Raw genomic sequence first — 254603 nt, 5'->3', positions numbered from 1 at the left:
CAGACACAAGAAAAGTAAAAAAGCTTTCTTTCTGTCCCAGAATTCAAACAGCCAACTTTTAACTGTATTAAGATATGTATTTGAAAATAATAGTAAAGAGTTATTAAATTATAACTCTAGATAAAATTCTAACCCAGATAAATGCAGTTTCCATTTTTAAGAGTAAATCTCCAATCAAAGCTCATTTCAAATTCTTTATGAAGCCACTTCCACAGAAATTAAAGATGATCTGAATGAAACTACATTAAATGCAGGGAAAAAAGAAGTGCTTGAAAAGTTAAGAAAACCATTCAAATAATTAGCCCCACTTCCCATGCAAATATATATACATATATACATATATGTTCTGCAGTCCAACATATTCAGATAATTAACATTACACCTTGTCTACTGCTTTGATTTAACCTGGATAGCATCTTTAATTCTTCACATAAGCAAATGCGAAATGAAGCTCTGTCAACAATAATCATGCTAGGGTGGCCAGTGTCTAAAAACAAACCAAATCACTCATCTCTAAATATTAACCATAAACAATGAATTACACAGATTGGGAGCCAACACATATCCCATTAACTAGGCAACTCCGGACTGTCATTTTCAATCTGAGCTACAATCAACATCACCCACACCTTCCAGGGCTGACAAAGCACAAATCAAAAGGAAATAAAATCCATTCCCCCACATTTGTTATAACATAAGAAACACTTAAAAAAAATCTGCCCACTTGCAATAAGGAACCTTTTAGAATTACCCGAATAAACTTGTCCGGTCAAATATCATGGCCAGATTTACCATCTTATAATCCTACACTCTTCTAAACTACTACTACATATTTTATTTCTTACATGCTCTACAGCAGTGGTTCTTAACCAAGAACAATTTTGCCCCCGCCTCCCCAGGGGACATATGGCAACATCTGGAAACAGGTCTGATTGTCCCAATTGGGGGATATGCTACTCTTTACAGTCAGAAAGAACAAGAGGACAGTCAAAGAATCACGTCACCTTATTTTTCTCTCCCCATACTCTCCCAAGCCCAGTTCTTCCCTCTTAAAATTTAATTTCCAAACTTAATCTTCCTAGGTACCCTCACTGCTGAGGTCTAATCACATGTGGTCTGGCTTGACTAAAATCTTTTAATTTCTTGTTATCAAAAAATCAGTACTTAAAGGGTTTATTCTCTTCATCTAGCCATATGAGTGACAATTCTATCATTCCCAAATACGGTATAAAACAAAACCATCCCATACTCCCATTTATCATCACCCTCTTAAGGAAGGTATTATATAAAACACATGTCCATAATTTTAAATGTAGTCATTTCCAGTAAATAGTTTCATTTATGGTGACTTGAATAGATATTTTTATCACGTTAAACTCAATGGCATTTTATCCCCCAAGGAATTCTTTCATACACAAATGCTCCATTTCCAATAAATAAAGAAGAAAGAGAAAAATATTTCTGATGTACACTGGCATAGTTTTTCCTTTTACTACTTTATAGTAGGTGTGTGAATCAGATGAAACTCATCTTTTTGGACTGAAATTCCCCTGTCATCACACTCCACAACAGCAGCACAAAAGCTCTTAGGAACTCATTATTATAGTAGACAACGCTATTGTGACAATCAACCTCCTATTTCCCCCTACTCACCCACAAACACACTCCCACACACCCACTTTCCTCTTTTCTCTTTCCCTCCCTTCCTAAAGGAATATATAAGTGCACAGGGCAGGTGAGTTTCCAATTCTTTACTAAGAGTGGACTATTAAAGGCTCTGAGAAGTCCTACAGTAGAGAAATCTGCATTACTATCCTTTTTTTTTTTAATACATTTATTTTATTTTATTTTATTTTTTTTGTACTCGCGCTCAGCCAGTGAGTGCACCGGCCATCCCTATATAGGATCCGAACCTGGGGCGGGAGCGCTACTGCGCTCCCAGTGCCGCACTCTCCTGAGTGCGCCACGGGGTCAGAGCGGCCCCTGCATTACTATCCTTACCTCAGCACTTTCCAATCTTCCTTAGCCACAGAACCCTATTGCCCAGAAAAGCAAAGCCCTCTCTGAGCAACCTCCTGTACTTAGCACCTTGCCAGGGACTTCCTGCACTGAGACTTGGTACTGAGTGGACAGAGGGACTCAAAACTATTCCGTACCGATGATATTCTTTTTGTGTAGAGAAATTCTAATCCCAGAGGCCAATACCAAAAAACCTATTTAAATCTCTAGACAGCTAATGGTTAGAAGGCTGTAAAAGTCTCCTAATGTCTGAAATTAATTCCTGTAGTAAATGTCCCCACCAAAAAAAGACATATCACACCTGTGAGTTACAGAGATATAAATTCATGATTACTTGTGATATACGGTGGAACTGGTGGCTTTTTTGATGAATAACTCTCTGTCTTGATCAAATCCCAAGACCATAAACATGGATTTTAATAACTGTATTTATGACTAGTATTTTAGAGACAAAATCTAAAATCAATTAATATATTTCTAATTATTATATTTCCTGCCCTTTCAATGCATAAATCTATACTATTCTGTAATGAGAGCTCAAAGTCAAATACTCATCTTAACTTGAATTTTAAGCATTCAATAATCCACTGACATGTCTTTGAACACTGAAAATGTACGTTTTTCATGTTTTATGTTACAGGTTTACCTTATTTATTAAAATAACTTAAAACATCTAAATACCAAGCAATTAATGTGAAAGAATATTTTAAATGCTCTTAATATCCTTTAAAATATATTTTGCGAAGGGCAATGCTCAGTTGGAGCTACCTTTAAGAAAATTATTTAAATGATAATCTATGCATTTGGGGGTTGTCTACATGAGGAAAATTAGAAAAAAACTATTTACTACAAGAACATCGTCATGTATTTGATAAAGCCAAAAGGAAATACAGTAAAAGAACAAGGTATAGCTTTCTTACCACTAAAAATTATTTACTAAAAAATAAAATGGTATTTGGCAATTCTCCTACTTCCTAAGTAACAAGTTTTTATAATCAATGGCTGTTTATAACAAACATTTTTAATTAACAAGACAAATATTAATACAATAATGATGTTATATAATATTTGTGATATGAGCATATTTTCCTTTCTATAATGCAGAGATTTGAAATCCCAAATCTACCCCTTTTATATATAGATGGAGATCTAGAAAATGTGGTGATCAATCAGAAATGTTAGACTTACAATCTAAAAGAACACTTAAAAGAAAAAATATCTCCAAAAATAAAGTCTCTTGTCAACAGCATTGACTGAAGAAACTCTTTTGGAATTACTCTGAGATGTAAGAAAGAATCCAGCGTAGGAAAAAGATGATTTAAAAAGGCCAACTTTTTTTTTTTTTTTTTTTTTTGTGACCGGCACTCAGCCAGTGAGTGCACCGGTCAGTCCTATATAGGATCCGAACCCGCGGCGGGAGCGTCGCAGCGCTGCCAGCGCAGCACTCTACCAAGTGCGCCACAGGCTCGGCCCAAAAGGCCAACATTTTAAAGTGCTCCTCACATGACCTTCACTATCAACAAGCTTCTGGATTTGAGCTCCAAATTGTAGGAACAAAGGAAGCTGAAATAACACACATTTGCACACAATTTAAATGGATGAGTCAATACTTTGGTAAGATATTATCATTCCAATTTAAAGGAAAAATATTTCTGGGCCAGTCTGACTCTTTGTAGACTTACAATAGGAATATCAAATATATTAGATCTTAGTATGTTTAACCTACAAAGTCAGTGGCTATCACTGATAATAAAATTTCATTTTCAAAAGAGAAAAGAAGAAAAGAGGCTTTAGCTCCCTGGTGGTAGAGACCATATGAATCCATCTTTATATTCAAACACATACAAAGAGGGCTTGGGACAGAACAAGCACATAACAACCATCTGCTTCACGGAAGGTTAAGGGCAGCACAACACATGTAGACAAATATACACACATTTACACCTCCTTACGATGTAACTTTTGTTTAGTTTTTATACGGAGGTAAGGAATCTATTCTGGGAGGAATCTGTGGCCATTATTACATTTTCATAACTCTCATCAAATATTAAGGTACTGACACTTGACAAAAAGTTGGATCATGATGTCTTGTCAATCACCAGTCACAGCTCTATTTTCCTTTCCACTCCCTTTGTTCAGAGTGATCACTTAAGAAATGGTGTTACTTCCTGCCTAGCCCTTAAGTGACTTGTCAAGGTTTACAACTGGGTCACTAAATTTTCTCCTGGTGCTGCACTGGCTTGGCCAGCTGATTCTTTCAGGTCCTTCCTTCATGGTTAGCAATACTAAGATGGATATTATTCATAATAGCCTCTTAGATCAAATAGTTGATACATGGAGTAGTCACCAGGGACCTCAAAAATAAAACAGCAATAGTAAAAGCAATCTCACCATCTCTTTACTGCAGCGTGGCCATCATTCATCACCTTCACGTGACATAAGAGGTGGGCTTTTCACCACGACCAAAAGTATAATTCATTCCTTTATGATTTCTTGCACAGATTTCCATTATGGTCAACTTGCCAAGCTGTCCATTTCTAGTCTCCAATCTCCAAAGAGGATTGAACACTAAAACACTCACTTGATGCTCTCACACTTTGGCCATCCTGCACAACACAGTGTGATGTGTTTGCACTGCAGAACATTCCATTAAGGATTTGGATCAATAACCAGCTAGAAAGGAGGAATTCTCACAGCATCATGGCAACTGACTATGTAAAAATGGTTAATTCTGATGAGCCTCTAGTACGGGGTTTCACAATATTGGCACTGTTGGCATTTGGGGCCACATAATTCTTTGTTTTAGGGGCTACTCTGTGTATTGCAGGATGCTGAACAGCATCCCAGGCCTCTACCCACTAAATGTCAGTTGTCCACCAACTGCTCCCAATTGTGACAACAGAAGAATGTCTCCAGACCTTGTCAAATGTCCCCTAAGGCGCCAAAACAGTCTCTAGTTCAGAATTAACTTCTCTAGCACAATGGAAAATTTATCCTAAGCAAGAATACTGGGCCAGAAGGTTCTAGAATGAAGCATAACAAAACAGCAGAGTGATTTTAGGTACTTCATTTAATCATTCCATTAATGCTTACCCCACATACCTACAAGGCTCACTCCCTCATTATACTCAAGTCTCTGCTCAAATATCACCTCATCAGAGAGGTCTCTCCAGGCTAAAATAGCAACTCCCTCCCCTTCATCACTGTCTATGGCACTACTTAACCATGAATTTCACAGCACTGTGTGGTGAGATTACATGTTATTTTGTGTATGCTTCATTGTGCATCTCCACCAGGTAGGAATGGAACTTGATCTGTTTTGTTCTCTCTTGCAGTCCTAGTGTTTAGAACTAAGCTTGCCACCTGGCCAGTGCTTGATACTCTTTCAGTGAATGACTCAGTGAATGAAGACTGGCAAGAGGAAGACCCCCACCCAGTACCCTACTCACTGTAAGTCCCTGATTCGTGTAGCTGAAGACACAGAACCTTGGCAAAAACAATGCTCAGGAGCTATAACTTAGCTTAACTGCCCAAGACCCCCAAAGGGAAGGGGGGTCTACATGAAGTCTTCCAGGATTTGAGAAGCTTATATACTTGGGGCATTAAGCAAGCTCTTCAGAAAGATTTAAATCAATACTTGCACCTAATGCTGTCCATTTAGGATAATGTTTGCAAGTATCAGGCTGTCCCACTTCCCAAACTTAGCTTCAATGGCTGGGAGGGAAGAGTGGGCAGACAGGTGTCAATGCTCAAGAGAGGCCTCTAATGTGCTCCCCAGGAAGCCACTTCCCCACAAAAAGTGTTCCCTTTCTGCAAAAAGGGGGATTGGTGTGAAAATCAATTAAGACAGAGGAATTAGCCCAGTACCTGGGACAGAGGCAATACTCAAAAATACGTTACCTGCTGGTTCCTCTATAATGTCTACATCCTCTGAACAGTGCTGTCCAAAAGAACTTTCTGCAAGGATAGGAATGTTCCATATCCGTGTAGTACAAAAGGGTAGTTACTAGCCACCTGTGGCTACTGACAACTTGAAATTTGGCTGGTGTGATAGAGAAATGTAATCATAAATTTTACTTAATTTTAATTAAGTTAAATTTAAATAGCCATATATGACCAGTGGCTACAGAACTGGACAGGGCAGCTCTTGAATACTGTAAAGGACTCCAAATCATGGAATTTTCTTATTTTATATGCAATGATGTCAGGCCTCTGAAATCAATTTTTCAATTTTAAAAGTAAATAATTTTTTTCAAAGATTTCTCTTATTAAGTACCATGGGGTTGCCTAGCCTTTAAGACCTGGAAAAGTTGACAAGGGTAGCATGGTCTATTTATCCAGCACCCATCCCCTCTGCTACTTCTGGAAAATCCTGACTGCTATAAGCCAATCACGCTAATCCCATTCCACGTGCCAGTGAGTGGTTTAAGCATGAGCATGTGAACCAGGTCTGGCCAATGAAATGAGGTGCTTTGAAGAACAATTTACTTGCTCTTAAATAGACACACAAGAAAGACACATTTTCCCTTCCTTCTCTGGACTTTATAATTCAGCATTTAACTTCTGGAACTCCTGAAACCATTCTAAGACCACACTAAAAGTGATTCGAAGGACCAAACCTACTTTCTAAGGACAGCAAAGTATAAACAACATAGTGTATACCTTAAAGATGGCAGAGTACAAAGATACTGTCCAGAGGTGTCCCTACCTCTACACGTGCTAAAAGAATAAACTGTCCTTGCTCTTAAGTCAGGAGAGGAAGGGGTTTTTTCCAGAGGCTAAAACATCCTAACTGATCCAAAAACAAATCTTTATACTCAAACGTGCTCCTGGAAATGACTTCTGTGGGAATTTGGGAGAAAAATTCTGGTAATATTGCTAGCTACAGTGTGCACATACGAAAATAGGAAGCAAATCTTGACTAGTTCTTTCTGGAACATCAGGTAGGCAGCCCAACTGGCATAAACGCTGAAACTCCTTTTCACACCCTAGTGGATGGTAAGAGAAATGATAGCTCATTAGGAAGTGGTGTAAGAATGTAAAAGCCACAGGACCCTCAAGAAGTGTCAAAATCACTCCCTAAGAGGAGTATGGACTATGTACTTAACAACAGTGAGAAGAAAATCCTTCCCATTATCACCCTGAGTCCCAGAAGCAGAAACACACTACAAACGGCTTCACTCATCCTTGCAGATGCTGGTCAAACAGCCTAGTAGAGGTTCATGTTTCATTTTTCTGCTAAATTTTCTCAACAACCAATCAATACCGACTGTACTAATAGCATGCACACCCTGCTAAAAGGAAGAGCATTGTCCTAACACTTGGAACTCAGGGGAAGAGTGGGACAGAGAAAAACAGGTTCCAGGAAGAGAACAGGCCACCAATAATTGGGGCAGAGTTACTAAATGATAACTTCGGGAGCAGCAAAATTTCATGCAGCGTGGAGAAATAGCTTGTTTTCCTCCCAGGGAATGGCCTACAAACTGGGAGAATGTGGATCAACACAAACAGGAAATCTGGATCAAGTAGCTTCCCAAGTCCAGAGAAGATCTCAAGATCCACTCAACTCAAGAAATGGGCTGCAGAGCGTGAACACATACATATGCTAAAACACTGCCAAGTCAGCCTATCACTCTCTGAAATTCCCTCCGCCATGATAAGCAGAGATGATATTTAAAACAGTTAACAAATCAGAGACAATAAGCAATTACAATGGATGGTGGAGCACGGGTGTAGATATCTACTGTAGGATCCTTAGGAGGTCCCAAAATTGGGAAGAAGTTTCCAGGATGGTGACAGAGGGGCTTAGGCCAAGTGTGTATTTTAGGATTTTTAACAATCTACATGGCTATACTAGAAGCAGCAATTATAATGAGCTATCGTTTCTGAATTAGGACACTAAATGCTTTCCTTAATTTTTAAACTAATTCAAGGAAACTCTATACTCTTCGTAATTTTTCACATGACAGATATAGTTTGATTGTGTGCCATATAATAAGAGGCTTTTCAATTCTTCCAAGGTGGTGATATATCTCCCATTTTGCCGTATTAGAATGCCAGGTATACTCCTGCTTAGATATAATTTCTCTTTCAACTGGCCCACTTTATACAAAATCTTAAATATAATTTATTAGGAAATTTACACCAAAATGGAAAACTAGCCTGGCTTGCTAGACATGAAAGATATCAGGAAATAATGAAATCCACAAGATCAAATTCTAAGATACTCTTCCAGCTGAAGACTCTGAGCCCAGTACCACCTCTCTTTATTGAAAAGAGATATTAGCAAGTGATAGAAAGGTGTGTTATAGACCTATTAGTACCAAACTGTGAGTTTCTCCTTGACTGAAAAATAAAAAGAAATGACTTTATCATGTTAACATTAAATCTTTGTATAACAATAGAGTCATTTTTCATATGACATAAAATCATATTCAGTACTAAACTCAGAAAAAAACCACTATTTTATACAATAATTATATAAATAAAAAGTGAGAATTCCTGAAATTACTAGAAAGCAATTCTCAAGAAGGCGAGGTTCTATATCATATACATACCACTGATATATTTTTTAAACTGCACAAGTCTTCATTATATAAAAGAAATGTTTTTTAAAGTAAAAGAAACACAGGACAGGTAAGTTTTAGTAGAAAGAAAGACAACAAAGATAAACTACTGTTAGTGCTGTTGATGTAAAATAGGATCACAGGAGATTACCAGCTGAGAGATAGAGGTGAGGGTCATTTCAGGATCAGCCAACAAACCATTAAAGATTAACATCGCCACTTTACACTCAAAAAACACTTGACCACAACAGCACCACATAAGACATAAGACTTTTGCTCAGGTACAAGATTAGACTTCACCTTGTGAATGAGTTAGTTTCTGCACTTAAATAAACAGAGAAAATCCAGTCTTTAAGCCTATATTAGACAATTATTCCAGCTACATACTGGCAGTACTAAAAGTTCACAATCCAGTGAAACAGCTCTTCTTTACTTTCTTCTTGTTGCTACAAAGACCACCCCACCAAAAGAAGAGGCAGCAAGATAAGAGGTAAGAATTCAAACCAATTTAATAATTTTAACAAGGAAAAGGCTAATACAGTGTTACTCAGCATGACATATACACCAACAATATTTTATTTGTCAGAGAAAATTCTACGTAACGTAGCTTAACAGTATCCAGAGGGAAAGATGGAATGTTCCTGTTTTATATCATCAGAAAGTGGGTCTTATGAACTAAATCACATATAATAAATGAGTACATTTTTAGGTCAGTAAGGAAGATCAGTAGCTTTTAAGTAAATCACCCAGCACATGGAAATCTTTGCTCTCCAGTTATTATGCATGTATTCAGGTAGGTGTATTTTTTCTTTGAACATTTAAATGAATCATGTCCTTCCACCCACACACCCCTCTCCCCAATAAGCTAGTTTCAAAGGAGAGAACATCATCCTTTTAAATTTATGACCAGGAAAAAAGATGTTTGACTTTGATCCATCATAGGTATGAAAAATATATACTTATATATAACTCTCTGTATGCTTTGTGTGGACCCAGTAAATTTATAGATTAATGAATATTAGGATTTATGTTATGTCAAAGTAAATATTGACCTTATCTCTGCCTGGGTCAATATTTACTGCTTTGCTCAATAAATCTTGATGTTCATTTTCAAACTAAGTCAATATCAGTTCATTAATTTCTGCATGGTTCATATCAGCATTTTATAAAATTTGAAATGCCAGTGAAAATGTTTCACCTAAAAAATTTAGATACAGCCAATTAAAGAGACAAAAAGGCTTTATTTTTTTTCTTCTGGCTTCCCTTTAAGGTTTTTTTTTTTTTCTTTCTCTTGTCTCAAAATTGTTACAAAGGAAACTGTCTGAATTTGATACAATTCAGACATTTATTCTAAAATAAAAGAATCATTTTTTTAAATATTATGGATATACTGGTAGAAGAAATTGAAATATTATAGATATAACTCTATAAAATATTATAGAAATATAAATATAAAAGGCAATATCCCTCATTTCTCAATGATAACCATAATTAACTTTTTGTGTAGTCTCCAGATTCCTCAGCTTAATTCATTAATGGGACCATATTATCCATATTATTTTAATATATCTTGTAGTTCAATGTACTTCATTTTGGTGTATGTTTAGGTAAGCATTTCATCCTAAGGATGTATTATACATACCCAAATCCCTACTGATGGTCACTTAGGCTGTTAAACACAGTGCCACTACATGGATGTGCACAACAACTGTTTCTGAAATTTTGACAAATTCCTAGAAGCAGAAGCGCTAGATTAAATACTATCAATATTTAACACTTACAGATATTGCCAAAGAGCCTTCCAAAAAGTCTCCATCAACCCACTATGTTCAGAGTCAATTTAAAACTCAAACACTCAGCTTTCCGTTTACCCATGTTTTAAACGCTCCCTCATAGCAACAACAGAAATTATTATCAATGTGTACCACTTGATACCAACATAGCATCGAACAATATTTCATCTTCCTACTAGGCTTTTCTAAGGGTCACAAGGACTGTAAAAAACGTGCTCATGTCCTCTTATAATATACATTAGCAACTGTTAACTTTACAAACACTTGTGAAACTACCTCCAGAAACAAGATGCTAAGAAACTTTAGAACACAGACAGCAAGTATTAGAATAAAGAGAGGGAAGGAAGGAAACTAGGAAGGAGAGATGGAAGGAGGAAAGAATGAATCTCTAAGTTGAGAGAATAATTTCTTTCAAACAGTGGAGGGGAAAAAAAGCCAAACTCAGCCAAGTACTGAAAAATGTTCAAGGTAGCTTAAGCATATGGCAACACATTTTTCTCTTTATACTTGAAACCCTGATTAGTGTATGACCATATGTGTTGTTTCTCACCCTATCTATCCTCATAACACAGATCATATGAAAGAAAAAGAATACCTGTAGGAAGAAACAGTTTGTTGTATAATTTGTTCACTACCTTGAGGCCCTCCTATCCCAAAACATTTAGGTAGGAACAGGGAAACACAAAGATTAATTACAGACAGAGGTTCTACTCGAAGAATATAAAGTCTAAAGGACATAAGAAACATGGACAAGGCATTAGACTACATCTTAATAGCGTCAAGTCCAAATTCTTTATCATTATAACCAATCCACCACTCTTCTTCTCATTTACTCATTTTAAATTATATGCAGTGTCATCCTTAATCATCCTGGGGATAGTCTTAGACTATTCATTTTGCCTTCTCTTCCATGTACAAATGGTAATGAATTCCCATGGGCTCCCTCCTTTTATCTCTCAAATCCCCAGTGATACAACCTTATCATTTTTTACCCTGCTCTCTTCCTCCCATCAACTGATCTGCACTCTACAATGGTCTTACTCAAACATAAAACCAACTGTCATCCATTTCCACCATTAAACCCTTTAATGACTTCTCATCACCCTCAGAAATAAGTTTTAGGTTACTAATAGAATTCCATAAGCCCCACCACCCCCCAGTCCAACTCCAATGCTCTGTATTATTCCCTTAACTTTCTTACCCCTACCATAGGCTCTAGACCTACTAAGCTGCTTCCAGTTCCCTAGTCACTGCCAGATCATTTCACGCTCAAGGCCTTTGCACGTCCTGGCAAACACCTGCCCAGCTTTAGAGGCTAGCATTTAGCAATAGCAATTCTATGAGGAGCTTCTCTGGTCCCTCCCAGTTTAGCACAACACCTGGCACACAGTAAGCAATTAATAAGTGCAGTGTACAGATAAATAAATAACTTCTACTTTAAAACCATAAACAGATTAATAGGCAGAAGACAGAAATTAATTATAAAGAATAAAGGGGAGACTAAGAATTTCAGGGAGATATGGGTCAAGGCATACGCATTCCTAGAGCTAGGACATGGGGGATAAAGTTCAAGGCTGACTCCTCCCAAAGGTGTGGTTCCATCAGATCAGGTCTCTATCACAAAGAGAACGTCTCTAGGAGAACGAATCCCTTAAGAGACTTCATAGGAGGCTTTAGAAGAGTAGCAAATAATATGACAATATCAGCATTAAAACTTGAGGTTCTACAGAGCCTCCCTTTCTTTTAATGACAAAAGCAGACTCCTGCAGGCATGTACATTTTGCTTTATCCTGTATAGATATTCTTAAAAATAGGCACGGAAATGTAATTTTAGGAATTTAATTATATCTTAAGTTCACCAGGGGAGTTTGTTATTAAAGGGATCCAACAGTGAAACCTTTTGTAAATCACCTGCTAATTTATCTGGATTTCATAGAAGGATCCCCACTTAGTGACTTCCCAAGCACAGACTCCGGCATGCATTCATGTATCTGTCCATCCATTTGTCTGCTTGAAAAATATGCACTGAATATGCACAAAACAAGATGCTCTCGCACACTGCAGGAGAAATAAGGAATTATAAGCTATAATCCTTGCCCTCAAGAATTCGAAATTTAGCTGGGGAAATAAGACATACGCCTACATAGACACATGTGTGTGTTATAAAAAAAAAAAAAAAAAAGATGTTTATATGAACAGAGTAGTGGGGTGGCATATAATTAAGAGCCAAATGGGTTAATGTGTACTTCACTGCAGAGTGTAGGCCAAAAATTACACCAGGTACTTCTAATACCTTACCTCTAATCCTCAAAGCCATCCTGCAAGGTATGTCCCTTTATCTCTATTTTACAGCTGAGCAAGTTATCAAACCTCAAGACAGTTAGAAAGAACTTTGGATGTCCCCTAGCCAAGGTAAGAGTATTCTTTTAGAATAACTGTGCTTGACCTTCACCGAGGCCAATGCTAGACACTTCTGGCAGGGATTTTTGGTAATTCAATTCTGGATTCTTCTAACAATGAGAAATGTCCCTCTTGTATTGATTCTAAGAAGCTCTTTCTACACAGAGTGAACATGAGATAGAGATTGTTAAAATTGCAGAAAGCCAAACAGGGATAAGTAGGGGGGAAAAGAGGGGTGGGGAGGTCAGGGGAGTGTGTAGAAACCTGTTTTTCTCCAAGCCTTTGAGGAGAGAAAACAGCTTCAGAAAAATGCCAAAAATTTCCACTTGAACTTGCTCCTGATTTGTTTCTCATTTCCCTTTCTAGCAATGATGACCTAACTACTATGTGTTACTTTTTGTGTAATAATTACAGAAGTTCTGGGCAAATTCTAAAATTCATGAGCTGTCATCACCTCAAATACAGAAAAAATCTATATCTTAGCTGAGTAAAACGAAAAAAAAAAAGAAATTGTTTTAATATTTCTAATGAGATACTCTTACATCACTGCATTTCTTTTTCAGTGTAATTTTACATGAAATACATAAAGAGGCCATGTCCTTTTCTTTACTATGTTGAACTAAGGAAAAAGAAAACAAAGATACAAAGCAATCTTGAAATTACATTGCTGTTATTAACAGTTAACAATAACACCTTACATTTATGTTCCACTTCATACCGTTTATGGATGATGTTTTCACACTGAACTCAGATATTATGACCCCCTTTTTACAGGAGACTAAATTAAGAACCAGACAGATAAACCATCTTCAGGTGACCACAAGAGGACTAGAACACATACCTCCAGGTTCTCCAATAAACAATCCTCTATGCCAAAGTTGTAGGTGTTCACGAAGGTGCTGTTTGATAACTAGTTTTTTAATGTTTCAAATACAAATAGGGGTTTTGTATTATCCAAGGTAATACAGTGAAATTGAAATAACTTGGCTAATCCTAAATAGAAATATGACAAATCACCCTGATATTAACAAACTACTGTTATGACAATATCCTAAAAACAAGCTATCCATATAGCTCAAAACTGACGCCCTCTCTTTAGTGACCCAGATAGAATGTCATCAGAATAACCAGCTCAGCATCATTCACCAAACCCCAGGAGTAGGAAACAGTAACCCAGAACAGTCAACACCCACTTAGCTCCCTGGATTCATCTCCCGTAGCACGTCCGTCTACACTTGTCTTCCTCCCAATCCCTTCCCAAAGCAGGACCACCAGAAACATTACGAAGGCTAACTAGAAAACTTGCTGAAGATATTCCAGCTCAAGGGAAATGCATGGCAAAAAAAAAAAAAAGATGTCTTCCAAATCTCTGAGACAGTTCTATATATGAGTCAGACTAACATCTGCTCAAAAACTTAGATTACATTAGTGTAAGCAAAAGTTGGCAAACTTTTTCCGTAAGGGCCAGATTGTAATATTCCAGGATTTTTGGTCGAAAGGTCTCTGTCACAACTTCTCAACTCTGTAGTTGAAGCAAGAAAGCACCACAGACAAAATGCAAAATAAAGGGTATGGTCGTGTTCCAATAAAACTTTATTTACAAAAACAGGCTGAGGTTTGTAGTTTGCCAACCTCTGAACTCAAAGATAGTTTGCTTAACCCACATTCCCAAATACCAAATGACCAACTCCTGTGAACTATGGCTAATAGAATGTAACTTGCTTAGCTCTCAGAATCCACTGTCAATCATGACGACCCACTGAACATTCCAATAAAAACAAAATCAACATCAGCAAAAATAATAATAAAGCCAAAAACAGCAAGAAGTAATATTAGGTAATGACGTTATGCCATAGACTATGTTAAATTTTTCACATAAATCACCTCACTTCCTCCACGTAACAACCTTATGAGGGAAATGGTATTAATTGTTCCCATTTCACAGATGGGAAAACCGAGTCTCCAAGCAATTAAACGTCCTTCCAACATCATAAAGATATTGACAAAACTTAGATTTGAACCATGGTCTATATGACCATAAAATTCTCACACTCCACGTCCCCCAAAAATCAATGACATTATCTCAGGGGAACTACGACAAATAAATCAAAGAATTAGAGGCATGAGATTGAAATCCGGACTATTAAGCCAATCTTTTAGAAATGGTCTGCTTTGCCTATACTAAATTTAAAAACATTTCCCCCAGTAAAGAACAAGCCTTTCTTTGTCAGTCCATCTCTTCAAGCAACATTTATACCTAGAGGCATATACCTGTAGCTAACAGTCCTACATCTGGTTTGCTGTGTTTTTAAGGTGCTGGTCTGGAGTGCCACAAGTAACAGGCCCCAACTCTTATTCCTTCCTGCCCTTTCTTTACCTATTGATCAAATGCTGAGGACAGTCTCTGATGGAACCCTTGTCTTCTTGACGTAAGAACCAATAATGCATCACTTCAGCATGAAGCAATCATTGATACAGGGGAATGTTCAGGAAGAACCGTTTCAAGAATAAGGACTATATAACATCAATTGATATCTGTCTCATTCTTTTCTTCTTCTTTTACTCTTATTTTTCTCCCCCACACCTAGCAAGTGACTTCACTGGTTCTTTTAAACCAGTCCATATCCTTCTGAGGGACTCCCATGTGACTGTTCTATCTGAGTTCCAGGAAAAAAATCAACTAGAATAAGAGCTGACTAACTACAGTCTGTAGACCCTATCCAACCAAGTGGCCACCTGTTTTCACATGGCCTATCAAGGAAGAATGATCTTTATATTTTTAAATGGTTGAAAAAATATCAGAAGAAGAGGGCTGGCCAGTTAGCTCAGTTGGTTACAGTGTGGTGCTTATAACACCAGGGTCCAGGGTTCAATCCCTGTACCAGTCAGCCACCATAGATAAATGAACGAACAAATGAATGAATGACAATATTTCCTGACATGTGAAAATTATATAAAATTCAAATTCCAGTGTTCACAAATAAAGTTTTGTCCGAGCACAGCCAGTTTAGCCAGTATTGTCTATGGCGGCTTTTATGCTATAATGGCAGAGTTGAATATTTGCAACAGACAATATGGCGTGAAATGCCTAACTGTTCACTCTCTGGATCTTTTCAAAAACAGTGTGCCAACCCCTGAACTTGAATTATTAGCCTTTCCACTAATAAATCCAGACACAATGCATTCCAAAAAAGCAAAATGGAAACTCCTTAAGTCCCTCAGAGTTAAGGATATCAACAATCGCTCCATCAGAAAGATAGCACTTCTTATGTCTGTTCTTAACTGAGTAATGGAAAAAACTTTAGGCCTTTCATTCCTTCACTGCATTTGCAATTAAAAATGCTGATGGGGTATAACTTCCAATTTCCTGACTAACAGCATTATTATTCTGAATTGATGAACTGTAAATAGCAGGCCACTTTATGCCTCTTCCTGAATGATATTGGAGCCAGAGTACAAAATGATAAATTTTCCTTGGATTTCTTGGCAAGAAGTTATATATCTGTAATTCTGGCCTTCATCTCTCAATTTCCTTCATTTATCAGAAATGGTGACAAAAAGGCTTTAATTAGATAATTCTAATCACAAGGAACTTGGTGTGATGGAAGACTTCAGAATCACTATCTGTTCAGAGCAAAACAAAACAGATAGGCTATTCTCCCTTCAGGGGTAGGAGATTTATCAATAGACAAAAGGATGCAAAAAGCCAATAGATAAAGTGTAATTAAAGATCAGGCCTATAAATTTTACACTGCCATAAATTTAACAGGATTTGCAGGTGGAAATCCAGGATTTAAAACCAGAGCATCACTATGAAAAGGATACCTTTTCAGTTCTGTATGCAACAACATTGCATAATACATACATTTATTATTAAGACTAATAATCCATGCCTCCAAACCCTTTCATACAAGGAATTTGAATTATTCAGTGCCAAAGTAATTTCCAAAGTGGTCTATCTTCCTCAAGCATTCCTCTTTAATTAGCTATAATACATTTTCCACATATTTTTGAGCATCAAAATCTCTTTTAGAAATAACAATCCATCTATCACATTTTTGGTAATTGTGGGAAGAATAATCCAGAAAGGTCTGTACATTGTTGTAAATCTTCATTTTTTTCCTCCTTAAAATGTAAAAAAATTATTTCCAATGTAATATTGAACATAGTTATAACAATGTTCTCTCTCTTCACTGGCTCAAAAGCTAACAGTAAAAATAAAAATGAAAAGCACTACAGAATACCATAGAGTAGAGGGCTAAAATATATTCAACCAACAAGATCTGATTTGAAAATGAGGTTGCATTTCCTGTAGTAGAGCACAATGGAACACTTTGATATCTCTTCCTTTGTAATATCTAGCAGATGTTTAACAGCTCAAGACTTGCCTCATATTTTCTGCTCTCTGAAATCACAGCCACGGAGAAGACAGAAAAGAAAAAGTTGTGCCTTTTGGAACATGACAAGTGTGGCGCAATAACTCATTAACAAGTAAAATTCAAAAATGAATGCAAATTGAGGAGGAAAAACAGGTAAGAAAACAGGTGGGAGAGATGAATTAGGTACCTATAACCCTGAGGAAGAACAGGTTTGAATGTATCTACTTTTAGTGAACTATAAAAGGTTTGAACAAGTAGAACTCAGGCGTGAAAGGGATTAAAAGTGTGCTTTCGAGTGAGCTGAATGGATGTTAACTGGCCTGTGTGATCCCAATCTGAACACTTCAACTTACCTGAGTAGGCCCAGTACGGGTCGCCTGAAGCCTTGCGCCTGCGGATCTGCACTGAGCTGCCGTGTCTGTTCTCATGCAGGGCCCCAACATAGCCTTCTGTCAATGCTGGAAGAGAGAGAGACCCACAATGAGACAAAGTCATCACCCAATTGGACACGGAGGGTGTCAAATGAACACAGCTGAGTGACTTTGTAAAAGCACAGACCTTGCGGATGACTGAATAAAAACTCCTTATTTAAAAAGAAAAACAACTGCAGGAGAATCCAGAGAGATTACCACAATTACTATTAATATTAGTAACAATGTACAATGAGCCTTTACTATGTGTCAAGAAAAGCAGTGCACAAACCACTTTATATACATTATCTGATTTGATCTGCCAAACACCATCAGGCAGTAGATATAATGGCCCCAATAATGGGACCATTTTATAGACAAGCAAACTGAAGCTTCAAGAAGTAACTAACTTGCCCAAGGTCATACAACTGGTAGACCTAAAACCTGCATGTTCAGTTCCAACTACACGTATGAGCTTGTGTCCTAGGTGTAAAGGCTCTCTGGCCTCATTATATCTTCACAGAACTAAGGGTCATTCTATTTCTTTTACAAATGGGGAAATTAAGGCTCAGAGATACTACGTAACTGTTCCCAGGTCACACAGGTAAGCATGCAGCACATCAGAGAACGGAACATAAGCATCTTTGCAACAAAGCCAGGGCCTCTGCCACCCAAACACAGCTCACTCTGAGGCCTGTGAGACATCCAGTGGTGAGTACCAGTCTTCCACGTCTCTTGGACCACAAAGAGTCACCTGTGGTATCTGAGGATATGAAATAAGAAACCCCTCAAGGCTAATGATGCTCAAAAAAGAAACAGTGCTTAATGGTGTATTTTTGAAAACTCAAAATGAATCCAATCCACCAAGCGAAAGCAAAAATATTCTACCCTATTACAGAGAGCTTCCATCTGCCTGCTACAGTGTTCAAAGCCCTCTCCTCCCAGCCACTTCATGGATGCAAATTTCTTTTGTCATAAGCCTATACCTGAATGTACTGACATGTAAGAAGACAAATATCACAGGTGCCTAGAATCCAAAATGAAATGGAATTATACGCAAACAATACAACCCAGCTGACTGTGTTAGTATTTAAAAGCACCCAAACAAAATCAAGTGTTCTTTTAAAAGGAAAGAAAATAGGGAAACTGTGTATTCAATTTAAGATGAAGATAACAGCAGGAAAACACAATACATTTTCTATTCCAAATAAGACAATGGAATAATAATATCATCATGATGGCATTAGCTTTTTTGATAATGTGACAGTCATGAAGTAAAATTAGAAAACATGTAAAGTACTTTATGCTTACACTTCAATTGCGAAGACTATCTTGAAGACAAGTAATGCTCGAACAAAGATAATCCATGGAGATGAGCCCTTTAGAAGGAAGTAGGAATCTTGTAAATTCCAAAACACATTGAAAACGTAAACCTGGTGTCATTTATGTCTGCTCATTGGTCCATAATGACAAAGTCAAAATCTACGATACTACATTTTAAAGTACAATGAAGATTTAGGTCCCTACCATCCGATCTATCCTACAATTGTGAAAATGAGCCATTCAGTGCTCCAGGGGTTGATCATTCTAAGTGTCTAGGGATCAAAATTAAAATTTCCCACCTTCTAGTTTCCTAATCTATACTTTTCCTCCACTAAAGCACACTAAATAGATAACTGTTGGGATTATTTTCTGTGCAGATGGGAAACTTTTTAATATATCTGCTTACTGTGCTTCAGATAATTATTCCCAAATAATCCTTCCTCTTTCCACCAAGACAATGAGTAAAATAGCATCTTGACCATGTGAGTGTAATAAATGCAACTTCTGTTAGGATATATGGTTGAGCCTCAGTTTCCCTGTCTGTGAAATGGCTCTAAAAATACATCTTCCTAGAAGTTTTATGAAGACAACACAAGTTACCATGAGCAGAGCAAGCAGAGAACCTAACTCAGCACTGGGTATACAGTGCTTTTTAAATGCCTGACCACATAGTGGAAATCTGCTGTAGCATCTCCAGTTTTGTAATAATCACACCCCACTCCACCTAGCCATGTGTCATGGATTGGGCAACCACCTCCAGGCACCACCATGGCTGCCAGCTCTAGGGGTTAACCTTGTTTGGCTTAAGTCTGTCAATCACTGTAGACCATCCCCCTGGCCCCCTGATGTGTTCAGGCATGGACACACCAGAAAATCACAGAGATTGTTATTTCTTCCTAAAGGTGTCATGACATGAGCCGGAAACCTCCAGAGTGTAGTTGAGGATCAAGTAGGCAATCGACAGAGTATCTCAAAAATGGAACCAAGCCAGAGAGGGCAAAATCTATAGATCAGTTTTATTGACAAAATTTAAGCCCTACACTAAGGTGATTTGAAGCCAGCTCTATCTGAGGCTCCATAGCCACATGAACTAATTATCTGCTAAAGCACATTTTCCTGTCTCATACACAAAAGATCCCCAAATGACACTGATTGTGTCCTTTAAACATCACTTCAATTATCATCATCAATTTCTTCATCTATAAAAGAACACTGCTGGCCAGCCAGTTAGCTCAGTTGGTTAGAGCATCGTGCTGACACCACCAAGGTCCAGGGTTTAATCTCCATGGCCTGCCACAATTCAAAAAAAAAAAAGCCATTGTTGAGCTAGAGCTCTGACTCTCTCACCCATGGGCTGATTTAAACAAACAAACAAACAAAAACAAAAAAACAGCCTATGCCCTGTACCTCACCCCCTGAGATTCAGATTTAATTGGCCTGTGGTGGAACCCATATATCAACAATTTGTTTACAAAGAGTTTCTCCAGATTATTCTATTCTGAAACCAGAGATAAGAATCAACAAACACCTCTACGGAGCTGGACCTAGGGTCCCATTCAACTCTGACATCCCAATGCTTACCCTCCCAGCTTGTAAACTCAAGAGCCAAAGTCTTAACACCAATAAAGGGCTGGCCCAGAAGAAATGAACAGCGTGCTGCAGAAATGACAACAGTGTCGTGCCAACTTCAGAATTTACACAAACAAATCTGAGATGAGCCACAACAGAGTTCTCACCAGAAAGCTCACAGTCAAACCAGGTAGAAAAGGAAGGAAAGAATGGGGTTTTCTTCAAGGATATAATTTGTATGCTCTTTACAAAAGATAGAATCGTAATCCCTGCTACCAGTCCCCCTTTTGTTCCTGAAAAGAAGGTGCTTTTCATTTCCCAGAATCTTTAAGATCATCAGGGTGGTGCAAGGGGACACAGGCTGCCGGTAACATCCCTTATAGGAGCAGCTCCGGCGCTGGCAGCTGTATCACCCTTCCTGCCGGGAAAGGCAAGCGACAGTCTCCAGAGCTTCCTCAGGTAAGCACGAACATCTCCAAGCACTTAGAGGCCACTGGTTTGGAGACCCACTCCTGCTGGCTCCCCAAGCCCACTAAACTATTACTAAAAAAACAAATCTAGAAAGATGTATCCAATTCCAGCAATAAGAGAGGCAACCATCAGAAGCTTGTCCCCTAACACTGCAAAGCAATGGAATCAATAGCTCAAAGAGCAGGTACCTTCCCGGCCACACACATACATCACACTGTGGAATAAGGGATCTGGGCTGAGGAGCAGAAGTGCCTGTATAAAGGTAGTTCACTTGGGTCAAAAACAGAGGTGTGATATCGCTGCCTGCAGAACAACTGACAAGAGGTAACAGAGGGGACAAGGCCATCCCAAGGAAGGTGAGTTAAATTGGTCTTTCTCACACTCCTCAAACTGTTGGGGTACATTGTGGGTTTTACACAGCAAGGTCAGGATGGACAGGAAAACCTGCTCTGAAGGGCATGGTGTGTGGTCTGGGAAGAGCTCTAAGCTCCCTGGAAATAAGGAGCACATGTATTCCTGGACTCCTGTGAACCCACCACCACAGTGGAGCTGGACGCATGGCATATGTTCATAGTGGTTGAGCGAGTGAATGAAAGAACGAATGACAGAAAGGTTGATGGTACCTCTGATCTGGGGGACAGTGGTGGTAAGACTATGCATATCAATCGGTGTGCAAGTATATGTGGGTGATTACATAAGCCACAGGCAAGAACATCACCTTCTCCCTCACTGACTCTTATTCAGGTTACTGCCCACCTATCAGAAACAGCAAACATTTAAAATATGAAGCAGGGAAGGAATGATCCTGAGTACCTAACAAGCAATTCTTTAGGTAGGCAACTCAGTAATGAACAGGGTAGCAAAATGATTGCTCACCCTGGCACCAGATTATTTTTTAACAAACTACTCGTTAAAAGTAACTACATTTAGTTTTCCCCTTTATTCCATCTAACTCAATAAAGTATGATTTCTCTTCCCCCCCCCCCCAAATAAGAACATAGAACACAATTATGTATTACTGGCACTTGCATAATTTGAAAGAAAACAAAATTTTAAGTACCCTCCTCAAATGCATTTTAACCAATAACAATAGTCTAAACAACTTTTAAAAAACTGTTATTTGAAAACAAGTCAAAAAATATATACAGTATAGTAAGCAGCTTAATATTTTATTGGCAAGGAGTAGAGATTTGCAAATAGAAACAGTCTGTGGTTCCCAAGTAAAGATATAGAGTCAGCACACCAAATTCAATCAATTTTAATACTGTTTGTACTCTTCTAAGCTCAGCCAACCCATGGCCGCATGGCAATGATATGGTATGGCTATGAATCATGCTATTGATTTTCAATATCTTCTGTGCAAAGAAATTAAATTATGCAAATGCATGCCTTTACGGATCCCTACCTTAATGTGAAATTGCATACTTGCTTATGTCAGCAACTTAATTACGCAATTAAAAATGGAACATGCTTATGAAAATATGTAGTTTCATTCTTCAGAATAGACAATAAGTATAAATCTGCCTACAGTTATCATGTGAATAACAAGAGGGAGGAGACAGTGTTATACAAACATACATTCTACCAAGTGCTACAACACCAAGCACGCTATGGTTTATGGAGCTGAAGTCATTTGTCAGCAGAAAGCTTAGGAGGGCTTTTAACTGTGTTATAACACTGCAAGTAATTGGAATAGTCGTTACGTAAGACACAGGGAAGCCCAGAAGTCCATATTGTACATTGCAGTATACTCCTCAAAGAGGTCCTCTCTATCTACTGGCACTGTTACCAACACATACATGCACACTGAGGGGCTGACAAACCTGGGCATGAGGAATATCACACTTAGGCAGACTTCAAGGGTCTGGATAGTCTAATAATAAAATGGGTTTAGAAAGGAAGACTCCAGCTACTCCCATCTTACAGGAGAATTTGAGTCTCTCAATTTTGACAAGATGAAAGTGGAAATTTCAAAGCCAATAGTATTAACTAGCCAATGATGCTTACGTATCACTCAGCAGGAAGAATCTTAAGTTGGTTGCTAGGCAGAGAGCTAAATGATTGACAGGTATTTTCATCAGGGAGTTTTCATAAACTCTGTCTCCTCTCAGAACTTCTACCGAGCCTGCCTCATTTCCAGCCTGAAGCAAAAAAGATAAAATGTTTCCAGACCCAAAGGCCCAATCCTTTCCTATAAAAATATCCTAAGAGTTACCTACCACTGGAGATATCAATGAAACTGTTTCCTATGTGCATGATTTAATTTCCCACAGCCACTGGACATAGTTTATAAGAATACATGTTTTTATTCTGGGAATATAAAAGCAGATGTGTATCCCATCTGCCTTAACTGTATCTTCAGGAGGATTCTGTGTAATCGTTACTCTCAGTGTTTCACAGAAATTTTGACTTCATGGAGAAAAAAGAAGACTTCCAAGCTGTGTTAACTCTTCTGTTAATTTGCAGGCTGAACATTTTTCACACAAAGAGCCCGGCTACTATGAACACCACATTTTGACACAGATGTCATTTCTTAGGTTTTACCATCAGAGAGAAGTAAAGGTTGCTGAGTCTACACAGGACAAGAATAAAATGTTGTTATATATTGATAGAGAATATTTTTCTTCCAAAATTGCAAATGTGTAAATTGAAATTGCACAGTCTAATTAATATCTTGCTTTTTTTCTTGACAAAAGTGGCCTATTTACATATGCATCTGTACATCTGAATGTGAATGGAAATTTGAGGTACCAACCAAGAAAGCAAGACACGTGACCACAATGGATTTCAAAATAACCACTGCGTTCTTCCATAATACTGTTTCATCTTACCATACCGAATCAGTAATGTCTACCTGATCTCTTCTGTCATGATCTCCCATAGGCAATATGGTTATATGGCGAAGGTTATGTAGAGGTAAAACCAGAGTAAATTTATGATGAGAACACCCCAAAGTTCCATCTACAACATGGTCATACATCTTGTACCCAAAGAAAGATAGAGTGTATTTTCACTTAACTGTATGTCCAATTCTAGGTCATTCCAAAGGACTTAGAAGCCAGGGAGAATAAGTCAGCTTCCACCCAAAATTGAAAACATCAGAACAAAGAAATTCTGGTTCCCCAGTGCCAAAATGAAAATTGCTTAGGATGATGGATAAATGGCTCTCATATGAGGAGTCCTAGTTCCTCTGACAGAGTTACTAACAAAAATAAGTCCACTAAAAATACGCAATAGGCATGTTTTCAAATCCAGAATGTGCATTTCTAGAATGGCAGATGAACAGTTAAGCAGGCTGTTTATATCCATTATAACTGCTCATACAACAAACAAATTAAAGATCCCTCAAGGATAGCGAAATCTCCATCAAGTACAATTTTCTCTAAATTTTAAAGACCATTTAAAAACATTAAATCTCACACAATAGTCTAAAATGAATAAATCTTTATCCTTTTTTGTGCCTACAATGGGAAGAAGTATCAAATTATAGTTAAAAGTAATTAAATATTCTGATCAGCCTCTCATTTCCTTTGTGCCTGTATTTCAATTAATTGTAGTAAAATGTACTTGGTGAGTGTCCCCAAAAAGTAGAATCAAGAAGTGTATTCCTTTGTAACTACTCCATTACAAATGGCCCCTCTAGTTGTTTGTGATACTGAGCCAGTCTCCAATACAATAGATTATATTACTGTAGATTACCTATTTTATCATATTCAAATGTACTTATTGTCCCGACTACAAAAAATTTTTTTCATCATCTAAAGTAATAAAAAGACTAATATAGAGCCATGATTTTTTTTTTTTAAAGTAAAATAAATTACTAAAATTCAGAGGAAAGGGGAATCACACCACAGTGTTATATGCTGTGGGGGAAAGGAAGCACAAAATAGCCTTGTAAAAATGAGTTAAATTGTGTGTAGAGGAACAGAATATTGAACTTCTCTTCACTGTTTTACTCTACAATAACACCAATTCCAAAAGGCAGAATCTGGCTTTTTTTTAAATCAGAACTAAAAAAGACAAAAAATTAGAGCCATTCCTCTATTATCTCTGTCATAGTTTTAAAATTTCAGAAATAAAAAATACATACTTTCTAACAGGTCTGGAAAAAAGCACACACAGAAAACTGATTTATAATGGGGCTTGTTATACATTTCTGATGAAAATCTAAAAAGTACCATTGTTCACTCCTTCTTGGAGGCACCCTTCTTAAAAAAAAAAAAAAAAGAAAAGAAAAGAAAAACTGGGCTCCCAGGTTCAAGTATTTTATAATATCAGACAGAAATAAAACCAGCTCTTCAAGTCCGCTTTAATACTGTTTAGTTCTCAAAGAATCAAGTCTCTATTCTATTATATTACCAGGAAAATGAGCATTAGTTATGGACGGTGTTGCAGTAATGTCAAATGCCACACATCTGTACTTCCCTAATTTTACAACTATGACGTCTCTGAATCCTTAATGATCAACAGAACTGGTAAACACAGCCCAGAGATTGCCCACCGGTGCCCACCGTGCCAAATACAACCATCCGTCACTCACTGTGTGTGTAAGCCTGAATGTACAAGTGTTTAATTAGTTGCCAGCATGGGAAAACCCAGGAGAGAACCCAAATATCTGTGTTTTTAATTTTTTAATGGGAGATCTGGACCCTATTGCCAAAATGGCAACAATATGCTATGCGAACAGCAACCAGCTCTTCAGAGAAGAGTCACAAATATCCAGCAGCCTCCACCTCCACCCAGTCCCATTTGATCATATATATTTCTTAAATAGTCCCTGTGGCCATCTGAGTCTGCACTCATGGCCTGTCCCAACCACAGTTATTTAGTAAGTCAATTATTGCCTATGAAGCAGGCACTGTTAAAAGTGCCATCAATGCGCTGGCTCATGTAATTCTTCCAACAATCCTGTAACTTAGGTATAATTACTTAGAAAAGGTATGTTACTTACCCAAGAATACACAGCCCTGAACCAGATATTACTCTCAAACCTATACGACTAAGAGTATACTATAACTATTTTTTACAAAATTGAATTTTAGGCATCATATAATTATCAGTGAGTTAATAGCTACTCCACTTCTCAAAGGTAAATAAACATCAAGTGGAAAACAGTTTCTACATAGGCCTCAGAAAACTAGAAAGCTAACAATTTCTAAAGATAGAAGTTGTTTAGGCTTCTCTTCCTACCACTATTAGCAACTGTCTAAGATAAAATGTTCCCCATTGTACTAACAGAAAAATGTAGTGATTTTTCTAACATGCTATAAAGAATATCCAATTATGGACTACACAAACATTAGTTATTGTCTATAAAAAAGAAAGTCACTTCCATTTCAAGCAGAAATAAAGTTACAATTCAAGTTAAGGAAACAAATAAGAAAGTGATATATTGATTAATAAATTCTCTCTATTCACATTTTCTTTTAAAATGTGTAATCATGACTGCCTAATACATTTTTATCCCTGAGAAATAAAGGATAAACTTCATAGCATGGGCCTTTTATGTAGTCAAGTCATTTATACACAAACATTTCTGCAAAATATTGAATGAAAAACACCGAATGAAATAGGTGTTTTTTTACAGAACAAAAAGAAATGAACAAAGGAACCCTATTTAACTGTGATTGAGTGCCCACTTCAAAACCTCAGCACACCCACCACCTCTAGCAAAATGTGCCAAGGTGATTCACAGATTTCCAGAACTCGTAGATACGTGAGCTTCACAGTGACAAACATAACCACCAAAACAATCCCCAGACGTGATAGACTGAAGACACAACCCTTAGGCCCTGTGTCTGGGGATCAAATTCAGAGGGTACATCACATTAGGGGTAGATTTGATTCCAAAATCTTCCACCTACTAAACCCAGAGACCTGTGGCTTCCAGGGCCAGGTCGAAGATGCCAATTCAATCCTGGTTGGCTGGCCACTCAATGGCCTGTGACTGTCTATTCCCCAGAGCTTTGTGCTTCTGGTCAGCACAGTATCTATTCCACCTCTACCCTTATCATCTGCTTAAGTAGTTCCTAACTCTTTCTGGCCAAAAAGAGAATTTCTAGGAGTTTGGTAAGATTTAGGCAAGCTTTTATGGTCTCCCCATGGGAGGATGCTACCTCACCAAGCCATTCAACAATGTATACACTCCATATCTCTCCTGCCCTCTTGGAGCTAACAGTCCACCAGGGGAGGCAATCATAAACAATAAAGTTGTCTATGTGGTGAAACAGACCTGAAAATGAGATGAAACAAGCATGATATAGCCATAGAGAATACAAGTAGGGAAAAAATGGTGGTACTTAGAGATAGCAGTCAAGGAAGGAGATATCATTTTAGCTGGGGGCATCGACAGGGAGAGAGAACAGAGGTCAATGTAGGGGAGTAGCACACACAAGGATGCGGAGGCAGGAAAAAGTGGGACATAAGGTGGCCAGCCTGGCCAGAGCTCGGTGAGCTTGTGGGGGAGGAGGAGACTGAGGATGAACAAGGACAGGAACATGCAGGACCTTCAAGGAGCCTGGGAATGCAATGAAGGGCTGCAAGGTGGCAGTCGATATGGTCTAGGATATGCTTTCCTTTAAAACAAGCTTTATTGAGATATAATGGTTCTACTTTTAATTACAGGGTTATGCAGCCATTACCATAATCTAATTTTAGTACATGCTTACCAATGTATGCTTTTACAAAATGACTCTGCTCTGCAGGAAATAGATTGGAGGAGGCAGGCAAGAGCAGAAAGCAGTGGCACATCACCCAGGCCCCCAGGGTGAGTCAAGACAAATCAGTCATTAAGCGTGTACTGGCACCCGTGTGCACTGGGTTGGGGAGTGCTCCTGGAGGCAAAATTTTGGAGAACAAACGAATATTAGCCTAATATTTACATTCACCTGGTCAAATGCCTACCCAACTGGTTTTTAGATTTATTTTGCTATTATTTTCTACAAACCTTACCTTTGCCTTTTTATCACCTGAATTAGGATTGATCAAGAACTGAATTGTTTATATGTATCAATAAAAAAAGATACTGTAGGGCCGAGCCCGTGGCACACTCGGGAGAGTGTGGCGCTGGGAGTGCAGCGACGCTCCCACCGCAGGTTCGGATCCTATACAGGAATGGCCGGTGCACTCACTGGCTGAGTACCGGTCACGTAAAAGACAAAAAAAAAAAAAAAAAAAAAGATACTGTAACAGTTAATGAGAGTCCAATCAGATGCAACTATTTACAAAGAAAATGAGGAAAAGAAAGAAGGCAAAAATAGTGATTATCATTACATTTTCTCTTAGAGCTATACAGTGCATGCAATTTTACCCTCCATATCATACAAGAAAAAAAAGTACCTCCCTGTATGAGACTTGCATAAGTACAGAGAACTCTACTATGGATTACAGAGGAACCCTAGGTTGGTTATTGTTTTAAAAGCAATTTTTTCATTGTTTAAACATAGGTGGAAGTGTGGCCTTAACCTAAACTGCCTCCCAAAATGATTCTGCAAAAAACTCTTCCACAAATAGGTGCAAACAAATGGAATAGGAAGTGACCTAAGTGAACGCTAATGCATAAATTAAATCTATAGTAATTCATCTGTGCATGATAATGAAGACTGTCTATAGCAACTGTACTGGATTGTCTATAATAACGAAAATGTATGCAGGGACAAATATGTTTTGTGGTTCGTAGGGAGATAAATTACCAGATACACTCATCTTTCCCTCTCTCCAAGTCTGTAGGACCAAGTCTCTTTCCTCCTGAAATACTGAGAAACTGGCCTTTTCACTGGCTTTGTTTGATTCAGTGTAGACCTATCCCTTGCATTTAAAAGAAAAAAAAAATAACCCAAGGAATTGGGTTAGTATAGCCCAGGCAAATGCTTTAATGTTGCTAGTCAGAGTGTCCCAAGGCTGCAAGTTCATTTTTGTTATCTCCATTTTTATTAGGTGTTACATTTGCTTCCTTTCTAGCAAGTGTGAGGTTGGCTTTGTTCTCTTCAATTACAGAAAGAAATCACCAGAAGAAATATCTTGCATTTTGCTTTGCTTGAAGAGGAGTTATTAAGTTGAAATAACACAATACAAGTCTCAAGGAAAATAATTTAAAAGGGCTATTACAATCTTAAATAAAATGATTTAATAAAAAAAATCCTAACTACATAAAAATTTTCACCAGATCACATCAAGATGGCTAAAGCACTTATCTCCAAGTCTGTTTAAATAGCTCTAGAAGCAATTTCTTAAATTAATTATATGGAAAAAAATTGTTTTCCTTTTTTGGAAAAAGAGCTATTTAACCAGTAGTCCTTTCCTGGTGAAGAAACTGCAGCTACTAAATAAGCAGGGTTTGTTTCCTTTTTCTTTTTTTGGTTGTGCTTTTTCTAAAACCTTCTCTGGCTCTGACCAATTATACTGCAAGACCCATCTGAAGAGTCTGGTGGAAAAGCAGTTTTATGACTTTAGAAAGCTCAAATTCAAAATTGAAAGTTTCAGTTCAATATTCCTTTTTTCCCTTCTCAATATCTATTTGTTATCAAGAAGCTGAGTGAAATCAATTTCAAGGAGACTTTTCAACTCTGAATTTAAATCCTTTTATGACTCTGCAATACAGTCAATCAAACGTGGGGTAGAAGGAGGAAAAAACAGACAGTTTCCTTTACTATTTTTTTTTTATAAATACACTGATGTTGAAAGGAAATTTTGTATCTTTGGGGACTTCCCTATCAGGCAAAATTGAATAAAACAAATTGTTCTTTTGATTTTTAGACAGCAGATGAGAAAGACGTAGCATATGCAGTGAAATATTCTGGAACAAATTGCTATAACACGTGTGCCAAAACTACAAAACTTCAGATTACAGAGATCCTGAGTGAATTTTGAAAATTAAACACTCCTTTAAATGTTACTTGCAAAGGTTTATTAAACAGGTTTGCTCCTAAATATCACCTCTGCATCACCAGTGAGTGAAAAGGTGAGAGAAATGGATGGTAATTAGAAGCCAAGTGAGGTGTTTCTTTTGCATCAGTTCATTCATGTTCTGGTTAATTCATCCTTTGATATTTAACACAATGGAACCAAAAACTGGAGAAAAGAAATTCTGCAGATTTTAGGTGTTTCAGAAATCATATGTGATATCTAAGGTGTATTCAGGAACCAATGTTTCAAAAAAAGCAAGAAAAAGAAAAAGCACTTTGTGAAATGCATTTAGGACATTTCTCGTTATTAGTGATGCTCTCACCAAAGAGTTATAACTAAAATAACTGACCCAAAGTGAAGAGATGTTCAATCCCAGGATAAAACAGTGATGGGGACAGAGACATGGGACTAAAGATACTGTAGCAGAAACAAAGATTTTTAATATATGTTTTGGGAAGAAGTAAGGATTTTTTTTTTTTTAAGTTCCATCTCAATGTCAAAGAAATAAATCTATTCCTAAAATTCCTCCCGTACTGCTTTAGTTTCTAAAATTAACAAAGACAATTAATAAAGATGCTGGTGATTGCTAATATTTCTTTAGCACTTACTATGCATAGGAAGCTTTTGCTGAGCTCTTCAACTGGATGACCTCATCTACTCCTCACTAGAAAAATCAGGCAACCAAAGCAAAGTACCTTGCCAAAGTCACACTACACATGACAGAAAGAAATTCAAACCCAGACACTTTACACAGAACGAGGAAGGGAAATCAAGTCCCACTGAGACTCCTCTATGAAGTCTGAGAAGCTGCCATACAGAAACGATCAGGGTGTATCTAGAAACTAGATAAGGACTTAAACATAAAATACCAACACAGAACATGTTTGGACTGATACAAAGTGACCTTTGAACCAGGAACCTCCTAGACAATTCTAATTTTACACATTGTCTCAAGGACCCCGTTAGGTACTTAGATGCCCAACCCTGTGTCCCAGAAGAAATACAATGTGCTTTTGGTTGTCCTTTTAAGAGATTTCACTCTATAAAAACCCTGTAGTTGCATTACAAATACTATAATAAAAGTGATGATTCCTGAAAATTATTACAAAGCTTGCAAAGAGAATTCTAACACTACAGCCTACACAGGAAGGCATTATGCTAACACCAACTAACTGCTAAGAAAACAATCCACTTTCTCTAAAACAGAAAAAGGAAAGGTTCCACGCAAGCATATGTTCACATTTTAACTGAGAAGTGGGAACTAGAAGACTTTAGAACTGCGCTGTCCAATACAGTAACCTCTGGCCACATGTGATTTAAGTATAGAGTATACACAGGATTTCAAATACTCAGTAAGAAAAAATAAGGTAAAATATCTCACTTACATTTTTTATTTTGATTACATGTCAAAATGATATTTTGGATATACTGGATTACATAAAATAAAACATTAAAGTTAATTTCACCTGTTTCTCTTCACCTTCTTATGCTTGCTACTAGAAAAGTTAAAAGTACCTATGTGGCTTGTGTTATATTTCTATTGGACAGTGGAGCACTAGAGAAAAGGTGGAAAAAGAAGTGGAAGAAAGAAATCTCCTCCACTGAAAATGTCTGAATCATGTTTAAAGCCTTGCACAGCACTCTGAAAGTCAGCTTCTGTGTCCCTTTTGTGGCATACGTCCTACTAATGCTCTTGCCTCCAAGTACAAAACTGTAGTCAAACCCTCCCTTTTCCTTTTCTCTGCCTACCCCATTCCCACAAATCAGGGGAACTCAACTTCTTCTGTTTTCCCTCTTTTTCTATTCAAGAGACTGCTAACTCAATGGGGAGGAAAAGTATTTTTATGAAGCCAAATGGTTCCCAGGTCTATTCATCACTTTAGCAAAGGAAATGTAAGGCTCATAAATCCATCAGGAGGCCTAACACCTTGCCTTGGCAATGAAGAATATGAGAACAATAGCACAGTGTTCAGCAGGTTTTCAGAGGGAACTGAGTTAAGGGGGCATACGGCACATACAGAGCAGAGAACAATTTCATGGCAGACATGACTATTTCTGAAAAGCACAGCCAAAGGAATCCGTATGCTTAACCTGGAAATATAGTTTCCCTTATTGCAATGACCATGAACACTTTCCTGGTAACATGACTTTAGGACCTTTCCCTGAATTTCATACCTATCTTTTCTATTATGTGGTAAATGAACAAAAGCAAACTTTCTAAGACATCTAGGCATTTCTAAGACACCTAGGGGTGCCCAGTTCACCACATGACTACTCGTTTTAGTATCAGCTTTCCAACTTCATGCCTACGTCTCTAAAAGAGAATGTCCCATTGGGCACACAGCACTTAGTGCCCAAACCATCGGTTTAAAATGTTGGTGAGCGAAACCACATTCTGAGCAAGACTAATTTGCTCAAATTGTCAACAATATAAATTCACTGCTAAAGGAAGACAGGGAAAATGAAAATCTTTTACAAAAGAAGTTTAGAAAAATATTTTTAAATAAGCCCTCTAACATGATGTGTTTGCAGAAAGCCTAGAGATAAAGAGTGTGTTTTGTATTTCTTTCTGGTCTGGGTTTTGAAGGTCACAGGACTCACAACAGATGTGGCCTGGTTTGAACCATAAAGGTCTGCATGGCTAATAACAGTTAGTGAAAAAGCACAACAGCTGAAGTGCTGTAGCTCCAACAGTTGGTGGGCTCCAGCCCAGCAGGACAAGACCCTGGCCCTGCCAAAACAGACGGGATCCCTCATGGGCAAGCTGCCCAGGAGCAAGACCAGCAACCTACATGCCCCGTGGTGGTCACAAACCCACTCTGACAAAGAACTCACTGCAGACCTAAGGCAGACCCACCTAAACCTATCTAAGTAACAAAATAAGATGCACCGTTATTTTCCTGAAGCAAATGAAGTAATGAGCCATTGCTTTACTGGCAACAGTCTTGGGGCCGTGAAAACAATCAATAATCATATTATCACACATCTAGGCATTTCCATGATAAATTCTTTTTCTAATAGCATTTATTGCTTTTTCTGATTATAAAAGCAATAAATATTCATTACAGAAGCACATTAGGGAAAGTACATTAATGAGCAGAGTACATTAGATAGAAAAGAGAGTACATAAAAAGCATAAACAAGAAAATAAAAATAACCATAACCACTGTTCAAGTTTTGGAGTATTTCCCTCCTCTGTTCCAATAATCAATAGGCTCATTTTTTAAATGTATGGTGAATCTTTCAAAATTGAGTCTGTTAAACCTTATAACCCCCAAAATAAAAGAATGTGTGAAAGTAAAGCTTATTTCCATAAAAATAAAAAGTGCCACCAACTATCAGGCCATGTGACTTCACCAAAACTTTGCCTTGTCTGTAAAAACAGAAAATTAGGGAAATGATAGCTCTAGTCACTTCAAGGTCTGACATGGTCTAAATTGAACAATTTACCTTTTTTGCTGAATAATCTAAATCGACCCAGAGCAAACAGGGCAAACTGGTGCTCAACTAAATGGAAACCACAAGCAGCATTTTTTAATGTCAATCAGTTATCAACATTTACAAAGGGGAAAGTACACATAACAATCCACACTTTAGTCTTCTCTTTAAGATGTTTTAATATTAAGCCATACTGGACCAAATGGCAACAATCGGCTCAGACCCACAGTCGTGGCCCACCTTCACTTAAGCGTAAATAAATGCTCTTCCCTTGGTAACGGCCCCCACCAATTACTACTCTCTCCCCAGCTTGGATGCCAAACATCAGGTGCCAGTGCTCCCTAATTCTATGCTTAATCCTGTAAGCTTCTTCAGTTATCTATGGTGTGCCCCCCAGTCCTTTTAAGTATATGGATTTGTGAATCTTTTAGAACATCTAGAGTATAAAGTAACATGATACCAAAAAAAGAACAATATGCATCTCTTAGAGATCATTTTAACTGAAAATTTAATTTTCACGTTGATACAGAATTTAACAAGATCACCCAAAAATTATTTAATTAAGAGAATATACCATTGTTTGACTTCCTATTCACTACAATTAAAGGCAAGACATGGCAGTTACACATTAACCTACAGATTTATGTCCAGTTTGAAGAAAGAAAACAGGTTGCAGTTTTATTACCCTGTAGGACATTAACCAGTGTTGGATCTAACCTAGCAATCATATCCTGGCATTCCATGTTTCCTACAAATACCTATTTCCCGAAAATGCCCCTTCAACTTGCTTTACCATATTATTTTTTGCCTTATTAATGATCTGAATTTGACATGTATTCATTTTGTTGTTTATGTAAGGGCCATGTTTTTAACTTTTTGAAAATTATGATTTTACATTGCAATGACTTAAACCACTCTCCCAAACAACCTGAGCTCCAGGCCTATCCCTCTCTTTTCTCCATTACAAACTACTGCATTCAGAAAAATGCAAAAGAAAATCAAAATTAAATCCAATAGCTCAATCTTAATAACTAGGAACAACTTAACATATCACAAACTCAGGAGAACTGTCAATCTAACATAGAAGATTTCTGGAGATGCAAAAATACAATAATAATAATCCTTAACGGTGAAACTTCAGGCATCAAAACAGGCAATTTCAAGGGCAGGCATTAGAGAAAATATAATTCTACCAGCAATGTTTAATGGATTGTGAAATGGGCTTGTGAACATGTTACATGTCCTAGGTAGGAAAGTATCTACTTACAATGATGTTTAGCAATTTTTTGTGTTATCCATTTAATGGCAGTACATTTCTATTATAAAAATTCTCAATACAACTGAGATCTGATATTATATTTCCCCAAAATTATTCACCCGATTTCTCTAGATATACTCTAAACTAAATCCTATATATTCTCAGCCATTCACACATGCACATCTCTGTCCATGGTGAAAAGAATCCCACCAAGTCATAAAACAAGAGATCCCTTCACTTGAAATAGATGGAAAACAAGTACATAGCAGGATAAGCGGAAGCCCAAAAAACAAAGTCCCTCCACATAAACCCCAGTAATGAAACTTGACGGATACTTGAAGAGAAGAACTGCAGTTCTGTGCAGATTTATGTCACAAGGTCATGGAATATGATTCAATGGAAATATTTAAACTAGAGAGGTTAGATTAAATGGTGGGAAGGCTTCTTCTCTACCACCCATCCCAGCCAGGCATAAACTTCTGGCTCTTCTCCAGCTAACACTCAACAGTGTCCTGTTTGAAATCAATAAGGCAGCACTGCTGACACCACGTGCCTACCCTAAACCCAAGGCAGATAGGACTCAAGGACCAAGTCACTCTCCTGCTGAGCCAGCCTTGTCCTCTCTCAGGCTCAAAATCAGATTCCAGAAAAAGAATGCAATAAAATGGATGAGAAGCAGACATTACCAATCGGTTGGAACTGGGCCTTAGGATAAAATGTGTCACATAAAAGTGAGGGGTCTTCAAGGGGCACTGAGGTCATGTGCACTGAACACACAGTCATTCCAAGCCAAAAAATAAGGGGGGGGGATGGAGGGAGGTAAGGAATCAAGTCTTCAAAAGAGAATACCATCAAAAGGGAAAAAGAGAGAGGGTGGAATAACTACCCAATTTAAGACTTGTTATACATCTAAGGTTATCCAGACTATGTGATACTGGCAGAGAGACAAACACAAAGATCAGTGATCAGTGGAACAAAATAAAGAACCCAGAAGGAGACCCACACAGTATGGCCAACTGATTTTTGACAAAGATGCAACAGCAATTCGATGGAGGAAGGATATAGTCTTCTCAACAAGTGGTGCTGCAGCAACTGGATATCCATAGGCAAAAAAAAAAGTATCTCAACCTAAACTTTACAACTTATACAAAAATTAACTCAAAATGGACTGTAGATTTAAATGTAAATATGAAACTTTTAGGGGATAACACAGGAGAAAATCTTCTGGACCAGGGCATGGTGAGGAGGTATCAAATATGACAACAAAAGCATGATCCAGGATAAGAAGTTAATTAACTGGACTTCATCAAAAGTAAGAACTTTTGCTTGTAAAGGGGCCTTGATGAGAGGATGAGAAGACAGGCTCCAGACTGTTTGCAACCAATGTATCTGATGGGAGACTACTAACTAGAGTGTACACAGAACTCTCCAAACTTAACTATAAAACAGCAATCCAATAAGAAAGTGGGCAGGAGACAAAAAGAGAGGATAGAAAATGAGCACATGAATGGATATTCAAGATCATTAGCCATTAGCGAAATGCAGACCGGGACCGCACTGCATACCTACCAGAACAGCTAAAATTAAAAAATAGTGACAACACCAAAAGTTGAGGGGGGAAAGGTAACGCAGAAAAACTGCATTTCTCATGCATTGCTGGTGGGAATGTGGAATGGTAAAAGGACTCTGATAAACAGTTTGGCAGTTTCTTTAAAAAAAAAAAAAAAAAAAAACTAAACATACACTTAACTGTACAACCCAGCAATTATACTCCTAGGCATTTATTCCAGAGAGGTAAAAACTTATGGCCGCCCAAAAGCCATACTCAAGTGTTAGTAATTGACTTTGTTTGTAGCAGACAGAAACCAGAAACAACCAAAATCTCCCTCAAAGGGTGACAGGTCAAACAAAAAGTGGTGCACCCACACCACTGAATGCTTCTCTACACAAGGCTCAGCAGACTGTGAGTGCCCACACTCGGATGGAGATCAGGGGCAGCACGCTGAGTGAGAACAGCCTATCTCAAAAGGTCACGTACTGTATAAGTCTCTGTACAGAACATTCTCAAAATGACAAAATTACAGGGATGTAAAACAGATGCCGGGATTTGGGCATGGTAGGGGGCGAGGGGCTGTGACAGTAAGGGGTAGAATGATGAGAATCTGTGCAGCAATGGAATTGCTCTCTATCGTGACTTCAGTGGTGGTCACACAACACATGAGATAAAATGTCAAAGAACTATACATATGTTGTAATAACGTCCAACTCCTGGTTTTGGTACTGCATCATGACTGTGTAGGACAGAACCACCGGAGGAAACAAGGTAAAGTGTATATGGAGCTTCTATATATATCTTTGCACCATCCTGTGAATCTACAACTATTTCAAAATTAAAAGTTAAATACAGATAGAGAGATAGATAGACAGATACAGATACAAATATATAAATTCTACAGATAGTCTAACAGCCACCATTTTTGTTTTCTATCCAACCCATTTTGATAAATCCACATTAAAACAAGGAAGTGATACCAGGAGAAATGTACTGTTAAAGACAATGAGACTGTAGGGGTTTTCCCCTTTCTTGTTCCACCAAAAATTTACACACATATGTTATTTACAATAGTAATACCAAGGCGGAGGGAGGGAGGAAAATAAGAGTGGATGAAATTTAGCAAATTCTTAGAAAAATATCTCCGCAGATAATCGAATAATAAAAATTAATAATGTGACAGGGGAAAAAAAAGTAGAAATGCCACCATTACTTTAAATCTGTAATTTCCTGTTGATCCATCTGATAAAATACTGGGAAATAAAACAAAAGTGTATTACCACACACTACCAGGTCTTTAAACAATGTACCAATTAAGGGACGTGTTATATAATTTCTACAACAAACACGTTTCCTGAAAAGAAAGGAGAGAGTAAGTATAGTCCTAAATATGTGAACTAGGTTGAACACTGAACAGTATTCAGGAACTATTGAATAGTATTCAGGTTACAAAACCAGCTCCTCTATTTTAATCATCTGCATCTGCCCATTCCCACAAAACAACTCCCCAAATAATCCTTTAAGTTCCATTTCTATCTCTCAAATCATTCAAATTAAAATATTATTATCATGACTCTAAAATATGGGTGGGCACCTTTATACAGTTCTTTAGAACAGAAAATATATTTCCATGATTAAATAACTACACATTAAGCATCTTTGTGCCAGATAATATACTAAGTCTTAAGGAAAATTTAAAAATCAGTTTAAAAATCTAGCCAAAATAAACAGACATGACATAAAATTCATTGTTATTAATTCCCTAACCAAAATAACAATTTCACTTTGAAGTTGTAGTACCGAAATTAAAGGAAAACACAACTAGAAATTTGATATTGACTTTCATATTTCATATAGTTGCTTAGAATATAAAACTTGCAGGAGAGACATGAATACACAGAGCTCCTAAAGCCCAATTCTAATTCTAGCAAGTGGGCTGGATGTCTATCCTGTATCTGTTCCCCACCCCTACCCGACCTGCTTCCTCCTCCACATCAGAATCCACTCAGTCCCCAGATTCCTCCTCCACGACTCAACTGTGAGCTTTGCTATGGTTTTGAATGTGTACCCCAAAGTTCATGTGCTGGAAACTTGATCTCCAATGCAATGGTATTGGGAGGCAGGGTTAATGGGAAATAGTTAGGTCATGGGAAGCCCCCTTTCATTTCTCCCTCTTTGACCTCCCATCTTCTGCCATTGGATGATGCAGCAAGAAGGCCCTCACCAGATGCCAGACCCCCAATCCTGGACTTCCCAGCCTCCAGGACCATGAGCCAATAAATTTCTGTTCATTATAAATTATCCAGTGTCAGGTATTCTGTTATAGCAGCATAAAATGGACTAAGACAAGTTTCAAGGGATGCCGCCTAAATTCACAGCATCCAGGAGGTGGTCCAAATTGGTCTCCCCCCGCCCCCTTTCTGCTGGTCTGAAGGCAACACTTCCTGTTGCTGCATCTTGCCACATCAAGGAGAACTACTGAGGGCAGATCAGATACACAGATGACAGAGCAGAAAGATAGAAACAACCCGAGTTCCCAATGAAGTTAGTTGGCCACTGATTACCTGGAAATATACTACCTCTGGATCTCTATATGTACGCTAAGTTATTTCTTTATTTTCTCATTGTTCTGAGTTGAGTCTTTTCTAACATGCAGCTGAGAACATCCCAAGTGACACATGGGTTTTGTTTACATGGCAGCTGTAGCCAGGGGTGGTCTCTGTGGGTTTTGAGAGTAGAAAGTCCTCCAGGCATTTCTTGACTTACAGAAATAAGCAGGGCATGATGTTAAATAAGAAACATGGGTCAAAAAATTGGTCCTAAAATATAACATTCCTCTTCTTGGTTTTTAATGATTGAGTAATATTCCATCATATAGTCAAGCCCCACAGTCAGCTAATATGGTGACTTTATGTGAGTTAGAAAAGGTAACCCTTCCTCTACACACTTCTCTGACATCTTCCAGTGGGAAGCAGGAGGCGTGAAGAGGCCTTCTGGGGTGCTAGTGAGGTTCTATTTTTTGATCTGGGGGCTGGTTACATGAGTGTGTTCAGATGGTGATCATTCATCAAGGCCCAATAACTTTACTCATCAACTACATAGTGACTCTGTAGGAAATGGCACATCCATGAGTTTGTAGACATCTTTTACAGCTGGAGACAGCTCTGACCCAAACTTCCTGGAAGCCACTGCATCCTTGAACTCATTATCAAATCTCAAACAGTTAGCAACACAACGAAATCTGATGACACTCTATTACTTTAAGCACTAAAACAATTCAGGTTGCAATTGTAATGGAGGCATCCATCTGGAATGGTAACCAAATCTCAAATGGTTCCAGAGAGTGGTCAGTGACCAGGGACAGAAATGTACAATCATTTCTGCTAGGAAAGAATCAAGACCGAAGGGTAAAATTTGGTGTAAATTTATTACGCTTGGTTAAATTTACAATGTAATTGAAAGGCAAGAAGAAGTTAAATAATCCTGTAAGACGATCACCAGAGAGACGTCTGATTAAGTGCCTAGCAAACAGAATAGACAATAAATTAAAATTACAAGCAAGAAGAGTGGGCTTAAAGAGATCACAGGTAAAATACTTAAATAATCAGGGCCAACACAGCAGAAACAAGTGACAAATCTAATTGGCTAAGTTATAATGGCCAGTCTTGCAACTGGATAATACTTCAAAAGGCTCTAACTGCATTTGTCCAGCAACTGGGACTAGTCCATAAATAGAAGTCAGCTTTAGAAATCTAGCTACATCAGCTGCACAGGTTTCTCTCCCAATATTATTTTAATTCACTCAGTCAATGTATACTTTGTACCTATCACGTGCTGCGGATATAGCAGTCAAGGCAACTGATGAAAGTCCTTGCCATGCAAACCTCATCCATGATGCCAGAAGTCAGGATAGGAGGAGCCCTTAGAGTGGGAAGCAGGGGGCGTGAGGAGGCCTACTGGGTGCTAGTGAGGTTGTATTTTTTGATCTGGAGGCTGGTTACATGGGTGTGTTCAGATTGTGATTATTTATCAAGCTGTTCACTATAATGTGTGCATTGTTCCCTCTGCCATCATGGTACTTACATGGGAGATGGGGGAGGGGAGGGACAACAAAAAGGATAAATTAAAGAGCCAAATAGTGCTCGGGAGAAAACAATAAAGCAAGGAGAATTCATGGGACGAGTCAGGAGTAGGCTGACATCGAGACAGAGTAGGCAGAGGTTATGAAAATGTGACATTTAGCAAAGACACGCAGGCGGTCAAGAGCAAGCCATGAGGGTTTCTGGGAAGAAACACTCCAGGCAAAGGGAAAAGCAATTACAAAATGTTGTGGCAGAAGGATACCTGGGAGGTGTGAGGAAGAGCCAGAAGGCCAGGGTGGCTGCAGCAGAATGAGGGGACCGGATGTCCCCAGAGCATGATGCTCCCAAGAAGATCTCTCACTTGAGAAGAATAATTTTGGTCAGGAGAGTGGCAAGATTTGAACTCATCTTTTAACAATACTCTGGTGGCTACTGATTTTAGATATGCAGAAATCCTTGTCTTTAACAATGCAGATCAACTTTCCTATTGATGGTACTGTACACGTGAGAAGGTTTGTGAGAAACACAGAGGCTCCCCATTTAGAATCATTTAATTCAGCCCACTTACTCATCCACTTATTTGACAAATGAGAGTCAGAACACATTGAAACACACGTTGTCTGACTCCAAGTTTCTACTTTTTCCACTGTAATTCCTTTTGTAATTAAGCAAAAGGGCTGGCTTCCCATTTTCCTTGATTTATTCATTCCACAAGTATTGATGGAGGCCCTACTATGTGTCTGGCAGAAGTGAATGAGACACTTCTGTGGGAGGTGTTGGCCCTCAAAGTCAACAAGAAGCCACTGTGATTCAAGGAGTTAAGAGCTATGTTACCAGAGGGCAGGCACATAGGAGGGGCATCTGACTCTGAGCTTGAGACATCAAGGAAGTCTTCCTGGAGGAAACAATGGCCAAGGTGAGGCCCAAAAAACAAACTGCTTCCGGCAGGGAAGACCAGAAAAAGAAAAGCATATGGCTTGGCACAAAATAAGTCATCAACCTAAGTGACCATGGATGCTAGCTGGATCACCCTGTGACTTCAAAACCCCTGCTCTTACTTACCAGCCCATATAATACTGGTGAACTACACTGTGAATTATTCACGTACTTTTCTCTAAATGATGGATAACTGCCATGACGCCCAAGGAATAAAACCTCTGATTCCAATTCCACTAATCTGGAACTTGTGGTCTTTTTGTGCAGCAATTAGATTTGGCCTTGTCCAGAAAGAGAGTTTGCAATACATATTTAAAGGAAATGATTAACTGGTTTAGGAAGCCAGTTTTGAACATTTCACACAGCTAAATTAGCAAACAATGCATGTACTGGGCAAGCCAGACTCCAGTGCTGGCCAGGGAGACGGTTCAGTAGAGCACGGTTTCTCAACCTCAGCTCAACTGACACTTGGGACAGGACAATTCTTTGTTGTAAGGGGCTTGTTCTGTGCTCTGCAGAATGTTCAGCAGCTTTGCTCTCCTCTACCCACTAGATGCCATTAGCAAGCCCCTCCTCCAGAGATGACAACCCAGATGTTTCCAGGCATGGCCAAATGTCCCTTGGGTACCAACACCCTCCCCCCCAGTTGAGGAAGCACTGCAATAGAGAGGAAAGCACAGACCTCTTAGAGTTACTGAAGGAATACTAGCAAGAACAGAAGCAAGAAAGGACAGAACTTGCCACTCCTCCTGACCCATGCACTTCTGTGTCATTCAATAAAAAACCATAGAAGTGACAATCTGAGAAACTCAAGCCAACAGTTAGCCCTACTCTTCCAAACCCTACACACACAAAGGTTTAATTCAGAAACAACACTTTAGATCTGATGAACACATAAATGCTATGAGGGGGAAATGGGATGAGGGCCTGAGAAATGGAAAAAGAGAGGGTAAGGAACCAAAACAGGGAAGGGCAGGTCACCACATGGGTTTATTCTAACATCTCCCTGTTCCCTTTCTCTGTCATTACCACAAAGATCCTCCTGCAGGCTCATCATGGAAGGAGACTGGAGGCACAGAGACTCAGAAGAGCCTCTAGTAACCACAAAGGACAGAGAGGCGGGGGTAGGTCCTCTGAGTGTGCCACTCCCCAGACACCGGTAGGAAAAGGCCTCCACACCACAGCCATTCCCACAACTCCCAGATCCAGACCCAAGGCTGCAGGTACTTGAAAAATACTTGAGAATATTTACAATCTTTTCTTTTAGTTGAAAAAAGTAACCCCAGGGCCTTTCCTCGATTACATCTTCATGTATAACACAAGTCAACACACAAATTCTTTCCTAAAAATTTCTACAATTCCTACGCAGTTGCCATTTTTCTCTCTCCGTGGTAAGATTTTATGGCTCAGTAGCAGGCGACAATGTTTCCTAGATGGAATCCTTGATGTTTTTAAAAGGTTTTGCAAGAATAGAAGTGATTTAATCCTTGCCTAAAATGAGGTTTTGGAATTCCTATGGCTTTTAATAAGCCAGATGATGGCTGTAGCTATACCGTTCATGACAGATCACTGGAGACAATTTATGAAGCCACTAAAGCTATAACAGGCAAGAATTCAATGTTGATTGTTTATTCCTTTCAACTTAAGAACCAAACTCCAGATTCACTGTGTGCATCACAATTCAATGGCTGGTCAAAGTCAATAGCATTGAACTGCATGCTTCTATTACAAATGGGAAAAGACCACAGGAGGGCAGGGCACCAGGCCAAAAAGGCTATCGAAACCTGGCTGCAAAGTTCAATTCTACCCAACAAGTTCATCAACCTGTCCTATGAGTCACGGGGCCACTTCAATGCCTGCTGCTTCCCTAGAGTCCTGGTTTCTAATTGTTCAAGAAAAGCTACTAAGTCACAGTCGCACTGAACTTGGAACACAGGCTACCAATCAAGATACACTGAATTCCTGATTTGTTTCAAAGCAACCGAGATATGGGCAAAAATTCTATTTTCCATATTTCCTGCTCACCCCCAATAACTAATATGAAACTGTCCTAGGTTTCAAAGCTAAAGGACAGTATCAAAATGTCAAACCACTGTCCACCATTTTAACTTGCTGAGACCAAAAATGCATTAAAGTGGATCCATGCCTTCTCCAGCATGCAGTACAAATCAACCTGGCATTTGTCAATTCATTTCTGTGTACCATTTCAGTTGGCTTAAGTGAAACGTAGCTAGGGATATGGAAGGATTTTTTTTTTTAATAAAATAAGTGACGTCACTGATCTAACAAATTCTTCCCTGCAAGTAACAATTCAACAGTAAAAGAATGAAGTTGGAGTTTCTAAATCTGTCATTGTTCTCTGAATCTTACCTTTTACAAAGCTATGTCTGGGTCAAACAGGAGCTTAATGTATTCTAACATGTACAATAAAACACAAATTATTCCTTAAAGTAACATTTACTATTTCTTTTTCAAGTAAGAGAGTGTATATCAATTTATTCATTGTGGGAAAACAGGAGAGTGATTTTGGTTTCAAATAGAGTTACTTTTGAGGCACAGAACTCTCAAATTCCAAGTTTGTTGCCTTTGGCCACGAGAACTTGGGCCTTAGTTTCCTCATCTGTAAAATAAGGATAATAACAGTATATACCTCATAGGGTTACGGTCAGGATTATGCATTGCCTATAGGAATAAATTGAAACCATTACTACTATCACTACTATTCTTTCATTTGGGCATTCAAAGATTAATCATAAAAGGCACAGTAAAATGGCTAGTATGAACTATGACTTAAGGGGCACAAAAACCTTTTATAACATGTGATTCTAAGAAATATTTATATAAAAATTGGACAAGAGCAACAATATATCTTTTGCAATAAGGGCTAGAAGAGCTTAAGACATAAAACAAATCACCAAAATAAATTAATAGAATCAACGACCCTGGGAATTCTTAATTAAAAATTAAGGAAGTATTTTTACAAGTAGGTGGTTTAAGTACAGGTTTGTCTTTTGGCTCTAAAATGCTGTGACTATAGGATACTTCATAATCCAACAACAATAGTAAATAATGAGGACACATATAAGAAGAGTAATAAATACACCATTTTCTTTATGAGAAGGGATCATAATTTGTTTATATACCCATGAGTTCATGGCTTACATAATAATAATCCAAAATTCTTATAAAACAAAGAGTCTTCCCATAGGGTAGAAGATCTTCTGTTTCGCTTTGCTTTTGTAAGAAGAAATCGATTTCTCTCTTCTAGTTGAAATATATTCTTGATAACACCAAAATTCACTTCTTACAAAGATACCAAAACTAAATTATTCATAAAGAAAAACCACAGAATTACCACAAAATAGCACTTCAGAGGCTAAAACATACTTCTGCAGGTTCAAGACGACATTAGAACTTCAGAGTTGAGACACGATCCCCAATTCTGGGAGAAAAGCAAATAAGCCTTTCCCTAAGAGTTATAAAGAAAAGGGTTGTGGCAGGCCGCAGCACACTTAAGAGTTCAGAGCTGTTTCTGCAGCTTCCACGGGATTCCGGATGCCATTACACAAGGCGCACTAGAGCACTCGGGGCACCCTCAGTGCAGGGAGGGCCCTCTCCATCCAGCATGTCAATAAGTCCCTCTTCTATCTAGCACAGCACGCTATACAAAGCAGACAGTCAATAAGTATCTGCTGATCGATGGGTGGACTAATAAAGACAGAGTTAGCATTCACATCTTGATGGAAGAGAATTAAGTTAAAAAAAAAAAAAAAAAAAAGAAGGCTGTTGGTGGCAAACTAGCACGTACTCTACTCCATTTCTGATTTAGAGAGCACAGTGGTGTGATCGTGAGCCGTCATCTTTTCCTTCTTTCCCTTTTTCTCTTTTTTGGTTGCTCAGCACTCATTCATCCTTCATCCCGCCAGCAGCTTCATTTCTTTTCTAGAAAAGTGTGTTTCCTCCACTGCAGGCAGTTAGGTGACTGAGATAGGCAGGCGCCACCTACAGGAGTTGGAGGCCAAGGGACCAGGGCCTTCCTCCACCCAACTCAGTAGTCAGGGTCAAGACACATGATGTAGGCCTTGCCAAGTGGACAATGCCCTCATGACACCACTCCTTAAGGACAAAATGCGAGGCTGGAGATTAGTGTCCCTGTAGCAGGAGCCGTACGTCTGACCAGACCATCCAGCTCGAAGTGTGCTGTCCTCTAGCACTCACTTCTCAGCCTCTGGAATTTGTTGCTGCCCATGATCTACATTAATTCCTCAGTCTGCCTTTCTATTCTGTGAGCTCCGGATAAGCTTCCAAAAAACTTCAGTTGGCTTATGTTACCCAGATTTCATTTCTGTTGTTTGCAAACAAACAAATCCAAAGTGACCCCTTGCAAAGAAAGAGAGTGATATATTTATCAGGATTAGGCCCAGGTACCAGTAACAGAAAATGCCAAAACAAGAGTGGCTAAAACAAGATACTTCTTGTTATTTCTCTCTACTATTAACATAGTTCAGAGGTAGGGAGGGCTGGGATGGTGGGGCATTCCACAGTATCAAGGTTCATATAGCACCTTGGAACAAATTAGAAAAAGGTACCCCTCCAGGTGAAAGGCACCCTGCAGGCAGCTGCTTTAGCAAACACATGATCCTTGTGTGGAAAGTAAAAGGCCCAACCCTTCTCCAGGCTCAACTTGGGAAGCAGAACCTGGACAGAATTTCAGCCCCTCACTCATCCCCTTAGTCAGAAACCTTTCTGCAAGAAATAACCTACACAACAGAATATAAGGGTACTTAAAAGATTTGTGGGAAAATGAAATTAAAAGATAATATAAATTTTTCCATGAACTTTTTGAAGACCTCTTGTATATAGTGCTGCCCAGACTGCTTCCATCTTGTGCCTCTGCCTCCTCCAGCACATAGTCCTAATCTCATGGTCCCAGGTAGCTGCTTAAGATCCACCCATTGTGAGCACATTCCAGCCAGCAGGGAGCAAGAATAGATTATAGACATGCCCTTCTCCCTTCAAGGAAACTTCCTGGAAGCTGCACACCATTTCCACATAAATCCCACCAGCCGGAACTTACATCACCACTTACTACAAGGGAGGCCAAAGGCTGGTCTATTCCATGCTGCTTTGTGCCCACCTAGAAAAGTAAGACTTCTATTATTGAGAAATAAGAGAAGACAATCAGCAACCTCTAGTCCACTATCCAAGGTTCAGTTAATATACTGGTATATGACTAATGGCAGGCTATGGCCTCTCCTTGAAGTTTTCAAAAGTAAGGCACAGCTGACATCTCACAAAATATATTAATAGTCATAGAGCTCGTACTTTAGAAAGGCAGAAAGGACTTACTAGAAAGGATTTCAGAGATCATTCAGTTCAAATCTCTCATTTGGATATTAATGTTTCATAACATATATCATTTTGCACAGATATGTAACACTATATTTTTTAAATACGGCATTATCATTCATTTGTAACCTACCAATCCCTTTGTTAATTATTACAACAAATGCTTTAATGCCTTTTTAACATTTAAATCACCCGTGCAATTAGCACAATGTCTAATAACAAATGGAAATGGGCACATAACTTTTGCAGGCCATTTAATAAGAGTGTGGATGCCTCATTGCCACATAATAGATAAGGTGACCACCTTCTACAAACCAAAAACTGGGACACACTACCTGCCACACATGGGGATGATGTTAACCAATGCTGGGGCCAGCAGGTAAAATCCAGTACTGTATTTAACCACAGGTATTGCTAACTTCTAGAAAAATCATATTATACCAAATTTGGGATGGGAGGGAGGGGATAAAAATTGGAATAACCTGAATATAATCTCTATGGGGAAGGGTTTTTTATTTATCCGTCTCATTCTCTACTGTACCACTCCTTACCAAGGAAAATGCATGGTACATACAGGGGTTTAAAAATATTTGTTGCTTCAAAGAATCTGTCAGACCTCTGATAGGAACTTAAAGCTCCAAACACAAAGACGCGCATTCTAGGAATTTGCGAGACACTGGAAAACCAAACCAAAACAAACAACAACAAAAAACCTAGCTGATAAAAGGGGGAGCGCAGGATGCCAATTCCTGAAGTTGGCATAATGCTATTAATATACTGCCTACAAAACCCCAGGAACACGGAGGGAGCTCATTCTCTAACCTTATTACTTCGCATAGAACACTTACTCAATAAATTGTCAACACACCATTGATTATAATGTCATATGCTGAAGCTGCTACGTAGGATTTTCCATGCGTGTTTTTGTAGTTTAGCTACATAGAGAAAAGTATGCATAAACAAAACAAGATATTACTTTGGGGTAGAAGGAAGAGGCATGGATATCTAGGGACTTAGTAATTCTCTAGTATTTTCTCTTTTTAAAAAAATCTCTTAAGCCACTGTGACAAAATATTAGCATCTGTTAAATGTGAGTGTCTGGTATATTTTCTCTATGTAAAGATTTTACATAAATCAAATATTAAAAAAATAATTGATAACAGTTAAACTAGAAGTAAAAGCTTTTTCTAAGAGTACAGTAACATTAATAATATTGTACCTAATGGGCCATTTTTTCCCAGAGTAAAACTCTTCTAATTTCATAGAGACAGAAAGGATTCACTTAACATAAATTCATGTAGTAACTATGGGGGAAGGTGGGAGTGGGATGTTCAGAGAGTAAAGGGAAAGCTGTATTATAAACAAGGGTCTAAATGATCTGGGGCCACTTACTAGTCAAGAGACTCTGACAGAAGTTCCTTCTTACATCTCTCTAAACTTTAGTTTACTTACTTTTTAAATGGGGGTACTATTATCTAACCTCATAGGATTATTGCAGGCCCTACATGAGATTCAGCATTAAAGAGCTTAGCACAGAACCTGGCACATAGTAAATTACCAATAACTGATACCAGTTATCATCATTCAAATACCGTAGTCCCCCCTTACCTGTTACATTGCTTTCCACAGTTTCAGTTACCCGCAATGAACTGCGTCCAAAAATATTACATGGAAAATTCCAGAAATAAACAATTCATAAGTTTTACATTGCACGTTGTTATGAGTAATATAATGAAATTTCACACTGTCCTGCTCTGTCCAGCCTGGGATTTGAACCACCCCTCTGGTCCAACGTCTCCACCCTGCAGACACGCCCCACCCAAGAGTCACTTAGCAGCCACCTGGGCTATTAGACTCACTCTGACAATGGTTGTCTTCAAATCACCTTCATTTTATTTAATAATGGGCCCAAAGTGCAAGAGTAGTGATGCTGGCATACTGTTATAATTGTTTTATTTTATTATTAGTTATTGTTGTTAATATCTTACTGTGTCTAATTTATAAGTTAAACTTTATTATAGGTATGTATGTATGTATAGGAAAAAACATAGTATATATAGGTACTATCCATGGTTTCAGGCATCCACTGGGGTCTCGGAACATATCCCCCACAGATAAGGGGGTACTACTGTAAGGAAGATGTCTAACTATATATTCAACCACACTGATGATTAAAACATTTAAACAGAAAAACCTGAAGTTCTTACATATTAGCTTTCTCCTTTTTCAGACAGCTGTTGCCATCATATTTTAAATTTCTTAATTGTCAAAACAAGAGCCTCTGTGCTTAATGCATGATTTTGCCATTCTCCAAACCTATGGCTCAAATTTCAAGGGGCTACTACCACCAATAACTGGAGTGAGACCCTCTCGCATTAACTCTTAGTTCATCACCCAGCTCAGTGTTTCTCCTAGTGCAGTCTCAGAAACAGCAGCATCAGCACCACCTGAGAAATTGTTAGAAATGCCGATTCTCAGGCCCCACCCCAGATCACAATGTATGCTGGAAAAAGCCCTCCAGTTGATTCTGACCAACCCATGCTAAAGTTTGAGAACCACTGGCCTAGCTGACTTTCCCATTTGAGCAAAAAGACTTCTTTTCAGTCTTAAGTAGTGGGGAGTAATAGTCAAGAGGGACTGCAGGGCTAGCCCATTAGCTCACTTGGTTAGAGCGTGGTGATGGTAACACCAAGGTCCAGGGTTTGGATCCCCAAAGGGTTTGGTACTGACCAGCTGCCAAAAAAATAAATAAAAGAGGAGGGACTGCAAAATTTTTTCCATAAAGGGTTAGATGGTAAATATCTTCGACTTTGCAGGCCAACATAAAACCAAGGTTATATAGGTATATATGCAACCATTTAAAATGCAACCATTTAAAAATGTAAGAACCATTCATAGCTGATGGGTCACACAAAAGCCAGTGGCAGGCCACATTTGCTGGTCCCTGGTCCAGAGTTTTGGATCAGGCAGACATATCACATGTATTCCCTGTCTTACTCTCCCCTACTAGCTATATCCCCAGTACGCAAACTGGACTTCAGTGGCCTCATCTGCAAACAGATGGAGGCAACAACGGCTCGGACTCAGTGAAGCTATGGGAAGGATTAAAACACTGAGTGGACTTAAGGCACAAATAGCTCGAGGTCTAGACATGCACAGTGCTGAAACAACATACCTGTGGCTGGCTGCATTGTTTTTACCGTGATCTTACTACTAGTGTTTTGCTTCCTTCTGACAGACTTAGAATCCAATCTTGCCAGACCCCATGACTTTTTTTTTTTTAATTATCCTGTTTGTGTTCTTAGAGCAAGTCCCCTCAAAGGCAGTTTGGAAGTAGCCAAATGAAAAATAAGTTTCCAAAACATCTGTCAGACTAGTATGTCTCATTGAGAATTAGGATTTTATATACTACTCAATTTAAGATTTGCAGAGAGCCAGCTCATTAGGAAAGATCTAAGAAGGCAAGGTTTTGGTGAGCTCATCATCTACCTGCTAAGAGTGTGAAAGGGGCTCAGCGTCACTGCCCTAGTGATGACTTTAAACCACGACGCTTCACTAACCCAACGGAAGACTGACAATATTCAGGCTGCCCCATCACAGTGACTCAATATTTTTTAATGGACTTAGATCACCAATTGGCTGGGATGTGCAGAAAGGACAGTTTTTTCATACTTTGTTGGTGGGAGCAGTAGAAAGTGACAGCATTTGGGAGAGGTAAAGTATCCACTAAAAATAAAAATATCCTTTAATACTACGATGGTGAATTTTACGTGCCAACTTGACTGGGACACAGGATCCCCAGATATTTGGTCAAACATCATTCATGGTTTGTCTGTGAGTGTGTTTTTGAATAAGATGAACATTTTTATTTTCTGACAGCTGGCTGGTAAGGGGTTCCAAACCCTTGGATTGGTGTTAACACACCACATTTTAACCAAGTGGGCTAACCGGCCAGCACTGGATGAGATAACATTTAAACTGGTAGAACTGAATAAAGCAGATTGCCCTCCCAAATGTGATTGGGCCTCATCCAATCAGCTGAATGCCTAAATAAAACAAAAAAGGCTGACTTTCCTCCTAAAGAGAGATAATTCCTCTTGCTTGACTGCCTTCATTTTGGAATATTGGTTTTGTTTGTTTGTTTGTTTGTTTGTTTTGTTTTCCCTGCCTTCAGACTAAAATTGAAAAATCAGTTCTTCCTGGGTCTCCAGTCTGCCTTCAACTGGAACTATACCATCAGTTCTCCTGGGTCTTCAGCTTTCCAACTGCAGATCTTGGGACTTGTCAGCCTCCACAATTGCATGAGTCAATTACTTAGAATAAATCTTTCTGAAAATCTCTATATACATCCCACTGGTTCTATTTCTCTGAAGAACAATGACTAGTACAAACACTAACTAAACCTCTGTGTATTTAATCATAGATAAAAATGCACATGTGCATGAAGGTTTTATTTCTTCACTGCAGCATTATTTGTAATAGCATACAACTATAAGTAGCTATGTGCTCTATAAGCTATGCAATACCTATGCTATGAAATACTACGCAGCAGCAGTTGACAACCATGAGAACACTATCTGTGGAATGACCTGTACGGATTTCCAAGAGATATTAAGTAGAAAAAAAGTAGGCTAACTATATGAACATTCCATTTACATAAAACAAAAATTAGGTATTTCCCCATAAATAAATGTACAGTAAATGCACAAAATTCACAAGTTATCTCTAAGTGGGGTCTAGAATTAGTAGGTGCTGGTCAAGTATGTTTTGGTATTTTTAGAATATTCCAAACTACAATATATTCATATATTGCTTTTTAACTTAAAAAAAATTTTTTTTAATATATTGGCACAGTAAAATAAAATCAAAGAAACTGAGTTACTGAAGTGTTTACACTCATCCTCCAAAGCAAGAAATTAGGGTCTCCCTTGTCTGATAGCTTTATAGATACTATGTCACTATACATTTTCCAATTATTACTAAGAGAAATAGGTCAGGGCCTTAACTTAAATTGAAAATGCAGTTCCCCTTGGACACTTACTCAATGGGACACCTACCAACTGCATTCTGTGCATTCTCCCAGGCTTTTTTACAGGTTTCGTTTTGTTTTGTTTTGTTTCCTATATGACAAGTGGTCTCCAATTCTAAAAGCTCTAAGTCTTAGTGCCCAAGGCATTCAAAGTGTCCACAGATTGCAAGCATCTAATCTTGTCTGCATTAACAGGGATCACATTCAGTCAAGTCAACCATCCCTCTTCAGACTTGGGGTGGGGAGGACACTTGGTGGACTAGCTGTTTCACAACATAACTGCCCCTTAGGGTACATACAAACCAAACAATATGAAACAAAAAGCAGATGAGAGATACAACTCCTTGGGAAGTGGGAATATGCCTGTGTACTGCTATAGTCTTGCCAGCTATTCAGGGAAAGGTCAAAAGCAAAGGGTGGAGAGAGGAGAACAGGAGCTGAGTACACTGACAAGGACACCTCAAATATAAGGGGGCACCACCGTCCTCTGTTCAACCATCAGTGCTCACCAAGACTGACAAACGTGCAATAGCGCCATTCACTAATTCAGTCATCCATTCAGCAAGATGCATGAGTCCCTACTATGTGCAGTGACACAAACAGAGCAGCCTACGATGACATCTTCACCTCCCGTGGTGAAACGACAAAAAATGAGGCCCACTGGCAAACTTCCATAACTCCAAATTTATTCAATGTAAATAACTGCTTTACTAGTACCTATGTTTTTGGTGGCAAAACATCCTTTCTTTTCTGCAATGATAGTAACGGTAAGTACTATCTTTTTTTTTTCTTTAAACATCGATATCGGGCAAACTTAAAGGTTAGCTACTTTACAGCAGCTCTCCACTTTTACTTTAAACTGGTCCATGAAATCCAAAGCCTGAAACCACATACAAAATTATATCCTTAAACAATAAAACGGAGAATAAAGAAAGACTTTACCTACCTTCTTTCCCACCCTCCCGCTCCCTCCCCTGAGCAACCAAAACCCATCCAACACTGCTATTTGGCTCCCTTCTTTCCAAGTGCTTTTTCAGCAGTGTTATTTCCACCTGTTCTTCACACTTCTCACAAGCATCTTCACTTAACTTCAAGCCTCGGGTACCCCAAAGCCAGAACTGCCTGGATTTAACATGATTTAACAGGTCTGCTCCAAGTAAGGACCTGTTTGCAGGAAACTGGGGAAGCTGGGCTGCAAATGAGCAGGTACCAGAAACTGTCACATTACAGCAGCCAGGGGCAGAGGTCAGGCAGAAGCTACTGTTCTTCAAGAAGGTGGTGGGCAGTAATCCTACCTGAATGAATGCAGCTCATCTCAGAAAGCATATCAATAATTCAGTAAGCAGGGGCATGGGAACAAACAGACTTTTGTTACCTGGGCTTTGTTAGCTTTTTTTATTTCCATCAGTAGGGCACCAGGTAGGGAATTATGGCTTATTCAGAGGAGCGTTTCTTCAAGACAACAGTCACCAGGAGTTTTTACCATAGCATTTAGAAGACCATTTAACGTAAGACCTGTGGTTCTCAAAGGGGCAGAGGCAGGTGTGATGTTGTCCCCTCCAGGGGACATTTGGCAATGCCTGGAGACATTTTCGGTTGCCACACTGGAGGAATCTAGAGGGTAGAGGCCAAGGATACTGGTAAGCATCCCACAATGCATAGGACAGTCCCCCGCAACATTTATCTGGCCCAAAGTGTCAGACCCATGGCCTAGAAACTCTGCACTGGCTCCTTTAAAGCCCCAACAATTGTAAATGATGGGTACAGTTACTATTCCTTTTTTACAGATGGACAAACTGAGGCAGATAGGATTAAGTAATTGGCCCATGTAGATCTGAGATTCCAACCAGGCCATCTAGCTCCAGAACCTGCACTCTTCACCATTATATCACCCCACCTCCAAGACAACTGATTTTTGCCTGTTCTCTCCATAGCTATTCACCAAATCAGATCCTATCCCACACTGTAAACCCTATGAGGGTAGAGATGGAGTGTGATGTAGTCACTTCTCCACCCCCACTGCACAAGGCTGTCTCAGAGTGGCAGTCCACAAAGGTAAGTCATCTGAAGTGTGACCAACCATACATCCAGCCCCACCTTTGTTACAGGAAGACCATGAAGTATCATTTTCATTCTAGCTATGACAGTACGTATATACTGGTATCCAGAACAATAACCCTGATGCAGTAAGAACACTTCTCCAAAATGCAGAGACGTGAACTTTCATTTAATATTAGAAGCAGAAATACCCTTTATAATCAAGGAATCCTGAGCTAATCTGCATGAACAAGCCCGCACGAAATTTTACACAAATTTGTTATTTGTTTTTCAGAGGACAGGGTCATCCTTCAGATTACCAAGAAAAGGTTAAGAACCCTTGATGCAACCCTATTACTCATCTCCACCTCCATTTTACAAATGAGCAAACTAGGGCAAGACAAGCTAACTGGCTTTCCCAAGGCCACACAACCAATTCACACAAAGGAAATATGGAGAAAGGTGGCATCTACTCTCCCAACCCTGTGGAAAGTCTCAGAAGTGCTGTTTCTGGTTTCTGAATTTGGACCACTCAACCATTAGTCCCAAGACTATTAAATAAAATAAATCCAAAATAGAAAAAGTGTCAGCCTAGTTAAAAACAGCTACTTTCTCCACACCAATCTTGTGGAATTTGACATTATTGTAACTGAAATTTCTTTACAACTTGAAATGTTGTAATGCTGGTAATATGCAATCCTCTAGCGTACTCTTTCTGTTTTACAGAAAGGCATCAGTCTAAAAATGATAGGCAGTTTAATGGTCTGGTACCTGTATAAGTGGGACACATACAGTTGCCAAGAAACACCTCAAAGTGCCAGTCCACTTTCACAAAAAAATCTACAACTTCATCACTTGAGGAGAAATTTTAAAGTACAGGCAGCAGCAAAGGGTAGTGGTGAAGTGCCAAGGCGCTACAGACAGAGAATCAAGTTTAAGTGCAAGTTCTGTACCCACCTGATAGTACGCACCCAAGGGAATTGCATACAAAAGTGCACCAACAGCAACCTACAAGAATGCTTTGTAATTACAGCTTTGCTCCTACAAGCATAAAACTAGAAAGAACCCAAACGTCTAACAGTAGGAAAATAGATAGACTACTGTATATTTATATAATCAATAAAAACTAAAGGACAACCTCACACAACACCATGAGTGAATTTCACAGACATTATGTTGAGCAAAAGAAGATAGACACAAAAGAGTACACACCATATTGCTCCATTTATCTGAAGTTCTATGGGCAAAACTATGGTGAGTGAAATCACAGTAGCGGCTACCTGGTGGGGGGTGGGGAAAAATGACTGATGTGGCTGAGATGCTGGAAATGTTCTATGTCTTGACTGGGAAGGTGGTCACTCAGGTGAAAGCAATAACACACCTGTATAAATGTATTGAGCCACACATTTAAGATGTGTGCACTTTACTATATGCATATATATGTTTTAACTCAGTTACAAAAAATTTAATTGTTTTCAAAAAAAGAACAAGAAAAAAGTGCAACTCTGCTGACTTATTAGTTGAGGGACTTATGGCCAGATATTTTACTTCTTGGGCCTGGAATTCCTATTCTCCAAAATGAAGATAATAATTCTGCTATTACTTCTATCATCATCATTATGATGATAACAATCCTCAGAGATATTTCTGCACATACTTCTTTTCATTAATATACTATAGAGGTAAGAATTACACGCTGGTGGGCTTTGGTCTCCCCCCACCTTTTGGCCAAAAAAAAAAAAAAAAAAAAGAAATTTTAATAAATACTGTTATAATAACATGAAACTAGAGATGCAACATAAATAAGAAAATGTGACCTGGGCCTCCTCAAACTCAGACCTACCAGCGATCTGAAAATTAAACAGCGCTCGCCCAGTGGCGTCCCTGTGTCTTGCATTGAACACGATATTGAGGAGTTGTCAGATACCTTGCTAGCAGTGGGTGCAAACGTGAGAAGTATCACACTGCTATTCTGCATGTTCTGACAAGACCATGAGGAAACACAGTCCCCAAAGAATCAGAGAGCCCAGCATGCAACCTGATTAATCACCAGAGGAAAAAGCCCATATGGTGTGAGGGTAGAGTGCTCCGTGAACACACAGGAAGAAATATGTACCGAGCAGTAAACAGAACAAAGGGGCAAGCGAGGGGGAGGGGGTGGCGACTACTAATTCTCCCACTGCATATGTTTCCAGAAAACCAGGAACCTTTCCCTCCTAGACAGTTTTCACTTCCTTGCTAATTGCTAGGATTCCTCTTCGGTGAGGGCCTTCTGACCTGGATGCAGGCAAAGCTTACAGCTGCAGCTTTAATGACAGGAATGCACATTTGTTTCTATCAGAGCAGTCAGGATATTTTACATGTATTTCCTGTAAAGTATAAAAGGAACAGATGTACTAAATGGGAAGGGGTGTACACACCATAAAAATGACACAGTGGAACACGAGGATGTAAAGACGAAGATATTTCTCCTGCATTCACAAGACAAAACCCAAAATGTGAGCACTCTGGAATGGGGTAGGATTGTTTCAATGCCAGGTGTTTTCCTGAGAAGCTCTAGAGTTCAACCTCCAAAGACAAGTCAAGTTCACTTCACCCTCCTCCAAATACATACTCGTATCCTCACTGAAGTATCACGGCTATAAGAGGTAAATTAAACAGAAATATGTTATAATGGGTAATAAAAGTAGGCAACCGGGGAATTCATTGAGCCCAATTTAGTTATAAATTTCCTTTAAAGTTAAGCTAAATATAAAGAAAAGGCAATTAGGTACAAGCTTTTAGCACTATGCTGAATTACTTTAATAATCATTTCTATCTAGTCGGGGCTATGAGAAATCTTTCTGTTGAACATTCTCAGCTCATTTGCGGCTTTATCCCTCGATCTATTTACTCTCAGGTATCTAAGAGGAAAACAGATGTGGATAAAATAATTTTGCCATTCATTCGTTATGAGAAAAATCTCACATATATAGGTTTATATTAGGATTTCACAGCGTCGTTCTAGCAATACATGAGTCTTTCTTGGTTGAAAAGCCGAGTTTTATCAGCATGTGGAAATCCTTGAGGGGTAGAGAGAAGACTATGAAGACGCCGGGTATGAAAACTCCCAGGGTTTTCAGAGCCACCTGTTCACTAAATAATGATCAATTCCGAGACCCGCAGGTTAGCTCAGTTGGTTAGGGACACATGCACGCACGCACACACACCCCAAAACAAAATAAGGATCAATTCCAATAGGACCAGAGACACATACTCCCCAACAAGGAACCCAGAGTTCCAGGCATCTTTACCCTAGAGATCAAGGGCCCTCAAAACCAAAGTATGAAACACTTGTTCTTGAAAATCCTGAAAAGTTATTCCAAAAGCAGCCACTCTAAGGTTGAGTCTCCTTTTGTATTTAACCTTATTTTCTTGGAGCTTTTCAAGTGTTTCGGCTTTATGCAAATCATTCTTTTAGGCTTCTTTGTCATCACAGGCATTTTCCTGCTCTTTTGTTCCCTTTTACTCCAATGAATTCAGACTATCTCCTGGCTTTTGTTTCTCCACAGTAGTAAAACTCTATTGTGATGCAGCGGCAGACAATTGAAGTTAAGGTGACAATCATTTCAGAAAATAAAGCAAACCCGCTTTCACAAACTCCTACCACATGACTGAATATGCCTTCTGCAGCAGGCAGAAGGGAAAGACACTGCAAAGTTCACTTTTAGCTCAGAAAAAGATGACAAAGAAACTCTGAAATGGCAGGTAAAAGCATCTGGCATTTACAAGGTAGTATCTAACTTAATTTCCCTTAATATCTATGGAACAACGATTCACAAAGTGTGGTCCAAATACCCCTGGGGCTCCCCAAGATATTTTCAGGAGGTATAGGGAAGTTTTCCAGAAACTACACGACTTGTAATATCACAACAGATTGCATGCAAAAGCAGGTATGAAGATCCAGCTGTCTTCTGATGAGCCAGACGTTAAAGAGATTTGCAAAACGTAAAGCAATGCCACTAATCTCACTAAAATTTCTTGTTTTACAAAATAATTTCTTTTCATAAAAATGTGTTATTTAACATGCTATGGTTTTATTATTGTTATTTTAAATAAGTTAATAGTCTTCAAATTTTTCAGTTTCAGTTTTTAAAATGGTACATACATATCAATAGATATAAACCACATACATAAGCAAGAGCTCCTGGGGGACCTCCTCAATAATTTTTAGTAGTGTAAAGGAGAGAGATCTGAGATTAAAAGGTTGAGAAGCACTACTATGTAGGAATCGGCAGACTATGTCCCATGGGCCAAATTTAACCTGCCTGGTTTTATAAGTAAGATGGTATTGTCACACAGTACATTTGTCACATACTGTCTATTGGCCAAATCCAGCCTGCCTGTTGATGTAAATAAAGTTTTATTGGAACACAGCCACCCACACCCATTCATTTGCTTATTGTCTATGTCTGCTTTCCTGCTGCAAAGGCAGAAATGAGTACTTGTGGACAGAGAAGGTATGACCCACAAAGCCTAAAATATTTACCATCTGGCCCTTTACAGAAAAAGATGATAATGATGAAGATGATGATGATGAGGAGGAGGAGGAGGAGGAGGAGGATGAGCAATCTTAACTGACCATCTCCCATGAGCGAGACACTGTGCCATGGGCACTTAACATGGATCAAATGGTAGAGGAAAAGAAAAATCTTTCCTTTGCTCATGGTTGAGGCCCCTATAACAAAAGACAAGAGAATAGCGTGCAAATTGATTTAATATAAATTTTACAAGACAGGGGAACCTTCATAAGGAAATGCAGACCCTAAGAAACAAGTAAACGTGTATTTTTATGGGTTAGGTTTGATGAAGAGGGGACAGTCATTGAGAACTATGATTGGAGGACAAAAGGATACAATCTAATGGTAATAAACTGAGGGGAACGTAGGCAAGACCTGTTTGTTCAGATTCTCCTTGTACCCTCAAAGTATCCGTTCAAACAACCTGTAGCTACTCAAATATTCTAACTGCCTCCACCCCATACTGACTATGCCATAGAATGTTCTCCAAACGTTTCCTTAAATCCCTGTCTCACTCCATCCCCCTTGGCAACACACACACTCATTCACTCCTCCTCTCTAACATTTTTAAACTAGGGATGTATGTATTAAAATTAATGTATATTTTATATAAGCATTTTTTTTAATCTCAAACTGACTGACTCTGTACATCATATAAACAATAGCATCTGTGATTACAATTATTGTTTACTTGAGAAAAACAGTAAAATAAAACAGAAACAGAAAAGTACCTTTTCAGCTACACCACTGCAATGTGGGACAAGTCATACTGGCTGGAGAGCTCATCATATCTTCAGTGGAAATGTTTGACTTAAGAAAAATCTCTTGAATAGTCAAAAATAAAAAAATTTTTTTAAAAATCAAACCAAATCACAAAATCTCAAATTAATGCCTAAAATGGAGAGGGGCATCAAGTGGGATCCTGAAAGGTACTAGATTTCAGAAGTGGCAAAGGAATAGAGTTCCTTTAGTCAAAAGAACTTGCTCTCAAATGAAGAAAATTGAGAACTAGAAACCATCAAAAATTAAGTAGTAGAAACTATCATGATAACATGGACCACCCATTTCAATGCTGTTAAGACATCAGGGAGCCTCATGCAAATGCAGAAATTTTTATTCTTAAGTTTTGAAAAAATGGTGGGCTCTGTAATAACAATCCAAACAGTTCAAAAGGATATGAAGTGAAAAACAGATCCCCTCCCCAGAAACTATCTTTGGTAATAGTTCTCCCATATCCTTCAAAAGACAATTTGTGTGTGTGTGTACACGTGTGTGTACGTGTGTGTGTGTCTGTGTGTGTGTGTGTGTGTGTTTACGTGTGTGTGTATGAGAGAGACAGAGAACAAGTATGTTATTCTCTCCCACAAACTTAAATAGAATACCATACGATTCCGCATGTGACCTTTATTGACTCAATATGTAGATCAGAAATCATTCTAAATCTATGCCCAGTCACCTCTTTTCTTATAAATGGCTACATAGTGCCCCATTACACAAATATATCACAATTTAAGGTTTCCCTAATTACGGATATTTAGGGTATTTCAGGTTTTGTGTTATTCCAACAGTTGATGCAATGACTTGGTACAGATATCCAAGTTTTCCCACAGGATAAATGCCCAGAAGTGGGACAGCTGAGTCAAAAGGTATGCATATTTTTACTTTTTTATGGAAATTGACAGATTGCCTCCCAAAGATTTCTGAAACCAAATATATATTCCCACTGACATGGTTATTGGCTAATAGTAGGTCAGTAAAAGAGGACTTTTATCCATACTCTTACCAATTTGGTGTTTTATCACACATGTTGATCTTTGCAAGTCAATATAAAATAATGTTTACCTTACTGTGGTTTTAATATGTAAGGGATTTTATAAATTTATCACTATAATGACCAGCTACAGTCTGAATGTCTTTCAAAGACTCACAAGGCCCTTCATGAACTTGCCTCTTGCCTATTGTGATGATTAATTTTAGGTGTCAGCTTGACTAGATTAAGGAGAATACCTAGAAACCTGGTAAAGCAATATTTTGGGGTGTGTCTATGAGGGTGTTTCCAGAAGAGATTAGCATGTAAGGCTGAGTGGACTACGTGAGAAAGACCCACCCCCAATATGGGCGGGCGCCATACAATCCGCTGGGGGCCCAGAGAGAACAAAAACGGAGGAAAAGGTGACTCTCTCTCCTTCACTCTCTGTTAGAACTGGGATGCATGCCTCTCTCCTGTCCGTGGACATCTTCAGCCTTTGGGTTCCAGGACTTAAGCAGCAGCACCTCCAGCGCTCTGGTCTTTGGCCTCAGACTAAGAATTACACCATCACTTTCCCTGGTTCTGAGGTTTCTAGACTTGAACTGAGAAACACTGCCTGCATCCAGTTTGCAGAAAGCATATTGTGGCACTTCTCAGCCTTCATACTCATGTGAGCCAATTCCCCTAATAAATCCCCTCTCATATGTTTATATACAGATCCTGTTGGTTCTGTCTTTCTGAAAAACCCTGACTAATACACCTACCTTATCCCAGTTTCATCTCTGTTACAGCCTCAGCCATTCCCTAAAGAATTAATTGGCATTTCTATGCCCACACATCTTAGCATGTGCTCTTCCCTCTACCTAAAATGCTATTCCCTCTGTCTGAAATGGCATGGGTGATCCTCAACCCAGCTCGGTCGTCCCTTACTCAACCCAAACATCACTTACTTTCCAAAGTCTTGCCTCTCTGAATGCCTCTCCACATCACAAGTCCAGAGTCAGCTTTCCTTGTCTTCCCCTTTTCCCTCCCAACCCCAAACATGCACATCTTTTAATAGCCTTGCTCTGTAGCAGATTACAGCTTTGTCTCTCCTCCTGGAGTGAACCTTCTTTGGACACTCATTCGCACTAAGTCCAGCCACCTAATGGGCAGAAAATGTCTGCTGAATCTACTGGAAACTGACTGACAGACACTACTGATACTAACAAATATTCAATCATAACACATTACCTACACATTGAACCATAAGAATTTAGAATATATTAGAAAAAAGGAATACAGTGCCAAGTTTACAGACACCTTGTGGGTAATAAGTAGAAACACTTGAATTTTCTCTTACATAAAATATATTATTTCCCATCACAAAACCTAATGGAAACATAAAAATCACTTATTCTAACAAGTTTTAGATGGGTTTTAAATTCACAATCTCTCATATATTAATCTTTCATACATCTTGCTAAATAGTTGGACCTTAATATGATGCCCACCTCTCCATAAAACTGAAACACCTGATGTAATGAACGGGCAAATTGGACTTTTAATGTTCTTCCACTGTTAATCTTTTCTTCATTTTTATTCCAAGGAATAGCAACCAATCAATAAGAATTCTTAGTCTCTCATCATATGCAACTGCTATTAAAACAACTGCTACTAAAAGGACAGGGAAGATACTGAAGAAGAAAATGTAAACACACAAAAAAGTTTAACATCATGCTTGCACACAAGTAGCTAACTTTTGCTAAATTTTTCAATTTCATTCATTTCCACAGTATACCATGTAGTAACAGCAGCTAATATCTATCAAACAACATTGCCACAAACTGTACTTATGTCATTTCTGTACACTATTTCATTTAATACATCAACTATATAGAGTTAAGTAATTCTGTTATTCACATTTTATAGCTGAAAAACCCAAGCTGAAAGCTTAAATATAAGGAGGATGTATTGCTAGTTAGTTGTTCAATGGAGACTTGAACACTGGTTCATCCAGTTCTATGGGGCATGCAAATAAAAAGAATGGTATTTGCAACTTAGGTGCAACATAAAACTCTGCATCAAACCATTAACTGGCACCACACCTCCTGAAGAGCAGCAGAATCCTTGAGGAGACACTGCATGGTAGCAGAAGAAAAGTTGTTATTTATCATACATTATTCACTGTTTAGCATTGGAATGTACTCAAAAAGTAATACAAGTGAACATAGCATGGAATACTCATTCTTCATTCTACTTACCTTATGTGCTCTCCACAACCTAAAATGCATTTGTCTTCACCCTGCGTATGATATGAAAATCTCCTTCCTGTCCTCCCATCGAAAATAAGTTATGAATCTGGGATTCAAACATAAGTCCTCTTTACTTAACATGATCCTACTGTACCTACCAGACCTTAGGAAAGAAAGCTCCATGTGCTTTTCGCAGCATTCAATTTTTACTGAAATACTTGATGAGAATCAAAATGGTAAAGTATCAGGTAAAGTATCATCTGCACAACTAACCTTGTTGGGATATTGTACAGAAACTGTATATCTACATTGCATAAATATATTCTCATTGCATGAGGTTAAGAAAACATATGGGTTTAAACAAAACAAAAAGTCACCCCTTGTCCCCTTCCACCCAATGCTGCCCCATACCCCTGAGGGAACACAGTTTGGTTCAAATCTTTTTAGTCATTTTTCTAAGAAATTACACGTACATACACAGAAATACACATACATATTTAGGCTAGTCCTGACATTTATAAAGCACGAATAGGATCAAACTCCATTCTGCGTATTTTTCTGCAACTTGCTTTCATCCCCCAACATCACATTAACCACTTTCCCATGTCAGCGTACATTGACCTGTAACATCCGAGCAAGCCTAATATTCCACATTCCTGGTGGGCCATATTTTAACCATTCCTCTACTGACAGAGTACATGGTTTTATTTTGTCTACGTAAACACATGGCAATTCTTTCCAAAATCCATCATTCTCTGAGCAGTTTCATCTAAGAGATGTAAAGAAACAATAATGTGCCTTTTGAGGAAGACAGCTCTCAGATCTAAAACTGTCTGGCGTTGAGGGTATCACCTATTAATTTCCTTGAAAAAAATCACTCTCTAGCAAAAGCCTGACACAAGCTCAAAAGCCAACAGAGGGTTGCTGTTATTCAAAGAGCTTTATTTCTGGACAAATACTTCGAAGGGCATTTCAAAGAGAACAGGAGTCAACTACCAGAAATTACTTGAGTGAACAGTTTTCTCTTAAGATACAAAATCTATAAATGGCACAATGCTGACCTTTACACCTGATGATGGGGAGGGAGGAGGAATCTATCCCTTCATGGATCTTCAGGGCAAAAAACACCTAGTGTGTTAGGGACCCAGGCTTTACCTGTTTTCATGCATGTTTGTTCAACCTGTCTTCCACTCTTTCCCACATTTTCTCTACTTTGCATGTATCGGATGTCCAGGAGATGGAAAACAAGGCAGACAGGGTCCTGAAACAGCTGGTCTATGTATCACATGTCCCCATCAAGCACAGGGACAATTAAGCATTTGCCTTTTGTCCTGAAGAGAAGCAGCAAATGAGCCACCTTGCAATAAACACTCAGAAAGGAATCTGACGCTGCCCCTTAGTGGGTTCTCTGCCATCCCACACTCTCTCCCTTCTTGGGTTTTATGGCCTTGAAAAACCAGGAGGCCCCTACACTTCCAAGAAGCAATAGCCCGAACTGCGCTGAGAATCTCTGGATTTGCATTCCGAGCCATCTGCTAACTAGAATGAGAACTGGTAATGATGAGTCTACTGCCTGGTCAGGGCTACTGCTAGAATAAAGTCTGGCAAAGCTCTCCCACATCACCTAACCCAGGGGAGAGCCTGGACAGTGCCCAGAGGAAGAAAAAAAAAAAAAAATGCAAGCAGAACAATAGTATGGGAAGAACAATGAGAAATGCTAGAAGGTATGTCCCTTGCCTGATGGTCCTTCCAACTGAGTACTTTTACTCCAAAGCACTTGCAAGGAACACTACTTCAAACCCCGCTGAAGATCGCTAGCTAGAGAATTTTCAGAACACAAACTGAGATTGCAAAAATACTTCTAGTATAAAATAAATGGAGTGTGGTTAAAACCTCACAACAGGTCACAACAGACATGTTAGGATATTTTCTCTGGTGCGCTGAGAAGAGAGACGGGACAGTCCATGAACATGGCAAGTAAGTCAAGGTCAAGCCACTCTATCAAAGAGTCTGCTACTGACAAGGCTCATACAAGATAACAGAGAAAAAGAAAGCTGGGATATGGCAATGTTTACCATTTACTAGGCAATGACCCAGAAACAGGGAAAGGACACAGAATTTAAAGTAGCAGCTGACAAGGACAATAAAAATTGAATTTTGCAAACCTAAGTGTTAAGTCTTTGGTATGGAAAACAAAAGGGTGGCAGGGATATTGGCTCCTTTCTGGAGTAAAAGAAAGGAGTTGCCTGCATCTCACTCAGTGTGGAGCCAGATTAGAAGGCTCCAATCCACCAAAGAGCTCCGGAACAAAGAAATGCCACAAGCCTTCCCCCATGTGAGGCTAATCACCAACAAAGCCTGATACCCGCTGCCACAGCTGGTGGTTTCTGAGTCTCTGGAAAGATAGAGGCAACCAAGAAAAGAGGGCCTCTGATGAGCTCCTGCTTTATCTAGCTCTCATTCCTCAGAAATCCAGCTGGGATGACAAATGTCTAGATAGAGTCTAGCCTGCCACTTGGGAACCTGGTTCCTTGGTGGGTCAGCAAGCAGGCTTTTTTGGTGTGAGGTCCAAAAACCATTTTCCAGGGCAACATCTGCCTAAATCCTGGTCCCTGCCTAACCCCCTATAAATAATACAAGTCTGGCTGGAAACACGAATTGCCCCAGGGAAATCTCTCTCTCTCTCTCTCTCTCTCTCTCTCTCTCTCTCTCTCTCTCTCTGGAGACAACATCCTACCTGGTAACACACCTTCCCTGACAACCACCTCAACAGACCCAAGGTCAATAAAGTGCTATCAGCCACAGCTCAGGAAGAACAGACACCCTTCGAAGAAGGAGCTGGTGGGCATTTCTCCAAACCACATAATCATTGATTTCTGCTAAGAAGCAGCTTGCAAAAAGCTGGGTACCCAATTCCACTTCTGGAAGCACGTCTGAGCTTCCCACACCCCTATCAACATAATGGCATATGATCAAACTGTCTTATTCTGTTAACCCTTTAGCAGACATAGAAACAAAAAAAATCATAATCCTACCATAAAGCTGTCATATTCTGAGGCTATTTAACAAATTGATTTCCCAAAAAGGAGCAGGGATTGCTGCAACACCACCCCCACAAAAGTTTCTCTAAGTAGATGCAAAATTGGCCTCTAAAGAATTTGTCTAATGTGTTAATAAAACTCCATGACCAATGAAGTTACAAAATTGTACTTAAAAAAGAATTCATGCTTTCCTAACATCTTATTCTTTTTCACACTTTTGTATAAATATAAAAGTTAACAGTTTTGTTTTCTTTTCACTGCAATCACTTGCTTTGGAAAGAGAAAAGAATATCAACGAGTAACCTCCAAGAGGCCTCAGCCAGGTCAGGCTAGGCCAGGTGCCACAATGTCCAGCCCCAGCATCCAATTACAGCCTTGACAAATACATCTGAAAGGTGGACTCCCAGCACTGCCCAGAAGAATCTTAATCAGTGTTACATGAATAAATGTTGGCTGTTACCCTGAACAGGTCTAAGAGAGTGCACGTGCCCACCACTGCAAATGTGGGTGTGTGGGTACTCTGGCAAATGGTTGAGGATCAATTTCAAGTGCCAGTAAGGGCCACCCAAAGCAAATTCCAAATAAGCCAAATAGTTACACCTTCCAGTCAAACCATTCATTCTCAGCATTTCCTCCAAATTTGGTGAAAATTTCCTACGTGTTTTTCTCACAACTGAAACAAACAAATATGGAGGTATTGTCTAACTAGTGAGATTTACATGATCTCTTCTTCCTGGACCCGATGGCCAATGTTTAATTCATTTTTGTTTAGTTGGTTTTGGGGGTTTCTTTACTGAATTTAATTTTTTGAATTGATAATGCATGCATATATTATAAAAATCAAAGTCCAAGGTACAGAGAAGCCCCAGGGGTCCTGAGGCAGGGGTGGGCTGTGGGCCTCGGCCCTGCCCACTGCCAATCATGCAACCCAGCCAGTGACCGAGCCACCTGTGCAGCCCTGTTCCCCACTCCGCCCCCAACAACATCTTATAATGTACTTATTATTTTAAAAAATAAATAATAATAATAATAAGTCAAAGGTACAAGGTGGGACAGTAAAAACTAAATCTTCTTCCTTCATCTCTCTCATACCTCTTCAGGCAACTCCTATGACTATGATACTGGTGATACTCCTGTATGTGTCCCATAAAAAATGTGGCCTAATCTAGATACTATTGTACACCTTGCTTTTCCCCAATTAACAAGATATCCAGGGAAATATAGATACAGATATACACAGATAAACATATGTACCTGTACATAAGGAGATGCTTCACTGATTGCAACAGCTGCACATATGCCATTCTTTAGCATAGCATAATTTATTAACACAGCCCCTATTAATGGGCTGTCAGGTTATTTCCAAACCTTTCCAAACTCAAAACAAAACACTTCTGCAATGAATAACCTTGATATAAGTCATTGTGCACTTGTGGACAGGGTAAGCACCTGGGGGCAGAGCTGCCACATGGAAGGTATATGCATGTATAATTGTGCTGGACATCGCCTAGTCATAAGGTTACTCGTCTCCCCACAGCCTCACTAACTATTCATGGCACAGGCCCATTCTTTTTTTTTTTTTTTTTTTTTGTCTTTTTCGTGACCGGCACTCAGCCAGTGAGTGCACCGGCCATTCCTATATAGGATCCGAACCCGCGGCGGGAGCGTCGCTGTGCTGCCAGCGCAGCACGCTACCGAGTGCGCCACGGGCTCGGCCCGGCACAGGCCCATTCTAAAAGGCCATTAACGCAGGCCCAGAGAACAATAAGAAGCATCAGAGGGCTGGTGTGGGCCAGATTCTCCTTCCGCTCATCCTCTAACTCCCAGCTCCATCTGCCACGTGATAGTAAAGCAAAGAAAGTGACAGATTTGGTGGGTGGAAAGACCTGAGGTCCCATCTGTGCCACTCCTTCACATCTAAGTTCTCTAAAGCTCAGTTTCCTCTTCCATCAGGTGCACATGCATGCATCCTTCTACTAGACAGTTATAAGCTCGTCCCTCCCCACACCAGACCACAGGGATGAGATACCTGCACCAATGCTCACCACAATGCATGGCCCTGGTGAACACTTAGCAAACGTCCACAAAGACTGCATGGCCACTCACAACCCTTCCAAGCCCAAATGAGAGATCGTGGCGATAAGAGACCTGACACAGCTATATGCCCATCAATTAGACTGACAATGGCCACACTCTGGGGGCAGAGATTAACTGCACACTTAGTTTATTACATCTGATGATAAAATGCTGTGAAGGAAACAAACAAGATTATGTGATAGAAATAAGATAGGATAGGGTCCCCAACTTAGACAGTAGAACAGACCTGGAAGGGCACCACTTGGAGCTCCCTTTAATAAACTACTTGCTGCTCAGCTGCAAAGAGTCGTCAGGATCCAAGCAGTTTTTGGGTCAAAGTGAAGCTCTTCCCAGCCAAGTGCTGCACAGAGTCGGGGGTACTGGGGCCTGCCTGTTTCTGCCCAACACGGGAGTAATCTATAACCTTTGCTCTGGAGCTTGCCACTGAGTAGCTGACTGTGTCAGATTTGCAGCATGTTCTGAGGTGCTCCCTGCCCAGTCCTGCCTGCTTCATCCACCTTTTTCTGCCACAGGAATTAACCCCCAATAAACCCCTTGTACTACTAACTTGGTGTCTATATCCCTGAATTGACACAAATAAAGTCATCAGATCCCTGTTGGGACCATCAAGGACTCTCCTCACTTTAACCAAAGCCTCTTCACCTCCCTAGTCAGACCTTCCTTTCTAACCAAGCCAATCTGCCCTCCACAACAGGGCACTTGGTGTGATCCTTCTCCATCAGTTTGCCTGTTTGCTCGTGCCAGCTTCCCTGTCCTGCACACCTCCCATCCCCACTGGTATTTCCAAATTCTTAATTTAGTATGTGCGGGCACTTTGCCCAATTCTTCACATGCACTATCTCATTTAGTTCTCAGAACCTACTGATGAGGCAGGTAGGTGCTCTTGTACCTAAGAAAGAAGAAGAATGAGAGAGGGAGGGATGGGGGGAGGGAGAGAAGATCCATCTACAGGAGACTAGACTTGGGTTAAATCACTTGTCCCAAGGTCAGTCAACGTCAGAGAAGGGACTCACACCCAGGTGCATCTGGTGACAAAGATCATGGGCATCTTTACCACCGTATACTGGTTCTTTTAAACCCTGGTTTCCAAATTCAACTACTCCGGGAAGCCTTTCACAGTAAACTGTAAAACTCAGATCCCCAAGTCCCTTGGAATCTTAAAAGCAAGTTTCAATCTGTACTAATCCACATTTGCTGATTCTTAGTTTCGAAATTGTTCTAAGCTGTTTCACATGGTCCAGTTTTGGCTCCCAAACTAACCTGTAAATGCCCCAAGATCAGAGTCCACTGTTTTTACAACATTTGTGTTTCCCACAGCACTGGGTAAGGAACTTCCAACAGTAACAACCACACCAGGTTTGGGAGCTCCTGTCACATGCTGAGGCAGAGCCCCTGTGGACTTGGATGGGTTCTCTTTGTTTCTCCCGATATCACTGGAGTGTGGCAAATACTGGCTCTGAGAAAACCCATGCCAAAATGACTGCATTGTTGAAAAGGGCCATAAATGCTCCAAACAGGATACTAAAAGGAAAAATCTACACACACACTCACATTGGAAAAATAGCCAACCACCCCCTAAAGGGACACACACAGGCACATACAGGCATCCAGAAAACACATCCTCGAGAAGAGCTGGTGGCAGTGTACTAATATGAAAACAGAGCAGAAAATGCCCCCCCACACACCACCACCACACACACACCACCACGTGAAATAGGACAGGCTGTGACTACCTAACAACTCAGAGGCTGAGTTACTCTTAAAAACGCAAGAAACATCTCTGATCACTTCAGGAAACCAAGGAGAAAACAGTGGCAAATAGAGGTATGACTTTCTCATAGCTGTTTTGTCTCCAAGAACTTTAAACTAGCATGCAAACTGCAAGACCATGTTTATGTCACGCTTGCTGGTACCACCAAGCTGAACTGTGGATGAAGTTACACATTTCTAAACGTTACCAAGACAGCAACGCATTCTAATCACAGCCCTAAGATAATAATCACATAATTTCTACTTTGTGCATAAAGGCTATTATTATGCCTAGACTCAAATGGGAAGTCTTCTTTATAACTAAATTTACCATGGTTTTTAAATGTGGGTTTATTTGCTTTACCGCTAATGCCAAACTATAGCCTCAAGTCTCCCACCGATGTTTTTCAAGAAGGCTTCCAATATTCAAGTGAGGACTAAGTCCTAAGTTGAGAGGTACCTCAAGCTGCAAGAGAACTAAATATAACAAATGAAAGAAAAGAACACTATGTCCTACGAAAAGGAAAACTGAAAGGGATTACCAGTTTAGTATGGCTACTAAAACCATGGTTTTAGAAAAGGCCACAAACTCCAAAGTGTTCCTGAGACAGCCAAATAACCCGAAGGATAAAGGAGCTGTTAAGTGTCATTTGCAGAGGAGAATTTGAATGCTTGGTTAACCAAATAGTATGGAAACCACATATTTCCCAAAAGGGAAAAAAATACATCCTTGACTTGGAATTGAAAATTACAGTTCCACGGAGAATTGACTACTATTTCTAGGCCAATCCATAGCAACAACTGTTAGCACTACTGCATTACATGTAGCCCATTCACAAAACTGTCCTGAGTGACTGATACCACTGGGTCTGTTGGCCTTCCCAGGGTTCCAGGTTGGGACTGCTGTCAATTACTAGCCCAGCTGTTTTCAGCCATCACGCTGATCTTTATAGCCTGACTTTTGCCAGCAACCAACTTTATGGAAAATAAAAAACACCTCAATGGCTCCATAATGACCCACTTTTCAGCCCAGGTGTGACATCCCTGTAATTAGTCAGCAAGACACCTTCAGCTTTGTTAGATCTAAAAACAAATCCATTTATCTACCATAGAGGAGCTATTCATGCCATGTGGAAAATTAAGGGAGAGAGAGAGAAAAAGAAAAAGCTTTCCACTTAAAGACAATTTGACTAATAGATCACATATGTTCAGCTTTGTCTTCCTCTGCCTTTTTCTGGTTTTCAATTTTATTACCCTAGGGCATTTGTACCAAACAGAATCTTCTTCGTTGCTTAGGAATTAATCTGCCCCTGCTGTTTATTCCTCATTTGAGTCATAATCCTCCGTTTGTGACATCACAATTAGCCACTTGTGGTGATGATTATAATGTCATGGACAAAGGATTATGACCGGGAGTTGGAAACAAAACAGCAAGGGCACTAACTGCTAGGCAAGGAAGTTCCACTTTTCAAATAACCATCCCCAGGAATCAAGACTTGGAGGGTGGGAAAAAGCAGGCTGGGGAAACTAACTGGAAGAAATCCACCTTTTGAGGAAAAGCTCTATGAGATCAGCACTAGCAGTTCTGCCCGGTGAATAAATATGAAACACAGGTACACTTTCCCCCACTAGCCCACCTGACTGAAACCTTGTTTTCTGTTGACTACTACAATGAACTCCTATATACCCTTCACCTATGCCCATTACTGTCAACATTTAGCAGCATCTGCTTTATAATCCTCTATGTGCATATTTTTTCCTCAACCAACTGAGAGTATGTTGCAGATACCATGTCTCTTCGACCCCAAATACTTGAATGTGGGCTGGCCAGTTAGTTCAGGCAGTTAGAGTTCAGCATTATAACACCAAGGTCAAGGGTTTGGATCCCCAGCTAGCTGCCAGACAAGCAAACAAATACTTGAGTGAATTCTTAAGACAAGAACATTCTCTTACATAACCATAGTACAATTATCAAATTCAGGGAATTTAACATTGATAGAATATGATCTAACTTAAAGTCCATAATTGCATTTCACCAAGTATCCCCTAAAATTTCTTTTTATGCTATTTGTTTATTACTAGCTCATTTTTCAATAACCCAGAAAATGAAGCCAACATCAACTTTCCTCCATGGTCAACAACATTACTCCAAAATTCAGGATATTAAAAGATTTAAATCTAGAGCATGAAAAATCATAATGCCTACCATTTACTTGGTATTCACTATATGCCTATATCAAGCACTTCATATGAATTATCTTATCTAAACTACGTAAAAACTCCATGGGGCATGAGTCCTTATAATCCACATTTTCTAGGGAAGAGGGAAGAAAAACCATACCCAAAGAATGAAGCATATATTGGAAAATATATCAAAGCGAAACAAATAGCTTAGTCTTCTCCCTATGATAACACTTCCTCTAAAGCGTTGAATTCAAGCTGGTCCTAGCAGGCAGTCTGACATGAATAGATTACCCAGATCCAGTCAACCTTCAGGACAAATTCAAAGCAGATCAATATCCCACTGTAAACGAAGACTGCAATTAAGAACGCAGATTGCAGGGTCATAGCTGATTGTAATGTTTCAGCATGATCATTACAGAATATTCCAAAACACATCTTGTCCTCCGAGCAAGTTTTATGGTTGAGTGTGCAGTGGGCAGCTTCTACGGCATTATTAACTGCCTATTTAACAGATCCAGGAATGCCATTTATTCTAAACACAGAGTGAAGATTTTAAAAGCAAGAAAAGAAGCTTTTCACAAGCTAAAAGCTTTTAGGACAGGATGGACCTTAAATCGCCTATTTCACAGAGACAGAAATGGCTCCAGGGAAGCTTGGACATTATTACTTTTTTTTTAGGAGAACATAAAGATATGAGAGTAACTCAACCTGACTCGAAACCAAAGCTGTTCATCTAAACTGGTTGCGGAAAGGAACAACAATTCACAACCTAAAAGCCATGACCACATTTGAAAATAATGATTTCTATTCCCATCTTGTTTCCCACATATTAAACACATCCCACAGTGCACATGCCATGTACCACATACAGATTTCCATCACCCAGCAAGTTACACTGTAGACACCAAACACCAACCGGGTGCCAGTACTTATTCTACTGCATGCTGGGCCCTCATCATTATACAGTTGTAGTACAGGGTACGGAAGCCCCTTCTTCTGCACCCTGTACTACAACTGTATAATCAGAAACAGCAACAGAAGTATGCTCACCCATATATCCCCATAGCCCATACCAGGGGCTGGTATCTCCATGCCCTCCTTCTGACCCCTTTCGTCTCCTGCGTTTGAAGGAAAGAATGAAGGACTTCATCTCTCTGGTGACCAAAGGATCACCCACACAATCTGCCAGCCCCCATAGTGTTTTTTATAGAGCTAAATATTGCCAACATGCTAAAATCAGGGCATTCACCTAAAAATCCAGATTTCTGCCTTCTCTTGAAACTTGACTGGGACAACAGTGGGGCACTACTGGTGGGGCAGAGCGCCAGAGCCCGCTGAGACAAGGGCATCCCCCCGATCACCACATCGCCACCCACCCTACTTCACTCACCGCCACTCATTCCTACAGTGACATCATAATTAACTGTCTAAACCAGGACACTTTTGAGAATGAAAGGGGGCACTGTCAATAATTACACTAGGACAAGCTGGTGTTACCAGGACATGTGGCCACCCTCCTTGGGTTCCCCATATGGGCTCCAGCTTCAATTCTCTGAGTCAGGTATGGCTTTGTTCTTTGCTAGCCCAAATACTCTAGTTTGCTGTGCTCATCAGTTGTGCTTTGGGACTGAGAGAATAGGAAGTTTTAATGTCTAATTAGTGAAATGGCTTAAGGGGACAATCAAAATCAAGAAAGAGAAAATGTTCCAGTAGTGGGGCAGTTGAAGAAAAGTGGGATAAGTTGAAGGGGGCAGCATGTCACGGGTTTTACTTCTCCTGGGGAACAACCTTTACTTCCCATCAAATTCCATTAAACCTCATGACCTTCTAATCGGCTGAGGTTTTATTAGCTGGAATCTAATGAGGAGACCTTAAGACCATACTGTTAATGTTCTGCATGTACTTACCAAGGTTATTCCGTTACTAAAAGGCCTGGCTCACGGTGGGGATGCTAACTTTCCGGTACTTTTTAAGGAAAAACAATACTAAATCCTCTGAAACTGAGCAACTACTCATAAACCTAGCAGGCATTCTTTCCTCCTGATGTGCTGTCAAGATCTCCTTTTATAATGAACCCAACACGCAGTTGGGCTCCTTGCCAAGAGTGGCGGCCCTTAGTTTGAAAACAGTTTGAAATGCTCAAGCTTTGGAGTCATATAATCAAAATCAATTAATGTACCATCTGAGAGTCTGTATGTACATCCATCCCCAAGGCAGCAAGCTTTCCAAACTATCAATTTGACCATGGCACAATCTTTCAGTGTTTCTATCAGTCTCTCCAATCCCATCAGACTGGAGAAAATATTCTCTCCCTCTCAATTTAGAGATTATTGTCTTCGCTTAAGAAAAAATCCATTATTACAGAAAAGCTTTTGAGGAAGGAAAAAACTGTACCTAAACCAAAGATCCTTAAATGAGGGCTGGGCATTCAGAGGCATTCCAAAATTTAGGGGTGGAGTATGCAATCTGAAAGAGCATACTGGGTATTAAAATGGGCGTTTACTTTTAGAGAATAATAAAAAAGGTTTTAGACAAATAACCAAAAGAAGGTGGATGAGTTTTGGATTACTTTTAATAATTACCAAAATGAGACATGGTTATAACAGGATTACAAAGTAGCTTGGGTAATCTTTTTCTACACATGTGGGATGCTAAGCTGAGAAACCTGGAAGCTAGGATGGGAAATTCACTTTGGGCTCTTGGAGAGGTGGCCACCTTGTCTGGTGATGCTCCGAGCTGAAGAGAACAAAACTGCAAAGACAGAAGGGAAAGCTACAATGAACTGCACTTCCTTCTAAATAAGAAGGGCACAAGGAGAAACGCCACCAGGTTGTACCTGCCACTTCCAATCCCATCTGACTCTTCCTGGTTCTTGACTCCCTCACTATGCATTTAAATTCATCTACTTGTAAAGATGAGACCTCCAAGCAGACATTTTATTTTTTTTTATTTTTATTTTTTTTGTCTTTTTCGTGACCGGCACTCAGCTGGTGAGTGCACCGGCCATTCCTATATAGGATCCGAACCCACGGCGGGAGCGCTACTGCGCTCCCAGTGCCGCACTCTCCCGGGTGCGCCACGGGCTCGGCCCAAAGCAGACATTTTAAAATACATGTTGACTATTTCTTCCCTGGACCAATCATGAGTATCTATCCCTTCCTTCATTTTTTTAAAACCCATCAGGCTCTCTCTCAGGTATCCAGAAAAGTTTTCTCAGCAGCTGGTTCGTTTTCAAGTGTCTTCTAAAATGACAACCATTTTATGTTTATCCTCTATCCACCTTTAGCTGGCGGATCCTCTGGCTTGCTCATACGACTGCAACTGGAAGCTGCTGGGTTCAGCCTGCTCACCCCAGCCACAGCCCCTTACTTACCAGTTGGCCTGCGCTGTTTGTCTAATGATGATAAAGCATCCTAAACTACCAACACCAATACTTCTGCTCCAGCTCCACACATAGCATGTTGTGTCTCCAATTGTGCTGTCTGTACCTCTGGGTATTGAATTTCCCAAACAGCTTTCATAAACTTTAATTCATGAGGAAGGGCTATATACAAGCTACCCTTTGAAACTTCCCTTCCCCTCCCGTCCCACGCCCCAGCACTCATAAGGACTCTTTATAACTGACTTATAGTCTAGGTGTTCCACGTCAAAAGGGGCTGCCAATTGCTAACTTAAATATATCAAATCAGTAAGCCACTCTACCATCCTGGGACCCTGTGCATTCGAAATTCAGTTTGTTCCAAATCAAATTAAGGAGAACAGACAATGGAAAGTTGACAAACTTTACGTACTGAGGCATGGATAGGAAAGAAACTTTAAGACACATAGCCATGGGCAGATTTTAATCACCAGCCTCTATGTAGAGCTTTCATTTGCATACACTATAATTAAAAAGTAAATGTGCATCTACCAAAAATTCATCACTAATTCACTGGGATTTTGATCCAAGTCACTAAATGAGTTGACTACAGGGTCGTAAAATCTACATCTAGCTGTGTGACCTTAGCTGAAGAAGTTATTTATCTCTCTTGGCCTCACTTTCTCATGTGTAAAAAGAGGAGAATAACAGACTGTCTCTGAAGACTGCGGTAAAGATTCAATTGGATAAGGTAGGTGCCAGGTGTAACACAGCACAGCACCTGTCCCATCCTAAGCACACGTTAAGAGGTAGTGATTACTAATGTATTATTTTTACCCAAACTAACTTGAGGCTCGCAAAACAGATAATACTCCTCATTTAGGATTCGCAATCTAACTAACTATGAAAAGAGATAGATAAGAAAGAAATCACTCGTTCACATGCGGGCAGTTACCCAACCTCTATTCTATAATCTACCTACTGCCCCCTGACCAGGGGAAGGCCTAGAATAGCCCCCAGCTGAGAAATGGGAATTAGTAGCCTGTGGTAAAACAACAACACAAAGATGACAGACCACGTGTGAACTACTCAATCTTCACTTCCCGATAGATGTCTCCAGGAGTCCAGTGCAACTGCCTCACATGTTAAAATATACTGAGGCACCAAGACATCAGGCAATAAAAATTATCTGATGGACTAAATCGTGTGCATGCATGCATGTGCGTGTGTGTGTGCATGTGTGTGTGTGTGTGCATGCTTGTGTGCAAAATTACAAGATTGATTTGAATTACACCAAAGTACTCTGAATACTTACAGATTTTACAGACTTTAATAACTTTTCTGAATAAAGATCTCCAGTATGGTTTAGTTAACTAGGCAAAACACAAGCCAATCTCTTCAGTTATCCTCATGCAAGATTCCTCGTTGGATAATGAAGAAAATAAAAATTTAACCTACAAATTCTTCTTAAGAAAACAACTGAACAAATTTCTATCCATTTGCAAGAATGGTCTAAAAAACTGAGAACAGAGGTATCTATCACAGGGTATTGATAAAATTATGGTCTGTGCTACAATGGAATGATACATGGCTCCAAGAATGAGGACATCAGTGTCAGTGTATAGGCCTGGGAAGATATTTATGACAAATGGAAACAGTGAAAAAATTTTTTAAGGAAAATTCAAAATGTATATAAAAGCAACAGAGCATAGTGAACCCACATGTACCTATTATCCAGCTGCAAAAATTATCCTAAACTTAAGGCTAACGTTGGCTTAGCTGAACCACTAGCCATACCCTTGCCCCTCCCCCCATTATTTGGAAGCCAGTACACAATGCCATATCAATCACAACATTCTATTAAATGGGAAAAAGACGTAAGATTGCCTATAAAGCATAACCCTGTTTTTAAAAAAAAAAAAATTGCCAAAAGTTTGTACATACTAGGAAAAAATCTTTACATACATATGCTATCAGTGACACCTGTGGGTGATAAGAATACAGGGCTCAGTTTCTAGCTGACATGTTTTTAATCAGCTTTTTCTACAACAACTGCCATTATAAGAATAAACTCAAATCCACCCTGTCATTAAGAATGGTTTAGTACTAAAAATGAAACAATCTCAATAGTCACTTCCACTAATGATACCCAAATTTACTAGTAAATCTTATTTTTCTATATTTTCCTAAACTTTACCATTCTAGCCTAAACCTCCCCCCAACCTGCCAAAAAAGTTATCCGAGCCAGCAACATAAAGGTCTCATGGGGGGGGGGGTTACACACACGCACAGAGATAAAGCAGCATGGTTTGTGTAAAGAACACTGCTCGCTATACATCACCTGCCAGTTTTTACTAAAAAAGAAATTGTTATTCAAAAAATGTTAAGAGTTGATGCAAATTTATAGGGCAACAGCACTGAGTGACAGACATCTGTGGTAGGGTAATGTTAGGCTGTTTCTTGCTTTGTTGATTCAACAATCAGCACTGAATGTCTTCTGTTCTAATTTATTTTAACTTCTGCTTAATTAAATGCATAAAAGAACTAATGTGTTGGATTTGGGGATTTAAAATGACTTTCACCCAGCTGTTTTTAAATGCACTAGGAAATTTCTTGAATATAATTGTTCTTTCAGAGGCAAAAAGCAGACTGTAACCATGACATTCACAGAGGGGAACTATCACTTCGTGACACTGGCTGACAACTTCTAAACAGTAATTCCCACCCAGAGTTTGAAAGACATTCCAGGGCTTTTCCCACTCCCTCATGAGGTGATATAAAAGTGGCAAAAAGAAAAGGTCAAGATAAAATTATTTTAAATTCATTTTCATCCAATTCAACAAACAGGTGCTCAATAAACATGTGCTAAACCAAACACAATCCAGCAACAGGTCAATCTAACTTTTTGGAGAACTAGGGAAACTTCTCCTCCTACCTCCCTTTGTGAAAAAAAAAATTTTAAAACAGTATTTGTGGAGTTCAAATATGGTTTTAAATACATAAGTAATAGAAAAATCCAAAAATGAGAAGGGGAGAGATGGAGATCAGTATCAAGATCTTCCTATTCATGCCAACATTAACCCATCCATCTCCGAGATGTTCGGTGGGTTTTTCTCAAGCATAGCCACGTTTCTTTTTTCCTACCACATCTTAGCATAAGAAACTTATATTCTACTTACTCCAATCAAGTGCTGTTCAGAGTTCTATATTTAAAAAGAAGAACATGTAGGGATATATTTTCTACTCAGTCTGACACCTAATGCCAAACTGGTATTCAATAACGACGCTGAATTACACTATCTAGGATGGATCGTCCTCATTTTGCAGACTAAGAAATATCTCAACCACTGCCCATCTGTAAAATCTCAATCTGGTGTTGTGTCCTATCGGTCCCTTCAGGCCCTTGGTTATTTACCAAAAAACTCTAACTGAGAATTTTAGAAAGAGCCTTTGCCAAGCTGTCAATCCACAGAAATTTCTATTACCTTCAGAAAGCACAGAGAACTTGGTTTATATGCAGGGACAACATTTGTTTTACACGCAGAGACAGCTTATAACTTTTTAGACTCTAAAATACAAGGAACTCAAAGAAATAGTTTTCTTTGCAAAATGTTCACACTGTGTTGGGGGAAATCCTAAGACATTAAAATAATGAAGCCACACAGAAAAGTATTTTCCCACAGATGCCTAAGATTTTTTTCTCTCCTGGACCCCATGATAGCCTGGAGACAGGCACCATCATGTTCTCAAATTGAATCATGCTCTCAACTGAAGCCAACTTAAGCACTGCCTGACTGTTCCAGATTTGCACTGTTTCTACTTCACCATTCCCCCAGGTCAGGGCAAGCCTACAGAGGGATTTCAATGGCCACAATACAAAAAAAATGCCAGTGAAGGGTTCTTTGCTAGGATTCTACTTTATCACTTCACCAAGAACCAAGCAATAATTTTCAAATGACAGCACAAACTCAACCATGACAAATTCCCCCATGTTGCAAAAACACGCACCAACTCTAATGCCTATAACCAAGGCTCAGGAAAATGCAGTGGGGCTGAAAGAGATTTCAAACACTCAACCTCCCAGAGCTAGTCCCCTTCTGGAAGGTTTATATTTCATGACAGAGAGGTTAATGAGTTGCTGGGTCTGCTCTAGGTCTAGCTTTGGAGTATGACCATATGAGAATCATAGATAAGCAAGTAAAAGATGTGGCACTGATGAATATGGGGGCAAATAATACCATTTTGAGAACGGATTACAATTCCACAATGCGTTGTAACATAATTTAAACAAATGCTGCAAAACGGATCCCTACCAAGCAAGGTACTCTTAAGAATAACTCTGGTATGCCTGGAAGCCACAGGGACATTTTAAGCCCCTGGGAACTAGTTAATTCTCTGACATCCTTAGATGACACTGTGCTGGCCTGAAAGAATTAGCAAATTTTCAAAAAAGAACCTGATTTCAGGATAAATCAACCCCTTCCTGGGTCCTCCCAAGTGTTTGAACATCAGCCACTGACTACAGACTGAGTTCCAGTGCAATTCAATCAGTTCAAATTCAACTAAAGAAAAGCTACTACTTGGCTTTTTACTGCCTACCAGGCCCAGTGTTGGGCTTTTTAACATATTCCCAAGAGGCTATTTATAAGGCAGGTGTTTAACTCCATCAAAAAACCAAGGAGACTAACGCTGTAAGTGGTGAAATAAAGTTGTCCAAGGTCAAACAGCCAGTGAGCCAATATATGGACAGAAGACTAGATCTGCTGGACTCCAGAAATAAAACCCTTAACCACCCAATCAAGCTGGCCTCTTCCCCAAAAAGAGCAGCCCCACGTGACTGCACTCACTGAGATCTGCCTGCATTCATACATGGCATACATTCTGGTCTGTGAGACCTCCTAGTCCCACCTGTCACTACAGTAGCACCCAACCAGTTGCCCACAGTGCCAGAGTATGCCACACTCCCTTCTCAATCTGCGTCAAACCTACCACAAGTAGTAATGTGTGTCCTCTAGAATGTTAAGACAAAGCCGGCAATGTGCAGCCAAGCAGGAAATTCCGTGCTTAAAGGAGGGAAAAAATGCAAAATATTCATTCACTCAACAATACATTGTAGGCATGGGGTCCAATAATAAACTTAAATAGACTATCTGAAATAAACATGGATCGGTAACTAACAGTGGCAGTAAAGTCTACAAAGAGAATTAAGGGTAAGAGGGACCAGAGTAGATGTCCTGCAGACACTGTAAACCATGAGCAGTCTGCAGGTGTGACTGTGCTGTCGTCAATGGGGGCATGTTCAATGTTCCTCTGAGCCTCTTTATACCAGTACCAGCATCTGAGCACACTACCCTATTTGGAATTGGTCCTTCTGACCTCAAACTCTAAGTCACAAAAAGCATCCATCAGTCCCACAGGAAATGAGACACTGAAAAATCTCTGCCTGAAACAAACACTTCTGCTTGCACTTTTTGTTTTGATCTACACAAGCTCAGTCCATTCTCAAGCAAAAATCAAAGTTTAAAATAACCAATCCTAGAAAGCAGTCCAGCATCCTCCACTCAAAAGGGCCTAGAAGAAAATGTCAATAATAAAAATGCAATGCACAGTATTAGTTTTTACCAGGGGACAAAACAAAGCATTTCTATATTAACTGAAGTTCAGCATAATAAATGAGCTTTAAAAACTAGGCCACTATTGATCTAGTATATATTAAGTAAGTATTCTGTGAACTTGGTGTGAGCAAAAAGCTTTATGTTGCAGCTCATAGTAATTTCAGATAAAGAGGAGCTTGTGTGATGGAGTGAATCCTCCTAATAAATGACAGCCTTAGTGTAACATACTTTTAACCCAAGATAATACTATCTCTTGAAAATATTTAAAAGTCATATTTGTTGTGATTCTACTCCAGGATCTCATTAAACTTCAGGAAGTGTCTACCACGTTCAGCAGAGGATAATGTTCACAAAATAACCTTTTTTTAAAAAGTGATAAAACCAATTAAGGCCTTACACATTTCCTCTAATACTTTTTGTCAAATTTGCATAATTTCTGATTTGACAAAAGAAACTCATTTCTTGGTCTCCCTCCACCCAACCTTGAGCCACTGTGTTATAGGAGCCAGGCCACAAAATGCCATTTGCTTTCCATAAAAATGGGCCTGTCAGTTTCCATTCTGAAGGTACTGCAGAAAAGCAGCAAGAAGAATAGAAAGGTTCAGAGCGTTATTTTCGAATTTTGCAAGGAGGTAAAGCCTGGCTTGTACAGCAGTACTGTCCGCGCTCATTTTCCATCTCTACAACGCCTAATTGCACACTCATTAACAAGTGTCTATCAATCTGTCTTGCCATGCTGTCTCCCATTTTTCATGTGTTTAACTTACTCTGTTCCTTTCCCCTCTCCCAAACAGAATTGTTGGGAATGCCCTGAGGAAAAGCAGTCTCCTATAAATGTTTTAACATCCATCATAACACTGAGAATGGCACCAAATGCTTAAACCCTATGTAAAAGATAAATTTTAACTAAATCATATTTAAAAGTTTACGGAATTATAATTTTTTAAAACATTTTCCTAACTTCCTGGACCATACATATGGATGAGAATGGTCTTGTGTAGGGGTGGGCAGACTTTTTCTGTAGGGACAGATAGTAAGTTTTGGGGGCAGACAGCTGGTCCCGGAAGCCAAACCCTTCACCTTGGTGTTACAACACAGCACTCTAACCAACTGACATAGTAAATATTTTAAGTGTGGTGAGACATATGGTGTCTGATGCAACCACTCAACCCTGCTGTTATAGCAAGAAAACAGCCATACACAATAAGTCAACAACTAGGAGTGGCTGTCTTCCAATAAAACTTTATTTACAAAAATAGGCAGTAAGCCAGATGTTTGCCCATAGGCTATGATTTGCCAACCCTTGGTCTCACAGATCAAGTCTTTGAATCAACAGAATGAAATTAAAGACTAGTAGCCAAACTGACATTTACTAGCCAGGTAATCCTGGGCAAGTTACTTTTCTTTACTTCAGTTTTCTTGTCTATAAAATGCAGACATAATCACTCTCTCATAGGATTGTTCTGAGAAGTAAATTATAATAGAAAAAGTGTTTAGCATAGTAGCTGGTACATATTAAGTTGCATGTAAGTTTGCTATAAGCATTATTTTTAATATGACTAGTATCATTACCCCAGAACCTGTACCAAATCATATTTTTTTTCATTCTTTTATAGTGATATCAAAGATGCCAGACTTTCTAGGAAAAGTTAGAAAAAGTTTTCTCTCTATCCTATGTCTTTTTTTTTTTTTTTTTGGCAGCTGGCCCGTATGGGGACCCAAATCCTTGACCTAAGTGTTAACAGCACCACGATCTCGCAAGTGAGCTAACTGGCCAACCCAATGTCCATTTTAAAAGGAGAAGTTTTTAGAGGTTTATATAGGCTAAAATGTCAAATAAAATGCATAAGCTATGCAATCCAAATTTCAATTGTTGGGAATGCATTTAAGTTTTGAGCTTATTCATAAACTATTTGTGGTTTTCTTAGGATTTGAGTTCTATTATGATTTGGGGTCACCATAGATGATTTCCGCTGTCGTTTTCAAAGCCCATCCTAAAACGATTATTGCTATTTGAAGGCAACAGGAAGGAGCAGATGGCTGGGCCTAAGTTTTAAAAGCATCTTTTAAATCATCAATTCAATGAATGGGATCGGTGGGGGTAATGTCACTACCATTATATAATTTCTTTATTAAATGTAAAAGCAATTATTAAATTGAAATCATCCATTCATTTCACGTACTGTTCTACACCATTTTTGAACAAAGGAAAACCTGACATCAGGCGTTCTTAAGTACATTTCTATCAGTGGTCAGGGACAAATTTGTCCAGAGACATCTATACTATCACAAAGGGGGTGTGCTACTGGCATCAAGGAGAGAGGTCAGTGATATTGCTAAACACCCTACAATGCACAGGATGGCCCCCCCACAGCAAAGAAGTATCTGGCACAAAATGCCAATAGTGCTGAGGATGAGAAACCTTGCCTTAGATTTAGAGAAAAACAGTAATGTAAAATGACCTGCCAGATACCTTGTGTTTATCATTTCATTTCACCTTCATAACAGTCCTACACAGCTGGTTTTCCTTTTGTCCCCGGGCAGCTACAAGAAAATATAGCACAGAGAGCTTAGGCTGCCTGTTCCAGGCCCCACCACCTCAAACTAACAGCAGAGAACTGAACACAAGCTTGTTGGGTTTACCACACACCCTTCTCCCAGAAGTGGAAATTATTTGGCAAATGAAGACTGGTAGGTTTATCTTAAGGGAAATAAGATATCCAAAGTCTCTGAGCTGCTATCAAATGAGAATCCCCATCTCTGTGAGGCCCAGAAGTAATTCAGACAGATAGCAGGGAAAAGAAATCTCATCACCTTCACACCAGTAAAGAGACTTCAGCAGCTCGTGGAGGCGTCCTTGATCTTGACCAGGCAGCATACGACGAACAGGGATTTTATGGAGCACCTGGGAGTTTATTACACTCTGCGGGTCTTTCTCCTTTATAGGATTTTCTGCCCAAACTCAATAGCCATCAGCATTCTGGAGAGGTTAACATCATTCTTTATTTACCAAGTAAGATACAGAGCCACTTGTTTCTGGTTCCCAGTATAATTAGCCATCTTGTTGGCAAAAAAAATAAAAAAGCCAGAATTTTAATCCTTTCCAATATAAGTCTTTTATTTCATTTGCAGGACTTCTCAAATTCATATATAAAATTTCCACTAAAAGAGCTTCACCTGTAAATTTCAATTTTAGAAAAATAAAAGCATTCATTCACTCACTCATTCATTTGTTTATAAATTTAAAAACTCAGTATCTTTGCTTTGGACTTTTTAAGTCACAACTTGGCCCAAACTTGAAAAATAACTCTCTGAGCATCCATAAAATGTAGACACATCTCTATAAATGAGCCGTTGACTCAAAACAAACCTATCTGTCTGGCTTTGTGCAATGGATTTAAAACCATATTTCCAGGAAGGGGACAGTAAAAATACACAGATAGGCAAATATTGCAGAAGACCAGAAAATATATTTCTTGGATCTCCATTTCTTACCTCTTCTAGGTCTCTAGTTCTGAATGGCAAAAAGGCAGGAGCTTGTATGGCCAAAATGATACCTTACCTACAACACTAGATTTCCTTTCCTTTGAATTTCACCCCTGACCACAGCCAGCGATACAAAACAGAACAGAACAAAATCTGGCATTAAATATGAATCTGCTCATGAGGTCCCCACTCAAACAAGGGTGATACTGATAGTAGCACTGAGATTCATCAGAAAACTCCACTTGCCAGTGGTACAAAAAAAATCTAAAAACATGGGATGGCCAATTTGTTAAACTTCACACAACCCTCAGACAAAAATTTCCTACTCAATATCTTTCTATAAAACTATCATTCATAAATATTATTTATAGCACAAAGGTAGAATTGAACTGTTTGTACTGACTATCCAGATTTATAGTGGGTCGCTTTATGGAAAGGTCACTTTATTTTATCATCCTTAGTGAAAGAAAGAAATAATTCTGACGTGCTTTTGGACTAAAGATTACAAGAGAAGGAGTGATGGTTGGTCACTATCAACAGCTCCGTTCTCGGCCACTGGAACCCAATAAGTCCCAGGGATGTGGCTTCCTGCTCGATAATCATGACTCACAACTGTAATGGCATCTTCTTGGAAATGAGAGGGGCGTGACATCAGCTTAACTACAAAGAGCAAGGAGAGTGGGAACTTGGCGAAAATCCACTTAATATGGTCCTGACGTAAAGCCAAATCCAACAGTTCGTTTTCTGAATTCATCACTGACAATTTAAGGAACTGAATTACCCAGACTAATTCTGCCAAAACAGAAAGTGCAACATGATCAAAACTTCACATGATTCTCTGACCATCACAACCAGAATTAATTCTGAGCATTGAAAAATACATGCCCATCTACCACAGGCTAGACCTTCTAGTAAAGTGTTTTAAACACACTCTGTCTCCAACCCTTACAAAATTACCTCGTAAGACAAAGACTGTTTATGCCCATTATACAGGGCAGGATATTGAGGCTCAAAAAGATTATGTCATCTACTCAAAATCACACAATGATGTTCATTCATTCTTTCAACAAATATCTACTGAGAACCTTTCATGTTCTGGTACACCAGGCATTCAGTACTGAACAACACAAACACATCTCTGCCTTCATGGAGATTATAGTATTCTGAGTGATAAAGCCAGATTTCATATCCAAACATGAGTGGGAGGCCAATGTCCTTGCTCCTAATGGTTTCAAAAACTAAGAAAATGAGTCACATCAGAACCTACTCAACTTGGAGATGAATCAGAAGCCAATTTCTGTGTTCTGCATCTACAGCAGAATCTGTACCAAATCTGACCCCCAAACATTCCCTTTTCTGCCTAGAAAGGCCTTATCCAGGGTCCCCATCATTGTTGGTCCCCATTCAAAGGATATGCCAAGGAGAGTAATCTTACTATGGACTCAGTGATAACTGTTTGCTCCTGACTATTTGACTCCCACTATTAACTTGTATCAGTTATCTACTGCTGTGTAACAAACTATCCCACAACGCAGTGGCTTCTAACAGCAAACATTCATCATCTCATATCTTCTGCGGGTCGGGGATTCAAGAGCAGTTTAGCTTGGTGATTCTGGTTCAGGGTCTCCCACAAGGTTGCAATCAAGGTGCTAGCTGGGCTGCAGTCATCTGAGTATCTGACTTGGGATAGAGGATCCAATTCCAGACTCATTCACATGCCTATCAGTAGGAGGCCTCAGTTGCTTACCACATGTGCCCCTCCACGGGGCTCCCTGAGTGTCTTTACAACATGACAGCTGGATTCTCCCCAAATGAGTGATCCAAGTGAGCAAGTCTCTCTAGAGACCTAGTCTCTAAAGTCACTACCACTTCGGGCTGGCCAGTTAGCTCACTTGGTTAGAGCATGGCACAGATAACATCAAGGTCAAGGGTTCAGATCCCCATACTGGCCAGCTGCCCAAAAATATATAAATAAAATAAATAAATAAATAAAGTCACTATCACTTCTACCTTAAATTTTGCTCATTAAAAGTGAGTCACTAAGTCCAGCCCACACTCAATGGGAGGAGAATTAAGCATCAGCTCTGCAAAGAAGGAATATCAAAAAATTTGTGGACATATTTTAAAACAACTATTACTTTATAACCCCCTCCAAGATGTGAAGAAGAAATTAGAGGTCTTCAGGTTAATTAACCATAAATCGCGAACCAGGAAGGTGAGTTTAATATTGGTTTCTATTGGTTGTCTGCTGACCATATCTAGTCAACAGGTTGGCTACACCAAAGTGTATAACACATTAAGGAAAGAAAATCATACTTGATGATGCATTATTAAAATTTAAACAATCAATATTTGAAAAGAAAGTGTAAAGGAATGGGTTTTTCCCGGACAAACCAGTATTCCTAAACCAAAATCATTATTCTCTCTCCAAAATCACATTTCAAAAGTAGCTCATAGGTTCTGGGTTTTTATGTGTCTAGGGCTGCATTCTTTATTTAAAAATGCTAATATCTGTGCTCAAAAGGATATCTACCCTTTATTCCCTTCACAGAAAGGAAGAAAAAAAAAAGATGATGAAGAAGCAAACAAAGCCTTTATCCAATGCAAAATAAGGGGGACAGGATTTATAAACAAAAATGAAATAAGCTGATCTAATTTCTAATATTTTTGATATGTATAGCATGATGAATGACTCTTTCTAAGCTGAGACATTTACCAAAGATGCTATAATTCTAAAAAATATTCAGTTGCATAAATGCTTGCATATTCTAAGCTGCCTTGGGCAGCCAGACAAATAAGATACGCCACACAAGAAGGAGCAAACAGAAACCAGGGGAGATATAGGATACTCACCAAAGTCAAGGTTTGCTACTCCTTCACCCAGAAATAACTTCTCTTTTAAAAAAAAAAAAAAGCAAAACTTTTATTAAAATAATAAGACTTCAGAGCAGTCTCAGCAACCAGTAAGGCCAACAACCCCTTTTTAAAATGAGGGGGAAAATGTTCAAACCTGTTTAATGAATTGTCTAAGGTTTCCTATGTCCAATAGTCATCACCATTGCCAACACGTGGACATGTGGACACTGTGTCATATTGAACCAGGTGCTGCTCTAGACGCTTCCTCTGAATCTTCCCTTTATTACTCACATCAACACCATGACGTAGGTATTATGATTACCCCTATTTGAACAAAGAGGAAACTGAGGCTCAGGAGGTTAAACTGACCACTCTAGTTGTATGAGCACAGGCAAGCAGGGGCTCCAACCCAGCCTCCACACTACTGACCACTCTTCTATAGCTTTGGTCACACCCCAAATACAAGGCTTCTCTCAGAGAATGCTTAGGGAAACTTGGGGTTCAGATTTACATCCTGTTGAAAAAACAAGCTTAACAATGTAATACCTGCATACTGCTTTTAGAAATCACAAACAAGCTGCCACCTGCATTAAAACCCCCAAAATAATCCTGTCAAGCAGATTAACATTCATTTCCTTAGTGTTTCTGGGACTTCATACTACGTTCATGGTTTCTGCTATAATTCACATGATCCCGTACTCTAATTTACTCTAAATTTTAAAAAATCAACTCTTTTCTTTCAATTAAGTAAATTTATTTTTAAAGGAAACTTTATATCACATTCAGGAATGAAAAACTAGTATTATTTGGTTTAGGCAAATAAGTTATCAAAAATAATAAAAATGAGTCTATCGTGACACTTTTTCACTGGACCTAGACATGACTTAAGAATCCTTCTCAACACAGTGTTCTAAGCAGACTCTAGCTATTAGTCATCAACGACACTCAAAAGGAAATCGACTGGCTATATCACATTGAATCTAATATATTCTTTGGGCAAGAAGGAACTTGATACGCAAAGGTTTAAAAAACTGTTTATCTGCTGAAGCTTTTTGGGGGAATGAATGCTCAAAATAAGGACTCAGACCCTTATCTTCTCCCGAGTGAGCCACGGGCCAGCCCCAAGACCCTTATCTTCTGACTCTCCGCTACATCCCACTGTCTGGACAAACCATCTGGAAAGACTTTTATACTGTAGGAAGCATACACAGCATCATCCAACTATCTTCTTTTCCAATGAAGCAGCATGTAGTCAGTCAAGAGCTCCTGAAAATTGAACTAGAAAATACTCAACTGAGCAGCACTGTTTGGACCTGTAAAATCATCTTCTCTGTGAACGAAAGAAAACATACATTTTATATGCCTGTATGAAGCCCTGAGAACATCTAATCAGACTGACAGCTTTGGAGCTACAAGAATAAAACAATCAGCATCCTGTCTTTGAAGTTCATCCGGCCATGGCTCAGGACTCTTAAAAGCAGGGATCAGCAAGCCTTTCAGGCTGGAGAAGCCCCAAGGAGCTCCTGCCAGACCTTGGGCACTGTTTGAGAACAGGGAACAGAGGTCATAGCAGAGGAAAGAAAACAGAGCAGAGCTCATGCTCCTGAGTGCAGGACTGTCAGCAACGACATCCAGAAACATCATCCAAAGCAAGCCACGAGAATGAGCATTACATTCTTGGTCTGAGAACAGACTCAGAAATTAAGAGCCAAGAGCATGGTGGGTAGAACCCATAACACTAAGATTTTTACAGGCATAAACTATATACTGTGTTCTTACTTGAAGATGGTCTTTTCCTGAATGTGACCAAGAATTATGGGCCACGGAGCACAAGACTGTGGCCATGAATCTCTAGCAAACATCCTTCCTTTCTAGGAATACTTCACCTAGTAGGAGCTGGGTGCTGGGACAGAGCAGTGACCAAGAGGAATCAAATCCTGACTCTCAAGGAACTTGTATCTTAGCTGGGGAAATAAAACAAGACCAAAAAAAAAAAAAAAAAAACACCTATTTTGGGGACAACTGATAGAAAGGAAACAAAATTTGAAAATGAAAGTGCAATGGGGATGGGGTGGAAGAACAGAAACGAAGCAGCTAAGTTAGACATGAGATCCCTATTTCAACGATGGAGAAATGAGCTCAATGTGTTGTTCAAGTTTTCCAAGGTCACATAAAATAGTTAATGGTAGAGCTGACTGTAGGGCCAATCCAACCTCTCAATCACAATTGCACATAGCCTCCTCTAACCCTGCACCTGTTCCTGAGACCTCACCTAGTCACTCTTCAGGTCACCTTCTTGTCGGGGACATCTGGATTCATAATATCCAGATGCATGCAGTGTGACCAGCCCTGAATACACAGAAACTGATACCTGCTTGAACCAAGCCAGAATATTCCTATTCTGGCAGTTTTCACAGCCCCTGACATTGAAGCCAACCAAACCTCCAAGTATTTGTCAAGGAATGGCTGTTGGATCAATCTGTACCTGATTCAAAATGAATAGGGCACGAAGACTTTAATTCCAAACCTGGGAATTGGAATTAAGCCTTCTTTCCATCTCTTCCCAGGGTCTGGAACTCTTATATTTCCCAAACATCATCTTCATGGAGCTGTCTGCCCATGAAATGGGGAACTACTATAAATGCCTAGGAAAGCATCAAAACTACTGCCTAAGGGCACATTCATGTCACCAACAGCAGCACACCCCAAACCAAGCTGACCTCAGCTGCTCAGAAGCCCTCTTTTTAACAAGCTAAGTACAAAGCAACTCCCCCGCTGATGCCCGCTATCAATCACCTTCAGGACAGAGAGAACCACCTTTGCAGCACTCTCGGCAGCCACGCCATTCGTGGCACTTCTGAAGGTGGGGTGGGTGGGATCTAAATGATTGTTAATAACGGCTTTAAAGCCTCCTAAATTCATTTCATTTTTAATCAGTTGATTCCATTTTGAGCAAAGAAAGTTGGAGGTAGGAGATAGCACCTAAAGGAAACACTTAGGGCACAGTGAATCTCAAGAAAGCAAATCAAAGATATACCAGGGTACTTCAAAAAGTTCATGGAAAGATTTGTATTACATTTTAATTCTAGTTTTCCATGCACTTTTTGAGGTACCCTCATACACAATGATTTAGCTACAAGCATGTGCCAGAGTTCAGGACGTATCACCCCAACATGGCACCTCGGCATTTGAGAAAAGAGCAGAAACAGTAAGGTCTCTCTGACCTTCTCTCGCCCCTTCTCCTCTGACACAGGTTATAAAACCCAGCTGACCTCCCCTGATGGCAGTCCTAAGATCCTCACTCCAGAGGGGTTCTCCCTGTACCCAGAGGAAAGGAAAATCCTAATCGCTGAAAACACAGACACCAAGAAGAAAATGAACAAAGAGGCTCTGCTGAGTCCCCCACCACCACCAGTTTACTATACTAGATCATTTTCTTTTTGTCCTCCAATCATACTTCAGCACAACTGTCCGTAAAAATACAGTCTTCCCTGTTTCTTTAGGTGTTCATTTCTGATGGTTCCCATATCACATAAAACTTACATTAAATAAACTTGTATGCTTTTCTCTTACTAATCTGTCTTTTGTTATAGGGGTCTCAGAGGAGAAATTTTTTCGCCCCTACCCATGTACTAGAATGTAAGCTCCATGAGGGCAGGGATCTGTTTGCTCACTGTTCTATCCCTAAAACAAGGGTGCCTGGCATATAGCAATAAATAAATATCTGGGGAATAAATAAAAACTTTTTTTAAAATAATAGCAACAATTAAAAAAAATTAAAGGATGTGAGACCAGAAAGCAAAGCTCAAGAAACTAAGGAAAATGGCTTCAATACACAAGAAGGTTGGACATGACCCAGGCATCCCATCTCCTAAAAAGTAAAATTGACATTCCAGAATCCTACAGATTCTGAACCCCAACAGAGCCATCAAATGAAATCAAATAAATAAACTGTTAGAAGGCTGAACAAAGAATACACTTGGAGAAGAAATCCCTAAAAGTCAATTTTTTAAATTATATTGCCAAAGGCAATGACTGGCATTGGTAGCAGGTAATCGGCTGGTACCTCAGACTACATGTCTCCTTTTTCCTCTGGAAACCCACCCACCACAAGATTCCTTTCTTAAAACGCATTCCCGGTTACTTCTTATTTTGTGAAACTGTCAGCTCTTCACTATCCCCATGTAAATCAGAGATTGTAGAAGCATTTCCATTCTAAATTTGCTTGTCCCTGAGACTAAGACCACTTCTGTGTCATCCTGACTTTTTGATCAGATGAGGGATACTCAGGAAACACAAACTAAAAAGGAAGGAAACCCTTTCATGAGATAAATGACATCTACAATCAGTAGTGAGATAACCAAAATGTGTAACCATCCACTAGCACAAATAACTGAAGACACCTTCAAGAAAAACAACTGACTATAACTGACAATCCTTCTTGACTGAGACATTTCAATGATATTATTCATTCCATCTTTATTTTTAAGCCCCTACTATGTGCCAGGCAATGTTCAAGGACCATTTGATACAAGAAGGAATAAAACTGATATCAGTGTCAGAAGATCTTACCTTAATCTGCAGGGTTAAGGAAAATCATGAACAGGTAAACAAGTGAAAAACTAACTTATAAGTACGGTTAAATGCTGGGAAGACAATAACGAGTGATGAAATAAAAACAAAGGGGAAAGATGGCGATAGCATCTCTTTCCCATCATCAAGAGGCAGCACTGTACCCCTGTGCAGCTCTGGGCAGAACTTGCACTGGACTCAGAGGCTCAATGATTCCTCTTGCAGGATGACTCATTAGGCGACCAGGAGCCCTTCTGTCCCACATCTCGTCAAGATGGTAAGAAAGCAGAGACAAACCCTCCTTTGTCACCAGCAGGAAGTTAAAACCATGAAGCCTTGGGCCGCATGCAAGAACGCAGGGTAGAATGGTCAATAGAGCAGAAAGTTCAAATGAATGTATATTCACCTAACAACAGAGCCTGACGAAATATGAAGCAAAAACCAGCAGAATACTACCTACAACACCTGAGTGTGCTAGAAAGACTTGAGAACACATGCCAAGCGTCTGGCATATGAGGTACTTCAAAAAAGTTCACAGAAAAATCGATTTGAAAGATAATGTGAATCTTTCCATGAACTTTTTGAAGACCCCTCGTAACAGTAGGTACCCATTCAAACGGCTTTCTGAAGGAGAGGGGAATGGGAATAAGAGCAGCTGCCATTCTGGTGTGACTCCCACTTCCCAGACCCGATGGTAAATGCTGCTCACACATCTGATTCAATTCTCACAACAATCCTATGAGACACAATGGTAAACTGACGTCCAAAGAGATTAGGTAATTCGCCAAAGCCAAAGAGCCCAGGAAGGGCATACAATCGCATGCTCCTGCTATGCCTCTTCCATGCTGCACTGGGCTTCCCAAAAGGCCACTCATGAAAAACAGGACAAGAAGGACACCATTCAGTCAACTCTCTGTTTAACAGATTATGTTCCTTAATTAGCCTTACATGTTCCTTTACAGTTCCCCCCAGTTAACAACACACACACATGCTGTTTCTAGTAGATCCTGGCACATGCTGATATCACTAGAAAATTGGGAGCAGTTTGAGCCAAGGTTAATTCTAATCTCAGAGGCAAACAGATTCTAGGACTTCCCTTCCATGAAGGCTGGGCCCTTATACAGGAAGAGGTTGCCCTGATGAGCAAAGAAAGTTGGAATGGAAGAGAAAACAGCAAGACACATGAATCCCAACAAAACAAAGATAAATGCAATAACTTAGCTACAAGTACGTAGCTAGACTTTAAGACTCAAGAGGGAAGGAATCTGTTTTGTTCCATCCCGAGTACCTGACACAGGAGTGCCTGGCATACAATATGGTATAAATAAATATTTGGGAACTAAATCAAAGCATTATTTAGAGCAGAAAAAAACTGAAAACACATTAAATGTCCAACATCAAAATGATAGAAAAACAGATGTTGGCCCATAGTTGAGGATTACCATTGCTCAACCGATGAGGTATAAAAACAATGAGGAATAGGGGACAGGTGTACTGTCCATTACAAACCATGCTGGAAAAGGGGACTCAAAGAAATGGGGAAATGTTCACAATACAAAGTGAAAAAGCAGAAGGCAAAACATCACGGATAGGATGTTTTGACTCTCTTTGTATTTATAGCATGTCATTCCTGAATGTAATATGCATAAAATTTAGAAAGAAAAACTACAAGGATACGGGGCAAAACGTCCAGTCACACTTATCTCTAGATTGTAAGACAGTTTTTTAAATGTTCTTCCTTTTCTTGCTTATAAGTAATTTTCTAAAATTGCCTTTCCCCTATCTTATATGTACTTACAAAATACTCTACAATGAATATGTATTTGTTGGTTGACATAATTTCTAGTCCACGATACCCAGTGGTTGTGCTGTAAATCTCCCCTCCACAGCACTTTGATAGGGAGATTTTGCAGCTGCCAAAACAGGCTAGGCTTCTAACTCTTTACCCAGTGACAAATAGCTGGCAGTTACTTTAGAAGAGTGATTCTCAACTAGGGGCAAGTTTGTCTCCCGGGGAACATTTGACAACCTTTGAAGATACTTTTGGCTCCAACTTAGAGAGTACTAGTGGTATCTAGTAGGTAGAGGCCAGGGAGGGTGCTAAATATCCTACAACACACAGGACAAGCCCCACGACAAAGAATTATCTAGCCCTAAAATGTCAATAATGCTGAGATTGACAAACCCTGTTTAGAGGTATTAGAACAAAAATTATATACTGTTACGAGGTGGGGAGTCTGAGGGCCTATCCAAAATATAAATAAGAAGAGAAGAAATTTATTATTAAAAATACTTAAAATATATTACTAGAGAAGCAAGGTTCCAGAAAGGCAGAGAAGGGGAACATTTGTTCCTGTGAGAAACCCTTAACCCTAGCAGTCCATGGCACAAAGCAGGTCCTTGCAAGTGTCTTGTCCAGGGAACACAGAGCTGCAGCACAGAAGAAATTCCAACCCCAGGGTCAGGCAGAGGTAGACTTGAAGATCAGCTCTGTCAGTGTGAAGATGTCACACTCTGCATCTGTTGAATGAAGGTTATAATCCTATTTAATTCTTGTATGACTCACATGGGTCAATGTAAATAAAGCCTCTAACACTATCCAAGATACACAAAGAGGTAGGTACAGTATTGAGAACAGCCTACAATGTACATACCCAAAAGACTTCCAACATGGTGGTGCATGGAAATTCACTTAGCTCCAAGTTCAAAGCCAATGAAGCCAGGAGAGAGTAATTCCCATATGGACCCATTTCCATTTCCTGGAAGAAGCTGTCTCCAATGAACTAAGCCTGGTCCTCTAGCTCCATCAGGCCTGTTCAGGATGACCGACCACCAACTGGCAACTGTGTGCATACATAAACAAATGGCTACTACCGTCTATCACCAATATTTTTTTGTGTGCAAGTTCTTTAAAAAAAAAAAAAGATTATTAACAATGGGACAAAAATATAAATGAGAACTTTTAAAAATAGAAATCCAAAGGCAGTAAGATTACCCCTGCCGAGACTGAAAATCAATACACAAGAACTTAATCAACTAAAACCCTACCAAGATACCAGATGGTCTGTTAAGTATTTTGGGATTTTTATCTTACAGCCAACATACCCATCTGGTAGCATATAGAAATTATGTTTTTCCTTTAACAAAAAAAAAAAGGGAGAGAGCCCAAATACACCCGTGTAATTGAGGTTGATGAATAGGGTTCTAAAAGTGTAGACAGCGAGGAAGAAATATAAACATACACACAGATAAATATGTAATTTATCGGAGCCATTAGAGTCAGCAGAGTCATATAAACTTTTTACTAGACAACTCCACAGCAAAAAATATAGGTTCAAATTGCTGAATCATTGTTCAGATGTAAATAGGATTCCTAAAACTTTTATTGGTAGTTAAAACTAGTTTACAACATAAAGTAAACAAGAAAAGCAAGCTATAAAGCCAAACAGTGGTAAAAGACCCTTCCAAATGCACAAACATCTCACAAAAAAACTCATTTACAAATCAGGAGTTAAAACAATACAAAACATTTGAAAATGATCACATTAATAAATTTTAAAATAAAACTTGACTGTGCATTTGCTGATGAAATGTTTTCTTATTTGATTCAATCTTCACACTAGTGTTGGGAAACATTTATTCCATGGAAAAGAAGACTGCCGGTTGGAAACACATAGGCTCAAGCACAAAACTTCCTCTTCACTCACTCATGGCCCTGAGGTCCTATGGTCTTCCTCACAAAAACCACAGATGCAACCAACGGTTGGATAACTATTGCATCCTAATAAAGTCAGGTGCCAAATTTCCCTTCCTTTGGCCAGGGCTCAATCATTCATGAGCTTGTATTTGGCTGCTTCTCAGCAGTTTTGTGCAGAACTCTCCACTATGCTCTCTGAACACGAGTCTCATTCCACAAAAATCTTGTACTACACGTTCCTGTTGATGTTCCCGGGTGCCTGGCAATGGTCAATTCCATACAACTTCGCTGGCATTCAACATTTTCAGATTACGGCACATGGAGCTCCCACCCTTGGCTTACTTGATTCAGTCTTGGAACCATTACGCATTAAAAGATCATTTCTCGGCAGCAGTGTACAGCCCTGGTTTTCATACTTTCCCTATGTATACTGCATTTGTACAGGGGAAGAAATTCCCAAGCATTTTAACCACTAGTGCTTATGGGACTTATTCTCCTAAGAGAAGAAAGGAAAATTAAAGACAAGGAAAAAACCAAGGGAAACCAGAAATGCCCCTTATTAAGTTTAGTAGTAAAACGCAGTGTTATGTTTATTAGGACCTTCAGGCTACCATTTGTAAAAGGTGTTCTTCATAGTCTGCTTTTGATGAGCCAGAACATAGCACGCTGGCTGAAATAATGGGCTTAGGGTCATTACAAAGCAGGGTCCAAACCCCAAACCCAGGCTCTACCAATTATGAGCCCTGTCACCAGCCACACGATCTTGAGTAAATAACTAAAACTTTCTTGTGCCAGTGTGCTTATCTATAAAATAGAACAAGACATTTCTTTCTTTTTCTTTTTTTTTTTTTTTTTTTTGGTGGCTGGCTAGTACAGGGATCTGCACCCTTGACCTTGGTATTATAACACAAACTGAGCTCAATGTCCAGCCCTAGTACAACACATTCCTAAGAGATGTCAAGATATAAACAAAGTATCTTGCACTATACTTGACCCAATAAAGCCTAGTTATCATATTATTCTGATTGAGCCCTGCTATGGTTTGAATGTATCCCCCCAAAATTCAGGTGTTGCCAATATGTTAGTATTAAAGATGGGGACATTAAGAGGTGATTAGGTCATGAGGGCTCCTCTGTCACAAACATCTCATAAGGCCCTTACAAAAGAGGCTGCAAGCAGTATTTGGTTTGCTTGCCTTCTGCATGGGGCCATGTGAGGTCACAGTGTTCTTTCCCTCCAGAAATGCAACAATAAGGCCTGGCTGCTTCTACCTAGATTTCAAAGGATGCCTCAGAAAGTCTCAAAGGTGGGGTTGCCCCCACTGTGGCAATGCCTAGTGGAGCTGCGGAGGCAGGGCTGCTCCCAAGACCACAGATCTGTAGAGCCACCAGCATGCAACACCAGCCTGGGAGAGCTGCAGGCACCCAGCTCCAACTGTGAGAGCTGCAGCATGGGCTGTGCCCAGCAATGCCGTGGGGGCAGATCTGTCCAAGGCCTTGGGGACCCAACTCCCACCCCAGTGTGTCTGGAAGGCAGGACATGGATCAAACAAGATTTTTCTCAGCCTGAAGATTTAATGTTGTTTGTTTGTAAAACCTGTTGGGTTTTAGACTTATTTGGGAACTGTTAATCCTTTTTTCCTATTTCTTCCTTTTGGGATAGAAACGTCTGTCTTGCACCATCCCACTATTGTATTTTGGAAGCATGTAACTTATTTAATTTCACAGGCTCACAGCTGGAGGGGAATTTGCCTCAGGATGAGTCTCACCCATATGATGAAATGAGACTTTGGACTTAGACTTTAAAGTTGATGCTGGAATGAGTTAAGACCTTTGGGGGCTATTGGAATGAAATGAATGTATTTTGCATGTGAGAAGAAATAAATTTGGGGGAGCAAGGGGCAGAATGCTATGGTTTGAATATGATCCCTCCAAAATTTAGGTATTTCCAATGTGACAGTATAAAGAGGTGGGGCCTTTAAGAGGTGATTACACCATGAGGGCCCCTCCCTTGTGAATGGGATGAAGACTCTTATAAAAGACACTTCCCGCAGCATTCGGTTGGCTTGTCTGTCCACCTTCCATCATGTGAGGACATAGCATTCCTTCCCTCCAAAGGAAGCAGCAATAAGGAACCATCTTAGAAGCAAGGAGCAGACACCAAGCCTGCTGGCACCTTGATCTTAGACTTCCCAGCCTCCAGAACTGTGAAAAATAAATTTCTGTTGTTCATAAATTACCCATTCTCAGGTATCCTGATATAGCAGCACAAACGGACTAAGACAAGCTCAAAGTACTAGACAAGCCCAAAGTTGCCACTGGGTTTTTTAACCTCGGTAGTAAACTCACATAGGACTGCTCTTTAACACTGCCGTACTATACTAAACCTGTATGCATTTCTTAACTTTTGGATTTGCTAAGACAGTTCAAAGAAAAGGCATCCTTAATTTTTTCATACAGATAAATAATTGCTTCCACAAAGACCAGAAACTTTAAACTGGAGATTCACTAACCAGTCCCCCAATGCCATCTTTACTCTTCTCGTTTGGAGTTTGAAATATACAAGGAGCACCTGAAAACATTCTCTTGGGAAACATTCAAGCAGTGTGCCATTATTCTTCCAATACAGTGTAACAAAACCTAATAGAAAACTTTCTACCTCTCCTTGAGTGTATTCCAGATGGCAGCTAAACAGAGTATCAGGAGTGGGTGTTCTGTAGCAAAAAGCCTAGGTGGTGCAGGCAATCCCTTGGTGAATTAGCCAGGGGTCACCCTAGTCAAACTCCCTGCATTTAGATGTTGGCACAAAATGAAATGTTTTTGTCTCACTACGGAGGAATTGAGGTATTTCGTGATGTGTAATTCCAGAAGAAAATCTCTTTTTTGCTGCCCAGTTTTCACTCCCCCTTCTTGTGGTGAATGTGTGTGCCCTGACAGAGGCAAGTTAATTACTAAGTGTCTCATATCTGGATCCTCCATGGCTAGAACTGTGCCTGGAACACACGAAGGCATTCAAGGAAGGGAGTGATGGGTTCACTGGGGCTACCAGGAAGTCTGCAACAGTTACGTGATGCTGAGTCCCACCGAGATCCAGTTATGAGACCTCGTTCACGGAACAAGAATTGTACGGGTGACGACGAATCTACCACTGCTTAATGAATCTACAACTACGTTATTTTAATCTCATGAAGTCTTTATCCCCAGTGTGGTCCACTACACCCTACAATAGTTTCCTTTACTCATTTCACTGTTAGGATAGTCTCAGGTGACCACGGACTGGCCCAATTTAGTCAAACATTAAGCCCCCACTTATCATGAAGTTGTGGAATGTCTTAGGCTTCAGGCATATCAAAAGCAAGACAGCAAATAAAACCCAAAGCAGCAGAGCATTCAAGGATGGGTGCAAGGGGGTATCTGTAGGTGGGCAGGCCGTAAGGGGCCTCAAAGGCCACGATCAGAATCAGAACACTTTATAATGGAACATCTCAAGGCATCAAGTGCACCAAACATTCAGTGGTCTTTGAGAAAGGCTGCCTCACAAGGGAGTTAATAATAGCACTAACTCCAAAGACAGTCAGAGTTTGAATTGCTGGCTCTTGATGAGCTAGTTGAACTTGAACAAGTTAATTACACATTCTGTGACTCAGTTTCTTTCTCTAGAAAAATAATGGTATCGACCCTCCTTTGGAGAGTTGTTATGAGGCTTAAATTAGATAGTATGTGTATGGTGCTTCATAGAATATCTGGGATGTAAGAGAACCGCATTACCGTTTTGAGAAAATTAATCCAGATAATGGTGTGAAAGAGGGTACATTCAAATTGTCATGTGCCTAGTTAAGGTAAATAGTTTGGCAGTTTCCTATAAAACTAAATGTACATTTACCATATGACCCAGCAATTGCACTCTTAAGCATTCATCTCAGAGAGATGAAAACTTAGGTTCACTCAAAAATCTGTACACAAATGTTCTTAGTAGCTTTATTTGCAATAGCCCAAAATCAGGAATAGCCCAGATGTCCTTCAACAGACAAATAGTTAAACAAATTGTGTTACATCCATATCGTGGAATACTGCTCAGCAGTGAAAAAGGAATAAATGACTTAAATAGGGGACAGAAATTACATTGCATAAATAAAGCTAACATCAAAAGGTTACATACAGTTAGTGATTGCCAGGGTTAGGGTTGGGGGTGGGGGACATGTGTCTATAAAGGGGTAGTACATGACATCTTTGCAGTGATGGAACTGTCCTGTATCTTGACAGTGGTGATGGTTACACAAATCTACACATATGACAAAATCCATAGAGCTAAACACCACCCCCCACCCACATACACATACCAAACATACACAATTGAATGCATGTAAAACTGGTGAAATCTGTATAAAGTCTGTGAATGTGACAACGTCATTGACCTGGTTTGGGTATCCAATTATAGTTATACAGAATATAACTATATTCTACCACTTCTACCACTGGGAGAGATGGGGTATGAGGTACACAGAAACCCCCGGAGGGGGAAAAAAAGTTTTGAATAGAAGCATTTATGGATGTGTAATTCCAGAAGCGTTTTGGATGAAGAAGGTAAATTTCATTAAGAATTAGATAATCTACTGCACAGAATCAGGAATGAGCCATATTTTACCCTAAAAGAGCTGCCGTCTCATCATGGAGCAGCCCCGATTTGCATCTGTATAAAGCAGGTAGGATTTTACAACCCCTACACATAATAAATTAGACTATGAAGTCTGGAAGTAAGAATAGAATATCCTAGTGGCAAGCAAAATAAACCACTCTATCTAACTAAGAAAAAGAATTTATTGAAAATATTAGGTAGCTCAGCTCCCAGGATCACTGGCCAGGCTAGATTGCGAATTGGTAAAATATGGCCAAACCCGGCCCACTGCCCATTCTTGTAGATAAAATTGTATTTACTAGAACGCAGTCATGCTCATGCATTTATGTATTGCCTATGGCTGCTTTCACACTACAATAGCAGAGTTGAATAGTTCCAACAAAGACTATATGGCCCACAGAGCCTAAAATATTTACTATTGGGCCCTTTACAGAAAAAAACTGCCAACCCTGGGCTAGATAACCAAGCTCAGGGAACCAGGCCATTTAAGACAAAGAGGTCCCCCCACTGCCACTGCTGTCCTTGGCAACAAGATGTAGCCACTGACCAAATGGCTTTTCTCTGCTTGTGTGTCTGCAAGATTATCAACAGATCCAAAGTCTGGGGCAGATGCATGTGATTAATAGAGCCCAGGTCACATACCCACACAGTAGCTGCAAGGGAGGCTGGAAACCTGAACATCAGACAGACTCTGCCTCTCACCAGGATTCATATAGCAATAGTGGGCAAGGCCAAAACCCAGAAAGGGGTTCCAGACAGTAGGCAGGCAAAAACAAAGCATAGAAGGGGTGCATGGAGTACGGACAAAGCTATTAACAACAACCCAGCTGGTATAGTTTTTACTTTCTGTGGCTCAACCCAAACAGTGGGTTTTCTGCCAACCTGACCAGTAAGAGGTGTTAATCATTGTCAATATTTGCTAAGCCTGGGCTTCTATTTGTTTACATTCATCTTCAGTTTTCTGATATCTTTCATACTAAATTTTTATCCCAGGGTTAGAAATGCTTAGATTTTTTTTTTTTAATGCTCCTAGTATGGTAGGAGAAAAAGCAATATCCAAGCTCAGAAGCCTCTTCAATTGTGTGCATTTATGAAGGTAATTTTAAAAGACAAAACAAACCAGGCAGCCTTAATGTTCTAACAAATTCTTAGCAGCAAATGGGTTCTGTCGACGATAATGCAACACCTTCTTTTTCTCATTGGATTTGACTTTAAGACAAATGAGTATCTTGCCTGTTCAAAGTAAGAGGCCAATGTTTCCAACAATCTAAAGATTACAAGTTACTGGAGATAAAAAGGGGAGAGGGTAGGTAGTATTTTCAAGGATTATTTCATTTAAAACATCTCTTTTAAGTTTTACAGGGTTCCATAAATCTTAGATATCATGAATCACATTCCTAGCATTCTGACTAGCATCAAGGATTTCTAACTCAAAGATCTCTTCCAGTTGATGAAAGCTAAACTATTACCAACCAGGCAATGGATTGGGAGGAGAGGGGCAAATAAGAGTTGCAGGATCCAAGTTCAAGGCCCTTCAAAAATAGAGTTATCTCCAAAAGATACCAAAAACCCCTGAGCTTTAGAATCACTCTTGAATTTGCCTTCAGCAGCTTTAAATTCTTTAAATTCCCTGGGATTACTCTTGGTTCACTGAGTTCTTCTATCTCCCCAGAGATGAAACACCATGGTCACATACTGGCTATCCCCCTCTTCAGAAAATGGTACATGGAATTTCTACTAATGGGACGTTACATCAGTTTCATAAAAAGGTTTTGCAAGGCAAAGAAATAAATAATAAAACCAAGACTTGAGGGAAATGATATTCAAAACCTAAAGTTCAAGTTAACTTTGGCACATCTGCCAAAAATGATTTTCCAAAGCTGAAAAGACAGAGGACTGACACAGTAGGTGACACCTCTTTATCAGCTCCAAGAACTCCAGGGCACATAATTAGCACCCAATTAGTTATTAATAACTTAATATTCACATATCTGCTGAAACTCTGTAGGTGTGCAGTCTAATTTAAATGTGATCGTGATTGTCTCTGTTAGGGTAGGTGCTGTATACATAATGGATTTGGTTCCACAGAGCCCAAAGGAGAAAAAAATTGGAAGATCAATCCGTTCCTTTACAGGGTATAAATGGTCAACTCAGAAAAAAGGGCAGGGAGCGGTATCCAAGTTCATCTACAAGAGTTAAATTAAACTTAAATATTATAATATACAATCAAACTGACCAGATAACAAGCATTGGCTGACTCCTACTATACACAATCACTAAGATTAGATGTCTTAAAATGCTTCTAATAAAGCCAGCATATCAATAATAATTATTTATAAAGCCATTATTTCATACCTGATGGTGCTGTAATCATTTTAAACATATATATTATCTCCTTTATCATTTCACTTACTTCTCACTGCTATCCTGTGAAGTAGATCCTATTATTACCCACCATTTTACAAAGGGGGGAACTAAGGCACCAGTTCAATTAGTTTGACAAAGATGACAAACCTATGTGTGGTACAACTAGCACTTAAACTCAGTTCTATCAGCAATACTGCCTTTCCTCTTAAACACAAAGCTAGAGTTAACCTCTTTCCTCTAAGCCCTTTTACGAATCTCCACATCGGTGTTATACAAGGCTCAGAAAGGGTCCCTGGTATGTCAGCCCACTGGCTGCCTTCACAGAAGGCCTGGGTAGGCATCTGTCTTTCGTCATTAACACTGACTTTAGACGTACTACTTCATGCCTCACATTGTTTCCCATTTTTTTTAAAAAATGGAACTCCTATTTCTGTTTTTCATAGACCCAAAACCCCCCACCTACCCACTTTCCAAACCAAACATATCACTCTGTGGTTACTAAGTTTCCCTTGTCCACAGACAGGAGAGCTGGATGGGCTTTCACATGGAATTGGGAAACACAAACTAACTCCATGTCCATCTTTCAAGGATGGTCCAGTCTCACACAGCCAGGGTGAGGAAAGGAGAATAACAGGATAAGGACATGGGAGGAGCAGAACTCACCCTCTGATCACAACATACATATTTCTATGAGAGATCTAAACAACCTGGCAGCTGGCTGCACCCAAGCCACCCAAACCAAAGCATTTTAAAACAATGGTGAGCACACTTAATAAAAAGTTCTTTTTCCAAACTTGCATGGAATATGAGCACTGCTGAGTCATCTCCTTACCAGTTTGTAAATTTTACCTTCAGACAAATTAATGTCAGACTACAGAAGGGGACTCATTTTTTCTAGCTTGATAAAAACATTGAATATTCATTTTATTTTGCAGATGCTACACAGCCACACCTAAGTAATTAATAAAGATGACATCTTTCACCATTGCCAATATCCAGTAAGAATACTGTTTCTTCTAAAAATTAGGGCAAGAACAGGCAGTTGTGTGGACATCCGTGAACATCTAGACAAGTTTATGAAGCACGAAGGATATTGAAAATATGGGGTCTGGCTTCAAGATGCTTACAATTCTGGAGGAAAAAGAAATCCTCTGAAAAGAAAGCTAGGAACGTTTCATAAGCAAAGCACACAAGCAAAAACTATTTGAAACACTGGGAATAAATACTGCCTTAGCACTTCCGAGGAATTTATTTTAAGGAAAGGAGGGTATGTGTTGAGATTTAATTAGAAGGATTTTCATCACAGCACTCATCATAATATCCAAAATTGTAAGCACCATTTATTTAACGATAAGGGAATGGTTAAATAAAATCATGCCATAAGCGTTCAATCAAACATTTCTTCAGAGTCAATCCTAAAGATTTTAAAAGAGTCTGGGCTGGCTGGTTAGCTCAATTGTGTTAACTCAAAAGTGTTATAACACCAAGGTCGAGGGTTCAGATCCCAGATCCCTTACTGGTCAGCACCAAAAAAATCCAGAAAAAAAAGAAGAGTATATAACAGCCTAGGACAACACTCAAAATGAACAGTTCAATAAAAAGGGCAAATGACAACAGCAAACAATAATATTCATATTCATTTTTTTAAAAATGGTGATGTATATGCACACAAATAAATCAAGGTATTCAAAGTAACTAACTCAGAGTTATTTAATCTATATTTATTATAATGAACACACGTGGATTTTATATTAGGAAAACAATAAAAGCTTTTCCAGCAATACCTTACAATATCTTTTTTATTTTCTTTTATGGCAAATTTCCAGCACACACTAAGATAAATAGTATGAAGAAGTCCCCACCCCTACATACTGGCCACCCAGCCTCTCAGATTCAGAGCTCATGACCAATCCTGTTTCACTCACCCACATTCTCCCTTCCATGTTATTTGAAACAAATCTCAATTATATCATTCCATCCATAAATATGTAAGAGATAGAGGCTGTTTTAAATAAAAGCACAAAATTATCATTGTACCTAAAAAATTTCAGCAATAGTTCCCTAATACTGTCCCATTTCCAATCAGGTTCAAACCTACAAATGTCCAATTTTTACTAGTTAATTCATTTGAATCAGGATCCAAATAAGGACCACACAGAGATTGGTTGGTATGTCTCTTAAATTTTTTAATCTATAGGTTTTCCTCTCCATCTCTCTTTTTTCTCTCCTGCACTTTATGTGTTAAAGAAGCCAGGTCTCTGGTCAGTCTGGAATTTGCCAATTGTATCCCTATGACATGGTTTACCATGTTTCCCTGCTGTAACTCCTCTGAATTGGTGCTTGAACAGACTGGTTGTGTGTGTTTGTATCGGTAAGACTACTTCCTTTGGAGGTAAAGTGTTCTACCATCAGGAGCAGATAATAGCTGACTGACTTTTGGGAGGATGTTACCCAGTGTCGGTGTCCCATGCCTATCAACTCATTTATGGGGATCCTCTATTTCCATTACTTCATCTTCATTTTTAATTATATGATTTTGTAGAGGAAAAATTTCCCCCCATCTATGACTTGGTTACCCGGTATTAAAAGCCATTCTTAATCTTTAAAATACATACGTACTACACATCCAAGCTTCCAGTTCATAGAAAGCTACAATCAAAAGCCTCATTATTCTCAAGTCAAATTTGGGGTTCAAGGGTTTCCCTGAAAATTCAGGATAACTGAGTCTCTGTCTATTCAGTACAAAAGGCAGCAGAGAGAACAGGTGGACTCAGCAGAGAGCTCTGGCCTCCCTCTTACTCTGCTGTGTCAGGGCACAATGCAGACCCCTTCTGGAGATCGTGGGACCAGCCACAGGCTCATGGAACCAGACCACCCCTCAGCAGCTTTTCCAGAACTGTCAGAGGACCCTAAGCTGTGCCCCAAACCCACAGCAGGCATCTATGACCAAACAGAAGATTCCTCGAGACCCGCCAAGAAAAGACCTTGCAGGAAGGCAGCAAACAGGAGCAAAGTGACAAACTACACTAGGAAAACGTAATCAACAGTGTGAACTCAATTGAACAACAGCTTTACAAATTGGAAGGCTGACAGCCCGAGGGGAGAAACGTGCACACCACAGCACAGGGTGTGGCTAGTGGGCAGCTCAGTGGCTGAGAAAAACGGCCAGAGGAGCCGACTTAATAACTCAGGGTCGGCACTCAGGCTTCAGCCTCGGTGCTTTGATTTTTATAAACTAACAATGCAGGCGAGTGCGGAGCACAAAAACAACTCCGCAGGTGAGCCCTGCAATGGCCTCGCCAACAACTGCGCCTGGTTTCTCTCCGGGGCTTCCAGATGGGGAGGCTGGGCATGCCCTGCCCTCTTATTGCCAACACAGTCTCCTCAGAAGGCATTCATTAGCTAAACGTGCACCAGCCCACAGGAAAGGGACCTGCACCATTAAATATAAATGCAAAACAAAATTAGACCCATCTATTCGAAATCTCATATCTTTGCAGCAGGCAAGGTTTACTTCCTGCTTTCAGTTTTTCTAAAAGGTATAAGCACTGAAATTACAGCCCATATAGACTGTGCTTCTAGATTTAGGCCCATCCCTCCTAAACCAAACAAACAAAACATTGTTTCTTTTAAAATTACTGTCCGGTTTCATGAGGGCATCTATTGACACTTCTAAACCTGGATTAAGTTTCTGTATAAGTACTGATGGCCCATCTTCTAAACAGAACCACCAGCCCATCTGAAGTAGGACAAAACACAAAAGCTGATAAGCCTTAAATGAATTACAAACATTCACCTAAATCACAGTGAGAACTAGCTTGGTGATTTTTCTTTAAAAATACATCAATGAAAAGGATGGCACAGAAAGAAGGCAAAAAGAGGGCCGAGCCCGTGGCGCACTGGGTAGAGTGCGGTGCTTGGGTGCGCAGCGACGCTCCCACCACGGGTTCGGATCCTATATAGGACTGGCCGGTGCACTCACTGGCTGAGTGCCGGTCACGAAAAAAGACAAAAAAAAAAAAAAAAAAGAAGAAGGCAAAAAGAAATAAACATTTGGAAACTTTCTGTCCCTGATTAATAAAAATAATTACTGCTTAACAAACTACTCACACTGTAGTCCACAGGATAAGCATGTATTGGGCTTCTCCTGACATTTCCATTTAGGGCAAGGGTTTTCATCTGTTTCTGTTCACTGCTGTATCCCCAGAGCCAAGAACAATGCTTTATGGTAGGTGTTCTATGTATGCTTGAGGAAAGGAGGCGGGGGAGGGGGGAGGAACAGAGTGGGGAGGGGTAAGTAGGGATTTTATTCATTTCACCAGAGCCAACAGTACTTCAGAGCTAACAGGATATTCCAAGGAGATGATCAAAGAGACAAGCTTCAGATTCTTCTCTTTAAATATGCCTCCAATTTCATGTAATCAGAAAATAACCCACCTGGACCTCCCCTAGCCGAAGCTGGAAGAGTTCTTCCTCTGACCTCCTCCTATCTCCACACCAAGTTCCTCAGAGACCCCTCAAACAGAAAGGGGCACCATGCAATCCATCAACTTCTCTTCAGATCTGCAAACACTTTCCCACTAAAAACACTGAAGGAAAAGAAAATAAACTCCAGAGACTGGGGCCCTGTTTACTCCAGATTCATTATATTCAAAAGTGTTCCACAAAGAAATCAGAAGTAAAGACATGAAATAAATCACATCGCCTTTAAAAAATAACTGCAGTTTGTGTTAGATGTCACTTCCTTAAAACCAGAAAACCCATTTTGCGGAATGAAAGAGGGGGCGGGATTGTTTAATGGTAACCCTCAGGCTTTGATCAGACAGCTCATACACTGGCTAGCCACTTCAAACAGGTGACTTCTCCAAGGCTCTTTTGCCTCATCTGTTAAATGTGATGATAACAGCAGCTCCTTTAGGGGGCTTATATGAGGATTAAATAAGGTAATGTGCAAAAGCCCTTGGTACAGATCCTGACCCTTGGTTTTTGTTCAACAAGTTGCATTCATGAGGAGGAAGAGGAAGATGATCAACAAATATCACATACTGAAGAGAAAGCCCACTTTAGTGTGAAAAATGGCCAGGCCATATACCCCTTGTCCTACTCTGATTTCTCCAGAGGGCAGCTTTCATTTTGGGAAAAGACAAGACAGTGATAGCTGTCCCTTGCCCACCAACCGTATCGGCTTCATTTCTCCCTTAAGGCTGCTATGAATTTACATGTTCACATAAAGCACTCAACCAGGAAACTGGGCTGTCAATCATGGACCATGGGCAGGATGCTGTGAGGGCAGACCGAGTGGGGAAACATCTGGCTGGCTAGGGGCTGGGAAGAGTTCTAGGTAGGAGGCAACACACTGACAGTCTCCAGTGGAATGCAAACCCAGTGAAACAGAGACATAGCATTTGTGATGCTTTGAAGCTAGTCCCCACACTCACCTGCACCTAGTACGTGCTAAGTTTTTATTGAATGAAGAAGAGAGAATGATGCAAAACAAGTTCAGCACATCACCTAGCTCCCTAGAAGGAAAAGTAGCAGCTCCCGAGAGTCAGCAATATTCTTCTGCTGAGTGTCCAGCATTCTGCATTAATGCTTTTGCCAGCTAGAAGCAATCTAGTGGTTTAGACTATGGTAGTAGGCTAAAGAGTAACCCCCCATCCCCAAAATAGGTAAGTCCACGTCCTAATACCTTGGAATCTGTGAATATTACCTTACATGGTAAAAGAATATTACCTTACATTGCAAAAGATGTGACTGAGTTACAGATCTTGAGAGGAGGCATTCATCCTGGATTATCCAAGTGGGCCCTAACTCCAATGACAAGTATCCTTCCTTACAAGAGTGTGGCTGAAGGAAATTTGACAGGCAGAAGAGGAGGCGGCAGTGGGACCAGGGAAACAGGGATGTCGCCGCAAGTCAAGGAATGCCAAAAGCCACCAGAAGCTGGAAGAGGCAAAGAATAGATTCTCCTTTAGAGCCTCCAAAGAGCATGGCCCTGCCAACAACTTGATTTCTGGCTTTAGGTCTCCAGAGCTGTGAGAGAATAAATTTCTACAGTTTGAATTTACTCAGATTATGATCATTTGTTGTATAGCCCTAGGAAACTAAAACAATTCCATCACCTCACAGGCAAGTACACACCCAGAAAACAAAGCCAAGGAGTCACCTCCTCCTCCTTAGGTGGTCCAGGAGCCACAAATTGAACCAGACAGGCACCAGGTTTCATCAGAAAGTTGACAAAGCAACAGTGCAGCTCAAGGCAGCTGAGGCAAGATAAGAACGTAGGGACAGTATGGCACCACTATCAGGTATTTAAGGAACTGTGGATGTCCGCTGTAGATAAGAATACCTGATATTTGATTTTGATAAATCAAATATAGTAGAATTACACACACATACATAATTTTTTTTTTTAATTACCTCCAGACTTGCAACCTCTACTTTTCAAAAATCCTGGAAGAAAAGATCATGTCTTGTAGGCTGACTCCTGGCTTCATGAATGTTCAACTTACAGCCTCCTCCTGGAGACCGTCAGGCCCTCACTTCCTACTTGGGGCTCCTCTCTGGGGCAGAGTTTCTCAAAATGGGGTTAGAAGATCACCAGGGTATTCTCAGGAGTCCAAAAGTTCAAAGCTTTTTGTGTCTATGATAATCTGAAAATAAAATATTCCCATTTATGAGCAACAAACCGAGCAAGAACCCTGATAGCTAAGAGTCAAAAGACACTTTCATACAAAAAACATAGTATCCTATGTTTGTGGGGCTTGGAAAAACCCACAGGTCCTTGCAAGGTGTTTTCTCCTTTGATAAGGAGTCTATACATTACTTAAATTTGAGAAACACTGCTCTGTAGTATGGTCCTGACATTTTGCTAAACATAACAGAAAGACAACACCTGTAATTACATACAAATATTAATTTAAATATCCTAATAGTGGCTGTTCTTGAATATGGAAAACATCAGTGTCAGTTCTATATCAGCATCTGAAGAGAATTAGCAATAAGATGTCTCTCTACCCTCAGCCTTTTTTATAAGACCACTTGTGAAGATCTGCAAAAATAATAACTTTGTACCAAAATCTTGAAAACAGTGACTAAAGGTTTAACCAATCTAAGAACCACAAATCCCTTTTTAAAAGGCAACCAAGAATTTTTTTTTAATTATGTTCTTAAAATTCCTCAAGACTGAGTCACAGCTCCAAGTGATAACTGAAACCCGATTATGATGCAGAGATTACACCCAGTTTTCTTAACACGAATATTCCAGTCTGAATAAATAATAATTCACAGACCTGAATGATAAGATGACTATCCTCATCTATGAACAACACTAGGTCCGCAAAGATCTCACCGAGCTGGGCTGTGTTTAGGGGCAGGACTTTTCTCTATAAGGTGACCAGCAGAATTTCAGATATGACTGATATCATTGCTTGTGGTGCATGGCCCACAATAAGAAACACACACAAAAATCCACTGTTGACAATCCTGCTGAGGAGGGAACAGCGTAGAATCAATGCAAAGCTCCCCCAGTTCACCCCCCCTAAGAGGTCCAAAGTTCCATAGGTGTGTGCTCCAGCATCACAAATAGCTTCACTGCCTTTAGAAAATAAACCCTGAGGAGAACAAGGCTCCAAAGGAACAAGAAGAGTTCTGCTTGATCTGTGTAGCTTCAGCTCTGACACTGAGAAAGTCAAATAAAATTCTCCGGCCTTCATCTTCCTTCTTGAAATACAGCTCTTAAAACGTGTGCTGCACACAGTGAGTACTTTATATGGATTGCTTCACTCAGTCCTCTCAAGCACCTTGTGAGGTGAGTCCTACTATCACCCGTATTTTCCAGATGAGAACATTAACCAAGTTAAGTTTCAAGTCCCTTGCCCAGAGTCGTTCTGATAAGAAGGGATATGAGAGACAGAATTTAAAATCTGGTCTGAGCTGGCATATGAAGCTAACTAACTGGACTAGAGATGAGCAATTGGCATAGACAATCCCATAATACCGGAATATCTTGGTGCTGGTAAAACTATAAGGATGTTAGTAGTATCTAAGATACTTCATATTAACATAAAAAAAGTTAGTCCCCTCAAAGCACACATACCAATGGCTAGGAGGAGATGGCCCTGTCCCCTCCACTGTAACAAGCTATGTGGCAGAGAGGTCACCCCCCCTCTATACAGTATATTTTGATCTACAGTTCAGATGAAGACAGGCAATGGAGATTTAACCAATCGGCACTGAACACAAGGTTGGAATGAACAGATAATACAAGTGATCAAAGAATCAAAATTTCAAACTTCCAGGAAGGTGAAACCAGACTAACACCAATAATACGAGATTTTGCCAAGTAAAATATTATATTCAGATTACCCAACACGTAAATATAGTGCAGGAGCAGAGAGAGACGAACTGTTCAGTCAAAAAGGCATGTGTAATTTTAAACATTTGATATAAACAAATGTTTATAGCAGCACTATTTGTAGTAGTCAAAAGTGGAAACTTATCCAAATGTCCATAAAATAATGCTTGGATAGACAAAATGTGGTATATCTATATAGTGGACTATTTATTGTTCTTAAAAAAAAAAGGAAGTACCAATACATGCTACAAAATGCATGAACCTTAAAAACACGATGCTAAGTGAAAGAAGTCAGTCAGGAAAAGCCACATATTATATTACCCATTTATATAAAGTGTTCACAATAGCCAAATTTATGAAAACAGAAACTCATAAATAATAAAGTAATAAGTAATTATCCTAGGGCTAGGGGTGTTGAGGAGAAATGAGGAAGTGACGGCTAAAGAGTATGAGGTTTCTTTGGGTTATAATGAAAGTGTTCTAAATGAGAATGCTGTACAACTCTGCAAATATATGAAAAATGCTTTAAATGGGTGAATTGTATGGTATATGAATTCTATCTTAAATAAAGCTGTTACCAGAAAAAAAAAAAAGTATCTGGAGCATTGATTTGTTTGTATGTTTAGAGACAGCAATATTTATAATTGCTAGGAAAGCTAAACTGACCTTCAGGATGGCTCAAACAAGGAGGAATTTACCCAACAAAGAAAAAGATTGCTGGTCAACAATATCACCAAAGGGATTTATTTCAGTTGAGGGCTGGGATCTCTCAGGAGCCATATTTCTAAAATATTAAAATTCTAATATTTGTCATGAATGACATTTAAGTGACTAAAGAATTAGCCACTGAATTAGCATATGTTTAAGAATACAAAATGAGGAAGTAGGCTACCTGGAAACAAATCCATATGCCACCTTAGCCTTAGGGAAACAATTAGTCTAAGACTCAGTTTTTTTCTTTTGTAAAATAAAGTCAATAATAACAACATAAATTAATACTCTATAGGGTAACTGACAAGAACTAAACTACATAACAATAAGGCCCTTCTCATAAGGTCCCCTTGGAACAACATTTTTAGTAACCCTAATACGATCTCTATATATAAATTTCTAACTAAAACAAAAATACCATCCACCAGCATTCACTGATTAAAAGGGGCAGGACCCTGTCCTAAACACAGATCTGAACAATAAAGCATATATGTTATTTTCCAATAAACATCCAAAAGTTCTAAGAAATATCAGTGCATTTTAACACCTTAAAAAGGCATAATGTAAAAAATATTGGACAGTAGAACTCTCCCACCAAAAAGATTAATCTGCCTCAAACTACTGAACCCATTTAATTTAACATAGTACTCGTACAATTTTAAATATATCCCACTTTTTCCCTCATTCTCATGACTGACAGCTTGTTTTTTCGCCAGCTCATTTTACTGGATGTTATTTTAACATCAAGAATAGGAGTCCCATGCAACCAAATCATGCCCGTAATACAGCTGTGTGACAGGCTCTAACGAGTAGAAGTTAAGTCTTTTTACATGCTCAGGAAGTCCACATGTATATTTTGCAAGGTCTCAGCTCTCTTTCAAACCTTGTCTATTATAAACACAGGTTTTAGATATATTCTCACTTTGAGATCACTTACACTATTGACTATTTGCAGGGCAAACAAATGTAATCAAACACCAAAGCATCAAGGAGATTAGAGAATTGCCAAGGTCTGAACTATATCAACAGCTCAAAATCAGCTCACTCAACAGTGCTGTGACAGTATTACACCCACAAAACAAACATAGCAATGGTGTGCACATCAGATATGGCATCACATTCCAGCAGCTTGTTTCTGAGACTTATAGAGAAACATTCAGCATTAGAATTGTTCCCACAGGACAAGCATCAGCATCCTTTTCAGACAGTTAACCCCTGTGACAAATGCTACTCCAGGTAGTTAGGGAGCTCAAGGGAGGAAAGGGAAAAACTTTCAAACCTCTACTGAGGAGTCAAGAGGAAAGTTTTGTCCTGCAATCTGTGCTTTAAGAAGAAGAATCCTAGTCTAAAAATGTAGGTTTCCACAGAAAAAGCATTTGACAAAATCCAACACCATCTACTCAGTCATGCTCAATGCTAAGACTATGTGCTTTTGCCCCTAAAATCAAGAACAAGATAAGAATGTCTGATCTCATCACTTCTATTCTAGAGGCCACTTCTATTCACTTCTACACTGGAGGTTCTAGTCAAGGCAATTGGGCAAGAAAAAGAAATAAAAGGTATCCAGATTGGAAAGGAAGAAGAAAAACTATCTCTGTTTGCTGATCACATGATTTTGTATGTAGAAAATCCTAAGGAATCCACAAAAAATACTATCAGAGATAATGAAGGACCAAGGTTTTAGTATACAAGGAAAATATACAAATATCAAATCATATTTCTATACATTAGCAATGAACAATCCAAAAATGAAATTAAAAGTTTGTGTTTCTCATCACCTTGTCCCAAATAAATTCCAAGTTTCCCAACTCTAAGCTGGAAATTATAGTCATTGCAATGATTTTCATTTCTGGCTCTTGGAAAAACTTCCTGAATTGTACCTGAAGCAGCTAAAGACTCATTTATTTGATTAATAAATACTTATCAAGTGCTTCCTATATCCCAGGTACTAGGGAAACAACAATGAATAAAAAAAATCCCTGCCACCCCCCCATCATGAAATTCACATTCTAGTTGGGGATGCAACAGATGAACAATAATGCTAACTTCTGGCAGTGCTAAGTGCCATGAGGACAACAATAACAAAAAAACAGAGAAAAGAGATAGAAGCTGATGGGAGAATGGGATGTGCTTCAGACACAAAGGTCAGGGAAGCCTCCCTGAGGAGGTGACTGTTCTAACAATGAGCTGAATCAATAAGGGAGTGGCAGGGATAGATTTCTACACAACTGGAACATCATGTAAGAACGCTGGGGTGCAAATAGGCTCAGTATATTCCTGAAACATCCAGCATGCAGGGGAAGCAGGGGGGCTCATCCTGGGGGTTGATAGGAGCCAGATGTGTGGAGTGTCGCAGGCCATGGTGCAGAGTGAAAGCTTGACCCTATATATAATGGGAAGTCATGGGCAGGGAAGGGAGCAAGGGAAGTAGTGTGATGTGATATGATCCCTCCGGTTCTTTGTGGAATAAATGGTCAGAAATGCTCAACTCAAATGCATGCACACAAAAAACCAATGGGAAGCTTTTCATGTGCTTGCAATGTCCCTTTTCTCTATTGACCAAAGAAGATCCCCCTTAACAGGCGAGTGGAATAAACACTCTTACAGTGTTTAAACTACTTAGAAAAACAAAGGGCTTAAAAACTTTGCCAACATGGATTTGTATATAACAAACGTCATCTTTAGAAAATAATATACAGTAGTCCTCCCTTATCCATGGGGAATATGTTCCAAGATCCCCAGTGAATGCCTGAAACCGCAGACAGTACCAAAAGCTATATACACTATGCTTTTTCCTATACATACACGCCCATGATAAATTTTAATTTATAAATTAGGCGCAGTAATAGATTAAAAACAATAACTAATAATAAAATAGAACAATTATAACAATATACTGTAATAAAATTTATGTGAATGTGGTCTTTCTCTCTCTCTCTCTCTCTCTCTCTCAAAATATCTTATTGTACTGTACTCACCTATTTTCGGACCACAGCTGACGTGGGTAACTGAAACCACAGAAGGTGAAAGCACAGAAAGTGAAACCAAAGATAAAGGGGAACTACTGTACTCATTTAACAAATCTGGAAGGACTTTCACACCTGGCAAAAAGTTGATAGCCATCTTTTTTCCTTACTGCACAATTTCAAGGTAGTAATACTACAATAGTCTGCTTTGATTCCTCACTACCAATAACAGTTCCCTGCCCCCAATAATCTGAAGATTTGAATTTTAGTTAATCTTAAAGATACGTTTTTTAAGTAGTTGACAATTACTATAGCACTTTGGGGAAGGTATGTGAGTATTTCTTTCTACCCTTGTTGTCAAAGAGACTTAAGATGATAAATATTCTGAACCATGCCAAACCACAAACACACGCAAAGAATGTCAGCTGAACTGAAAAATTCCTTTGGCTTAACCAATCTTTAGAAAGATTCCCTAAGGAGCACTCGAAGACAGTAGTAAGTAACCTTTTCTTCCTGATGGGGGGAGGACAACAAGAGAAAATATCTTTGACTTGGGAAAAGGTCACTATTAATCGAAAAGCAGAGAATCCTAAAGTATTAACCAGGTATCTCATAGCTCAGAACTTTAAACACTAAAGAACACTTAAATGTTTTATTTCTATGTGGCTTTCATACTCCTAGAGGAAGTTGGAAAGCCGGAATAATGGAATTTGTTCACTATGTGAATTAGCTCAAGTCAACTCCTTGAGAATGAAGTTCACGGCAATGAATCTTATCTCAAAATCTGCTCTGGCCAACAACTTCATTAAAAAGACCCAGAATAAGGTCCAGGAAGCAAGTCTACAGTCCTTCTCCATTGTTTTATTTCCCACCAGTAATATCAACCATTTAAAGCACACATCCTGCTGACCAATTCTTACCATCCTATGGCCAGGAAACACCACCTAAATGTCCATCTCAGTCATAATAAGGCCATGCTCAGTGTCTTTGTGCATGTTACTGCAGCCTGAGTACTTCTCCGATTCTACAATTTATTGTCCATTACTTGAAAATGCTGCTCTCCATCCACCCTGTTTCACCAACATTTCACTTAAACATCAACTTCACTCCCAGCATGATGGTTCATCAGCCTGACAGAAAGGCTCTCAGGAGGCAAAAGAGCCTAAAGCTGAAGACCTGCACACTCACAACACTAGGTAACATCGAGAGCCTCTCAGACACCAACTGGAATCTGCCTTGTATTGTTACTTCACAAACTCCACATGCCTTCAAAATAAACTACAGTACACCTTTACCCTTTTTATGTCCTTACCTGAGACCACAAATGTACTATCAGTTATAAGCTTTAAAAAGATAGTTCTTTGCCTGTGGCCTGCAAGGAGCTTTGTTCAGAAAGATCTCTCTATATTACATCATGGAGACTTTTTCAACTTTGAGGTTAAAACAAAGCAGCAACGCAGACAAAGAGCCAGTGATGTCTTTTCACAGTAACCAAACCTACCAGTGTCTGTCTGACCTTCCTGGGGCCCTCTTTTACTTGAGCTCTAAATCTATTTTAGGGAACCTTGAAGTTCATGCAGGTACCCGAAATGAATTGCTTGAAAGCACAAATGCCTCTATTTCCCAAGTGTCCCTCCTACCTGCCCCTAAACTTCCAATATGGAGTCAATAAGAAGCAACATGATGGTGAAGAAATAGCAGATGTTTCATGGAAAAACTGCCCACATTACCTACACGGCACACATGGTATGTTGGTTACAAGCATGGCTTTACGCAGACCTGGTATTTACCAACAAAGATGCTTATGAGCCATGAGACCTTGACCAAGTTACTTAAGCTCTTGGAGTTTCCTTTCCTTCCTTGTAAAATGGGATTCATTCTTATCTTGCAGGATGTGGGGATGGAATAAATCGGACATGTCTTCATGTAGTACATGGCACAGAGAGCTGGATAAATGCTAGCTGTTCACCTCTCCCTACCTCACCCCACCTCCAAACTGCTTCAATTTAACCACACCTTTTTCCCAGATGCAAATAACTTACCAACGCCATGGACATGACATCATTAAAAGTTGACAGGGCAATGTTGCTAGGAAAAGAGAAAGGTAACAAGAAAAAAGAAGCAAGGATGAAAGACAGAAGGAGACAGTTTATGTTCAAGTTGGAAAAAAGAGCAAAACATAATTCTCATCTTATTCCCCAGGGCCTCGCACACAGCTGAATATATCGTGGGCACTCCCAAAATATATTTATAAAAGAAAACGCAAAAATGAAAATGACGGCTTAATGCTGAGACTAGGGATAAACCTGTCCATAAATCCTGGCTTATTTCAATTATCTAAACTTAAAGTCTAAGATATGACCCACAAACCTTGGCATTATTTCATTTTAGCTGATGTTCTCTCAACTCAGGAATGTCTGACCAAAGGGCAGAAAGATTTCCTTTGGCTCCATTTACAATGAAGCTGCAAAACATTAAACCACACCTCATTTGGCCTTAATAAACCTAGGACACCAGAGAACAGATTTATGCAATTCCCCCAAGTTCTCCCGCCATTTGATTCTCTCATATTTTAAATTTCTTTTAATGACTTTCTACTGCATTCAGCAAATAAAGAATCCTCCCATTGATAATTAAACACCTGCTAATTCCTACACAAGCATTCTAAAATTTTTAAAAAGTGACGAGTCTGATGAATATAACATCCTCTTTATTCCACAGGGCTGAGTTCAAATAAAGGAAAACGGGTCATCAAATAAAACCTGTCAATTCTGCAAGACTTGGTCGTTGCAGTTAGTGATCGTATTTATACTTAGATTACATTGAGGTTAAAAGATTATATATTCAAATATTCATTACCCTAAGAATACTTCAAAAGAACACCTTATAAAGTCACCAGTCATCATGAAATATAGAACACAGGCAAATTATTATTTTTTAACTTTCTATTACAAAAATTGCCAACATTCAAAGATAGAAGAGTCCTCACATACCCATTCCCTACCTTAATTATCACATATGACAAATCTTATTTCTTTTTATCCCAACACCCTCCTTACTCCAACTGAATTATCTTAAGCAAATTCCAGACATAATAATTTCCCCCATAATCAATTCAGCATTTGTCAATAAAAGATACTCTTTTTAAAATATAATTCCAACACTATTATCTTGTCTATACCTAAAAAGTGACAATAATTCCACAAATCAGATAACATCTAGGATCTCAATTTCCCCATTTCAAAAAAAAAAGTTTAATATTGATTTGTTCAACTCAGGATCCAAAGTCCACACATTGCGTTTAGTTGATATCTCTGCCTCTTTAAGCTGTTCAATATATTTGTTGAATATACAGGGTCATTTGAAGTGCAGAATTCCCCTCATTCTGGGTTTTGCTGACTGCGTTCCAGGTGTATTGTTTTATATTATGCTCTGTCCCCAGCATCTGATCCAGAGGCTTGATCTGATTGGAGTTACTATCCCTTTTTCCAAGAATACATCATAGGTGGTCACATGGGCCATGGAAATGAAATTGAATGACAAATGTAAAATGCCTTTAATGATCTGCCAACCAGGCTGCCTCCCCCCCACCCTCTCCCCCACACCATTTACTCCTGACATTGCTGGAAAGCTGAGAATATGCCCATCTTGGCATCCAGCAGCAGGATACACACAGCAACAGTCAAGAGATCTTACTTCCCTGGCTGGGACTGTGACTGAGAGGGTTAATTTTGGTGGGTACAGATAGCACTAACCCCAACACCACCTTTCTATCTCACATTTAGACATTCCCAATTCCTTGGCATAGGGGGTTTTGAATGGTAGGTAATACTCTAAGTGAAAAGGACCACATTCAAGTCACCTACCCATTCTACAATCTGCTAGTATGGAAAATGCAACCCCTTACGTCTTATGTTAAATAAAAAAATGGAATTCAGACTACCAAATCCCTTTTTAATGGCACACGAGCAGGCAAATATAGGTTTTCAAGCAATAAGCAATTTCTATCACTGCTAAGGAGGGTATTTAAAAAAACACACACACAGCCTTTCTTTTTTGCTGCTGTCAGGATAGACTATTAGAGTGTAGAAAAATTTTTAGTTTTTAAAAAAGCTTTATTGGGAAATAGGCCTCCATAAAGTAATTCATCTATAAAGCAGTAAGAGATGTTATCAATTTTACCTTACACTTGAATCACACTCTTGATTGCTATCCAGCTTTATTTCAATTATGCCTTTTATTTGAAGACAAGCCCCTACACACACATAATGTCACCTAACTGTGATCTTCCAAAAACAACTCTATCGGGACAGGAAAGTTGTTTATTTAATGCATAAACTACTCTGCTCACTCGCGAGGCCATAGTCTCAATGCCTGAAATATTTACAAAGAAAAAGAAAGCATGTTTAAGAACAGCGGGTTCCAAATTTAAATGAAGATGAAGACATTCTGCAGTAGTAGAAACTTCAGCATTTTAAAATTTTTATACACGAAATGTGATTTAAGCTAGTCCCACTTTAGTGAACTTATGTTACAGGCTGAAATGTTTAAGAGAATTGCTAGACACTTTAAATATCGTGAGGCAGTCTGTCTTGGGTACTCTGTAGTATGACACTCCAGGCACCATGGCAGGTGAATTCACCAAGGGCAATGAACATCCCACAACACATATGATGCTGATCACATTGATACTTTATTCTAAAGAATTCTTCAGAATGTGGCATAACAAACAGTAGACCCTTACATGTCTCAGTCATAGACTTGAAATCTACCCAAGTGAATACCCAAATCCAAGAACGTCATAAGAGCTAATAATTACCATTCTAAAACTATAACTTGAAATGTAAACAGCCCCTTTATAATCCCTTAGACTCTAGAATCTAGGGACATAAGTTAAAAGTCACGTATGAAACAGAGATTTTTGGGGGTGTGCTTTTCACAAAGAAGTATTTAATTTTTTTATAATGAGTTTCTGTGATCAGTAAAGGGTGTGAGGCTAAAGCTTCATTAATAATGTTACATATGTATTGTTATGGATTGAATTGTATCCCCCCCAAAAAAGACATGTTGGATCCCTAACACCTAGTACCTTGGAATGTGACATTCTATGAAGATAGGGTCTTTACACAGGGCCGAGCCCGTGGCGCACTCGGGTGAGTGCGGCACTGGGAGCGCAGCGACGCTCCCACCACGGGTTCGGATCCTATATAGGAATGGGAATGGCCGGTGCGCTCACTGGCTGAGTACTGGTCAGGAAAAAGACAAAAAAAAAAAAAAAAAAAAAAGATAGGGTCTTTACAGAGGAAATCAAGTTAAAATTAGGTCATTAGGGTGGCCCTGAATGTAACATGACTGGTATCCTTGTAAAAAGTGGAAATTTGGACACAGAGACATGCTTACAGGGAAGATGATGTGAAGAGACACAGGGAGAAGATGGCCATCTACAAACGAAGGAGAGAGACCTTGAACAGATCCTTCCCTCTCAGCCCTCAGAAGGAACCAATCCTGTCGACGCCTTGACCTGACTTCTAGACTCTAGAACTGTGAGACAGTAAATGTCTGTTGTTTGAGCCACCCAGTTTGCGGTACATGTTTATGGCAACCCTAGCAAATTAATTCATATACCTATATGTAATATGTAATAATGATAATAGTAATTTAAAAAGAAAAGTAGCAGCTGCCAGTCATAGTGGTAAGTACTTTGCATTTGCTGTCATTGAATCCTTAAGATGACCCTACAAGGTAAGTACTATTATTCTCATTTTGCAAATGGGGAATCTAAGGTGGGTATCAGGAACTGCATTCTGCTGCTGCTATCAGAGACCCATTATGGGGGTTAAACACATAAGGGTTGATTTTCCTTCAAATAACAAGAAGTCTGCAGGCAGGTGGCTGCAGGTAGACACTTGGCAGCTCAAAAATGCCCAAATCTCTGCAGTTCCCTTGGCCTTTCTCTCATGGTCCCAAACTGGATGCTGCAGCTCCAAACCATCACATCTGCATTTCACATCTGAAATGCATAATGTGAAAAATCACAAAGAACACACTGCCCACCTGAGTGAATCCCTGCAGAACAGCGTTCCTGGAAGCCCCAAATAACAACTTCTACTGTAACCCTTCAATTACTCCTATTGGCATGGGAAGTTGGAAAATGTAGATTCTTAGTTGTGTTCACTGCCATCCCCAATAATACAGAGATTCGGTTAGAAGAAAGAAAGAGGGAGTGAATTTTGATTTAGCAAACCTACAGAGGCCAAGAGAAGTTAAAGTCTTGCCTAAGTTCACAGCTATTAGGTGGGACAGTCAGGATTCAAATCCATCCCATACCCATCCTGGGAAGCACCATGCTACACTGCACCCTCAGCAAACCGCAAACCTTCATCAAGGGGTGGTCGTGAGTAAAAAGGACTTAAAGAGGGTTTTGAGCTGATCTTGAGCTCAGTGGCCTCTCTTCAGGTTTCAAGGAAAACTGAGAAACTTCGAGCACAGAAATCCAAGCAAGCATTCAGGCCAGCAGGGCCTCTAATGTACTGCTCTAAACAACAGCATTTTCTAAATAAACACTAGAGATTGTACTTGGTACTTGGCAATAGACTTACCCTGCCTGCTGCTGTCTCCCTTGGGTGTTTTGTTTATTGAAGTGTTATTTATAATCCACAAATGGGTGAAGTCTTTCACAGGTAGCCCTGTATTTGGCTTCTACCGACAGCAACTGAAAGTTTTCTTTGTGCCTTCTTTAATTGCTCCTTTCCAATTATAGAAGGCCTATATTTATTTATACGCATCTGCTCTACAACACTGTCAATACTTTATCTCCGCTAATTGAAAGGGATTTTTCCTTCCCAATTTTAGATAGCATCACTCAGGATTCTCTAGCCTGGTATAAAGGTTTAAAAAAAAAAAAGCCAGCAGGAGCATCCAGTTCTAGTTCCAGCTATATCTACTCCTGAGCAAGCCACTCACTCCTCAGGGCTTTCATGAGGGAGTTCAGAGCCCCTTCCTGCCCTAACATTGGATAACCTACCTATGATTGAAGCCCTGTACCGGGTAACCCAAAAGAAAGGAAGCCCCAGCTGCAGCTAACCTCACGGTCCTTTCCCCTGACTTCTCCAGGGTCTACTCCCCCAACTTCCCTCTGCCTTATCTGTGCAGGTGTCTGCCCTCCCCAGCCAAGCCCATCAGAACCTCTCCAAGGAGGGAGGGAGCTGAGCCTTGGGAGTGCCAACCCTACAAATAGACATAGTAGGGACCATTCCAATACCAGGTGGTCATTAACTCCTTATGTCCTGCTTACTGTCCTTTCCAAGGTTTGGTTATCCCATTCTTCCTTCATCCTGAGAAAAAACCTGTAGTACCCTTCCAAAGCCAAATTTTGGCTTAAGTCAGTCATAATCCATTCTATTGCTTGCAACCAAGGAAACCCTGTTGCATCAGCTTGATATGCATATATCTCTCTGATATTAAGATACACCATGGAAAATTAATCTCTCCTTCAGCTTCAGCGTGTGATGTTTGAAATTCTAGAACAGGAAAATAAGGGCATTATCGTTTTTACTAAAAGCAGCAAAATAATAATCTCCCTCCTTTACATTTAGGGTGCAAATGTGCCTTCCTAAAGACAACTTGGAAAAAAGGAAGCAACTAAGGCACTTAATCTGATTCATTAAGAGGCAGTTGCTAACCAGAAATAACCAAAATAAATTGCCCTTCATCTTTTCTCAGTAACCCACACAATTTATATTTCTTGCTTATTAAGGTAAGACTATTACAGAATGTGCAAAACCAGAAAACAGATTCTAAAAGACAGGAAAAGTTTTACTTTGCTTAGTTATAGAATTTACAATTATTTGTACAATAAATCAGAGAAAAACGATTTCAGTTGCAATAGGAAAGGAATTTACAAGATTCATAAGTCCCTGTTATTTAGTAAAAGAAGGTCTTTACCTGCAGTACCTAATTTCAAAAACATGATCTTTCAAATCAAAATGGGTGGCAGGTCCTAAAATAAGTACTGCAATCTGTCACTTAAAAATAATAGCGAAAAAAAATTATCATCCAAAGTGATTGACAACGAGAAACTACAGAAAAATAACAACTTCTGTTTGGCACTAATTACAATTAGCAAAATCTCCTTCCTGAAATCTTTCCAGCTCCCTGTTCCTCGTTCACTTTCTGTAATTCCAAAGCAAGTCTTCTGATTCAACCAAAAGCTAAGATTTGAGGAATTTAAGCACAAAAATGCCTTTTTACCTAACAACTAAGAATTATTTCTTGCCCACAGAGTATGGTGCTGGGGAGGGAGGCAAGAAAAGTCAATCACAAAAGAAGGTTAAGACTTCATTTCTACCCTCCAGAAACGTGATGTGGAGAAGGAAAGTAAAGAAACACCTAAGTGAATGATCTGTGCCCAGCAAATATTGTACCATCTGTCATTTTGGTGTATAAGATGTCCTATGGTTGAGTGAAGACTTTCAAGAAAAGCTTTCGAGACTTCCAAGAAAGACAGAGACTGCTGAGAAAATGCTTACACCAAAATTAAATGGGCACTAACCCAATGCCAGCCCCAGTGCTGGCTACTTCACACATACCCTACTTAATTCTATAGAGAACCACACAGGTTAGCAATGATCTCAACTTCACAGACAGGAAAATGGACAATCAGAGAAATTTACCAGTTTGCCCACCGAGATCACCTAACCAACATATTTTAGACTAGGGGATAAATTCATTGATTCATTAATTCATTAACTCATTCAAATACTGTAATTATTCTAACTTCAAATCCTATTCTCTTAACCCACAAACTGTATCTACAGACCTCAAGAAGAAATATATTTGGAATATACTGTGTCCCAGTTTCCCCTAGCATAAAAAAAGAAGGAAGGAAAGAAGGGAATGAAGGAGAAAGAGAGGGAGGAAGGAAGGGGGAAAAAGAAAGAAAATTAGTGAGATGAATCGGGAAGTAAACTTCTAAGGCACAGCATCCAGGTAAAAAATGAGAGGTGAGCTTTGGTTGACAATCTATTTCTAGTCTACGCCTCACACCTGGGGAGAAGAACCACTTTTGAATATTTAGTATTAATCCAATCCCACCTATGGTTCACACCACACACAATCATAGTAAAGGTTCAAGATTAAATCACTTATTTTTCCTAGATGCCCACAGTATAGAAGGAAGAGCAGCCCCACACACTCCACTGCCTGACACTGTCACCTAAGGCAGAATTAGCACCTGTCATTTCCAGCAGTGAACACCCAGTGGTGCATAAGACAATTCACTGGGGATGTGAGAAAAAATATTTAACCTCCTATCCATAATAGTTTTTACTTCACATTTTACATAATTTTCATAAGGGTTTAGTATAAGAATCCATATACACAGCTGATAAAAATAAATATTCATATTGGAGACATGGATCCAACTTCTTTCCTGAAAAATGGGATTAATGAAGACCACTGATCCACACTACACTTAATAAAAGGAGAACTTTGTTAACTTTTGAGCATCCTCAATAGCTAAACTAAATGACATCAATCTGAAACCACTCCAGTCATTGGGGGAAGAAAAGAACCCTCGAGCTTCATTTCAGTTTCTCCTTGAAAGGCATTTGATTCCTAGCTGATTCTGGGCACAAACAATGGCTGACCATTACAAATCTGTGGGGCCACCTCATTATGAGTCCACACTGCAACCAAATCCCATTTTCCCTCTGCAAATTCAATTCACATCAATAGTCCCATATATCACTGGCTACTGCTGTTGGCTGCCTGATTTTGAAACATAAAATTTTTTTTGAAAGATTACTGCCAACACATAATAGGCAAACTGCAATTTCAATTCCCTACACATGTGCTTGAAGGAGGGGCGCTACACAAGCCACAAAATGTAAATGAAGCCTGTTGTTATCAGCTGTTTATAAGCCCCATGACATCTTCTCCTCCCTTATTCCTCCAGTCACGCACGTAAGGCAGAAAAACACATCAAAAGTGCCACCATTCAAGAAAGTCCTTTTATTATTCTACTCAACACTAGTTCCCTGCTCTCCTAATTTTCGGAGCTGTGTATACAAAATGCAACAAAATTAAGCAGTGGTGGTAGTAGTACACAGTCAATCTTCATGAGGCAGGATTCAGTGTGAGGAGTAACACGATTGTGTAACGTTACTGATTAAGATGTTTTCATCAGCACCTTTTTAAGAATCCATCACTTAAGAGAACTAACATTTAAGTGGTGACATCTACCCTAACAAAGGTAGACTTCCTAGGGGTCAAAGCAGTCCATTTCCCCTAAGCCCATAAACAAATCCATTACCTGGCCTTTTGCAAACTTCTGGCTCTGTCCACAATACCATTTACTGGATACATCCCTGATTCATCATTCACCTTTGACTTCCTTGTTGACTTCTTCCAGAAAACACTATTTCTTATCAAGTAACATTTAATTTAATGTACTACCCACCAGTACTGTAATGGGAGGAGGAAATGCAGTAGGCCCATGGTGAACCCAGGCCCATCTTTACAGCAGGAGACAAAAGGAGGCGCTACAGGCTCACTGTCTACTTGCTGGGTTCCGCAACAGTGCACTACTGAAGTTTTGAAGCAGACAGTTCTTGGCTGTGGAGGGGCTGTCCTGTACACCACAAGATGTGTAGCAGCATCTCTGGCCTCTACTCAAGCCAGCAGCACCACCCCCCTGGTCCTGACAATCAAAATGTTTCCAGACATTGCCAAATGTCCCATTGGTAGAGGGCAAAATTGTGAAGCCCTCTTGCAAACCACTGGTCTAGTGGGTCTACAAACCCATTAACAGGCAGACATTGTATGATTCCTATACGCAGGGTACTCCATACAGAAATCCATTACACATCCAGGCAATAGTCTATAACGCCCATAATCTTTTCTGGAACACTGAACAAAGTCAAGTTTGCCTACCAAACATGCTAAGGTACTAATTTTGATCACTAAAAGTCTACAGATGGTCAAATGTACTCTTTATAATAAAAAAGAATACTGACACTTTATTACTGCATTGACTAAAAACTATCCAGAGAAGAACACCTGGAAAATATCTGTCATGTGTTTTCCATATTCATCCACAGAAAGCCTCCAAAAATTCAGCCTTATGGGCACATTTTATTGATCAATTGTTAAGAAAGTCTTTAAAAAAAAATTTCTTCAGAGCCAACTCCCCTTTATTAGAAGATGGATATGCAGTGATACTCAGATCAATGGAAATAAAGAGGTGACAGTTTTTTACCCTAAACAACTACTGTGAACTTCTGCAAACCAATACTAAAAAAGACAATTTTTATTTAACAGTTAAAGAAACCAGCTTCCAAAAGCTCAATTGCCATCTGCAATTATAATCAGGCCTAATTTAGAATACCCCACCATGTTTTAGTCTTAATTAAAAATGGCACATCCTTGCAAGGGAATGCAACGCAATGTGAATTCACAATTCAAATGTTCACAGGACACACATACACACCTCCTAATGTTGGAGTCTAGGCTTGGAAGATGTAACCATTTTACCAGTTTCTTAATAGATATTACTTCAGAATAAACTTTAACTTTCAAATTTAAAATTAGAATGGCACGTGGATTACATTAAGACAATTTGCCAGAAATACAAATGTATTCTTTAAGCTTGCCATCTTTCACACAGCACGTGGCTGATCCTGTATTCCAGCCACTATTATCTTTACTCTGCATAAAAGGCACAATGTTTCAGTGTAATATTTCCAATGATGCAAAAACAGTTTTCCACCACACTAACTAATAAGATTTACAGGGTACCACTTGGCCTCTGTGTAAGCCTAATAGTTAGTTACAATAATGTACCCCTGCATGTTTACTTTATAATTCAGCATAATTTTTGTATTACAATTCCTTAATATGGTCTCCAGAACTAACAGGCCTCTGCCTACAGGACATTAATGCACACATTATCTGAAAAACACTATATTAACTCTGCTGTTAGTCAAAGCAAAATATAACACAACAAAGAAGACATCGAATGGAGGACCTAAAAACAACACAGGCACACCTTTAAATCACAGAATTAAAGAGAAATGTTTTCATACCTATCCACCATGTGGTGACTCCTTGTAAAAATCCATCTTCTCCCCAAATCTTTAGTGTCAGGTTCCCCGGCTAGAGCAGAGCCTCTGGCAAGGAAACCAAGAGGGGGACGGAAAGCTGTAAACAATAAGCTTGCCTCCCCTGTAAGCACGTAAAATTAAGCCTCTCTCAGTTGGACAATTAGCTTTATACAGCTAATCAGGAAGAAAGAAATGAAGGCCATCTGGTTCTTGGAAGTTCTGTATCTGATTAACACTACCTTCTTGAAAATAAACTTCCTATGTACAGGAAGGCAGGAGAAAGCAAAAAGGGAGGAACACCCCTTTAAGTGGCCTGTACACCCTGATAAACTCACATGCAGATCAAATCCCTATTTTTTCCAGAAGCAATAAAAGAGCAATCAAATGCCATCACCCTAGTTGGACAGACCTCATTTGATTCCTAGCTCTACCACTTATGAATGAGTTAGCCTTTGGCGAACAACTTGACCTCTCTATAGTAGAATGGAGAATTGGCCCCTGTATCCAGATCTTTTGCCAGGCGACCATAGAGTTCCTCCCACACAGTGGATTTCTCTGTCCCTTGACTTCGGGCTTGGCCATGTGACTTGTTTCAGTTGGTTGCTTAACTTCAAGAGTGAACTTGGTATAAGAATATGGGATTTGTCCCTTAAATACCAAGGGCAGGGATGCAGCTAGCCTCAGACACAAACCAGGATCAGTCACTGAACCCTTTACAAAACATCCAGCTGTCCTCTTCCTCCATCCCCTCTCTGCCCATCTACTTCATTCCCATCTCACTGAACCAGGCTTTCTCTGTCTTCCAGTGCCAATGGCAGGAAGTCAACTAACAGCAACACCCTTTCTCAAATTTCCTAGGTTCAACACAGCAGCACACCTGCAGCAGCAGGGCTTCAAACCCAAGGTGACCCACCATTGGCCAGTCAATCCCCTGTAGCTGGGGGGAGAATCATCAGGGATCCCACATAGAGTTGAGTACTTTATATACAACACAGAGGCGCCCAGTCAACTGAGAGAAATGAAATCCAGCCCACATAGCATGCTTCCAAGCTGAGTACCATGGCATGGGGCTGCTCTCCACCAGGAGGAAGGCATGACTTTTTTTTCACACAAAGGCACCATCTGTCCAGAAGAGGCACCCAAGTGAGATGAGAGCATGTATACCTGGCACGGAGACAGGCCTGACATGAAATGTTGGTGTTTAAGAGAGTTGGGGATGTCTACTTGGAGGACTGGCCCAACATGCAGTGAGATGGATTGAATAATTAAATATACTCAAGACAGCAGGAGCCAGTTTCTCCCTGTCAGGAGAGAGTAACCTATATGCCTGCAAAGGAAAAAGCTAAAATGAACTATGTGGTATTAAACTGAAATGGAGGTATCAGTGTGAACTTGTGGTTTTTAATATATGAAAATATAGAAATACATACAGATGTAAATGTATGTGTACAGACATGTATAATACATATTTCATCCCTAGATCTGTCCACTAAAAAGGCCTGGGAGCTGTAACATCCCAAGAGCAATGAGCATACTTAATGCCCAGATCTTGGTTTCCAAATATCATTCTCCTCTCAAAGGAAGCAGAGCTCCTTGGCACCCCAGCTCCTTGGACAAATCCAAGGCTGGGGCCAGCAAAGTACAAGATGAACCTAGAACTTCTTGTTCCAGCAAGTGAGAAAGCACACAAATAATGATTGGGACATTTCGAAAGGACACAGGAACCAGCTGGAAGGAACTCCCACTATCTAAATGCAGGGAGATCTGAGCATCAAAACAATTACAGTAACAAATTATAACCCATCAAATGAGATAGGAATCCTAAGTCCAAATTTATATAATAAATAAGTTGAAAGCTTATGAAGAATGGACTCAAAATACCTCTCCACAAAATACTCATTACAAAGAGTGAAAAAACAGTAACATTACAGTGGAGAAGGCCAGAAGATGCTGCCTTTATTAACTGACCAAAGTTAATGCCACCAGCAACAGGACAAATCCAAATCATGGGCCACCAAATAGGATGCAATGACAGGAAAAGAGCACCACTTCTGTGATATTTCTGCTCTGATGCATAACGTGAATCTAATCATGAGGAAATCTCAGACAAAACCAAAATTGAGCGACAGTCTACAAAATAACTGGCTTGTTATCTTCAAAACTATTAAGGTCATAAAAGCCAAAGAAAGCCTCAGAAAGGGTTCCAGACCTGAAGGAGACTAACAACATGATCCCAAATGGTTCCTTGTGTACCACTGGGACAATCAGGGTAAATTTGAATGGTGTCTGAGGATTAGACAATAGTGTTGCACCAACTAATTTCCCAGTTTTGATGGATGCTTTGTGATACTGTAGGAGAATGTCCTTGTTTGTAGGAAATACACATTCTAGTGTCCACACATGATAGAGCACCAGGTTGGCAATGAATCCAAGTGGTTCAGGGGAGAAAAGTTCTTTTATACTGTTGCTACAATTTTTTTCTGTTTTTTGTTTGTTTGTTTTGTTTTGCTTTTAACCTGTGATAGGTAGAGTGCAAGCTGTGTTTGGAAGGGGTAGGTCCTTTCAGAAGGGGGATGGGGAAGGTCACTCAGAAAGAAGAGGACACTCAAGCTAAGATGTACAAGAAAAAGAGCTGCCATATTAAAATCCAAGGGGCAGAGACGGTAATCATGATGCTGATTTTAAAACAAAACAGTACCATCATCTATACGGTGCTTACTAATCTCAAAGCAATGGCCTAAATTCTTCCTATATTTTAACTCATTTATCCCTCAACACAAACTTAAGTAGAATTATTAAGTATTATTAAAGTAGAATTATTATGATACCCAACTTAAGATGAGGAAACACAGACACAGAAAGGTTTCAATAACTCACCCAAGGTCACAGAGTTGGCTGATGGCACAGCCAAACCTACCAGTCTGGATCCAGAGTCAACACTCAACTACTACGCTATCAGGGCAACCCCAAGAACCAACTGTAAAGGATGCTAGGCTTGTTTGACCATCCCAGCCACGAGTGAGTGGAGAACAGGAGGAGAAGAGGTAAGAGACGGAGGAAGGCCCATGCCTGAGAGTATGGATTTTCTATTAACAGCTAGATACTTCTGAAAGCAGGGAGACTATTTAGAGGACCATCACCGTATTTTAAACTCAGAAGCAGCAGAGATGGAAAGCACTGGCCAGAGAAATTCAGGATTTATTTTGGAGGTAAAGCCAATAGGACTTGTTCTGGAAAGCCATGCCCTGAGCCCACCTTTTAAGTAAAACTGTATTCACCATCCAAATTCCTAGGATTAGACTCAATATAGAGAAGTCACAGTGTATTGCTGGTGGTTTTCTGTTCTGGTTACCTCATGATTCTTTCAAAATAAAACAAAGCAGAACCACCAAGGAAACCACCCCTACCTTCTTCTATTGTAAGGCATTCAGTAACCCAATAATGGCTCGTGTTTTACTGAGACTACACCATGTTCAATTTATGTAACCATTTCTCCCCCCAATAATAAACTGGGTCCAGTTCATTCTGATTTCATAGCTTTCCTTCATACACGGAGACCCTCTCTCCCTCTGATTAAGTCATTCGTTCTCCCTGAATCTCATCAAAGATTGTACCTGGCACTGTAATTGAGAGGGTTTTAAAATAGATAATTTAACCTTGAGAGGATATTCACCTGACTCAACACATCCTTCCAATCTAAGAAACACACAAATTCCCTTTCACCTCACATGTCTTTCTTTAATTGTGACAGCAGTGCCGAGAAACTCATTTTCAAAGAACTGGTTGCGCCACAAGGGAATATTAATACCTAAATATTGAAGCAATCCTGATGCTTTGCTTAAAGGGAAGCTGGCTTTGCTAGATGAAAAGGTTCCAATGTCTCTGGTCTATGCCTTTAAAAAAACATGGTTTTTAGCATATTTTCAACTCTGTGCATGAAGTCAGGAAGTAAAAGGCACAGTTTATTTCCCTTAAAAACAGAAAAGGCCCTTTGCTTTGTGTTAGCAGCAATTGCATTTGCTAAGATGTCGCTAGGTTTTTGAGTGTCCTAGTCTAAAGGGTGTGATTTTCTTAACTTCTGAACATGGAGGAATAAATGTCCTTTTGGCTCTTTGATAGTTAAGTGAAAGCCACTCTGCAGTGCTGACTGTGGCTATGGAGAAAGCGTTTTCCATCGAAGGTGAGCACAAACAGCAGGGGACGCAGGGCATGTACAGGACAAAGCTGACCTATCCTTTGTCATCCTCTGGTTCACGGCAAAGCCTTTTCCACCAAATGATTACAAATGCAAAAAAAAAAAAAAAAATTTCATTCCCGGAACCAGTGAATTCAAAACAAGTCATAGGATCCCATTCCCCCCAAAGCTGATATCATCAAATTCTCTCACATGATTTACAACCTGGCAATCTATCTCTTTCCATTGATTATCCTGCTATTATGGTATATAACTGCTCTCTGCCCATTCCAAGAACTCTAAAGTGTTGCACTGAGAATACACTAATGCACCTTTAATGTAGAGAAGACAGGGGGGAAAAAACAAAGGAACAAAATAGGCTGCAGTATGCATAAAGCTGAAGTTCCTTTCAAAAGCATTGGAAAAGTTAACAGCTTTTCAGGGAGGCAATCAGGCAATTCATGCCCAGCAGCTACCTGGGCTTGCGGCGTTAACATTTCTAACTGGAAACAGGCCACATGCTACACTGCCGAGAACTACCTGGAACTGGACTGGAAGAACGTATGCATCTCTCTCTGGGAAAAGGCCATCCAAGAAAACAGTTTCTCAACCCAACCAATGATAGCCCCTACAAATGTTACAGAAAGATGTTTCACATTCCAAGATGCTCGCCAGACAAGCTCTTTAAATGAGAGCCTTCTCAATAGTTTATCAAAACCTTAATGTGGGGGTCGACAAACTCCAACCCATGGCCTCTTTTTGTATGATCTTCAAGTAAAGAATGGTTTTCATTTTTAAAGGGTGGGAAAAAATCAAAAGAACAATTTTTGTGACACATGAAAAGTATATGAAATTCCAATTTCAGTGTCCATAAATAAAGTCTTATTGGAACACAGCCATGCCACTTTCACACTACAATGCAGTGAGCAGGTACAACTGAGACACACAGCCCACAAAGCCAAAAATGTCTACTACCTGGCTCTTTACAGAAAAAGTCTGCCAACACCTGCCTTAATTCACCCACAAATTTCAGGAAAACAGCTCCAAATAAACTAAAAGCTCCCTAGAAAAATATATTTATCAATAAAAGAAAAATTGTTCTTTTCATTGTAAATAGGCTTCCTTCTCAGATAACTCCACCAAAAAAATCAGCAAAAATGGCACAATGTATTTAAAGTCCCCCAAAAAGCTTTCAAGCTTTCTGACTTGGTATCCAAGATGGTAAATAGAAACAGGGCAGGAAAAAGATAAAACTAAAAAATCATGAGGGAGGCCTTGTGCCGGTCACCTCACATACATGACTCCACTAGATCCACACAGCAAGGTTCTGAGGGATGCTCATCCCCATTTTACAGATGAGGAGACTGAGCCCAAGAGAGGTCAAGTAACATCCTCACCAGGTCACAGCAGTGCATAATGTCTTCAGAGCTCCAGCCCAGTTTTTATGGGCTCTAAATCCCATACTTTTAACTATTACAAGATGATTGGGATTCCTGTTCAAAAACTCATACCACTTTTGCCATTTGGAAAAAGAATGAGACAGTGAGAGAATAAATAATAAGTGAATGATAAGAAAGAACTTCCTACCTTTGGAAGGAATGGTCATTCAACAGAGAAATATTTGCCTTATTAAATGCTGCAGGCTTTAGTGTTGAGCTCTTAAGTAACATTTAGTTCCTGTCCTTGTGATTACCCTGAGTACAGCCAAATCCATGCAGGCAAACATACTACATAATCTCTTTATCCATCTGCTGTGAAGACTGCTGGCTACAGCCCAGCATCCTTGCCCCATGGAGGCTCCTTCCCCCAAGCTTACCTCCCAGGGCAATTTTTTATATCCAGCAATAAATCACTTATAATCTAAGAGACAGTGACAATACATCTACCAAATGATTCAGGTCTTCCAAAATCTCTTAATGAAGTCTGATGAGACAGCCAGTAGTAGTATTGCAGATTTTATTACTGTTATTTTGACTTTGACTATGCCTAGTGGTGAACACACCCAGGACTTACAGTATGCCAGGCACTGTTCCAAGCACTTTAAATATACAAATGTAATAAATTGTTAATTCTCACATCCCTCCAAATCAGTACCATAATTACTTTCACTTTACAGATTAGGAAACTGAGCCACAAAGAGATTAAGCGATTTGCCAAGGTTCCATAGCCAGTAAATCCCATAGAGCTGGGATTCAAACCCAGGAAGTGTGGCACCAGAATTCACACTCCTCACCTCATACCTTACTGCCTCTCCATGCTAGATACAAATAAACACATTTAAGTGTGAAAATCAGTTGTGCATGATCAAAACTTATCTGTGTTATTAGTAGAAGGGCAGTCTTTAATTTTTAACTAATTTTTAAAGGTTGGTAAGAATAACCTGCATAAATTGGTAGAAATAAAAAAAAATTTTTTTTTCTTAAAATGCAATGTTATTTCTTATCTTAAAAAGAAGCAGCAGCATGTGGAATGCTTAGAGAGGAAGGGTGCTTCCAGTTGATTCACCTTCATAGAGAACCAAAGGTCGGGCAGGGACCCCTTTCTGTTTGGTACTCTTCTACAAGCCTGAAACTTTTCAGATTATACTAAATACAACTCAGCCTTTCCTTGAAGGGTGAGGTTCTTTCCATGATGAAAGTATATCATCTGGAAGAATAATTTTCATGAAGGGAAACGGTCATAAGTTGAGTTACTATTAATCCATATCTAAACCTCTACAGAGACCAAAGGCCTCACTATCATGTTCAGGCTGATCTGACCCTAAAGCAAGGATGGCAAACACATGGTACTCCTGCCACTCCTCACCTGGAGCCCCCACGGCAGATGTAATTGATCATGTTCCTCTTCCCCACCCAAACCAGAAGAATGGCCTCCTTTTCAACAGAAGGATGGAGTATTATCTTGGATAATCCTCCAAAGGGCCAAGCAAGAGATCAGTGTAAAGACAGAAGATGAAATCCTTGCATCCTCTAGCCCTGAGTTAGTGACAGCCCAGCCAGGCATTAGGGAAGGGGTTCTTCATCACCAATAGTTCATAAGGTCTAGAAATGAACTGGGGCCTCTCCCCTAGTCTGCTTCGCAGGTCGACTCAAGCTGCCTTAAACAATAAAGAATGTATTATCTCACACAAATGGAAGTCCAGGGGACCCGCAGCCTTCAAAACCAGCTGATTCAGCAGCTCAAGATTACCAACAAGAACCCAGGTGCTTCCCTTCCCTTCCAGGCCAGCCCTCCTCAACTCTGACTTCATTCTCAGGCTGGCGGCAAGACAGCTGCAGCTGTTGGAGGCACATGCTGTCAATGCCGAGTAAACAGAGGGAACATGCTTCCCAGGCTTCAAGGAAAGGCAAGGCATTCCATGGGAGGGCCCAGCAGACACGTCTTCCCATTCCATTGGACAGAGTCAGATCACATGGTCGGTCCTGAACCAATCACTAATAAGGGGTGTAAACCAAACCAACCCTGGAGCCAGAGTTTGGCTTCTCCCCAGCAGATAAGTTCAGGGAGGAGAATGGAAACTTGTGCAAAACTGAAGCCCTCCTAGGAAGAAGATGGAAACGCATGCTGCCAACACATCAAACAGCATCCCCGACAAGCCTCTGACCTGGGCTTTTTTGCTTTCAGACCAGAGATCAAAACTGGCCACCCATAGGACAAGCCTAGCCAAAAGAAATTATTTTAGCCCTCATGCAGTAATAAAAACTAAATCCATTGGCAAAATTTAAAAATTGGGAGTAATTAGGTAAAAGATCAGGTCCCTAGTTTCTCTTGACATATTAGAATGATCTAACCAACACTGGCTCAAATTCCTTCAGGGCAAGGATCAGGCCAAGGCCAACCGAGCTGGCCCTTGAAAAGAAGCAAGTTGTGTTCAATGCTCAAAGTCTGGCCACTCCCTGTTGCTTTCCCACCTTGCTCCTCTACTTTAGCTTCCTGAGCCCATACTGCATTTGAGTTTGTAACCCCAGGATCAGCTATCACAGATACCCGTTGGAGAAAGTGGGCCCTCAAACTGATCAAACCCAGTAGCTAGAACTTCCACCCTGAGGCCTCTTCACAGAGAATTTACTTCTAAGGAGAAGGTGGAGATCGCTTAATAATCAAATTTCCAGCCACATTCTGGTACCTTTGCTCAAACCCTCCCTCTATGCACACGCACACACACACGTGTGCACACCATATAAGGTTTAAAGAGTTTGTGGAACTGCCCTTTTGCAGTAAGGAAAGGTCCCATGAAATGAGAGCAGCAGAATGATGTGGCTCAGTGCAGTCAGGTTTTCTTGCAGTGTTTGATGCATCAGCTTAGCATCTGGCCCCAGGCATTTCAGTTTTAAGGAATCCCAAAGAACACAGATTGATCCAATTTCTGAATCCATGTAGCATTTTCTCAGGACAATATTTTTAAGTATTTAAAGGATGTCCATGTCAAGAAGACAGAGAATTTACATCAAAATGAAAACCTTGCAGGGACTGCCACTTAACCCACAGCTTTTGTCTCACAGGTAGCTGTACATACCACTTGTGTCACCAGCTGCAGTGCCAAAAAAGAAGGGACTTGAAATACCAATTCTAGACTCCTGGAATTTTACCGAGATGACTGGTATAGGATATGGCAGTCACTCCAGATTCCAAAGAGGGCATCTGTTATTTTCACCTGCCAAAAACCTATTTCCTAAGAAAAAGCCATTCAATGAGGCTGAGATCACATAGGTGGGGGACATCATCTGTGATCAAGCCAAATGTGACCCAAGTCTTCATAATTAACAGTGACACATGATATATGGAGTCTGGAAGAGTTTGTCTTTCTAGAAATAAGGAGCTATGTATATCACATAATTCTGCAGGTGCTGGGGGTGAGGTGGGAAGGCAAGGGTGGCCATCTTCTACCAATATCATAAGAACTGCTACCAATATCATAAGAACTGCCAGAAAAAGGTATTCGAAGCAAAAAAACAAAAAACAGCACACTCGTACAGGGTGTGAGGACCTGGATCCAGCCATGCCTGAACCCATAACATCCTTGCATTATAGCACTAATAAGTTCTACTATCTGCTTGAGCTACTTTGTGTGATTTCTCTCCCTTCCAGATAAGTCAATACAATGTTCCCTTCATTTTCTGAGTATTTAAATAATAGAAAACAGAGGCATCTCAGAGACTGAGGTCAGAGAATTAAGACTCTATGCAAAGAATCTGAAGAAATATCTTTATACTAAGCCCAAGGATTGGTAAAGAAGAGGCCATTCATTAAAAGTCTGCCACAATTTATGTACTCAGTGTCCTCAAACTGTGACATGTACATGAACCATGTGGACCATCTGGCTAAGGTAGGGGAAGGAATAAATGGGAATAAATGGGTCCAAACCCAGAAGTATGTAAGAGAAAGAATCCCAGATGGGGCAACACAATTCTAACATGGCCCCTGTGATTGTCAACTCTTTGTTTTTCTAGTTTTGTTGAGATATAATTGACAAATAAAATTGAACATAAACTTAAGGTGTACAACATGATGATTTGATATATGCATGTACTGAGATTACTACAACCCACAACCAAGTTAGTTGACATATCCGTCACCTCACATAGTTACCATTTGGGGGAGTCAGGGGGACAAGAACACTTGAGATCTACTCTCAGCAAATTTCAAGGATACAATCCTGGGTTGTTACACATAGTCCCCATGCTGCACATGAGATCCCCAGAACTTGCTCATCTTATAACTGAAGGTTTGTACCCTTTGATGAACATCTCCCTATTTCCCCCACCCATCCCCAGCAACCACTGTTCCACTGTTTCTATGAATTCATCTTTTTTTAGATTCCACATCTAAGTGAGATCTCACACTGACTGACTTATTTCACTTAGCATAATGCCCCCCCATACCTCTTCTGCTACAGCCTGTATAATCTCCCTCCTTTGAACAGAGGAGGAAGTTGTGATTCACTTCTAGCTATTACAAGTAGCAAAGGTGAAGATGTAATTAATGTCCCTAATCAGCTGACTTTAATTTAATGAGAAGGGACTTTATCCTGAGGGGCCCTAAGCTAACCAAATGAGCCTCTTAAAAGAGACTGGCAGCAGCAGAGACACTCTTCTGCTGGCCTTGAAGAAGCCACATGGCAGGAGAAGGCAGACAGCCTTCAGGAGCTGAGGCCTCATCCAACAACCACAAAGCACTACATGCTGCCAACAACCAGCGAGTCTGGAAAGGACTCTAAGCCTCAGATGAGATCACAGCCCTGCATGACTTCAGCCTGAACCAAAGACCCAGCTCATTTCCAGACTCGTGACCCACAGAAACTGTGAAGAAATAAATTTGTGTTAAGCCATTGAGTGTGTAGTAATTCATTATACATCAAGAAAATGATTCCACCAGATGTACTGAGGGTTGTCACCAACTAGGAAAACAGCAGAGACAAAAGTGGGACTTCATGCCCTTCCAGGGAAGAGTGGCTATGGAGAACTCTAAAGTCTTCTAGTTCTGAGACTGGAGTTATTAATATTTATTTACAAGTCACAACCCATCCCCTAACACAGTCCTTGGCAAATGTACGGGTTCTCTTAATACTTACAAACTGAATGAGAAAATAAACATGAGCATAACTAGATCCTCCACCAAGAAGGACCTGGCATGGAAGGTGCCAATTTATCAGATGTGGGATTTGCTGAAGGACAGTGTGGGAGGATCCAACAAGAGGGGCCTCTGAGTCCTAGAGAGATCTGGGCTCCCATCTCAGCTCCCCGCTTTACCAGCTCTGTGATCCTGGCCAGTGAACAAAGCTCACTTTATTGCCCTACAGTTCCATTTTCTCATCTACACAGACAGAAACAACTCAAAAAGTTGTTAGGAGGATTAATTAGGGAATACCTATCAGGGTACCCAGCGTGATGCCTGAATCTACAAGAATCTATTTAACAAACAGATCCTCCTGCTTTCCTACTCTGCCACAATGAGTCGCCCATGTGGATCTGGCACAGCTCATGGGCTTCTGGGGAAAATAAAACTCATGACAAGTAAGCGTATGAAAGGCAGTTGAATAATATGGTGGTCACTAACCTGGGTTCAAATACCTAACATTCTACTTGCTAGCTAGAAAAATGACTCCAACTTGCCCAGACCCCAGTTCCTAGTTGGTTAAATGGGAATAATGGTATTTACATTATAGGGTGGCTGAGAGGGTTAAATGAGAACACGTGAAAAAGAATAATGCCCAATGTATATAGCAAGCCACTGAAGTTATCATACACTGGGATCTTACGTTTACTTTTATTATCTGAGCTGGGCTCCTATGGCCAAGGCATCCCAACAGACAACTTAAGACCATGAAGAATGTTAAGGATTGAATTGAGTGCCCCCTAAAAAGGTAAATTAAAGTTCTAACACGCAGTACTCTCAGAATGTAATGTGATTTTGAAATAGGGTCCTTGCAAATGCACATAGCCTCCCTTCCCTGCGGTTTCACTTTCCACAGCTTCAGTTACAAGTGGTCAATCACAGTACAGAAATATTAAATGGAAAATTCCAGAAATTAACAATTCATATGTTTTAAATTGTGTGTCCTTCTGGGCAGTGTGATGATATCTCGTGCTGTCCGGCTTCATCTCACCGGGGACGTGAATCACCCCTTTGTCCAGCGTCTCCATGCTGTGTACACACTACCTGCCTGTTAGTCACTCAGTAGCCAGCACAGTGATCAGATCGACTATTGCAGTCTCGCAGTGCTTGTGTTCAAGTCACCCTTATTTTACTTAATAATGTCTCCAAAGCACAAGAATAGTGATGTTGGCATGTTGTCATAATTGTTCCCTATTTTACTGTTATTATTGTAAATCTATTACTGTGCCTAATTTATAAATTGAACTTTATCATAGGTATGCATATATAGGAAAAACATAAGAGTATATAGGGTTTGGTACTATCCATGGTTTCAGGCATCCACTGGGGGTCTTGGAACATATCCCCCATGGATGGGGGGGACTATTGTAAATGGTTAAGATGAAGCTATACTGGCGTAGGATGAGCCCTTATTTTAATATGACTGGTGTCCTTATAATAAAGGGAAAGAGACACAGAGGGAAGATGGCCACATGAAAACAAAGACACTGGTGGAGTGCCATGTGGAAGATGGAGGCAGAGACTGGAGTGTTGCATCTACAAGGCAAAGAATGCCAAGAATTGCCAGCAAGGACCAGAAGCTGGAAAGTGGCAAGGAGCAGATTCTCCCTCAGAGTCTTCAAAATGGAACCGACAATGCCAACACCATAATTTTGGACTTCTGGCCTCTAGAATTGTGAGGCAATAAATTTCCTTTTTTTTTTTTTTTTTTGGTGGCTGTCCGGTAAAGGGATTGAACCCTGGAGCCTGATGTTATCAGCACAGCGCCACAAATTTCTCTGTTTTAAGCCACCAGTTTCCAGTATTTTGTTATGGCTGCCCTAGGAAACTAATACAGAGAATGGCCCCAGTCAATGGTGTTTGGGTAAATGTTTACCACCCAGCTCTGGCAACACGGCTTATTTGTAGCATTTGCTGGTTTCCATGGTGTAAACATTCCCACCAAGGCCAATTTCAAATTGCCAACATGACTAACGTCGCTAAATGTGGAGGAAAAGGATGTGCAGTAGCAAACCATCATACAGTATCTCCACCACACACATGCGAATGACATAACCTCCAGGGCATAGCTAATGCTAAAATGCAGTAAAACAACAAGGAAGTGATGAGTTTGGGGTATTTATTACTTCTTAAATATAATTTAATTGCAAGTTTACATAATTCTATGTTTTAAAAGATTGCATTTAATAACCAGCTCTCAAAATTCCTGGAAATGTAACAATGAGTTCTCATGAGGCTGCACGAGCAGTGACCCAGGAAGGAGGCAAAGAGCAGAAGAGAAGCACTCCCCACGTAAATCCTCCACGCTCACAGGTCTAATCTATGCCTGGCCCTGGGAGAACAGTCTTCAAAACCAAGTCCCTCTGCAGAAGAGGGGGCATGCCTGCTGTCAGATGGTAACAGACAGTGTTTGGTTAATTAAGCAGGTTTTACTGCAGCTAAAACCCTGGGCCTATTTTCTCCCTGATCCCATAAAGCATTCGTGGCAGTTCGGTTTTTAACCAATACAGGAGTAATTTGAAATCAATTTCCTCTCTCCTTGATGAACAATGGACTATTTAGTGTGACCCACAGAGAAAATTAGAAGTCTGTGTACGCAAGGCAGCTACCTGGAGCCCCAGAGGCAGCATGACTGGAAGCTTGACTGGTACCACCACGAAGACGCTGGTCTCACTCCATTCTGGACTGTGTCACCACCACTGGCTTAGGTGTTTGAACCTTTCTCTTAATTACGAGGGGTCAGGGGCCACATTTTATCCTTCTTATTCAATCAACACATGTACGGTGAGCAACAACTATGAGCTAGGCACTCTGGAGACCCAAGTGAGCAAGACAGATAGTCTCAGTCCTTCTGGCACACACAGGCTGGCAAAGGCTACTAGGAGTACCTGAAACAAAAGCCTAAGAAAGCTATTAACAAAGGCACATAGAGACATCTGTCCCGTTAGCCAGCTGCATCTCACACAAAGCCACCCACTGGCTGAAATTCCACCACTATTTCCTAGCCACTTGGTCTTGAACAACTTTAAGCCTTGGCTTAATGTTGATCGTAACGCTCTTGGAGGGTTCTTGTGGGGACCCATGAGATCATGCATGAGAGCAAGCTGTCTGCTCCTTCTGCTATCAAATACTATATGCTTACCTTTACCTCTTCCAAATTTTTGCTCAAACTGTCAACTTTTTCCAATGAGAACTATTTAAAATAGGTAGCAACTTACGCAACACCCCACCTCCAACAATCCCCAATTTCTCTTATTCTTTCTTTTTTCTTGACACTTATCACCTTCTAATGTATGTTAGTTTGTTTCCCCCAGCTAAAACTGAAGCTTCACAAAGGCAGGTATTATTAGTCGGTTTTGTCACTTTTCCAAATACCCAAAACGGGGGCATAGCACACTGGAGGCACTTAATACATGAGGGATGAATGGATGTGAACAAAAAACTCTTACAAAGAGACAATATCTCACTGACCTTTGAATCTTTAACATCTTACACAAATTACACTTTTTAAAAAATAAATGAAAAGAAAATACCATGAACACTGATCTGAGCCCATAAATAACGTGACATTACCCAAAGGATATAATACCCTTACTTGTGGTAATTTTCCTCTAGGTGATAAAACTCTCGTCACATGGCAAAGGCACATCAAACTCCAGTTTCTCAATGTCTTCCCCATCTGCGTTCTGGATTAGTTAGCACAACCAAAAAGCAGAGGGGGGGGTGGGGGGAGGCTGGCCAGAAGCCTTTACCCTGATTCAATGAAACACTTTTTGAATATCTGTTTTACATATTGAGATTTCAAGTAAGATTTTATTTGCAAAATAGATTGACTGCTAAAGGCAAGCTTAATAACACCCAACTTTAAGACACTTTTTAAGACATCAAAAGCAAAAACACATCATCATCAAACTTTAGTATGAGGTTAAGTTCAAAAGTCAGTGCACAGGGCTGGCCCCTGGCTCACTTGGGAGAGTGTGGTGCTGATAACACCAAGGCCACGGCTTCAGATCCCTATATAGGGATGGCCAGTTAGCTCACTTGGGAGAGCATGGTGCTGACAACACCAAGTCAAGGGTTAAGATCCCCTTACCAGTCATCTTTAAAAAAAAAAAGTCAGTGCACAAGCTTTCAGCCAGAGTCAAAATTACCCTTAACAAATCCCTTGAATCACCCAAAAAGTACAGTACATGTTTTATGTAATGATATGGTACATCTTTTGTGTAATGCCAACATTTGCCAACCAACGGGCTTGATTAAAATCAAAGTCTTCGTGCAGGTGACTGAGGATTAGAATTATTGTACTTTCCAGTACCCAGAAGAGAGCACAAGATTAAGCACAAGATTCCTAAGTGTGCCTGCCCATCTACAGGGTTCATTCTCTTTTATTCTATGAGCCTCTACAACTTTCAGAAAGATGAATACATTTGTTTCCCCCCATGTGGGATATGTGAAAGCATCTAGAAAAAGTTTTAACGCACTGTAGGTCTTCACTAATTTTGAATCTATAGTTTGCTCAACTGAACCTACTCTTAATAGAGATTTTAGAGATACAAAACTAGCTGTCTTCCTATCCACCTATTATGGGTTGAATTGTGTCCTCCAAAATTCATATGTCCTAACTCCCAGTATGTAACCCCCAGCACCTCAGAATTTGACCTCATTTGGAAATAGGTGTCAGTGCAGGTGTAATTAACTAAGATGAGGTCATTAGGGTGGGCCTTAACCCAATGCATATGGTATCCTTATCAGAAGAGAAAATTTGCACAGAGATACACACACATACAAGGAGAATGCCATGTGAACATGAAGACATACATTGGGATGGTGATTCTACAAGCCAAGGAACACCAAAAACTGCCAGCAAACCACTAGAAGCTAAGGGAGAGGCATGGAACAGATTCTCTCCCACACCCCTCAGAAAGCAACAATCCTGCCCACATCTGGATCTAAGACTTCTGGCCGCCAGAACTGTGAGACAATCAATTTCTGTAAAATCACCCAGATTGTCATAATTTTTTTACAGGGGCCCTAGCAAACTAAAACACCATGCAAGCTCATACTTACCTTGTGGCCCCACTATATAGCTGTCACATCCAGCTCTTGGGCACTAGACTTGTGACTCTAAATGAAGTCACAACTTAACTGATGGCTGATATTAATAAGTATGTCTTATATCTCTTCACTCTGTCATCAAGTAATAAACCCAAAAAATAAGACACAGGAATGGGACAGCACAGGATGATCAACCTCACATCCTCGGTCACAGATAAGAAAAGAAGTCTTCGGGGTAAAAAGTCAGAGATACTAGGCTGCGCTGCCTCACTCAAGCAAGAAAAGCTGTTGTCAATTTCTCTACTTTGTTGGCCCACTCCTTTTCTTCCCATGATGAATAAAAACACCCACGGGGAAATGCAGACCCATTCATCAACATTCCTAGCCAGACAGTGAGCTGCTTAATGGCTTTATCGATTCCTTGTTTTGCTCTACATTATATGTTACATTGGCTCAAGCAGTCCATACAAGAAGAATCAAGATGGTGTTGGCAAAAAGGCATTATTTCATTTTAAGCTTGTTACTACTGAGACCAGTCAACTCTGAACAGAAGTAGCTGAATTTCAAAACAAGCATGTGCAAAATGTCTATTCATTCAGTGCCAACAGCTCCTTCCCATGGTCAATGCCCTTAGTTTCAAAGCCGTATCTTGGTTGATACAGAAAAAACAAACTTTGGCAACAACTGCACCCTTTTTAAGTGGATTTTTCACGCTAGAATAATGTTTTGGTTTGTTTTATACTCTAAGATAATGGTCCCAAGTGTTTTAAAGGGATAAATTTCATATTAGTAAAATGACCCTAATCGCAACTAACACAAATCACTCTACCCATTTTCATATAAATATCAATGTGTGGCAAAAATAAAATGATTAAATGGCTCACAAAAATCTGTCAAAGAAATACAGGGTCTTCAACATGCATGCAAATCTAACCATTTTAATTGATGAAATTAAACATGACACAAGCAAACACCTAGGATGCTAAAACAAATTTGTTAAGTTCAGGACAATGACAACACCAAATTCTACATGTTAAAAAGATTAAATCAGACCTTTTAACAAATGAACTTGGGAGCTGGTGGTACCCTAAGCTATCAGACCGAGGAAAGTAAAATTTGACATTAAAGGTTCTGTACCATTTATTTCAATCACATACACAGTGCTATGGTTTGAATGAGTCCCGTAAAGTTCGTATGTTGGAAACTTGATACCCAATGTAGCAGTGTGTTGGAAGGTGGAGTCTAATGGGAGGATTAATGCTGTTATCACAGGAGTGGGTTCGTTATAAAAACACTAGTTAGGCTTCCTCTTCCACTCTCTAGTCCTTCCACTTTCTGATAAGGGATGTTGCAGCAAGGAGGCCCTCACCAGACGCCAGCACCTCGATCCTGAACTTCGCAGCCTGTAGAACCATGAGCCGATAAATTTCTGTTCTTTATAAATTACCCAGTCTCAGGTATTCTGTAATAGCAGCACAAAATGACATACAGTTACCAAAAGAATAAATTGCATAAAAATCTTGAGAAAGTTATTCACTTCTGAAAAGTAGTTGAGACTAAACTCATCATCCTGTCAAAAAGGAAACAATGACAAACTAGCAGTTGGAGACATGAGTTTCAAACTCACTTCTGCCACTAACTGACCGTAACCCTAAATGAGTCTCAGACTTCCTGGACCTCAGTTTTCTCATAGGTAATGAAAGAAGGGTTGCACTAAATCAAAAACAAATACCTTATTTTAAAGCCTAAGATGGGCAAGGATCTCACACAGCTGCTGCCCAAATCATTTTTCAAATAAAGAGGTCATGCTACATGTTTCATATACTGTGCTTCAACAACAAAAACAAAACATCAGATTTAAAGGAAGGATTCTGTGCTTTAAAAAACAAAAACAAAAAAAAGTTTGGAAACTACTGGTGAAATCTAGTCTTTTTTTTTGCCAAAAAATCCTGTTGCTTGTATAAATGGATATGTTGTCTCACACAATAAAAGTAACATAAACCTAAAGTTAAATTCCAATTAATTTTAAACTAAATGTGCATATTCAGTGTTTTCATACAAAGGGATACAAGTTGAGATTGATTCTAGGAAGTTCAAGAATGAGTGGGTGACAACAGATAAATTTTTACCTTAATATAAACATTTCAAAGATATGCAACTTGTAAAGAATACTCTCTGACCTAAAATAACTTTTGGCCAAAGTTACTAAAAACTGATCCAAAAAGCATACATTTTCCATTTTTAAAACCAAATACAAATTGAGATTGTTTAAGTCTGTTTTCCAAACAAATTGTCTTTCCACCTAGATTTTAACCTTGACAACACGCAACGTGTAAATTAAATGGGGGGGGGGTTCTTTTCAAAAATATTTTCAATTATTCCAAGTCTGTAGCCGCCTCAAACTTCGTTTGCTGAGAGAAATAAAAGTATAAAAACATATACAACATATAAATGATCTAATCTTTTACTGTGGTGTGAACATTAGTTAGACTTCTTGGCTATTATATAAACCAATTACCCAAATCTATAAAACTGATAAAGACTCTAAGACCTAAATACAATTATATATGTAAATCTCAGACACAGTCCCACCCAGAGCTTGAAAGCTGCTGTGTGTACTCCAGCTTATGAGTATAATATAAATTATTTCATTTAGTAGAAGGGTCAAGGCCTAGGGCCAAACTACTAAATTATCAAAATGAAATTCTCTACCACCTTCCCTGAAAATAGCCACAAGAAATGCCTTCTTTACCCAAGTTCTCACATCTATCCCTTTCTTGGAACTGCAACACTATTGACACATGTCTTGGAGAACACCCAAATTTTGAGGACATATTCCCAGCGTGAGAAAAGACACCTTGGAGTTCCCATAGATTTCTTTCAGTTAACTTCTTTGAGCAGCTAAGTAGCACTATACAATCAGGCTTTTTTTTTTTTTTTTTTTTTTTTTTGCCATTCTGCAAAAGACAGAGGTACAATTAATAAATTTCTTTAAATGTTAATATGATTGAGCTGATCCCACCACCCATCTAGCATGGAAACGAATGATACGTCAGCAAACACACAGCAAACCTCTACATTCAGGGTACGAAGGAAACACCCCCATCTTGTTTGGTTCTATCTGAGGAGGTGGGAGACTGTTGCTGCTTTCTATGTACAGACACATGCAGCATCTCCAGATAAAATCCGAAAAATGTCAACTATCATCTGTGTGTTTTGACTAAATAACAAACATCTGTAAACAAACAGACCAGCTTTCTCACTTTTCATCCGAATGAAGAAAAATTCCTTCATTTTCCCACAACAGACTAAGAACAGTTAAAAGAAAAAAACAGTGCACTAATTGTAACAATTCCCTGTGGATATCAGACCTTGGCTATGCTTAGATCAGGCCAATTTTGTCGTAACAAGGTGTTTCTTCCTGTAAACTATTTCCCCAAACACAGTGTGCAGATTTCTCTGTCACACTTTATGGATAAGTGTCAGGCTGGAAAGCGGAGCTGCCAGATTTTTAGCAAAGTGTAAATTACGGACATGCAAAGTGCTGACGGACGTTGGCACCACTGGCTCTACCAACCAAGAGGCAGACCTGAGGCTCAAACCATGGACCTGGCACAAAGCAGATACTCAATAAATATTGGCCAGACTGAGTAACACTCTACCTAAACACAAAACAACATCAGTCCTGGGCGTGCTTTGCCTGCCTCAGCAGACGTAATTGATGTGGATGGGGGAGGGGTGCTCATCCAGCCCTCTGAAGTTGCTCCTGTCCTCTAAATAAGCAGCATTTGTAGTCACTGCCTCTCATCTGCTTGGACTCCCAATATTTGAAGGCCACAATTAAGACCTGGCCTACTTCACCTGAACCTATCTACACTTCAGCCACCAACTCAATTCATACTTGGTCTGCTCAGAATGGAAGAAATGCCCATATAACTAACAAACCCACAGCTGCACCCTATACAAGCAGAGATACAGGATTCTGCACGGTAATCTACCCATCACCCACCCCCCAGATGAGCATTTCATCTTCTTCTTGTGTTTAAATCCATTTTGGTCCATGGCATTCTGATTAGTCCATGCTGGGCAGAAGACAGGCTCCCCAACACTTGTTCATTCAATCCAAACACTGAGGAACAGAATGGATACTTCATTAAAAACCATGCCTAGTACATAGTTTGGACTCTACTTTAAAAATCGTATTTCTTAAAAAAGTAATTCTAACAATCAATACACATTCATTACATGCCACAGCAAACACCCTGAGATGCATTTTATTTTTTAAACACAGCTGTCTGTCTGCTGCCTACACTGCCAATAAAGCTCTAAGTGATTAAGGAAAAAAGAGAACTCGTTTGCTGTGATAATACACAGATCTGTGTATCTTTCCAATTGCCTTCAAGGTTGAAAGAAATGAGGTCTTGATGAGCACCAGCTAGCTATTAATTAGATTTAGTAGAAACAAAATATTACTTTTCAAGCCTTTTAAAGACCTGAGAACAGCTACAGAGCTCAGCAGAAATTTTTTCTTTTTGGTTTCCCTGACCCCCTCGCATTAAAAATGCCTCAATCTGAAAGGAAGTGAAGAAAACCAGAGTAAGAGCTGATGAGTAAACACAAGTGATTATTATAAAAACCTCACTCATCTCCAATTTTTGAAACATTTCATTTTGTTCAGCTAAAAAAAAGGAGAACTGTATACACAACTTATTTTTAAGAAATAGACTTTAAGCCTTTAAACAGCAATCCCAACCATGTAACCAAAGTTATTTTGACTGTGAGGAAAATTTGGACCGTCTTCTTCTTTTTTTAAACTCATTATTTTTACTCAGCTAACAAAGAAAATGCTGACTCCTCTACTGAAAGGAAACTATAGGGCAACCTAAAAGCCATTCACTATAGTGGGGCCTCTCCTGACACACAGCTTTAGAGTTTTAAACGTGTTTATCCCAATGGCGGACGGAGGTGCCTGAGGTGTGTATGGGAAATGCTATAAAGAAGGGACATACTGATGTGGGCCAAGTTGCCCTAATTTGTCCCAGCCCTGTGCATCTCTGATGTCAATGTGCCTAAGAATCACTTGGAGAATCTTGCTAAATACAGGCTGATCCATGAGATTCCAGAGTGGGGCCTAAGATTCTTAGATTTCTGCATTTCTAACAAGCTCCCAGGTGTTGCTGATGCTGCTGGTCAAAGAAAGACACTCTGAGTAGTAAGATCTAGAACATCCATCCAGAACCTATGTCATTTTTTACCTAACCATCATCCACTCTCCCTAGGAAACCACCTTTAGCACATCCCTTTGGCCACCACACTTAGGTCAAAGATGGGGCCATGCCCCAAGTGAGTCCAGTAAAAGTCAGCCCCAGGACTCTTGCTGGAACTTGTGGGAGAAACTGGGTGTCTCTTTTTTTTAAAGATGACCAGTAAGGGGATCTTAACCCTTGGCTTGGTGTTATTAGCACCATGCTCACCCAGTGAGCAAACCAGCCATCCCTATATAGGATCCGAACCTATGGCCTTGGTGTTATCAGCACCACACTCTCCCGAGTGAGCCACAGGCCAGCCCGAAACTGGATGTCTTAACAGGGGCTATGCAACCTGGTGAACACAGGCTTGTGGGACTGCACAGAATCAACCAGACCTCAAGGAGTAGAGAAGGTGATTTTCAGAAGCAGGGTGAGTACTGAGAGTCCACGAGCAGGACAGACCCACTCCCTTTCCCCCAAAATGGGTGTTTCCTACAATTATTACTAAGAAAATAATTTGAAACCATTTTGATTAGGCATAACTTTATATAAAAACAAAAATGGCATACTGCATTATCCATTTACTCTAGCATAGTTTTGGCTCCAGAGAAAGGGAAGATGCAGTCATTTTTCTCCCAGTGCCTCTACCTGAAGAAACTCCAAGCAGTTTGGGCTCACCCAACATTTTATCTATGATCAATCACTTACGTGGCAGTTCTTAGACCAAAAGCACTCCAAAGACGAGAACACGTCCTAGTTATCCTTTCTAGTCTCAGCACCAAACTCAGTAACTGACACACAGCACAGAATTAACAACTAGCACCTACAAAGTGTCAGGCACTATTGTGAGGCATTTCATATCCCATGTCTTCTGGAACACACACACACCCACTTTGGGAAATGACTCTCAAGAATTCTCACAGAAACCAGGGTTCAAAGCAGGCTGACTAACTTAGCTGGTTAGGCCTAGAAACAAGATTCAAACCAAATCTACCCAGTCCTAAGGTCCATGCCCCTCTGCCACTACATGCATCACAGTGCTTCAGTGAATATTTCTAAACAGCTTATTCCCACTTTCACTGCCAAGTTCAAAACCTGTCATCTTCAGGATTCTCTTTCGCTCCTCTACACTCCTCCCTGCCCTCTCCTCTTCCTACCGCTTGTCCATCTAGTTTCCATACCTCTGACCTGCAGAGGCTGCCCGGCCCCTCCTGCTCAAAAAATTTAGAGGTAAGGCAAGGATGCCCTGGCAAATTTGATACAGGTTGAGTATCCTTTATCCAAAATGCTTGGGACCAGAAGTGCTTTGGATTTGAATTTTTTAAAAGATTTTAGAATATATGCAAAATAATTACCAGATAAGCATCCCTGATCCAAAAACTGAAATCCAAAATGTTCCAATGAGCATCTCCTTTGAGCATGACCTTTGAACATCATGTCAGCACTTAAAAAGTTTCAGATTTTGGAGCATTTCAGATTAGGAATGCCCAGCCTTTTCCGTCAGTCTACAACAAACAGACAGAAGAAAACCTATCGCAGGGCCAGGGACACAGTATGTGAGATGTCCCTCGATTCATGCACACTTGGCCTGCAAATATCATAGCAAGTTCACCCCTGGGCACTCTCCACCTCTGAAAAAGAAAGAAAAAAAAACTATACGCAAGAAGCAAGGCTAAGAGGACCAATCAGGGAAGACTAAATCCCACCCTGGAGTATCCAGGACCAGAGGAAGGAAGGGCTAGCCTTCCTAATTCTACTATCCTATGACCCAGTGGTTCCAATTCTATTGACTGTAAACAAACGCTGGCAAATGTACACAAGGAGGCACACATCAAGATTGTTCTCTGTGAAATGGCCTTAATGATCATCATCAGGAAAAAAGCTAACTACCTCTGTGGCATATTTTTAACAATGGAATACTATACTGCAATTAAAAGGACTATCAACAATGAGATATTTCTAAAAACCATGTCCAGTGAAAAAAGCAATCAGAAGAATGATAAGTAAAAATAATCTATGTACTTGTATAAATATATATATGTAAACCTATTAAAATAGTTTTATATTCAAGAAAGGCAGAATGAGGAGAAATAGACAACAGAATTAAGGCTTACCTGAAATGTTCTAAAAAAGAACATATATACAATTTTTTTAATTAAAGAAAAAAATAAATGTCACCAATGCCTAAGCCAGGAGTAGGTGCTCCCTTGCTCCTGGCTCATCCATCCCAACCAGAAATAGAGGGTAATGGACACAGAGACAAGACCTAGGCATTCCCAAAGAGCCACGTCCTACTCAACCACCACTCACCAGGACATGTCTGGAAACCTTCAGTCTCAGGCCCTACTGGCTTCACACTTGCCTAACTCTCTTCAAATTCTTGACGCAGATTCCCTAAGGCTTGGTCTAGCCCAACTTCAGTGGCCCCATCACAGGTAACCTCTCTACCCTGGGCACCCATCAGGTCAGTTATACCCACGCCGCATCACACCAGTGGGCAGATGACAGGAAGCAGTCAAATTATACCTGGGTTCAGACATACCTGGGTGAACAAATACCTGGGTGACACTTGACCCTACAAATGATAAGGAATAAAACAGGGAGAGAAAACGGTAGCCCCAGTCCGTCTGATGATGTCCTACCACTTCCATATCAAAGAATCCAAATAGATTCTTTCCAGGGAAAGGAGACAGCCACAAGATAAGTGAGATCCAGACCCTTGTTTTGATGCCTTTCCCATTCCTGTGCTTCCAGGTCATCAATTCTCACCACCTTACAGCTCTCCTTACTGTGGCCAGTTCCTTCCCGGGAAGCTAGGCTCTCAAGAATAGCAAGTTTTCAGAACTGTTGGCTCTGCAGACAAGACAACTTTAGAAATTGGTGGTTCAAATGAGCAGAAAGAACAATCAAGCTTTAGTTTTCTATCAGTGACCTGCAGTGATCCAAGGCGACAAGATCTAAAACTGTCCCCAATTCTTGCACCGAGAAGGGGCTCGAAGGCTGCCGGATCTTCATACACCAGAGTCTAATCCCCAAACCCTTACATGAAAATGACCCCTAATTGGGTCCTCAGCACCTCCATCTATATAAATAGATTCTACAACTGGCAATGCAATTAGCAAGCTTCTGCTGCCAAGACAACCATCCTATTTTATTTTCCTGCTGAAGAAGTTATCCTTCCTGACCTTAAGTTTCAAATCCTAGATATCTGGGGTGGTAAAAGGACTGCCCACTCAGAGGGATCTATCCCCTAATGAAAGCAATTAAAGTAGCAATTAATTCAAAATCCACACTAGCAAAATAAGGCCAAAAATAAATAAGTAAAAAGAGGAAAATTAAGCAAAAAGCAAACCATATTAGTAATTTTCTTTGTCTCAGCTGTCCAAAAACTTCACCAAAAATGCATGTTAGGATTCAAAACCCCAATGAGTGTCTCATTTTCCACAAGGCAGATAGCATCACCTCGCATATAGTAAGGTCCCCAAGAAACAATACAGGTTTGGGAAAACAGAAGGCCTCTTCTTCAAGAAACTTCTGCCATTAACCAAAGGAGACCCTGAATCTTCAGTTCTCATCTCCTAAGAATTAAGCTTTACGGTAAATAAAAGATATTTTAATATTCACAAGATGATTCTAATATTGTTTTTAAAATGTGCCAATAGCCCACCAGAAGGCTGTAATCCAAATTACTAGTTATAAGACTGGATGTCAAGGTCAAGGATGAATTCTATTTTTCTCCATGCACCTTTATAAATTCCTCTATTTTCTATGATGAACACTGATTACACTCTAGTAATCGGTGAAAACATTATGAAAAACTAGAAGGTTAAAATAACATTCCCATTCAAACATAGAGCAGTCTTCAAACTCCAAATCACCTGGGGACCTTGCTGAAATGCAAATTCTGATTCCACTGGTCTGGGGCAGAGCTGAGATCCCGCATGTCTAACAAACTCCCAGGTGAGGGCTGGACAATTCCAACGTCACTTTGATTGCTGAGGATCTATAAAACATAAAAATAACTCCAATGCCAACAATCTCACTTTTAAAGAGATGATGATGGTAACAAGGCCTTAAATCAAAATGAAAGCAGGGAAACGTAAGCAAAGTCTTCCAATGAAAAATTAATGCATTTTGGGCACCAGCCAGAAAGAATAAAAAACGAAAACAAAAACCTGAACTTTACTTGAAACTACAGTGTTCTGCTGGAAGCGCTTGTCTTCATAGTTAAAAACAAATGAAATTGTTTCTTACTGATTTTAATTTAGGTTGGAACACTTGCTGTCCAATAAAGCCAGAAAAGGACATGGTGAGTGGGGACAAGTTATGATAAGAGAGAACTCTGGGGGCAATCAGACTCTCTGCTGACCTGTAGTCCAAGCAATAATTAAAATGGGACAGAAAGGATTAGGTATGGACAAAATATAGGCCCAGACACACAGCTTTGCATGACTCTCATCCTCCAGGGCCTCTTACCATTATGGACTCTTTTTATTATTTTTTTTAATTCAGGCTCTAAATGTTGTTCAATTAAGTTTTATTCGTTTCCTTACAGATCCTTAGGATTCTAATTTACAAATAAAATCAGGAGAAGCAGTTAAGTCTAAGTGCTATCAGCATGTCTCCTCAAGAGAGGCTGTCCCTAGCACCATAATAAAAGTCCTCTGATTCCTGAAGATAAGAAGTTCAAAATGAATGAGCTCAAAAAGCTAAGCGGAGGAACGAAACCACTTTTAAAGGACTCTTTTTGGCAGGCAAAGAACAAGGTTCCTGTCTCTCTCAACATACCGAGTTACCTGTTCTTTTGTGTACTTCCTTCCAGTTCATATTGTTGTCCTTTGATTGAAAAAGACTGAAATCAATGCTTGGTTAATGTAGGCAGAAAAAGAATGAAAGGATCTTGGACATCGCAAAAAATCCAATCAACATCCAAACAATCCGGTTTCGGAAAGAACAAGGATTAGAGTTGCTCTGAGAGCAGGAATTGAGAAAGATGATGGTGTCCCTGTGTCACTTGGCTCAAGCCACCAATTTCAGAGAGAAAAGGTGTGACCAGCGAAGCCCGGGTTTTGAAACACCCTCAAACAGGGATGGATGGTCCCATCAAGACCATGGAGGAAGGACCAATACCAAAGAGTACAAAGGTGCTGTTAAAAATTGGTAAAGCAATTCTGGGCAGGCAAAAACAGTAGTGGTACAATAAGAACAACAACAGTCATGTGCTGACTAGAGAACAGTGCTCTACATATATGCTCATTTAATTCTTACATCACACATCACCTCTATGAGATAGGGACCATTATCCCATCTCATAGATGAGGAAACAGGATTCAGTCCATGACAAAGCAAAGAGACACTAATGTCTCAGTTTACCTTTTTTTTTTTTTTTTTTTTTTTGCAGCTGGCCAGTGCAGGGATCCGAACCCATTACCCTGGGGTTATAAGGCTGTGCTCTAACCAACTGGGCTAACCAGCCAGCCCTTAATGTCTCAGTTTACAAGACAACTGTGAGAAAGTCATCAAGCCTTTCCCTGTGCCATTTTAGTCTTCATGCACAACAGAATCAGGTCCAAATGCCTCACCTGGCATTCAAGAGCAAGTCAATGCACCCAACAGTGGCTCCGTGCCTCTCAAATCTCTGCAGCAACCATCTGCAAGCCGACAGTCACTAATGGCCTTATACCACAAGGAAGAGCAGCTAAGATACAAGGAAAACTGGGTCCAGGTCCCCAAAATGCATGACTTTGCCCTAGGAGTAAGCCCATTCACCCACTGGTCAACCACATTAACAGGCTCATTACTGCCTCTGCTCACTAACTCCTCTTCTTCATGTGCACAAATAAAATACCAGCCAGGTTTGCAAAGGTTTATAGAACACCCACTCCCAGGAAGGCATCTTATCTCATTAGAGTATTGCTGCTGAACACTTAGGGTCTGAATCTCAACATTTTATTGTCTTCAGTCTTACACAGCTATGCAAGCTGTTTTAGGGATCTTAATCTTTTCCCTAATTCACACACATTTTTAGAACCCCCATAACACCAAGCAAAGTGCTAATACATGGAGTTTCCACTAATAGTTGACTCGAATACATTACTTTCCTTGCAATAATGTACAAGAGGACACCCCCTTATAGTTGAAACATCATAATACCCCACTGGACAGCTCAGGCATTCATTTCTGGATCTACAGACTAGACACAGTGAAGTCTAGACGTCAATGGCTTCACCCAAAAGTGAGTCTGGTTGTCCTTCCCTTCCCAGACTTCCACAGACACAAGAGCACATGGTTTAATTCAACATTAATCCCACTCTTATCAAACATAGGCAAAAGCATCCTGGGTTCAAATCATGCTACTTCCTAGCTGCATTCTCCACCTTGGATAAATTGTATGACCTCACACTGTCCCCAATCCTCCTAGAGAAGCAGATCTATCTCAAAGTCATGCTGGGATGACAAGAAATAATAATGTATTCAAAACTCTTAACTACTTTGGCCACACGGGGTTGCTACACTTGGAATTTTTATGATTTATTCATTATGAAATATATGAATATATTATATATTCAGCATTCCCAGCTCCCCCTCCCCCCCAAAAAATAAAATAAAACAAGGATATAGAAACTGCCAAGATAAAGAAGCAACTCGACTCTCTCATTTACTCCCTGCCCTTCTTTGCCACCCTATCCCCTCTGCCCCCACATTCTTGTGGCAAGATCTCAAATTGGTAAACACAAACGCAACCTCACAGGAAGCCAAACACCCCCGACTGTGCACAGCCTGCACTCAGAAATGAATCAAACACAGAATTAGGGAACTAAGAGGGGGGAAGATGCCCCAAAACCTTTCTACTAAAGCAAGGGCTCCCACTGTGCATGCAGAAAGACAACTGATTCCACCTTCCTTCTCACCCCTGAGCTTTCACACTTGCAGTCTGACTAGCTAACGTCTGGAACTAGTTAACAGGTGGGGCAAGAAAGAAAGAAAGAAACAAACCTTGGCAACTTTCTCCCAGGGAATTGATGCCTCCAGATTTACAACTCCTCTAGACTAGAACTAAGTGAGAACACAGTGAGATGGGATTCATTATGCAGATAGTGTTCACCTAACCTACTCGGCCTTTAGAAGCACCCACGCCAAGAAAAGTTACAATTCCATCCCTGGCTACATGGTTGCTTCCCTGGTATAGATGGGTGCCAAAAATATCACTGACAAAGACATCTGAGTGGACCAAGCCTTGAGGCCATTAAAAGTCAGAGAACAAGAAAGTGTGTTTGCGATGCTCCAGGACTCAGAGAGCAATGAAGGAAACACAAATATGTTCTCTCCATCAAAAGACATTGCTTCTCTGTAACTACTCGGAAACCTCCAGAAACCAGTACAAATCACACAATAATACCCTGCTAACCTGCCCTCTGCAGAGAAAGGGTATGATTATATCCTGTTGCCAGAGGTAACTTATGAAGAGTTCCTGAAGGGTTTCTGCAACCAAAAGAAAATAACAATCTTTAAGTCTTTTTATTTTATTTTTGGCCACAGGAATAAAACACAGTAAGGTTTTTTGTTGTTGTTGTTGTTGTTTTTTACTTTTATTAACCTGTGTATTTTTTAAGTTTAAAATGCATCCTAGCATTTCATGAACGCTAAATCAGAATACATACAAAGACTTCATCGTATTCCATGTATCCTAAAATCTATCCAAGTTAGCCTTCAGTCCTTGCTCACCTGGCCTTTCCACGTCGCACAACTCAGCTATCAGTCTCAAAGTACCCAAAATTCAATCCAATCAGTGCAGTTCACAAGATGCACATAGATGGTTATCTATCATGAATAGAAGCACCATGTTGTTAGAAAGAGGATGGCTGGCTTTGGAGTCACAAGCCTGGTTCCATCACTTTTCAAAGGTATCTGACACTACTGGGCAAGTTTCTTAACGTAGGAGAAACTTCTGAGAAATGTAAGGATGAATTACAGACATGGTGTGTCCAGCTCCTAACATGAGCCTACTTAGTTTTACCAGTTCATGTTCATACTAAGTGTTCATAGCAGGTACTCAAAAAATGGTAGTTTATGGTATCCACATTGTAAAAACAACTGTAGAAGGAGTAATAGCAGAATTTCAGGACACCTTCCTCACTTGCACAATACCGGCTGGAGAAGGAGGTTTTCTTCCTAGAGCTCAGGGCCTACAGTGGAAAATACGACACAGGAGTAAAACTCCCAGATCCAGGGAAGAGACAGGGAGGGAGGGAGCTGTCACTAGCAGCAGATGCAGGTGTTGACAGCACTCCTTAAAAAGGGGTTTGCCTTGATAACTTGGCATGGGAAACAGCTTTGTGTGGACAGAACGTGGCCTGGAGATCTAGTCTACTTTAAGAGCCACTCTGAAATCTGGCTCTCCTGAGGAATATAGGGAAGTCCTGGGAGAACTCCTTTTCTTCCCCTTCCTGTGTGGATATGCACAGCTGCTCTCAGAAGCCCTCCACTGGGATTCCATGGCAGGCTCAGGATGGAGCCGGACGACCCTCCAACACCCTAACTTGAAGATTTCAACATCCTTGTTTATCCCTCATAAAAGAACTTACAATTGAAACACCAACTCTTATCACCTGAGCCCATCAAAGAGCATGAGTCTACCCTGCCAAACATTCCCTGGAAAGGAAGCATTCCCACTGGGAACCTGAAAAACAATTAAACAGTGATGGGTTTTCCCAGCTGTGCCTCTGCCAGCCTTAGCCACCTTTGCCCACATTCTTGGCCCCAAGACAAACAGTGACAAAACAGGACCTGATGTTAGAAGCCCTTCTGGGCAGACCTAATAGAGCTTTCTGTTAAGAGAATGTCTGTCTCTCACATTCTCCCCATTTTTCTTTCCAAATTAAGTAGTAAGTAAGGTAGAGAGTACAGAATATTTACTCTAGTTGGAAAAGTCACCCAGTTTAACATTCTTTTGGAGAAAGGAACCAAACATCCTAAGAGAGAGATCTGGATGTCTCTACATTATACAGAATCAGAAACCACCACCCAATCCATCTGACCAAATAAATCCATAGCTGTTTTAAATCTTGGATCACTGGTAATAATCTGGAGTCCAGAGCTTGGATCATGCACAAAGTTGGCTATTAACTAAAAATGGGAAAATATCCAGGAAAGCAAATGCAAGGGTCCGGGGATGCTGCATGAGGAAAGATTCTAAAGCTTCCTGCACTAGGCAGGAGGGAACGAGTACTGCAATAGACGGGCGCTTTTGTCAAGGAGCTTCTGTGGGCTACGTGCAATCTCTGCAGATCTCCAAGGTCCCTTATGCCTTTCTGATTGCTGAGCATGAGCTCAATTAGACCTGCTCAAGGAATTCTGTGCTGTCTCTGGACTTCCCTGGTAGCAGAAGCCAGTCTGTTTGCAACTCTCCACAGCACCCACAATGCATCACCAACAGGAACCAGAGAGGGAAAAATCAATGCCAGGAACTCTGCTAAATGCCCACTCATGAGCAGATAAAATAACAGTAATGATTATTATTACTATGTGTCAAATGCTTTATATGTCTTACCTCATTTACTTCTCAAACAACCTCACAGAGCAGAGACTGTACCCCATTTCACAGACGGGCAAACAAGCACACAAAGCTCAGTGACCTCAACTCCCTATCCACATACACGATTTCAGTGCTTCCTAGTGACAGTGCATTCCAGAAGGCAAGAGTTTCTTTTGGCCCTAAGTTCTGAAGGGATAGGGAGAGGAGAAGAGGTAATCAATGTCACACAGTGGACTACGGTTGTGAAATGCTCTTCTCAAAGGTGAGATAAGTGGGGAAAGAGCACCCTAGACAAGCAGTATCCAATAAAAATACAATGCAAGCCACAAACGCAAGCCACATATGTAGCTTTAAATTTTATAGCAGTCACATGAAACAGTAAAAACAAACAGGTGATGTTAATTTCAATAATATTTTCAACTTAATGTATCTAAAATATTACATTTCAAAAGGCAATGTAAAATTTTAATGATATTTTACATAGCTTTTTCATGTCTTTGAAATCCAGTTTATATTTTACACTTAAAGCACATCTCAACTCAGACAAGCCATATTTCCAGTGCTCAACAGCCATATGTGGCCAGTATCTACCATCTGGACAGAGCAGCTCTATAGACATTTCAGAGTATAAGCTAAAGCTCAAATCAGAAGGACCTTCAGGGGGAAAAATCCATATCAAAGAAAGAAACACTCGAAAGGAGATTACTTGATGTCATCCAAGTTCTTGTTTGTTACCAAACAGCAAAAATTTATCTGATGTCAGTTTCACAAAAGAATTCCTTTCGCCTTTCATCCCTACTCTCCAATTTCCTTATCAAAAATAACACCTGATTAGAGGACCACTCAAATTTTGAGAAACAAGCTACCTAAAAGGTAACAAATTTATTCAAAGTAAACACAACATACTTTACCAGGTATAAGCAAGAGGAAAGGATCCATATAGTCAGTCACAGTTTTAAAAACTGCTGTCACCAAGCCCATACTTAACACTTAAATAGCTTAGAATTCAGAAAGGTGTCACTTTGGAATACAAAGAGTCCTACAAGTGCCATAATCTGATGCAAAACCTCTGGGCTTTGAAGAAAGGAAAAATAAGCAAGTAATTTTAGATCCCTAAACCTCCATTAATGGATCTCACCAATTAGAATATGATGTAACCACCATCAAGAGATTGTATTTCTTTTTTCCTGAATTTTTTCTTTTTCCTGAGTAAACAAATGTGAGTCAAATACAAGCCCAAATCAATTTCATGTACCAGGAGACCTTAAAATTTGCTGGTGTAACAGCATACCTATTTGCAAGGATTTAAAAGCCCCTTGGATATGCTTCTCCTTATTATGCTATTTTCAAAGGTTGGCTAATCTGTTTCAGTATAGCACAGGAATGGCACAAAACTCTTCTCCCAGGCAAACTCTTGCAAAGGATTCTAAGACCTAGTTCAAAATTTAGCAGCAAAGAGCTCTGTGATTGATTAGCAATGTCTGCCATGGCTATGGGAATGGAGACCATCAGCTCCAATGCCAATCTCCAATCTCTGTAAAAAAAACTGGAAAATAACACAGGAGCAGGAAGAAGACATGTGCTGCTGACTTTCATTGAATGTCCCTGTTCCTATACACCTAGGGGACATGATGGGCCACGTGTTAATACAGAGATATACAGCAAGGCATGTGCATCCTACTCACGCTGACAATTTGAGTAGTGAGGATACTAACAGTACATGTAAACCCATTCCTTCAAGCTAGGGGAATACAAGGCAAATTAAACCCTAATAACCATCTTTGCCAACTCTAACAAATATTCCTGAGTAGCCACGTGAGCTTTAATTCATTCACAACCTGTTCTGCTAGCACAGAAGGAAGCATGACAGCATCTGGAAAGCTAGTTCAAATTCTAGCCTCACTATTAGCTACAGGATCTCCACTCTCCCTGAGCCCAGCTCTCCCTTTTCTTCACCAGGTTGCATATTTATGCAAGCATTTCTTTCATAAATCTTGAGCCATGGCTATTAAAAACAGGTACCATCGATAACATTCTTTGTGCTTTGTACACACATCTCATTCAATCTTCACAAGGACTCTAGGAAATTGAAACTCTCACTATGCCCATTTTACAGATGAGAAAACCAATACAGTTAAGTAACTAGCCAAAGTTAGTAAAAGACCAAGCTAGGATTCACTCTGCCATATCTGCAATTAAGATAAATAAAAAAACAACATGTATTTGCCACCGGCCTCTTTCATCAGAATCTACCTGTCTTCAAGTCCATTGTCTCAAAACCCTGTTACAGCTCTTCAGGTTTATAAGGAGTTATTGCCACAAAATCCTTTGTTTATGTGGTCAGAATGCTTATATTTTCTTTAGATTCCCCAGAAATCAATTTTCATTCCACTTTGCGTCATGAGCAAAGGCAGAAATTTGAAGAACCAGCAGCTGCCGCATATGAGTTAAGATACCTCTGAGAAGTTTTTCTTCTGAAGAGCACATACTCAAAAATGTTCAGAAAATACTCTCATGCCAGAATTACCCACCCTCTATCACATGAAATAATTCCAGCAACTTCTGCCAAAATTGACCAATTGAGAAAATGAGGGGCTGATGCCTAAAGCTGTCAAGACATTTTCCATACCCTCCTTGCAAGGGCTTTACACACAGGTAAGTAAGAGAAAATGACTAGCTTTAGAAGAGAAAACAACTGGTTGGAAGAGGGATAAAATAGGGCAAGTTTCAGCAATGTGTTCTAGAAAACTTAGCTTCTGACTAAGCACATTTGGAATTACCATAATGTACCAGCCAACATCTGTCGAATCGAGGGCTAACCGGTACTCGTCATCAAGTAAAAATGGTCAGTTCAGGCAAGCCCTTCTAGACCAACCTGCCATCGCTAAGCAAAAGATCTCCATTCACCATCATGCTCCACAGTCAGCTGAAGCAAGCTCTGCTGCCCTCTACATATCTTATTCACTGTTTCTAGAACCACAAAGCAGAAATGACAGTGCCTACTTCTCCTGGATCACCACTAAAGCCAAGGCTGTTTCTGACACAGTCACCACCAGATGCACAGAATTTAGCCTAAGTTATTCCACAAAAGAGAAAAGAAAGGTTTGCTACCACTACAAGGACCAAAACATAATCCTGCTGTACCATACATATTTGCCCTCTAATTAGAATCTATGTTGTTTTCAGCAATAGATAGGCTTGGTGGCCAGCAACAGAAAGTACAAATTTAGCTTCCACCTTTTTAAATATGTACTTCAACCACCATGACAATATATATACTCTGAATTCTCTTAAGAAAGATGTTAACCTTGGATATCCTACCTCTTAAGACGACACAATATACAAATATGAGATTCCTGGGAACTACATATAATGATATCAATGTCTTATAAAACGACCTGTAATCATTTTGGAGAGCATTAACTAGTCATTCCATCAGTCCTCAAATACGATGACCACCACCCCGGCACTGAAGATACAGCAGCGTATCTGTATATTTAGATACAGATACAGAAGCAGGATTGTGGTCCTGCCTTCAAAGACCGCACAGTTGAATGAGGTTCCAAATCACATGAGGGGAATTCACGTAGATGTACTGTACAGCATAGTGACCACTTAAGGAACATATGCTGGAATTAGGGTGAAGGAATCATCCCTTCAAATCTTCCGTCTGTCCAAGCCAAAAGCTCTACTCAATACAAAGTTCTGGCTTTCATATGTTGTTGTTGGAAAAATTAAGATATGCCATATTTCCATCATTCATTAGACGTCCATTTGCAAAAATTTGGGAGGCAGGGATACTATTAAAAAATCAAGTGGCCAGGGACCCATTAACATGGCATCTCCAATCTCAATTTACTTAGATCCTACTCTATTGGTCAATGGCCTTCCTCCTTTATTTTCCCCCCACCCCCCATCATCCCTTTCTTGGGTAGCTTTATAACAAGAAAGTGACCAAGACAGCCAGTTCTTAAATCAGATGAGATTTTTCAAAACACAACTTTTTTTTAATAAACAAGTTAACAGAAATTTAGATCACCAACAGAAGTCAACATATGACTGTAAAATATCCAAGCAGCAGGCCACTTGCAGAACCAAAAAAGGACACACCCTGGACAGCTTCATAGGTCAGATGGACAGGAAAGATGTCACATCATAAGCTGACAATGCACGTGCTTGCACTACTGCGTGTGCACACTCATGCACATTCGCATATGACCAAACCAGGCAATTCAAAACCCCAAACAAGCCGAAAAAAAAAAAGATGTCCCTCAGGTAGAAATCACCTACACGCAACTGGCAAACACCTCCAGGGACCAGCTGAGTATTGTAAATAACCGCTGTGGGCCAGGTGTGCGCCCACCCAAGGGGCAGCCACTATTTAATCCAGCTTATTGTTGTTGCCAAGCAAGAACACAGGCCCTAAGCTGTGATACCTTCCAATTTTTCAGCAGTAACTCAGACTTTTATGGAATCTGCCATGAAGGGAGAAGTTTCCATCTGTTTTGGTCACTACTGCCTCCCCAGTGCCTAGAACAGTGGCTGACACACTGTAGGTACTGAGAAAATACTTGTCGATGGCATAAATGTGAAATGCCCAATTTTTAATTCACTTCTTTCTTTTAAACACAGTATGACCAAACAGAGCGTCTGCTACCCAGACGCCCCCTGCAGAACACCAGATAACCCACATGCATGCCCTTTCTCCATTTCTCTTTCCCAGAATAAGACACAAGGTCCAGAACTAGCTTTGTGTTCTCATTTTAGACAAAGACTCCTGCCCTCACCACCCCAATCATAAATCACATTAGAATCACATCAGAAAGTTTCAAAGGCCGTACCTAACTTTATTGGCATGAGCAAACCTCCATTTTTTACCTGGACTCCAGGAGAAATAAGGTTTAATGTTTAAAAAACAAAAATAGCTTGCAGGCATCCCATTAACCAAGATCCATTCACCATCTTGTTTGCTACTCCCTAGGGCTATTCTGTAGCAAGGTTAGCAAGATAATGAAAGGGTTCTTCTTATACAGCGACTTAGGAATCAAACTCTAGCAGGAAAGAGTTAACAAGAACACCTTGCAAATCATAATATGTACTGGGCATCTGACTTGCAGCCACAACCTTTCCAAACTGCCCAGCCTGGAATCAATGATCTCTGAAATTCGAGAAGAATTTTAGAAGCTATTCAGTTAAGGGTGAGGAAAACAAGCTGAAAGAAATCAAGGGTCTTGCCCAAGATTCCCACAAATGGCTTGGCTGGCACCCTTGGCTAGGTCAGAACACCAGAGTAAAAATCCAGAACTCAAGCCATCTCTTGCCAAGTACAACTTCCCTCAGACCTTTTCCTGAAGTCATGATTCAGAACCTGCAGCCCACACTTAGCCAATATATGGGACAGTAAAAATACCACATTATTACAAAGTAATTTTATTCAAAGCCCCCAACAAAAGTTCTCAAATTACTCATCAAATCGATTTAAATTATTCTGAAGAGAACTAGAGTAAAAAAAAACTCACCGCCAACAAATTCAGACTCTGTCCACAGTTATTATCAGCTTATTCAGAAGCTGAAGTAATTTGCTGAAAGGTAGTCTCTTCAATGTACCAAATAAAATCCTATGCTAATTGTATTACTTCCTTATTTAATTATAGCAAATACAGGAAAAAACCTTTATTTCACCCAGTGTTTATGGTACTTGCTTATATGGGAAAAGTAAAACAGTGAAATATGTGAAGCTGGGTCTTTTAATTGGCCCTCCTATGCAATTATGAGAAACAGCTTCCAAACTGTCTTCAAACAGCAATTGGTCTGAAATTAAAAATAATCCTGAGATGATTAGAGAAACACACAGTGTTACAGCCACCACCACTTACTGCCCAGAGGACCTTCGAAAAATGACATCCTTCAGCTTTAGTTTCCTTATCCTAAAGTGGGGATAATCATGGTTTCTTTTTCCAGGAAGGATTCAAGGCATATAGAACGCTCAGGCACATTGCCCAGATCATGACAAGTGTATAGTGGGTGTGGGCTATTTATTATAACCACTGTTCCCATTTTAGAGATTAAAAAGCTAAACTCATTTGCCCAGGGTAACTGCTGTAATCGACCAAAATTTTCAACCTAGACATCTGCGGTCCTGGTGTGGTTTCTGAATAAGAGGTATGTATATCTGGAACTCCCAGACCACCAGCGCCATCCAACCTCACTTCTACAAGACATTGAGTAACTTGCCCAAGGCAGCCCAGCTACCCATCCAGAGTACCCTGCCCAGCCACCCAGACTACAGCTGGCTCTTAGCCTCCACGCCCAGTGAAGGCATAAAACACTTCAGGAAAAGTGTTACTACTTTTATTGGGTAGAACTCAATTATAAATAATCATTTTTGACAATTAAATAAATAATACTAATTTAGTAATAGTATCAATTATGTAAATAAATCCTTTCGACAATTCTTAAAAAGTTTTAAAGAAAATCTTAAAAAGTCAATATTTTCTCATCTAGACTATGCTTTTACTCTTGGTAAATTGCTTATGGCTATGTACCTATCCAAATTTTTCCAAATTAATGAGTTTATCTGATTTTAGTGCACCGCAGAATTTATGAGGCAGCAATGGTATGAGAACTAAAATATCTCTTAGAGTCACTGCTATGAATTCCTCAAAAGTATACCCACAGCATTTTGAAACAACAACCTGCTCCATTCTCCTTGTTAGAAAGATAGTATATCACAGACCCAAAAATAAGACCAGTTGTCCTATTTTCTTACATGGAAGTGTTACATATTCCATGAACTATGCCTTCATTTCTTCTTTTTTAGTTGCTAGATTCCAGCAGCCAACTGTGTCACTTTGCTACTCCCCCAAAATAGATAAACCGAGTAGTTTAAAATCACAATTTTGTTATTCGGCCAGAAAACTATCATGCTGATTTCAGTCTGCAAAAAAATGATTAACGTGAAGGCAGGAGCTGTGCCTGGGCGTGTGGTTCTCTGTGCACTCTGTAGGTCTGAATCCATGAAAATATGAATGCATGTGCAAATGCAAAATGAAAGCAAATACCGAACCACTACTGTTTGCTTCCCATTAGTGGCACAAAATTAAAACCCAGAAATGACAGTATCAGAGCAAACTCAGTTCCCTCTGTAGCCACACAGTCCACAGGCCCGAGAAGAGGCATTAACAACTCGGGGTGCAGGACTGAGCAACTCTTTCTACACAGGGATGGGGGAGATTCACACAGCACATTTAAGCCTGAAGAAAGCATATTTCCCATTTTTAGCAGAGAAAAAAAGCAGAGACCTTCTTTGCAATATTGGCAAGGAGGTATCTCAGACTTCAATGAGGCTTTCTCCTTTCTTTAAATCTCAAAAATGTAACCTTTACTAATCTCACATAGGACACTAAAGTCACAACCGTCCTTACTCTTCCTCACCCTCAATAGCAAAGCCAGGTACAAAAACCTATCATACATGTGCATATAAGTTTTAAAAAGTGTTCTGTTTACACATACAGTTGTCCTTTTCGGTTCCATTTTCCTCTCCCTATACAATCAGCCCTCTGTATCCACATCCATGGATTCAACCAATGCAGATCAAAAATGTTCCCCCCAAAAAGTAAAAATACAACAATATAAAATAATACAAATAAAAAGCAATATAGTGTAACAACTACTTCCATAGCATTTACATTGTATTAGTTATTATAAGTTATCTAGAGATGATTAAAAGTATAGGTTATATGAAAGTACTACACCATTTTCCATCAGGGACTTGAGCATTCCTGGAGTTTGGCATGGGGGGTAGTGGGGTGTCCTGGAACCAATGCCCTGTGATACAGAAGGATGACTACACTCCTATCCAAATCTCTTGAATATACATAAAATAAAAAGGGTTAATTTACTGAAAACTTACTGTTTACCAAGCACAGTGCTAAGTCCTCACATGCATTCTCATTCAGTCCTCACAAAGACCTTAGGAGTCAGGGTACTATCACTACCCCATTTCACAAAGAAAGGGGGAAAAAAGTGAGGCACAGAGAGGTTAAGTAACTTGTCTAAGGCAGCACAGCTAGTAATGGCAGAGACAGGTTAGCTTCAGAGGCCACATTCCTTCCCCACTTCACTTCATTCTGTACGACTCTCAGCTACCTGGTTTAGGGGGAAAAAATAAAAAGAATTAACAAGTTTCAGGCTCCTAAAAGATTTCTCCTTGCTATGTGCTGACAAAACAATATAGTGACTCTCACAAACTGGTTGACAGATATCAAAGTTCTCATTCAATGTATAAGTGGCCTCCCACCCTACCCACCCAAGTACAACAGCACCACCACCCAATTCAGTTAGGGGGGCTTCCCAAAGAGAAATCAAGCACATATAGAACCTGATCATCTTCCACCCACCCCTAAAAGCATTTAAAAAAATTTTTTTAAATAGTCCTATCATAAAACCATCATAAAACCTTGAGCCTGCATAACCCTGGCATACCATTTCATGTAGATTATATCTTTCTGTCAAAACACCAAGCATTTTGCTACACATGATACCAAGTGAAACGGCCCCTCTAATTATAGGTGTCCCTACAGAAGAGGACAATTGCTCATAGAGCCCTCTAGCTACTTAAAAGCATCTTGCACAGCCATCACTTATAAACCTAACAATCCTTTTCATAATATGAGTAAACCATGAGTTTATTTGCTGTACATTTCAATCATCACAGACTTTTCTGAAAGTGAAATTCACTTACATTACTCCAAGATTTTTTTTTTAAAGAGACATTAACAATTCTGCGGCTTTGGAAATTTGAGACAAAAGACTTATAGGAACATGAAAGGGGGGTAAATACAGGTTTTTGAAACAAACTCATCTTTTTTGGAGTGATTTTTTTTTTTGTTACAACTCTACATAAACTCAACACCAAAAATAAGCCAAAGCAAGTCAGTAACAGTAACTCTTTTCTACAGACGCATTTGATTTTCTATGAACACAGAACATTCCCACGGTCCTGAGTTTGGTTCTCTGCAAGCAAGATGGTCGCTCCCCTTTCTCAGACGGAAATGGAGGTATTCGATCTTTTAATCATTTGCAAATATTTATTGTGGGCCTAAAGCATACCCAGCCAACCTCAGCCTAATGTGTGCCCAGGCAACCTCCTTGTGGGACAAATACAGTGTCTGTTGCCAAATTCCACAAGAAGCTTTCACTGCCTGTTAGGAGCAGGCTCTTCTCAGAAGTACATTTCTCAGGTCAGGTGGAGAATTAAAATTGGGGTCAGGGCACTCTTCCCCGGCTTCCTTATGTTATTAGATACACAGGACTTTGATTCTCTACACCAATACAGCCAAAAACAGTTCCAGTGATTACCACCTGTCATCCGACAGTGGTCAACCTGGAACCAAGGGCTAATTTGAGGGCATCAAGCCCTTGTGAGGGAACTTCAGATGACATGAATCTTTCCCATAATCTCTGGGATATAAAATATGATCACATGAAAGATATGTCCCAGGGCTAAAGTGTTAATCATAATTTTTTAATTTCCCAATTCAGAATGCACACTCATATTATAATCTTCATCCTCCTTAGAAATGACTTTGCATTGTCACATGCTATAAGTAAAATGCCAAATGGAAATTCACATTTTAAAAAAAAAAACAACTGTAAAGGAGATGTAAAGCAACAACCCACTAGCAATGATTAATTTGCTTGCTTCACCTAGCTAAGGCTAATTTAAGTGCCCAGACTGTCTCTTTGGTTAAAAAGTTTCCAGGAAAAAGCGGGTGGAAGATAGGAGAGATTTCTTAATAATAATTGCTCTAGGGCATTTAAATAATCTTACGCGAATGGCAAAAAATTCCTTCCAATCAGTGCATCGATATAACTGATTATACTATATTAACTTGGGAGTTTTTCAGATTAGAAAGGTAAATTTGAAAGGATTTTTGTTTTGTTTTGCTGCATTAAATCATCAGCATTTCCTGAACCGCTACATTTAACAACAACACAGTATTTCATTCAGTGAAAACAGACGCATTATTAAATAGAGATGCTCAAAGCTTCACTATGGAATAGTCAGCCCCCTTTCTCATGTCAGCCAGCCTTTCCAATGACCTTTCTTCCTCCAGCCTCTACAACTTCCCCTATTTCCAAAAGGTCCTGTTATGCCTATTTGTGTTAATGTTCTAATTTCACCAACTCTCTAATGTGACCACTGTTTAGAAGGAAACAAAGATTTTATTCCGTAACTGTATCAAAGGGACCCAGTTTAAAGACTGTATAAGGATTCTTTATTATCAAACAAGATATTTGAGGAGGAAAAAAACCTGTATGACTGCTCACCCGATTCCTAAGATTGTCGACTTCAAGATATTACTTTTGCCTTTTTATTTATTTATTTTTTAAGATGACCGATAAGGGGATCTTAACCCTTGACTTGGTGTTGTCAGCACCACGATCTCCCAAGTGAGCTAAGCTGCCTTCCCTATATAGGATCCAAACCCGTGGCCTTGGTGTTATCAGCACCGCACTCTCCCAAGTGAGCCACTGGCCAGCCCTTAACTTTTGCCTTTTTCTAACAAGGCGGTAACAGATGCCCACGAGGATTAAAACATGCAAATACCAGAAGAGACTGCTTAGAGGGAGATTCAGGATTCACAAGACATCAATCGCAGATGGTCCAATCCTGACATATCCAAGGTACACAGCTGAGCTTCTGCCTCTGAGTGTTTGCAACGGCAGCCTCCTGGATGTAACGTAATTACCATACAAAACATATCAGAACCAAAGAGAAGAGTTTCGCTCTGAGGGCTGAAAGATGAAATCAATTTTTTAAAGAAGTTCCTGCCGAAAAGCTAGAGAATATAAGACAGATAAAAGGTTAACCCTCTCAAGTAACACATTTGATATCCTATCAGAGGCAATTAACTTCTCAATGATGAGAAATATACACCAAATACTTAAATAAACTATGTGTAGGATTTGCTTTAAAATAATGCGTTCGGAGACTGGGGGGAGGGGGACGTGTAAGGTATAGAGGAGAAAAGACTGAGTTGATAATTGTTCAAGCTGGGCGGGAGTGTAAGGGGTCCATTACATTTTTCTATTTTTACAAAATTTTTCCATAATAATTTTTAAAAAGATGTAGGAGAAGAACGTAATATGCCCAATATCATGTTTGGTAACACTTCTACTTTGCACTTGGAAGGCATCCCTTGAAGCACTAAACCTGACACGGATCCCACACCTGCCATTCTGGTGCTGAAAGACTAGAAGCCACTGTTTCCCATCCTCTGGGAAAAGACCCAGGCCAGGGCTGTTTCCAAAACCCTCCCCAAACTACAACTACCCTGCATATCACTGAAATGCAACTGAAAAGTTGGTGCGATTCTGAGAGGAAACAAAATAAGTAACAAGGGATTGTGGTTAAGACCTCACAAGGAGAATCCTAATCCAAAACCAGAAGCATTTTTATCCCTCGTGTCAAACAGATCAACGCTTCCGAGGCTATGGCAGGCAGGGGCGCGGGGTGGGGGGTGGCGGGAGGTCCCAGTGTGAACTCCGGCCCCCAACCGGCTTCCAGCCGGCCCGGAGCAGCAGCGCTGAGCTGAGGACGCCTCCTTGCGCCAAGGAGCGCCCGCAGCCCCTCAGCCTCGAGACGGGGCTCGCGCGCCCCATCCGCGCGGTGTGGATGGAGGTGGCCCAGGCCGACCGGTGGAGGTGGCAGGAGCCCAACGAGTGGCTCGGGGGCGCCCCCTGAGATCCAGCGGCGCAGCGGCACCCTCGGAACACCGAAAGCCGGCCTCTCTCAGGGCACTGACATTTTAACTTTGCCTGGCTCCAAAGGCTGCTGCAACCCTCTGGGGCGACACTTTTCCAAACCAGACCCCCTCTCCCCTGCGCCCCCCACCACCGTTCCTTCCCCTTCCCACACCCCTCGGCTCCTGGGCGAGGGAAAAGGCTATTTACCTCGCAGCGTGGGCACGAAAAGAAAATGAGGAAGAGGGGAATGGTCCAAGCCCCACGAAGGTGGCATTCCTGGTGGTCCCATTTTGGATTTCAAGCTTGCTCACACACCAGGAGAAAGAAAATCACGGTCGCCCCACTGACTGCGTCCCCGAGCGGAACGCGGCCAGAAGTGGAATTGGAAATTCCTCCTCTCGCAAGGCTGCCCTCCGCTGCTCCCACTGCCCCCATCAAAGCGCGGCCCTCACAAAGCTCGACCCCTGTGTGCACCTGAGCCCACCCGGCCGGCAAGTCCGAGGCAAAGAAGGGGAATCTAGGGGAGACGTGATTCATACAAACACCGAGCAGTGGTCTTTAAGAGAGCGAGGGCGGCTGTTTCTCAGGGGAGATGTCCCCACGGCCCCCATTCCCAGAGAGGCATAACTCCGCTGGGCAAACCCCAGGCCGCGGGGTGAGTGTGGACGCACGTCCTCACTCGGCCTCCGAGCTGTGTTTCTGAGCTGTGGCAGGGGCTCCGTACGGCTCCGGGGGCAGGAGGACGCGCAGAAAAATGGGGGTGCCGAAGACAAGACGGTGTTTTGTCTCTCAACCCCTCGAGGCCATCCCCGAACCTGCAAAGGGGGCACTCGTTGCCAGTCCCCTCGGAGCGGGTTCCCGAGGGCAGCGAGGGCGCCTGCGCCCTGCTCTGGAGCGCACGACCGGGCTGGGGAACCCGCTGCACCAAAACTGGGCGCTCCAGCCGCAGGCGGACAGTCGGCTGTAACCAGGGAGAGCCAAAACACCGGAGCACGTTCCTCTTTTTCTGGATTCAGATAACCCCCACCTCTGGGTATCCAGGAGCTGGTGGATGAGAGGACGGAAAAACGGGGGATTCTCCGTCCTTAGGGAAGCGAAGGATGAAAAGAGAATCGCCCCCTTTCTCCCGTCCCTTTCCCCGACTAGGGCAGAGGACGTGGCCTCCACCCCCAGGGACGGAGCCAGACAGCTTCGAGGAAGCTCGGGGCTGCAGCCCAGGCGGACTGCAAGAGTGGAGAGGGAGGCGGCCGGTCTCTGCCCTCCCCGGGGGCAGCGGGGACGGGGGTCTGCTGGCTGAGGGCTGTTAGTGCAGGGTCGCCGAGCCACACACCGTTACGTGCAGTGATTTATTATCGTCATCAATGGCCAATATTGTTCCTGTCTTAACCTGGCCAAAAAGGAACGGGTCGGGGTCTGCCAGCCGCGAACAGCCTGCAAAAGGGCAGAAATGAAGGTAGGCAGGGCACGCGAGCTAAGAAAAAAATTCGCCCCGGCGCCTACAGCAACCCAGCCACCGACCCGCCCGCAGCGCCCCGACCCCGGGGCCCGGCCGAGAGAGTCGCGGAGGTAATCAGCCACGGGCCGGGGCAGCCACGGATCCCCTTAAACCGCCTGCCCTGCCTTCCCACTACGCCCAGGCCGCTGCGCCCAGGGAGGCTACCTCGCGCCAGCACCGAAGTGCAGCCCGCGCCCCAGCCCCGAGCGGGGGAGGGGGGACCGTGCGCCTCCAGCCCCGGAGACCAGAACGCGGGCTGCTCCCCATATCCTCAATCCTCCGCGGCCAGCCTCCTGCTTCCATTCCCCGAACACCGACCCTCCCGAAGGGTCGGAGAGCAGCAAAGCGAGCCCCCCCTTCTTACCTCCTTCAATCCACACAGGAGCGAAGGGCGACCCCGGGCCCCCAAACCCACAGGAGCATCCTCCCCATGGCCCCAGTCTCCCTAACCGCCCACAACTCTAGCCCTCCCGATTGGCGGCGGATCAGCAAAGCAAGTCCCTTTTTCTTCCGACCCCTACTCCCCCAGCCTCCCAAACCGGAGCGGGAGCAGACCCCCGCGTCCCCCGTTCCCCTCCCCTGCCTCCACCCTCCCCAATCACCAGCCTTCCTAAACCTCGCCAGAGCCAGCGGAGCGGATCCCGCTTTCCTCCTCGGCGCCCGGCCCCCCTCCACCCTCTCCGGGGTCCCCGGGACGGGCGCCTGAGCTCCGCGCCCTGGCGACAACTCCGCGTCCCCTCGGCGGCCGGCACTCACCGGGGAAGCACACGACATAATGGAGCACGGAACTGGTGATTTTCAGGAACAAAATCCACCAACACGGTTCCAGTAACCTCCGCATGTCCGAAAAAGCACATCGAAAAGAGGAAAGCGGGGGGTAAACTTGTTGAATAAGTTCTTGCCTCCGTGCGAGCCTCCGCTAAGCCGGGGTGCTTCCCGGGTTCGCCCGCTCCACGGGCCCCCCGCGCTCGGCGGCCCGGGTCCCCCTGGAATCCGGGAAGCCGCCGAGCGCCCCCCGGAAAATCTCAAAAAGTGACCGGGTACGCAGAGCCACGCTGGGGACGATCCTCTCGGCGGGGAAGAGCTGCTTTCCGTTCAAATAGGAGCGAGCCGAGCAGGCAGGGCGAGGAGTCGGCGGACGGCGGCGATGCCCCGGGCCCGGGGAAGGCAGGGATTTAGGCGGCAGCGGCGGCAGCGGCGAGCAGCCGAGGATCCCCAACTTGAGTCGGCAGCGCGGCACAGCCCGAGAGCCGGCGGGCGGCGGCAGGGCTGAGCGCGGCGCGGCGTCTCCGGGCTTCAGGCAGGCAGCTCCTTCCAGGGCCCCGGGAAGGAAGGAGGCATGTTTGCGAGCGGGGAAGGGGAGGGGAGAGGCGGGGGGAGCGAAGAGAGCCCCCCAAAATAGAAACGGCCGGAGGAAATGGAGGGAAACACAAAGGAGATCAGAGGGGCGCTGGGGCGAGGGCGCCTTCAGTCCATGCTCCTGAAAGTTGTGGCTCCGGCGCAGGCTGGGGAGGAACGGGGAGCGCGGGGCTGGAAACTGGCCATGCCTCCATACAGGAAGTAACATGTGAGCATGGATCCTGGCAGAGACTTTAAAGCCGGCGAGCCAGCGAGCGAGCGAGCAGGGAGCGCGCGGCGGCGGCGCGCGAAGAGGGAGCGCGCAGTGGCAACGGGAGCGCGCTGCCCGGGGCACCCGGCGGCGGGCGCGCGCACTCCGCGCTCTTAAAGCTGCCGCGCTTGGCTCCCGCCTCTGAGGGTTCACACAGCTCAGCTTTCCCCGCGCGGTCCCAGGAGCTGCGGGTTCTACTGGGGCAGTGTGGGGACTGGGAGTGATTTAACCCAATCCCGGAGAGGGAGAAGGGCAGCTGCCTTCTTGGGCCGGTGTGTCTTTGCCAGATTCCCGTGGTGCGAGGTCTTAAAGACGCCACGCGTTGCGCGAGTTTGGAGAGGTCCGCGATCCGCGTAGCTCTTAGATCCGGGACCGGGGTCGGGGGGCTCCCTGGCCGGGTCTGGGGACAGCAGGGGGGCGGCCTGATGCTTTTTTAGGGCGAGGGGGTTTCCTGTTCGGCTTCACCGCCCTGGCAGTGTCGCGCTGGGGCGCACCGCCTGCGCCCCCTGCTCGCGCCCCCAGCCCAGCGCATTCCCCTGCCTGGAAACAAAGCCGAGCGGCCTTTGCACTCGGGCTGCGTGGGGATTTAATTTTTTTTTTTTTTTTTTTTTCGGGCTTCCATTGGCCGAGTCCACGGCTGGGAGAGGGAGGAGGGGGCGGGATATCGATCCCAGGCTTGCAAAATCTTGCCCTTCCGAGCTCCGCGCCCCCTTTCCCGGCGTCAGCAGGGATGGTGGCGGAGTTTCCCCAACTCGTAGCTCGTGCAACGAAGGTTCCTGCACCCGGGCCTGACCGCGCGGAGGGCGCAGGAAGTGTACCTCTTACCCCCGGTAGGGTGAAAAGCAGCGCCGCGGGGCAGGACTGATTTCCTGGCAGCTGCCCAGGGAGCCGCTGTTTCTTTTGCAATCGGGGAGAGGCGTCCGGGGAAAATGGGAGGACTAGGCTTATCTGTAATGAGTTTTGTCCCTTGGCTCTCGGCGAGAAGATCTTTATCGCTTAGACTTCTAAGCGCCCTATTTTCCCTTCTTATGCTCGTGCTGAAAGTGAGGGAGGCGGGCTTTTGATTAAATGTGTAATTGAGCCAAGGCAATTAGCCATTTGTTATTTTTGCCTAATTTTTCTGCCTCTATTTAAAAGCGATCTGGACATGTTTTTACCGTGTCCCTGCTGTTTTCATCTCACCATGGCGGGGTCCCCCACCCACCCAAACATCCCAACCGGATGAGACGTTTTCAAATAATATACAGATGTTCGGAGATCCTCCCACTAGATGTGATTAGGAAAGCAGTTTCACACCCACACTTCTAAAAGAAAAGCCTTTGAAAAGTTACGTTTGGGATTGCAAACGAATAAAAGCCAGGAAGTTCCCGGGGAGGGCCTGAGCTCTATCTTTAGCTGGAAGGGGGTGAACACCCTCCCCCAGGGTGAGGAATAAGGCGAGTTTGTTTGCTTTGGAATTTGGTCCTTCCTGGTTTTGTTGGAATCGTGACTACCTCATAAATATGAGGGCCCTTTTTCTTGGAAGTGTTGTATTTAAGGGACGTTCTTAACTCAGTAGGAGCTTTGACACAGGTTAAAATGAGGTTGAGTGATAAAATGGGATAAATTCGAGGAATTTGAATAACACTTGGGTCAGCATCCTCAACTGAGTTTCCTCTGTAAAATGAACATTTAAAACGTGCCCTTTGTGGAATGCTTACTGTCTACCAGGCACCGTGCTGAATTCTTTCCTGAAACCATCTGCTCATTCAGCAAAGGTATTGAGCACCTACTGTGTGCGGGGCATACTGGGAACGCAGCCAGGAACAAAGAGAGGAAGGCCTGGGGCATTTTGGGAGCTTAGTTCCAAAATACTTGCTACATTCTCTTTGTAAGGAGTCCTTACAATTCTGCCAAGTGAAAGAATTACTTCCCCTATTTTATACACAAGGAAACATGCTCAGAGGAGTAAAATGATGGACCCCAGCCAGTGAGAAGCAGAAATGAGATTGTGACCTGGGGGCTGCCCAATACAGTGAGCAGAGTTGATGTGAAGGGTCCTGGGAGTGCCAAGGGAGGGAGAGCTAGCTACCCTAATGGGAAGATAAGGCTACAAAGAGAAGGTGCCAGTAGTGGTAACTTATTACCCCCAAATTTAGCAGCTTAAAGTAATACATACTTATCATCTCACATTCTCTGCTCAGGGTCTCATCAGGCTGAAATCAAGGTATGAGCCAGGCTTTCATATCTGGAGCTGGGAGTCCTCTCTTCCAAGCTCATTCAGATTATTGGCTGAATTCACTTCTTTGTGGTTGTAGGACTGAGATCCCTATTTTCTTGCTGTTAGCCAAGGGTTGCTCTCAGCTAGAGGTCCAAGCTGCATGAACCCCAGGAACATGGAAGCTTAATTCTTCAAAGCCAGCAGGAGAATCCCCGCACAGTAGGCTAAGAAGGAGTCTTGACAAGAGCGACTATCCCATCACTTTTGCTTAATTAAAGGAGTGACTATACCATCCCGTTTGTGGATCCCACCCACTCTCAAGAAGAGGGGATTACACACTGGGGGTGGGAATTTGGGGGATCATATTAAAATTCTGCCTGTTGTAGTGCTGGTGACCTATTTTGAGTATACACTGGTGGTTAAAGGCATTACTTCCCAAACCATTCTAGTTGGATTGTGATGTTACTTACATATGCATGACCATAGTTAATGTAACCACTTTGTGCCTCAGCTTCCTCATTTGTAAGGCAGGAATAATAGCTGCACGTACTCCTAAATTGGGAGGATTAAAAGGAATTAATATACATAACGTACTTAGAGCAGTGCCAGGCACCTAATAAGCATTTAATAAATGTAAGCTATTATTGTTATCTGCTCACCCACCATATGCGATAAGAAGTGAACGTCTGTTATTTTCTACCTGCTCAGTTACCATTTCTCTTCTAGTAGTAGCACCCGTTTTCTTTTGTGCTGATGTCCCCAGATGGTCTTGGTGAGTCTAACCCTTTCTTCCCCCACCCCTGCCCTCTGCACCTCACTGGCTCCGTATGGACACATGCCTCAGCCCTGACCATTGGGAGCATATCATGCTCTCACCTGACTGGCTTAGGGATAAGTACGTGTTTTCAATTGGTCCAGTGAGAGTCCAGCTTCCTCCTGGGTTTGCCAGGCTGTATGAACTTAAGCCTTGAACCACAGGGAGGTCCCCACTTGGGATCAGCCCATCTGAGGCTGAGGCTGACATACAGAAGACAGCCAAAGGGAGAGGTGAGGGCCAACAAACCCCTGATACTATCACTTGAGTCCTTGGATTAAGTCATACCTGAAACCTGACCAAATCCTGGACTTTTCAGTTACGTAAGCTGATAAATTCCACTTACTTCTTATGCTTCTTTGAGTTGGGTTTTTATTTACTGAAACTGAAAACCTGAAACCTGGAACCAGTAATGACGGATACGTAAAATGTCCACATTTAACAAAAAAGGAAGCAGGAGCTTTTAGAATTAAGTGATATAGTTGAGGACATTGAGATTTTAAACAACAGAAGTCTCAAGCTTCTGACACCAGATCTAGTATATCAATCATTTATTGTGTAACAAGTCACTCCAAAACTTAGTAGCCTGAACCAACAACCATTTTATTTGTTCTTGATTCTGTAGGCCTGCCATTTGGACTGGGCTCAGCTGGGCAGTTCTTCTGCTAGTCTTGTGTGAGGACACTTATGCAGCTACAGCACTAGCATCCAGAGGCTCAACAGGGGTTGCATGATCTCAGATGGCCTCACTCACATGCCTGGCAATTGGTGGGGGCTGTTGGCTGGGGCACCTCAATCCTCATCCATTGGCCTCTACATCCTATCTCAGTCTAATTCATAAAAGGGTCTAAGGGCAGTAGAAGAATGGGACTGACAGCTGCAAGGCATCTTGAGATCTAGACTTAGCAGTTGTATATATGATGTCACTTCCACTGCATTTAATTGATCAAAGCAAGTAACAAGGCCAGGCCAGATTCAAGAAGAGGTGGAAATAGACCCCAGTTCTTGATGGGAGGAGCAGCAAAATCACATTGCAAAGGGACGTGAATATAAGAATGGGAGGAATTGTTGTGGCCTTCTTTGCAAACAATCTATTTCATTTACTATTAAAACTGAATAGTGCCTGTTATGGGTTGAATTGTTGAAGATATGTTGAAAAAAGATATGTTAAAGTACCTCAAAATGTGACCTTATTTGGAAATAAGTTGTTTACACAGGTAATCAAGTTAAAATGAAGTCATTAGCGTGAGCCCCAATCCAATACAACTGGTGTCTTTATAAAAAGGGGAAATTTTGACACAGATACAGACAAGCACACGGGGAAGACAATATGATGACACAGGAAGAAGACAGCTGTGTGACTATAGTGATGCAGCTACAAGCCAAGGAACACTGGGGATTGTGATGGCTGGCAAACACCAAAAGCTAGGATGAGGCAAAGAATGCCCCTACTGGATTCAGAGAGAGCTTGGCCTTGATGACACCTTGATTTTGGACTCCTAGCCTCCAGAACTGTGAAAAAATGAATTTCTGTTGTTTTAAGCCACCCAATTTGTAATACTTTGTTATAGCAGCACTAGGAAACACAGAACTCATTAACCTTTCTCCCTTCGGTGGTTCTCATGTATAGACAAACTGCACTTGTGACTATACTTTCAACTTCACAAGTAAGTGCTTGCAAAACAGCAACAATGACAAAGCCCATTCTAGTCATCCTGACTTTAAATTGGGGGGCAATGTTTATTTTAGGGTAAAAGAAATTAAGACTTAGCAAAGCATGTTTATTCTTGAAAAAAAGTAACAAAGGAAAATCTTAAACTTCTTTAATAACAATATTAGTTTATAATATCAATTATAATATTAATATTCGTAATTACATAAAGCCCTATGTCTGGTGAGCAAAAGAGAATGAACACATAGTGGTGCTAATTAATACACTATTTTAAGAAAAGGATTAAATAATCATAGTAAACATTGATAAGGCTCTTTAGGTTAAAATTAACAAAAGCCCAAAATGAACCAACTGAAGCAAAGAAAGGAAGTTATTGATTCATATTACTGCTGGGAAATTCAAGACTTTTGGTAAGACTAGATCCGGGGGTTCCAACAATGGCTCCAAATTCCTTTTCACACTCCCATGGCTCTGCTCTCCTTGGCTTTGGCTTCCTTCTCTGGCTCCTGGTCTCACTCCTATTCTCAAATGGATATCTTTCCCAGTGTCCACCTTGATTCCCAAAAATGTGTTCTGATTAATCTTGCTTGGGTCCTGTACTCCTGTCCTGCCTGGACCAGGGTCCTGGACTTGGCTAACCCAGTGGTGGACGTGGGCCTCGCTCCTGATTTTCAGTACTTTAGAAGGACAAGAAGTAGGGGAAGGATAAGCAGAAAAAAATAGCTACGGTCTTGTTTAATACTTGACCACAGTCCTCTGAGGTGGGAACTATTACTACCTCTTTTTTAAAGTGAAAACTGAGTCACTGAGAGGTTAGGTAATTTGAAGTGAAACTACCACGGACCAGGGAATAAGGCAGAGACTCAGTTGCTGGGTACCCTAGTCTCAGAAATAAATCCTGAAGACTAGTTTTCGGACCTCAATGCCAATGTCAGTGCCAAAATCATTGTAATATGACGCACACATTGTAGATCCAAAGTAATCAGAGATGGTGACAAATTATGAACAGCAATCTTCATCACAGCATTTCCAGTTAAAAATGTCCAACTGGAGATCAATTAAAAAATTATTATATAGCCATTTAGTGGAATACCATTATGCTGCCATTCATGATGAACATGAACTTTTGAAACTGAACATGAGCTTTTGAAACTGAACATGTTAAAACCTAAAAAGTTTTCAGACAACTGTAACAATGATTTCCACAATTGTAGAAAATAAAGGACTTCAAATAAATACGAATTTTGTGAAAGCAATTGGTTTAGGTTTTTCTGCTTAAAATTTTCTACAGGAGTGAAAAAAAGAAAGCCTCCATATTTTTCTGAAATGGTTAATTATCCACATATACAAGGGTACTTCATTCAAAAAGTTTGTGGAAAAATGGAATTAAAAGATAATATGAATCTTACCATGAACTTTTTGAAGACTTCCTGCATAATGTCTCTGCAACCTAATCCGAGAAAAGCAAACAAACACCGCCCCCCTAAAAAGGAAGAAAATTCACATGCAAAATATTCATTAATAATACGAAATGCTCGTAAATTTGCACTGAAATGGGTACTTATATGCTTTTAGTGGAATATGAATTGGTATAAATGTTTCGAAAAACCATTGGTCAGTATGTATGAAGAGCCTCAAAAATGTTCATCTCTTTTGGCCCAGAAATTAACTGTTAGTACTCTCTAAAACAGAGTTAATCAGGAATGGAAATCCCTCAAAAATATTTGCAAAGATATTTTTTGCAACAATATTTATAATAGCAAATTATAAATGCACGACATGTTGAAAGACTCAACTTTATTAAAAAAAGAAATATATGCATATTAAATGATTGGAAGGACATACACTAAAATATTTACAATGATTATCTCAGGATGACAAAATTGCCAGTGATTTTTATTTTCTTCTTTAAATTTCTTATACATTTAAACTTTCCTGCAATGTAATTTTTAAAACAGACACATTTATTTTGAAATATTTAAAAGTCTAGTTCCCTTGATAATTTGTTCAGAATTGATCTGAACAAAGAAAATCTAGTCAGAAAGTTAAAATACAGCTTCTTATTCTTATGTGAAAATACAAGTTTCATTGTTCAGCCAGCACTCATTAGAGGATTCTCAAAATCCCTAGAAACATATTCCCTTCAAAATATCAAAAAGGGGGATACTAAGAAGCTGAGAGATCATCATAGAAGACCAAGTTGTTTTAAGAAGCATCATTGGAAAAGGGACATTTTGTATTGTATTACCAGAAACCACTATATACAGGTGGACTTATTTGAAACCTAACAAATGCAAAGAGTAGTATGACAGGTTATCATTAACTTTAATCCTTCTCTCCTTGTTAACATTTAATAACTGGTCATCTATATCATAATGCTTTATAAAGAACATTTAATCATGGATTTTTATTAACCTGCTATGGAAGACAGTGTTCACTGTCCATACAACAGCTCTGGTCCCTTCTTCCCTGCCAAAAGAACTCTGGTTTAGTTTGAAGTAGTAATGGACCCAGCCCCAATCGTGCTCACTTTGTCAGGTGTTTGATTTCCCATCTGCCTTTGCAACCAGGAATAACCATGTGATCCAGTTCTGGCCAATAAGACTAAAGCAGAAGACTGCTTGGCAGGGGAGGGAGAGACAGTGTTCTCAGAAAGCTTACTTTTAAAGAGGATACCAGATATCTGCCTCCTAAGAGAAGACTGTACCACCACCTATAAAGTAATCTTCAGAAAAGCTGAATGTGAATCTGTGAATCTGATCAAGCCTCTAGATTCAACTGTCAATTTATAACAACTACAGAAGGAGGAACACATTAAATGACATCACAGCAATGAAATCAGCAAAACCCAGACCATTGAAAACCACAGAGCAGTCTTAGTTCTTCAACAAAGGCATCGCAAAGAAAGAGAAAAAGGTATAATCCGTAGATTTTTAAAAACTATTTATTAGCCATATCAATCATTGGCAGGGGATTCTGATTCAAAGAAACTACAAAAAAAAAAAAAAAAAGATGACATTTACGAGACTATCATTGATATTAAGTGTTATGTTAATACCTAAATAATCTTTTTTTTTACAGCTGTGTACTAAAATGTTTGCAAATGAAATGATGGTCATTGGGACTTACTTCAAAATATCTCTGGAATGGGAGAAATAGGTAGGGACATAAAACATGGCTGGCTATTAGTTGATCGTTGCTAAATAAAACTATTTGATGGGTACATGGAGTTCTTTACATTTACTTATCTACTTTGGTGTATGTTTGAAATTTTCCACAATAAAATAATTTAAAAGTGCGTGGGGGGTAGATTTAGCTGATACTTTCTTTTCCCCTGCTTTTTCCTGACCAGGAAATGGATGTGGTGCTAGAACTGTAGCAGTCTTCCTGCCACCATGAGGCTTAAAAGCATGAATATGAGAATGGCAGAGCAGAAATACGGAAAAAAATCCTGGGTCTTCGGTAATATTCATGAGTTCCAGACTTCTTACACAAGAACCAATTTCTATTTGTTTAAGCTATTGTTGGAAGAGTTGTCTGTTACTTACTGCTTAAGGCATCCCTAACTGACACAATTATCATGTAATAAATCTGACATTCTCAAAATTGGAGTTTCAATTTCCTTTTTCACTATTCATAGCACATATAAATTTATCATTAAAAATGATAATATTTGGTATGAAGAGTTTATTGTTATACAGAATAATTTAGATATATACAAAATATATCAAATATTGCTTAGTTTTAAAAAGATTAAGATAGAGCTATAAATTCTGATGTGGAAAGATATTCAAAACTGTGCTGTCTAATATAGTAGCCAAATGCCACATGTGGCTATTTCAATAAAAAGTAAAATTAAAAATTCAGTTTCTTAGTTGCACTAGCTACATTTCAAGTGCTCAGTAGGTGTCAGTGGCTAGTGACAACCATGTTGGAGAGTGCAGAAGTAGAACATTTCCAACATTGCAGAAAATTCTGTTGGACAGCACTGGTCCAAGAAATATTTCACAAAGGTGCAAAAATAATTAAGTAGATTAAAGATTGCCTTTTTAACAAATGATGCTGGAGCAATTGGTCATCAAGAGACAAATACATATATGTATATATAATAAAAATTTTTAAATGAACCTCTACCTAAACCTTGCAATTTATACAAAAATTAACTAAGATGGGTCATAGACTTAAACATAAAATATAAAAGTATAAAACTTTTGGAGAAAAAATGAGAAAATTTTCAGGATCTAGAACTGGGCAAAGAGTTATTTGAGTTGATACCAAAATCAAAATCCAAAAAAGAAAAAGTTTATTGAAATTGTACCTCATCAAAATTAAAAACTTTTGCTTTGCGAAAGCTCATATGAAAAGGTTGAAAAGATAAGGTACAGAGTGGGAGAAAATGTTTGCAAACCAGATATCTGACAGAGGACTAGTATATAAAGTATTTAAAGATTTCTCAAAACTCAACAGTAAAAAAACAAATAAACCAACTAGAAAATGGACGAAAGACATGAAAAGACATTTCACCAAAGAGAATATACAGATGGCAAATGGAATTTTTCTGGACCCTGACTATAAGCTGTCAATATCCTGGTTGTGATATTGCATTATAGTTTTGCAAGATATTACTATTGGAAGAAACTGCAGAAAAGGTACATGGGATTCTTCTGTATTCCTTCTTTCCTTCTCTTTCTAATAATAGCTTTATTGAAATATTTCACATATCATAAAATTTAAAATTAAAAAATATACAATTCAGTGACTTTTAGTATATTCACAAAGCTATGCAACCATCACCAGTATTTAATCCCAAAGATTTCTGTACCTGTTACCTGTAGCTAAAGAAACCCTATACCCATTAAGCATTCACTCTCCATCTCCCCCTCCCCCATCCCCTGGTAACCCCAAATCCGCTTTCTGTCCTACGGATTTACCAATTTTAGATATTTCATATAAATGTAAAAATACAATATACGATCTTTGTAGATTGTACATACTACATGTGTGATCTCAAAAAATAAAGCTATTTTAATTTTTAAAATAATTTACTGTTGTGGCATAAATCTAGGGGTATTCACTAGAACAACTACAGGAATCCCAGCAATAATTTAATTTTATTATATAATTTTTGTTTTTACTACTTGTGAAATAAGAGAGATCTTACATACCTCTTCTGTGTAACCTTCCCTGATCATAACATTCAGAACTTACTGTACTTTCTTCTGAATTCTCACTCTACTTCCTTGGACCTATAAACACTAGTCAGGACCCTTGCAGTCATAAGTGTCAGAAATCCAAACCAAACTAGCTTAAACAAAAAATGAGACTTTAAAATCCTCAACAAAATACTGGCAAATTGAGTCCAGCAGTATATAACAAGAATAATACACCATTACCAAGTGTGGTTGACCCCAAGAATACAATGCTGGTTCAGTATTTGAAAAATCAGTCAATATATTTCATCATATTAACAGACTAAAGAAAACTATATGACCATATCAATTAAAGCAGAAAAAGCATGTGACAAAATTCAACACTCATTCATGATAAAAATTGTCAGCCAACTAGAAATAGAAGGGAAGTTCCTGAACATGATAAAGGGCATCTGTAAAAAACCACAGCTAAACTCACATTTATTTGTAAAAGACTGAATTCTTTGCCTCCAAAACTGGCAGCAAAGCAAGGATATCCACTCTTACCACTCTTATTCAGCGTTATTCTGGAAGTCCTAACCAGTGCAATAAGACAAACAAAAAAGCATACATATTAGAAAGCAAGAAATAAAACTGCCCGTATTTGCAAATGACACAACTGTCTACATAGAGAATACCAAGAAATTCACAAAAAAATCCCTAGTGAGTTTAGCAATGTTCTAGGATACAAGATCAACCTACAAAAATTACTTGTATGTCTATATATGAGCAGCACATAATTGGAAATAAATTCAGAAAACTCATTTACAATAAGCCCCCCAAAATGAAATACTTTGTATAAATCTAAGAATCCATGTGTAGGATCAGTATACCGAAAACTACAAAATGCTGATAAAAGAAATCAAACGTTAAATAAATGAGAGATACATCACGTTCATGGATTGGAAGACTCATTATAATTAAGATGTTAATTTTCGGTATATCTAGAGATGTATGCATTTCCAATCAAAATCCCAGCAGGACTTTTTTGTAGACATAGACAAGCTGATTTTAAGTTTATATGGAAAAGCAAAGGAACTAAAATAGCCCAGCAATTATGAAAAAGAAGAAAGTTGGAAGATTCTCATTACCCAATTGTAAGACTTGCTGTAAAGCTACACTCATCAAGTCAATGTGATGTTGGTGGAGGTATAGATACACAGAACAATTAAATAGAATAGAGAACCCAGCATTAGGCCCACAGAAAAATGGCCAATTGATTTTTACAAAGGTACAAAGGCAATTTAATATAGTAAGAATAGCTTTTTCACAAAAGTATTGGAACAATTGAACATTCATATGCAAAAAGATAATCCTCGGGCGGAGCCTGTGGCGCACTTGGGAGAGTGCAGCGCTGGGAGCGCAGCGATGCTCCTGCCGCGGGTTCGGATCCTATATAGGAATGGCCGGTGCACTCACTGGCTGAGTGCCGGTCACGAAAAAGGCAAAAAAAAAAAAAAAAAAAAAAAAAGGTAATCCTCAGCCTACACCTCACATCTTACCCTAAAACTAATTCAAAATGGAACGTAAATCTAAATGTAGAGCTTAAAACTATAAAAAATTTAGAAGTCATGTGAAAAACTTTTGTGTCCTTGAGTTGGCAATAACTTCTCCAATAAGACACCAAAAGTGTAATCCATAAAAGAAAAAATTTGATAAATATGACTTCACCAAAATAAAAAAAATGTCCATAAGATACTTTGTAAGATACTTAAAAGACAAGCTACAGATTTAAAGAAAATATTTGAAAATCATCCATCTAACAAAGGACTTGTATCTAAAATATTTAAAGGACTCTCAAAATTCAACAATAAGAAAACCAGCAAAAGTGGGCCATAGACATGAACAGACACTTCACCAAAGAGAATGATATATGGATGACAAATAAGCGCATGAAAAGTTGTTCAACATTATAATCCATTATAGAAATGCAAGTTAAATCACAACAGAATATCACTATGCATCTATTAAAATGACTTCAAAAAAGACTGACAATACCAAATGATGGCTGGGATGCATAGCAAATGGAACTCTTATTCGTTGCTGGTGGGAATATAATATAGTACAGCCATTTTGGAAAACATTTTGGCAGTTTTCTATAAAGTCAAACATATACTGACCATGCAACCTTGCAATCCCACTTTTAGGTATTTACCCAACTGAAATAAAACCTGTGTTCAAACAAAACCTTGTATGTGAATGTTTATAGCAGCTCTATCCGTAATCACTAAAAACTGGAAATACCCCAAATGCCCTTCAAAGGGAGAATGGATAAACTGTGGTACATCTAAACAATGGATTGTTACTCAGAAATACCAAGGTACAAACTATTGATACATGCAGTAGCTTGGATGAATTTCAAAGGTATTATCCCAAGTGAAAGAAACCAGTCTCAAAAAGTTACAGCATATGGTTCTATTTATGTAATGTTCTGGAAAAGATAAAACTAATACAGATCAGAAGTTGCTTGGGGTTAAGGATAAAAGGAGGGATTGACTATAAAGGAGCATCATGAGGGAGGGAGTTTTTTGGGGTGACAGAATTTTTCTGTTTCCCGATTGTGGTGGTAGTTACATGAATATACGTATGTGCTAAAACTCACAGAATTATGCACCAAAAAATAAGTCAGTTTTACTGTATGTAAATTTAAAAATAATTTTTAAAACTGGGACACTGACTTCAGGAATGGCTGAATCCAGAGGCTTAGGCAATGTCATCGAGAGTTAGCATCTCTCTGGTTCTTGTCTCTTTTATTCTAGATTGCATTTATTCTCAGATAGGCCTCTCTTTGATGGGGCTGACTCTCATTGGAACAACATGAGTCACGTGTCCATCCTGGAATTGTGGATCAGGCCAGCCTGTGACCAGAGGAATGGAATAAACTGACTGTTGGGACCCACTCCTAGTGGCACAAGGGTAATCGAGGGTCAAACTAATCTAATCCACATGGACTGAGAGTGAGGGGGAGGTGGTTCCCCAAAGAAAAATCGAGTCACCAGTGTGCAGTATATGCATGTATCGAAACAACATACTGTACCCCACAACTATATACAAGAAAATGTTAAAGTAAATAAATAAAATTTTTTAAAAATTACATTTTTAAAAATTTACCAATCTGAAAAAAAAAGAAAGAAAGAAAAGCAAGAAAAATCAAGTTGCTGTTACTAGAATAAAGGGAATGTTTGCCAGACAGGCAGATACTATAGATGCCTCTGGCTTCTACCTGGTATTTCTTTAATTCTGGGTTATATTATACTCTATGTGATATCTTACCTACAAATTATTAATTCTTTGAAACCAAGGACTCTGCCTTATTTTTCTTTTTAGCTTCCAATACCATACACATTTTCTTCCACATAGTAAATGCTCAATAGTATTTGTAGCATGCCTGATAGAGTGAGTGATAACTAAAAGTTTATCAGCATGTTTATAAAACTATACATTTGTATATACATCAAAAGCGTCTAAAGGCACATTATCTCATGTTTCTCTGCAACCACATTGGTAGACATGTTCCTGTTCAATCTTGCTTCTCTCTACTGAGGTTTTAACACGTATAGCTCCATTTCCCAACAATGGCAAATCAATCATTACATCATCATCCATCATGTCTGAGTTCTCAGTAATGAAGGTGTCTTTCTTTCCACATTAGCAAAGTGGGTGGGCGAAAGAGCCATAAAGATGTATGACAGAAGACTGGAGAATTGGATTAAACAAGGTTAAACAAGATTCCATTTTCTGGGTCCCTCTCCACTGCAGGAATTTTGTTAATCCACAGAATGAAGGGGCCAATTGTTTGAAAGTTCTTTTCTTCAAGTTCTCAGAAGAAAATTGTACTGAAATCATTTTTTTACTCTTATTGGAATAGCAGAGAGCTGGGAATAACAACCGTGAACAATGACTTGTTTATTTTAAAATTATTAAAGGAAATACCTTATCTACCTAAAATCATAAATTGTAGCCACCATAGGGTCCGGTACTTTGAACCACAATTTAGATGTACTCATTGCCACAGTCACCAAGGCCCCATATGATTTTACCCCCTCCTCTCTATTACCTCCCTGGTCACCTTCCACCCCCTCCAGGCCTCGGAATGTTCTATCTACATCAGCCTTCTGCCTATTTCTCAGTCTTAACAGGTAATTCCCACTTCAGGGTCTTTACAGTTGCCATTCCTCTCGCTGAGGGTTTCTTATCCTCAGCACTATTGACATTTTGGGCCAGATAATTCTTTGCTATGAGGGCTGTCCTGTGCATTGCAGGATGTTTAGCAGCAGCCCTGGCCTCGACCCACTACATGCCAGTGGCAATTTCCCCCTCAAGATGTAGCAACTAAAAATGTCTTCGTATATTGCCTGGGAGACAAAACACCCCCAGTTGAGATGACTGTTTTGGCTGGAGTTATTTTTCTCAGCTCTTAGTTGTTCTTCATTATTCTGAGCTCAGCTTCCCAGGGGCTGTCCCTGCCCACCCTCGCCAACCAGTCACTTTCTATCTTAGTGCACTCTCCCCTTCCAGGTAACTTATCACATTGCGTATGTGTACAGTCTTGTTGGTTTACTTAATCATTGCCTTTCTCATCCACTGGAGTATGAACCTCACGCAGTCAAGAAGATATAATATCTGCATTATTCTGGTCCCCAGAACCTAGCACAGAAACATGGCTCAATGCATTTAATTAAATATGTTGGGTTAATGAACAAAGGAGGATGGCTTTGCCACCAGGACTTTTCAACAGCGCAGTCATTGGCATTTCTACTGCTGAGGGTTTCTACTTCTTAATCTCTCAAAATTTCTCCATGCATGTCTCTACCGTGGACTTGGTAGGAGCTGCAAACATACAAATCATTCCTCAGATCAGCCCTGCTGTACCTGCCACCACTCCTCTTCTTGTAGCATTTCTTGAGCCTGAGTGTCTTCTGCCTCATTTTTACTCACTATAATTCTTACCAGGTTTGGAGGCCTGACTTAAATTTCACCTCCCTCAGCAGGCTCTGAATGCCTGGAGCACAGGCACCATTTCCAACCCTTAAGTTCAACGCACTTCCGAGTTTGCCTTTCTCTCTCCTCCTTCTCTTCCCTTCCTGCCTTCAGTTCATTCATCAAGTGTACCAGGCCCTACTTAGACCATAGAGATGTTCAGATAAGGTATCTGACCTGAGAGTCCTTAACAGCCCTCCCAAGGAGACAGACAGTTGGCAACTAATTATAACATGGTGGATAGTATTTGCATTGTGAATAGTGTGTACAAGGAAAAATCCCACTGGACCTGGGAAGGCTTCGAGAAACATCTTGTGCTCATATTGTAGGTGCTCATATATGTAGATTTCTCTCCCTTTCTAGATTTTCAGGTCCTTCAGGACAGAAATTTTATATTTTCATTATTTTCATCTCTGTAGGTTCCTTCCCCAGCACTCAGCATGGTGTTTTAACACAGCAAACACCCAATAATTGCCTATTGAATGGGTCAATAAATAGTTTACTTTTAAAATACTGATATGGAGAGGCTGTGTCTTTTTTCCTCCACTAATTTGAATAGAAAACACATTTTCAGTCACGTTAGTTAGCATAAGGACATCTACACAGGGAAACAAATAAAAAGTCTTTTAATTTATTTGATCCCTCAAAAGACACAATGACAACTTGAAATTGAGAGGGAGTCAGGTGCCTGAATGAGGAGCACATGGAAAGAAACAAGACAAATATTAAAAGTAATTCAGATAGGAGAGGGCTGTTGAACTGGAAAACTATTAACGGTGTTAATCAGTTTCCACTGTGAACTGCTAACACTCAGAACAATGCCAAAAGCACCTGGAAGGCACCTTTGTGAAGTCAGGAAGCCACAGAAAACTTTTTTCTTTTTTTTGGTCTGACAACTTTGGAAAACAGAATAAATATAAAATTTTTTTCTTTACTGCAAAAAAGAGGTAGTTTTGGTTTAGTTTACACAGTCATGTGATTTTTAACTTCCAAATTGTTCCAGATGGCTAAAAATAGAGGATTTGAACTTGTAGTTCATAAGTTATGTTAACAGGAGAGTTTCTTTCTCAATCCCAAGACAGATATACTCCTCTTGGCATGTGTTCTGAGTGCTGAAAGTCAGGGCACCGAGAACCTGCTGAGAATCAGTCGTGGGGGCAAGCCAGGCAGATGGCAAGAAAAGAGAGGTTTTATTCCAACACAGTCGTAGAAACACATGGTGCTGGCTGTGACCTGAGACGACATAAAGACAATCCAGAGTACTGGGGGAAGCAAAGTGGGTGGGAAACCCATCAGAGGTAATGAGGATGAGAAGTGAGGGTCAGTGCAAGTCATGGATAACCTCAAATTCTGCTTTACTAAGCAGAAAGTCTGCCACCAAGGAGAGGAATACTGATGCTGACCTCGGAATACTTACTTAAATACCCTAATCTGTCCATTTTAACAAAGGGTCGGCCAAAAAGATCAAACAAACTTCTGGAAATGATCTAGTTTCAATGGGAAAAGACCTTAGAGAGACTCAACAGCCAACTAGGCTGGCTGTGCTGTTCACATCAGCCAATCATAGGGCACCGTTTACTGAACACCTAACATGGGACAGGCTAAAGGTAGGCATTATTGTTATCACTATTTGTAGGTGAGGAAGAAGGCTCATAGATGTGAAATGATTTGTTGGAAACCACACAAGCTAGTAAGTTGCAAAAGCAGAATTCAAAGGCAGTTCTTTCTATTGCCATGCGTATATTATCCATCTACACTCTTGCCACTCCATAGAAATGAAGAACCTGGGACTTAACCCAGATCCACAGAATCAGAATCTGCATTTTAACAAGATCCCCAGATGACTCATGCTCATTAAAATTTGAGAAGCAGTGTCCTAGATGCCAATCCTTGCTATACATTAGAATTGCCAGGGGAGACTTTAAGACTAAAGACACCAGGGCCCACCCCAGAACAATTACATCAGATTCTCTGGGGGTGGAGTGTGGACACTGGTATTTTTTTAAGCTCCCCAGGTGACTCTAATTCTTAGCATGGCACCATGTCTGAGGCTTCTTTGCAAGGCTAATTCAAAATGAAAAATAAAAATTCTCTTTGCAAGTAAGACTTGCAAGCTTGTTCTAGGCTTTGCTCTGGGAGGGCTTCAGTGATTTCTCTTCCTGTTGGAATAGGAGAAGGAGGAGAACTTCAGGGCAGGAGGTAGGACAGGCAGAGTGATAAGGAGGTGGAGAAGGACTGTTTTCAAGCCTTTATGGAGCACTTGCTTTGTTTCAAGCCAGAGTTGGTCTAAGCCAGTGGTTCTCCACCCTTAGTGCTCGCCAGAACCACCCAGAAGCTTTAAAAAATCCTGATGCACAGGATCTGCAGGACCCCATACTAATTAAATCAGATGTTCTAGGGGCAGGACCCAGGCATCAGTAACTTTGAAAATTCCCAAGTGTTTCCCATGTGGAGCCAGGGTGGAAAACCCTGTTCTAATTAGAATTTCTAGGACTTTGAATCTCATAAATTCTCTAGGAATGAATGTCAGTTCGCAGGAAATATAGAGAATATAAGAACAAGTGAAACAACACTGTGGGGAAGTAATCAACCAAATCAAGGAGGAGGGACAAATAACCCAGTTTCTCTAATAAAAACATCAATGGCATTAAAGGAAGAGAAGATTTCTTTTACTTGTGTACAGATATTCACAATTTTTAAATAATCAAAAGTTTTGGGTTTAAAAAATATCTCTAGGGGTAAAGCCCAGGCATCTGCAATTTAACCTTGTCCTCAGGGGATCCTGGTGAATAATTAAACTTTGAGGACTCCTGCTCTGTACCAGAGAATTCATTATGCCCCTGGGCTTTTTCGGATCCCACCCAAGTGGGTTCCAGTATTAAAAGCACAGTTACCAATAGCTTGCCAATAGCATTTGAACTATCCTAAATTTTTGCTGGGGGTATCTGGAACTGCATACCCAATATGGAAGCCACCAGCCACATGTGGCTATCAAAATGTGACTGGTTCAAACTGAGACATTCTGTAAGTTTAAGTACACACCAGATTGCAGAGCCTTGGTATGAAAAAAGAAGATATCAATAATTTTTATACGGATTACATGATAAATATATGATACTTTAGATATAGTGTGTTAAATAAAATATATTAAAATTAATTTTTCGTGTTTCATTTTGTAAGGTGGTTGCTAGAAAATTTTAAATTATAGATGTGGTTTATATCATATTTCTATTTTTTTTTTCGGTGGCTGGCCGGTGCAGGGATGCAAACCCTGGACCTTGGTGTTATAACACTGTATTCTAACCAACCGAACAACCGGCCAGCCTTTATCATATTTCTATTTAATATGAAAGCATAGCTCTAGAGCCTTGCTACTCAAAATGTGGTCCAGCAACACAACATGCAGCAACAACAGTATCCTCTGGGAGCTTCTTAGAAATGTGGACTTGAGCCCCATTCCCGTGTACTGAATGGGAATCAGCATTTGACCAAGGTCTCTGTGCCTCTGCCTGCTTCTCAGGCTCAGATTAAAATCCTGAGACTCAAAGAGGCCCCAGAGACTCATGCAACCCATTCTTCTGCCCCAGGCCACATTGCATTAAAACTCTCTAAGCACATCATCATTATCATCAAGTTATCCAGCTTTCTGCTCAGAGCCAGCAAACAGAAAATTTTCTCCACTTTTAACCTCTTTCCAGCAATTTAAGTCTTTGATTTCCAGCTCTGTTCTCAATCACTGTAGAATGCCAGTTACTATTTTTCTTTTCCTTAATATTTCCTACTCCGGAGCTTCTTTAGATTTTGTTCTCCTTTTCTCAGCTAATTTCATCCTTGTCCCATAGGACCCATCTACCAGTCCTTCTAGTCATCATCTGTCCCTTTTTGGAAGCACGCTGTTCCCTTCAAACAAATTTACTAAATGCTGGGGTGTCACCAGCCTGTTTTTTACGTAAAATCTGAAAATAGCTAGTGCCTGGCAGATCATTTGGAGAGACAGCGTTGATAAATATTCCTGTCTTTGGAAGGTCAGACAAAAGAAAAAGGAATAGGGAGGGGCTGAACACCCTTGGAGATCAGAAAGGAAATGGTAAAGTGAAATGCTTTTGTCTGGAATGAAGTAGGTTTGCTGGAGCAAGGAGAGTGGGCAGGAACTTAGGGATTCTAATTTTGGCTCTTTCTTTAGCTTCCATCACAAACTCAGGAAAAGTCAGTCACCAAGCCCAACCGTCTCAATTTCCTCCAGTCAATGGGGATCATGTTACTCTTCTTTTTAAAGGTTGTGGTAAAAAATAAATAAATAAAAATTAGCACTCCTTAAAATATAAAAACAAGCCAGTATTCTTATTCATTAGCAATATTTATTTCAAAGTGAGCCATGACTTTTTCCCTGTTGGGGATTTCTATGTGAACTTTATTGGTCAAATGGATAATAGTTCCATTTTGAAAAGCCAAATAATTCTTTAAGCAAGTCGTTATTCTAGAACATCTCTCTGATATAAACCAGCTCGTAAAATTCATTGCACTGATTTTGTGACTCAGGGACCCTCACTTCCACAAGTGAAATGAGCAATTTAATACTCAACAGAGAGCCCCTTAGTGACAAAGAGAAAATTTGAGTGCTATTATGCCGACATTAAAGCTAGAGATATTCAATACTAGAAATCTTTGGAAACTGGAAACAAATTCATTTTTACTAAAGGGATCTCATAGAGAAAGCAGACACATACAATTTCTAGTTTTTTGCTTTTAACTCCAATTTTTAAAAATATGCCTCATTTCCCAAGGCTCTTCTTAGCTCTGTTCAATGTGAACCTAGGTCTCTGAAAGCTTAGGATTACCACCACTATCTAATGTTTTCCTGCAAAGAAGCATTAAAACAGTTACATTCCCTCTACAGTGTGATAAAATTCCAATGAACCTAACATTTATGTTTTACCCTTTAAAAATTAACCATGTTCTGCATTTCCAAAACACTTTACTTCTACTAATTAATATCACAGTTGGGAAAGTGACTTTTTATTCTTTTCTCCACGCAAACAAGCTGAGAGTTTAAGTGATTTACCCTTTCTGAGAGAGGAGGTTATAGACAGAATTCCAGGATTTGAACCTGTACAAAGACCAATAAGGCAATTTTTCAGGGACTTAACAAATACCCACCTGGTGAGGTTAAAGTACCTTTGAAGAAAACAGCTGTCGGCCCAAATTGTGGTCTACAAGGAACCCCTTGGATTTTAAAGGTAAGAAAGACCTATATGAGGTGGGTTGACTTCTTTCCCAGGAGGCAACCATATGGGAGGCATGTGGCTTGGTGATAACAATAGCTGACATCTATTGAGCATTATCAATGTGCACAGGACTTGCAATCATCTCATTATCTCTCCAATATGTGAAGTGTGTATCTAATTATCACCATTTTAAAAATTAAAAAATGGAAAGCTTAGGGAGATGTAATAACTTGTCTAAGGTCAAAGGCTAAAATTTACACCAAGAATCTGCAGCTAAACACTCGTTTTCTAACCAGTACCTTCTTAATGTAAACCCTGTGATTATATCTGCAGAAGTCATTCACCTTCTTAAACCAAATATCCACACTCACTCTGCCTCATTTATAGAATGTCAGTCATAATGACTTCTTATTTAAATTTGAAAGCTGGGTAGATTAAGTCTTACAGGCTTCAAAGTTTACATTATTAAAGCAAGACATGCTTCATCACTATTTCTATTTCTGAACTGTAAACTGTAGACTTACAACAGAATAAACAATTTGGGGGAAAAATGAATGATCGATTAGGAGTATTGATAGCTCTTATTTTTAAATCACCAAAAGCAACAAGCTGGGCTTAGGACATATGTATATCTCTAAATCTTTATCTATTTCTACCTATTTCTCTAAATACCACAACAATTTATTTTCTGTAAGGGAAAAGAGCAAAAAGTTATCCAGGATATTGCATACTTGATTGTAAATTCATTTTATTTAAATGTGGCCTGTCCTAATTTCCTCTACTACACCAGTTTTTCTACTCTATTTCCCAGAGATTTTTGTTTTTAAGCTTAAGAAAAAGTATAGCATCATTAAAAAATACAGTATAGAAATCTATCAGTATTAAAGCTCATCATTATTATCACTAAGATAATAGCAGAACTTTTGTGTGAACTTTTATCTGAGCTTTTATTATTTTATTGAACACTTGTGTTTATTTGATATTTATGTATGAAGGTCTCATCTTTCCATTCTTAGCTAAAGTGTTATCATTTAGACTTGCTCACCACGGGGTTATTTTTGCTCACATCATCCTGAAATCATCAGGGTTTTTGTTCGTTTTTAAGTTCAGACATTGTAAAATAGCAAACTTTGGTTGAATTAGGCCCACTGACTTTTTTTCCTCGATAGTGTTTTGTAAACATTAGAATTAGTTGCTACCATTAAAATTTTGTAAATTTTACATACATGTACATATTTCTACCTTCTGTTGAAAAATCACATCTAGAAATACCGAACCCATGTTCTTCCACAGAACTCGGTAGTGAATATCTTTAGGCAAGAAAGTGTTCACTATTTCACCTCAGCCCCCACCATTCCATATCCTCACACATGGCAACTGCCTTCAATTGCACTTGGGTTTGCTATTAACTGGCTGTCTCTTCCATGCTGCCCACTCCCAACTCCATGTGCTTTGTTCAGAGCTGTATTCCTAACACCTGGCATATAGTAAGCAAGGCCTGGCATACAGAAAGTGCTTGACAAATACCTATTGTTAGAATACGGAGGGGATAGAACAAATTCCATTTGACTTGCAAAGATGAGGATCAACTAAGTGCCTCATGGAGGTTATAAAATATGTCCGCAAATTATTTGGCACTTCTCCCTATAAGAAGTGGAGACAAATTCCCCCATCCTTGAACGGACAGACTTAATCACTCACTGCTAATGAGTAGAATGTGGCAGTGACAGTATGGATGGTTCTTGAAGCTGTACTATAAAAGATATTGACACTTTCACCTTGCCATCTTTGGATCAGTTCCTCTGGGAGAAAGCCAGACTCAGTATCCTGAGGACACTCAAGCAGTCCTGTGGAGAGATTCACATGGCAAGGAACTGAGGCCTCCTGTCACTAACCAGCATTATCTTGCTAGTCATGTGAGTGATTCTCTCTGATTTTAACAGCAGACCCGCCAGCCATCGTCAAGCCTTCAGTTGACTACAGCCCAGACTTGACATCTCGACTGCAACCTCTTGGGAGTTACGGAGCCAGAACCACCCAGCTAAGCCATTCCTGAATTCCTGATCCATGCAAGTTGTGAGATAATAAATGCTCATTGTCTTTGCCACTAGGTTTGGGGGTAATTTGTTATAAAGCAATAGTTAGCTAGTATGTGCCTCAAATTAACCTAAGTAAATTTGGTTGTTCATAATTTGTGTTCTTTTTGATGGACATTGATAACCTCCAACATTTAGGGTAGGTGAGGGTTCTAGCTCTTCATTCTGACACTATTACTGAATGAAAACAATGAAGGTAAGTCTGAGATCTAATTCTACCATACAAATATTCAGACACAAAACAATCACACATCCAGTTTTGTGAATTTGGTAAAATCTCCATCTCTGTCATTTTAGGCACTTTGGTAGCATTTTGCATGAAAGATTCATCCGAGACAAAGGCAACCATGTCTTGATGGCAGGATCTACTACCTTCTAGTTAAATCAGGTGAAACAATCTTCCAGTAAGTAAATCGAGATGACACAGAACTGAACTGAGTTATAAACTTTAGGTGCCATTCAGGAGGCATTATGCTTCTGGGCTCACCAGATAATTATAGTTCATCCATGCCGGTACAAAATTTCCTGCCAACTTCACATCATTTCACACATGAAAACTTATTTTTAACATATTTTATGCTAATTAATAAAACTTCTAGTGCTGATTCAGTTTGATTCTCTTGAGGAAGGGGGCTTCTCTTGTGGATTGCTTCCTGATCAGGATCTTTCAGATACAGGACTGAGTCATGGTAGAGTAACATTAACTTACACATACATTACATGTTATCTACTGATGTATTTTAAAACAAGTTATAGACAAGATAGAAATAAGAGATGTTGTGTGGGAAATTTTCTTGATGCAATGATCGTCTTCAAATAACTACCAGGCAATTAACTAAGAGGTCATTTAACTGAAAGGCTCACAAACCAAATTAAGATGTTCAAATCATATGGTTCATTGAAGCAATTTAAAACACACAGTGTGAAACAAGAGGGAAGAGTTGGGATAGGTTAACACACTTAATATAGAATACCGATGGGGTAACAGGCTCACACTATTTGAATTCTGGGAATGTTTACATTCCCTCTCCCTCATCTTCTCTACCCTCAACTCTCCCCACCCCATCTCTCTGCCACATCAGTCTTCCAGCTATGAAACATCTAGGAGGATCAGAGGGAGGACTCACCCAACAGATAAAAGGTATCTGGGACCATAACACATACCTATCCCCGGCCAACATTTCTAACTTGCCGAAAAGCTGATGATCAGCCATTGATGTTTCTTGGGCAGAAACTTTGGGGCCAGGGTGGGTGTCATCAATAGGAGCCAATTTAAGACTTTATAGATTGAATATTGAATGCCTCACGTAGTTGGAAGCAACCGTTATACTAATGTAATTTCCTGCACAACATCCTGTCTTAAAACCTTGTCTCTAACTTGTGTAGCATGAATATTTGGAGCTTCTTGGTCTTTCCATACTTCCTATCTATATTTAACACACACCGCTCTGCTTACCTTATCTATGTCGAATGTGTCTCATAAGCTACTTGCTTCTCTTTAGTTTCATCTCTTCTCCTTATTTGCTTCTCTTATTTCCCATTGCAGAATAGAATAATCTTAAATAATACAGCAAACACATATTACAAGAGATTATCATAGAATTAAAAGATTTTGGAAAAAAATATTTGTTTTAGAAATGATGATGGAACTTATTACACAAAATTCATTTAGCTTATCTATCTTTGGAAATAGCCAAGGGAAAAACGCTTTTGTTGGTGGTTTGTTTATCTAGGGATTTTAAAATCTAAAAAGAGAGGACTTTGAGGAAAGCAGACATTGCAGAATTAAATTCCAAGTTGGTTTGTGCAAATGAACATTGGAGACAGGCTAATTCAATTAATTTCTGTTCATGCCGTCAATGAGACAGGAACTCAGAACATCAGATCAGATACAAGAAATCCAGTGAAGAAGGACACAGGAAACCAAATCGTTTTCCCAGAGTTCCTGCACCAACAACCACAAAAATATTCTTGGTTGAGTTCAAAACTAAGACCTGTGGTTCATTTAAGAGGCCCATACCTGCCATAGAAGACATTCCACAAGGGGGAGCCGATTTACCTAAATGAATTATTTCACTTCATAAATCATTGTGCTGGTAATTCACCTGTTTTTCTGGAAACTCTGAGCTCTTTCAGCCACCCTTGACAATAATTCTGTATTGGGTATAAAAACAGGCTCTCTTGGAGTGAAAGAGAACAGTAAGACTGAAAAGCAGTTACAAATCGTTTTACTAGTGCGAAACCTCATAAATGGGTCCCTATTATGAGATTCAACTGGGCTGTTTATTAAAATGTACATTTCTCAGTCTCGATCCAGACTTAACTAGTGAATTAAAATCTCAGGTCCAGGAATCTGCATTTCTAACAAGCTGTGAAAGGGGTTCTTCTGCATGTTGATGTTTGATTAACAGAGCTAAGGATTTATTTTAATAACACTTGGAAGGACAGTAGTTTTGTTTGGATTTGTATAGAAGTTAAAGACCTTTCTTGTAAATTTTTTTTTTTTTTTTTGTCGTTTTTTCGTGACCGGCACTCAGCCAGTGAGCGCACCGGTCAGTCCTATATAGGATCCGAACCCACGGCGGGAGCGTCGCCGCACTGCCAGCGCAGCACTCTACCAACTGCGCCACGGGCTCGGCCCCTTTTTTTGTCGTTTTTTCGTGACCGGCACTCAGCCAGTGAGTGCACCGGTCATTCCTATGTAGGATCCGAACCCGCGGCTGGAGTGTCGCCGCACTCCCAGCGCAGCACTCTACCGAGTGCGCCACGGGCTCGGCCCTTTTCTTGTAAATTTGACCCTTTACAACTACAGTCACAAATGGGTTCAGCTGAAGTGCAATGATTTTTCTTTCCATTGTTAAGAACAAGACAGTGGACCAATTAAACAAAAACAAACTCATCAGGTAACACCTGTGATCTGTTTGAGTTTTGATAACTCTCTTTGGTTGAGTTTAAACAGCAGAAGTTGAAACCTAATTTCCTTTAAAGTAGGACTTACTCCAGTTACCTCAAAGCCTAATGATTTTTAAAAGTTCTAAAATAACATCCCCAGTTTGAGATTGGATTTAGATAAATGGCAATTTCAGATTTAGGCTCCTTCCTTTGTCTTCACTTCCCAATAGCCCCACTCACATTTGACTTTTTAGCAAGTTACTAGCATCTTTGGGCTTTGGAATCCTCATCTGTAAAGTGGAAATATTAAGAGGCACACCTATTATTGCTTTCAGGTAGCTTAACAGTAGTCACTAAAATTATAGTTCCTGATCTGTTCTGGAGTTTCCTTCTTAGTTTGTAGCCACTAAGACTGCAACTCACTCTCATCAAGGTCCAGGAAATCAGCTGAAAGAAGTTTATTTGTTTGTTTTTCCAAGAGAAAATAATAGAGAACTAGGAACGTTTCAAATATCCATTTGTCTCAAAAAGTTAATTTGCATTTTAGCAATTTGCCTACCCAGATGACACCTATTTCAATGACTCTCCAGTCACTGAAATAAGAACTGCCCACAGGGCAGGGTTTCACAAACTTCCCTGATGAGATGAATCTCCTAGAGCACCATTTGAAAAAAAAAAAATGTACATATATATATATATATATATATATGGATTCTACATCTATTCTGTGGTAATCTGATTTAGCAGGTCTGGGAAGAGGATGCAGGCATCAGTATTTTTAATGAGATTCCCCAGGTGAATCCTAAGACTTGTCCATTGACAGTGTAGCCTGAGGACATTGCTGTCCCTTATTAATCACAAACCTGATTTCCCTTGTAAAATGTTCAGTTCTTTTCTTCTCCTGAGATAAAGTGGTTTGAATGGGATTGGGCAGGCAGGGGCTGATTTTCTATTTGACTGTGGCTCCCTACTTCTATGACCTCCTTCTGGTCCATTTCCTCAGCTGATGAAAATCTGGGTAAGACAGCAAGGGTCTCACCACGCAAGGGTGGGAGGAGGCTGAGCAACCTTGGCTGAGAATAGTCATTTAATAATAGAAGTGCGTATGATTATAACAAGTGTTTTATGAGCATTCATTGGAAGTTTCTCAGAGAATATGCTCAAAAGGAGCTCTTGTGTTTTTGATTTGGCCGGCCAGCCTTGTCTGAGGATACTCGTAGCATTCCAGAATTAAGCCACATTGTGTGAAGGTGGGGTGGGCTGAGTCCCTTCCATCCACTGTGCAGGCCATCACCCTCACCATGTCAGCTTGGCGCTTGAGATTAATAATAGCCTTTTGGTAAACTACGTTCCAGTAGTTTACCAAACTAAACTTGTCTTGAACTTTTCTTGCATTCTTTGATGTTAGTCAACCTTGATAAGACTATTCAGGGAGCCAGACATGTCTTCTGCAGCATGTCCCAAGCTCATTTGGCAGGTGGCAGCTCTGGGCACCATTCCCACTGACACTCATTCACTTGGTCTCCGTGATGCCACGTTGCCTTGCTGGGCATTCCAAAGAGCATGCTGACCTTTTCATACCGATGGGAATTGATGACAGAAAAAGCACGTAGGTGCGGTTGGACAGATCTAAATTCCAGGGACACTTCTGTGAGCTTGTATATGTACTGTGGGTGTTTCTAGGTTTCTGTGCCTTCACCTGTCAAACAGGGTGAGTAGCACCTCCCTCTCTGGGTTCTAAAGATTGAATAAGATAAAGTATACAAAGTACCTGGAAAACTGTTTGGCTGGTGGAAAACTCTGAAGTTTTAGTTGTTCTTCCTACTACCAATTTTATCAGTTTTGAGACACTTTTTTTTCATGTTTTTAACCTCCTTCAAAATGAGGGGGCATTGTACAATTGGTGGCATGTTAACTTTAGTTGGCAGCATTTTTCTTAGCAGTACATGAAAAGTGGCATGTTTTATAATTAATGTCCTCTTAGGTTGGATGAGAAATGGCAGCAGCCATAGTTGTCACAACAGTACTTGGGGCCATGTGTATTCCCCGATGGAAACAGTCAGCTCTTTGTAGGTAACTTTTTTAATGTTTTGGAATGATGACTTACCAATGAACTTTGTCTCTGTTTGACTTATCTGATAAATCTGCAAAATGACCCAGAATCGCTCATTCTGGGTGTCCACTTCAGGAGAATGCTTTCGGCATACTAGAGTGCTTAAGATCCTCTCCAAAGGAAGCAGCCTGCTCTGTCTCCCTGCAGGGACCTGATTCAAAGTCTTTCTCCAGGCTCAGGACCGTAGTGTGACTCCTGATCCCTGTTGATCCCTCTAGCAAGAGGCCCTAAAATGAGTGAATACAACAGAAGGGCTATGGAACTCTTTGGCAGAAGGAGGAAATAGGTAATTGGTTGTGGCATGGATTGATCAGCATGCAATGCAGCTGGTGTGCTCACCTGAATAATCAGAGTACCCCCAGGTCTGTATGCTGGCTCATGTCAATCCTGTCTAGAACCTGCTCATACCTGAGTTACCCATGTTGACATTCTTGGTCCTGGAGTTCGTAAGAGTCTAACTTTATTAACCACCTACTTATCTCATCTACGTCTACATCACCTCATGAGGCATCTACATTATCTCACTTAACTCTCCCAACAGTCATATAAGGCAGGTGGGTATATCAAGTAATGTGTGTTATATGAAGCAGTTAGAATGACCTGGATTCAAATCCGAGCTTCCCCACTTACTATCTGTATAACTTTGGGTAAATTATTTAACCTCTCTAGGTCTCAGATTCCTATCTTTAAAACTGAGGTAAAAATAACACTTGCCTCTGAAAATTGATACGAGGATTAAACATCATTATCCTTGTGGGCTGCTCGGCACAGAGCTCACATATGTCAACACTCAGTGAAAGTTTCTCCAGGCCGAACCCATGGCGCACTTGGGAGAGTGCGGCGCTCTGAGTGCAGCAGCACTCCCGCCGTGGGTTCGGATCCTATATAGGGATGGCCGGTGCGCTCACTGGGCCGGACCGGTCACAAAAACGACTAAAAATAAATAAATAACTAAAATAAAATAAAATAAAATAAATAAAAAAAAAGAAACTTTCTCCAAAGTGGATACTGCTGTTTGCCCAGCACTCTGCACGTGCTTGGCACACAGTAGGTATTCAATAAACATCTTGTCAGAAACAACTGAGAGAGGCAGTTCCTCAGTTGACCCATAAGAATGAACTATTTCCTTTAAACTCAACCCCATTCTGAGAACTGCAGGGGTCTAAGTAAACAATAACAGCAATTTATATTTACTCCCAACAAACCTAAGATAGAAAGAGTATTCTTATTAGTATCTCTTGAGGTATGCAAGGCCCAGAGAGATTAGGGAGCAGTGGGGCTCCCTAAGTACCTCTCACAAATTGAGGAGAATGATTACAGAGCAGAGGTCAAGGGGTTTAGCAATAATGAGGCCCTTGGTGACCTTCCAGAATGCACGTTTATTAGAGTGGTGGGGACAAATGTCAGAACTCAGGGAACTGAGGAAAGTGTGGGCGGGGAGGAAATAAGAATCGACCTCTTGGCAGCAAAGCAAAGGAGGAAAAATGGGACTGGAGCAAGATCAAGTGATGGCTTTTTCAAAATAAGGGTGACCTATGCATGGTTATCCCTTGGAAATGACTTGTTCTGGCTGATTTGTGACAACCCAAACTTAGAAAGGGATAAATCATGGCAGCTGAAGGATCACTTTGAAAAATGATTCTCTGCTTCGCAAAAGAATTCTCAGTAGAATCCAAGTGGCCAGTAAACAAAGGAAAATATACTCAGCCTCATGACATAACAAAACGAATACTAGTTAAAATAAGAATGAGATGCCAGTTTACCCAAAGAAGATTGACAACGATGAAGCACTTTGATAATATGGAGAGGAGGTGAAGAAGTGGAAATGTGAGGACTGTCATTACACCTCTGGTGGGAGTGGAAGTTGGTTCACTTTCTGGGGGAATACACTTTGAGAATATCTACCAAATTTGACATGCACCTACTCATCTTCTCAGCAATTTTACTTCTGGGACATTATCCTATAGGTATACTGTATATTATCCTATAGATATATGTATATTTGTATACATGTGCAAAGATATATTTATAAGGATGTTCATTGGAGCATTGGTGTGCATGGACATGTGTGTGTGTGTGTGTGTGTGTGTGTGAGAGAGAGAGAGAGAGAGAGAAAGAGAAAGAGAGAGAGAGGAAATCACCTAACTTTCCATAAGTACACAGACCTCAGATATTATGGTCCATCCATTCTGCCCTTGCAAGAATGCGGAGATCTCTATCTCCTAACATGGAGTGGTGTCCATCATGTATTTATAGGTAGAAAGAACAGATTTTATAAAATCATGATGGAATACATAGTGAAAATGGCTGGGAAACAAGAAGGGGTTAAAGTTGATTATTTGGGAGGGGTTGGAAGGGAGAGAAGCAACTTTTACATCTCATATTACTTTCTTCTCTCCTCTGCGTGTGTGTGTATATATATATACATATTTAACCCTGAGCATATATTCCATTTAAAATAAAATACTGGTTTGTAAAATCTCCCACAAGATCCCTTTAAGTCTCTAGGTTTCCTTGTACACTTTAAAAGACTCCATTCATAAATATTTGATTTATTCACTCTTTTCTGGAATACATCTACTGCATGAAGGTACTCCAATACAGTTAAATGACCCATCACCAATGGGTTTCTATAAGGACTTTCTTCTCTACTGGCCATTTCTTCTGCTATGGAGACTAACAAATTGCTAGGAGTTAAAGTCTTCCAACCTGTCATTAAAACCTTTCAACAGTCTCAGAGCAATCAGGCTCATTTGAAATGAGTTCTGTGATTACAAAAGACTGTTTGAGGACTCTGCCCCTTCTGGATTAGCAGATGGAGTCTCCCAAATCTGGCTGATCATTATAACCCTAGAGGTGATTTTTAAAAGACAGACTCCTTTATCACGCCTCCTGCATTCTGACCTAATAAATCAAGGCTGGTGCCCTGAAACTTTTTTTTTTGTTTTCAGTTCTGAAGACGATTCTAATACAGAGCCAGGTTAGGGAACTCCTGTCTTGCACTGTTTGGAAATTTTGTCTTTTTTTTCTTAGAAATTACTATGCAGTGGCGCAAGTCATTCTCTCTAGAAAGGGAGTCCCTATTTATTGGCTCAGCAATGGGAATGTGTTTACAGTTGCCAGAAGTCTATTGACATGCAGAGGGCAGGCGTAAATGAGAACAGTGTTTCTTAAGCTCTTCCAATAGAGTTTCAGCCATAGAGAAAGCCTTCAAAAAGATCATGGCTATGACATCTGCTGAGCTGTGATTGCAGGAGGCAGGACTGATGAGAGCTGTTTAAAGCAGCACTTCCCAACTATCTGCAGACTTACAGAGCTTGTCAAGGCAGTGTAGTTAGAGGGTGGGGCCCTTGCTGAAACAATTTCCCCTAATAGCTGCCTTTATCAAAGCCGTGCTTATGGTGCACTTAATAGAGAGGGACATCAGTCTTGGAGGAAATTCAGTCTGGTCTTGAATGTAGATACATTTTCCCCCCTCCTCCACACTGTGCCATCTAACACGTTATCTAGAGCTTGTTCCAAACTGGGCTTGGCAACAAAAAAACTGTCTCTCAAGACCTTTTATTGCTCCCCCATCCCCACCCCCACCCCAGGTAGAAGCTTAATCTGCTTTTCTCACACTCAAATTCTGCTTCTGTCCCTCGCGTCTCTCCAGATTAATCTCTCATCCCCACTGTTCTTGTGCCCTTAGCTCTGACTCTTCTGACCTGCGCGTTCCAAGCAGCCTCCATGCTGCACCTCTGCTCTTGCTTGCCTTCCCAACTTGCTAACTCCTGCCCTTCAACTCTGAAGTCAGCCTTCAGGGGAGGCTTCTCGACCCTTGCACCAGTTAGGTCCCCTTGTACCCTTCTGACCTCATCTTCAGTAATTATCATTTTACTCTCTAAAAATTCTATTTATTTTTTGTATTTGCATGGAATATCTCTGGACAGTATACTAGAAATTAAAAACAGTTGTTTGGGCAGTTGGATTGCTGGCAAATGGGATGGGAGAGATATGCTTTATTGTACATAAACTTTTTGATCCTTTTGAACTTTTGTACCATATAAATTTATTACCTATTCCAATAAATATAATTCAAATTGAAAAACAATAACAAATCTCAACTTTAAATGAAATTCTATTTTGAACTATTCTCAGATTAACATCTTGCAGGCAGATTTCCAAATCTGCCTCATTTTAAAAAATATTTTTGATTTCACAAGTAATATGTAAATTTTCTCTATTATAAATGCCAATGCAAATTAGTCTTTCTGCTCCCTAGATTTTCTGACATAATACCCATGTAGTTTCCATTATAGTCTTAATCGTATTTTAAGTTGAGAATATTAAAAAAAATTTTCTGGAGTGTATTAGAAACCCAAAGAAGGATAATTGTTTACAAAATGTGAACTTGAGGTACTTTTAAATTTAGTAATGTTGGATTTTGCTGAAAGGGGTAATTAGAGCCCAACTGTCCCAGTTTTCCCGGAGCTGAAAGGGGGTGCTGGACTTTCAGTGCTAAGACTGGGGAAGTTTCACACAAACAAGGGTAAGTTGGTCACCCCAGAGTTTCAACCAATCATAGCAAGGAACCTGACTAATCAGAGCAAGCACTGGCCCAAAGAGAAGAGATGTTTGGTGTAAAAACCCATATTGAGTACTGGTACATGGCAACTGATCACCAGCCCTGGTTTTATAGCCTTTTCTCATCTTTCCAGAAGCATTGTTCATCAGCCCCATGACATTTTTTAAAAAGACCTTAAGTTCTACTTTAAACTTTATAATGAAATAAGTGGCATAAAGAAGGAATTTCTGTGACATTTGATGCTGTTATGTTCTTAACTGAAGCTGGGAGATTTATCACCTTTAATGGTGCATGTAAAGTAAATCTTATTTTTAACTTTAGACCCCCTCAAAAAATACCATTCTGACTTTGTTTTTCTGAAATTGTCAAAGGTTTACTAAGAACCACTGAATACTATTGTGAAAGTATGACAGAAATACATAACTAAAAAGTAAATTAGCAGATGAAAATAATGAATTTGTGAGTGGGAGGAGCAGAAAGAACCATGAAAAGTATTCAAGCTGAGAAAAACGTGAAGATGATTCATTTCAGTTGGAAGTTGATATAGAGAGCTCATTGCATTTTCAACCTAAAATTGAAATGTATGCTGGATAAGGCTGCTCTAGGCATCATTAACCAGTAATCTATGTACATAAGAGTGACACTGAGCAAATAAATGTGGCAGAGCAAAATAAATAAGTTTTTCAAAATGAATGTCTTTTAACAGAGTTGGCTAATTAGTTAAAATAACAGAACTCCAAAAAGCAAGTCTGTGAAGAAGTTTTCCTCTTTGATGTTTTCTTCTCTGTTCACCATTTGATTTTCTCATTTCAGGAACCTACAAATAAAAGGAGCAATTTCATATATTCTGTGGATCTTTTTAAAAAGATGAAAGCTACAGGCTGGAAGCTTTGTCTACAGATGGGTTAGTCAGATCATACGGAACATTTTAAAAGGGTTTACCCTGGCCATTTCTGCTGGGGGACCCAGAGTGTAGGAATTCTTTACCTGGAAACCTTTCTGGAGGCATAAAACCATCTGAAATTATCTGCAAAGTTTTTTGTTTATGTATCTATGTGTGTTTTCCTGCAGAAAAAGTCCTTGGCTTTCTTTAAATTCTCAAAATGTTCTGTCATCCCCAAAATGTTTAGCAAAAATTGAAGTGTGACACAAAAGCTCTCTAGTGTGTATGTGTTCTTGTGAGCTCCTGTGTGCTCTTCCACCCTCCGCCCACCTCCCGATTTATCAGGGAAAGGGTTTGGTAGGGATTTTTGTTTGCTTTACTTAGAGCAGCTCTGTAGGCAGAGTGAATGATACTCTTATTCCTTACCCATTGTTGACATAAATAAATACACACTATAGATAAATAGATCCACACACAGATGGCTTGTGGATTGCTGGGAAGAGGTGGACAAATTTGCATAAGAGCTAAGAAATCTTCAGGGAGTAAAGCAATCTAGATCTCAATGCTTTCCCTTTCCAGTTTAAGTACAATGTTTGCAATGGGCTGGGGTGGCCCTCAATGAGGCTACCTTACTTTAAAAAATAAATAAATAAAAAGGCAGCCCTCTCCAAAGGTGAAAGTAAGCTCAAAAGTAAAGGTGAAGTCTGGACTGGTAACTGGGACTCTATATGATGTCAGAAAAAACACAGAAAACTTGGAAATGGGGAAGAGATTACCGGGTGTTCTTTCAGTGCTGTGCTGGGTTGACTTCTGCTGTCAGGGCCATTCCACAACTCACAGGGGCAGAGGTTAACTTAGATTTTCATCTGATAGGGTTTGACCAGATGAAATTAGTTTCTATCTGGTGCAACAGATAACCCTAAAGGTTACAATTTATGGCCCTGTTTAACATTAACCAATTTTTTTTTTTTTTTTTTTTTTTTTGTCTTTTTCGTGACCGGCACTCAGCCAGTGAGTGCACCGGCCATTCCCATATAGGATCCGAACCCGCGGCGGGAGCGTCGCCGCGCTCCCAGCGCCGCACTCTCCCGAGTGTGCCACGGGTTCGGCCCACATTAACCAATTCTTTAAAAAATTAGAGTAATACTCGCATAACATAAAATTGACCATTAACTATTTTTAAAGGGCACAATTCAGTGAAATATTTAGTATATATTTGGAAAGTTGTGTAACCGCCACCTCTGTCTAGTTCTAGAAAATTTTTATCACCCCAGAAGGAAAGCCTGTACTCATTAAGCAGTTACTCCTCGTTCCACTATCCCCCCCGCCCCCTGGGTCCTCAGCAGCCACCAATCTGATTTCTGTCTCTAGGATACTTATTTTTTTATGTTTCATGTAAATGGAATTATACACTATGTAGCCTTTTGTGTCTGGCTTCTTTCATTTAGCATAATGTTTTCAAGATTCATCTATGTTGGTTGCAGTATGGGTCAGTATTTTACTCCTTTTTATGGCTTAATCATATTCTACTCTATGGATATACCACATTTTGTTTATGCATTCATCTGCTGATGAACATTTGGGTCGTTTCTACCTTTTGGCTATTGTGATCAGTGATACTATGAGCATTCAAATATTTGTTTGCATACCTGTTTTTAATTCTTTTAGGTATATACCTAGGAGTGGAATTGCTGGGTCATGTAGTAATTCTATGTTTAACTTTTTAAGGAAGCACCAACCAAACTGTTTTTCCACAGCAACTATACCATTTTACATTCTACCAGCAGTGTATGAGGGTTCCAATTTGCCCACATCCTTGACAATGCTTACTTTTCTTTTTTTTTTTGTCTTTTGTTATGGCCAACCTGATGGGTGTGGAGTGGTATCGCATTGTGGTTTTAAGTTGCATTTCCCTAATGACTAATGACATTGAACATCTTTTCATGTGCCTGTTGGTCATTTGTATATACTCTTTGGAGAAATGTCTATTCAAGTCCTTTCTCCTTTATGTTTAAGAAAACTGAAACTCAGTCCTTGTCATATGCCACCAAAAGGGTAACACAGACCTTTGTTTCCAAGACAATGACAAGAAAACCAGAAACTTAAAGCTCATGTCCATCAGGTGGTAAATGCATTACTAAACAAACAAAAAGTAATGAAGGAATGGATAGAGTGAAAGTGGAAGCTTCGGGAGAAGATGCTGGTAACCCTGGCAAGCCAGTGAGGGAGATATTTTGACTACAATGATGCCTTCTCTGCTTCTGCAGAAAGAAGAAGGAAGTACAGGGGGTTTGGACTTAGAATGCTTGGTGACACAGGGAAAGTCACTCACATTGTTAATGATTTTTTCACTTCTGGCATCTTTCTTTCTACACTGTCCCTCTACACATCTGTTCTTCAGGTTAATTGCTCTCTTCTGCCGCTCCCCTTAGATTCTGAAGAAAGCTTATTTCTAAGAGGAAGTTTTGTGTAAGAGTTGGGCACATAGTCCCTGGAGCCAAACTGTCAGGGATTGTAGCCCAGCTCTGCTACCTACTCAGTGTATGATGCTGGATAAGTTACTTAATGCCTTAGTTTCCTCACCAGTAAAATGGGGGAAATGATAGTATCCTCTTTACAGAATTATGAGTTAGGACATGAAAGCACTTAAAATAGTACCTGGTACAGAATGAGGGCCCAGTAAATGTTAGCTATTTCATTATATTATTATTATTATCATTATCACCTGGGAGTTAGAGCCCTCAACTGGTGTGACAGTTATATATAGAAGTTTGCAGGAAGTTTAGAGGAGGAAGTCTCTGAAGGAGGGCTCTTGGAGGGACCGTGGAAGGTGTGTATGTGGCCTTAATGCCAACAATGCAAAATTCTGCACAAAGAATTAGTTGCACAGGAGAGAGACTGGATGGATTGGACACCTGCTTTGAACAACCAGGTGGGTTCTGTTTCACTGCTGACTGGCCTGGAAGATGCAGATTCTCCCTGGAAGATAGGGCTCTGTCTGGCAGAGAGGCAACAAGAGTCTCAAGGGGAATTTCATCCTCCATTTCCAGCGGCCATGGCTCCAGTATCTTGCCAGACCACAGAGAGGAATTTAAAACCTTTCCTCGTTCACACGCCTAATACTTCTGCTGTAACACTGCAGCCATCTTCTTAGCTATACAGACAACACCTGACCCCTCCTCTTTTCCCACTATTTCTGCTCAACCCCTCAGCAGACCACAGAGCCCTCCATATTCCATGGCAGAGCAAATAGAAGTACAGAAGTAGGTCATTACAAGGTGGGGTTCCCAGCTGATCAATGAGCCCTGATTCTTTCTACCTTACTGCTCTAGCATCCTCCATGTGTATCGTGGTCCTTCACAGTTGTAAGATGATGGCTGCAGTAGCAGAAAGCAACAATGTCTAAAGCAGGAAGGGTGAGAGGCAGATATTTCTCTCATTCATTTCTCTCTTTATCCCAGGAAATGTCTGCCTCCAGTCTTGATGGACAGGACTGGGTCACAGGTCCACACACTGACTCAAAGACGTTCGGAAATTCAGCATGTGGATTTTTAGCCTCTTGGAATATAAGGAAGACTCTGCTGGTGAGAAAGAAGGGTAGGAACACGGCTGTTAGTTTACTAACTGAAAGTGTCTTCCACACAATGCTAATACCATGGTCGCTTTACATTCTAAATGACCACTCTTGAGCAGGCTAACATATCTTGTTGGGACAAAATGGATTTGTTTAAAGAGGCTACTGTCTGTAAGCAAATCCATCTGTTTCTCACTGACCACCCCATCCAACCACATCCTGATTCAGTGTTATAGTGGCTAGGGAGCCCTGTGTATCTTCTTCCTTTAGGCTTGTGTAGAATTTGTGATCCCCTAAGAACCAATTTAATTTAATTAATCTAATAAAGGACAGAAGAGGAGAAGGCTGTTATTGTGTTGCAATGCTCAGGAGGTAGCTTTGTATTTGCTTACTTTTTTTAAAGTTTGATTGAAAATCCAATAGAACAAACAGGTTACAATGTATAATTATCATTAATCTCAAAGCAGATTATTTTCATAAATTTATAAAACAAATACTCCCAGTAATCTTATCCAGCCTTGCATTGTAGAGGTAAATTCACCAAGAAATTCCTTTTTGTCTTTTTTCAAGGTTCTATTCTGTCCCAGTGTTAGAAAGTTTAACTATTTTTGGTGTATATTTTCTACTTTTTAAAAATCATTTGTTTTGCTCAAACTTTAAAAAAATAGTTAATGTTTAACAATGCATGCTGGCTGTAAAAGAAGATACAAATAACATAAAACTATAGAAAGCAAAAAGTGAAAGTGCCCCTTTCTTTGTCTTCTTTCTACCCCCTCACCCCACCCACCTACCCCTAACTCCTCACACACACTGCCTGCCAATTTTTTATCCTTAAGTCCCCCTTCCCAGAGTTGTCCACAGTTAACAATTTCATTCTTGTTCTAGGCTTGTGTAGTGGATTGAATTATGTCCCTGCAAAACTCACTGAAGCTTGAATTGTGTCCCTCAAATTGTATGTATTAGAAACTTAGCCCCCACTATGACTGTTGAGAGGGTGTGAAATCCTATTACGGTAATTGAAGGGTGGAAACTTGAAGAGGTGATTGGATTGTAGGACCATGCCGTAGTGAATGGATTAAAAATGGCGGTCAGGGGTGTGGTTCTGAGGGCTTTAAAAGGAGAGTCTGTTTCTCTCTCTGCTCTCTCTGCTTCCACCGTCTTGCAATGTGAGATCCCTGGGTCGCTGTTGCCACCACCAGATGGACTTTGGACTTTCCAGCCTCAGAAACTGTAAGCAATAAATTTTGTTTTTCTTTATAAATCACCCTGTTGCAGGAATTTTGTTATAAACAGCAAAAATGGACTAATACAGCCTGTACAAATATACATGTATATATATGCACGTATAGAGTTGTGTGCTTTTTAAAAACCATATTATATGGTGTTCAACTCTTTTTTCATGTAATGATATAACCTAATCAACTTTTTATATGCTTATATATACATTTACTGAATTCCTTTTCATCATGATATTATATTCTATATAATGTACCTTTTGCAAGTTTCAGAATATTTTTATGTCATATTCCTTTCTTTTTTTTTTTCATAGAAAAGAGCTACCCTTCACTGTAATGATTTTAAAGAGTTTTAAAAACAGCTCTAATGAACTTTATTAATATTAAAGTCTCAGTAGAATACAATCTTCTCTAGCATGGAATCGGGTAGAAGAGGACTCTATCTCTAATTTTATAGTGATGATGATTATAATACCTCCTACTTGTGTTTATACATTTTAAGACAATTTTCTATAAAGGATCTCATTTAAACTCCATCTAATGATATTTCATTCTAGAAGTGCCTGCAGATTCTCTGGATAACACTTTTTATTTTAATAAAGTTTTACAGCATGAGCCAGTAACAGCATGATAATGTTGTTATTACTACCCATGCAACCATTATTTAATAAAGATGAAAGTTAACAGCTTCAACATTACTCCTATGCCCAACCTTACCCAGCTTTGAATGTAGGTTTCCTGACCATGTCCTGCTGTTTCCTACATCAAAATACATGAAGAAAAATTGCCAGAATTAAAGGGAGATAGCTAATTTCATGATTAGAGTATTGGATTTTAATATTCTATTACAATAATTTATAGAAAAACTAAACAAAAAATCATTAAAAACTAGGAAAATTTGTTCTTTTTTTTTTTTTTTTTTTTGACAGCTGACAGGAAATTGAACTCTTGACCTTGGTGTTACAAGGCCACACTTTAACCAACTAAACTAAACAGTCAGCCCTCAGAAAATTTGAATAACACTATCAGCCACCTTGATATGAACATTTATAGAATACTACACCAGGAACTGCCGAATACACCTTCTTTTCAAAGGGCTTATGATACATTGATAAAAATAAATCATAAGCTAGGCCAAAAAACAAGTCTCAATAAACTTAGAGGAATATTATATAAAGTATGTTTTCTGACTGCAGAAGAATTTAAAAATTAATAACAGTATGATATATAGAAAAACCTTGACTATTTAGAAATTAGACAACATATTTCTAAATAATTCATGGGTTAAAGAAGAAATCTAGGGGAAATTAGAAAATATTTTGAACTGTATGATAAAAAACATGCAACGTGTCAAAATTTGTAGGATAAAGCTAAAAAAAACCCCCATTATTTAGAAGGGAAGCTAAAACTTTAAATTCTTATATCCATCACCAAACGTTGTACATTTTCTAGAAGCTAGAATTACAAAAACAGAGTAAACCCAAATAAGTAAAAGGAAGAAAATAATAAAGAGCAGATGAATTGAAAACAAAAACAAAAACAAAATCAAAAACCCTAGATAGACAATAAGGAAAGTTAACAAGTCAAAAAGTTGGCTCTTTGAAATGATCAACAAAATTGAACCCTTAGCTGAAGTAATTAAGGCAAAAATACACAAATTATCAATATCAGGAATTAAGTAGCCATTATTGTTACAGATCCCATAGACATTAAGATAATATACTACAAACAACTTTATGCCAACAAATTCAACAAGCTAGATGAAACCAACAAATTTCCTGAAAAAATAGAAATTATACTGATACAAGATGAAACAGAAAATCTCAATATCCCTATAGCTATTAGAGAAATGAATACATTATTCAAAACCTTCGCACAAATAAAACACCCTCCAGGCCCAGATAGTTTACTGGTGAATTCTATCAAACGTTCAAGGAAAATGTAAAATCCACTATTATACAAGCATTATCAGGAAAGAAAGGAGAGAATATTTTCCCACTCATTTTACAAAGCCAGCATAACCTTAGCACTCAAACCTGATAAAGACATTACAAAAAGAGAAAGTTACAGATTAATATCCCTCAGGATCATTGATGCAAAATCCTTAGCAAAAAATTCACAAAGTGAATCCAACTTCCAGAAATGCAAGATTGATTTAACATTCAAAACGCAAGTCAATATTTCCTTTTCCCTACTAGGCTTGAGATTATCCTTTTCTGCCATGAGATATCAAGATGGGCATGTGGAGCTTGCAGCAGAGTACGAAATACATTAGGTGGCCTGGTCCAGGAAACTTCTTCGTCCCTGTGGACTCAAAACTCTCCTCCTTCACCCAGAGACATGAAGGCAGCTGGAAGACACCAGTAGGTAGATACCACCACATTCCTCTCTCACCAAGAGACATCTGATGGCCTGGCCTGGGGAAACCTCTTCTGTCCCTTCAGACAGTACTGGAGGCACCTGATAAATTGAAAAGATCAAAATAATGTTTCAAAGTCTCTGAAAATTAAACTGCCATTGAAACCATAGCCTGCAAAGGTAGGCCAAGACCCACATGCTAAACATAAATAGAGTGACTGGCTTCTAAAATAAAAGATTTCCATAGGACCTAGAGTCTCTTAATAAAATAGAGAAATGTGTAGAATACAATTGGGTGATCACCCAGAAAAACCAAGAACCAAGAAAATCACAATTAAAATAAGAAATGACAATGAACTGACACTGACACTGAGATAAATCAGACTTTAAAGCATCCATCATAAAAATGTTTCAACAGTCAATTATAAATTCTCTTGAAACAAATAAAAATTAAAAAATAGAAAAAAATTTCATTAGATATAAAAAAGAAAAAAAAAGGGAATTACAGAACTGAAAAATACAATAACTGAAATTTTAAAAATTTGCTGGATGGGCTCAATAGTAGAATAAAAATGAGAGAGAACAGAATCAGTGAACTTGATTTTTTTGTTTGTTTGTTTGACAGAACAAAAGAATTCACCCAATTGGAACAACAGAGGAAAATAGAAAGAAAAAATAAAAAGTGCTTCAGAGACATATAAAAAATAATGAAAAATCCTGCATTTGTATCATCAGAGTCCTAGAAGGACTGGAGAAGGGGAGTGGGGCAAAGAGTATTTGAAGTGTTATGATTGAAAACTTCCTAAATTTAGTAAAAGACACAAACCTATAGATCTAAGAAGCTGAGCAAAACCCAAACATGATAAGCCCAAAGAAATCTATGCTAAGACACAACATAATTAAACTTTTGCAAACTAAAGATAAAGAAGAAAAATCTTGTAAGCAGGCATAGGCAGCCAGGCAAGGAACAGAGCCAGCCTCCCAGGGTCCTGAGACAAGATGCAAGGGCCAGCCCCACCCTTTCCCCCCCCCCTACAACAACATCTTAGAATGCACTTATCAACCATGTGTGTTTCTTTGGGGAGTGTGACTTATCTGCTCATGTCCTTCACCAAATTTCTGCCTAGATTTTTCTAATTCATTTTTAAGAGTTCTTTTTGCATTGAGGATGTTAAGCTTTGAGTCTTAAATTTATCCCTTATTAAATGACTGTAAATTTAATTTGTCATGTTTTCCTTCATTTCTATGTTGAGAAAATAATTTTCTATCTAAACACTAAATAAAAAAAAAAAAGAAATCAGGCAGAGAAACACAATGCCTTGTGTATGGCGAACACCAATTGAAATGACAGCAGATTTCTCATCTGAAACCATGGAGGCCAGAAGAAGAAATTGTCACATTATTTCTAAAGTGCTGAAAGAAAACAATTGCCAACCATGAATTCTATATCCAGTAGAACTATTGTTCAGGTATAAAGGTGAAATAAAAACATTGTCAGAGAAAGGAAAACTTAAAAAAAAAAGTGACCCTAAATAATAAAGATTGGCTAAATGAATTTCTTCAAACAGGAAGAAAATGATAAAGAAGAAATCTTGGAGCATCAGGAAGGAAAAAGGAAGAGCAAAAAATGCAGAAACATGGTTACACATGTGAGAAATGCCCTCACCCATCCAAGGCCAACAGATGGACATGGAGACATGAGGTACAGTGAAGAGAGACTTTAATTACAGACTTGCAAAGTTCAGGTGTCTGACAGGCAGGCACGTGGAAAAGGGCTGTAGCAAGCAATTTATTCCCTAGTGCACAAGTCCCTGCCACACGTCCTTATTGGTCAGGGTGCATAATCTTCCTGGATGACGTCTAAAATTACTCCAATTTATTACCCCCTTGCAAGAAATTTCTTTGTCTGAGGGCTCAGGACAAGACTGCAAAAAAGGCCGGCCAAAACCCTGTGAAAGGAGATACATTAGGAAATGAAGAGAACAATAAAGGGCTATTAACTCATTACCATCTCAAGGAGAATTTTATCCATTTGAAGTAAACAATTAAGGGCTAGTAACTCATTACCATCTCAAGGAGAACTTTATCTATTCAGTAACCTCCCAGGAATGGGCTGGACTAGTCAGACAACTTTTGTGATAACATAAAAATTACCTTAAATGTAAATGATCTAAATATACTACTAAAAAGATTGGTAGAGTGGTAAGAAAACATGACCCAATTATATGCTGTGTATAAGAAACTTAAGGCAAATCAATTACATATGTAGGTCAAAAGAAGAGTCCATGGAACATTCATTAAAATAAATCATATCCTGGGCCATAAAACAAATCTCAATACATTTAAGGTAATTTAAATCATACACAGTGTGTTCTCTGATCAAACAGAAATCAATCACAGAAAAACAATATGAAAATCTCTAAAACATGTGGAAATTAAACATTCTTCTAAATAATAAAAAGGAAGTCTCAAGAAAATTTTAAAATATCTCAAACTCAATGAAAATGAAAGCACAACTTATCAAATGTAGCTTAAAGTAGTACTGAGAGAAAAAAATACAGCACTACTGCTTATATTAGAAGGAGGGAGAGGTCTAAAAGCAATAAACTACATTTCTAGCTCAAGAAATTAGAAAAAGAGCAAAATAAACTCAAGGAAAGCAGAAGGAAGGAAATAAAGAAAAAAGCAGATGCCAGTGAAGTTGAAAATAAGAAAATAATAGAAAAAAACAATGAAAAAAACCTAGCCCTTTAAAAAAATTAATAACATGGATAAATCTCTGGTAAGACTGACAAAAATAAAAATAGGCAAGAAAGAAATACCCAATATCAGGAACAAAAAAGCTGTCACTAATGATCCTGCAGCCATTAAAATATAATAAAAGAATACTATCAACAACTTTATCCTCATAAATTTGACAACTTAGAAAAAAAGGACCAATTCCTCAAAAACCACAAAATGTTAAAACTCAACCAATGTGAAACAGACAACCTGAATATTCCCATATGAGTGAAATTGAGTTTATAATTAAAAAGCTCCTGAAAAAGAAATCTTCAGGCCCAGATAGCTTCACGGGAGAATTCTGTGACACATTTGAAAAGGAATTAACCCCAATTGTATATAATCTATTTCAGAAAGTAGAAGAGAAAACACTTATCTTATTTTTTTGAGGCTAATATTATCATGATACCAAAACCAGATAAAGACAATACAAAAAAAGAAAACTACAAATCAATATCTCTCATAAACTTAGATGCAAAAATCTGCAACAAAATATTAACAAACCAAATACAACAATATATAAAAAAATTATATACCATGTCCAGTGAGATTTACTGTGGGCATGCAAGGCTTATTCAACTTTCAAAAATCAATGACTGTAATCTACCATATCAAAAAACTACAAGAGAAAAATAATAATATATATTTATGATACATATGTATATGCAGTATATAAAATATATTTAATATATGTCAAATATATTTTAATGTACTAACTGCAAATAAGACAATAAACTTTAAATTCCATTTATAGTAGTGCTGCCAAACACAAAATACTTAAAAATCTACCAAAGATTTCCATTATTGCTGAAATTTTAAAGAAGATCCAAACAATTGAAGATATATATCATGTTTGTCAGTCAATTCCCTCCAAGTTGATCTATAGGTTCAACACAATCCCAAACTAAATTTCAGTCATCTTTTTAATAGAAATTGACAAAACAGATTTTAAAATTAAAGTCGATGCAAATGATCTAGAATTGCCAAAGCAATTAAAGAACAAGTTAGAGGCCTCACTGTATATTGGATATGAGAGTGGTTATGCTATTTCTATTATTGTATTCATCATGCTTTACTGTAATTATTTGTTAATTTAATGCATGCTTTTTGAGGAAAGGGACAGTATCTTAATCATCTCTGTCCCTTAACACAAGGACAAATGTTTTTGGCAAAATGTATTGAGCTGGTTAAAAAATAATTACTATTTTGTATTTATATTATTTTAATTCAAAAAAAAAGAAAGACTCGGCATCTCATCACTAAGCAGGTGGGCAGGACTCTCTGGTGATAACATCAGAAATGCAGCCAGCTTTTTCTCTTTCCAAGAGCAAAGTCCAGAACCTTGTGACTATAGTTTTCATTTAACACATGGGGAAATTCCCTTGAGGTTATTCAGTAAGTTTGGTTTTACTTCAAAGAATTACTTGGAGTCTGGCTTCAACCAATCCTAGATTTAATTGTTTATGGCAGATATTGCTTGCCAGTTGACATCTTTGTTTATACTGACTCTGATGATTCTGCTCTTCGATCTCATGCGGCTTCTCTTCCTCTGACATTATATATCACTCAGCTCTCCAAAGTGAAACAAAGGGTCCCCTTTCAACATTTAAGGCAAAGTCCTTAGTTCTGGACAACATCAGCCAATGGATTTTATATCTTACCAATTCTCTAACAGTTTATTCTTAATCCATAGTCCAATAGGCTTTTATAAATAGCTTTGATGAATCCAAAAGGCCATCTACTTTGTCTTAACAGAAGTTGCAAATTGGTATTCGTCCATGTTTTTGTATTTCCAACCATTATTTCTATCCAAAGTTATGTATTTGTGATGAGATTTGGTCCAGTTTAGTGTCCGTTGAGATTGTCCATAATGGCTTTTGAAATCATCTGTTTTTTTTATTGTTTATTTCCTGGAAATTTCACAGCACACTATTGAAGTCATCCAAGCAAAAGCCTGTTATTCCTTCCATTCTTTCATTAAAGACAGCACCAAATCAATTACAGAAGAAGCTTTTTCCATCCAGAAAAAATAAAGATGCTCCCATTTGGTTTTCTGGGCTTCTCATTCTCACATTTTCTGATAAGATTTAGACAGTGTCAGGTGATACAAAACAAATAATATGTTTAGATGAATCTATCTAACACTGTCTACTTTTAGGGTGGGTGTAGGGGACAGAAACAAGACATATGCATTGAATTATCAGATTCTATCTGACAGGTGGCACCTACAGGTAGATATTATAGTCTACAGGTAGCATCCAATCAGCCAACGTTTGTTGAGCATCTTTAACATACCACATTAAGCACTCTGAGGGTTCCAAAGATGGAAAGAGATAAGGTCCCTAGACTTTATCATGCATATGCAAATGAGGCAAAGGAGTATATGCTATTGGAACGAAAGAGGAAAAGAACATTACAGTCGTCCAGACCCTAGCAGATTTCATGGGGGAACATTGTATTTGAACTGAGCCTTAATGGATGGATAACGGCTCCACTGGGAAGGAAGGATATACCACGTGGATGAAATAGCACATGCAAAGGCCTAGAAATTAAAAAAAAAAAAAAAATCATGGGTTATGTGTATGTTCTTCCAGTGAGCAAAACTTCAATATGACAGCTTCTTTATTCATAATGGTGAAGAGGTAGGAAGCAGTTGATAGGTTTGACCAAGAATTAACTCTATACAGAAGCCATTTAGAGATTGCTCATTCGAAGGAGTAGATATTCTTTTTCAAAGAATAGTTTACTCACTCAGTAGAATCCAATCTATATGTAAAAATTTTACCTTGCACACATACACTGGGCATATGTTCTCTCTGTTGAGCAGGGTTGAGGGATTAAGGCAGGCTTCTGCTTTGATCTGCACAGGATTTTGTTAAGTTGGGCCATAGCAAGGGGCTTCCCCCGAAATGGGGTTGATACAACTTTGATGATCAACTTTGAGAATCACAGCATTTTAGAATTAAAAGATAGCTTACTACACTTCAGTCCAATGCCTGCACTCTGTTCAGGAGAAAAATGAGCTTCAGTGTGGTAAAGTGACATCCAAGATAACACTGCAAGGCTGACGAAGAACTTGATCTCAAACTGAAGTCCCTCAAATTTCAATTCAGTCATTATCCATACTGGTAAAGAGAAGAATTCGATGGGTAGCATCAAACAATCTTACTTAAACTTAGAATGCGATTTTTATATCACTTTTATATTGTTTTTACATAATCTAGAAAGTGAATGTGACTTACAAAATCTTGTTTGGTTTAAGTTGATACTAACTAATGTTAACTAATATTAACATTGGTTTGAAAATTCTGAACTTACTCCTCAGATATGACCTTTAGAGACAAGGAAGAAATATGCCAGGATTGTATTGCGTGAAAAGTAGATGTGAACGTTAGCATGCAGTATTTATGAATACTAACTACATGCAATGTCCTGAGATAAGAGTTCACATACATCATTTCACCTAATCCTTATTACAGCACTGTGAGGTAGATGCTATCATCTCTATTTTACATCTGAGGAAATTAATACACAATTAACTCGACTAAGTTCCCACAGCTAGTATGTGGAGGAGCTAGGCAATGTGGCTCACACACATAACCTAAAAAGTATGTAGGCTAAATACAATGGAGATAATTATGGTGTATTAGTCCATTTCCTGTTACTTATAATGGAATATCTGAAACTGCTTAATTTGTAAAGAAACAGAATTTATTTCTTAAAGTTTTGTAGGCTGGAAATTCCAGGGTAGAGAGGGCATATCTGGTGAGGGCCTTCTTCTTAGTGGCAACTCTCTGCAGAGTCCCAAGGCAGCACCAGGTATCACATGGCAAGGGGCTAAGCATGTTACTGTACTCACTGGCTTTCCTTATAAAACCACCATGATAACACATTTTTACTTTAACCAATTAATCCATGAATGAATCAATCATTTTATGAGGGCAGAGCCATCATGATACAATCACATCCCAAAGGCTCCACCTTTTGAATACCATTGTTAGATTTTCCACCCTCTTAACACTGATACAGTGGGAACCAAGTTTAAATATGAGTTTTGGGGGGACACATTCAAACTACAGTATATGGTTTGTCTCTCATAGAGTTGTTAACAACCATTTCATGAATTAATACATGTAAGTGCCTACCTCAATATCTGGTGCACGGTAAGTTCTCAATAAGCAATAAAATCTATTATTGGAAGATGAAGTTACTTGCCAAGAGTTCTATGTGTCTAGGCTAACTAAAGAGAACCATTGCTTTTAACCCTTATAATACTGAATAGAAAATCTTTACTGTAACTATGTCATCTTTTATTGTTGTTTTGTTTAATTTTGTTTCAGAAATCTTAACATCCGTATTTTCACAAGGCAGTAAAAGTAAAATTTGAGTTCTACCTTAAACATGTACAAAACTGAACATGGATGAGTCCTTTACTCACAAATACTTGAGCATTTAAAAAACATGTATGCTATACCCATGTTCACAGCACCATTATTCACAAAAGGCAAAGGTAGAAGCAACCTAGGTGTCTATCAACCAATGAACAGATAAGCAAAATTTGCTATATCCATGCAATAAAATATTATTTAGCTTTTAAAAGGAAAGAAAATTCTGATACATGCTGCAACATAAGTGAACCTTGAGGACATAATGCTAAGTGAAATATACCAGTCATAAAAGGACAAATACTGCATGAGTCTGTTTATATGATTACCTAGAGTAGCCAAATTCACAGAGATAGAAAATAGAATAGTAGTTGCCAGGGACTGGGGAGAGAATGGGGGGTTATTGTTTAATGGGTACAGAGTTTCAGATTTGCAAGATGAAAAAAATTCTGGAGATTGTTGGTGGCAATAGTTGCAAAACAACGTGAATGTACTTCATGCCACAGAACAGTACACTTAAAAATGGTTAAAATGGTAAGTTTTATGATATGTAATTGTACCAAAATTTAAAAAAACTTGTACAGAGAAATTGAAATTCTATATATTCAGCAAAAATGCAAAGACCTTCACAGTTACCACAATAAAAATGAGGCATTTTTGAAAACAGAATTAATTTCCTTTCTTGCACATTGTGAATGCTACTTTATAAAAATTTTGTTTGCTTTGAGTATTAAAACATATTTAGCAGGGCCTTCAGTATTCAGCAGTTGAATGCTTGGTTTTAATAATTCTCTTCTCTGCTCTTTTTCTGCTGTTCTTAGTTCCAAAATCTAATTCTCCTGGGGAATGTACTACTTCCATACAGCAGGTGAATGATTTTTATAATTTAAATATTTGAAAAGTTGAGGCAGTTATAGGGTGGGAGGCCACAGTAGGGAGAGATTCTTTTATCTTAGGGACACTGTATTAAGAATAAATTGGATTCTTCATTCTCTTCTAGAAAAAGGGATGAGAACTAATATTTTTTGAGCACCCATTAGCACCTGTGGACTGAACAACCATGCTGGACACTTTGTATATGTTATTACATTTCATTCTCATGGCACAGGGATAAAAGAAAATATATTGAGTTATAAGTATTGCAAGTATTTTCCCTCCCCTCATTTCTAAGGGGGAAGGAGACTCATTGGCTCGTTACTCAGGGAGCTGTCTTTGTTGTGGAAATAAAACCAAAAGAGGGAGAGCCTCCATTGATCCACATCCTCGGTACCTTGACATCTTGTGCACATAGATTTTTTTTGTTTTGGGGACTGGACTGTGCGTTTCAGGATGTTCAGCAGCATTCCTGGCCCCGTTTGACAATCACAGATATACATGTCAAAGTGTTGAGGCTTGGAGGGGACAGAGAAGAGACTAGAAGAGGTGACAGAGCTGGGCGTTGAGGACAATTTTGGCAGGGGGGAGAGAGAAGGGAAATTTTGAGGAGCCATTGTTAAACTTCAGACAGAGAAGGAGAGAAGCTCCAAAAGGATTTTTAAGAGATTATGTATTAAGAGTGAATTTTCCCCTTTGTAATTTTATTTAACATTTTAATCAAGATTTGAGTTGCTCTGAATTCTGCCTCTCTATCCAACTGCTGTTTCTTTAAATGTGATTCTGTTTTGAAACTGGACCACAGGGTGGGGGGTGTGTGTAGATTTTATGTGGGCTATACTTATAACAATGTTTTGAATTAGCATTATCTCCATTTCTATAGAGATGCCCTGACCTCTCAGCAAGGTCAAATTGCACATTGTATCATTCCGCCACTCTTCTTCCCTTTACCTTCACAAAAGGATCATGTTTAGCTTTCTTAAGCTTGTAAAAAGACTAGCATAAAAAGACACTTTCCTTTTTTTAATGATGTCATGTCTTACATTCAGATGTAACTTAACATCTGACTATCAGATGATTCAGAAAGATCTGTCTGTAAGTTTCTTATTGCTGCTATGACAAATTATTACAAATTTAGTGGCTTAAAACAACACAAACTTATTATCTTACAGTTCTGGAGTTCCAAAATCAGTCTTAGTGGGCTAAAATCACTGTATTGGCCGGGTTGCATTTTTTCTGGAGACTCTAAAAGACATTGCGTTTCCTTGCCTTTTCTAGCTTCCAGAGGCTGCCTGCATTCCTTGGCTTATGGAAACCAAGCATTATATCAACCTCTGTTTCTCTCATCTTATCTCCTCCTCCCCTTGATCTGCCTGCCTCTTTCTTAATAAGGACACTTGTGATAGCATTGGACCCACTTGGATAATCCAGGATCATCTCCTCTCTCCAGAATCTTAATCACATCTGCAAAGTCCCTTTTCCCATGTAAGGTAACATGTTCACAGGTTACAGAGATTCGAATGTGGTCATCTTTGAGGGCTTTGACTGCCATAGCAATGTGTAAGAACGTGCAGTGTATGTGGTCTCATAATGTTTGAATTGTTCCATCTTGACTTTCTTTTTTAAAAAATGTGAAATTCAGGTTTTCAAGATGGCGGCGGCTGCGGCGGCTGGCGCGGAGTAGCTGAGGTGGAAAAGGTGGCCACTGGGCCTCAGGCAGCCGGGAAACTTGTGGACCTTCCTCTTGCCATCTCTTAAGGGAGGACCGCTGCTGCTGGCTGGTCGTGGGGGGTGACCGCCACTTTGCACCCGGCAGGAGAGGCTGCCTCACTTACAGGCAACAGCTTTGAAGTGTGGAGCAGGAAAAGAACTGTTTCTTAGCTGCAAAAGCGAGTCTCGAAACAGGGAACGTGGCGCCAGGGCTGCTGTGGATGCAGACAGGATCCCGGAGGCCGGGGCCGCGCTGAAGGCGGCCAGCTGCCCTATTCAGGATTCGAGGTTTCAGGCCGGCATTAAAGAAGATTCCTGGAAGCGCCCGAGCCGCGCCGTGACTGAACAGCCCGAGGCGGCAGCGGCCGAGAACTGGGAAGGCAACAAACCAGAGACAGAGCGAGCGCCCGACCTGGCACAGCCCTGTGAGTGACCCCTGGCACAGCTCTGTTCGGGGGGGTGGATGCCCACGCGGCTCCCGCCTGCACCACCAGGCCACTCACCGCCCTGGTGCTGCCTCCATTTTCCCAGGTGCGGGCAGCCCCGCCCAGCTCGGCCATCACTGAGCCCTCCCACTTGCTTCGCCTGGCGCGGGGCTTTCCGGAGCCTGCGGACCGGCCTCCCCTCCCACTCCGTCCGCGGTTCTCTGGCGGGGCTGGTGGCGGGGGGCGTCCCCGGCCAGTGTCGGGAGGGCAAGGAAGTATGGGCGGGCCAACTGTCACTCCACCACACCCTGGACTCCGGCCCCAGGTAAACTCCCTGTTACTGGGAGGCAGATACCATCTCTGCGGCCACCAGTTTGGAAAAAAGCCTAACGAATTTCTGGTTGGGAATAGTGTGGTAGGAGAGTTCCCAGGTCCGCTTGAACCTGCCGGAGACCAGGCTGCAGGTGGGCGCTAGACTCGGATTACACTGGGGGGATACAAAGGTGAACAAGACCCGAGAAAGATCTACATAGTGCTACAAAGGCATCCAGAGAGACCGGTCGTCTGTGCCTAGCAGAAACCTGGTAGACTTCCTGGGCGAGGAGGTGCCGAGCAGGGTCTTGAAGGCCCAGCTGATAGACGAGGGGTGCAGAAGACACGCCCCAGCCCAGCACAGTGCGCACAGAGTGGGGAGACGTGCGGCCAGGGAGGCGGAGACTCGACAGAAACCACACACCCGGTGGGGTCGCCACTGCACGATCTAACAGCCTGGGCCAGAGCACACAGAACAGGGAGAAGTCCTGCACAGGAAGTGAAAGCTCAACAGAGATTACACACCCTGTGGTACGTGATCCACCAGCCCAGCAGAGTCCAAGCTGACCAGAAAGGTGGCTCCCCAGAGAAGCCTAAGACCTGAGGCAACCACACACACAAGGCACTAGAGGCCAACTGAGCAGTCACAGAGGGAGCCATACGAAATTGGCAACCACAGCAACATCCTAGTTAGTCATTAGTCTCAAACCGGTGGTCTGTGCAACCCCCTGCCACAATGAATAAACACCAAAAAAAAGATACCAGAAATACAAAAAAATCAAGAAAGTACACCACCAAAAGTTAATAAATCTCAAACTCTAGATCCTATAGAACAAGAAGCCCTTGAAATAACTGATAAAGAATTTCGAGTGATAATTCTAAGGAAACTGAATGAGATACAAGAAAACTCAGCTAGACATCATGATGAAATGAGAAAAAGTATACAGGATCTGAAAGAGGAAATGTACAAGGAAATCAATGTCCTGAAAAAAAATGTAGCAGAACTTGCTGAACTGAAGAAGTTATTCAACGAAATAAAAAACACAACGGAGAGTTTAACCAGCAGTCTTGTCGAAGTTGAAGAGAGAACTCTGAACTTGAAGATGGGCTGTTTGAAATAACACAAGCAGACAAAAAGAAAGAAAAAAGAATCAAGGACATTGAAGAAAATCTGAGAGAGATATCAGACAACCTTAAGCGATCAAATATCCGAGTCATGGGTATTCCAGAAGGGGAGGAAAATGGAGATTCCATTGAAAACATATTCAACAAAATAGTGGCAGAAAACTTCCCAGGTATAGGAAAAATCACAGATCTTCAGATCCAGGAAGCTCAACGATCTCCAAATGTATTCAACCCAAAAAGACCTTCTCCAAGACATGTCATAGTCAAATTGGCAAAACTCAGAGACAAAGAGAGAATCTTAAAAGCTGCAAGAGAGAAGCGTCAAATCACCTGTAAGGGAGCCCCAATCAGGTTAACATCAGACTTTTCATCACAAACCCTAAAAGCTAGAAAGGAATGGGATGATATTTTCAAAATACTAAAAGACAAAGATTGCCAGCCAAGAATACTCTACCCTGCAAGGCTATCCTTCCGAAATGAGGGGCAAATAGTATATTTCTCAGACAAACAAAAACTGCGGGAGTTCACTACCACACGACCACCCTTACAAGAAATCCTCAAGGGAGTACTGGGTTTGGTTCCTGAAAAATAACTACCACTGCCATAAAAACCCAAGAAAAATCTAAACCCGCTAGTATAATAAAAATGGCATTCATGAAGAGAAAACAAGCTAACAAAAACACTATCTACAACCTAAGGAACCAACAAACACAGAAAACAAACAGTAAATCAGAAAGCAAGGAACAAAAGACACCTAAGACAACCAAACAACCAATAAAATGCTAGGAATAAATCAACACCTTTCAATAACAACTCAATGTAAAAGGCTTAAATTCCCCAATTAAAAGACACAGACTGGCTGACTGGATCAAAAAGCAGGACCCAACTATATGCTGCCTACAAGAGACCCACCTCACCCATAAAGATTCACACAGACTAAGAGTGAAAGGATGGAAAAAGATTTACCATGCAAACAGAAAAGAAAAACGAGCTGGAGTAGCTATTCTTATATCTGACAAAATAGACTTTAAACTAAAAACCATAAAAAGAGAAAATGAGGGACACTACTTAATGATAAAAGGACTGATCCATCAAGAAGACATAACAATCATAAATATGTATGCACCCAATGTTGGAGCAGCCAGATTTATAAAACAAACTCTATTAGACCTAAAGAAGGAAATAGACACTAATACCATAATAGCAGGGGACCTGAACACCCCACTGTCAATATTAGACAGATCATCTAGGCAAAGAATCAGTAGAGAAACACAAGATCTAAACAAGACTCTAGACCAATTGGAATTGGCAGATATCTACAGAACATTCCACCCAACAACCTCAGAATATTCATTTTTCTCATCAGCACATGGATCATTCTCCAGGATAGATCGCATATTAGGTCACAAATCAAGTCTCAATAAATTCAAAAAAATTGGAATTATCCCATGTATCTTCTCAGACCACAATGGATTAAAACTAGAAATTAATAACAAACAAAACTCTGGAAACTATACAAACACATGGAAATTAAACAGCATTCTACTTAATGACATATGGGTCCAAGAAGAAATCAAGCAGGAAATCAAAAAATTTCTTGAAACTAATGAAAACAATGATACATCATACCAACACCTGTGGGATACTGCAAAAGCAGTATTGAGGGGAAAATTTATTGCATTAAACACTTACTTCAGAAGAATGGAAAGATGGCAAGTGAACAACCTAACACTTCACCTTAAAGAACTAGAAAAACAAGAACAATCCAAAGCTAAAGTTAGCAGACGGAAAGAAATCATTAAGATCAGAGCAGAACTGAATGAAATTGAAAACCAAAAAACAATTCAAAAGATCAACGAATCAAAAAGTTGGTTTTTTGAAAAGATAAATAAAATAGACAAACCATTAGCATGGCTAACAAAAAAAAAGAAGAGAGAAGACTCAAATAACAAAAATTAGAAATGAAAAAGGCGATATTACAACTGATTCATCTGAAATACAAGGAATCATTCGAGACTACTATAAACAACTATACGCCAACAAATTTGAAAATCTGGAGGAAATGGATAAATTTCTGGACACACACAAGCTCCCAAAACTGAACCGTGAAGACGTAGAAAGTTTGAACAGACCAATAACAATAAAGGAGATTGAAGCTGTTATCAGAAGGCTCCCAACAAAGAAAAGCCCAGGACCAGATGGATTCACAGCAGAATTTTACCAAACATTCAAAGAGGAATTGACACCGATTCTTTACAAACTATTCCAAAAGATTGAAACGGACGCAAATCTCCCAAACTCATTCTATGAAGCAAACATCATCCTGATACCAAAACCAGGTAAAGATATAACCAAAAAAGAAAACTACAGGCCGATATCCTTGATGAATATAGATGCGAAAATCCTCACTAAAATACTAGCAAACAGAATACAGCAACACATACGTAAAATTATTCATCACGATCAAGTGGGATTCATCCCAGGGATGCAAGGTTGGTTCAACATACGCAAATCAATAAATGTGATACACCATATTAATGAACTCAAACACAAGGACCATATGATCATATCTATAGATGCTGAAAAAGCATTTGATAAAGTTCAGCACTCATTCATGACAAAGACCCTCTATAAGTTAGGTATAGAGGGAAAGTATCTCAACATAATTAAAGCCATATATGCCAAACCCACTGCCAATATCATCCTGAATGGGGAAAAGCTGAAAGCTTTTCCTTTAAGAACAGGAACTAGAGAAGGATGCCCACTCTCACCACTCCTATTCAACATAGTGTTGGAAGTACTAGCCAGAGCAATCAGAGAAGAGAAGGAAATAAAGGGCATCCAGATTGGAAAAGATGAAGTCAAACTGTCCCTGTTTGCAGATGACATGATCCTATATATCGAACAGCCTAAAACCTCTACAAAATAACTCTTGGAATTGATAAATGATTTCAGCACAGTAGCAGGATACAAAATCAACACACAAAAATCAGTAGCATTTCTATTCTCCAATAGTGAACATGCAGAAGGAGAAATCAAGAAAGCCTGCCCATTTACAATAGCCACCAAAAAAATAAAATACTTAGGAACTGAGTTAACCAAGGAGGTGAAAAATCTCTATAATGAGAACTACAAACCACTGCTGAGAGAAATTAGAGAGGATACAAGAAGATGGAAAGATATCCCATGCTCTTGGATTGGAAGAATCAACATAGTGAAAATGTCCATACTACCCAAAGTGATATACAAATTCAATGCAATCCCCATCAAAATTCCAAAGACATTTTTCTCAGAAATGGAAAAAACTATCCAGACATTTATATGGAACAATAAAAGACCACGCATAGCCAAAGCAATGCTGAGCAAAAAAAATAAAACTGGAGGCATAACACTACCTGACTTTAAGCTATACTACAAATCTATAATAACCAAAACAGTATGGTACTGGCATAAAAACAGACACACTGACCAATGGAATAGAATAGAGAATCCAGAAATCAACCCACACACTTACTGCCAGCTGATCTTTGACAAAGGCACCAAGCCTATTCACTGGCGAAGGGACTGCCTCTTCAGCAAATGGTGCTGGGATAACTGGATATCCATATGCAGGAGAATGAAACTAGATCCATACCTCTCGCCGTATACTAAAATCAACTCAAAATGGATTAAGGATTTAAATATACACCCTGAAGCAATAAAACTTCTTAAAGAAAACATAGGAGAAACACTTCAGGAAATAGGATTGGGCACAGACTTCATGAATAAGACCCCAAAAGCACGGGCAACCAAAGGAAAAATAAACAAATGGGATTATATCAAACTAAAAAGCTTCTGCACAGCAAAAGAAACAATTAAAAGAGTTAAAAGACAACCAACAGAGTGGGAGAAAATATTTGCAAAATATATATCTGACAAAGGATTAATATCCAGAATATATAAGGAACTCAAACAACTTTACAAGAAGAAAACAAGCAACCCAATTAAAAATGGGCAAAAGAGCTAAATAGGCATTTCTCTAAGGAAGATATCCAAATGACCAACAGACATATGAAAAAATGCTCAACATCACTCAGCATCCGGGAAATGCAAATCAAAACCACATTGAGATACCATCTAACCCCAGTTAGGATGGCTAAAATCCAAAAGACTATGAACGATAAATGCTGGCGAGGCTGCGGAGAAAAAGGAACTCTCATACATTGTTGGTGGGACTGCAAAATGGTGCAGCCTCTATGGAAAATGGTATGGAGGTTCCTCAAACAATTGCAGATAGATCTACCATACGACCCAGCTATCCCACTGTTGGGAATATACCCAGAGGAATGGAACTCATCAAGTCGAAGGTATACCTGTTCCCCAATGTTTATCGCAGCACTCTTTACAATAGCCAAGAGTTGGAACCAGCCCAAATGCCCATCATCAGATGAGTGTATATGGAAAATGTGGTACATCTACACAATGGAATACTACTCAGCTATAAAAACGAATGAAATACTGCCATTTGCAACAACATGGATGGACCTTGAGAGAATTATATTAAGTGAAACAAGTCAGGCACAGAAAGAGAAATACCACATGTTCTCACTTATTGGTGGGAGCTAAAAATTAATATATAAATTCACACACACACACACACACACACACACACACACACACACACACAAACCGGGGGGGGGAAGAAGATATAACAGCCACAATTATTTGAAGTTGATACGACAAGCAAACAGAAAGGACATTGTTGGGGGGGAGGGGGGGAGGGAGAAGGGAGGGAGGTTTTGGTGATGGGGAGCAATAATCAGCCACAATGTATATCGACAAAATAAAATTAAAAAAAATTTTTAAAAAATGTGAAATTCTTAGGCTTAAATGACATTTAATTTTTACATTAAAAGGGATAAGGATTAACCAAATTATAATATTATTGATGGATACTGATAGTTTTTTAATAAAAACTCAAATTCCTTTTTAACATTTTTCCTAGTAGCTAATTGCCAGGTCCATCCAGAAGAACAGAGCAATATCTACGGCAAATTCAATGGTCCTCCTGAAATATGTGATACATCTAATAGTTAAATCTATGGAATAAATCCTCTTCCAACTGATTCAAAAGGATCCCATGCCAAGTGCAGTGCTTGGCACAGAGTAGTGTTCTATGAATATTCGTTAAATAGTTAAAAGACTGAACAAACCAGGTTTCATTCATGTTGAAACATGTTATCAGGAGATGAACCCAAAAGCTGTTAAGTCATTTGTTATACAGGTAGGGATAATGCGATTTGACTGGAAATGCCTCACTTCTGGGAAGCTCATGAGTTGGGTATATTAGCGTTTATGGCACTTCATTTCACTTCTTTCTTATTAAGATTATGCTGAAGCCAGTTTCTATGAGTCCTCTTCTCTTTACTCACTTTTGTGTTGTGCTTGAGAAGGCAAAATCTGGCGCTTTCTGGGAGCTCAGTTGTGGGCTGGAGGGAGTCTAGTGTAGGCGTTAGGAGCATGGATTCAGCAGTCAGACAGATGGTGTGCTCAAATGCCATCTCTGCCACTTGCTGAGAAGCCATAGGGCCAGTGCGTACCCTCCGTTTCGTCACCTGAATGGGATGATTATAGTGCCTCCTAAATCATAGGGTTGTCAAAGAATTGGAGAACCATGTGAAATGCAGAGTCAGTGTCTGGCACACAGTAAACACTTAGTAAATGGGAGCTAATATGTTTCTGATTGAATTAACGCCTATTAACCGATTGGGTTGTGAAGCAGGACTTCTGGCACTTTCTTGTGTCCATGACTATTTTGAGGAGATTTTTTTGGGAAGTGCCTATCTAGACAAGAGAATATTTATGTCTCATCAACTTTTTGGAAAGAGGTGGGTGTAAATACACAAGAAAATGAATATATCATATGTACAAAACACTAACAAATACAGTAGAGAAAGGGGCTCTGCATAGTTCCCACCCTTCACCCACGGCTGATGGGAAACTGTGGAATGAACAAAATAATCTGCCAATATTGTCTGAGCTGCTACTATGTGCAATGCTTGTCAGTGACACGTGAGAGATACAAGATATAAGTGAAAACGTTGACTGTTTTGCTCTGTATCTGCACAAGTTACTGGTCACCTCCTATGAGCTTTACAGGCATTGTCTCTAATCATCGTAACCTGCAACGTCAGCATTTCCCCCCATTTCACAAGAGAGGAAATGGAGTGTGAACTCAGGCCTGCATCTGTCTGACTTACATGGTCCAGTTCTGCTCACTTTGCCTGTCTGCTTCTTCTCACTCACTGTACTCAAGGAGCATATGAATTATGAATAGAATACCTATCTATAGGGCCGGCCCCGTGGCTGCTTGGGAGCGCAGCGGAACTCCTGCCGCGGGTTCGGATCCTATATAGGACTGGCTGGTGTGCTCACTGGCTGAGCGCACTGCGGGCGACACTACGCCAAGGGTTGCGTTCCCCTTACCGGTCACAAAAAGACAAAAAAAAAAAAAAAAAAAAAAGAATACGTATCTATACACATAAACAAAAGTCATAACACTAAGAGATATACAATGGGCACAAACTACAGGGCACAGACAATATGGTGGCTCTGGGAGCTCATAGAAGGGGAACAGGAGTATTCATGAAAATGGTGAGGTTAGATCTGGATCTTAATAACAAGCAGACTCCAAGCAAATGGGTGGGGTTTTCCAAGTAAGTAAGATGGCCTGAACAAAACAGGGATGAGAGGAGGCTCAAGGCAAGGAAGACAAAAGCTTTAATTTTTATGTTTCCTCTTTGATTGATCAGTAGTGGTACTAGGTTGGGGATTCTGAAGCTGTTTTCTGGATTAGAGAGAGGGTTGATCAATTGGCAAAGTATTCCTCAGGTAGGCTATTAGATAAAGAGTCATGCATTTGGTTAAGAATTGCTTAAACAACTGCGACTGCATCCATCTAAGTAAAATACAGAGCAATGGGCAGAATATGGTTAGAAAGGTATTGAAACTGACCTTAGAATATTTTAACCACTTTCAAAAGGTGGACCTTGAACATGTGGAATGAGCAATGAAAATAAAAGCATGGGATGGTGAAGCTGCTTGTATAAAATGGTTTGGTGGTTCCTCAGTTTAAACACAGAATTACCATATGACCCAGCAATTCCATTTCTAAGTATATACCCAAAAGAACTGAAAACAAGTTTCCTAACAAAAATTTGTACATGAAACTTCATAGTAGCATTATTCATAATAGCCAAGAAGTGGAAACTACCCAAATGCCCATCAAGTGATGAACGGATAAACAAAATGTGGCATATCCATACAATGGAATATTATTTAGTCATAAAAAGGAATGAAGTACTGATCCATGCTACAACATAGATGAACCTTGAAAACATGCTAAGTGAAAGAAGCCAGACAAAAAGGTCATATACTGTATGATTTCATTTATATTAAACACCCATAATAGGCAAATTCACGGAGACAGAAAGCAGATTAGTGGTTGACAGAGACTGGGGGAAGGAGGAAATGGGAAATGAATGCTTAATGAGTATAGAATTTATTTTGGAAGTATTAAAATGTTTGGACCTAGATATAATGGATGCACAACATTGTGTATGTTCTAAATGCCACTGAATTGTACACTTCAAAATGGGTAAAATGATAAATTTTATGTTGTGTATATTTTACCACAATAAAAAGAAAAATCATGTGATGATCTGAAGGTCTCCCTTGTTCAAAAATTCAGGAGACATGAAGGGGAATATGGTGATATTTGCACAGGCATCAGCTGGAACTTGTCTTTACTGAAGAAAACTGGAAGTTAAAAATTTCAGGAATAATGTTGCAGCTTCACTTCTGTTTATTTTTTTTAATTAAAGTAAAATAAAACAAAATTTAATATTTTATTTAAAAACCATATAAAGTAGATCTAATTTTAGAAAAGTATTTCTATCCATCTACTTTATCAAACAATTAATATATCTCTGTAGTGAGACCTCTATCTGTACATACAAACAAAATTTTCCATAATAATGTTCACCTAATGTAAATAATAGTAATTTCTGGGTAGTGGAATTTGGGGGATTAAAATAAATTTTCCTCTTACTTTTCTGTATTGTTTGGATTCTATATAATGAATGCATATCGTTTTTACAAACACCATTGTGTGATTTTTCTTATAGCAGCACTAATAAGCAATCAAAAAAAAAAAAAAATGGAGGCAAATATGCCAAGATGTAATGACAATTAATTCTGGGGGAAATATGGTTTACTGTTTCTTCTCTGTACTTTTCTGGGGTACTTTTTCAGTTCCCAAAGTCATATTTTTAAAAAATCATAAAACTTAGAAAGAGAAACATTGAGATGTTTCTCTTGCCCAGTGTCACAAAACTGTTAGGGGTGGAGCTGGCTGGGTTCAAATTCAGATTTGCTTGACTCCAAAGCTCAATTCTCAGCTTTGAGTTAATCTTGGTGTAAGTAGCATGGCTTTGTTTTTCAAAAATTCAATCTCAGTGTAATTTTCCCCTGGATTTTAACTACTGACTGAGTCCTACATCTGTCTTTCAAAATGCCAAGACTGCAGAGGAGGACATTGTCTGTGCTTCCTCTCAAGAACATGTTCCAGTTCTAGGAAATTATCCACCTACTGTCAAAATGCCCAGGGACAGAGCATCTGCTGTGTACAGGGCACAAACAAGATGCATTGCTCACTGACTCTGAGTCCGAAGTCGTCATGAGTTAAGATGCCCAGTAGCCCACTGCAGAAGGGGTTCTGTGGTGTTCATTTATCCATTTATTCACTGTTTATTGAGTTCCTGGGAACTATAAATGTCTATCCCTGATTGTCAGTAATGTGCTTCTTAAGACATTTTTGCTTGCAAGAAACAGAAACCAACTTAAACTACACTAAAAGGGAAACTTTATCATAGAAATACCGGGTGGTTTTACAGGATTCAAAGAGAGAGATACAGCTGAACTTTAGTCACAAAATGACACCAGGGATGGAACTTGGTTTAGAGCAAACTGTCTGAAGTCAGATGGTCTGGATTTGAATCTTTGCTTTGACACTTACTAGTCCTCTGACCTTGGATAATTATTTAACCGATCAGTGTACTCATCTGCAAAACGGGCATATAAACAGTAGCTTCTTTGTAGGTGGTTCTAAGCACTAAGCAGTTAATCATGTGAAGGACTCATCACAGGGCTGCTACTCAGTAAGCACCCAAAAACTGATAGTTCTTTGAATTTTTATTACTATTACAACATATCACTGAATTTTTAGTTTCTAAACTTAACAACATGGTTAAGTATGGCCATGCAATCCTACTGATTTTATGTTCTTGGCCCAGCCTCAGGGGATAAGTTAACTTGACACTCTCTTGTTTACAAATCCATATTTCTAGAGAAGAGATTGGTAGGCTTAGTGGAATAGCCATCCATCTCTGGTCCAAAAAACTGAAGCCAATAGGCAGGGTTAACTAACCACAGCTGCCAGGAATCCAATGTTGTAACCATGTGGATGGAGGAAAGGGGGACAGGTAGTAGACACTGGCTAGACAAACTGAGAGGTGCAAATACACCAAGGAGACCTCTAAATGTGCTACTTTCTTGGCGGCATTCAACAGGAAAAATGAAAGGAGAAAACAATTTTTTTTTTTATCTTGGATGTCCAAAGAGTATTTCTGTTCATTCTCATCTTTCTTCTTAAAACAAACAAACCAATCGAGTTCTTGAATTAAACATCTCATAATGGAGACTTTGAAAATTGCCATGGAGATGATGGAGGAAATTACACACTTATTCTTTTTTTTTCCTTCACAGCCTATGCATGAGAATATACTATGGCATTACCCTTAGCACTTTTTCCATGGTGAACTGTTTGAACAAAATCTGCTACTCTGCCAACAATAATAGATTTTCTACATGTTAGTGTTAAAATCTTTTCATTATAATAGGTTCAGCTTTACTAAACACCAGACTACATACAGTTGCTTGTTGAATAAGATGCCCTATACTGTCTAAGCTGTGAATCCCTAAGATATCTGAATAATTTCATTAAAGTCTGATTTTTTAAAAGGATGCCTACCTTGTAATCTGGCTTCAGCCCCCATTAATAATCTTAATTAGATTCATTTGGTCACAAGTAACATAAAATTGAACTCACACTAGCTTAAACAATATGAGGAATTTATCAGCTTAACTGAAAAATTAAGTGGTAGGGAAGGCTTCAGGTATAGATTGATCTAGTGGCCCAACCATATCACTAGGGGCCTGGTTTCTTTTTCTTTCTCCATATTGTCTCCTCCTGGCATCCTTTATATCATAAAAGGCTGACAGCAGACACAGTGGCCACATTTTTCTGTTTTAGCAGAGAGGAGAAAGAATTCCTTTTGTAGCTTCCACAGATAAGAAAGGACACTTCCTTCCCAGAATTCTTCCAAAAAGCCATTTATTCTAGCTGCGAGAAGGACACATTGGTTGACATAAGCCAGTCAGGGTCTACTCTTGGATTCTTGGGAGAGTTCTATTTCAGCCAAACCTCATGACTGAGAAGTTTGAGGTTCTATTAAAGAGGAAGAAGGCAAGAAGGTATGCAGGGGAAGCAATTAACAAATGTTCTCTTAAAAATGCTTTTTATTTCGAGGTATATTCTTTATGTTCTCTAAATTTCAGTGCAATATAATCTTTTTGTCAATTTTTGGTAAGTGGGGCTAGATATCTGGCTTAAGTTAGAGAACAATCATCCTCCCATTTATTATAGAGTGCATTAGAAATAAATTAGGAGGGTGGGCTGTAGCTTTTCCTATTGAAGACATCTATCAGAAAAGTAAGATTAGTTTTGATTTATCAAAGAAGTGCCTTTATGTTTGAGGAAATAATATGAAGATCTATCATCATAGTTAAGAGGGAATCATGCTGAGACATCTTAATTTTGAATTTAAAATAGTTCCAGACTGACTACCAAGCCCTGTTCCCATCATAGAACCACTAATTACTTATACATTGGTGAGCATTAGCCTCATCTTAATGTCTGTCAACAGCTCAATTTATGGTGATGCCTGAATTACTTGATATTATACATAGGAGGGGTGTCTGTGAAAAAGGAATGTTGCAGGGCAGGCAAATTGTGAGATAGAAAGACAAAATCAATGTGGATAAAATTTGGAGTCTGACTATTTAAATGATGCAGTATGTCCTTCATAAAGCAAATTTGAACATCTAGAAGTCTGAGATCAGTTGCATGAGGAAAACATTTTTATGTCAAGGTAATTGTTCCCTTTACACTGCTTTTCCCTGGTGACCTAAATACTTACCAGGATCTAACTTCTTTTTATCTTGCCTATTTATCTTGTAAAGGTTTTTGAGATCTTCACTGTGTTAAATGCTTGACTAAGTCCCATGGTGTCCAGGGGAAATCTAATATCATTCCTGGTGAGCTTGAATATTGATATAATTAAGGAAAATTATTGGTTGTCATCAATTTAGCAAATTAACAAGAAGCATCATATCACCTTGTTCCAATATAGCCCCAAAAGCTTTATCTCATTTTTCTAATGTGAAAGCCCCATCACTGTAAATAGGTTAAAAAAAAAAAAAAAAAGGAAAAAGAAACGAGTAAGTAATTAAAACAGGTCCTTCTTTACATTAAGCTGCCTTTAAGCATTTTACTTCCATAGCTATCCTTGGTAGTTGTCTTTAAAGCTCTCTACAATTTCTTATTAATTCATATGAGTACGTAGAGTTTGTTGAAAACTGTTCATATGGTTTTTATTTTTGCTTTTCTGTATTTTCTGGTTTTTTTCATACATGATAGTCATAAAGAAGTGAAAGGTTTTTTAAATTATTGTAGTTCTATGTATGAAAAAACTCAACTTTAAATTAGCCTGTCCTACTTTATATTAAATTTTATTCTGGAGGTATTTTGGGATCATACGGGTAGAATTCAGACTGCAAACCCAGGTAGGTGAAGGCAGACTTGTACTTATAAATTGTCAAGAGAGTTTTTTTTTCCTGCCTTCACCAAGAGATTCCTATCAGTATATAATGGTTTATTTCTCCTTGCTCTTTGCATGAAAGTTATAGCCTGTTTGGGTCTCAACTTTATGTGAGAATATCAAATTAGCACCCCTCTGTACCCCCACCCCTCAGCTGCCCCACTCTGAGCAGCCATATGTGCCAAAGTTCAAGGTCTCTAGTTTCAGAAGAATGTTTCTGAGGAATCTTGCTTTTCTATTCTTGGCCTCTGGAAAATCCTTTTTTCCATCCTAGTCCAGAGACGCACTTAAACAGACATTTTTATGTTTCTAATCCAGCTTTTATTTGTTTCATTCAGCAGGGTTGTTTATCTAGTGTCTGTCCTGCTGACATGAAAGTCCTGAATTGGTTTCTAAAATGGTCTGTCAAAGGTTTATTTACAAATAATTTGACTCTTGGATTCATGAGGTTATCCATCCAGCAATAGTTTCCAAATCTGTTTCAAATCTTTGTCTTTTTCATTAAAAAAAAAAAAAAAAAATCAGGTGACCCCCATGATCATCCCAAACCAGCATCATGGAAGTTAGTTTTAGTTTAGTAATCTGTTCTTCAAATTAAGGAATTTGTGTGCATGTCCTATAATGAGAGACTTGGTAAGGATAAAAAATAAGGCAAATCCCTTCTTTCTGGTGTATACATTTTTGAGAAAATAAAAACTTACATTACATTCATGCATATATGGTGTTCTTACAAAAACACTCATTAGAATACTTGATTTTCTTTCCTTTTTTTTTTTTAAGAAGATGACCGGTAAGGGAATCATGACCCTTGACTTGGTGTTGTCAGCATCACGCTCTCCCAAGTGACCTATCCAGCCATCCCTATAAAGGGATCCGAACCCGTGGCCTTGGTGTTATCAGCACCACACTCTCCCAAGTGAGCCCTGGGCCGGCCCAGAATACTTGACTTTCTATTTAATTGGTCTTAGTCTTTACTCACAGGCCTTTAGTTTCTTGAGGCTAGGGACTGTCTTGCTTATTTCTCTCTTAGCCACAGCATCCTAACTGTGCTTTGCGTTTGGCATGCTCAGGAAATGACTGGGTGAAATAACTGGTTGCCTTGGAAGTGTTTGTTTCTCCATTAGTCAGGCAGGTATATTCTTGACTATTTCCATGTTACACTTCATCGGTTGTGGCCATAGTTGAGGCCAGAACTTCCATACAGTCGATGAACTATGAAATCTCCCCATTATCAATACATATGTGTGAGAGAACACTGATGGAAATGGTAAAAGATGCACCTATATGGGTTGACTGTAATGTTTCCCTTTCTAGCAATAGAGGAAGAAAAACTGGCTGTTACCATGCTCTGTGGCACCCCTACACTGCCTCATCCTTCCCATTCCTTACCAGAACTCCTGCTGCAGGAATAAACAGCCATACATTGACAAGATCACTTGGCGGGCAGAGCAGTAAATCTTACCCTCACCTTCATGCCCCGCTCTTGAAAGGCTGGTTGGATTCTCATTCCCAGCATTTAGCTCATAGCCTGGCCCATAGTAGTCACCCACAATTTAGAATAAATAAATGAATCCACATGCATTCCTAGAGAAAAAGAATTAGGTTCAAAAGTCCTGGCAACGCCATTGAAAAATGTTAATCTTCGTATCCTTGCAGAAAATCATATTGAGAACAAGCAAGCAGTTTTGCTCTTGTCATTATTAAGGCCACTCATAATAATAATAATGACTGCTTTTTGAATGCTTATGATTCACGTGCTAGGTACTGTGCTGAGCACTTGGCATGTTTCTCAGGTTGGGTTCCTCACAAGCAGATGCTGAGACAGAGTCTGGGATGCTAGATGTTTATTAGGGATCAACACTGTGAAAGTAGGGAAGAGGAAACAGTACAGAGCAGAAGAAGAAGTGGAACTGCAATTCAGGCCTGAAAAATTCTCAGCTGACCTGGTAAAATATTCTCAGTTGAGTATTGACTATCAAGAGGTCCTTCATTAGGCTGAAATAGCCAAGGCTTTACGAGTATACTTGTGCCTTAATCAGTCTAAAGGTATAGACTGCCCAGTAAGGGCCTGACCTTCAGTGAGAAGCTCTCTACAGCTGAGGCCAAATCAGAGAGAATTGACAGCTGGAACATCTGCTGCCTGCATTCCCTGCAGCTGGACAGCAAGTTCATTCTAGAAGAGGGGTGTGGGTGGCTCATCTCCACACTTACCATGGTGTATATTATCGGATATAATCAGCACAACAGCTCTATGAGATGGATATTGTTAATCTTTCAACTTTTCAGATGAAGAAATTGCAGCTTAGAAGATGTGTCTGACTCTCCAGAGCTGGGGCTTTATTACACTAGATTATATTATACACTAAAAGACTGAACATTTATCAGATTCTTAAAACCACATGTTGGGAGGTGTATTAGTCTGATTTCTGTTGTTTATAACGGTGTCAGGCTAGGGCTCAGACCCTTCAAACCTGTTGTACAGACTGGGTCAAAGACCCCTCATATACAGTTCACAAGCTAGGTTATTGGAAAAGATCCTGGGAGCTGTTGGCAGAGTTGAAAGGTTCATTCCAAAGCAAGCTCAGTCCTTAGCTTCAGCAGCAGCAGCAGCAGCAGCAGCAGCAGCAGCAGCAGCAGCAGCAGCAGCAGCAGCAGCAGCAGCTTACAGCAGCAGCAGCAGCAGCAGCAGCAGCAGCAGCAGCAGCAGCAGCAGCAGCAGCAGCAGCAGCAGCAGCAGCAGCAGCTTACAGCAGCAGCAGCAGCAGCAGCAGCAGCAGCAGCAGCTTACAGCAGCATCCAGCAGCAGCGGCCATAGCCTTCCAGGGACACCCTGGGGGCCCTGGCAGCAACAGCCTCCAGCATCAGTAGCAGCTTCCCCATGCCCCCCCGCCAGGACATCCCAGGACAGCCCTGTGGATCAGAGCCATTCATCCTTTATACTCAAGTTTGATAACCCAGGAACACCTGGGTGTGAGTCAGACAACCCAGTAACACCTAGGTGCCCATGCACATCTACACCAGACAATAGCCAAAGAACACGTGGGTGCATGTGCACAGTTATCATTTACATCAAACAGGCTAGGTCATGCCTGGCAAGATTCCGAACATCTGAGGGACTCTGACCATTTACCTTCACTTTCCCTACAAATGGAATACCTGAAACTGGGTAATTTATAAAGAAACGAAAATTTATCTCCTACAGTTTTGGAGGTTGGTAAGTCCATGGTTCAGGGGTGCATCTGGTGAGGACCTTCTTGTGGGTGGGAACTATATAAGGACCAGTAGTGACACAAGGCGAGGATGGCAAGAGCTCTCTAATGTGCTCTCCTTATACAGCCAGTAGTCGATGCCCATGATAACTCATTAAACCATTGACTCATCACTCCATGAATGGATTAATCATTCATGAGGGCATAGTCTTCACAATACAATCACCTCTTAAAGGCTCCATCTTTCAAATACCATAATTGGATTTCCCACCCTTTTAACACTGTTACAATAGTGATCAAGTTTCCAACACATGAACTTTTGGGTTCACACTTAGCAGGAGTGTACCATACACTTCCTTACTTAATTCCAAGACATACATCTCAGCAAGGACCCCTTCTTATCCTACCATCACCTGTCTTTTACAGCTTTTGCACATGGAGATATAGCAGTTGAGGGCAAGAAAAAGATGTTAAAAATAAATATGTCAAAATGAACTTTTAAGACAGAAAATTTGTGTTCAAAATTCCAACCAGAATGATGCCATTCCTAAAAGATTTGTTTCTGCTTGCTCTTCATCATTTCATCATTCCAAAAATACGTACTGATTACCCATTCCATGCCATTTGCTATTCTGGGTGTTGGCAATACCATGGAGAACAAAGGGAATGCAGCCCCTGCACTCACAGATCTTATGTTCCAGTTGGGAAGGCAGATGATAAATAATTGTAAGGGGGATACATTTAGATTAAAATCTAAAATCTTTACCATGAGCTGGATGTCAGAATCTTTCCTTGAGCTGTCCTCCCTGCTCTTCACAGCACAGCCATGGTCAATCCCTACTTAGGGTCTTTGCACTCGCCGCTTCCTCTGCTCTGGCTCCGCATCTCACTTGATAGATCCTTCTCATTATTTGTGTCTTGGCTCAAATGTCAGTGCCTTGGAGAAGCCTTCCTTAACCACACTGTCCTGTCACCCTGTTTTAGGTGTTCTTTGCTATACAAAGTTAGATTCTTTGTTTATATCAGCTACACAAGAACAGAAGCTCTGTCCTTTTTGTGCACGCCTACATCTCCAACACCTAGAAAAGTGCCTGGCCCAGGAAGAGTATGAGAATTCTTAAAAGGATTACCTACCTACTTCAGGTGTCAGGGGATAGGGAGCATACGGGAAATCTCTGTACCTGCTGCTCAACTTTGCTGTGAACCTAAAACTGTTCTAAGAAACAAACATGTCATATGTATATGACATTTTTATTCAAATATAAATTCCTGAAAGGAGGGAAGTTTATATTTCTCTGAATCCTCTTCTGCCAGCACACACAATATAAAATGTTGGATTTTAAATACTGAAGGTATTGACTAAAGTAAAGCTACTCAGCTTTCAGAATTTGGAAAAGAGGCTCTGTAACTTTTGAGCCATTTTATAGTTGAGCTTATCATACTTTATTTCAATTTTTTTCTGCATTTCTGTGTCCTCCTCTGGTCAGTGAACCTTTTAGAATTTTATTTTGCTGTGTATCCCAGATCCTAGCAGAGTAAATGAAAGAATGAATGCCTTCTATGATTACCTTTTCCCAACTTCTTTGCCAAGGAAGTCAGCCAGTCAGCCATCATTATGCCAAGTACATAGTGTGCAGCTCCTAGGAGATGCTTAATAAATAGCTATTGAAAGAATGAATTCTGTAGCCTGGTGCAGCCTGGAGAATAAGTATGATGCATCCACAATGAATGGCTCACGATGCTGCTATGTTTTGATGACAGGTGAGGAATCCTGGGTTCTAGTCTGGTTCTTCTCCAGAGCCGTTAAGTGACTCTGAGTATCCTCATGACGCTCTGGTTCTGTTTCCTTGTCTGTACAATTATGTGCCCAAGCTGAGGGCTGATACACAGGACATCTGGATTCTGGTCTTATTTTACCATTGTCAGCACCTGTAAACCTTGGAGAAGTACAAGTACTTTTGAGTTTCTTTATCTCTAAAGGGAGGAAAATAACAGTACCAATTTTCTAAGGCTGTGACCAGAAATAGGGCACAAAATTTAGGGAGGTGCCAAAAAAACTCAGCAATCAAGATAAATAATATTTTGATTTTATATTTCTAAAAATCAAAAGTAATGCAAAAAAATTCATGATGAACAAACTATCAACATTTTCAGTAAAGACAGGATCAGTAAAAGTGCTGTGCCAAGCCATATTGAAGCCTGAGGCAAAAAGAAAAAAGGATTAAGTGAGATCATGCTTGTAAAGTACTTGGCACAAAACCTTGCATATAGTAAGTATGCAATAAATGTAAACCAGTATTAGTAAACAATCTATGAGGTTTCTTCCAGTTATAAAATTGCTTAGCTACCAATCATCCCCACAATTTAGAGCCTTTTTAAAAATGGCAACTACTGACCTAATTTTATGCAAAAATCCTGTAGGGTTGGTGCAATGCCTCCATCCTTCTTTAAAAATGTAGAAGTAGTAATAGGGAAAAATAAAATAGGACCAGCCCGTGGCTCACTTGGGAGAGCGTGGTGCTGACAACACCAAGTCAAGGGTTAAGATCCCCTTACCAGTCATCTTTAAAAAAAAAAAGAAAGAAAAAGGAAAAAATAAACGACACTCTAAACTTCTTTCATTTCTTTCATGTGCACTTAGGATACAATTAAATGTTAAAAATATCAACATAATTTCAGAACAAAGGTAAATCTAAATAGAACCAGAATCACAGTCAAACCAAGCTCAGATAGCTGTTGCTCTTGATCTCCCAACTACCCATCCACTTATTCCGGAAATACTTACTGAAAGCCTGTTATGTTCCATTGCACACTAGATGCTGGACATACAGACATGAAAGAGGCATAGATACTTCCTTGGCATCTCTAATGAGGAGATAAGATAAGCTGGCAAACACACGGCCTTCATATCACATGTCAAGGCTATCTCCCAGGAAAAATGCAACTTACAGTGCAGAGGCTTATAATGGGAAACTATTTCCATAAGAATTGTTGTAGAAAATCTAGATACTTACTCAGAGGCACACCAGTCAACATTTTTTATCCATTAACACTGACCCAAAACACACTTAAAAAACACTTAAAAGGCATTATGTAAACACTGGAGAAAAAATAAAAGGCCACGTACAATTATTTGTAGCTTCAAATGTTGACCTTTGGCTTGGCAGAGGAATTATGGGGACACAGCAAAATGTTGCACAAAATACCATGGCCACAAAAAGTATATTCTTCGGTGAGAGATGTGATGATGAGGAGGAGGTGGGAGGAGAGGAAGGATTGTCTAGAGCTACCTCTTTCAACTCCACATCTGTATCAACTCCACATCTGTACTGAGGAGGTCAGATGCAGATCGGGGATGAGAAGGAGCAATTTAATGAGAGTCCAAGAGAAGGGCTGGATCTCAATGTAAAGATGGTTTTCTCCTTTATGTTTTTCTTAAAGACAATAAAGAAGGAACAAGCCAGTCAAATGGCTACACACCGCATGATTCCAACTAGAAGACATTTTGAAAAGGTAAGACTATGGAAACAGTAATAAGATCAGTGGTTGCTAGGGGTTGGGGGAGAGAAGGATGAATAGGCAGAGCACAGAGGAATTTTAGGGCAATGAAACACTCTGTATGATATTATAATAGTAGATGCATGTCATTATAAATTTGTCCAAACCTATACAATGTACACCACCAAAAGTGAACTCTATTGTCATCCATGGACTTTGGGTGATAATGATGTGTCAATGGAGGTTGATCAATTGTAACAAATGCACCACTCTGGTGGGGGATGTTCATAATGGGGGAGGCTGTGCTTGTGTGGGGACAGGGAGCATATGGGAAATCTCTGTACCTTCTGCTCAACTTTGCTGTGAACCTAAAACTGTTCTAAAAAACAAAATCTTTAAATAAGAGAAGGAATAAAGTACTGCTTTTGATCTCCGATTTTAGAGTCATGCATTAGAAGTCTTCCAATGCTTGTGATGAGGTGTTGGGTTGGGGACGGGGGATGAGGCAGTTGGGGTAGAGTCTCCCTGACAAATTTGGAAAGCTGAGGCTCACCTGACAGCTGCTCCCACTGTACTCAGGCAATATACCAAAAGAAACGTCTTTTTGGTGAATCAGATTCTCCTTTTTATTACACTATCACAAAAGTTAATGTGATTGGAGATACACAGAGAGATGCCTAGTGAGCCTGTTGTCCACCCGCCACTCCAGATTTCAGGAGATTGGTTAAATTTTTGTGCTTCAGAATCTTACATGCTTTGTGTTTTGATGTTTGTAATTGATTTTAAAATATGTCAGTGTCAGTGTGTGACCTAAATATGTGGTTGATTAGCTTTAAGCTACATGCTTGGGGCATATAGTCTCCGAATGAGAATATGATCCAGCAATGGCCAGTTTGCATTTATTCATAAGTCCACACTTCAGATGAATTGCTAATTATCATAATTAATATTAGAAGTGGGTTTTCATTGGTAAAATGAGTGGTGTTCTAGATATGTACATTGGCTAAAATATTTTAGAGACACTTCCCAATCCTCCATGAATAGTTTGTTACCCTCCAATTTTCAGAATTTGATTCTAATATGATCTTACCTCCATCTCCTAACTTAGATGATTCTGATTGCCTGATGCTGCCTGTGAGGTTAACTGAATCCTGCCTCAGGATTGCTGGTTTGTCTGTCTCAAGAGAATGTTTCACACAAAGAATGGTCAGAGCACATAGAAGGACAGAGAGCTGAGACTTCATCAAGCTCGGAGGTTATGTGACTGTTTTTGTGCCTGTTTGCTGATAAATGTTTATCTAGTAAATATTTGTTTGTGTTTCAATATTTTATATTACACCCACTTTTGTTGCAGCAAGGTTTGGGGGAGGTAGTTTACACTGACCTACCTCTAACTATGTCTTAAACAATTACTGAACAACTATGTGTCCTCTTGGAACTTATATTCCACAGAAAACAAAACAAAACAAAACAAAACAAAGCAAAAAACCTAGTAGTTGCACTTAACCAAACCGGCCTGAGGCAGTAAGCTCGCTCTATCCTGCTACATCTTTCCAAGCCTGAGACAAATACATCCCAATGGAGAGTTTGTTCATACACCAATGGTTATCATAAAATACATCCTCTGTTTGCTCTTTTCCTGGACTTTATCAGTAGAAGAATCATTTAAAAATAACAAGAATTCACGTGGCGTTTGAGAGTTTGAACATTCATATTTTAAGCTTTCTGGGCTTTTTCCAAATCGTTCTTGGGAAGATCTTGCTTTCACACTGGTGCTCTGATCACATGCCTTCCCTCACTCCCAGGGAGAGCCGCTACCCAATTCCCATGGGTTGAATGTGTCCCCCAAAAGTTATTTATTAGAAACTTGATCCTCATTGTAACAGTGTTAAGAGTGTGGGAAATCCGATTATGGTATTTAAAAGGAGGGGCCTTTAGGAGGTGATTGGATTATGAGGGCCCTGTCCTCATGAATGGATTAATCCATTAATGAGTTAATGGTTTAATGGGCTATCAGGGAGCAGTTCTGATGGCTTTATAAGAAGAGGAAGTAAGCAGGTTAGCTCTCTTGCTCATGCCCTTCTCACCATGTGATACCCTGGTCACCAAAGGACTACGTAGAATTTCCACAAAGAAAAAGGCCCTCATGAGATGCACTCCTCCGGATTTTGGAATTCTCAAAACTGTAAGAAATAAATTTTGTTTTCTTGTAAACTACCCAGTTTCAGGTATTCTGTTATAGGTGACAGAAAATGGATGAATACACTAATGATATAACTGTGTAATGTAGTGATAGCCAAATGCTTTATATGAATGAACAATATGATTGCAAAAGAGTCACAGGAAGGTTGAGTTCACAAAGTAGACCCCTCTAACTGCAACTCAACAAATGTGTGTTGTGAAAAAGATACAGAAAAGCACATTGAAATTTAGAGACCGGAGCCTTTACCTTAAGCTGAAGATGATGAGGAACAGCTTCTTGAAGATGATGACATTTGAGCTGGTCCTTCAGGAGTGGCTAGGGTTTAGATGCACAGCTACACTTGTTTCCTCCTGTTGTTAAAAATAAAGGTAAGAGATATGGGGGTATTAATGTGAGTTTTTCAAAAGGACCGTTTAATATAGTCACATATAAAATACAGTGACTGCTTATTTTTCTATGAGGGGAAAAATCTCTTATGGAAATCAAGATGGTGGGAAGAGACATGGATGGGATTAGAGTCCACTTGTTAAGCCTTCTAATGTGAGATGAGGTCAGCAAAAATGGAATTAAGTAATGTTTAAAAAAAGCAATTAAAGAGCATGAGAAGGGCTTTTAGTTGCATATTAGCACAGTGGGATATTTTTGAGAAAATGGCATTTGCTAATAAATAAGAAGGGGTGTGAAATTAATAAAGCCTTGTTAAGTGACTGAGGCATTGCACACCTTTTTTTCTGATAATCTCTAATAAGACTAATGGAAAAGAGAAATCTGTAAAATTTTTAAAATTTGTAAAAGAGATGTAGGAAAGCAGGCTCTTTCACTTACTTTTGGTGGGAGTGTGAATGGGTAAAATCTTTTTTGGAGAGAAATTTGGCAGTGTATCCATCAGGTTATGCCACAATAACCAACAACCCCCAAATGAAGGTGGCTTAAAACAACAAATGTTTATTTCTCTTTCATGCCATGTGTTTGTGGCAGGGCAGCCGAGGCTCTGTTCCATACTGAACTCACTACAGAACTCAGGCTGATAGAGCAGCCACTATCTGAAATATCGCTGATCACCATGGCAGAAGATAAAAATGGCTCTGCAAGATTCCAAATTGGCAGTAAAATATGCCCCTTGTACTCACAACTTATTGACCAAGTCTCATGGCCTTTTTACCAGTATGGGGACTAGGAGGTGCAGCCCTGTGAAGCTCTGGAAGGCAGAAAGCTGGAAACATTCTGGGAGCTAAACAGATGACTGCCTTGGGCTATAAGTATTAAAATAAAAAATGTCTATAACCACTGACATAGCGATTTCATTTTGGGGAATTATCCTAAGAAAATACTCCCATAAATACCCAAACCTATATGTTCAAGGATGTTCCCTCCAGCATTGAAAATCTGAGTTGAAAAACCTAAATGACCATCAATAGTGAAATAATTAAACAAATAGCAGGATATCAATGCATTGGAATTCTATAAAGTCATTAAAAAGAATAAGATACATGTTCCAGATAAATTGACTGTAAGTATTACCAAAGCTTATACATAGAATGAGACCATTTATGTTAAATATTATACATTATGTTAAAAAATTATGCCTACGTTTGCCCAGAGGAAGGATAATACAAAGCTCTTAATAATAGTAATATTATTAATACAGCTGTTGTTTATTGAGCATTTAATATAGTCTGGCACTGTACTGTGTTAAATGCTTCATAAGCATGCTTTCCATCAGAAGTAGTAAGAATTGTTCCCATTTTACAGATAAAGAACCTAAGGCTCAGAGAAGTTAAGTGACTTGTCCAAGGTCACACAGAGAAGCAGTTCTGCAGCTAGAGTCCTACTCTGTCTAACGGCTAACTTTATGGTGTTTAATGAACTTGAATTTGTTTTTCTTATAACAAGCATGTATTCCTTTTGCAAAAATAATTTTAAAATAAACTTTTTCTTTAAAAATTTGAAATGATGCAAGCAAAGGGAAAAAATAGAAATTGTGTACACAGGATGGAACTAGCCATGTATAAATAGAAGTTGAGGATCCTTGGGAAAAAATCTACAAATGTACCAGACACCCATCCAAGTATTTGAGTTACAACAGCAGTAAGAAGGAAGTCTTATATCAAACTGACTGAATATCTAAAACAAAGATAGGGCGGGGAGCCTGGTGAGAGACACAGAGAGGAGGGGCTCTCTGGGAGGCAGGGTGTCCTGACAAATGGCTTTGGAGTGTTTCTAACAGCCTCCTGGTGAAAACTGTGAAGGCCATCTTGAGAACCTTTTGGTAAACATTGAGGATGATGAATCACTAGAAACAAGTAGCAGGGTCCGTAAGGAATAACTCATGTCAGGCAATTTGACAGTCCTTTAAAAACAGAATTATTAAGTTGGTGAATAAAAGAGTCATTATGATCTTCTGCATTTAGACTTCAGTGGGACTGTCTCAAGAACCCCTCCAATACAATATTTCCAAATGGGCTGGTGCTGGGGACATCGGTGTAGATTCAGAGATAAGTAGAAGATACTCATTTTTAAGCTCAGGGATGCAAAGATGCACATACAAGGATGTTCATCACAGTGTTGTGTGATAGGGAAAAGCTAGAAATGATCTAAATGTCACCAATGGGGATTAGTTAAAAATATTTTGGAATATCCATGGAATGGATTATTATGCAGCTGTTTAAATTGGGGGTTGGCATCTATGACCCATGGGCCAAATCTGCCCCAAGAATTGAGGTTAATTTTTATGGTTTTAAATCATTAAAAAAGATTAAAAGGAGAAGAATACTTCATAACACATGAAAACTATATAAAATTCAAATTCCTGCCTCCATAAATAAAGATTTTTGGTGACAAAGCCTGACTATTTATCAGCATATTGTCTCTGTTTTCATGCTCAACGGCAGAATCGAGCAGTTGCGGTAGAGACCCTTGGCATGCAAAGCCTGAAATGTTTACTATTGGGCCCTTTACAGAAAAAGTTTGCTGATCCCTGTGCTAGAATAAATCATTAACTGAGATTTGGAAGAGCAGATTCATTTTAGTCCTCTGCCCTTCCTAAAGTGTATATGCTTTCCTCTCATCATGGCGCTTTCTCAGCTTTCTTTGAACTGCTTTATTTTTTATTGGGTTTGTTTTGTGTTTTCATTTGTTTTGTCTGCCTCTGTCTTTCAGCTGTTGCACATCCTTTATTATTTTAAAAACAAAAATTAGGTTTTTTTGTTAGACCAGCAATAACCTAATTTTTTTCCTTTTATTATTATTTATTCTAAGCATATTAGTATTACAAATCATGATTTTTCTTTATGCCCTGTATTAGTCCATTTTGTGTTGCTATAACAGAAACATGCAAAGCTGGATGATTTATAAAGAAAATGAAATTAATTGCTTACAGTTTCTGAGGCTGGAAGTCCAAAGTCCATCTGGTGGTGGTGACAGAAACCCAGGGATCTCACATTGCAAGATGGTGGAAGCAGAGAGAACAGAGGGAGAGAAAGACAGACTCTCCTCTTTTAAAGCTCTTAGGAAAACACCCCTGACAACCATTTACAATCCACTCACTACTGCACGGTCCTGCAATCCAACCACCTCTTTAAGGCTCCACCTTTCAATTACCATTATAGGATTTCCCACCCTCTTAACAGTCACAGTGGGGGCTAAGTTTCTAATACATAAAACTTGGGAGACAATTCAAGCTTCAATAGTTTTGGGGGGACATAATTCAATCCACTACATTCTGCCCCGGCCCCCCAAAACTCATGTCCTTTTCACATGCAAATATATTCATTTCATCCCCAAAGTCTTAACTTGTTTCAACTCAAAGGTCCAAAGTTCAAAGTTCCATCTGTGAAATTCAAAACAACTTATCTACTTCCAAGATACAATGGTGGGACAAACATAGGGTACATATTCCCATTCCAAAAGGGAGAAATAGGTCAAAAGAAAGGTGTAACAGGTGCCAAACAAGTCCGAAACCCAGCAGGGCAGACATTAAGTCTCAAAGCTGGTGAATGAGGTACCTTGATTCCATGTCCAATGTTCTCTGCATGCTGGTGTGGGGGTGAGTCCTCAAGTCCTCTGGCTGGTCTTTCCTGGTCTCAGGTGATGCTTTAGCTCTTGCAGGCTGGTATTGCATGCTGGTAACTCCATAGGTCTGTGGTCTCCATGGTGGACCTGCTGTCATGGCTCCACTAGACATGGCCCTGTTGGGGTTTCTCTGCTGCAACTCTGACCCCACATTTCTGCTTGGCATTGCTCTAGCGAAGACTCTATGCAGTAAATCTGCCCCAGATTTACTGTGACAGATCTTTTCCTGGGTCCCCAGTCTTTTCCATACATCCTTTGAAATCTGGGTGGAGGCTCCCAAGCCTTCACAGCTCTAGCATTCTGCAAGCCTGCAGACCTAACACCACGTGGATGCCACCAAGACTTCCAGCTTCTTTTTTCCAATGCTGAGGGTCCAGCCACATCTGGGGCCAATTTAGCCACAGCTGGAGCAGCCAAAAGAGTTAAGGGTGCTGGTGTGGGGAGCAGCTTCCCAACATGGCCCTGGGCAGCAAGCCCATTGAGGGTACCTCAGGCCTATTCCCCAAGATCATTTTGTCTCCTGAGGCCCTTGGGCCTGAAATGGAATGGCTGGCCCCAGAGGCTTCTGCCATGCCTTCAGGGGCTTTTTCTCCTTCTCTTGATAATCCTTTTCTTTTGCACTAATCTTTTTAGCTAATGGTCTCTGGGCTGCACCACTGCATGCTCTCTGCTTCTCTACCACATGGCCAGGCTGCACATTTTCCAAATTTTTATTATCTGCTTCCTTTTTAAATTCTGTCTTGATGTCATGCCTTTGCCACCATAACTCAGTGTAGGCTGTTACATGTAGCCATGCAGCTTCATTAATGCTCTGCTCCTTAGAAATTTTTTCTGCCAAGTACTCTGGTTCACAACTCCTAAGTTCCAACTTTCACAAAGTCCTAGGGCATGGACAGAATGCAGCCAAGTTCTTTGCCAGTTTATAGCAAGGTAGATCTTTGCCCCCATTTCCAAAAAATTCCTTCTTATTTCTATCTGACACCTCCTTAGAATGGTCTTTACAGTCCATATTTCTATCAGCATTTTGCTCACCACCATGTAACGAGTCTCTAAGGCATTCCAAACTTCCCCTTGTCTCTTTGTCTTCTTCTGAGTCCTCCAAACTCCTCTAACATCTGCCTAACACCCAGCTCCAAAGCTGCTTCCACATTTTCAAGTATTTTTTATAAGTAACAACCCACTTTCCTGGTACCAATTTCTGTACTAGTCTGTTTGTGTTGCTATAACAGAAATACCTGAGATTGGGTAATTTATAAAGAACAGAGGTTTATTTGGCTTACGATTCTGGGACAGCTGCAACTGGCATGGGCCTCAGGCTGCTTCTACTCATGGTGGAAAGTGGCAACAACCGGCGGTACAAGCAGATCACATGGGAGAGGAAGCAAGAGAGAGAGAGAGGAGATGCCAGGGTCTTTTAAACAACCAGCTTTCGTGGGAACTAACAGAGTGAGAACTCACTCATTACTCTCCTACCTAGGGAGAGCACTAATCTGTTCATGAGGGATTTGCCCCTGTGACTCAAACTGCCACAGTGTGCATCAGATTTCCATGAGTTCTGGGAGGACAATATATCCAAACTCCATCATGCCCTTTACCCAACCTACCCCTCCCCAACATCTCCTCCCTCCACCTCGTCTTTAGTATCCTTAGGTTTGTTTTCCCCTTTTGAAAGTTCTACATATTGTTTTGGTCTTTTCTTTCTCAGTACCCAGTTATAAGTGAGAAAATGCAGTATTTCTCTTTCCTTGTCTGGCTTATTTCACTTAACATAATTTTCTACAGACTCATCCATGTTGCTGCAAATTATTAGTGAAAAAAAGCAAACAATGTGGCAGTATAGAAGATACCTCGTCAGTCTCTCCACTAGAATGGAAAGTCCCTGGGGGCAGAGAGTTTCTCATCATATCACCTAGCACTTAGTACAGGACCTGGCATGTAGTAAGGCTTTAATAAATACTTTTTAATGAATTATCATATGAGTGCATGAATTATAAGTTATGTATATATAAATGGTATGTTTTGCAACACAGTCTTCAGCAGTGTGCTTTTTTCCATGTGATGATATGTGGAGTACATCAATACATGTGGATTACACTGGAGGTGTGATGAGAGAGAGCATTTTCCTTCTTTCTTGGCAACAGCAAACACACCCCTCCGCATGGTAGCCAAGACCCTTTTAGCAACTTGCCTTCTGTACTGGTCAGATGTAGCCTCAGGCAGGTGGAGTGGATTACAGTCAGGAAGCATTTCGTTAATCTGTCTTGGGGGTGACACATGGGCAGGAACAAAGGAAAACTGGCATGGCGCTTTTCCTGAGCCTTCTTACTTAGGAGGTTAATTGTATTTTTGTGCCATGAGCACAAACCTTGTTTCTCTTCTTCCTGCCCATCTTTCCCTCTTGTTTCTCTTTTTTGATTTGCTACTCTGCCCTCTCTTTCCATCCCTTGCTTTTTTCCTAAGATGCTACACATAGAGGTGAGTTATTAACACTGTGTAAGTGGTACTGTGCATTATTTCTTTTGAATCTCAGATTATGGACCATGCTGGGCAAGTTGATGACCCTTACTTTATAGATAAGGAAACTAGAGCACAGGAAAGTTAAATCATTTGTCCAAGGTGGAGATCTGGCTCTGGAAGCAGTACTCTGAAGCACTTTGCTAGGCTGCCTCTCCAGCACACACATCTTCATCCTTCTACTCCAGCTCTATTATCTGCTAGATCGACAGGGCCTTACTTGCCTCTGTATCCTTGGTATCTAGCACAGAGCCTGTGCCCAGAAGTAGACACTCTGCCTGTTGAAAAGGTGGATCAGAAACACATGTTATGATTGTTCCCCAGTGTTCCATGTGCAGCTATTTTTAATAAGTTCTTTCATACAACAGCAAGGGGTGGGATGGGGGTGTACTTCGTTACAACTTTCCTGGAGTGCAACTTGGTAATATGCAGCAAAATGTTCTTCCCATTGGGCAACAGCAATTTTACTTCAGGAAATAATTACAGATGTGTGTGTAAAAATGTATATATAATGATGTTCACTGCAGTATTATTTATATCATTGAAAAATCGGAAACAATCCAAATGCCCAACAAGAAGAAATTGGTTAAATAGATTGTGGTACATGTCAATGATGGAACATTATGCAACCAGAAAAAAATCATTTTTAATGGGAAAGTGGTTACCATTGGCAAAGAGAAGAATGCCACTCCAGAGGGATCTATGTAAAGCTTTAACTATGCTTATAATGATTTATTTCTTAAGCTGGGCGTTCATTACATTATTCTTTATACCTCTTGGTATGTCTGGAAAATTGAATAATTAACTAAAAAAAGAAATTTTAAAAATAATTTTTAGAATTTTTAGTGATGTGGAACAATGATCATAAAACATTACATTTAAACAAACAGGTTGCAATAAATAGCATGAACAATCTCATCCCAACTTTCTAAATCAGAGTATATGTCTAGGCATAGAATCATTGCATTAAACTATTAATTGTGTTTATACTTGGGGAATGTGATTTCAAGGTGATTTCTATTTCTACAATGAACCAGAATTATTTTTGTAAAACAAAATTAATACTTTTTAATATACCAGCTCTTATCCATGGTTATTTTCTATTTTATGTCTAACTTCCTAACCAAGAAACTCCAGCATGATTTCCAGCTTATCTTTTCCTTTGTATTCAAATATCCAGTGATTTTTAACTACATTTTCTCAATCTTCTCTTTTGTCTCTAGCCATTTTCCACAAGGTTTTAGACTTTATTTTTGTCTTATATCTAAAGAAGATGAACTTGGGGTTATCCATATCCTGATCTCATGGTGTTGAAAACCCCTGTGTATTTTCTTTTAACCAATCTGAGATTCATTTTTAAGCCCCTTGAGGATAGACATCGCAGAGTTTGGCAATAAATTGCTTGTGAGGAGTCAAGGGTGGTGATAAGCTGCAAATTGACTTTATAACTTTAGAGTAGTGAGGCATATTGGGATACTCAGTAGTTCTATCCCATCACATCACAAAGGCCATTAAATATTAATAGACTAGAGTCCCCCACTGGAGTGTGAATTCATTAAGGAGCAGAGTCTGCACAACAGATGAGTTTGTGGAGGCAGCCCTGACCTCTCTTCTCTCTGATTCATTCTGATGGAGAACTTGCTCAAGGTATTGGATGGCAGTGCTAGGGCTAATGACCTTGGTCTGGTAGGATTTCTTAAACAAATCACAACTAGAAGAAAGGCATCAAGGTGATAGGGCAAGCCAGCCAACTCACAAAAAATGAAATGGTTTCCCAAAGAAAGAGAAACAGCAGAAGTCAAGTTCACTTGGAGTGTTTCAGCATATGTTCTGAATTTGAAAACATTGTGCAGAAGGAAGGCAAGAAAACAAGATTTTGCTGCATAGCTTAGGAAATGTGTGGGAAAGTGTTTGTAGCAGGAGGATTCAATTATAGGAGCTTCCTGTCCTTTTCTTATGCCTGTATCACTTTCTTTCCTAGATCAGAAAGAGTAGTTCAGAAAGTTCCAGATGAATGGATTAATGACCTCATCAAATAACCTTTGTGGAGGTCAATCTATTGCTTCCCATGAGTATCAGTAGGGATTTTTGTGGTTGCAAGTGACAGAAACCCAATTCAAAAACAACTTAAGCAAAACCAAAAAAAAACTTTATTGGATGGTGTAATTGAAAAGCGCAGTGGGTAGTGATGCTTCAGTCATGGCTGGACTCAAGGGCTCACAAGTGACATCAGGAATCTCTCTTCCTCAGTCTCTTGGCTTTGCTTTCTTCTGAGCTGTCTTGATTCTTATGTGAATTCTCCCTTAATGGTAGCAAAAATGGCCTGGATTTAACTAGCTTAACAAACTCAGCAGAAAGCACCTTCTTTTCAATGGTTCCAGCAAAAGCCCAGCTGAGTCTCACTGGTCTGGTTTGTGTCATGTGTCCATCTCCACTCCATCACAGTGACCAGGGAAACTGAATGCTCTGACTAACTAGGCCTAGGTTCTATGCCCATTCCTGGAGCTATGGAGTAGGTGTCAACTTCACCAAAAGTACATAGACTGGTATGGGGTAATGCAGGCCTCCCAGAGACATATTGAGATGCCATCCTCAGAGAGAAAATAACAGATGCTGGCCAGCCAAAAGCCTCAGAAGTCTGCTCCCCATCAGAAGTCCATTCTTCTGAAGATCAGCATAACTGCAGCATCTAGAACTAGTTTGTTAACAATACTACATAACACCAAAGTACGTAAGATTGCCTAAGCTGGGAAAAGAGGGTCAAGCCCTTATTCTGTTCTGCTATAATTTGTTCTGCAGTGACTAACTCTTTAGCCAGAAATCTGTGACCAAGGGCTTATTACCATAGAAACTTCCTTTGAGGGGACAATTAGCATCTATTGTTATCATTGGAATGCTATCATTTCATCAGGAGTTGCTAATAATGGCGCTCTTTTGGTTTTCCATGCTTTCTTATGGATCTTCACTTTATAATCTGTTCCCTGAGGTCATGGCCCACATCAACACACTACCAGGCAGCTAATTAGTGCCTTGTCAGATGTCCACTTGGTTCCACCAACTCCTCTTCTACTTTTAAATTAACAGAGACTTCTGAGGTGCACAAATAAAGAAGAGCTAGTGAAAGTAATTCTGGGTTTGCCAGCCAAAGAACAGAATTTTGGAGCTCTAACTTAACTGTGAACAGGGGGGGAGAAAAAGATCCGTATTATATGCAGAGACTACAAGCATGGTATGCAAAAGAGGGAGAATAAAATACTGTAAAAACAAAATCTCCTTATGCTTTTGAAAATATTTGACAAGTTTACTGATGTAGAAATGATGGCTGGAGATAGCTAGTAGTGGTAACACACCCTTTCCCAAAATGATCAAGTAGAGAAGCACTGAAAATTAAGAGCAGTGCTTAATTCTCAAAGGCTGGCCTGTGGGGTGCTTGCATCAGAATTGCCTGAGGTATCCTGGAGCATCACTTTGGTTGCAAGTACCACAAACTGACCAGTTAACTTCAGTAAAAAGGTATTTGTTGAAAATTATTTGGGCAAATAAGGTGGGGGTTGGCAGAACTGAGGGAAGCCTGAGGGACTAGGTAGGTACCAAGGAAATCTGTGGGCAAGAAGCAGGAAGCATGCAGTTCTCTTGTGGTCAGAACAGGACACCATTGCTGAGCTGCTGCGTCATCTCTGCTTGTTCCTTCATTCCAAATTCAAAGTCTTGAGAGAGGGCATATGACTGGCTAAGCTTAGGACACATGCCAGTTCCTTTGCTAAATCATTGGATGGGGAAGGGGGTTTGGCTTCTATGGAGGTGAGTGCCTGGAATTGCCCTTCCACCAGGACCAAGCCCAGCCAGGGAGAGGCAATTCCTGCAAAAAAATTGTGTTGATTTTAGGTAAGGGAATGAACAATGGGCAACTACACAGTAACAATTCTCTGCTCTATCTACAACGCTTGCTGAAAACACAGATGCCAGGTTCAAAACCAGTGTTACTGAATCAATCTCAGAGTGTGGAGCCCTGGCATTTCTGTTTTTAATAAGCTCCTCAGATGCGATTTTTGCACACCAAAGGTGGGAAACCACTGGGCATTGTGGGGAGGGGTATATGCATGTACACAAATCTGAAAAATTGTAGTAATTGCTGAAACCTCAATTTGAATGGGAGAGAAAAGACTGGTGTGGTTAGGAACCAGAGTTCTAAATATGGATTCCTTCTTCCCTCCAGAATTTGCTGGGCAGCATGAGGGGACCTACTCTTGGAGAACATTTGAAGATTGCAGGACTTCCTTAAATAATCGACATGCAATACCTACAATCAATCCATGACATTACAGAATGGACTCATTGAGGGTTAGGTTTGGAAGGGGTTTCATACTCATTTACTATCCACTTATATTC

General features: G+C 39.9%; 1 pseudogene; it reads right to left on the bottom strand.

Annotated features, from left to right (window-relative positions):
- Positions 1 to 17392: 17392 nt before the first annotated feature.
- Positions 17393 to 170564, bottom strand: LOC134390119 (receptor-type tyrosine-protein phosphatase gamma-like; annotated as a pseudogene).
- Positions 170565 to 254603: the final 84039 nt, after the last annotated feature.

This window comes from Cynocephalus volans, chromosome 11 (assembly GCF_027409185.1).
Source record: "Cynocephalus volans isolate mCynVol1 chromosome 11, mCynVol1.pri, whole genome shotgun sequence".
NCBI classification, from domain to species: Eukaryota; Metazoa; Chordata; class Mammalia; order Dermoptera; family Cynocephalidae; genus Cynocephalus; species Cynocephalus volans.
This window is presented reverse-complemented; position numbering and strand designations above follow the sequence as displayed.